The sequence below is a fragment of the Petromyzon marinus genome, chromosome 1, assembly GCF_048934315.1.
Source record: "Petromyzon marinus isolate PM22_M1 ecotype Great Lakes invasive population chromosome 1, UKy_Petmar_22M1.pri1.0, whole genome shotgun sequence".
In the NCBI taxonomy this organism is placed as follows: Eukaryota; Metazoa; Chordata; class Hyperoartia; order Petromyzontiformes; family Petromyzontidae; genus Petromyzon; species Petromyzon marinus.
The window spans coordinates 22,207,434-22,444,023 of NC_133667.1; the positions used below are offsets into that span (position 1 = coordinate 22,207,434).

Consider the following 236,590-nt stretch of genomic DNA (forward strand, 5'->3'; position numbering starts at 1 on the left):
AATGGGGGGGGGGGGGGGTGAAGCCTCGATAATATTTTTTCTACATTGGCCTTCAAATGAGTTAGATAGCCCGTACTCAGGTGGGGGGGGGAGTGTAAAAAGTCCGCGCGCGTATAGGGTAGGGGTCAAGTTTTGACAGATTTTTGCGGACCTACTCAATGGATGCCCCCTGAGGTCGCAGTTGATACACTTCTCGATACGTCGCCTGATGAAGCTGGGTTGTAATCGCCAGCGATACGCCGTACGCCAATTCTAAATTGTTGTGAGTTTACCCTCCAACGCACCGGTGTGCTGAAGTAGTAACTAGTAACGAATTGGCACGTTTTGTTTACGTGACAAACCTTACTAATTGGCTGTGGCGGACTAAACGACGCATTTCTATTTACGCGATCTATGGAAAATGTTGATCGCGAAAGCCTGCGTGTTAAACTGACAGGATACTTCATTGGAATCATGCGTTACGTGCTTGTCAATAATTATCATCACATGCGCTTCTGCGGCCCTCTAGAACGCTCTTCCTTCCGATGTGCGGAAGCCACTGGAGCAATGCGCTTTTAAATAACCTAGATTGAAAGCTAATTTCTTGAGAAATTATCTTCTTGAGAAATTATTTTTGTGTTTATTTTGCCGTCCTTCCCCCGCACCTCCGATTAGTGCGGTTGGCTACTTACGGTGCGAAATAAGTTCGTCATACATACATACAAGAGGGAGTGGTAGCAGCCGCTCCGCGAGCCAGCGCTACCAACAATTGCCCAAGCTTTGCGGTCGTCTACATATGAAGGTGGTATCGGCCAATTCATGAGTGTGCACATTATGGGGGGAAACCGGAGGACACAGAGGCGGCAAATGGGACAGGTATAACTCGACTCCCACGGGCAGGGAGTTGCACAACACGGACGTGATCCACCACCCCCCTCTGCAGTGGTGAATTACAGGCGTGCATAGCCTCAACCGTCAGGCCTCTTACCTCACGAAACTGAATCAATCCATGCCGTATAAGCAATGTCACCATCAATATGCACAGGAGCGAAGTTGTGGAGGCAAAGCCCAATAGCTGCTGTTTGACAGAAGCATTCATAACACAGTAAAGCCTCTCAAAGGCAATCAGGAGAAGAGCATTCCCGATTGTGGGAGGACATTCCGGCATAATTCAAATAATTAAACCATTGATACATTATGCTCTTTGGTTATTTCGGTAAAGCCACGTAGGTATAAATCAAATAAATCACGACGTTTCAGGCGCAACACAAGCGTCCCGTCACCAGGTGGGAAAGTGATGGTCTGCTGCTGAGGCAGACTGTTTAAAAATGTTTGAAATGGGTGTAGCCCAAGAGTCATAAAGAAATGGCCGTGGCTAGTGATGCAAATGTGAGAAATTAGCATGTAACTGTAAGATAGGAAAGCGGCCTTCCTCGATATATTGTATACAGGGGTTTATTTTTCATGAGGTTCTCACATGAGTGCCAGAAGAAGTGGGTTGGTACCAAAAGACATCTTCATACATTCGCTGTCTCGCTCCACCTCCTCCTCCTCTGTCAGTTCAAACAATTGAGATGACGTGCTTTGATGTGCTCTGGTATTCCTGCTTGGAGCTCTGATTGAGCCTGCCGTGTGCTGACTGCATCCATGGTTCAATTGCGGTATTGGGTTCAAAAGGTGTCAGTGGTCATCTTGCACGTGTGAATATGCATAAGGGGCCGTCCATAAATGACGTCACGCGATTTTTGACGATCTTTGATCCCCCCCCCCCGTCGTCACACGGCGTTACAAAAAGTCAGACCCCCCCTCAAATATGACGTCACAAAGCTCTGCCCCCCCCCAAAAATAAAATATGCTTCAAATCGCTTTAAACTATTGTCATTGTAGTGCGTATTTAATGTGGCGCTGCACTCTGATGTTGTAGGAGAAAACATTTATTTAAAAGTCTATTTAACTAAGTAGAACATGTCTATATTTATTTAAAGTTGCGCATTTTGATGTGACGTCACATTTCTCAAACTCCCCCCCCCCCTCGTCACACATCGTCACAAATTTCTGACCCTCCCCCTAGGTGCGTGACGTCATTTATGGACGGCCCCTAAGGGCAGAAAGGCACGAGGCTGATAGGCAGGATTTGTCTTTTGTATTTATATTAATATTGACGTGGAAAATCTCACTTACAAGAAGTATTGCTTAATAGCAGTGTAAGAGACAACAGCAATAGTGTATGATGTTATGAGACCTCCTTTGCCAGTAACAAGATATAGTAATAGGTTTTTTTGACTACACAAGTTAGTCAAAATGCAATGTTTGCATTTTGACTACTTGTGTTGTGGTTTTTGCAAACATGATCCCTTGGATAAAGGTTGTCAGTTTTTGTGCCAGATAAAAGGGTAAAAACCTATCGCTAGTGTATGAATGTTTAAGTCAAAGTCAGGATTGCTGTTTAATCACAATATTGACTAGACATGTTCCTGCATCCTATAAACGCACCCATTCTCTCAAAACAGGCTATCTGTATCAACTGACACTGACTTCATATTTCCGAATAATATCACGAAGCGCTTGCTCGCCAAAAGTGTGGATGTCTCTCGTTCGTCTTTAGGCTCGGTTTAAAGATCAAACGCCAGAACTTATTGCATTAATCTACAGATTGAAATCGTGTTTCAAAGTCAGCAGTTATAGCTCTCGAAATATCGACTGTACTACCCCTGCCAGCATGTGCAGCTGTTTCTTTTCCTGTACTTGCTGTCACTTTCCAGTAAACTATAAATTGTCCAATTATTCCCATGAGTAGTTGGACAATGACAATGCACTGAACCATTTTATTGCAAATCCATAGCATCAGTTGTGAAAACCTGTACGTGAATAGCTGGTAAAAAAAAAACCTCCAAATGTTTAGCAGTGTTTTATGCCTCCATGCAGACCACCTGACATTGTGAAACTTTCCCAGATGTACAAAATAAATGCCCCTTTGTTCACGTATATTTTTTACGTTTCATTTTTTGCATGGCCTTTAAGCGAATAGAAACTAAGTACCCTGACAACAACACAGCGATTTAATATCTCAGCGCAATCAGCTGATTTTGAGCAATTTTCGAGCGCACAAAATATGCACAAGGGAATCATCCCCTATGGCAGTGGCGGCCAGCTGACGTCTCCCGAGCCGCATGCGGCTCTTTAAGCCACCACATTTCCGATCACAGTAGCAGAGAATAATGAATGTCTCCCGTGTTGTGCCAAAAACTGTCAATATATACCCACACATATATACACTTGGCTCTTTGCAGAACTCACGAGTACGTTTTGCCTCTTTGTCCGTTACAGATTGCTGACCCTTGCCCTATGGTAACCATGATGCGTTGTAAATGCCAACATTCACTCAGGCCCTATCTGGGCACACAGAAACCAGTTTGCTTTTATTCCATTCACTGCCTAATCCCGAAACGTCAAACAGGTTCACAATTCCATTCACAATATCCTGAGCCCAGCGTTTTGCATCCGAGCTGAATCAAACCCAAGGAAGAATTTCAACTTTGTTGCGAAACATTCGCAATGTATATGAACGCCATTTCCTGCTCTGTTCGAGTTACGTCCGCTGGATTAATCCAAAATCAGACCCCAGAATGTGGCCGATTAAAATTTTTTTATTGCGAGGCTGGAATTAATAATTCCATGCACCCCCTTGGGCATCAGTGACGATCATTTCAAACGTTTCCACCGAGCAGCTTTAAAATGACAAACTCATTCGGAGTTGCGCATAGGACGTGCATGTTTGGCGTCATGAAATACCAGTAAAAACATATTCTAATAGAGCGTGGTACTAGCGTGGTCCTGTTCTTCACTGCCTGTTTTGTTCTATGGACAGTTTGCGCCGTACGTTGAACTTCTTTCGCACCGTACGCAGCCAACCGTGCTCATCGGAGGTGCTTCATCGGCCGAGCGGACGGCGATCTTTTGAATGAGATTTGCGGCCGACGGAGCATCAACAGCGTTGACACGCTCGGCACTCTTTTCGTGTTTTTAAAACGCTGGATGGCTGAAGTTCCTTGCGCCTTTGCATTAAACGCTTGTTGTGTTTGCAAGAATTGGGCGAGCACGATAACATTTACACATTTCTGTCCGCTCAGGATTCGTATATCTAGTATATGGACTCCAAGATATTTTTCCTGAAAATGCCCGTTTCTTGCATTTTCTTTGGAGGACCAAATGAATCACTAAATTTCCGTTGCTTTGTTGAAATTTTGATTCGAGCCACAAACCGAAAATCATAAGAAAAACAGGGCAGCTGCTATGATAATTTATATAACGGGACAACTTGTTTTAAAGAGATGACAAATACAGGTGCGTATTTAATTAATTAGGCATGCAATTTTTCACAATCACGATTAGTATGGTTCAGTCTAAAATTGAAAGATTTGTACGTGTTACGATTTTGACATCAAAGCAAATAATTCAGACGTATTGATAGGGAAGGATACATAACTACAGTAAGTGAAGATCCTGCTACCAAAACATGTAAAGGACACCTCATTGTGGAATGCATCCACGTCTATTAAACAACACTTCAGTACACTCATTTATTTTTTTCAGCATGCATGCGTACCTGCAAAGCGGTGACGTGAACCCCTGGATATATACACAACTACATTTATGTTTAATGGAAATGCAATTACCACCGAATACGTAATCACTTAACGGTTAAATATTTCAATCTTGATTTGAAGTTTTCGTGACTGCAGGAATCCATACTCTTTGGTTCTTTCGTTAGTCACGCCGTGAGCTATTAATTTTCTATCTACGTGACTTTACCGGTTAAATATTTGCTATTTAATTATACTCAATTCTGTAGTTTAATCTGAGTCACCATCGCCATGAATCCGAAGTGCAAAGTTGAGGAGTGTTTCTGACGATTCGACATGGCGTAATTATTTGCAAAATTAATGTTAAGTAAGAACAAATGGAATACTAACATAATATGGGGTGTCCAAGGCAATCGTTTCACCTAATTCCAAACAACTTGTCATTAGAGTTGCTTTTGAACAAACTGACATCAAATTGTTCAGTGTTTTCACTGGCTAGGAAGAGCTTCTTGCATTTATCGGTGTTGACAAGGACATCTCGAATTACTTTTAACATAGTGAGCAAAATAGCTATACGCCATATCCTACTGCACGTATAATTAGAAACATGCGTTTAGATTCATTATTTGGCTCATATACATTTCCACGTAAGCCACTTTGTTGAGCGATGTTGCCAGGTCGCTTCTGAAAAAGAATTAATAGCTAAGTGGGCTTCGCCTGGTAAAATAAAAAGTGTTGTTTATGTATAGTTATTTGCTTACCTTTCCTATACTTTGCACTCCTATCGTTGTTTTGTATTGTTTGTTGTAACTTTCTGACCCCCCCCCCTACTGGACATCTGTGAAAAAGAGCTTCATAGCTCATCGGACGTCTCTTGGCTAAATAAATATTCTGATGTAGGCTCGTGTGCAGTGTTGGAGTCGGAGGGTTTTTGTTATTGTTTTTTCATTATATATTTAAGGTAGTCTTTCCAGCTTACACCAGAATCCATATTACTTGAGTCTAGCTTAGAGGTTTTACTGCAATTAAATTTGTACCCAGCCTATGGAGGCCACTGAATACATGGCTTGTTGTTGGCACTGGGTCTGCCGATTATTTCGGTCATAAACGTGCTCCTGGCTTGCTGTCCATGAAGTTTCACTTCTTTCCAATGCCTCTGCCGCTCAAACCCTTGATTCTTTATTTTCTTGGCCTTCCTTTTCAATAATTACCCTCAATTATAGTGGTCCAGAGCTTGTGCTGGAAGTCGATTATATATTCGTCTCTTAAATTTTTCTGCAATGTTCTTTACAAGTGTTGATATAATCGTTTCCGATCTATTCCTGCCAAGTCGTTTCTACAGGAATGTCATCTCCATCACTACCTACCTCGGTTCATCAGATATACTCTGTGGTCATGTTTCTAATCCAAATAAGATAGCGGAGGAAAGCTTCAACCTATCTTAACTCTATCAGCATGGTTCAGCTTCAAGAAGTTGGGTAAATACGATTGTTTGACATGTGGGAGACAGAGGGCGTACCCGGAGGCGACTCAAGTATCCATGTGCCCATCAACACTGCAATCTCCCTATACCTACAACACCTGAAAAGCTCCGATGGTCACCGATCCAAGTATGAACCAAGCTCAACTCTGCTAACTTCTACAAAGATCCAAGGATATCCGGTACATCTATGGTGATTGTCAAAAGCATATATAATCTGCCAAATTAGCGCGGTTGGCTATGTAAGGTGTGAACGAAATTCAACATACAAGTGTAAATGTGAGTGCATTGACATCTATAGAAATCATCTGCACCATTTAAAGACAATTATTAATCGACTTTATTAAACTACTTGGCAATGCAACAGTTACAATACCCCAGGTCATGCGTGTGAAAATGCTGTATCTACCAACATTTCATCGTTGCCACATTGCAAGACAAAAAAACATTCCGGTCATAGCAGCTTTAAAATAATTAACCAAATCACCCAGACTATTCCGCATCCAATCATATCTTGGAAGCTGAGCATGATTGAGCCTGGATAGTGCAGTACTTGGATGAGTGACCACCACTCAACACTGTTGGCCACAGGGCTGATGCTTCAGTGAGGGAAAAAAGTATTTGATCCCCTGCTGATTTTGTACGTTTGCCCACTGACAAAAGAAATGATCAGTCTATAATTTTAATGGTAGGTTTATTTGAACAGTGAGAGACAGAATAACAACAAAAAATCCAGAAAAACGCATCTCAAAAATGTTAGAAATTGATTGGCATTTTAATGAGGGAATTATTTATTTGACCCCTCTGCAAAACATGACTTAGTACTTGGTGGCAAAACCCTTATGGGCAATCAGAGGTCAGACGTTTCTTGTAGTTGGCCACCAGGTTTGCACATATCTCAGGAGGGATTTTGTCCCACTCCTCTGCAGATCTTCTCCAAGTCATTAAGGTTTCGAGGCTGACATTTGGCAACTCGAACCTTCAGCTCCCTCCACAGATTTTCTATAGGATTAAGGTCTGGAGGCTGGCTCGGCCACTCCAGGACCTTAATGTGCTTAAACTAGATTTGGTGCTTTCGTGACTGCAGGAATTAATCTTTGTTTTTTTTTCGGTAAAGTCACGTAGAAATAAGAAACAATAAAATTACATAATATACGACGTTTCGATTGCAACACAAGCAATCATCATCAGGTAGAGGAAACACATAACCGCAGATATATATAGACCTTAAGTAGAGAGAATTAACACAGATATACCAGGGGATAGAGAGAAACGGAGCACACTAAATCAAACAGGGTTTAGCAAAATTTGGAAACTGTATAAAGCAACACAGACGGTCGGTTAAAACACAATTAACACATGGTCTTGTTGAATACGCTATTTCAAAGATTGTTAAATTGTAAGTTAAGTGTGAAATTTAAGATAGTGGTGGAATACATACCGTAGAGAGACCTATGGGGGGAGACACGCACACAGTTAAGAGGTGCAGCAGCTCTGTGCCGAGGCTTTAAATAGCTAGAGATGGGGGGGCTGGGAATCAGAGACAATTGTACACAAATTAGCATGATATAAGTTGTCAGGCGCACCGAGAGGGCACCGTAGCGCACACTTAGAGGCACCCAGGTACAAAACTATAGGTGGAGACAACACAGCGACATAAACCCAATTCAAGACACAAAGGCAGATACAACAGCAGAGAACACAAAGTGTGCTTCTTCTTGAGCCACTCCTTTGTTGCCTTGGCCGTGTTTTGGGTCATTGTCATGCTGGAATACCAATCCACGAGCCATTTTCAATGCCCTGGTTGAGGGAAGGAGGTTCTCACCCAAGATCTGACGGTACATGGCCCCGTCCATCGTCCCTTTGATGCGGTGAAGTTGTCCTGTCTCCTTAGCAGAAAAACACCCCCAAAGCATGTTTCCACCTCCATGTTTGACAGTGGGGATGGTGTTCTTGGGGTCATAGGCAGCATTCCTCCTCCTCCAAACACGGCGAGTTGAGTTGATGCCAAAGAGCTACATTTTGGTCTCATCTGACCACAACACTTTCACCCAGTTGTCCTCCGAATCATTCAGATGTTCATTGGCAAACTTCAGACGGGCATGTATATGTGCTTTCTTGAGCAGGGGGACCTTGCGGGCGCTGCAGGATTTCAGTCCTTCACGGCGTAGTGTTACCAATTGTTTTCTTGGTGACTATGGTCCCAGCTGCCTTGAGATCATTGAGAAGATCCTCCCGTGTAGTTCTGGGCTGATTCCTCACCGTTCTCATGATCATTGCAACTCCACGAGGTGAGATCTTGCATGGAGCCCCAGGCCGAGGGAGACTGACAGTTATTTTCTGTTTCTTCCATTTGCGAATAATCGCACCAACTGTTGTCGCCTTCTCACCAAGCTGCTTGTCAATGGTCGTGTAGCCCATTCCAGCCTTGTATAGGTCTACAATCTTGTCCCTGACATCCTTGGAGAGCTCTTTGGTCTTGGCCATGGTGGAGAGTTTGGAATCTGATTGATTGCTTCTGTGGACAGATGCCTTTTATACAGGTAACAAGCTGAGAGGAGCACTCCCTTTAAGAGTGTGCTCCTAATCTCAGCTCGTTACCTGTATAAAAGACACCTGGGAGCCAGAAATCTCTGATTGAGAGGGGGTAAAATACTTATTTCCCTCATTAAAATGCAAATCAATTTATAACATTTTTGACATGCGTTTTTCTGGATTTTTTTGTTTTTCTGTCTCTCACTGTTCAAATAAACCTACCATTAAAATTATAGACTGATCATTTCTTTGTCAGTGGGCAAACATACAAAATCAGCAGGGGATCAAATACCTTTTTTCCCTCACTATGGTGGGTGGGCAGGACAGCAGCAAAATCCACTCCGGTATTGTAACGCGCTTCTCAGTCTATGCTCTCCGTTTTCACCGTCGCATTGACCAGCATGAAGTATGGTTAAATATCCCCATGACCCATAAAATAAGGGCAAAAAACCTGCCATTTATATATAAATTAAAGGTTAACCCTACCTACAACGCCTAACAAGGTAGGTCCAACACATTTTAACCATGCACGATTAATCCCGTAAAATTGCAACTTAATTTTATTTCCAATGTATTGCGTCTGCAGAGTACTGTAATGTATTCAGACTTATTTAAAACAAATAAAGAACACACACGGGGTGGGTGTTTGATATTTATTTTAGCTACTGCAAGAGGTATAAACACAAACATCATGAAACTATTAACCTACAAACAACACCAGTATATATTTTGAAAAAAAAAACCCCCAGAAACAAGAGTTTAAATAATCAACTATCATAAAAGTACTGCCCAGTGTGACCATGAGCATCAGTCTGAATACCTAATGGAGCAGTATTAAAAGGAAAAGCAAAACATGTAATCTGCACTGCATTCAGCCAGCCCAGTATTTATTTCCTTTCTCTCAGGAATGTCTGCTGTTGGTATCGAGTCATGCTCAGCAAGTACTGTAGCTTAGTCCTGTAAGACACAGGGAAACATCAAAAGCTAACGTTACTAGACCCTGCATGCATACCATACCAAATCCTAAACCAATATTTCTCTCAAATGAACGTTGAAATAAAATGCCAAATCCATTTTCACTTGATTCAAAAGTAAAAATTTAGCACGCACAATTTTATTCAAATGCATACAATTCTAAACAATTCAATAATAAGCATGACTAAAGTAAAAATCCGTTGTTTTGTGGAATTAATAAGGTATGATTTTCATGATAACCTATTATATATGGTGTTGAGAGAAATGAAAGTACATGAACTCGCAATCATGAACATAATGGGTTTTAGTTTGACTTCTGCTCAAACGCAAATAAACTGGTGTCATGGTATAGTGGGAGTAAAGGACATTGCACAAAATACCTTGTTATAAGTCGACTATTTATAAACCAAAGTGCAGAAAATATTACTAACATTGCATTAAGGAGTGTGTGGCTACATAAATAACGTGCCCATATTGGCAGCATCACAAGGTGCCCAATGTAGTCGCAATGTTTTACTGGGCTGCCTTTTAATGAGGCACCAGCACGCTGGCCACCGTGCAACTTTAACGACAGACTGGAGTTGGGAGCTGGCTGCAAACGCGTTGCGGTGAAACGGGGAGCAGACAGTCACCTGATAACTGAGAGCCCCCCGTAATGATAGAAAACCTATGACAGACTGCCAAGAGGTGATTGCTTATTGACGTCTGTGGAAGAAGTGAGTGCAGGAGAAATAGGCGAGAATAGTTAGGGAAATGTACAATGAGATCAAGACAATTGCTGGGGGACACAGGGTGGAACCATTGGACGTTTAAGAGTTGGGGGTTACATCATTGATCAGCATATTCAATTCATTGCATGTGTGGCAGCTTTTGTTTGCTGCTTTTTGGCAATGACAGATTTTAAAATGGGAGGTGCAAGCCAGGTTTGGTGAGATCGCAGGAAAGTATGCCGAGGAGATTAAAAAGCCAATGCCCTGAGCACACGTTGTGGATAGGAGAGGGATGGTCAGCCAGCAGGTCGGTAGTTTTTAGGTATTTAGGTACAGTAATGAGGAAATGTGTTAGTTGGGAGGTAAGGGCAAGAGTAAAGGGAGACCAACGGTGAGATGGAAGGATGCGATGGAACGAGGCCTAAGGACAGTGGGGATGTGACAAAGGGAAACACTCAATAACGATACAGGAAAAGATAAAATCAGAGCAGTCGATCTCATGCATTCAAATGGGACTTGCGATTTAGAAGAAGTAATGACAGATGATTTTCGCGGGACAACGGGTGATGTCATGATTATGCTGGCGTGGAGACGACTGTGCTTGGGCAGTATGCGCTCCACAAGTCTAAGGCCAAGTATGTCAATGGTGCCGCTCCCATTCGTTACTGCCATGGTCTATCACGACCAGGCCACCGCCGCACATTTATTCGATGCGACTGCCACCTTCAGTGAATCTTCATTAAATGGTTACTACTATATTTACAGGCAAATGAGATTTAGGATATCAGACATCTAACCACCCAGTGTACAAATAAGAAATCTAAGCTCTTATTGAATAGCGAACAAATTATGATTTTAATTAGTAATGACCTAAAGTGAAGGAAATTTACTTTAAATAAATGACCAATAATCCCAATTATCTTAATTTCTTAGCACAAATGAGGGAACATGTTTTTTTATAAACAGAAGCGATACTTACAAAACTCCTAAATGAAGGTGTTTCGTATAGCTCACATTCCCACATTAATGAAAACACGATGAAAACATTGAAGATAAAAGCAGAGTAGGACGCTGATAATCTAGAGCAGCCGGGGACCAAGCAGCTCGGATTAGCGATTTGTTTGCACCAGAGATGTCGATGATGCAGTGTTCACAGACTAAGCATAGCATGACTCAATGTTGAATCAGCATATTGTGCCTATGAAATTCAGAACATTTGGGATTGGGCATTGCAACTGATCAGAAACAAAACAAAGATATTTGTGAAGTAGGACGTACCGACATTCAGTGTCGGACCAGTAAGAGTTATGCTTTTTCGCTTCCTGTAAAACATTCCTAAACATTCCTAAACACTCTGGACACATGAAGAAATCTATACCGAATAGTGAGAATATGGTTGTCAGGCAGTGCTCTACCACTTTGCATGAGTACTCTCAAAGTTCTGATTTCGAATCGATCGTACGTTTTAACATTGCCCAAACCTTAAACTTACAATTTTCAGACCATCGGTGTTGAAACTATCAAAGTTTTATACCGAGTATAAATCCTGCATGTGGTTAATAAGCTATTGTTTAAAATAACTTTTAAACGAAGGTGCAACACCTTAAACATCCCTTCCCACGGCGTCACGTGGGCTCTGGAATGCAATGGAAGACTATGCGTAGGTTCCATCCGACAGCAGGGGCTCGTAGGCACGCTCATTCTCATCGTGCTTTCTTCGGCAGGCGATCACACACGCCGCCACCAGTCCCATCACCTGCAACATTGCCAAGCGCAAGAATATTATTGCCAGGCTTCAGTACACAGCAACAGAAATACAACTGCCAATATATGCAGTTACCAATTATGTAGGACAATAAAATGACTGGGAAAGTTTCAATCGTTGCCTTGTGTAAAAGTGCTGGCACCCAATGTTTTGTGCATTCTAATGCTGACGTAATGAGATCATACAGCTAATGAAATAAGCACATTACGAATGAACCACGTTTCCACTTATATGCCACATGATCAGCAAGGTATTTTGGTAAATTTGTGGCAAGCACTTTGTGTGTAATGAGCACGACCGTGTCATTTTTATAAGCATAACACAGAAATGCAGTTATGCAATTTTAAAAAGGGTTCACTGTACCTGCAAGAATGCAAATCCAACAGCCACTCCAATCAAGTACGTGAGAATCTGTTGTACTTCGTCTCCCAGCTTTAGCAGACAACCCTTAGGGGGAAGAAAATGGTATATGTTGGAATCCATAAGATGAGGATGATGCAACATTCCCTGCTGGCTTTGCAGAATTGATGCAACATTCCCTGCTGGCTTTGCAGAATTGATGCATGTCACATCCTGCTTATGTTTAATCCCAAAAATATGTACAAATTCTATTATTGTTTCAAACCCAAAATATTTCACTTTTCAGGCGTGAAAATATTAACCCTTTGCTAGTCTATTTTAAGATTAAAATGACTCCGGCAATGAATTGTCTTACTCCCGTAATCATGCGCATCATGTTCAATAGCAATGATAAAAACACACTAAAATTAAAATATAAATGGGGACACAATAAAGTGGATTGACAAAAGGATTAACAGATACCGAGAATGGTTGTCTTGTAGCTAGTAACGATCTCAGTTAATCAACTGCTGTTGGTCATGGGTATTTAAATTATTGTACTTCACCCAACTGGTCTGTGCAGGATGTTGGGGGTCGTGGAGTGGGATTGCATGGAGGATTGAGGAAGTGTTCAAATACCACTGACGTTTACAGTGGCTGAAAATCAAACTCAAGTCACCAGGCATAGTGCACTTAACCGAGTCCTAAACCAACACTATCATATCAATCTAGATTTGAAGTTTTCGTGATTGCAGGGATCCATACTCTTTGGTTCTTTCGGTAAAGGTCCCGTTTGTGTTGCGCCCGAAACGTCGCGATTTATTTTATACCTACGTGACTTTACCGAAAGAACCAAAGAGTACTATCATATCAATATGTTGATTCGAGCAATTCAATTAAAAAGGGGTTAATTTCAATATCGATTCCCGTGTACCCTTAAGGGCACTAATACATTCCATTACTGTCTAGTTGCAGAGTAGGCACAAGCAAAAATAACTTGTTACATTCGCCCACGCCGTCATATTTGTATTCAATGGCGTAAAAACCTCGTGTTGTTTAAAGTCTTTGCCACTGTTGGCTCAACCAGAAATACCTGTTGGTACAGCTTGGCGGGCAGGCTCAGTAATCCGGTGCAGTTCTTGGCAGAGCGCTTACAGCAGCTTAAAGGAACACTGTTGTACTTGTGGCGGCGTGCCCACTCAGTGGTGTTCCAGTCAGAGTAGTTCGCAAATCCGCAGCACTGCAGCTGCACAGATAAAATCAACAGGACGGTTTTCAGCGTGTCGCACGAAGAGCGTTTAACCCATTAAGAGACAAACAGATGAAACGATCCTTCCTATTTTAGGTATAACAGAGATGATCTAAGCAAACAGTGAAACATTTTAAATAAGTTTTACTTAAGGACTTTTCTTTCCATCTTTCTACGGCGTGCTGATGACGTTTTGACCCACAAATATATGCATCACTTATATAAAACACTTTTTAGATACATAAGCACTAATCAACAGGAGCAAAAATTAAGATTTCTATGCACTGCCTTTTCATATATTTGAGTTTTTCCACATTTAAGTCGACACGCAGAAGTTATAGCAAATTCATCATCTGCTGTTATCCTCAGATTAAAAACACTGATAGAGTAATTTTCAAGGATAGCACACCCCACATTTTCACGTAAAAAATAAATTTCAGTGCACGTGAAGCCTTGAAAATACACATCACACGAGCTACAGCTGGTGCAAGAAATTTTGAGCAACGTTTACCTCTTTCTGCATGTAGTCCACAGCACGGCTTTCAGGGTCATAATCTGGCCCCATGTAGTTTTGGAAAGCTTTGTGCATCTTCTGTTGCACCTCAACCTCAACCTAAAAGTCAAATGCATAGATGGGAGTATGTGTATTAAAGCAACTACCAAACACACGCATACATTTAAATAAGGTTGTATTCCTCTTTGTATTCAATGACAAACTTTATAACGAAGACGAACTAAATTTTAGTCGGCATATATATAACAAATAAGGACGATGGTACAATTGACAGCATACAAGAACATTTATCTGGGAAATACTTGCCAAATGACTGATTTTAATATAATCACGTAACATGTGACAGCCGATCAAACCGCTTTAGAATGGGACCATCCCACCAACTGTACGTGTTAAGTTCCACTGATTTTTGACAGTTAATTGATTAAATCTCACTGAAGTTATGAATGACTGTATATTGAAAAAAAGAACATGTCAAAGCATGTATTTGCTATAGCATTCCAAAAACCTCACTTTCTCCTGATATAAATTAACATTTCTTAAACGAACTTCGTTGACACCGTACGTAGCCAACCGTGCAATGAACCACAAAAAAAGTCCAATTAACAAATTACCAGTTACAAAGTCGACTATATTACGGTCAAAACCAGCATTTACACAATGCAATTCTTTCACATTTGAAGCCACAATGAAATGTGACATGTCGCAAGGATACAAATGTGATGTATAAATAGAACCAAATTAATCAGTGCATGTAAATGATCTGAAAATAGGTCACAGGGAGTGCATGTGCTGTTCGGCGTTGTGGTAAGGTGGTGGTGCAGTTCTCACTTTGCCATGGTAAATATAGCCAAGCGCCACTGCAGCCACTTCCAGAGAGAAGATGATGAGGAGCAGCAGGGCGAACTGTTGACAGCAGCGGACCATGGGGAGGGGAGAAACGTCAACCCACGTGAGCATTTTCAACGTGTCAGTGTAGCAACAGTATTATTGCACGTCTTATAGGAAGAATAAAAACAAATCCCCACAGAAAAGGATATTTTCAGCTTTTAAATTTGTTTAGATGTAACACATGAATTACATTACTTGTGTGAAAAGAGGTAGGATGGTAAAAGCCTTGGCAAGAGTTAACTCGAGTGAAAATAAGATGCAGTACACAAATGGTCTCAGCAGCCTCATCGCCAAGTTATCTTTTGCCACCACTCATACCAATTTATTTCACAACGTCTTAGCACAGGATTTCCCAAACTCTATTTCCTCGTGACCCGCAAGGTCTTTTCAAGCTTTTTAAATTATCTCTAAAATAAAAATTGTGATTAAACGCTCAACGCACCCGATGCTTGCTTAACACGTCCCACGTGCCATAGAGCATGCAAATTATATTTAGCATTCTCTACAACGTCATGTGGGTGACAAACACACAAGATCTCCATCTTAAATTTAATCAATGCTCACCACTTAAGCAGTATTGAGCAATCATCATGCATGTGCAGCGACATAATTCAAATGGAGGTACCATTGTTGAACTCATAAATACCATAGCATGGTTGGTGCTGGCAAGGAATGGAGTTTGGGAAACCCTGCCTTACATTAGCAACCTGTAAGCAACAGATCACATGCTGGGCTGTCGCTCCAAACCACTGCTACGCTAGCTTAGGTGACAGTATATACAGCATCACGTTACACAGCTCGTGTACAGGGGGGGGGGGCATCATCTCGCCTGCCGGCGTTGCGCAGCTTACGGAAGCGAGGGCGCAGCGACTCTCCCTGACAGCAGCCCAGCAGCCGATGACGCCGATAAGGAGCAGCACAGCTCCGGCCACGATAATGGCGAGCGCCGGCAGGATGGTGTAGCGATCCTCGAAGAAGTGGTCGTAGCGGTCATAGGTGATGAACACGTAGGCGCCAGCGTAGCAGAACACAGCTGCCGCCGCCTGCATCGCACACGCAGCAGCAAAACGTTTGGGGAAAAATATTTTTTTGCTTATTTGGGAGTCACGGTGGAGTAGCACTGACGGTGTCGCATAATGGATAGGTGATAACAATATTGGTCGCGAACGCCTACGTGTTAAACTGATAACGATAAGATGACGCATGGTCTCATGTAGATTTGTAAGCTCACAACACATGCATCTAATTGCTTGCGTACGAATTGATGTTTTTCCGATTCAGAGGCGACCTCTGCCTTGCAAGTCCAGCGTGCTAACCATTACTTCACAGCAGCTTTACTCTACGTTGTATGTAATGTTCTTACAAACCCTTAAGCGACTTCGGAGGCCGCTACGTTCACCGCTGTTAAAAAATAATTGTTCTTGAATAGAACCACAATCGTGAACAGAAACGACTGAATCACAAGGGAGGTGAAATGTTATACATGTAGTCCTCGGCTTACGAACACACGCACTTACGAACCCCGCTTCCACGAAATATTTTTAACATTGACTTCCAAATGCAAACTCGCACTTGTGAACCGAACCGCGGAACTATTTTGTTCAGTGGCGCGATCCTCCGCGATATGTAATACACATTACAGTAACCTGTTAACAGGTTTTCCCCCTTTTTTCTGGCAACAAAACAGGTGTTAAGTTGTTAAAACACCAAACTGAAACCTTTTACAAGGACTCATGTCTGCATTAACGACAATGCTTGTGGTCAGAATGCAAACAAAAAACACTGATAATATATGCATTGTCCTTGAAACCGATTGGTCCACACCAGAGAGCCTCGTCTCAAGCGGTGCGAGACCAGAGGACGCCAAAAGGCGTACAGCACAAAGACAATGCACTATCAGAGTAATGAGAGCTCGGGGTCAGCATCTATATCATGAAAAAAATCGCCTTGTGTTTTAAAAATAACATGTGCCCAATCTTCCCTGAACACTGATATTTAAAAGACCAGGCTTGCAAAACACATGATTGTTTCTCAATGCTCTGAGGAAATATGCTCAAATTGTTAAAGCTGCTCCTGCTGTACATGGCCACGGGGACCATGAGTAATATTCCGAAATTTTAATTGGCAGGTTCGGTACCCGAGCATACCATGCTATGCCACAGTTTCAAACTCATAATCTCACATTAGCTTGTAAATGTGAGTTAAGAATGAAAGAAATGAATAACAACTGTTTTACTAGAGACAAAAAAGCTAAATTAATAACGTATTGAACACGTAATCTTTTCAAAGGTCCACATTTAAATTTCACCAAGTGTTTAAAAAACATTTAAATGTAAATAATTAATTACACATATGAACAAACACCGCTTATATATTTTTTAATACAGTCATTTATGGAACTGTATTCTCCAAACTGTTGTTTGAGGGCAGTGACCACCAGGGTATACACTAATCCCACGTAATGAAATAGCGAGGTATTCGCTGACAAGCAGTGAAGTAGATAAATACCTTCCCCAGCTACTGTATAATTAATTCGAGTAATGCATGGAATTACAGACCACCTCGATCCAGTTTCATTGTAACCAAGCCTCATTACCTGAAGCTTTCCTGCCCAGTGATGATGGGAAAAACTGGTTTAAGTATACCAGCTTTACAGACATACATATTAACTTGGGATTAGTTATTTTACTATATGGTTATATTGCGATATCAGTGTGAACCTCACAGCAAAGTGCACGTTAAATCAACATATCACAAAACGTTGCACAACAGTGTTTGCTTTAAAGTCATAAATGTTTATGTAGAAATGTATAGGGGTTTCTTCTATTCAGCAAAGATGTCCTGATAGAGCAGGTCTAAACCGAAGTGCTTGTGTTACCTTGCTGCCCCCCTGCTTTCCATATAAATGAGATGTTTCCATTCACACACAGGCCATGTATCATCAAATGATATGTGAAGCAGACAATGAAGGGGTAGACACGCATTGAATTGATAAAAGGGAGGGGGGAGGGCGGTGCAGGGTTTGAACTTAACAATTCTAGTACCTAAAGGAATACTAATAGGCAAATGATCAAAGCTCACCTCTACACACACTTTGGGTTGTAATTGAAAATACGTACGCGTACAGCCCTTTACAATCCACTGCGGGATAAGGGACTCCCGCATGCCATGTAGTGGATTCTTTGACCATACTTCACCAAGCTGGTTAGTGTAGTTGGTTAAAGTGGGCAACAGATGTGGGGAGCATAAAAGTGCAGTACAGCAATGAAGGTTGATGCACCGCACTCTGCTGCTTACTTTGCAGCCCCCAAAAGCAGCGGTGGTGACATGTGAACTCCCTCGCCTGGTATGCAGGAGGTTGTGCTTTCAATCCCGACCCTGACGCCTGGATATTTTATAGTTTGCGGTGTCTCTCTCGCGCTCCTTGTGGATTTTCTCCGGGTTTCCCCTCCACATTTAGAAACGTGCGTTTCGAGTATTCGGCTGCCATAAATCTTCACGCGATAAGCCACTTCGTTGCGCTATCATTTGTGGCAAGGCCACTTCTGAAAAAGAGATGTATTTGTAGCCGAGTGGACCTTACCTGGTAAAAAAAAATAGTTGATATAACAACCTGTTTGCCATAAATGTTTATGCTATGCGGGGCGAGCTCATCGACTAAAAGGAAAACAATGGTGCAGAAATTTTTACCCGATATCCTTGCTTGTTGTGCGGGCTCCATCGTCAGGGACACCACCGGGAAGCCCATTCCCACCCTCGCGCAGTGCAGTATATTTAACCCCACAGCCTCTATCCCTCCCTCCGCTAAAGACCACCACTTGTCAACTACACTTGCAATCTGGATGAGGGCCTCCCCACACAATGCATTTGACCATACTTCACCATACCCCTCAGAATATTTCTTTATACTCTAGGAAACCGATGAGCCATAAAGCTTTTTTTTATCTCACAGATGTCCAGTAGTGGCAGGTCAGAAACGTTACAACAATACAGAAACTTGATAGGAGTTTAAAGTATACGAAAGGTAAATACACTTAAAAAATATATACGGATGTGTTGAAAGAGGGCAGCATAGAGGTGGGAGTAAGTACAGTACAATGGATTTTGGTGCACTGTGCTCTGCTGCCCACAACGTAATCCGAAGCAGACTATATAACAACTATTTAGTTTATCTTCAGAGTTCTGACAAAATTGGGCACATTCCAAGCGATTTGGTCATTGTAAGCTCACGGAATATGTACAGTAATCGTAAATGTGATGACAATAACTGCAAGCATTACACAGTATACTGCATCGAGAAGCTATATACATTATATAAAAATTGTATTGTACTCTGAAAAGCCAAAGCCGTCTATTGACAAGCCTTCAAGGTCACGGTTGATAAATTACATTCAGCAGCATTCAATAAAAATCAGCATCTGTAGGGTACACTGTACTATACACGCTTAAAATATTTGCCAATTATGTGCATTCGTAGAATTTTGTTTCCAAAATGAATTGCAAAACACTACGGATAGGTTTGCCAAAGCATTTTTATGGATTTCGCATTGACATGCAGACAGGGGTCTTCAACGCCATCCATATGCAAAGGCCCTCTATAATGAAAGCACGTTTAAGATGTAAATGGAGAGGAGGAAGCTCCAACAACAGGGGGGTGAAATCGAAATGAAGAACGTCGGATATTGCAAAATGGCATCGCCAATCCGTAGGTAAGGAGAGTGGGAGACCCCTCGGGTTACAGAAACGTAAAGGCAACGCCGATCATCTTAAGCGGCAACAACAGGACACACTGCATCCGTTCTAAATCACCACACTTGCCCTGATTACGCATGGCCAAAGCTGCTACCTTCCTATTCACGTGGGTGATGTCCTGTGGACATATAAAAAATGTCCCCTACTACCCACGCCACAAGGCAAGTCCACACAAACAAGGCTGATTTGCTGGCTTTCTAAATCATGGGGTGCTGCGTGTGTGGTGGTGGTGATGGGGGGGGGGGTTACGGATACAAGCTGTGAAAACGTAAAGGCACAAGAATCATGATCTTAACGGTAGCAACAACAGAACATCGGTGTTCGAACCCCCCCCCCCCCTCAAACTCATTCCACACAAGGCTGACAAAGCTGATGCTTGCTGGGTTTCCTCTCTGTTCACACAATAGCAGCAGCGACTGGCTTCTCACAAATCCCGAGAAGTGGGTTAAAGGTCATTGAAACGCCTCGACTGCCGCTGCGGTGGTCGGTGGTGGCTGGGGCCAAATCGGCAACGGTCTCGTTGAAATAAAAAAAAACAATCTGCAGTCTCTTATTTTCTTATACAAGTTGGTCGGCGTGATTATGGGGCTTATAGCCCACGTTTAACCTTCGTTTGGCGATTAAAGGTTGAACCCGCTGCACAGCGTGCACGTTCAACTCACCCTGTACTGTATTAGAGGGAAAACAAAGCGAAACGACATTAAAATAAACTTAGGCGTCACCGTGGGGAGTGCAATTGAAAACTTTTGCTGCGCGCCAACATTTGTGAGCAAATGAACAGCAAATTCCTCATTGAATTGAGCACCTGTGTGGCACTGCCGTTTGTTTTGGGTTTAAACTTTCAGTCTTCATTCGGCAAACATCTTAAATTCCTCATCAACTCGAAGGTACGAGAGAAATCCGGGGCTAACCGTGGGTTGCGTGTTTGGCGTTTCGTGAATGGTGCAAACGACTTTGAAAAAATAAGTCGGGCCCGGCTTTCCTTGGTTTTACCTCGCCGTGACTGCCGCTAAACTGTGGATTTTATAATTATCGTACGATACCAAATAAACGTTAAGGTCAGCAATGTTCACATCCTAGGGAAAGTACAACAAATACCTTTTAAATTAAGTCAATAAACCAGCTTCACAACAGCTAAAACCATATTTGCTAATAAAATAAGGGGTGCGTTTGTTTAAACCGCTGCAATTTGTAAACAGTTTCAATTCTACGGCTTTACTTGGCAAGATTTTGGTATAAAAAAAAACTGGTTTAAACATTATTTACATTGTTCGATGGAAGAACAAAAACCTGTCTTTCGAGCTTCGGCTCGACAACATCACAGCCCCCGTTTGCATTAAACAAATCTGTAAAAGTTTACTGGGACCGATTGAACGAATTCGACTTAAATTGTAATGAAATATAATCCCTCTAAAAGGGCTCGCGACGAGTAACCATCCAAGGAGGTTTAACAGCGAACGGAAGTCTTTAAAAAAACAAACACACACAACGCGTCGAGAGCCAACGCAGACGTCTGCTTGCACACTCACTACTCTGTATCCACAGTAAAAAGGCTAAGAATTACAATAGCCAAACACAAAACAATAATACAATTAGGCTTTGCAGCTCGTTGTCAATACACAACAGCTGTCCCAGACGTAACATTTCTCTCATCGCCACGGACAAGGCGTGGAGGGGGGGGGGGCAACCCTTCCACGTAACGTCGCTCAAAATCTATTTTCTTTTCGACTTCACATCGCCGCCCATTTTTTAAGTTGTATTGTTTCCCAAACCCCGGCCCCCCCCCCCCTTTCAATGCAGTATTATTGAGCAATGTGCGTTGAGTTTGCGGTAATGTATAGCGCTGAGCGGCGGGGGGGCCGTCGTTTTTGTTTCGTCGCTCGTCGTACGTCGCGAGTCCCCCCCCCACTCCCCGGGTCCCCCCCCTCCCCCATCCTCCTGCGCTCTCAATGCGTGGCGCAGCGAAATGCTGCTGCGCAATCGCCCTTGAGCGCCACTAGCGGGTGGGGTGCCCCGAGGGGGGGGACGCGGGGTGTCGCGGGCGGGTTTCGAGTCTCTCCACTCACCCAGAATACGAAGCTCAGGAAGACCAGCACGGTCTTGGACGACAAGATTCCGCAGCTCGCCATGGTTCGAGCCGGCGAGGTTGCGGCAGGGACAGAAGAAGACGAGAAGAAGGCGACGGTGGGAGGCGCGGGAAGGCTGAAAAGGCGGCTGCGTGATTCGGCGGCGTTCTTTACAGCGACTCGGAGACACGACGGACACTGCCCCCGGCGCGCACTGCGCATGCGTGAAAACGCCCCGCCCCTTCCCCCATTCGCCCCACCCCCCCACTCACCCCGCGATGACGTCACGAAGAGGCGCAACGTGCCTATGAGTAACGCGTGGTTGGCAGGACACACGTTACTCCTGTTATCCGCGGTGGTAACTTCGCTTATCCGCGAATCCTCTCACCCGTGCCTCCGCTCATCTGCGGGATAACGCCTCTTATCCGCAATTCCTCTTACCTGCGACTCTTGTTATTCACGGGATAATGTGTCCGCTGGATAACTCCATTCAGCTGCGACCCCTTTAGCCATGAAATAACGCCTCTAAATCCGCGACTCATCTTATCTGCGAGATAACTCTTATCTGCGACTCCTATTACCCGCAACTCTTATTATCAAAGTGATCAATTGTTAACCACCCAATTGTCTGTGACTCCTCTTATCCGCAGGAGCTGAAGGGTCCGTGCAAACTAATTTTCTGAGAGCTCCCAACGCTGAACAAGGGCAAAGCTCCCAGTTTCTGTAAACCGTCGTCTTTCCCATGGATAAGTGAAGTCAAATGGTCGATAGCCCCGTGTATAATTGCTTCCGCGATATTGGTTCTCATTCTACGTGACTTTACCGAAAGAACCAAAGAATAAAAATAAAACACAATGGACAAGTTGAGTTTCAAAAACACGCGTTAAACGAAATATCGTAAATCGGAATGGCTTTTCCCATGAATGTAAGGGGCCGTCCATAAATGACGTCAAGCACCTGGGGGGGGGGGGGGGGGTGGGGGGGTCAGACATTTGTGACTGTGTGACGAGGAGGGGGGGTTGAGAAATGTGACGTCACATCACAATGCGCAACTTTAAATAAATATAGACAACACGTTCTACTTAATTAAATAGACTTTTTAATAAATGTATTCTCCTACAACAGAGTGCAGCGCCACATTAAATACGCACTACAATGACAATAGTTTAAAGCGATTTGAAGCATGTTTTATAAAAAAAAAATTGGGGGGGGGCAGAGCTTTGTGGCGTCATATTTGAGGGGGGGTCTGACTTTTTGTGACGCCGTGTGACGACGGGGGGGGGTCAAGAATCGTCCAAAATCGCGTGACGTCATTTATGGACGGCCCCTAATACAAAAACTGAGGGATGTATTTCGGACAGCGATTTCAACTCTATAAACATCCATATCACTTTTCACAATATAAAATTAATAACGAACATAAACATGGAAACGATTGAATAAACATCTATTTAAAACGAAAATAATATTCTCAGGGAACTCGCCAAACGAACTGCTCCTTGTTTGACGTGAATGTGTGTCGTGAGAAATTTCGTTATTGCGGAAATTCGATATTGCTAGTCGACAAGTGTCCATCGATATAAATAAAATCTTAAATCTGTACGTCTCACAAACCTCTAGCGTACTTCCCAACAAGGTAGAAAGTTTAAATGTTTTACATTGTTAGTTTTAGGACACAGCAGAAACAATCTGAAAAATCCGAGATATTTCGTTTTAAGACCCCCAAATCTCGATTTTATGTTAAAAGTGACAACCATTGTTCTATATTTTATTGTTTTAAATATATTTCGGATTAAAGCGGGTTTGAACGAAAATTACGCATTTTATTACGTTAAAATCTGAACAATTAGAAAAGGGTAAAAGATAGGAGTTTCCCCTGAAGATTATTAAGTTCATAAATGTTTATTATTTCTAATTAAAAAAAGAATGGAATCTTTAAATGTATCAGTTTCCAATGGATATGTCTTTAAATATAAGAAGTTGAATCAAGTCGTCAACAATTTTAGTTTTGTAGAAAAATACACACTTTTTGGAGTAGTTGGGCGTGTCTGATCGTAGATACAGATTGTAAAAAATCATATCAGGTTCATAATTATATTTATTGAAAACTTTTGCCTGGCAAAGACAGGCTTTACGAACTAGTAACGTTTAAAGTGCTTTAACGTGAAATTTCGTAAACCGCATTTTTGTTAATCTTGGGATACCGGTCTTAAGTGTTTGCTTGAACAAGTGAGAGCGAAAATAGGGCTTTAAACATCTAGTTGACAGGGAAAATACAGCTTGACAAGGATTTACACCAGTACTGTATTCCTATGAATAGGCTCGCTCCCAGCCATAGTCATACAGAATTCCCACATTTGGCTCAGGGCTCTAAACAGGAGATCCTTCAATGATCATTTGAGCAAGAAAGTGCTAACGTTAATAAAAATGCCAATGTCATTGTTACATTACCATTTTTTAAATTAAGTGAGGTTTTCTTTTTTACTAATAAAAATGCATATGCATGGTTTCTGTAATACTTTCCAACATTCATTTGTCCTCAGAAGTATTTTTAGAAATGTATCCTTTATTTAGTTTGTATTGTAACTTGCTGACCCGCCCCTATTGCACGTCTGTTAAAGAGAGCTGCAAAGCCCATATGATTCCTCCAGGGTAAATAAGATTCTTATCAGGAAGTGGCAAAGTTAATTATTCACGTGTTTACGTTATTCTCATGCAGCCGGTCCGCCCTGTCACGTCTCCTCCCGTCGTGGGGATAACAAAAGATTTTCTGCGTTGTGTTCTGTCCTCTGGAGAAGTGGGCGACTCGACAACAGCTGAAACTGCAAAACTTTATTTCAAAAGTCCTCTTCAAAAGGGCAATTGCGTGTCTGCAATAGCGATCAGAGATACCCCCCACGTCACAACACCGCGGCTGAATTACTCGGTCCCGAAAATAGCCCAAATGTAAATTTGGGGAATTCCTCGGTCCTGAAAAAAATCCCAAATATAAATGTGTGGCGTGCCTCTTACTCTACTGTGCATGTCGGGGGCAACCTTTGATCACCGTTGCCTGATCTTAAATAAGAACAGAACGCACCTGGCTCTCCATAGCTGCGCAAAATGGTTTATTCGGTTCTCATATGCTGCAGAGTGCACAATTATACGTGTGATTAATCACGCGTGAGCTCGCACCGACTACATTTACTGTAATATTTAAGTACAAACATGGTATTTAACAAGTCATCGGAACAAAACATAAGCAAGGTGAGGTGGATGCTTGAAGTTACACTTTGAAGCAGAAAGGGGGATGCTTAGGTCAGGCAACAAACACAAATGGAAGACGTTATTGGTCTTCATCCAGCAGTGGATAGCACATGGCTGATTGTGAGTCAATTGGGTTTACTCTGATCTCGCCCAAATAACCTTGCCTGGGATGGTGCAGGGAACCAGACAGGAAAACCAGGTCTGCATCAGGCCTGGGGCACTTCGGTTTTAACTGCATTTACGTTTAAATGTATAGACGAATAAATGAGACGACGTCAATATTTGCGTTTGTTTGACTTGTTACACGGATGATCCCGTTTAGCCAGTTTCCCAGCTATTTTACAAGGGAGATCCAGTGGTGTGTGAGCACAGCACATCAACAAATACAAAATACGAACATTAATATTGCAGAGAGCAAGTACACGGTCCTGAAGGAGTATTGCACAACTTACAGACGGTATTTAACAATCGTAAACAAAAGACAGGCAATTCGAAAAAAACACAACAAATATGAGCGTAAGGGGAGCCGTAAAAAAGTTAGGTGCCATGTGCAAGTTAATTCTGTATTTTGGTCTCATCTTTAAAAGCCCTCCGTTCCATTTGTCCGTCATCTAAATTATAAAAGCCTTTCAGAAGGCCTGAATCAAAAAGTTATATAAAGTGGACACCCCCCCACACCCCCAGATGTGGGGGTAACAAGTTTATCCAACAGGTTTACAATTGTCCACACCCCCAAAAAATTCACTCTCCCCCACCCCCCCCCCCCGAAAAAAGAAATTACTCTTATAAGCATATTTGTCTACACACCCTACATACAATAGAGTCAGTAGTATCTGCACACATTTGGGGGGGGGGTGAAGAGAACATCAGTGGGGGCGCCGGGCAAGGCGTGATGGGAGGGAACGTCACTCCACATCGAACAGCCCCCCTCATTAATAATCATTATAAGGTGACGTCATCCAAATGGACAGCCCCCCCCATTCATAACAATTAGCGGCTGACGTCACTCCACATGGGGGGCCGAGGAGGGGGGAGGAGGAGTCATCAAGAAACATAGGCTGCAAAGTGGAAACAACTTATTCCCGAACCTTCTACGAATTTAATCTTGCTACAGGAAGGAGTTCGAGAGGAACTAAGTGTCCTTAAAAGTCATTGGCAGATTTGTTCAAGGGGACTTCTACGGTGAAGACAGCCCAGTGATCATCTCTCTGGATATACAGGGGGGGGGCAGATTTAGTTTATTTCCAGGTTGCCATGATTAGTTCTATAGAGGTGTCAAGGGAAAACGGAGATCAGAATGGAATCATGGAATAAGACATTCCATGATATATTTGGAAGAGCTAGGTGGTAGATGGTGTCACAATAATCAAATAAGGGCAGGATGGTAGAAATGTTTCTGTACAGAAATCCAATTTAGTGTTTTTTTATCTTAATGGCCATGGGATTAATATGGGTCTTGAAAGAAAATGTTTAGTCCAGGTTAAGGCATAGATATTTTTAATTGTCGATCTGCTCAATAAGGTGTGAGTTCAGAGCAGCTTTGTGCATAGGTGGCGAGACAGGTTTGGAGCAGTCTGAGAATAACATTGCTTTGGCCTTTTAGCATTGAGGACCAGGTTTAGGGCATTCCGTTGAAGATGATCAAAGTCATGTTTTCGACGCTGTTGTAACTCAGCCATGAAATTTTCGCACACCATCAGGGCTCTATCATAAGCATAAAGATGAATAATGTCAGAGTGCAGATTAGAGATGCCAATATTGTTGACGTACAGAGTAAACAGGATCGGGTCAAGCACAGAGCCCTTGGGAACTCCCTTAGTAATGGGGGTACTTTCAGATGATATTTTATTGATGGAGACACCATAAAAATGGTCAGAATAGTTGTAAATTCAGCTAACTGTACAATCCGAAAATAAAATGCATTTTAGCCTTTACAACATTACAGCGTGATCCACAGTGTCAAATGCTTTAGAGAAGTCGAGGAATAGGATAGCACAATGACGACGAGATTCAAGACTGTTGAAGATAAAGTCAAGAACATCGTGATCCACAGTGTCAAATGCTTTAGAGAAGTCGAGGAATAGGATAGCACAATAACGACGAGATTCAAGACTGTTGAAGATGAAGTCAAGAACATCGAGTACCGTCGAGGCTGTGGTATATTTATTTATTTTTGGGGAAAAAAAACAGATTGCTTAGGACGGAATATGGCATATTTTCAGATGAAATTAGTGATTTGTGACTCAGACTGTTCCCAAACATCTTGATGAGAGGGGAGAGGATTGAGATGAGGCAGTAATTTTTAGGAAGCCACTGGAACTGTGCGCTTTTAAATCTAGATTGAAAACTAATTTCTTTAGAACTGCTTTTTGTGTTTAATTTGTTGTCTTTTCCCGTACTTTCGATCAGCATAGTTGGCTACATACGGTGCGAAAGAAGTTCAACAGCCATACGTACAATTACGTACAAAAGCTTCAAATCAAGATTATACGTACAATAGTTCTGGTTGTCTGCAGGTCAAACCACATATCTGATTCTTCTCTCGTACTGCATGAGCTTGAAATTCCTCCCAACGTCTCTTCCCAATTTCTTACAAGCTTGTTCAATTCATAAAATGTGTTACAGTAACGCTAATTATATTACAACTCTGACAGTGCTGTTTGTTCCTGGCCGCTTGCGGTTTCGGGTCTTTAGGCCTGTCCACAGCAATTCTTTTTAAAAAGGCCATCGTGAATACAACACATGGAAATAAGAGTCATTTGTATCATTAGACCTCCTTTGCCAGTACCAAAATATAATAATAGGGGTTTTCCCCTTTTTTCTGGCAACAAAACTGAAACCTTTTTACAAGGATTCACCTTTTTACAAGGATTCATGTCTGCATTAACCACAATACCTGCAGTCAAAATGCAAACAAAAAACATACTATGATAATATATGCATTGTCCTTGAAACCGATTGTTCCACACCAAGGGACAGCTTTCTTTTGAGCCTCGACCCAATTGGTGCTCGACCACATGACGCCAAAAGGCGTACAGCTCAAAGACATTGCACTATCAAAGTAATGAGGGCTCGGGGTGAGCATCTACATCATTAGACCTCCTTTGCCAGTACCAAAATGTAATAATAGGGTTTTTCCCCTTTTTTATAGCAACAAAACTGAAACATTTTTACAAGGATTCATGTTTGCATTAACCACAATACCGGCAGTCAAAATGCAAACAAAAAACATACTATGATAATATGTGCATTGTCTTTGAAACTGATTGGTACACACCAAGGGACGGCTTTCTTTTGAGCCTCGACCCAATTGGTGCTCGACCAGGTGACGCTTTACAATTCAATTTAGTTTTATTTTATACATGATTAAACTAATATACAGCTGCATTTCAAGATGCCTTTAGAAATTACTGTTGTTCAGTTAGAAAAAAAAGATTCGGAAGATGAATTAAAGTATAAATATAATATATAGCTACTTTAAAAAGCACCCCACTGAGCACAATAATATTTATACAACCGCATCCAGTCAGTGGGTTTCCAACGAGCTTTTTTGCTTGAATAATCGTTTATTGGATTTAAAGATAGGTTTCAAGTCAGTCGGATGACAACAAACGTTAGAGCTCCGATAAGTGACTTATTTCACTTAAAAGCATTGCAAATATTAAGAGGTACAGTGCAACAATATTTTCAATAGTATACACAACATGCCTCGAGGATTCAAACAAGACATAACATGTGTACCAAAGTTCACAGCCCTGGGTGCACATGCAAATTAACAATCAGTGTAATGATTAATGATGTGGTGAAAGCTGATATCTAAGTACTTTAGTCACTTGGGATTTTTTTTACCAGGTAATGAGAATCAAGCTTCTCATTTACCCAGCCACTTGACTTATTTACTCATAGGTAAGGAACATGACCTTTCAGATTTGCTTCATCTATGTCCAGTTTTAGCATGCCGAAATTTTAATTGAAATATGCCCGACATACATGAACACATAATTATATATACTAGATGTGCGTGTAATTACAATGTCGTTGACCAAATCATCCAAATTGCACCTGATCTCCAAAGTAAACTATTTGTATTTTACCAGGTAAGGCCCACTGAGTTATATAGCTCATTTTCACAAGCGACCTGGCCACAAATGAAAGGCCAACTAGGAGGATTATCATCATGTGAAAATGTACAGCAGCCAAATACTCTAAACGCATGTTTCTAAATGTGGAGGGAAAAACCGGACGACCCCGAGAAAATTCAACGCGATCATGGGAAGAATATGTAAACTCCAAATATACGGGCTTCAGGTTCGGATTGCACTCACGACCTCCTGTATACCAGGCGAGGTAGTTAACATCTCACCACCGTGGCGCCCCTCCTTATGGGCTGTTCTCCTAACCGTCACCATATTTACACCACCACTTTTAATAATCCCACTCTTTATCCTCAACCACTGTCATCTTATATACAATTTACTAATTGCTGTGAAGCACCTTGGAATGGGGGGCTATATTAATCTATATAAGATAAGCAGAGGTTGCTGTTACACGCTGCAGAGCCATGGGGTAGATAGAAGAGAGCAGCTCGCAAATATCCATTACTGTAGTGTGCCTCTATACTCCCATGTCTGTGGCCGTATCAGGGCACTGCGGTGGCAACATGTTAACTCCCTCGCCAGGTATGCAGGAGGTCGTGTGTTCGATTCCGACCCTGGCGCCTGTAAATTTAAAAAATTGAAATTGTTGTTATTATTATTATTATTTGGAGTTTGCATGTTCTCCCCGTGGTAGGGTGGAATTTTGTCCGGGTCGTCTGCTTTTTTTTTTCCCCTCCACATTTAGAAACATGCGTTTAGAGGATTTGTTTGCTGTAAATCTCCACATGTAAGCGACTTCGTTGAGCTATCAAATGTGCCAGCTCGCTTCTGAAAAAGAGATCAGTGGGCCTTACCTGGTAAAATAAAAAAAAATAGTTTATTTTAAATATTTTCTATGCTCCCCCGCCAACAAATACTGACCAGTGAAGTGAAATGTGGTCAAATAACCCTCGCAATTATCTGCACTGTATGGGGATGCCCTCATCATCCAGCAGTGGATTGACAAAGGCCTATACAATCGCACCTGTGCGAAATAAGTTCAACAGACATGCATACACACGTGTTTAAACAGCAAAACACCGCACGTACAGTACTATAATACACATGAGGCCAAGTTCATGCTGAATTTATAAGCACATTTTGACTTTTTAAGTGTATGCAAATAACAGCTTTTGAAATGTTTATTTCAGGAATGTCAAAACTGCATGCGATTTTATTCCTGCAATGTTAATCTATCAAACCCCACGTAAGTAAGTCTACCTGGATCATGCTCGAGTCAAAATTATAGCTGGAACATTTGGATCAAAAGTCACACAATTCTGCCAACGCTCCCCGATAATCCTACTCTCATGCTATAAAAGTGGGGTGGGTGGACGTTATCCTTAGGGTAAAACAGCACTTTCAGCACAAATGCCCTTGGCAAGCCGCGCATAAACACACACAACACTCCAGTCAATTACATAACTGCAACTCGAGAAGTGAATGAGCAAGCTCAAATGTGAAAGTGTTGGTAGTTTGAAATACCACTCACGTACCTGAATCGTGAGGCTAAAATATATATTGCGGAGATGATAACGTTGAGGGTCGTTATGAAGTGGTGTAGGTAAAAGTATTCAAGCAATACCGACTAGACCTGTATCCCTGAACGTTCTGCCAGAAACTATGAAGGTTATGAGTTGAAGATACAGTCCACACTATAAAATAACGTTATTTATTTAATTTGGGGGGGGGGGTGGCTAGATGTTTGTAAATAAATATACTGTGGTCCTATTGTCTGAGCTCACCATCAAAATACGTACGATACGAAAGAAGTTCAACATACATAGTTTTGTATTATTATTAGGACTCACCAGTGCAGTATAGTCACCAATGAACAGATTTGACTTGCAAGTAGGGATCTCACATCTATGGCTCCCAGAAGCAAACTTGGCAGGAGTGGTGAGTGCTAAATAAAGACGAAAATCAGTCTATGTATTTAAAATCAGCGCCATACAGCAGCATGCAGTATTTCCATTTCTCTCCGGGTTTGAGCTCGTTCCTATTGTGTTACCGTCCTTCAGCACAAGAGGGCGTGACGACCATGCTGACACACTGATGGTCGTGAATGTGCCCCACGTACAGACCTCTTGTGAACGCGCTGCTAGAGATAAGACCCTCCCCACACCATACGAGTCGTGTGGCCCATTTGACCATGGTTCACGATGCTGAATTATAAATGCACAAATGACGTCGCAGACGTTAGCACATAGTACAATAGTTCGCGTCCTTTTAACATTGCACTGCCCAAGACTTCATCATTTAAAATGTTATCGCTCATAGTCTTCATGTGGGCAGACTTTTCGATTCTAGCCGCGGAACTCTGGAAAATTCCACCACTTCCTCTGCTAGGAAAGGGGGAACACAAATACCACAATATTAAACGCCACTGTTAAATATTGTTTTTATATACTCCCCCATTTTGGACCCAGGAGAGCTGAGTTCCAGCTTTAGTCGGTGGAGTTTGTGTACCCTCTCTCCCTTTGTTGCGGTTAATGCCTGGTGCCGGGCCTCTTGTTGCTTTGCTATATATTTTTATTTCATCAGGTAAGGCCCACTGAGATATATAGCTGTTTTTTTCAGACTGATAGCTCAACTAACAACGAAGTGGCTTATCATGGGAAAATGTATGAGCCACAAACTGGAAGCGCGTGTTTTTAAATTTGGAGGGAAAAACCGGAGAACCAATCAAAACCATCACCTTGCCATGCATAGCAGGGGTAACCAAAAATATTTCCAAAATCATGAACAAACACAAGATCCAGGTCCGATTTAACACAGTACATGAAATTCGTGATTTGATCTCATCTGTGAAGATTCCTGACATGCAATATCCCGGAATCTACAAACTAAGCTGTATCTGCGGCCGCAGTTACATTGGGGAAACTAAGCGGCATGTCTCGGACCGTGTTCGTGAACATAAGGCAGATTTGAAGCATAGTAGGACCAATACTTCTGCCGTGGCTGATCATTATTTTAATGTGGCTGGTTCACACGAAATTGATTTTTCTAAGACGAAGGTACTTTGCAAGCCTACTGGCTATCAATAAAGATTCGTTCATGAAGCCATCCATATATATAGACACAATTTGAACCGAAAAGATGGTTATAAACTCAGAAATCATTGGAAAAATGTCATCAACTACTTTGGGTCATGACTTGATTTGTGTTTTCTTGTCAACCTCCACCGTCAGCAGTGTGGATGTGTGGAGTGAGGTGATTGCCAGGTAGGCCCTTTTGGTGAAGACCCACTGCTGGCCTACATTAACATTAGCTCCTTATTATTATTCTTCTATCTACGTGACTTTACCGAAAGAACCAAATGATATCATCATAAGTTTTAAATTTTAATGCGTGTCATACTGAATACAGTTAACTATTGTTAATACACTGTAGTAACGAATATGCAATACTGTGTACATCTCTTTCCCCTTATGTTCTGCCAGAATTTTTACTTTATTAATATATGCAGCCAGGTTGTGTTGTAGATATTTTTTTGCCCAAATCGGAGGGTTGTAGGTTCAATTCCCTATTGAGAGTTGGTAGAAATAAATAAGTACTTTTTGGACGGGTAAAATAAGCAGACTTCTCAACGCTACAGTAGGCTACCGATATTAAAATCCTTTTAACATATAACGATTTTCAAAGTTTATAAAACTGTGTTTATAATTTTTGGAAAAAACGTGTTTTCGTTTGAAATTTGTAATATAATGAAATTATACAACAATCTTGATTTGAAGCTTTCGTGACTGCAGGAATCCATATTCTTTGGTTCTTTCAGTAAAGTCACGCAGGTATAAAATAAAATAAATCACGACGTTTCGGGCGCAACACAAGCGTCCGTCATCAGGTGGGAAAGCTTGGTCTGCTGCTGAGGCAGACTTTTTAAAAGGTTTCAAAGGGGTGTAGCCTAAGGGTCATAAAGAAATGATACAACAGTTGGCAGCCAACCACTTAAATGAGTAGGGTTGGCAAGTATCAAATAAGCATCACTTCATGCGAAGCTACAACAGTTGACCTACGTAGCAACCGAGCCGAAACTGAGAGAATTGAAGTGGAGTTCCCGCTACAGCATTATCTTTTGGCATTAGTCTTGTTTATGAATGTTTAATTTTAGAGTTGCGTACATTCCGTCATGCACGTAGCTGCAGTTTTCATGAGTCAATAGCTTAGCTGTGTTGTGAGATATTTTACTGTGGGTGCTGCGTGGCACCCATGCTGAGTATGGGAAGCTGATGAGCCCTTAAATGAGTGAAACACGACTGTCCTATCATGCAGGCTGCCTACTTCACTTTATGGAAGCACTGTTGGCCTGAATATTGGGGCATGTTGTCAAAAAGTAACGCCCACTTTTACTTTAAATTAATAGTTATATATTTATAGTGATCTGGAATTGCTGGGGTGATTAGTGCACTTCACATTGAGCCCTGTGTCCTGATTTCAATGCCCGGCTATAACCAACAACAGTTGCAGGTAATATCTACCTGAACTAGTCCAGCACAACTCCCTCAAAATTCACCAACTCACTCACCCTGACCGTGAGCATTTATCTACAGTGAGGGAAAAAAGTATTTGATCCCCTGCTGATTTTGTACGTTTGCCCACTGACAAAGAAATGATCAGTCTATAATTGTAATGGTAGGTTTATTTGAACAGTGAGAGACAGAATAACAACAAAAAAATCCAGAAAGACGCATGTCAAAAATGTTATAACTTGATTTGCATTTTAATGAGGGAAATAAGTATTTGACCCCTCTGCAAAACATGACTTAGTACTTGGTGGCAAAACCCTTGTTGTCAATCACAGAGGTCAGACGTTTCTTGTAGTTGGCCACCAGGTTTGCACACATCTCAGGAGGGATTTGTCCCACTCCTCTTTGCAGATCTTCTCCAAGTCATTAAGGTTTCGAGGCTGACGTTTGGCAACTCGAACCTTCAGCTCCCTCCACAGATTTTCTATGGGATTAAGGTCTGGAGACTGGCTAGGCCACTCCAGGACCTTAATGTGCTTCTTCTTGAGCCACTCCTTTGTTGCCTTGCCCGTGTGTTTTGGATCATTGTCATGCTGGAATACCCATCCACGACCCATTTTCAATAACCTGACTGAGGGAAGGAGGTTCTCACCCAAGATTTGACGGTACATGGCCCCGTCCATCGTCCCTTTGATGCGGTGAATTGTCCTGTCCCCTTATCAGAAAAACACCCCCAAAGCATGTTTCCACCTCTATGTTTGACGGTGGGGATGGTGTTCTTGGGGTCATAAGCAGCATTCCTCCTCCTCCAAACAAGGCGAGTTGAGTTGATGCTAAAGAGCTCCATTTTGGTCTCATCTAACCACAACACTTTCACCCAGTTGTCCTCTGAATCATTCAGATGCTCATTGGCAAACTTCAGACGGGCATGTATATGTGCTTTCTTGAGCAGGGGAACCTTGCGGGCGCTGCAGGATTTCAGTCCTTCACGGCGTAGTGTGTTACCTATTGTTTTATTGGTGACTATGGTCCCAGCTGCCTTGAGATCATTGACAAGATCCTCCCGTGTAGTTCTGGGCTGATTCCTCACCGTTCTCATGATCATTGCAACGCCACGAAGTGAGATCTTGCATGGAGCCCCAGGCCGAGGGAGAATGACAGTTCTTTTGTGTTTCTTCCATTTGCGAATAATCGCACCAACTCTTGTCACCTTCTCACCAAGCTGCTTGGCAATGGTCTTGTAGCCCATTCCAGCCTTGTGTAGGTCTAGAATCCTGTCCCTGACATCCTTGAAGAGCTCTTTGGTCTTGGCCATGGTGGAGAGTTTGGAATCTGATTGATTGATTGCTTCTGTGGACAGGTGTCTTTTATACAGGTAACAAGCTGAGATTAGGAGCACTCCCTTTAAGAGTGTGCTCCTAATCTCAGCTCGTTACCTGTATAAAAGACACCTGGGAGCCAGAAATCTTTCTGATTGAGAGGGGGTCAAATTAATATGCAAATCAATTTATAACATTTTTGACATGCGTTTTACTGGATTTTTTGTCGTTATTCTGTCTCTCACTGTTCAAATAAACCTACCATTAAAATTATAGACTGATCATTTCTTTGTCAGTGGGCAAACGTACAAAATCAGCAGGGGATCACATACTTTTTTCCCTCACTGTAGCAGCATGTTGACGAACGCCTGGCTGTCTATTATTAACCGTAATATTTTATTAGGACTGTTAACATTTAACTTGTAAATCACTGTACAAACCAGTGGAAATTTCCACTTAAGGGCATTTTATGCAACCGGCGACTGGTTAGACATTCATTGCCAAACATATCCCTGCTTATCGAAGGAAAACCTCTGCTTCTGGCAACCTTAAATAACATCCCTATTTGTGCTTTGAAAAAGGTCGCATTGGCCGAAACGTCGTATATTATGTACTTTCCCTTTCGAGGCAGCGTTATTGGCGAGTCCGAAGAGTTAAATCGTCAAATTTGGAAACATTGCAGAGAAAAGGTTTTATGCACGTGGAGGTGAAACCTTTGATCTGGCATGCAGAACTGCAACCCACAGTGAGCCGTCGCCGCTGTTCCATGACGTCATCCCGTTCCGCAGCACATGACGTCATCCCGTTCCGCAATAAGAGCACAACGTGTCCTCAAGAGTACGTCCGCGGCGGAGATGGAACGATTAGATCAGCGCACGTGCAGGTACGATGGGTGAGTTATTACACAACAGGACCGTGAGAGATGGCGGCAGCTTGGCGGAGCCCTTCATCCAGCAGTGGATTATATTCTTTCGTATGATGGCAATATATTCAGGAGCTAAATGCCAACGCGAAGTTTTGCTGGCCACGAGAGGGCTTCCAGGAGTGAGTTCGCGTCGTTTTGCGATTCCACTTCCATTGAAGTTGAGGGCACAGTGGTTTAGGGGCCGTCCATAAATGACGTCACGCGATTTTGGACGATTTTTGACCCCCCCCCACCCCATCGTCACACGGCGTCACAAAAAGTCAGACCCCCCTCAAATGACGTCACAAAGCTCTGCCCCCCCCCCCCCAAATATATAAAACATGCTTCAAATGGCTTTAAACTATTGTCATTGTAGTGCGTATTTAATGTGCCGCTGCACTCTGATATTGTAGGAGAAAACATTTATTTAAAAAGTCTATTTAATTAAGTAGAACGTGTTGTCTATATTTATTTAAAGTTGCACATTTTAATGTGATGTCACATTTCTCAACCCCCCTCCCCTCCTCGTCACACATCGTCACAAATGTCTGACCCCCCCCCCCCCCAAGGTGAGTGACGTCATTTATGGACGGCCCCTTACCATATGGTCCACAGTTTGGGTTGCACGGCCACAGTCGCACTGTGGCTCGTCTCTAACTTTCCATTCATGAAGGAGATGTTGCACATCGGTCTGTTGATGTCCTGATGCGGTTGATGGTTACGCCGGTGTCTTCGAGTAATGTCAAAGCCAGGAGATGCGCTAATTGTTGTTGTTCAGCTCTGTTCACCAGCGTTCTTCCGGATCTGGGTGATTTCTAGAAAGTTGATAGCAGCATGTGCGATCCGAGGAGAAGGATCGAGACTTGAGTCGACGGGCGAGGAACATTGTTGAGGTCTTATTTAAAGGTCGGGTGGTTATCGTCGCATAGAAGCCATGCAAACTCCTTTTGCAAGTTTGCACTTCTGCGGCAGAAGCCAAGGGGTTGGTATCAGTTTCAGACATTGTTGGTGCTTTGAGCAGTTTTGTGTATGAACTCCCGGACTAGGCTGGCACGCAGTCCTCTGCCACTGACTTAGATCAGTGATAATGTGGCAAGTTGGTAGCGTATCAGCTGAGGTGCTCTCGGTCGTTCCTGCAAATTACTCTCGCAGGGCGATTCTTGATTGGTATTTTCAGAGATCTGTGGGGCTTGAAGGTCAGGCCTCTGTCCATGATGACCCCTAGATATCTTGGAGTGGGGTAATAAGCACACTTGGCGACCACAGAAGGACACATCAAGGGTGGCATCTGCTGCATAATTGTTTAAGTGAAACGTACTTGGTGTGGTTTTGGAAGGAATTGGTCGGAGCAGTGGATTGACTCTGACAGCACGCAATACATCGCCTGCCAGATTCTGAGTAACGTTCTGGTTGAAGGATCGCTCCATCTCCTCAGTGGACGTCCTCTTGGATGCCTTATATTCCTTGGCTGCCATTGCGTTCCCAGTTATAGTTTGAACCATTGTCTACGATCCCTTCCAGCGACGTGCCCTGCCAAAGATTGTTACCCTGTTCAGTTTGACTATTTAAATATACTATACATCTGTAATTCGAGTGTTTCTCTTTGTTTCGATGTAATTCCAAGAGTTAATCTCTCTTTCCTTTTCATTTTCAGTTCCTCTGCGATTGACCACGTGTTTTTTTATTAACCCCAAGTCTTGTGCTTGAGCAATCAATCATTTTCGTTTCATGCAAGTTATGCGAAGCTGCTGCGTGGATGTGGTGATGGCAGCAAAGGGCAGTGCAGCAAACTCCATGTCTCCCTCTGTACGTCTGTGCTTCCAAGTTCATGCTCCTCGCGTTCACCACCCCGCACTGACCGGCGCGGTGAAGTATGGTCATATAGTCCCCACGACCCACACATGCAGCATTGGGTGGTCTCTCTCAACCAGCAATTCCGTACATGTGCATACGCATACATCTTCATACGTCGCGTGATTGCTCAATGGAAATCATCACGCGATTACCGTATAAACTGCAGCACCCCCCCCCACCCCAGATAATATAACCTTGAATGGAATCGTGATCAGTGTGGCAATTCAATTCTTGGAGTCAAACGTGACACGTGGAGTGACCTCTACACCGTCCCCTTCCAACGGTTTGGGGGGGGGGGGAGGCCCTGACGCCACGGGGGCCGTCCATAAATGACGTCACGCACCTAGGGGGGGTCAGACATTTGTGACGATAAGTGACGAGGGGGGGAGTTTGAGAAATGTGACGTCACATCAAAATGCGCAACTTTAAATACATATAGACAACACGTTCTAGTTAATTAAATATACTTTTTAATACATGTTTTATCCTACATCAGAGTGCATCGCCACATTAAATACGCACTACAAAGATAATAGTTTAAAGCGATATGAAGCATGTTTTATTTTCAAAATGGAAATATGGTTTTGGGGGGGGGGGCAGAGCTTTGTGACGTCATATTTGAGGGGGGGGGTCTGTATTTTTGTGACGACGTGTGACGAGGGGGGGGGAGTCAAAAATCGTCCAAAATCGCGTGACGTCATTTATGGACGGTCCCTTACAAGAGCGACGTCACGAAGCAGGCCGCAGGTTTGGCGACCCTTGCGCTAACTGCAACGCCACCGCTCCCTACCACGCCCCCTCCACGCCCCTCCCTCCCCTTCCACGCCCCTCCCCCTGCTCCTATCCCACGCCCCTCCTGCCGCCACTCCCCCACACGCCCCCCCCCACGCCCCTCTTAGCTCCTCCCGTCTCACGCCCCTCCCCGCCCCTCCTCACCCTGCCCCTCGCCCCTCCCCGTCCTGCCCCTCGCCACCCCCTACTCTGCCCCTCGCCCCTCCCCGCCCCGCTTCTCGCCCCTCCCCACCCTGCCCCTCGCCCCTCCCCGCCGTACCCTCGCCCCTCCCCGCCGTACCCTCGCCCCTCCCCACCCTGCCCCTCGCCCCTTCCCACCCTGCCCCTCGCCCCTCCCCACCCTGCCCCTCGCCCCTCCCCGCTCTGCTTCTTGCCCCTCCCCGCCCCGCTTCTCGCCCCTCCCCGCCGTACCCTCGCCCCTCCCCACCTTGCTCCTCGCCCCTCCCCGCACTGCCCCTCGCCCCTCCCCGCCCTGCCCCTCGCCCTGCCCCTCGCCCCTCCCCGCTCTGCTTCTCGCCCCGCCCCGCTTCTCGCCCCTCCCCCCGTGCCCCTCGCCCCCGCCACCCCCCTGCCCACCACCATCCCCCTGTTGCACCGCGGGGAGAGATGGCCGCGTCCCGGCGCGGATTCGGGCCGCGCTTGTTGCTCCGCCACGCTCCTCCAGAGTGAAGCGACTCGTCGTCGTCGTCGTTACCACGCGTCGCGCGCCACGCGGCGTTGGGCCTCCGCGGTGGATTCGTTGACATTTCGCGTCAACACCCCGGGAGGAGGAGGACCGACGAGGTGGTTGTCTCCTGACGGACCGCGACTCGAGCCTCGTTAAGCGCGCCGCAGAACCGTTCCTTTCCACATTTTATTCATTTGCTATGCTCTGCCACTGAGCGTATAGCCTCCTCCTACCTGACGGGTTATTACTGTTGGTTTAAAAAAAAATAGCATATTATTTTGTAAAAAAAAATAAGTGAGAGGCCGAGGATTGGTTGGTGGTGGTGGTGGTGGTTGTTCGGGCGGGAGATGCGAGCTACCTACGGTGGTTGCTGCTGCTGTTGAAGATTCCCCGAGTTGAAGATTCCCCGAGTCGCAGGTGAGGAGGGGAGGCCCCGGGCCGATTAATGAGGTCAATCTGGAGATTGGTGACGGTCGTGCTGTTTGGTTGTTGGTGGTGATCTTGACAACAAACCGACCACACACAACGTTGTCAAAAAACCCAGTCGCCACGGTCATCCAGTAACATCAGCAGTAACGTCGTCATCGCCAGCGTCAACCATCAACAACAACCGGCGCCCCCACGGACACAACTCTGCCAGAATTACCCAACGCCGTTTGAACCGCAACAACAGCTATCATATCACCGTCATGATTTTTCATTACCAATCACCGCCAACGATCGATCACCTTCGGCTCCTAAGCGCAAATGGCAACAACATTATCACTGCCGTCACGAGCGCCACCAACAGCACCACTATAACCAACCATCGCTGTCACAATGATTAGTCCAGCACCAGACCCACGATTACCAACATCACTAGCAACACCAATACCTGGTCACTCTTGAAAAATATGCCGTCATCACCATTAACATCGTCAATAACGCCACCACTATCATTCGTGACTTCAAGCTCTGCCATCGGCAGCAATGTCAATGCCACACTAATCCTTGTCTTTGTCATAATTGTAATAAACATACGAAGGAGGTCCATATTATTTCTGTTCATTGGAGACAAGTATAACCAGATATAAAGTTTTGACGTTTTAAATAACCGGCCGCCGTTGGGAGTAATTGTCTAATTTGGGGTTTGGACAGTGACTGACTTACAAAAGCCTACTCACGTGAATACTGTAATGTCAAATTATGGTTAATAGTCAAAATCATAATTGGAGCACTTTGGTAAATCTCAGCATTTTCATTACAACGCCAAAAAGTGAACCTCCGACAAATAACAAACTGGCAAAATTGGCAAGCTTGCTGACCGGCAGATTATGTTGATGTGCAATGTCATGGTCAAAATTGTTTTGGTGATGTGCTCGCCATTTGACTCGCCTGTGGCGTCAACATCACCCAGTGTCCGTGATGGTTTTGAGTGTAAAATGCTACATCTGGGATATAAAGAGCCCTGGTCTATTCGGTGACGTTGAAAATAACGAGACAGCTGCTGTGCAAGGGTTTCCATTTACTGCCGGTAGAATATAGCATTCGGAAAAGTTGCCTGCTGGAAGAAGCTTCTTAAGGTTATTCATAATAATGTGTGTTTTTGTTTGGGTTAGATCGCGTAAATGTCAATGTGTCGTTAACCCACCATCACCCGAAATAGTCAATTAGTAAGATTTGTCACGTGAATAAAACGTGCCAATTAGTTACTATTTCAGCACACGTTTTGTTCACGTGACAAATCTTACTAGTTTATTGTCGGGTGGTGGTGGTGGTGGGTTAACGACACTTTTTTTATTTACGCCATCTAACCCAAACATCTCTTATGAATATTTGTTGTGTTTAGCTTGTTGTCCTTCCTCCGCACCTTCGATGAGCACGGTTGGCTGCGACGTACGGTGCGAAAGAAGTTCAAAATACATGCAACAATATTGGTCGCGAAAGCCTACCTGATAAACGGCGTAAGGTTCGTGGGTTAGGAATGAGTCTCTTGTCGACCGTAGCAATGTGCTGCAATTTGCCTTTTGATGTCGGCCGGGTACAACTCTGGGACAATTCAGTCAATTGCAGCAGAATGTTCATAAGGTTAACTGCATGCTTGTAGTATTGTAGTCCATGGATGTATCTACCGTACTTATAGTCCCCAGTTGACCTTTGCACCGGTAGATAACACTTGATTTAGATGGAAGCTTGGTTCCATGTTAGCAATTTTTGACTGAAAGCAGCTGCCTAAGTTGCAGTAAAGATACCCAAATATTTGTCAGCAATAATTTGAGCAACCCTAGATTGTACTGTGTCACATCACTGAATAATTATAGGTCAAAGTACGGTATATCCAATTGTTCATATTGATGTGCTATGTCTATTAAAATGAATACAACAATAGTTGTATGTGCAGATATAGGTCTTTACCATTGCAATATAGACTCTAAACCAGTGACTTGGGATCTCCAACAGAGATGAACGCTACCGTACACTTGTTTAACATTACGTTCTAGGCTAATTATATAGGCAATATATATGGGGATACGATGGGTGACGCTTCTATTTATAATCACACGCCGACTTCTGGAAATGCATGCCAGAAGCTCCTCCCATACGAGAATATTAAAATGCATCGAGGATATTCTTTCTTCATAGTGTTCATCACAACGTTTTGATTCCGTTCCAGCTGTGGTTTTATCACGTCATTTGAAACGAGTGTCAGGCGCGGTGCTGCTGAGGTCAGTGTTGGAACGGTTGATTTGCACAATCAGCGAAATACATTAGTTGCGTTTACGCCGCGTTTGTCTTGGGCGCGATCGACGTTCAAAACAATCGTGCGTGTGCTCACACAAACGCGTCCTGCGTGCATTATTCCCTCTAAACTTGAACGGAGCGCCACCAACGCAAAAGCAAAAGATGCAGGTCTCTTCATTTGCATTTCCTCAATGTAATTGCGGACGTGGGAGATTCATTTGGCATTATCAACTGCGTTTTGCTGCAGGCTGACCTTTGAGCATTATTTAAATAGCGCCGTGATGAGAACAATGCCCACCGTACTGTACGTGTGCTGTGTTGCAGAAGGTCATTTAATTACCCCTGAATGCTGCAAAGGCTTAGTGGATTGGAGTGCACGTGAATATACAGTATTTGACGACGAGGCACCGTCGTTATGCAAGAAAGTGCATACAAACATGTATACGTGCGCTGTGTACTATTCTGTGTTTTGGCCTTTGCAGGCATCATTGCAGGGTGGAACCATAGACGCCCATTGCTGTAAAACAATTGTTTGTTTTGATCGTCAAGTTAAACAGCACGGGTTCGTGTTTACGCGTCATCTTGCGTTCATCAGCATCAGCAGCAGCATCATCGGCCATGATGTAGTCCACTTCTGGACGAAGGTCTATCCAAGCCGTCATAATCTCTTATTGGCCTTGCAAACACAACAGTCCGTCCACACATTCACACAACCTGATTCCGTCGTCCCATCACCGCCGTGCATCGACTTCCGGCTGTGTTGTTCCCCTTCCTTTGGCTGCCACTGTCGGTGGTCTCAACCACTGCCCACCGAACCCTTCTTTCCAACACGGTCTACCCATGCCACTTAATTTTCTCAACAGTCTCAAACATGCGTTTGTTCTCAAATTTATATGTTTCTATTTCACGGTGTAATGCGCATTTACTTTCTTGCGTGCATTTTTTTTGTAAGTAAGCCTATAGTGGCCTCTGGATAGTTATTTCCGGATAATTCTGAAATGCAAATTGTTGCATCAAACATTTGTGATATTCACAAATTCTGCCTTTAAAATTATGTTAATTAATTTCCAGTATTTTATAGTTTCACTCCGTAAGAATGAAGGGTTCAGTGATTCACCTCCCCTGCGATCCAATGCGTTGTCACAATAATGTTTTTTTTTAACATTGTGGTGAATGTTGTGGTCGCTATTGGTTGGAGGGTTCACATGAATCCCACGCAACAATAATGGGGGGAAAAGTCACGACACACGCAATGCAATGGCATATATCGTGAGCTTAAGACTCTATTAATCGGTCCATCGTTACAATTGGTATACAATTTGTGTATTCCTTGATTGTTGAATTCGACCGTCAATTGTGAACCCCCCACTGCGTTGCCGAGGTGACTTCTGGTAATGCAGATTAGCTAAAGCGGAAGATACACTGTCTGTGAATCATACAGTGTGTTAAGACTGCTTACTACACAGCATTGCAGCGTGGATATCTCGTCAGCGGTAAGGGAAGAGACCGGCAAAAAAGCATACATACGTAAAGAGGAGGCTATGTAAAGTTTTAGTTGGATATAATGCTATAAATTAGACTGTAGTAAGATGAAAACATTAAAGCAAGCCTATAAATGTATGGGTACGTTAAATAAAACCGTTTCAGGGTATATTAATTATAGCTGATACGGTATTTGTAAGTGTACAAGTTACATCACTTCTTTTGTGAACCACTTGGCCCAGAAAATAAACAATTGGCTTTCTCGTAGATCTCCCGTTACTGTATCTGTATACATTGAATTGGATGTTCATCATATGAAGCGCCTCCTTGGGTAGCTGATAAGTCTGTTTTTTTTAAATAAAAGTAATGTGTTACTTGACTATCTGGAAATCGCACGCCATCCCAATAATCGGCTCATTCGACATATAATTGGGTTGAAGACAATATTGTTATTCAGCATTTATGTTATGGAAATGCCTCTGGAAGCACAAACCTGTTTTTTTTTCTCCTGTGCACCTGGTTGCTATTTACTCGGTGCATTAATTTAAAACGACACCCGGAGCAGGTTTATTGCAAGCAGATTGTGATTGGATTTGGAGTAATCAAATGGCACCGCGGTGGCGAGATGTTAACCATCTCGTTTGGTATGCAGGAGTTAGTGGGTTCGATCCCGACACCTCGTCTGGTATGCAGGAGTTAGTTGGTTCGATCCCGACACCTCGTCTGGTATGCAGGAGTTAGTGGGTTCGATCCCGACACCTCGTCTGGTATGCAGGAGTTAGTGGGTTCGATCCCGACACCTCGTCTGGTATGCAGGAGTTAGTGGGTTCGATCCCGACACCTCGTCTGGTATGCAGGAGTTAGTTGGTTCGATCCCGACACCTCGTCTGGTATGCAGGAGTTAGTTGGTTCGATCCCGACACCTCGTCTGGTATGCAGGAGTTAGTTGGTTCGATCCCGACACCTCGTCTGGTATGCAGGAGTTAGTTGGTTCGATCCCGACACCTCGTCTGGTATGCAGGAGTTAGTGGGTTCGATCCCGACACCTCGTCTGGTATGCAGGAGTTAGTGGGTTCGGACCTGACACCTCGTCTGGTATGCAGGAGTTAGTGGGTTCGATCACTGACGCCTGTATATTTTGAGTTTGTATGTTCTCCCTGTGGTCGCATAGATTTTCCTCTGGATTCTCCGGTGTTTCCCCTCCACATTTAGAAACATGCCGTTCCGTGGTATTTGGCTGTCTAGTTTAAATGTTTGATTTTCTTAATTCGCCTTGCTCATATGAACACACATTCTCATACCACTTCACACCAGCACACAGCATGCCGTCATCCAGGTGCAGCCGCAAAATGAAAAACAATGCTATGCCGTATGAAGTTGTTTTAATCTGTGACAGATTTTGAGTCACAGTTCAAAATAGTTGCGGGCCTTAATTTCCCAAGGCATGCATGCCATCAGTTTCTACGTGGTGGTAACCCGTGTTAAATCTAAATAATTATTTGGACGCAACTAAAAATAGAACAACAAAACGCATAACCAGCATTTTGTATTTTTGTCGTGAAGCAAGAAATTAAAAATTTAATAGGCATCCTGTCAAGCAATCGTGGGTTTTCGTGGAGGCATGTAGAATATCACACTGGAGTACAGGATACGGTAGTGTTGGTCAAACGAGTTTCCTCACTGATAAATGTGCAGCGAAACTTCATAAAGTGCATACGTTTTGACTTAAAGCTTTCGTGACTGCAGGAATTCATATTCTTTGGGTCTTTCGGTAAAGTCACGTAGATAGATTAAAATAAAATAACAAAAATAAACTACGACGTTTCGATCGCGACACAAGTCGTCCAGGATAAAAAAAAAACCGTCGTAGTTTTTTTTGTTATTTAATTTTAACCTATCTACGTGACTTTAACGAAAGGCCCAAAGAATATAAAGTGCATAATGGATCACTTTTACGGGTCTTTATTCTTGCTAAGGTGTGTTCAGTTCATAATGTAGTTTCAGTTCGTAATAATTCGTTCTATCGTGCACATTTTTATGCAAGATATTCTCGGTCCGGAGATTTGAAGCTTGTCAGGGTAGATGGTAAACCTACACAATGTATCAGGCCCATTTTTCAATCTTGCCTTTAACAGGAAGTGCTTGCATGACACATGCTGATTTACGCTTCCAGATGTTGTGAAAGGGTTGCCACTGCTTCCTGCCCTTGAAGCTTTGCTAATCAATTTTTACGTGCTGCTGCATCACTGAGCTTTTCACAAGAAAACTATGTTCCCTTATTTAATGTGCATGCTGGATATTGTTAGTACGTGAAGCCCAATAGAGTGTAAAACATTTATGACGTTATTATGAAAATTATCCGTGTGTTACGGAAGAAAATCATTGGCTCAGCTGTGCAATAGATGTTTTTGAAAAACGACAGTTTGAATTTCATCCACTGCGCATGATTGAAATAAATTTATCGTTTGACTTTGTAATTTTATTTGGTGAACATTATTTAAGTCCCAATTGTGTGCATACTTTCCAGTAGTAAAACGCACAACAATAATATTCAACAGTTTACCGCCGTGAATGGACTTAATTATAATCGTGGCCATTCATGATGCCGTCTGCATGCCACATGGAATTACTTGCCCAGTGAAGTGGCCTTAAGATGAGACTGGGACTGTCAAATGTGATTGCTTTCTCCTAGTGGTTGGCTTCACGTGGACGCATATATAGGGTGCTGACATAAAGTCTGAAAGTGATTAAACATTCATCCTTATCTCGACTGTCCTCCATGATAATATGTTACTGGAATGTTATCAGATAAGCATGCCGTTCTTGGGAGAGGACATACCCCGCCTTATTACCGTGGATGTAAAAGGTCTATTATTCGAAATAGTAGGCCATTGTATGCAAGTGCCAAACACTTTTTTTGGAACATTATTAATGATGACTAAAAATGTGTCTTGATAGCGGAGAACAGACGGCCTCTCACAAATGAGCCACATGCAAGCTTTTCTTTTGTTACAAGATTACTTCCTTAATTTAATCCAGGGGGAGAACTCGGTGACAATATTAGTTGGGATAGGGAGCCCTGAAAGAAATACATACGTGTGCAGGGATAGCGACGCATACATTATCCAGTAGTGAACCTGTTTTTTTGTCTAAATGAGAAACAAAGTGAAAATATTGAATTAACTTGAGTACATGTGCAGTATAAAGATATGTACAGAAGGTGCTACTGGAATAGCATACACTAAACTATACGAACATGTTTGATTTAAAGCTTTCGTGACTGCAGGGATTCATATTCTTGGTTCTTTCGGTAAAGTCACGTAGAAGGGAAACAATACAATTATAAAAAAATATTTTAAAATAAAAAAATATTTTTATTTTTATAATTTTATTGTTTCCCTTCTACGTGACTTTACCGAAAGAACCAATAATTTACGGACATGATTTTGTAATTGAATATTGATCGGTGAAGGGACATTTGAGAAACATCCTTTTAGAAATGGAACAATATTTCAGTATATAATCATCACCTCGGTGTTTTAATGAGAACATACAACTCTTGGGCAATCCACTGCTGGATGAAGGTCTATCCACGCCGTGTCAGTCACGGGAGTTGCCTCATTGTTATGTTTTATCACGCTGGTCGGTGCAGGTTGAAGCAGGGAGCAAAAGGTGCGGTTCAGATATCACTTGCCATTGATGGCAGTAGCCGTGGCTGGGAAATGGAATCAGGTCACTGGCTTTGTTAATGCATCGCCATTGATGGCAAATAGCTGTGGCTGGGAGTGTAATCAGGTCACTGGGTTTGTAAATGCGTTGTGAAAACCAATTTATAATTTCTATCCACTGACTTGGGGCTGCCAATCTAGAGGGGCCCCACCGTACATTAATTTGTACAGGTAGTCACTTTCACTCAGCAATTGAGGCTTTGTATCTCATTGTTAGTACACTGCTGGTTATTTCTATTGTCATTGGGAGAACGTGAGCATTATAAAAAAAACCTGCCTTATGTTCTACAAGGTCTGTGTCGGGCACAAGTATTCATTTATCAGTGAAATTCTCCACACTTTATGAAAGTGGAAAAAAACTCCAATCGCTATAACATTGTTTAACTAGAATTCCAATAACTCTAAATACGACCGTAATCTTTATATATGAATGTAATAATTGCTAATTTAATTAATTCACCACAATTCGAGTTTATTGTCACTACAGTATTATCTTCATAATCACTTCCATTATTGACGTAATTTTATGTTTTGATGCTGCATTTTAAAGCGTGTTTACAAATGCCTGCATATTCCTCTTGATCTCCTGCTGTTTACTATCAAAGGGTAACAGTGCATTTCTTTACTGCCAGGAATTGACTTCGATTTTCCCCGAGGTTATTTTGTCAGTGTTTCCAAATAAAGATAGGGGGATGGGTGTTTCTACAAGCCACCAAAATGATTTGCGTGGAATAAGATACTGTCATTGTTATATAATATGGTTGTTACCTAACATTAATACAAAAATACTTGTCTCTGAGCTATTGATTTTTTTTAAATCAGGGTTTATGTAAAACAATCCTTTGATGGTGAGTGCTACATGTGCTGTATATGTAGTTACATCATTACAAAGTCACAGGGTACATTGCTGACAGCTGTTTGCTTGCAGTATATGTATATTGAAGGGCCGTTTATTGTCATGAAGCCAATAACCAAAACACCCAGAATGCGTCCGATCTCATCAGATCTTGGAAACTAAGCAGAGCTGAGCCTGGATAGTGCTTGGATGAGTGATCACCATGCACGCCAGGTGTTATAGGCGGTTGCAGGGCTAAGTTGTTGGCAGCATAGAGCAGTGACACAAAATACGTTGTTGTACTCGACTTTTATAGCTCACGTCTATGCTCCTCCAAGCCTTTGGCCAACCTGCACTGGCCAGAGTGGTGAAGTGTGATCAAATAACCTCGACGAGCCACTCATCCAGCAGTGGCTTGACCGAAGGGCTGTACATGTTCGGATCATATTAACGCTTTTTTTTTACATTTTTAATGGCAGAGAAAATATATCATTACCTGGCAACCTTTTCTTCTCCTCTTGATATGATATGTTATTGCAGTTAATTTACCAGGCTATTTGTTTGTGTTTACATGAAATATTTCGCAATAAAGTTGAAATACAAAATACTTGCATCTGTTATGATGCGATGCATGCACACGTTTTAAAAACAGCTTCTGTACATTGCTTAGCGTGCAATAATGCACAAGGTCAAATGCATCAGTTGGCCACATGCGTTAGCAGGCCGTGATATTTTCCCCCTTCCAAAATAAACCGCTATTTGCCAAGAAATATTTTATCACATCCGCGGTAAAGAACTATCAGCAAACAATGTCCTATACATGTGCAGTGGCTCATGATTTGCAATGTTCACACAAACACAAACAGGGGCCTCATTGATACTCCATGGTGAAACACTAATTGTAAAAAAAAAATTTGCTCAGATTTAAAAATGTTCAAGCCATAGTATGCCACGTTGCAGAAACTGTGTTTAACTTGTCCCCTAACATTTTTCTCCCGCTTTAAATAGAAGGGGCAACAATAGTGCTTTCAAAAAGCGCTGCACAAAATGTCTTGGATGCGTCCACCATTGCGTGTTTAGGGGCACAACTCTTTTTAAGAGGGAAGTGGAAAGCCTTTGTGTGGAACTTATTCAAAAACTGCAGAAAATAAAAATGGCTAAACATTTCTGCTCTCCACCACAACCAATGCAAAGAAACAATATCAGTGTCCTTTGTATAGCAAGCTAAAACTTTTGCGTACACGTTACCCACTTGTTGCAAACCGAATTTTCTATTGTGTGCAAATGGTTGCAGACTCTGAATGTTTGCTGTAGACCTTGGTGAGGAAAGCAGACTGGCCAGGAAGTCTGCAAAAGCAAAGAGCTGTGGTTATTCCGCATTAACAGCATTGCATGTGACCCCAGCTGGTCTGCAGATTTTGAGCAAAGGCCTCATCCTACCGTGATGAAACATCGGAATCGCATTCACGTGTTTACTGTCACCTTGGTTTCTAAATGAGCAAATGTGAAACTGTTTGGCAGCGTGTGCTTTCATTAATTTTGGAGAATACTCACAAAGGATCTGGCCAAACATACAAATGCAAGGGCCCTCTTGAAAGTGTACATCCAAAGGATGCCTATGTGGGAGGCAAAGGTGTAACTCTGCAATTGCTTGCTCAAGCCACTGCTAGCAGAAGGGCCTGTATGTTGAACTTCTTTCTCACCATATGTAGCCAACCATGCTAATCAGAGGTGCGGGGGAAGGACAACAAACTAAACACAAAAAAGCATTTAGAAAGAAATTAGTTTTAATCTAGATTTAAAAGTTCCTAGCTCCAATGGGTTCCTAATATCAGAAGGAAGAAAGTTACAGATGGTTGTAGAAGCGCATCTGAATGCGTGCAATGCAGTGACTCTTTGTTTGATGGCTAGCAAACACTAGAGGGAACACTAAAGAGCCTCTCCCATAGGTTATTTGGCCTACTCTTTTACTGGCCAGGCAGCTGGCGAGCCAGTGAACTATGGTTTGAAAATCCAGGGCACCAACCATTGTATGGAACCAAAAATTGTACGGGAGATGTTAGACATAACCGCACCTTGGATAAGCCCAGTTCTGATATAAGAAACACATCCTACATTATATTGATGGGGAGAATGTAAAGGGCAACATTTCACCCAAGCACACTACTTTTGATATAAGCACAGAGGGACTTGCTCCCAAAGCATGTGCTTATATCCATCTACTACAATATATGCTTTGTTCCTAATGGATGATGCCAGTCTTGAGCTATAGGGCCAATACATTTTGTCATCTAATTTTTTCTGCACCAGTGCTCTGGCCGCCTTGCAAGCACATCATGGAAAAATTGTGGTACCATTTGGAAATGAGGCATTTTATATTATAATGTGTTCTCTTATAGTTCTTATGAAGTCAATATAAGCTTGCAATCATGAATGGTCCTTCCAGAAATATATTTTCTATGTTTAGACTTTAACCACAAAATAGAAGCCAAGATGTTTTCCTGTTTTATCTACTGATCAGATTATTTTAGCAAACCTTAAAAAAATTGGAGGCTCCATTACTTACAGTTCCTTAATTGCTTAAAGTTACATTTTGTTAATAATTTGAAATTATATTGTTAAATCCTGGAATGCAATGAAATTGTGCCGCTGTGGTAACATGTTAACTACCTTGCCGGGTATGCAGGAGGTCGTGAATTCGATCCCGACCCTGATGCCTGTATACTGTATTTGGAGTTTGCATGTTCACCCCGTGATCGTGTGGATTTTTCTCTGGGTCCTCTGGTTTTTCCCTCTGTATTTGAAAACATGGGTATGGAGTATTTGGCTGCTATACATTTCTACATCATAAGCCACTTTGTTGAGCTATCATATGTGGCCAGGTCTCTTCTGAAAAGAGCTATATAGCTTAGTTTAAGTAAAATATAAAATGTCTGCATCTGATTTCACTAACATCTCATTGTAGTCAGAAATATAGACTGAAACTTGACATCTGGTTTTCTTTTAAACTGAGTTTCAAGCCTTTGTTTTTATAAATGTATGGCTTGCGGCACATCTGAAAGCTCATATTCAAACCGAAATCATATCTTTAATTTGTCTTGTCAAATAACCAACCAACCAAGCAACCATAAACTCACAGGTCATAACTTTTGACTGCTTTGAAATTCAGCTGTTGCTGATTACCACTGTAAATTTGCCCTCAAGCTCTGGGTTTATATGAAACTGGGGATTTTAACAATTATGCTTTTGGGAAAGGTCTTATTTAAATACATTTTAGATTTTGTATTTTATTTAAAAGAGTGCTGTCCTTAATCTTTTTAATGTTGTCTATGTATTCTTGGTTCTTTCGGTAAAGTCACGTAGAAGGAAAACAATAAAGTAATACAAATATAAATGGTTTATATGTTTATTTTATTATTATTTTATTGTTTCCCTTCTACGTGAGTTTACCGACGTGACTTTACCGATTAGAACCAAAGAGTATGGATCCTTGCAGTCACGAAAGCTTCAAATCTGGAATTTACCGAAAGAACCAAGAATGTGAATCCCTGCAGTCACGAAAACTTTGAATCAAAGTTGTCTATGTCGTGATAATATTGCTAAGGAGGATGTGCTTTTTTATTTGAAAAGTGGCCCAAACTGCCAAGTGGGTGGTAGCCACCTGCGTCTCACTGTTTCCTGTATTCATCTGCGTCCACCCACATCTCCACATGTCCCCATGTGTTCCTTTGTGACTCCCATTTCCCTATGTCCCATGTTTCCCACACATTTCTCTGCAGAACTCTGTTCCTGTTTGCCTAGATAGCTCTCCCCACGTTCATGTATGTATCTATGTGTCTACCTGGTAAAGATGGCAGTTATTTAACTAGGAAAGCCTCGCTGAGTCTCAGTACTTTTTTTTCCAGGATCCTGCATTTCGACATTTGGCCAATACCATTAATTAGTGTTTGGCTTGTGAGCGGAAACTATAGTATGCAGAGAAAAGCCACACATGACGGAGCAACATTCAACACCGCCATCTCCTGATTACCTCACAGCCCTATCTACAACACCTGACAAGCCTTTGTGGTTACCCATCCCTATTACTAGCCAGGATTTGGTCCTCAGTTTCTGAGATCGAACGAGGTGGGGCACATTTTGACGGATTTGGTCGTAGGATGACCCACTGACCCACTCTTCCAATCAGGCCGCTTGACGCACACCCCTCCTTTTAAGCTTCCTAAAATGCCCACGCCCCCCTCGCCCCACATTAGGCCTCATTACCCTCCATGAAGCCGCTACACTCTCCTCCAAAAATATACTGTGCTATTCAGCTTCAGCTCTGGCCAGACACCTAATAAGGTACTCAGCGTCCAGCGTCTCACAAGAAGTAATATTCAGTGGATCCCTTGTGTGTGTGTGCAGACTCATGTGCACAAAACGCGGTAACCTAGCGCTTCCGAGTTATTCTTCATCATCCTCGTCATCGTCATGAGCCACAATCAATCGACTGCTGGACGAACGCCTTCTCAAGCCGTCGCCATCTCTCGCAATTTTCTGCTGTAATAATCCACCTAGCCACCTGCACACGAGTTGATCTTCCCTTGACGTTCGTCTCAGATTCGTTGGATTCCTCGGCTGTCGTCTCCGTCATTATTCTTGACCATTGGCCATCATCCCTTCTCTTGACATCTGCCCAAGCCCGCTTGCTTTTCTCAACAGTTTTGTTACTTCTGAAGAGGGTTTCTTACATACTGTTAATAATGTAACATGAAATTACATTATTCTTCGTGAATTTATCGTTGGATGGAAACTAACTTTAACGGGACGCTTATTCATAATCTTGAACATCTGTTTCGGGATTTGCCTGATAAAGTCACCGTTTATAATTTGAAAACAATGTAGAAAATAAGTGATCGTTACAAGTGATGTAAGTTGTGTGGTGGTATATATGTTGCATGTAAAGTGGCAGATGGATTCATGTCTACTGTCTAGCAGTTTTACAAGTCTCATTTAAGCACCCAGCGTGCCTTCTCTGATTAGAATAAAATAGCAGCCTTCCGGAATTGTTTTAATCGTGGTGCCAAGATTTTACTTGCAGTTGCTTGTTAGTGTTGTTTCTTGCTTGTGTGGTTTTGTCTTTCCCTGTGTGTTTTTAATGTTAACCCTCAGCTCGTTGAAGCAACTTTAGAACTTTATTGAATTTAATGTCAGTGTCTCCTGACTGTAAGAAGTGCTCGGACAGTGTTGATCCTGAGCCAGGGCAGGTTATTTCAAAGCCGCATTGAGGCGGGGACCACAATTGTTATTGACGCCAGAGATACCACGTGACCTTGCCTTGTGTTTAAACTCGTGTATTCATGTCTGGAACACACTTATTTATTCAATGATTCATCCATTTTCCGTATGAGGAATATATGAGGGCTTCCTTGGTGTATTGGTAACAGCGCTAATTATAATAAGAGAGATGGTAAACATGATTTGAAGCTTTCGTGACTGCAGGAAACCATACTCTTTGGTTCTTTCGGTAAAGTCACGTAGGTGGAAAATAAAATAAATCACGACGTTTTGGGCGCAACACAAGCGTCCGTCATCAGGTGGGAAAGCATGATCTGCTGCTGAGGCAGACTGTTTTAAAAGGTTTGAAATGGGTGTAGCTCAGGGGTCAAAGAAGTGGCCGGGGCTAGTGATGTTAGTGTGAGAAATTAGCATGTAACTGGGTACGGAAGTGGCTATGTTAATGTGAGATATTAGCATGATGTTAGTGTGAGAAATTAGCATGTAACTGGGTACGGAAGTGGCTATGTTAATGTGAGATATTAGCATGATGTTAATGTGAGAGATTAGCATGTAACTGTAAGATTGGAGGAGAGCGGCCTCCTCGACGAGGGAGTGCAACCCAAAGGGTGCAATCCAAAGGGCATGTGAATATGAGAGTGCAATCCAAAGGACATGTGAGCATGAGAGTGCAATCCAAAGGGCATGAGAGTGCAATCCAAAGGGCATGAGAGTGCAATCTAAAGGCATGAGTGCAATGCAACGGACATGTGGGCATGAAGAGATCTAAGAGAGAGGCATAGAGAGAGACGCACAGAGAGTTGGAAATAACAGCTGACATAGGCAGGTAGGATGGAAACACAGTTAAGACTTTACCTGGTTAATAACGTCCTTCTAATGATTGCTCAGTTTGTACCCATCTTCTTGGCTGAAGTTGTGTCTGTGTTTATATATCTGGATGGCTTCATGAACAAATCTCTGAAGGTAGCCGGTAGGTTTGCAGAGTACCTCCGTCATGGAAAAATCAATTTTGTGTGAGCCCACACCGTTAAAACAATGATCAGCAACGGCCTCTGCCGTATTAGTCCTACCGTGTTTCAGATCTGCCTTGTGTTCACACGAAATTGCTTTTTCCAAGACGGAGGTACTCTGCAAACCCACCGGCTCACCCTTCTTTTCTACAGTTACATGCTAATTTCTCACATTAACATCATGCTAATCTCTCACATTAACATATCCACTTCCGTGCCCTCTAAATTCTCACATTAACATAATGCTAATCCCTCACATTAACATATCCACTTCCGTGCCCTCTAATTTATCAGATTAACATCATGCTAATCCCTCACATTAACATATCCACTTCCGTGCCCTCTAATTTCTCACATTAACATCATGCTGATCCCTCACATTAACATAGCCACTTCCGTGCCCTCTAATTTCTCACATTAACATCATGCTAATCCCTCACATTAACATAGCCACTTCCGTGCCCTCTAATATTTCACATTAACATCATGCTAATCCCTCACATTAACATAGCCACTTCCGTGCCCTCTAATTTCTCACATTAACATCATACTAATCCCTCACATTAACATATCCACTTCCGTGCCCGCTAATTTCTCACATTAACATCATGCTAATCCCTCACATTAACATATCCACTTCCGTGCCCTCTAATTTATCACATTAACATCATGCTAATCCCTCAGATTAACATATCCACTTCCGTGCCCTCTAATTTATCACATTAACATCATGCTAATCCCTCACATTAACATAGCCACTTCCGTGCCCTCTAATTTCTCACATTAACATCATGCTAATCCCTCACATTAACATAGCCACTTCCGTGCCCTCTAATTTCTCACATTAACATCATACTAATCCCTCACATTAACATATCCACTTCCGTGCCCGCTAATTTCTCACATTAACATCACGCTAATCCCTCACATTAACATAGCCACTTCCGTGCCCTCTAATTTATCACATTAACATCATGCTAATCCCTCACATTAACATATCCACTTCCATGCCCTCTAATTTCTCACATTAACATCATGCTAATCCCTCACATTAACATAGCCACTTCTGTGTCCTCGTCAAGGAGGCCGCTCTCCTATTTTACAGTTACATGCTAATGTCTCACATTAACATCATGCTGTCTCACATTAACATCACTCGCCCCGGCCACTTCTTTATGATCCTTAGGCCACATCCATTTCAAACATTTTAAAACAGTCCGCCTCAGCAGCAGACCATCGCTTTCCCACCTGATGACGGGACGCTTGTGTTGTGCCCGAAACGTCGTGATTCATTTTATTTTATACCTACGTGACTTTACCGAAAGAACCAAAGAGTATGGTAAACACGATTTAATAATGAACTTGAGCAGGTATTATGTACTGTACTCGTACAAGGCAGCGGTGGGGAAGCTGCTGTGCTCCCAATCCGGGTCGTTCTCAGAGAAGAGAGCTCCGTGACCTCCGTGACCTCCGTGACCTTCGTGACCTTAGTGATGAGCTCAGTCTAAATGTCTGTGGTGAGGTTTCTTTTTGGATGGAGCCTGAGACTCGATGCTGGTCTCAATAAATCGATTTTTTCTCTCTCTCTCATGTAATCGTGACCACGAATTCGTGATAATCGAATCGCCAGGGGGTGGGTTCTTATTGGCTCAGCGTACTTTGCTCTCATTGGCTGAGCGAGTGATGGGGGCGGGTCCGTTGCCCCTGGCTTGCGCTGCTGCGTGTTCTCACTCGAAAGCGCTTTATAGATACTTTGATTTCATTTTTATTCGCCACACGTTTTCTCCCGAACAAAGAGTGCTATAACCAATCAAGAGTTTTACTGCACGGTGCTAAGCAAGGTCTGCCTGTTATCTGAATTAACCAAATTATCTGAATTAACCAAATTATCGGGCCAAAGTGCCACGTCTTAATTTTGACCTCATTTGCAAAAGATGCGTATCATGAGCTTTCAAATGACACCTCATTCATTGAAATTGGTGGAGTTGTCTAGGACGAGGTCTCTGGACAAACATGCAAACAGATTAGTCTTTTGCTACATAGATGGCTAATTTGAATATGTTAGTACGCCATTATAAAGTAGTCTGCTTTATGGCTCTACACCTTTGCTCATGTGATCCCTTAATATCCACTCGTTTTCCTGCTAAGCAAATGGTTTGCTATGTATAGTTCGCGTTTCCAAAAAAAGCCTGTAACTAGAGAAGACAGTTAAAACATACAAAGCCGGACTGTGAGGCATGGGGCCGAACACATGAACTGGCACCGAGAACCGATGTTGTAAGCAGAATTGACCGCACAACAGAACACTGTTTTTGTTTCCACGACAAAACACCCTTCAGCAGTTGAACTCGCGCGCAATATCTGACAGTTAAGACGCAAACCACAAACAGATGTTTCACCGCCCTGGCCCTGGCCAGGACGACGCAGGAAGAAGGTCTCGCCCAGCTTGACGTTACTGCAACAAGATGGCTAGGCAGCCAAGTTTCAAAATTAAAACCTTACAGTGATCCCATATTACATTTCCCTATTTAAAGCGAGATGAGCACATACGCGCCTGTACATATTTCTGGACATGACCAGGTTGGTCACAGGCCGGAATGTCAAATAATTCATAACAATGCAAAGTATTGAAATATACCACCATATATATCAAACGTGCAGCACTCAAATATTTAGAAAACTTTATATGACACAAGATTTTTTTTTAGCAGAAACAGTTTTAACCCAAGTGTGTGTGTGTGCTTGCCCTGCAGTAACAGATAACGGAAGAAGGCAGCCCTTACAATCGCTTGCTAATTCCATTGCTGATCGAAGGGTTTCCAATAGAACAGGGGGTCAGCAACCTGCGGCCCAAGAGCCGTATGCGGCTCTTGAAGGACTGCTTCGTGATGTTATTTGTTAAGGAACTATTCTCGCATTCACGTGTATTGTGGCTCTTGAAATATTGAGTGTTTTTTTATACCGAATTATATAAAAAAAATGTTTGTTCTTTTGGTTGGCCAACCCCTGCAATAGAGGGAACTCTAGAAGAGCCCCTTTAGAGGGTACTTTGGCCTACTCTTCCACGCTGGCAAGACGTCTTGGAAGAGATGGGAGCACCCAAACTTCACCCCACGACACACGACCGGCCGATCGACAAACTGTGATGTCCCTTTTGATTTAAAGCTTAGTGACTGCAGTAATTCATATTCTTAGCTCTTTCGGTAAAGTCACGACACACCTGATGACGACCGTTTGTGTTATGGTCGAAACGTCGTGAGAATTTTTATTGTTTTATATATGTTTTATTATTTTATTGTTTCCCTTCAACGTGACTTTACCGAAAGAGCTAAGAATGTGAGATGTCCCTGTTTAAACTGGCACGTGGATAGAGTCGGGAGATTTAAGAACTTGCCGATTGTTTCAACTGCAGCGCTGGGAGGTGGAACAAGCGTTCTCTTGATTGCCAGTCCAGTGTACTAACAATTACACCACGTCAGCATCCCCTTCCACTGTAGTATTGTGTATTATTATTTCTTTACATTGTAAATCTTGTTTTTTTTCCATTGATAACGAAATATTTTTTTAATGGTCCAGCTTACAACAGTACATATGCAAACAATTGTACGTACAATTGCTTTGTAATCGGAACGTTTGTGGAATGGATTTAAACAATCTTTATTTAAAACAAAAACAGGGATACGTCTTTACATGTCAGAGTACAGTGCAGCAGCTGCCTGCTACTGTCCAATTCATTACAAACACTTTTCTGCTGTCTTGATGTTGCCTGCTGCTGGCCGTGGCAGTACTGTTTATTATTGGATTGCCGTCGGTTATCAATAGCAGTGGTCACAACAATGGGTAGCCAGCGCAGGCACCACCCACAAGCATTTGTTTCCTGTTTATTATTATTCTTGCTCAAAAGGCTCCTGCTTTCTTTTGTGAGCAGCGCTTGTGTGTTGTCCGAGGTCATGCTCAAATCCAGCTTTTTCTAGTAAGTGCAGGCATCTTCATGAACTCATAACACCTGGGGGTTTGTTCAGTGTCCTCCTGCCAGAAAGTCTTTGACACTTCACGTGACTTGAAATCGCACCTAGCTTGTCACAATCACTGTCGTGACGTGGCCGTCACTTAGGAGCGAATGGTGCTGTTGGATCCACTATAACTCGAATTAATATATGTGGTGAAGTCCCAGGCCCCATGCATTTCGGTCATGGGGATTGATCATAATTCGCCATGCTGGTCAGGGTAGGTTGGTGAAAGGGGGACCCTGGACTGATTCGGATATCATTCGCCACTGATATTAGCCGTCACTGGGAATCAAACTCGGGCTGTATGGTTCATCGTGCAGGGCATTTAACTGCTGTGCTACTCCCCCCCCCCCAATATAGGCTGTATGCTGCAGTATAAATAATAAGCATGTAACAAAATATCGAGTAATCGGTTAAAACATGTTCTTCCACTCACGATGTATGCTAAAGAAGCGATTGTTTTACATTCGTAAATTTTGCGTATAATTATGGGGTCATGTCTCGAAAATGCATGGGATTGCAAGGGGTTGAATCATTGCATGGCTAATATATACCTACATGTGGGGCATTCCTGGGGCAGCCTCAATATTTAGATACACAGCTGAAGGAATGCATATGGAAAGCCGTGGGCTCTACTGTATTGCTCATGTTTGCTTCTATGATTTTAATCCAGATGGGGTGAGACAGCTCAACATTAAGGCAGTGGTAGCTCGAGCAGAAGCTCTTGTGTGCCTGCTTACAACAGCGCCTTTTAACTGGTTATGATTGCTCATGATTACATAACATTTCCCACACATCCTCATCAAATTGTATGTAAAATAAGGGACTTTTTTTTGTAAATGTAAAGTGTCTTTTTGAATAACCTGTCCAGACGGCCACCTATCCAAGTTCTCCATTGATTAGTCTTGTAAAAGTATTAATATTACTTTATATACCGATGGGTGTGGCCTGTGTGCCTAATACGACCGACCTTGTGATTTTGACAGACCGATGACTGAAGGAAACTAAACTCTTTATTATACTAGGTAACCCCACTGAGCTACATGGCTCTGTTTAACACGTAGGCTTTCGCGAACAATATCCATCGAGGTTTTTTTTAGGTTATATCGCATACATATATAAATGCGTCGTTAAAACCCGCCACCACCCGACACAGCCAACTAGTAAGGGTTGTCACGTAAACGGAACGTGCCAATTCGTCACTAGTACAGCACACCGGTGTGTTGGAGAGCCAAACCACAACATTTACAATCTGAGTACGACGTTTCGCCAGTAATTACAACTAGCTTCATCAGGCTGTCGCCTGATGAAGCTAGTTGCTTATTCATTTATCTAAAAACATTTCGCCTGATGAAGCTAGTTGTAATTACTGGCGAAACGTCGTACTCGGATTGTAAATGTTGTGGCTTGGCTCTCCAACACACCGGTGTGCTGTACTAGTGGCGAATTGGCCACGTTCTGTTCACGTGACAAACCTTACTAGTTGGCTTTGTCGGGTGGTGGCTTAACGACACATTTATATATTTACGCGATCTAACCCAAAAAAACTTATGGATTCTATATAGTTATTTTTCAGAAGCGACCTGGCACACAAACGGCTTATCATGTGGAAATGTATAGCAGCCAAATACTGGAGGACCCAGAGAAAAATCCACACGACCACGAGATGAGAGACACACTCGAAATATACAGCAGGCGTCAGGGTCGGGATCGAACCCACGACTTGTATACCAGGCAAGGTAGTTAACATCTTGCCATCGTGATGCCCTATACTTGGGGCATTCCTGGGACAGCCAAAGCACATCAAGGGTAATCAAACAATCTTGATTTGGAGCTTTCTTGACTGCAGGAATTAATACTGGTTAGTTCTTTCGGTAAAGTCACGTAGATAGAAAAAAAGTAGCTAATAGATCACGACGTTTCGATAGCAACATAAGCCATCGTCTTCAGGTGAAACAACACAGCAGGCGGACTGCTGAGGCAGGAGGAAATGTGGCGGGAGAGCGACAGCAACCAGAGGTTATATATGTTTGTGGTGGGTACAACCCAAGGGTACGTGACTTTACCGAAGTAACCAGAGTATAAATTCCTGCTGTCACAAAAGCTTCAAATCAAGATTGAACCGCCTCTACGGGGAGGATTTCCACACAACTCAGACATTACTTGAACCGAGAGGGTGGATGCAAAATGTAGCAATCTTTGGAAGGACGTTGATCAACCAGGTAAAGTGTCAACTGTTGTGTTGGCCGACTCTCTGAGTTGCATTACATTTCTAAGTTTGCTAAGTTTGATATCTTTTTTTTCTCTCTATCACCTTGTTCCCTCTGTAAATTTCATCCCCACCCTCTCGCCCGTTACGGCAGCCCCTCCCCCCCTCGGATTAGCCGACGTTTGCGAGCCTTACATTTACTTGCAAATTTCATCCCTAGCCCCGCCGACGTACACTTGGGTTGTACCCACCACAAACATATATAACCTCTCGTTGCAGTAGCTCTCTCGCTACTATTCCTCCTGCCTCAGCAGTCCGCCTGCTGTATTGTTTCACCTGAAGACGATGGCTTGTGTTGCTATCGAAACGTCGTGATCTATTAGCTATTTGTTTTTATATCTACGTGACTTTACCGAAAGAACCAAAGAGTGGTAATCAAACACTCGATGGGCTGTTCACCATGAACTGGCTACCACACCCACATTGTTCACCAACACTACGTCACGTTTGTTAAGTTTTCACATGGCCCCCTTTAATCCCACTGGGAGCTGGGATATTCTCATTGTGGCACCTCACTCGGAAAGGGTTTCAAAGCCCTGCTGTAAAAACTCCACTGTCCCATGGTCTGGAATTTGTTTTCCCCGACCCATCTGAGCTGTTGACTCCCTTGGCCCTTCTCAAGTCCTGGTTTAAGAGCTTGGTTTTTACTTCAGCCTATGCCTGACTGCTTCCACAAGTAAAATATGCTCACCGTTTCTGTACAACAGTTTGAACTGCGGCTTTATTAAGATACTCGCTAAATCCAAATTGTATTGGATTGTACAATAATAACTTAACTTGTTTTAATGACATGCATGTATATGTTGAACTTCTTTCGCACAGTACGTAGCCAGTTGTGCTAATCGGAGGTGCATATATGATTAAGCATTGTGCTCATTGCTGGTTCACATACCAATGTTTTTGGAAAAAATCAGTCCCATAGAAACAGCTAACTGCACTTTCTAAAAAATGTTGTGTAGCCCTGCAGTGGGGCTTTCCTGTTAGTCATCACAATTCAATGGCGTGCGAACTATGTGGTCTAAACATTGACAGCTCACTTTGCCAATGCTGACCTGTCAACATTAGATGATTTCAACACGCTTATTCATTTATCGAAAAACATTTTTTCCAACATTTTCAGCTTATTTGTGCAGTTCCTCTTAGTCCGTGTTGGCCTGGTAACTGGGATACAAGACATTCCACAGTGATAGATCATGACATTCCGCACACGCAGCCCATGCCTTCAAAGATGCTAAAGCGTGTCAGTGAGTGGCTGCTGCTGCTGCTGCCGCCACCTTACTCATGATCTTTTCTGCTCATTGATGGAGCCCACAGCGCCCCCATCACCGGTTCTATTGTGCTCGTCTGCTGTAATGGTAGAGAGAAGAAAACATAGTATTGTTATCTTAATGTATTAATTTATCAATTTTTGCCACTTATTTCCATATAAAGGGGTCTCCATTATGAGGGTGAAATTCGTACCACTGGGCAATTATGCAGGTAAACTTGTGCGTATTTATGGGAATCCTTACGTGTGGATGCATGCGTTGTCAGTATCATTACTCCCTTTCTGTCCAGCTGTAAAACAAAAGCAGTAAAGAAGAGCAGTGTGATTGTGAGCTCATTCAGCGTTAGTATTCGTGCCAGGGGGCCGACATGACATCACGGGTGGGTTCACCGCCTGTCCAGTTGCTGACCCAGTGTTTTCTCCAGGTGTAAATGAGGCCTTTGAATGACTGAGCTGCACTCATCACGTAGTCTGCATCATGCTCACATAAAAGCCAATGCGTTGCACAGTTTAGGTTTGTAAGGAGGAACATGTGGCTAGATGATGTCCTCTAAAACCTGCCTGAAGATTTACTGTCATATGGATTTGAGAAAAAGCTTTCTTACAGTTTTAAGAAAATATGCATTTACATCCAATCAGTAAATAATTGATGGGGTATTACCTGCCTAATAGCTCTTCGATTATGATATAAAGAGGATGCAAAGATAATCGGCAGTATTTTCCTCACCTTTTATATTAAAACGTTTTTGTCTGCAGCAGGCAGCGGCCGCGGCCGCAAACTGTAATTATTCCTATATGCTAATTTCCCCTAAAGATTCCAAGATAAAAAGAGTGACGGATAAGAAAAACGTTCATTTAGAGCCGGGGGAGGGGGGGGGGCACTTACAATAGAGCAGCCAACACAACATAATTTATCTCTGTTGTGTACAAGAGGGAGACAAAGGTCTCTTGCGAATTGTGGCTGGCCATGGGCCAAAAACATGGAGCTATGTCTGTGTAAAACAAAAACAAGGTTGCATCACCCACTTTTATATTAATTGTTAATGAGCATGACTCATATTCCTCATCTCTCCAGTGAGAAAGGTTCGGTGGTGCAATTCCTGTCTGCTCCGAAAAACAGTGGGAACGTGCATATTGCCATGGTGCCTCAAGTGGTGTTATGTTGAACGTGACCGCAAACGGACTACTCTTTTTGCCTGAGCCATGGCTTCTGGACAAGCGAGAGCAGGAGAGGAACCCTTCGCTTCATCTCCCGCATGTTTTTTTTTTTCCCATGAACAAAATGAGGGTGAAATTCGGATAATTGCATCAGACTGTGGCTTCAAGTGGCCGGATGCAAACGGGGCACTTCCTGGTGTGACGCCACGGTCTCAAGAGAGTCTCAAGACCACAGGCCCTGGGGGATCGTAAGAGTATTAGGACCGTTATCGTGACGCTAACTTCAGTGTCAGGACAGATACGAGATGAACGCCAGGCTGATTGTTACCAGTTATGTTTAATAATGGTTTTAATAATTGGCTTTTTATTTTGATTTAAAGCTTTCGTGACTGCAGGGATTCATATTCTTGGTTATTTCGGTAAATAATAAAAATATAAAACAATAAAATTCTCACGACGTTTCGACCGCAACACAAACAAGAAAACGTTCTTGTTGTGGTTTTCACACCTGATGATGATTGCTTGTGTTGCAGTCGAAACGTCGTGAGAATTTTATTGTTTTATATTTTTATTATTTTATTGTTTCCCTTCTACGTGACTTTACCAAAAGAACCAAGAATATAATTGGCTTTATAATAAAACTCAGATCACGAGTGTGTAATGTGGTCTGGCGTGACCTCGAGACACCGTGGTTAAGGTAGCACATTCTGTAAATGTTGTTACGAGTAAATTTGCAAATTAACTGCTTTATTGTTGCCAAATGGACCATGGCATTAATTTGTCAAGATAGCGCTTGTGCATTATGCATGCTAAACAAAAACACTGCACAGCTGCCTAATTTTTTCACGCAAAAGGAAAAAAATAAAGGTGCCCCCCTGAATGTTCTTGCTCACGCCACTGCTGGTAGAAGCATCTCCACTAGCGGGAGCTCTAGAGAGCCCCTTTAAAGTGTATTTGGCCTGCTCTCTTAATCCATCACACACAACCTACTAATCTATTAACTGCTGGGTGGACATAGGTGGGCGAGGGGGGGGGGTTAAAAAAACTTGCTCCATTGTTTCAGCTCTCAACATAACACCACTTGAGGCCTAGTGTGTTAACCATTACACCACACACAGCAGGGTCGCTCGTGTATGTACTAAGGATACGTTCACGCCTGTTTTAACAAGTGAAACCCTTTTCATCGCCAGCCTTTGTTCCAGCATGCTGGAAGAAAAGGGCCCCCGTGTGGCGGACTACTTTGTGCTGGCCGGCCTGACGGACACGTCGCGGCCCCTGGAGGAGGAGATGAGCCAATCGGACGGGGGACCGCGCACCGCCCGGCCGAAGGCTCCCATCACAGATGTGGCCGTCATCGTGAAGTCACACGGCGAGGAGGTGCCGCAGGGCTTCACGTGCATCGAGAGCACGCCGCTGGGCCTGCCCGCCGACCTCAACCACGGCAGCCTCAAGAGTCCACAGATCTACTTGTGCTACCGGAGGGGCAGGGACAAACCTCCGCTCACCGACCTTGGGTGAGTTTTCTCCATCAAGTCAACATCGGGGTGTGGGGGGGGATAACATGTTGCGTATGTTTACGCTGTGCAGTTCTCCCATGCGTACTTGGGGTGTACCACGTTTTGCTGAACATGATGTGCGTGTGACGTTTTGATTCACATTCGGGAGCTTGTTCTGCAACTTCGAAAATGCATCGGAGACCAAAACACCATGACCTGAATTCATAATACTTCGGAAGGCATCCAGTTTTGAAGCATGGTAAAACTATGGTCATATGTACAGCCCAACACCAACATGCACTGATCAACGTGGTGAAGTATGGTCATTAACTGCCACGATCCGCAGTGTGGGGATGCCCTCATCCAGCAGGGGAATTACATGCGTAAGGATTGTTTTGTTTCGTATTTTGCATGCGACACCTTATGTTTTTTTTTAGTTACGAACAATTATTACTCTTGTGGGTTGGTGGATAGTACAAATGTTGTGAAACTCCTTTCCCATGGGCATTGAGGTGCCACTCTGGCTTGCCAGGAGAAGGCAGTACAGCAAATGTGGACTCCAGCTGTTACATCAATATGGGATAGTGTTGCCCCCTCTTATGCGTAGGGTTTCTCCAGGTGCTCGGGTTTCATCTCACGTGCATGCACACTCATTAATTGGCTGAAAACATCTTGAAAGTGTATTAATATTTATACCTACTAATACATGGGCAATTGTTGGCACCTCACCGCCTGGCTGCCTCAGATATTTTCTGTAGTTCAACGTCCTCCGAGTTATTCTCACTGACCAATGCCGAGTAAAAACTATGCCCTGTTACAAATTAAAATTATGAAATAATTATATTTTATTTAAGCAGTTATTTAATATTTAAAAATGGCAAAAAATTTACACATTGTGTCCAATGGACATTGGGTGAAACTTATATATTAATTTCCCACAAAGTGGTAGTTATTTAATTTAACACGTAGGCTTTCGCGACCAATATTATTCATAATAAAGGTTTTTGGGTTAGATCGCGTTATTTATAAATGTGTCGTAACCCTCCACCACCCGACACGGCCAAACAGTAATAATGTGTCACGTTTACAAAGGACAAATAGTTCACTACTTTAGCCCACCGGTGTGTTAAAGAGTGAATCAACATCATTTAAAATTTGAGTACGACGTTTCGCTGGTAATTACATCCAGCATCATCGGGCAATTCGCCAGAATGGTAAAGCCCTCACTTACTCCCGGTCTTAAATAGAGCAGCAGGGTGACGTCATCATTTAACTCATTCAGGTGCAGTGATTTGAGGCGGAGGGGGGGTATTGTAATTATATAATTGATTGGTAATCAGTCAATGGTTCTGATTAGTAATGAGTTGTAGATTAGTAATTAGTTGTAATGTGTGTTATTGTGATTATATGCTACGTTAGTAGTCCGTTAATTAGTATGTGTTTCCCCTATAAGGAATTGTAGTATGTATTATTTAATAATACGCTTCCAAGCCGCACTAAGCCTGTAGCTGTCAGAGCGATTAAAGTTATTTCTATCAATTGATTCTCTAATTAGTCTTCGCCAGTAATAATGAGTTTTACACAACACTTCAACGTTATCAAAATCAATTGAGTGTCCTTGTTGACAAGCATGTTCTACCACTGCCGACAGTTGTGTTTGAGATAATTTAATATTTCTTTGGTGTTCTTTTAGTCTTATGCTGATGTTACGTCCCGTCTGTCCAATATAGCATCTGCCACATAAACAGTTAATCCGATATACACCTTCTGTTGATAATTTAGGTAATTTGTCTTTAGTGCAAGATACTAGGTTTTGAATTTTGTGTACTGTACCAAATCTTACTGTAATGTTTTGCTTTTGCAAAACACGGGCTTATTTGTCAGTTACTCCTGAGATATATGGAATTTTAATTGTTTTAACAATCTTATCGCTTTCAGCAGTGTTGCTTTGCGATCGTGATTTGGCATTCAGTGCTCTGTTAATTTGAGTATTATTGTAGCTATTCTGTCGTAATGCTTCTTTAACTTACCAGAATATCATTAGGATTAAGTTTAATATCTTTAATCACATTCACAAGATGTTCTGAATTTCTTATGAATGAAGATGTCCTACCGATGTAGGGCTGTATTTGTTTAGTTATATATTTTGATGTGATTTCTCTATTCACTAAGGTAAATTTTGACGTGATTTCTCTATTCACTAAGGTTCCAGTGAACGAATCCTTTAAATTACTTGATACACTAGTAAAGAATACAGGTTTACCAAAATATATTCCGAAACTTGCTGACCATTGTTTAAATAATACTTACTTCTTATGGAGAGGGGATTTCTTTAAACAAAAGGAAGGAGCAGCAATGGGCTCTCCTTTATCTCCTGCTATAGCAAATCTGTACGTGGAAAACTTTGAAATAAGAGCACTTGCCTCGAGCACATTAAAAACATAATTTTTGGTTTAGATATGTGGATGACACTTTGGTTGTCTGGCCACATGGTAAAGATACACTTAATGATTTTCTAAATCATCTCAATGCACAAAACCCGGTCATCCAGTTCACCATGGAAATGGAGGTGAATAACACACTCCCGTTCCTAGATATTTTGCTTGGACATGGCCTAAACGGTAAAATAACATACAGCGTTAACAGAAAGCAAAAGCACACTGATGCCTATCTGAAGGCAGATTCGCATCATCATCTAGCTTAGAAATCATCTCTTATCAAGACGCTCATACATCGGGCTAAAACAGTGTCAGATGGTGAAAGTCTAGTGAGGGAGATCAAACACGTTAAAGAAGCATTACGACAGAATGGCTACAATAATACTCAAATTAACAGAGCACTGAATGCCAAATCACGATCGCAAAGCAACACTGCTGAAAGCGATCAGATTGTTAAAAGAATAAAAATTCCATATATCTCAGGAGTAACTGACAAATTAGCCCGTGTTTTGCAAAAGCAAAACATTACAGTAAGATTTGGTACAGTACACAAAATTAAAAAACCTAGTATCTTGCACTAAAGACGAATTACCTAATTTCAACAGAAGGTGTATATCGGATTAACTGTTTATGTGGCAGATGCTATATTGGACAGACGGGACGTAACATCAGCATAAGACTAAAAGAACACCAAAGAAATATTAAATGATCTCAAACACAATTGTCGGCAGTGGCAGAACATGCTTGTCAACAAGGACACTCAATTGATTTTGATAACGTTGAAGTGTTGTGTAAAACTCATTATTACTAGCAAAAACTAATTAGAGAATCAATTGAAATTGAGAGAAATAGAAATAACTTTAATCTCTCTGACAGCTACAGGCTTAGTGCGGCTTGGAAGCGTATTATTAAATAATACATGCTACAATTCCTTATAGGGGAAACACATACTAATTAACGGACTACTAACGTAGCATATAATCACAATAACACACATTACAACAAATTACTAATCTACAACTCATTACTAATCAGAACCGTTGATTGATTACCAATCGATTATATAATTACAATACCCCCCCTCCGCCTCAAATCACTGCACCTGAATGAGTTAAATGATGACGTCACCCTGCTGCTCTATTTAAGACCGGGAGCAAGTGAGGGCTTTACCATTCTGGCGAATTGCCCGATGATGCTGGATGTAATTACCAGCGAAACGTCGTACTCATATTTTAAATGATGTTGATTCACTCTTTAACACACCGGTGGGCTAAAGTAGTGAACTATTTGTCCTTTGTAAACGTGACACATTTTTATTGTTTGGCCGTGTCGGGTGGTGGAGGGTTACGACACATTTATAAATAACGCGATCTAACTCAAAAACCTTTATTATGGTAGTTATTTTTGAACCCCAGAGAGATGATCGGCTGAGTCACTTTCTGAATGAGATTTGAACTCATCATTTTCCGATTGGGAGTCAAGTGTTCGGTCACAATGCCTCTCGGCTGGATTTTGTTTACAATTTAGTTCTGTTTAATTCTATAGTTTGGGATTTAGGCTCTTGATACGGTCACAGAGTGTCCACAGTCTTTGGAATGTGCATCACCGCTAACATGTTATGTTGGTCATGTAAACGAACTTTTACTGGCACCCACTCAAATTATCCGTCAACATGATTTTACTATCAACCATACTTAACAACTGGAGTAAATATGTACGTATTAATAAATCACCCATGGGAAAAATAAACAGCACTACAAAATAACAAGTTGTGAAATGCATTATTTTAAGTAAATGTTTAAGCATGAAATAAAACAAATGAGCGATTATTACAAATGTTGTACTTGCTGAATAATGCACATTTACAAAGCATTGTTTTCCACTAAATTTAAGTTAATCATAATTTGAAAAGATGATGTACCATTATGTCAAGCATATATCCTGGATGCACATCACTTCAGATGAAGTTATTCATTGCTTGCCCTTTAATTTGCAATCTTGAATTAGTAACCAATTTGGAAAAAAAAATATTTTACACTTGTTTATATTTTAGATTATAATCATTTGGTAGATCACATTTCTGTTTTAAAGAGTAATCCATTTCCCAATGTGAATGTCTAACAATGATGCATAATGTATGTGATCAATAAAATTAACTGTTATTTCTGCATTGGTGAAAGGAGATAGACGAGGTATGAAATGTCACTTTAAACCAAATCAAATGTCAATTTATGAGCATAAGCAATTGTAATCAATTTAAATAGTTGTCGTGGTAGTCTGAGCTTTGCTGAATATCGAGCACATCTACCACATTTACACGGACCTGTGCCGTTTTTAAATTAAATTCAATAAGATTTGATATTTACTTATATGCAGGATTAGTTAATGAATATTCCTTTAATGATTCAAACTATGTTCTTAACTTTCGATTTAAAGCTTTCGTGACTGCAGGGATTCATCTTCTTGGTTCTTTCGGTAAAGTAGAACGTTTTTAACAACACACTTTTGGCCAGTCATAACTTTTTTTATAGCTTAGTTTCAGGTCATTTCAAACATAGGATTGGTCTTACATGGTACACAATGACCAACACTTGCTCATGAGATGAGGTCGACAATAACCATGTACAGTGAGGGAAAAAAGTATTTGATCCCCTGCTGATTTTGTACGTTTGCCCACTGACAAAGAAATGATCAGTCTATAATTTTAATGGTAGGTTTATTTGAACAGTGAGAGACAGAATAACAACAACAAAATCCAGAAAAACGCATGTCAAAAATATTATAAATTGATTTGCATTTTAATGAGGGAAATAAGTATTTGACCCCTTCTCAATCAGAAATATTTCTGGCTCCAAGGTGTCTTTTATACAGGTAACGAGCTGAGATTAGGAGCACACTCTTAAAGGGAGTGCTCCAATCTCAGCTTGTTACCTGTATAAAAGACACCTGTCCACAGAAGCAATCAATCAATCAAATTCCAAACTCTCCATCATGGCCAAGACCAAAGAGCTCTCCAAGGATGTCAGGGACAGGATTGTAGACCTACACAAGGCTGGAATGGGCTACAAGACCATTGCCAAGCAGCTTGGTGAGAAGGTGACAACAGTTGGTGCGATTATTCGCAAATGGAAGAAACACAAAATAACTGTCAATCTCCCTCGGCCTGGGGCTCCATGCAAGATCTAACCTCGTGGCATTCCAATGATCATGAGAACGGTGAGGAATCAGCCCAGAACTACACGGGAAGATCTTGTCAATGATCTCAAGGCAGCTGAGACCATAGTCACCAAGTAAACAATTGGTAACACACTACGCCGTGAAGGACTGAAATCCTGCAGTGCCCGCAAGGTCCCCCGGCTCAAGAAAGCATATACATGCCCGTCTGAAGTTTGCCAATGAACATCTGAATGATTCAGAGGACAACTGAGTGAAAGTGTTGTGGTCAGATGAGACCAAAATGGAGCTCTTTGGCATCAACTCAACTCACCTTGTTTGGAGGAGGAGGAATGCTGCTTATGACCCCAAGAACACCATCCCCACCGTCAAACATAGAGGTGGAAACGTGCTTTAGGGGTGTTTTTCTGCTAAGGGGACAGGACAATTCACCGCATCAAAGGGACGATGGACGGGGCCATGTACCGTCAAATCTTGGGTGAGAACCTCCTTCCCTCAGTCAGGGCATTGAAAATGGGTCGTGGATGGGTATTCCAGCATGACATTGACCCAAAACACACGGCCAAGGCAACAAAGGAGTGGCTCAAGAAGAAGCACATTCAGGTCCTGGAGTGGCCTAGCCAGTCTCCAGACCTTAATCCCATAGAAAATCTGTGGAGGGAGCTAAAGGTTCGAGTTGCCAAACGTCAGCCTCAAAACCTTAATGACTTGGAGAAGATCTGCAAAGAGGAGTGGGACAAAATCCCTCCTGAGATGTGTGCAAACCTGGTGGCCAACTACAAGAAAAGTCTGACCTCTGTGATTGCCAACAAGGGTTTTGCCACCAAGTACTAAGTCATGTTTTGCAGAGGGGTCAAATACTTATTTCCCTTATTAAAATGCAAATCAATTCATAACATATTTGACATGCGTTTTTCTGGATTTTGTTGTTGTTATTCTGTCTGTCACTGTTCAAATAAACCTACCATTAAAATTATAGACTGATCATTTCTTTGTCAGTGGGCAAACGTACAAAATCAGCAGGGGATCAAATACTTTTTTCCCTCACTGTATGCTGAACTTCTTTCGTGCTTAAACCGTGCTTCAGCAGGATAGACAGCAGTGATTCACCACATTACTAAACTGTTGCCTCTATAGAAACTAGCTGGGTTCAAGCACATACAGTTAGGCCATCCCACACCTATACTCTTTGGTTCTATTCGGTAAAGTCACGTAGGTAAAAAATAAAACAACAAAAATCACGACGTTTCGGCCACAACACAAGCGGCCTTCATCAGGTGAAGGGACCAGGCTGTCTCGAGGACAGCGCCGGAGTGAAACACAGCCACGCTCAGACCGCGACCTTTAAGCTGTGTGCGAGGAAACAAGGTGCCTTGACAAAGGAATTAGCATAAAAATTAGCATTTGATTGGCCGACTTAGCAGTCTTCATTATTTATACATTTCTTGCATTGAAAGGCTTTTACGCAATGTGTGGATATATTTTGTAGCTGATCCCGCTTACTGTCCTCCCGCTTCTTCAGTTCATGGGATTTGTTATTTCATGAGTAGTGGACTTCGTCTCAGTGTCCTATCGTTGTCATTCACTTGTGAAAGGGCACAAGACAGACAAGGAGGAACACTAACAACATTCGCGGAGCCTCACTCCCCCACCTCTTGCTGTGCTTCCTAAGCTTTACATGCAGTGCCACACCTCCCAGTTTGTTTAGCTTTCTGTGCTGCCCTAGCTTGTTCTCGTGGGGCAGACTTCTTCTTTGATGTCCCTTTGAGTAGTAAGGTCCGCCTCTGAGAATGGAAGGCTCTTTTATGATCTAGTACTACTCGCACTAAAACATTAAGTCAATACATGGGGGGGGGAGGAGGGGTGAATTAAAAGCTACGTTTTATTGCAGGACTCTGGGAAAGAGTATGTGGAAGGAACTAACAAAATAATACATCTTTGAGAGGTTTCAATTGAATGAAGTGTTGATTTCAGATAATAATTTAAAACTTTTAATTTTGAAAGATGTGAGCGTTTTATATAAGTAGTATATTAGGTAACAAAAATGTTGAATATACAGTACTGTATCTCATTATAATAAGTACTGTATAGTGATTTTTAGAACCTTTATATTTGATTGTTCATGCACTGTAATTAAATGCACGTCATCCAGACTGATGGCATGCGCACAATTATTATTCTGTAGCTAAGAGCCAAGTAGACATGTGATTTATTTTATTTCAGCATAAAAAACAGCTTTCAAACAAATGTTCATATTTAACTTTTATAGGCACATGTGGAATGTTTGTAGGAGTTTGAAGCAGGATACAGGAAATCCTGACGTGCAGTCTTAGAGGCCTTCCAGTGTATAACATATATGGTTCAGGAAGGCATTTTTATAGGGAGGCAAAGCTTGAGGTTTTAATTATCCTGTCTGATTGGTAACCCAAGTCTTCTGGCATGCGTTGACCCAATGGTTGCGGCGATTATGAAGCTGGTCACCATAAAACGTAGTTTCCACCGCCACAAAAATGTACTTCACTGGAACGCATTCTACTGTGGATTATGGTTCGAAAATAATTCCTTTTTCTTTTCATAAAAATAATTGAAATGTATGAAATTTCTTTCAACAGAAAAAAACGGTAATTAAAAATATTCCTTCAAAAGTCTTCCTTAAAATAGTGAAATTTTAAACATTTCTTTTTATATATTTTTTTATCTTCTTTGCAACCAGTCACAGAAAACGGAAATGAATTATTTTAATGTCAAACTCCTAACAGACTGCTGCCTTGAGGCATCGCTCATTGTTTTGACGCTCAACCGATATATTTCGTTCGTGTACGTATCCTCTGTGCGATTCGAACAATTAAAAAAATATATATTGTTTCCAAGCGAACGTCTTTGGCTGGACTCAAGCAGAGCATCTCGCAAGCGAATGGCGTCGTCATCGTCGCCGCTGTTGTTGCCTGCAGGGTCCTGTACGAGTGGAAAGACCGACTGAGGCCGGGCTGCGAGCTTGTCGAGACCACCCCGTACGGACGCTGCGCCAACGTAAACAACAGCAGCGCCGTGTCCCAGCGCATCCTGCTCACGTTCCGTCGCGCCACTGACCAGAACGCCCAGAACACGCTGGCTGTCACCGACATATGCGTCATTGTGGCCAACAAGGGGGAGAGTCCACCACACACCTTCTGCAAGGTTGACCGCAACCTGAACTCCGGCATGGTAAATATATGCTGTTGCACGCCCGCCTTTTAATCCGTCATTTTTAGCAGCACTTTTACCGACACCGTTCTCAACGTTGAGGAACAGGCGGTTGCGACAGGGTCACATTTTTGAAGCTTTCTAGAAAATGACGGCCACGCCATTTACAATGAGGCCACTGGACACAAATGATGTGCAAACTGCTTGAAAATTGGGAAGATGCTTGACTGTAATTTTGAAGCGAGCACTTGTACACAATGATTTCCCACCCCTCCGATTAGCACAGTTGGCTACGTGTGGTGTGAAAGAAGTTCAACGTCCATTCATCCATTGAAAATACATTGCTGCATGGGAAAAAGTTTTTGATTTGTGAATACATCATGAAGGTGACGGTTATGCCATGCATAAATGCTGCACTGGGTATTGGCAGTTAATTGGTCAGGGCGGATATGTGAGTGACGGTCGGTCAAAATATGCAATGTTCTACTGTAATGACCACCCCCGTCACAAGTAGCTATTATCGTGTGGTAGTTTCGCCCAGTGATTCCATCGAAGTTCACCCATCTCAACATATAATATTTATCTTCAGCCTTGTGTTTTTACAATGTGTGTGTCTACAATAACGTAACCTGAGATCATTAATTAACATGAAATGTAAACAAAACAGCACTGCATTATCTCTGCTGTGCAGTTTTTAGTTTTCTTACCATTCCCCTTTATAATTGGATGTGAGCCCAAAATATAGCCCTAGAATCATGCTGATTGAAACTGCACACTTTAAACGTGGAGTTGATTGCACTGCGTCCAAGTTACACAACCACCATTATCCTCTGATATAAAGCATCACAGAGGAGTGAATGTAACACTGACTTACATCAATGTTGTATGCAGAATGCTACAAAGAGACGATTACCTTGAGAATATAGGTGGCCTTGGACTATGGGAAGTCATTAAGTCTAACATGTGTCTCAGCAAGATTCACATCTGGCGATTAGAAAATGTAAATGCATCTTCCCTTGACGATAGAGACCGTGAAAGTGAACACAGAAACCTTTCAAACGAATCCAAAATCTATTCGCGGAAATAATGGGCCTGATATCACTCCGTATTGCGCTGGAATAATGCAAAAAATACGTAATTAATTTCAATGAAGGAAAAGAAAATATGGTGACTTTTAAAACACTTGATGCTGCATGTGTTGCAAATTTACAAAATTCAGATCTTGCTTCGATTTTATCGGTGGAAATAAGCTTTCGGGTCGTGTTGGGTTTGCCCTGTCGGTTTCGAAACATGGAATGTGTTTCATGTTGCGCTCATGTTTGGGAATTCCGAGGCAGCAGCCACAGCTGTTTTGCGGTCAACTCCTGAGATCAAAAGCAGCTTGGGTGCTTCCCATTTAGCAGGGTCAAGCATTTCCTTCCTTGGCAGCTTGATGCCAAAGCCTTTGACCTACTGATCTGCAAAATCCTTGTATATATTTATTTCCACTGTGGTTAAATCTAACCGTTAGTTAATCCTGTGTGGATTTATTAAAGCATTTAACATTTCAGTGGCAGTATAAATTTGTATTATTATTTCAGGAATTAACATATCTACTGTATAGTATGTGGTATGTGCGTGACCTTATTTGGGAAGTATGATTCTTTGTCACGCGAACATGTGTTGGCCTCACGTTACAAAAAAAGCATAGATTTTATTATCTTTGTTTCTTCTCTGTAGATAGCAAGGGAAGTAATCTGTGGTCAAATTTTGATTTAAAGCTTTCGTGACTGCAGTGATTCATATTCTTGGTTCTTTCGGTAAAGTCACGTTATTTTATTGTTTCCCTTCAACGTGACTTTACCGAAAGAACCAAGAATATATAATCTGTGCCCGTTAAGGCTCAACCCCTATGCAATTTGGTAAATTAGCATTATTCGGGTTTACAATCCTATTTTGTTGTTTGTTCAGTCTCATCTGTAATTTTCCGTTGGTCTAAAGCAGTTGTTCTGAGAGTGTGGTCCACGACGGTCCTCCAGGTGGTCCACGGGGCTGCCATGCAAACGCAGGTTGATTCGGACAATAATGACAATGTTTATACCCTTGGGTTTGGACATTCATTAATATTATACTCATGATATTTAATTAATAAATGTAATTAGGTAAACTACCCTGATTAAACTACCTGAACCCGAAGATCTAAATGCTCCCCCCCCCCCCCCCTCGAAAAACTTTATAGCTGCATAAGAAAATGTTTTTATGTTCCAGGTAATATTAATCATTTTGTTACAAGTATTTATAGAGAAGTGAATGCGTTTTGTCACCAGGGGTGGGGGAAACTGGGTGGTCTGGGAAATGTTTTCATCGGCTGAGTGGTACATGGGCCAAAAAAGTTTGAGAAACACTGCTCTAAAGGTAATAATTATTTTGGGGAACCTGTTAAAATTAAAATCCTTATTGTGGGGAATACCTGGCCAGGAAGTCATCGTATGAGTATAATATAAATTATATCAACTGTCGCCATAACCAACCTGCACTGCCCAGCGTGGTTAAGTAGGGAAAAATAATCATACGATCCGCACACAGTATAGAAAGACCTTCATGCAGCAGTGGATTTCTAAAAGGGCTGTCTCTAACATGTACATATCAACTGCAACACTTCAGCATTCAGTAATAGAATATGGTGTTTCCTGTTTAGAGTGGGACATTCATCATATTTTTTTGTATGTAGTTATGTGTTAATATATTGTAAAACAAATACAAAAAGCACATGACCACCGATAAATATGATAGCCATCGCATACTGTATAATTTCTTACTGTTGTTTTTTGAAGCGTGTGAAATCTATACTTAGACAATGCATATTCAGTCAGAAGTCAAAGTGTCTCCCTACCAAAATCACCGTGAGATCGTGCTCATCACCATTGTTGACTCCGAGCCAGTGGTCAAAATCCACATTAATATGGCAGGGGCCAGTTTGTCCATGGACTCTGAACTTCGCACCAAGTGCAAGCCTTTTTTTATTGATCTTACTTTGGCATAGATGTGAACTGTAACATTCACTTTTTGATTTAAAGCTTTCGTGACTGCAGTAATTCATATTCTTAGTTCTTTCGGTAAAGTCACGTTGACTTTACGTGACTTTACCGAAAGAACTAAGGATATGTAGCATTCACTTTTTACGAAACATTTAACTACAGCTTTTTTTAAGGGTTCGTTCTTTCGTTTTTCGCTATTTTTCTGGAAAAGGAAACGTAAGTCTGGCAGAGATGCAGTTCACACAAGGCCACCTCAAGAAACTAAACTAAAAACTAAACTTTTTTTTATTTCACCAGGTAAGACTCACTGAGCGTTATAGCCCCTTTTTCAGAAGAGACCTGGCCACAAATGATAGGTCAACAAAGTGGCTTGTCATAAAAAAAAACTAATTCAAGCAAACTATAAGTCAGGGCCAGAGTGCCACGGAACACTGCATGCCTCCTCTCATCATCCTTTATTGTGGCATGTGTTGAAAGGCTAGCGTTTTGTTTTTACTTCCCCAGAGTACTGCTTGTTTTTTTTATCCAAGCACAAACTGCTTCCTCCGCTTAATCGTAATCGATCTGGAATAATAACTCGTTTCCTGCTCATTTCACGGACAACTGTGGTGTCATTTTTGGTGCACGTGGTGAATGCATTTAAAACATTTGCTCTGCATTCGTGCTTAAATGTTTTTTGCTCAGGAAATGTGAATGGTTTGCATCTGGAGTGATTTATTTTGGGGCTTAACTGAGCCTAATATGTGTTGGGCGAGTGCTTTGCATTTTTAAGGTTTTGTCTTGTTGGTGCAGCTTGGTATCTTGAATTGATTTATTTATCTTCTCTTGCAGTGGGGCTCAGATGTTTACCTCTGTTATAAGAAGTCTCTGGTGAAGTCAAATGCCATTGCTTACAAAGCTGGTAAGTTCAAGGCATCCCTTTTTATTGGAAAGCTGATCTTTGTAAACATAACTACAATGTGTCTTGACATGGCTGCAGGTTTACAGAAGATGTCTTCACCAAAAGCGTGTTTTCCTCATGCAGATCATGAAGAATCGATTAATATTTCTAAAGTTCAACCCCCAATATTGACTTGACTTAAACTGATGGCCGTTTAAAAGTTGTGCAAGTTCATCAGTAATTTTATACTTAAAAGCTTGGACCCTAAACAAATATAAATCTACACGTTAAACATGAATCGATTTTACATTTCAAAAAAATATGATTCTTGACGAAACTAAGGTCGTTGATTTAAGCTTAAAAGTCAGTGAAGTAGCGGATAACATCTCAATCTCAGTCATCTGCAATTAATCTTGTAAATGCAATTGATGTATTGTGAGTAACATTACATTACAGCTTTCTATTCATAGAAAAGAGATTCTTGCAATTTGTAGAAACGGAAGCTATTGGCTCATTAATCCTTGGTGTATACTCTATTTACTGTTACCATTTAAAACATTTATTTTAATTTTTACCGGGTAAGGCCCACTGAGCTACCTAGCTCTTTTGCAGCAGCGACCTGGCCACAAATGACAGCCCAACAAAGTGGCTTATCACGTGGAAATTTATCGCAGCCAAATACTCTAAAACGCATGTTTAGAAATGTGGAGGCGAAAACCGGAGGACCCGGAGAAAAATCCACGCAACCACGGAGAAAACACGCAAACACCAAATATACAGGCGTCAGGGTCAGGATCGAATCCACGACCTCTGGTAGTTAACATCTCGCCACCGATACACCACAAAATGGATTTAGATTGAAAAATGTATCCAAAGCTATTTGTACCAGGCACCAATCGAGAGTGTGTTAGAAGGAACGTGTGTTGTCCTGCACTGCTTTGATTGTCACTCAGCACTGACGCAAGTGAGATAGCTGTCAATATAATGGTTCATTGACACATTAAGCTTTGGCAGGCTGCTGCATCTTCAGTGCCAATTTTGGGAGTTGGGTATGGCTCATGCAAAGCTCGTGGTTCATGATGCAATAGTTACTTTACATTGAATAATTGGATGTTTGTATTGCCTTATTTACATGCTCATTATTATACATAGGCGATATATGGTATAGGAAATTAAATATCAATGGTGTAACTTGTTTAAAGTGGAACAATTTGAACATTGTCGATACAGTGTAATCTACTGCTGTGCAATTAAGTACCAAAAGCACTCAAACAAAGCGCAGCAAAGGATATATTTTATAATAACAATGAGGCTATTTTGACCGGCCCTTCCCAGAACTGTGAGCTGGTCTAAACTGACCCCCGCACGTAGCGTGTCCAGACCACCTGTCTGTAAACATCACTTGACATGGGAGCTGCGTTTGGCTGTTGTTTACCAGCCTCAGTGTGCACTGTTTGGCAAGCGTAGCTGGGCAGGCTTAGTAATGGCCTTCAATAACAAGCGTGTGACTGCGGCCTTCATGGCCCTCAGGGAATTGCCTGTGACAAGGTGAGGTGCCAATATGTTTTTGGGTGGGGGGGTTGGGGAACCTGCATCAGTTGCTGAAACTTGCCAAAAGTCAAATTTAACAATCCACCTACTTATTCTGCTGCTTCAGTAATTTGTACACTTCGTGTCGCCTTGGAGATGGCGCACATTGTTTTTATATCTTACTTTTTAAAAAATGGGGCTTACTATCATGTTTCTTTTATTTCATGGTAGTAGTGTCCTTCCCAGAGCTTGTTTGTCCTTGCGTTTTTATATATATGTACACAAGATGTAAAACAAACGGTGAGATCGCCTAGTGGGTAGTGCAAGCTCACACGATGTCTGTCTCCATGTGCAGTTGTTTTGATCACTTTTGTCGAGTGTTAAATTTTATGAGGATCACCTAAAGCACGTCACGGACTTTAAAGTGCATTTTATAGACTTAATTCACTTATCAAATTTCAGAGTTGATAAGCACCATCCGAAGTTAATTTGAACACGTGCCAACTTTGACTTAACAAAGGGTTGGTCACTGCTAGGTCATGCCCATGAACAAGGCACAGCCACCTTCTAGCAGGTGGAGGTGATCGGGCTTGGGAGGGGGGGGGGAGCTTGTGGTAGTGCTGACTTACCCTTTGTGTCGACGTTTACAACAGAAGGGACACTTGAAGCCAGTGGGTCTGCATCTGACCGGAGGACTCTATCCCCAGGGAACCTTGCACAATGCCATAGTAGACAGGGAGACGAAGTTGGAGTGAGTGTATGAGCACCAGTGGCCAACGTTGGGAACAAGGCCACACTGAGTTGTTACAGACTCAGATGTACATATTGGGCGCAGGGATTCTAAACCCAATTGAGAGGGAAGTGAACCTTGCACTCTAGCTGGGCCATTCCTGGGATAGGCAATGTATGCTCCATCTCAATGACCGCTCAGAAATGTGTTGGATATGGGTATAGCCGATGAACCGGCTGTCCCTACGTGAACCAGCCACAGCAGGAATGGTTCACAGTGGGTTCTCTGTGAGCCTGGGTACAGAAGAGTGCTACCCCCATTTCAGTTAGGCCAACCTTTGAGTTGATCATGATATCACGGGGGTTATTGACGGATGAGTCGCTTCCACCGTGAAGGGTTGCCTGCTTCGTGTTGAGTTTAAAAATCTACAGCAAATTTTATTTTATTTTAACTGCTATACAAAAAGTACAGGCATTTCTACTAAAAGAATAGGTTCTACTAAAACGTGCGGTTAGGGATAAGGAGCAAATTAGCAGGACTTAGAAGGGGATGACTTAACCATGACCTAAACTAGACAAAAAATAAGTTAAAATATTTCTAAAACAGGATTATTTCTACCTTACCCCACCACCTCAGCTGTGCTATTAAGGCCACAGGGACAGGGAGATGGAAGAGTTGGGCCTATGGAGCGCCAAGACGATTGGGGCGGGGTGGGGGGTTGTTACAACTGAAGGGACCGAGGATTGTTTGCCCTGGGCCATTACCTAGGCCAGCAGAGTCTGGTTCTGGGTGGCCATGGAAACAATGGCACGAGGGTTGGTGCCTTTGAATTGGTTCATGAAACAGCAAAATCTCACGGGAATACAGGCTCAGCTGGTTCATTCCTAATGTGGCTGTGGAATACCTCTGCCCTCTAAAAAACTGCATCATGAAAATATACATGAAGCAAATCCCACTTGTTTTTCTTGAGGTTATTAAATAAGCACGAGTCTTTCATTTTGAAGCAGGTGAGAGGCCCACTCATCGTATTTTGTTCAAAATATTCTAGGATGTGAATAGGCTGTAACAGGACATTTGCACAAAAGCATTACATGTGCTGACATTGATGTTACAAATGCAATTCAACGAGGGAGTTTCCATTTATATTGCTCTGTGTCACGTAACATCTCAAAGCGCAGATCCTCCCTAGTGACATGCACCCCTATGCAGGACAAGGTGACTGAGCACTTTGGTCGGCAGTGGCCAATGGACAATAGTCCGATGATTCCTATGTGAGTGATATGTGAGATTTGTTTTGCTAATTTGAACAAAGATTGATGGGTTTTTTTTCCTCTTTGGAGGGGGGAAACCAGGAGGACCAGAAGGAAACCTATGCAGAACGGGTGGAGAACAAACAAAACTATAGAAATTATTTTATAGAACATTAATAGATCATGCGTTGTATGAGTTAAAGCACATGGCTCTGAAGTTGCTGCCCGACTAACAGTATGTTTATTGATATTGAAAGAAAAGTCTGATATTAAATGGGGTTATCGAGATAGTGTAAGCCAAAAATAAATATAAAAACAACAATGCAAAAAGGTGCTTTTCAAACTGAATTTTGAAGCATTTGACCTGAAACTTCAAGGATTCCTCAGGGAAGATTAATCTATTTAACTGCCTTTTCTTCCCGTGGGTGTAGTGGCACATGCAAATCCTGTGTCTTGTTGTTTCAGCCAAACTTATTAATATTTGAGTTATGTCTGTAACACGACATGCATTATACCGTCTATCTTGTGTTTTGTAGCTGAGGTTATGTTTAGGAATCCTGGCATGGAAGTAGAGAAACGCATCTATTTCTAAGAAAAAAAACGTATTACCATCAATATTGTCAGTAAATTTCAAATATGGTTTAAGTAAACCTAAGATCTGGAAGTAGTTGGCAGGGTTGCATAGTTGTTAACACTTGTGCTTCACAGCAAGAATAACCTGGGTGTGATTCCTCTCGAGTGCATTTTTATGTGGAGTGTGTACGCTCTCCTATTCTGCATGGATTTATTCCAGGTTTTCCAGGTTTTTTTATAGCTATTTTTTTTGAAAATGCAATGTGATTGGTATTGTTTAAATATTCCAATGCTAAACCATTACCTTAATGATTAAATTTGGATTACACGTAGTAACATTGCCCTCTGCTGTAAAAAAAATTGGCGGAGCTGTGCTTTAAAAGTCTTGAGATTGGATAACCCAGCATCATGATAATGAAAATACGTGTGTTTTAGAATTTTTGTGAAGTATGTGTCATGCCAAAACACTGTAAAAAAGTCCAAACCATCAAATATTTTCATAAGTACAGCGTTGACGAAAATCTGTTTTCAGTCGGAGCATGGCTGAGCCTGGCAAACTTTCTACCCTGGCTGTTATTGTTGAATTATCACTGGGGGATTATTACGCACGTTTACAAGAATGAATGCTTGTGGAGCCAGAAATGTTGGTCATATGTAGCCAGACATACTCAAAACATTTCAGTCCAATGCCAATTACTTTAATTTTGGTTGGTCAAAGAGCACATGCGGCACGATAGTGGAACATTTGTCACACATACATGGCCTTGTATTGAGTGGCCCCGTAAAGGTTTTGGTGTGCCAAATGCACATGCCGTGTGTGCTCTTAACTCAAGTGTTTCTTGAACCTGTCCTCGCATACGTCAGAAAAATAAAAGTATACCTCAACTGGGGGCCACGGGCCACCCTTTTGGAAGAAGTTTAAACACAGTGCTCATTAGAAAATTGAATTATTCACTCTCTGTGCTCAAATACTCTTGGCTGACACGAAATCTGGTGACAATTTTGAGCACAGATTGTTTTCTTGTTTACCACTGACCCAGTTTGAATGTGTCAGCAGTTGCATTGCTGCTACAAACCAGAACATGTATTTGGGAAAATAACAAGTGCATCATATGCTTTTTTTAAAGTGGTTGTTCGAGACCTTTGCAATCTCATCGTTGATGGTAAGATATTATTTACCATGCCCCCAAGTAAATTTGATTTTTTGTGACTACCAGCTACTTTGAACACACATTTGGTGTCTTAATATAAGACTGATTACTCACTCCAGTGTTTAGACTTTGGCATGTTGAGTAAAGGATATTGAATTGTACAAGTGATTTTCCAAGGATATTTCGATGTATGCAGCTTCTCATTCTTTGGGTCTACTGTTTTTTTGCTATTTTCTTACAACAAAAAACTACTGTCTATCCCAGCGTACCTTTTCGTAAACATCAAACATTTACAACGTTTTAATATTGTGGTGACATAAGACTATTTATAACTCACATAGCCCGTCCAAGGACGGGTGTATTGCAGTCAATCTGAAACATTGAAGCGAAAAGCAGACCGCGACGTCATATTCATTGCATCCATTCGTGTGCTATCTTTTGAACTTTGTCCCAATCAGTTTCAAGGACAGTGCATATATTATCAGAGTATGTTTTTTGTTTGCGTTTTGACTGCAGGTATTGTGGTTAATGCACACATGATTCCTTGTAAAAAGGTTTCAGTTTTGTTGCCAGAAAAAAGGGGAGAAACCTATTGTCAGACTTATTCCATTTAAAGGTTATAATCCCTTGTTCATCATGACGTCGTTTTTTACATCGATGTCTCAATGACGTTACGGAGATCACGTGACGTGAGGGTTCTGCCTTTTTAGTGACGGTTGTAAGTTGACGCTGAGGAGAGAGGAGGCGCCTCGCCCCCCCCCCCCAATGTGGAGTGACGTCACCCGCTCATGATTATTAATGAGGGGGAGGGGGGTCCATGTAGTTGACAGCACCTGCTCATGCTTATTAATGAGTGGGGGGAGGGGCAGGTCGATGTGGAGTGACGTCACCCATTCATGATTATTAATGAGGGGGGGGTCCATGTAGTGGACGGCACCTATTCATGATTATTAATGAAGAGGGGGGGGGATGTTCGATGTGGAGTGACGTCACCTGCTCATGATTATTAATGAGGGCTCATGTGGAGTGACGTCACGCGCAGGAGACACACACACGTTCTTGGCTTATTATATTAGTAATTTGATACAATTTTCTTAGGCTTTTAAACGTAAGAATGTAAGTGGGAGGAGTGTAACATTCCTCCCCCCTTCCTCCCTCACCGTCACCCTGATTGTGATTTAAAATTGTCATTATTACGAATGTGAGCCTAAACGCAACAGTGCTCGTATCGTTTCACGTAATTTTATTTTGACTGAAATGTTACTCGTTAATTATACGCACACGAATCTGTGCATGCAGCATGAACCTTGAGAATCCATGTGGCTTGATGCATTGTGAAATCCCCTAGCAGGTGGCCTTAGGCATTTACAATCGACCATTTCTTTGGGGATATTCCCTTGCTTTAAACATCAGAGTGAAAACTGCCATTGTGCACCTTTGTTAATTGGGAGAATTATGTACGTTGAACTTTTTTCGCTGCTAACCATGCTAATTATGCAACTGACATCCCACACGAATACAAATGTGTTTATGTTCACATCATTGTGTACGCATAATTTACACACCATTACTTATTATATTCGAATATTTATTTGTATTGATGTCCAGTAGGGCAGGTCAGAAAGTTAAACAAACAGACAATACAACAACACAATAGGAGTGCAAAGTATAGGAAAGGTGAGCAAATCTCTTTGAAAAAAATAACAAATAAAAAAGTATATTTTTTTTAATCTTACCAGGGAAAGCCCAATGAGCTATGAGCTTCTTTTTCAGAAGCGACCACGCCCACACATGATAACTCTTTGCCATTTCCGGTGGATTTTAACGAGAAATGAAAGGAAAATATCTAAATGAGGAAAATATAGTATGAAGATGTACGAGGCCGGTATGGCGTCGCGTGTGTTGTCGTGGTGGGTGTATTTAAATAACTTTCAATCAAGGCCAGTGTAGCTTGCATCAGAACTTCCCAGAAATCCGTCGTTGTGTAATGTCAAGACATGCTGCCTGGTTGACTGCATAAGTTACCTGCTCAGCTGCGGAGGTCTAATGAGATGGGGCACATTCAGGGTGACTTGGTTTTAAACAAAGCGGGGATTAATCCAACCTCGATGACCAGTTATTATAAACGTTATTATAAGCATAGTTGCAAGACAAGTTGAAGCTGTAGGATGCCTATGGCATCCAGGAATCCATACCAATGCCTTTTAAGCTGTTATTTGAGTTATAAATTAATGCCTTTCAAATTTTGTGGTGTGAAATTATCATGCGAAACAATAATATCAACGCATACATGGTTAAAGTACATTTTATTATTTACTCCTTTACTGCCTCGTTTGTAGTTGTCTATTAAATTTCATAATGCAAACATTGTAAATGCTCAGTATCCACATAATATTGAGTATAGTGGTGGTTCTGGCCAGATCTTGGATTGTCTTGGCCGACTGGTTTTCCATATCACTCGTACAGCGCCTTAATGCCATTCATGTACAGTCCATCCTCCTATAACGTGGTAGTTGCGTTCCTGAAGAAGACTGCGTTATGGTAAAATCGCGTTATAGTTAATAATATTGGGTAAAGCATAGTCGGCGATAACACACGTGGTGCGTATGCAGAGTGAACACAGACTGAGGTGCGTGGGTAGCATCCAACAGCATCTCGCCCACCTTGTGTGACGCTACGCCGAGGCAGCCGTACAACTGCTTATTCCTACTCGCGCAAAGTAGTGCTGTTCACACAATCACGTATCCAATTCGCATCAGCGTTATAAAAATGCGTTCCCTAATGCATTAATTGCGCTATATCCAATTTGCGTCATGAAAACACGCGTTGTATGAACATGTACCAACTTCAGGTTGTGCAGTGTGGCGATGAAAACCCCGACAGGATGGAAATATTGATTCCTCACTTGGGTTTTTGTTCCAGGGCTCATCAGCAGGTACCCCGTCGGAGATTATGAGTCGTTCCAGCTGCCAGAGTCTGTTCCGCTCTTCTGCCTTCCCCTTGGTGCCACCATTGAATGCTGGCAGGCCAACACCAAGTACCCCATGCCCATCTTCTCCACGTTTGTGCTCACTGGCTCCTCTGCTGAGAAGGTGAGCATCGTGTGTGGAATCCCAATTCTTCTCTTTTGTCCTCTACATGGTCTTCCAAAGGTTTCTGGAGTAATGCCATCCCCTCACCTCCAATTAGTACGGTGTGAAAGAAGTTCAACATACATTCGACAACAAGCTTTCTTATTGAACCTCTGCTCGCTAACTGTGCACTTCCCTGTGTAAGTGGAATGGCCCAGAAGATGATGTCACGTTCCCTCATTCATGTTTCTTTATTAGATCTCTTCAGCCACAGCAGGAACACACTATTTGTATGATCTTTAAATCGTCTTCTTTGCATTTCAGTTGGCCCAAATATCTGTTTAATTCTCACAGCCGTACAAGGCAAATTATGTGAAAAATCTAATGGAATACAATGGGATTTTTGAGCAGTCATCGATGAGACAGGACGGTGTAAAAATGTACAATGAACTACAATGTTTAAAGATTACTAAAGATTTACGAATTCAATGTAACGTTTAAAACTCGGACACTTTTCACCTGTACCGAGGTATTGTTTTATTCGGGGGTTTTAGAAGATTCACATGAATAAATACGCAAAAATGTCCAATGCCTGCTATGCAGGATGTCAGGGGTTCGATCCCGACCCTGACACCTGTATATTTGGAGTTTGCATGTTCTCTCTCCCCGTGGTTCCTGTGGATTTTTTTCAGGTCCTCTGTTTTTTTTTTACCCTCTAGTACAGCGCACCAGTGTGTTGGAGATTGTAAATGTTGTCGCTTTGATCTCCAACACATTTGTTGTTGCTTTACTAGTAACGAATTGGCATGTTCTGTTTACATGAACAATCTTACTATTTGGCTGTGTCGGGTGGTGGCGGATTTACGCGATGTAACGCAAAAACCTGTATAATGGATTTTAGATTTTAGTTAATTCAGCGGAAAGACTCCAATTAGCTGTTAGGCTCTATTTTATGGGTGTCCCGATGCATATGTACACCACGAACGACACATTTTTGCGTATTTATTCACGTGAATCTTCTAAAAACCCCCAAATAAAACAATACCTCGGTTAACGTACAGGTGAAAGGTGTCCAAGTTCTAAACGTTACATTGAATTCGTAAATCTTTAGTAATCTTTAACCATTGTAGTTTATTGTACATTTTTACACTGTCCTGTCTTGCCCATTGTTCATTGGTCTGATCATTATTTTCCATTATGGGAATTGAGTTTGATTTTCTTGGCTGCAGCCTCTTCCACTGGGTCATTCGACTCACAGGAATGCACTTGTGCGCAGCCTGTTGCATCTGTTAGCCAAAGCTTGGGTTCATTCCACTGTGTCACTATCCTCCCCACATCTTTTAAAACATTATATTCCAACATTAAACAAACTCGGCAAATAGTAGAAATGTTTCTGAAAGAGTATTAATATCATAGTTTTAACAGTGTTTTTCATTTTTGACAGTGTTGGCTTTGCGCCATTAAAAAAGAAAATGCTCTTTGCAGGTGCATGTAAAGGTTTTTTTGTGACAGTGTTTACCTGAATCTTGACATGTAATTACCTATATTTGTAGTGAATACTAGAGGATATTTTTTTAATAGTAATTGCAGTGCAATACACAGTATTATTTTATATCCAAATGAATTATACCTAGAAAACTAGAGTGTTTTAAGTTTTGATATAAAGATTTTTCTTCCATACATATTTAATTTATTTGTTTATTTATGGCTATGAAATTTTGGGGGAGATATATGCTTTCTCTGACCATAATCATGAGCAAAGATATTTGTTTCTGGGTCCTCTGGTTTTCCCTCCACATTTGTAAGCATGCATTAGGATTATTTCGATTATTTAGCTGCTATATACATTTCGACATGATATGCCACTTTGGGGAGCTACCGTTCGTGGCCAGGTCACTTGAAAAATTAACTAACAGCTCAGTCTGGTTTACCTGGTAAAATATAGATGTATCGTTTTTAGTGATTTACTTACCTTTCCTATACTTTTCACTCCTATTGTGTTTTCATATTGTTAGTTGTTGTAACTTTCTGACCCACCCTAACTGGACATCTGTGAAAAAAGAGCTTTATAGCTTCTTGGATTCCTCCAGTATAAATAAAGAGTCTTGATTCTGTAGAGAGCATTAGCGTCAACATTTTATCGTGACTGCACTTTGGTTTCCTTTTTATTCAAGCATGAAAGGTTAATAATGTTCTGTAATCGCCTCACAAGTCATGCATTACTTTCCATGGCCATGTGCTTTGCACACTTTCAGTTAATGCTGCACCTACTGTGAAGAAAGCCCAAGTGGTTTGCAGATACAAGTGTGCAAAATGACAGTCACAACTATAAACCGCGAGATATTCTGAGAAAATTGGAAAATGCACATTTCATGGAGATTACGTTTTTGCTATTTTTTTAAAAAATGTATAAATTGGACTCAAATAACCTGAAGTACGCCGTGGAAATTTTCTTGGGACTCCATGTTGCCACGTGTTCTTTATTTTTGCACCCAGTCTAATTTTAATCACGAGAGAGGAGGCAGCTGCAAAATGAGGTCCTAGTGTTTTTGAATAGCGCACGTGTTCCCTGATTGCTCTCTCACACACACACACGCGCACGCGTGTCCTCTCCACTTGGTTCAATTGACAGGTCTACGGCGCCGCCATCCAGTTCTTCGAAGCGTACCCAGGCGAGCGCCTGACAGATCGCCAGAAAACGCAGCTCGGGATGCTGAGCGCCGTGGACCACAAGCCCATTGCTGGCAAGGTGGCACACGCCAGCAAGAGCATCTGCCTGCTATCGCACTGGCCCTTCTTTGAAGCGTTTCACAAGTTCCTGCTCTTCCTGTATCGCCTCTCCGTGTCTGGACCCAACCTCATCCCCATTGAGAAGTGAGGTCGCCCAGCGACGCGTTTTGTCTTTGCTCAGGCCTCGTGTTTACGGCCGGAAGAAGAGTATATCGTTTGTAGTTGTGTAATGAGATGTTAAGCTTTCATATGTGTGTCGTATGATGTGCAAGCTTATCGGTTCGATTCACATGAACCGCAAATTCTCGGCTAGTTTAATTGCACGACGCGAATGGACGCATGCTTTCTCGCAGAATAATTGCTTGAGCAGAGAGGTTTTGCACCGTGATGGAAAGCAGTTTGAGGCGTGAAGTATTGCATGCTTTTTTAAACAAACATAGTAAATGCACTGTTGGTAAGAGGTGTACTCAGAATTGTACTTTGCATATGCCGTTAGTTGAATGATTCCCGTTTACTGTATTTTGATTACAAATTTGTGAATCATTGCCTTTTTATGAACTAACATTAATATTATTCTCATATTTCCACATTTAATGCCACAGTGGAAAATAAAAATGTGCTTCCTGTTATGTTTAACATATAAAGGTGTAATTGAGTATATGCAGGATTTTATTGACTTAATATATATTTCCATCATAAAATTAAGAAAAAAAACAACACTGCCTTAGAAAATATGTATTAGACTGTAGTGTTAGCTTTTGGCCCTCCTTCATAGCATTGAGATGGCAGAGCAGTGTTACTGACTTTATGGAAGGAGATTTTTCCCCAGATAAATATAAACAGTTCTCTATTCGCAAACCCTGAGCATCAAACAAACCCTTAGAAAGTAAAATCACGGGTAAAAAAAATGATTCAAAGTAAAAGTAACTAGTGTTGATAAAAAAGAATGCCCTCAGGAAGGACATAAGAGATGGGTGCCGGGAAGATGTGCACTACTTGAGCATATTAGCACAAGATAGACGGAGGTGGAAACAAATGACGGAAGTGCAGTGGACACCTACGACCTATCTGCCCATGGATCGTGATGATAATGAAGGAATGAAGGACCATTAGCAGAAATGTCAACTCACTGTAGCATATTTTTTCTAATTTGTACTGTTTACTCCAATGCCTGTTGGAGTTACAGGCATTGGAGAGTTGCTACCACATTAGTTGGAGCGGTGTATATGAATCTGGCGAACAAGGGGTAGACATAGGACCACATGGCGGGATACTGTTTTGGGCGCCTCTCGTTGGCCACGTGTTTACTGTGCAGCAGCGGCGGCAGCAGCGGCAGCAGCTGGCGGACCTAGAAGGGGGTGGAAAGCGTTGGAAGCGAGCTGTGGTGGCATTCGGCGCCTTTGGCCACGGTGACGTCCAGCTTTTTGAAATTGCTGCTACTATTGTGCTGGACCGGGAAAGGGTCTTATTGCCCTCCTTCCCAAATGATCCATCTCGATCGAGCGTAGTAAGCTGTGACCAGGCCCGGCCAGCCCCACAGTTACTGTTCGGGCGGTGTCTATGAGAAGTGTTTATTTGTATTTAGTTGTTTGTATATTTCCCATTCTTGATCACCGCTTTCAGTGCGGTAACTTGATGTTCTGCTGCAAAATGAACTGTGCGTTGTGGCTTGTTGTCTCTTCCAGACACATTTCCCACTTCATGCATAACACGCCGTTTCCGTCGCCCCAGAGACCTCGCATCTTAGTGCAGGTGAGAGCAGCATCATTAGCTCCTAGAAAATCTAAAAGCATATTCAGAACCGCAAATTTAATGTAACCCTTAAGATAAAATGTGTATTTTTTTTACTTGGCGTGCAATTCACCAGATATCGTGGAAAAAGATGGAAGTACCCACACTTTACCCCACGACACGATATCGTGGAAAAAGGTGGAAGTACCCACACTTTACCCCACGACACGATATCGTGGAAAAAGGTGGAATTACCCACACTTTACCCCACGACACGATATCGTGGAAAAAGGTGGAAGTACCCACACTTTACCCCACGACACGATATCGTGGAAAAAGGTGGAAGTACCCACACTTTACCCCACGACACAAGGCCTGCCGATTGACGAACGGTGTTATACCTATTTATATTGCTGGGTGGACAGTGTAACAATTAAGTTTATTGTTTCTTCTTGACGTAAAGCTTTTGTGGCTGCTGGAATTCATATTATTTGGTCTATCGGTAAAGTTAACTTAGATAGGTTCAAAGAAAATAACAAAAACAATGTATTTATTGTTTCTTTTTCCATGCATCGTTACATACTTAGTTGTTGCTGCATTGCTCCAGGTACTTCACTTGGCATACAAGAGGTCGTGGGCTTAATTCTGACCCTGATGCCTGCAAATTTGGAGTTTGCATGTTCTCCCCGTAGTCGCGTGGATTTTTCCTCCGGGTCCTCCGGTTTTTCCCTCCACATTTAGAATCAATATGCATTGAGAGTATTTAACTGCTATAAATGTGTACATTATGTAATTTGTGACCAGGTTGCTTCTGAAAAAGCTATAGAGCTCATTGTGCCTTAACTGGTAAAACAAATATTTGCTCCAGGTTTTATTTCCTCATAATGTTGTGTAGAGTTAGATAAAATCACCACAATGGTGACATTAATAATAGGGTTTTTCCCCTTTTTTTCTGGCAACAAAACTGAAACCTTTTTACAAGGATTCATAGTCTGCATTAACCACAATACCTGCAGTCAAAATGCAAACAAAAAACATACTATGATAATATATGCATTGTCCTTGAAACTGATTGGTCCACACCAAGGGACGGCTTTCTTTTGAGCCTCGACCCAATTGGTGCTCGACCAGATGACGCCAAAAGGCGTACAGCTCAAAGACAATGCACTATCAAAGTAATGAGGTGACATTGTGCATTTAGTATGCGTATATATTTATGTGAATTTTGATGCAACACTAAGCAGGCATTATCTTTAGTCGTCACTGCCAGCATCCATAGTGTGCTCCTTCAAAAAAATAATTTGCATATTCTTAACATCTTGGCACACATTATCATTTACCTTGGAAACTTTTTTGCAAGTTAACAGATTATCTTTCCAGATGTCATTGTGTTTTTATGTTCTGCCTTTGCCCAATATATATTTTTAGAACTGTCATGTCTGCATTACACATGTTTTAACCAATTGAATGGAGATGTGAGAATACAGTAATGCATATATGTACTTTGCTAATAACTTTTATATACTTAAGCATATTGATGACGCCAATTTTGGAATAGTTTTTGTTATCTTTTTGTAATTACAGTCGGCTTGTAAGAATAGGTTTGTCCCTTTCTGGTGAACATGCAAACACAAAATAGAGCATGTTTTGTTGCATGTTCACCACAAGTATATGTGGTTAATGCAGACATAATTTCTTGCAAAAGGTTTCTGTTTGGTGTTTTAACATCTTAACACAACTGTTGTATTGCCAGAAAGGGTAAGACCTATTCTTATATTTTGATACTGGCAAGGGAGGTTCCATGATGCAGTCGGCTTTATAATTGACCGGCGTTCTCGTATGACGAACACTGCGATAATTTGCTAACACTCCGAGTGTCCGTGTTAATGGGTCATTTGCTGTGATTAATTATGCATTGTGGTGCTTTTGCTTTCAGCTCTCTCCACACGATTCTCTCACTCTCTCTCAGCCTGCATCCTCTCCTCTGCCTCTCAGGTAATAAAAAAAAAGGTTATGGTTAATTTAATCGTCTGACTGAAATGTAAAATGGATACTTATGTTTACGATGGAGATTTATGGTCATGATCCTGATTTTCACAATTGTTTCATTATCACTGCATTTCATACGAAACAAGTCTGCTCATTCTGGGGATAATTAATTTTCTTGTAGCCATTCCATATAATAATCTTTGTTCACTTTAGTGAGGTTTCCGTGTGTATATTGTGTCTGCGCTGATTGCACACGTATGTATGTGTGTACATGTGTACGTGTGCACGTGTGTACGTTTAACTTTTTCGCACCATATGTAGACGACATTGCTCATCGGAGGTTCTGACATTGAGACTACAAATCCATTTTAAGAGCAAATATCTGGGTTATAAAAGCAAATACATAATTATGTTCAGCAAAAATAAACACAACAGTACAATATTACAAAATAAATATGAAGTTCCAGAAATAAGCCCTTATTTTTTAAAATATCAGTTCAGTATTTCACAGTAGATAGTTGCAGCACGGATCTATAATATAAGAGACAGATTAGTCGAGTTGGTGCCATATTATGATGTTGATTTATACTCTTTGGTTCTTTCGGTAAAGTCACTGAAAGAACCAAAGAGTATGGATTTCTGCAGTCACGAAAGCTTCAAATCAAGATTTTTTTTTTCTACCTACGTGACTTTACCGAAAGATCAAAAGAGTACATATTATGATGGTTAGCACACTTGACTTGCAATCTAGAAGTTGCCAGTTACATCTTCCGACACAGCAGTTGAAACAATTTTTCTTAAATTCAATCACCTCTGTCCTCCGAGCATTATAAATGGGTATACCACAATTAGTCGATTGGGAGGTTTCATTTGGCAAGGATAAGTGTGGGTACTCCCACCTCTCTCAAGACGTCTCACCAGTGTGGAAGAATAGACCAAAATACCTTATTGAAAGGTTATCAGCATGAGCAAGTACAGTAAGGGAAAAAAGTATTTGATCCCCTGCTGATTTTGTACGTTTGCCCACTGACAAAGAAATGATCAGTCTATAATTTTAATGGTAGGTTTTTTGAACAGTGAGAGACAGAATAACAACAAAAAAATCCAGAAAAACGCATGTCAAAAATGTTCTAAATTGATTTGCATTTTAATGAGGGAAATAAGTATTTGACCCCTCTGCAAAACATGACTTAGAACTTGGTGGCAAAACCCTTGTTGGCAATCACAGAGGTCAGACGTTTCTTGTAGTTGGCCACCAGGTTTGCACACATCTCAGGAGGGATTTTGTCCCACTCCTCTTTGCAGACCTTCTCCAAGTCATTAAGGTTTCGAGGCTGATGTTTGGCAACTCGAACCTTCAGCTCCCTCAGATTTTCTATGGGATTAAGGTCTGGAGACTGGCTAGGCCACTCAAGGACCTTAATGTGCTTCTTCTTGAGCCAATCCTTTGTTGCCTTGGCTGTGTGTTTTGGGTCATTGTCATGCTGGAATACCCATCCACAACCCATTTTCAATGCCCTGGCTGAGGGAAGAGGTTCTCACCCAATATTTGATGGTACATGGCCCCGTCCATCGTCCCTTTGATGCGGTGAAGTTGTCCTGTCCCCTTAGCAGAAAAACACCCCCAAAGCATAATGTTTCCACCTCCATGTTTGAAGGTGGGGATGGTGTTCTTGGGGTCATAGGCAGCATTCCTCCTCCTCCAAGCACGGCGAGTTGAGTTGATGTCAAAGAGCTCAATTTTGGTCTCATCTGACCAAACACTTTCACCCAGTTGTCCTCTGAATCATTCAGATGTTCATTGGCAAACTTCAGACGGGCATGTATATATGTGCTTTCTTGCGGGCGCTGCAGCATTCCTTCACGGCGTAGTGTGTTACCAATTGTTTTCTTGGTGACTATGGTCCCAGCTGCCTTGAGATCATTGACAAGATCCTCCCGTGTAATTCTGGGCTGATTCCTCACCGTTCTCATGCTCATTGCAACTCCACGAGGTGAGATCTTGCATGAAGCCCCAGGCCAAGGGAGATTGACAGTTATTTTGTGTTTCTTCCATTTGCGAATAATCGCACCAACTGTTGTCACCTTCTCACCAAGCTGCTTGGCAATGGTCTTGTAGCCCATTCCAGCCTTGTGTAGGTCTACAATCTTGTCCCTGACATCCTTGGAGAGCTCTTTGGTCTTGGCCATAGTGGAGAGTTTGGAATCTGATTGATTGATTGCTTCTGTGGACAGGTGTCTTATACAGGTAACAAGCTGAGATTAGGAGCGCTCCCTTTAAGAGCCAGAAATCTTTCTGATTGAGAGGGGGTCAAATACTGATTTCCCTCATTAAAATGCAAATCAATTTATAAAATTTTTGACATGCGTTTTTCTGGATTTTGTTGTTGTTATTCTGGCTCTCACCGTTCAAATAAACCTACCATTAAAATTATAGACTGATCATTTCTTTGTCAGTGGGCAAATGTACAAAATCAGCAGGGGATCAAATACTTTTTTTCCCTCACTGTAATTGCAGTGCTGCAACTTTACCTTTTACGGTTTAGTTGGGTATAATGTAATGATGATGAGCATTAACATTTACATTGGTTCAAGCAGGTGTTCCTTATGGTCGTAGAGGAACGATTGAGTGGGAATCTTCTGAATTTTGTTTTCCTGCTTGGGATTGCAATTTGGGTGAGAAAGGGAAAGTTCCTCCACAGCCAGAAATTAATGAAGCAAAGTCCGTTTGCCCTCTTACTGTGAAGTGATTACTGTAAGCATCCAGTGCACAGATCCAGGCAGCTAATCTCACATGATGTCTCTTTTGGAAAAGGATTAGCAAAAACAGGCTTTATACACACCGAGATGTTAATTATTTTGCCAAAAAATATTAAAATAAGAGTTCTAATTAAAATATGGTTTGGAAAAGTCACGTAAAAATAATCTTCAATTGTGTAAAGGGAATGTATTTGGAAGCGTGCAAAACATGTGTTTAATTGGGGTGTAATAATTAATATTTTTCGTATAAATTTTGATTTAAAGCTTTCGTGACTGCAGTAATTCATATTCTTAGCTCTTTCGGTAAAGTCACGTTGAAGGGAAACAATAAAATAATAAAATATATAAAACAATAAAAATTCTCACGACGTTTCGACCATAACACAATCCAGAAAAACGCATGTCAAAAATGTTATAAATGGATTTGCATTTTAATGAGGGAAATAAGTATTTGACCCCCTCTCAATCACATCTGATGACGACCGTTTGTGTTATGGTCGAAACGTCGTGAGAATTTTTATTGTTTGATATATATTTTATTATTTTATTGTTTCCCTTCAACGTGACTTTACCGAAAGAGCTAAGAATATATTTTTCGATTCGTTTGTGTTGTATGTTGATGGATTCACGTCACCCCTGCAAACTGAATGTACTCTTTGGATTGAACTGCAACCATGAATCGTGACAATTCATCGAGGGTCAATTTGTGGGAGCAGGGGAGGTGAATTGTTCCACTATTGTTATATTAATACGTGATGTATTTTGCACAAATGCAGTGCCATTGCTCTGTGTAAATGTTTTGCGTAATGGAGATATTTATTCCATGCCACCACATTTAAGACAACCTTGGCAACCGTTTGAATGCTTTTTGCTCATCCTATTTTTACCATGACTGCCTCCGTATAATATAAATATTTCCATTGTTGCTACACCACGCACGTATGTTGAACGGCTTTCGTACCATACATAGCCAACCGTGCTAATTGGAGGTTCAGTCATGTCTAGACGTTATATACATCCACATTTTAATGGCCTCCCTATGCCGTCCAAGTCATGGAAGTTTGTTTGGCCATACTTCACCACTAGATGCAAATCAATTTTAAATAAATACATACGCTTCATTCACAGTTGGTTTTCTTATTTACAATTACATCCGTTTGAGAATAAATTTGCAACAGCTTGGAAACAATTTCACTGTCACTGCCATACAGTCCTCTACTTGGTCCTGGATGGTTCCCGTGCCGATGGCAAACTGAGTACATTCTGCATTAAACCCTGGAGAATAACCCTGGCCATTAAGTGCGTAAAAGCACGTTGTTGCTTGCAGCTCCTGGTTCACTACAAACATCACCAATCGCAACCTGGTAACTGACCCGAGAGTAGTGAAGTCCCATGGTTCAACTTTCGACGGAAAACTTGGACAACCCTCGACCGCTCGAGGACAGGGCCAGGGAAAATGATGCGGCCACTTAGTCCACAAGCGGAATGTGCGGAGTAGCCTAAATTGTTAACGTGGCCGCCACCCAAGTCAGACGATCGCCCACGTACTGAATGAACACTTGGCCCGGAGAGATCCATTCCCGGTGGCATCGTGGCCAATGGCTCTGCCTCACCTGAAGCTGTTGAATGGATTGCTAACCTCAACATCAAACTAAAACTTCTTCCCCCAGTCACATGAAGAAGAAAAAGACGTTGCTACACTTAGTTGTGCTGCTCCTGGTGCCCTATTCCCACAAGTCATAGCAACCACAGTAATGCATCGACTAATTACCTGCAGGGGAATAACACCCGCTTTATGGACGTGTGTAGGCGGTATGGATGAATGTTTATTAATTTATATGCTATATATATGTATAGCGATGGTACTGCCGCAAACTCGGTGACCTGTGTTTGGCTCCCAGCCATGGGTAACATGAGCTGCAAGTGTGATCTGAACCTCTACCTGCCCTTGACCAACATCTGACGCAGTGTGAAATTATCATCATGTTAAAATCACTTGGACACTCTCAACCTTCTGAATATTAACTAACTTTTTATTAATTTCAGCAGTGCTGCCTAATGAAAATTGATTGCACATTCCATCCTGTATACCATGTGGCATTCACTGAATTTCTATGTAACATTATCTACATGAAAATGGTTTGTAAATTAGGACTTTTCTTATATGCAGCACTTCATAAGTAAACCCTTCAGTGAATACTATCCACTGAGTGCAGTTGATTCTTTAAAAGTAAGCCACATTGTCTGACTTCTGTGCCACAGCACAACATTGCATATGCGACGCGCTGGGGAATGAGGTGTAGGCGGATATGTGAGAAAGGTCGGATATGCGAACACACGCAGAAAATTACAGCTACACCATCATACACGAATAGGTAACTGAGCAGACAATGAACTGCAAACTCTTTTTATATATACGTATGTAAGTAAATGTACGCAATATTAAGAATACATTACTGGGTGTGAAAACGTCATATTTATGAACGTCTATAAGGAATGACAGTTACACTCTGCGCGGATTCTGCGCTGATTGTGGGTGGCTAATTGGAAATTGGAAGATATGTGATGGTCGGATATGCGACATTGTCCTCTACTTAATGTATTGCCCCCTGGGTTCAACCGATGTTGCAGAATCCTTTAAAAAGGGCAGTTTGCCGTGGCCCCTTAAAGGCTTAACAGCAGCATGGAAACCCCATTCGTAAACTGTCGTGCAGCTGTGCAATGACTCATCGGAATCTAGGGACGATCCCTGTGTCCTCGTGATTAATAGGATCCAAGAAAAGAGGATGGTACGGCGGAGGATCTCCCGTTAAAATCCCTAGTTTTATTCATTGTCGTTAGTAGGAATAATATAGTACAATGATACTTTTTTAAAATGACATTACAGTATTATTAATGCAAAGTGAAGCCAACAAAGATGGTTTTAAGATCATGAGGAGTCAACGGAAACATACGATTGTCAAATTGCCAAACGAAGGCAAGCTATCAAATGCAGAGTAGCGTCGAAGCATCATCTTAATCTTTGCTGTGTGGTGTCTGGTTTAATTTATCAACAGCTGCTTCAGCTTATTGAAATGATTCAGAGATTACAGTGCAGCAGTTGAGTGTTCTCCATGAATTCTTCACACCCTTAGTGGGCATTTCGGAAATCCTCACATTCTGCGGTTCCTGCACTTCTTGACCATTTAAAAAAAAACAAAGAAATCTGGAATGTTTAGTAATGCAACCAGTGTGTGAAACCCGACCACAATAGTTGGCATTTTTCAGTTTACAATTTGACCAACAAAACAGATGTTGGCGTGAGTTACTGTATCACTGGCAATGTATTGTGTGCTTTTATATGCATGGGCCATATTATTGTTAGACATTTGTTTAGGGAAATACCAAAGCGTATTTCACTGTAAAGTCTTCATGCAGCATTATATTCACACAAGGCTGTTAAGTATTATTATTGGCATTATTGTTGTTTTATATAACTCAGCTGTGTATTGACAGTTGCAGACCCTCAACTTAATGTGCAGGCCGTGCACAACTTAATTTCCGCCAATGAGTACATTTGCTCCAAAAATAATAAGCAAACTGAACATTTTCGCAGAATTTTCTATTTTGAAGGATGTTTGTATGTTGAACATTTTTCGCAATGTACGTAGCCAACCATGCTAATCGGAGTTGTGGGGAATGGACAGCAAACTAAACACAAAAAAACATTGAATATGTAAGCCACATACACTTAAAGTATACTTTGTTCATCTCTGTAACAAAAATATATACACAGATAATGCATGCGTAGAATACTCTGAACACAAATATAGCTACTATTCATGCATTAGCTTAACACATAGGTATTGTGCGAACACATCTTTGTAAACTACTCTAATCTAATATCATGTTATATACATGAATCCTATACTCTGTGGAGTAAACCGATAAACGAGTCTTCCCATCTTCAGCGATCTGCAGATAGCAGCATGCAAAAAAGTATAATCACGCTTTGATTGAGAGGTCGGGGGGGGGGGTTAAACAAAGTTTTAAAACCGACGGTGTTAAACATCACTCAGTTGCTGCGACAGAGGAGGCGCAAAAGCAGAAGTGGTCGAGGAAAAATACTGGGAAGCCAGTGGGTGTAAGAATAAGAGGGGGGGGGGGGTACGTGCAAGGAAGAACAGAACAGTGAGAATTCGTGGAAATATTTCAGAACAAAAACAAAGCTTTTATTCCAAGAAAAAAATGCGCTGGTATGCATATATTGTTGTACAGAAATTCCTCGTTTAACCCAGTATATGCGTTCCTGAAAAGTGCCGCGTTAGGTGAAAACGTGTTAAGTGGGGAATTACCGTGTATATGTTACAGGGCATTCAAAAATGCTAATTTGAGGGTGAATTTATTCGTAAAAATATAATGAATGCAAAGAATGGTTTGCTGTAGGTAACAAGGTAAAATGTAACATCATGATAATGACTCACATGACAGTGGACACTTATGGGAGAAAAAAAATCTAAATATTAATTCCAAATGTTTACTTCGGAAAGTTTTATTGAGTCTTTTAGACTTTCAGGATAGTTCGCGAACGTGTGTCACACGTTAAAGGTATGTTTGCATATCCTTCGCCTATTCGTAGGTCCCATATATGAGGGCTAAGGTAAAAAAAAACATTGGTGGTCACCACTGCAGTGGACAAATTATCGCAGAGTTATAAGAACTGAGTGAAATAACATGCTTAAAGTAAGGCAAGCTTGGCCATTCACAGATAATGTCGACGTTTTAGCTGGAGAAGGTAATGATATAAGAAGCAGGTGGATATATGGAAAGTAAACTCTGAGACATTTGGAATGACGTTCGAAGGTCCAAAGGGTCCATTTGAACTTTTGCATTAAAATAGTATAGCTCATAATATATTTGCTTTTTTAAGATGTGGAATGTTTTTAGAAGTGAAAACGGAGGACTGGGAAATAAAAATTATTAGTAGAACACCAAAAAATACGGATATTCAAGTAATTAGAAAATGACCTGGGAAAACGATTGCAAAAAGTCGCAAGCCAATTCTTTACAAAATGTACTTTGTGCTGAATGGACCCATTGTGATGGTGTTAACAGATATTACTTTTTTGATGGGGACTCGATTGGAAAACTAATCTAGTGTTTACCTACTTAAAGTTGCTGCTGGAAAAACATCAAAAACAATTGGCAAATTTTCTTTACATGGAGATGCACTTTTTGCTTTGTATTTGATACTTCTTCATACTTTTTCCATGAGCTTATACTCAAGTACAGTGACTAAGTAAGAATAAAAAAAGTAAATGGAGTTTGCAGGAATATTGTAGAGGAGACGAGGAGAGAAAGAACTAAATATCCGGCGATCGGATAGGTTGTTGAGAAATTGGGAAACATTTGAAGTCGTAAATATACAATTGAGTCGCCTTATAAGAAGCTGGAAAGAAAACTGATGTTAAATTGGACATGCAGAGGATAGTTAAGTCAAATGTGTAAATACATTTGAAAAACTGTGGATATATCAATGTTCCCTTCCACCGAGCAATTCAATGGAACGTTGTGAATCTGTTAGAATTCTGTTTAAGAATTGATTAATGTTTTTTTTTACTTTGTGTAGAATATAACAGCCACAAATATGCGCAACATCTACAGATGAAAAGACATCGATTCTTGTGCACGCTGTTTGATGCATGCAAGTCTCATGGGCCGAAGTTAATTGATGCATTGTTACACCTCCCATGAAAAGGGACTGAGAAGAAGAGACTTAACATCCTGGGAAGAGGGGAGAGAAGAGGGGAAGACGTGAAAATGTGTTAATTTAGTTGTTGCCAAGACGACGGTGCTACTGATGGAAACTGGGGGGCAGCCAACGATGATTGACGATTCCGATGACATCACCTGCTTTAATATAAATTAGATATTTATTTTATATATAAATTTAATAATTAGATGTAATATGAATGTATTATGTATACTTATATTTATATATCATGAATGTAATTTATATATAAATTGTATATAATTTGCATACAATTCATACAAGGGGAATTATATATTTATATAAATACATTATACATTCTCTTAGGTTTTTTCGGTAAAGTCGGGTAGGTAAAATGATACAGCGATCTTTGCTGTGTCTGTCCCACCTGAAGACGGAAGCTTGTGTTGCCTCTGAAACGTCGTGATTTAATTTAGTTCTTTTTTTTTATTTTACCTACGTGACTTTACCGAAAAAACCAAAGCATATTAATCCTTGCAGTCACGAAAGTTTCAAACTTAGACATTATAAATTTTTCATATAAATTTTATTCATATATAATATACAAGTTTATATATTTTTATTTATAATTTATATACGTAGAATTGATATCTGGCTTTTTTCATTTTTAGAGGTGTCCTCACTATGTGTATCAAATTATACTGATAGGAAATGTAGTGGACTGGAAACCCAACCGGGATGAATTCACAGGAGGCAGGGGATTAATTGTGTATGTCTGTGGATGTCTGTCCACGTATATCTGGACACCCGGATATATAACAAATGCGCTCCTAGTGGGCATTACTGGTAGGAAACGTAGTGGAATGGAAGCACAACCGGGATTAATTCACAGGAGGCAGGGGATTAATTGTGTGTCTGTGGATGTCTGTCCACGTGTATCCGGACACCCGGATAAAATGGGAGGGGTGGGGCTGGGTGGAGAGGGGAGGGTGGGGAGGGGCTGGGTGGGGTGGGGTGGGGAGGGGCTGGGGAGGGTGGGGAGGGACTGGGTGGGGAGGGTGGGGCGTGGGGAGGGTGGGGCTGGGTGGGGGGTGGGAGGGGTGGGGGTTGGGGGAGGTGGGGCTGGGTGGGGTGGGGCTGGGTGGGGAGGGGCTGGTTACCCCGTGGTGCCCTTATAAAACTCAACGTTTAACCTACTCACGCCGGCTTGTGCCTGCCCTCACAGTCGGGCATATTTGCGGAATACACCACGTGGTGCTGCCGTTGACCCTGGCCATTGACCGAGCAACCCAACCTTCCTACCAGCTCCCTCCGCAGGAATGTGTTGGTTTCGGTAAAGTCACTTAGAAGGGAAACAATAAAATAATACAAATTGATGTGTATCAAATTACATGTAGACGTATGAAATGTTACGAGAGAACAGGCTGCTCTGATTTTTCTCGCACTGGCGAGTTTTCCCAATTCCGTGCACACCAACACATGAATGGTTACACGCTGCGGGGCGAGCGTGGTGGAAGAGAGGGGCCTGCGTGGGAGTCCCGTGCGGTGAGGAAAGGCCGGGGAAGAAGGGAGGGGAAGGAAGGGGTGGGTGACTCGCCAGCTACAGATCGAGGGCACGCGTAATTTTCCGACTCTTTGTGTGCGTGTGTTTTGTATGTGTGTGCTCGCAAAGAGCACTTGCCCCAACAGTCTGTTAAGGCTATTCGGGGGATGTTTGTCTTTGTGCATCTTTGTACAGTTGTCCCCTAATGGGTTCACATAAATTGCGTGTTTTGCGTTAGGTTACTCGTCCATTTTTGAACGTGAATTGCTTTTTGTGTTTAGTTTGTTGTCCTTCCCCCGCGCCACCGATCAACACGGTTGGCTTCATACGGTGCGAAAGAAGTTCAACATACATACAAGAGAAACTTGTGTTATATTCTGAAATAGCCTAAGTCAGTCCCCTAAGGCCAGTGTACAAGTCTCTTACGTCACGGAAATACATAGCGGGTTTTTATGAAACGGGAGGCGATATCCGGCCAGGTGGCTCAGCGGTAGAGCCAAGTGGCTTACAATAGTTTTGAGTTCACGTCCTGGATGGGAGGATGAATCAGCCCATCATCTCATGCATTGATAAAATGAGTACCACTGTGGAGAAGTCAACAGTAGTTATCTTAAACTTTCCCCTGCCAAAGGAATATGGAATTTTCACTGCTGGCTCAAGGCTGTAGATAGATGATGAGCACCACGTCAGTTCTCATTTAAACAAGACATCGGTTAGAAAATATTTCACAATTAACCATATTTTTCTGCATATAACCCGCGGGGTATACCACTATTTACAAACAAAACAAGACCCTGCGGGGTATTTGGAGGTGCGGGATATCCCAACAATATTTTACACGTGTGACATGTCATAACTCGTAAAAAAAATTCATGGTAGGACTATCCACTATGCAACACTTACCTTTGACTAAAGCACTGCTGAATAAACCACTCACACTAAAATTGCACATGTTATCACGTTTTAAATTAATTGTTTGTACAATTAAACGACGGTGTTTGAAGTGCGTGCACTGTTTACCTGCGACGAGAGAGCTGTGGGAGAGAGAGGTGGGAGTTGGGGGGTGGGGCAGCTGGGGGGAGAGAGAGGTGGGGGGTTGGGGCAGCTGGGGGGAGAGGTGGGGGGGTTGGGGCGAGGCAACGGCGTCACCGTAGTGCCGCTATTATCTGCGCAGTGCGCAATCTACCAGTGCTAAAACTGTACTTACTTATTTACCAGTTATGTGTTACTTATTTCCTGGATATTTACTTTTGTTACTTGTTTACTGTTTTACGTTCACTCGTTTCCGGTTCGTTTGTTCTTTGTGCACGTTATGATTTTAATGTTAACAATTGATAGTGGAATGTATTACAAATGTAAACTTCGTATTAATATGATGGAATTAAGCTGCGGTAACGACGGTAAATATATTAATGCATGCGGGGTATATGGAGGCGCGGGCTATCTGAAATTTGTTTTACACAAAACGCTATTTTTGCGGGGAATATGCGTCTGCGGGTTATATGCGGGAATATACGGTAAGTTAAAATAAATGTTAACAATCAAGTTATGGTGAAAGGAAAATCTAACAACCAACTAAAGGTAAAGGTGCAGCCCTGCAATTTCTTTCTCACGCCACTGCTACCTGAAGGGCCTCCTCTCGAGGTACCTCGAGAGAGCCCCTTCAGAAGGTGTTCTGCCCACTCTTCTGCCAGACATTTTGTAAGAGGTTGGAATAACCACACGTTTACCCACCACACAGCCGTTTGACTAATTGTGTGTGGTGCAACCATTTATACTGCTCGCTTGACAGAGGCGAGGGGACACAAGACACGTGTCCGCTGTCCCATACGCCTACCCTAGTGTGACCGAAAACAGGGTTAACAAGCAGGCATTGAATTTTGATTTAAAGCTTTCGTGACTGCAGGGATTCATATTCTTGGTTCTTTCCCTTCTACGTGACTTTACCGAAAGAACCAAGAATATTAGCAGGCATTGATTTCTTCCGATTCCATTCCTTCCAATTCTGTTTCGATGACGTGAATATACGTACGTGTACGTCATCGGAACGGAACCGGAAGAAAACATAAAATAAATGTATTGTTACCGAGGCTCATACAAGGCCATTAAGGGAGGGTGTGGCATAGCTTGGCGCCAGCTATGTTAAAAATGAGGTCGTGTTGCTACAGTTCTCCGTGGTGAATACAATGTCTATAAAAAACAGCGGCGTGCTATGCCTCTCTAAATAAAAATTAACGCTAACCCCCTCGTGCATTACGAGATTAAACGGTGAACTGGACCCAACCCTGCAACCTGCTGATGTCTCGGAAACGTTGAAAGGTTAGAATGGACTCGTGACGTTTCACGTTTACCGTAAGTATAAAAAAGGGGCCTTGCACGTCTCGCTTGACGCCGCCGTGCTCCGTGCGTTTGTTCCACAGTGGAGCCAGCTTCTCCATGCTGCTCGTGAACCTGGGTCCCGAGCACCTGCTCGCCCTCCTGCACGCAGCGCTCATGGAGAACAAGATCCTCATCCACTCGTTGCGCCCAGCCATCCAGACCAGCGTGGCCGAGGCCCTCGTGTCGGTGAGGGTGGAATGGAGGGGTGACGGTTAATCAAGTGTGTGCCGGTTTATCTGAGAGTGATACTTGTGGTTGGTTCACCATTTTTTTCCAAGTAGGTAAAACTTTTCGAGACAGAAACTTAAGTCTACATTTTTACATCGATATTAGAAATAATATAATCTTTTAGAGGTTCTCACCGGTCAGTTTTAGAGCATTCTAAGTTGATTGTAGAAAAGCAGTGGGGCCTTTTAGAGTACAGTATACAGTAGTGTATGTACAGGCTGCCGTGGGCACGACTACTCGACAGCGTCCAGAAGTGCACGGCAAGATGCCGGTTAATAGAGCATTCTGGATGGTTAAGTGCTGAAAATAGAGCTTTTGCTGTAGATGCATTCAGAGCACGGTGTGCGGCTCATCTTCATGTGATACAGGGGTTGGCTCGGTTTACTCTACGTTTCCTGTAGTAGAATTCGTTTAGTTGATAATAGTAGTTTGAACATTTTAATCTAGAATAAAAATACTGTTTGGTGACAAAATCTAAATAGGGGAAAGCTGAGTATAGCGTCCTGACCTTGCAAAAAAAAAGGAAGAAAAAAACATGGACACGCACGGATTCTGTCACGCTTTCTAACTTACAGTTGACCTCGGAAGTTTTTACTTTGCGATAATTCCAAACCGCGCAACGTGACGAAGACTCGCGGTGCATGGTGAGTGATGTCGTGACATGACACAGCACGTCATGACATCATGCTCGTGTAGTGACCTCATCTCGTCATGTCGCACACCGTGACGTCATTGCCCTGACTGCGAAATGTAATAACGTCCAGGTTGGTTGACGTATTGTTTAGAAAACCAGTATCACTGGTTTTCTAAATCATTTAGAAAACCAGTATCACTGGTTTTCTAAATGATACGTCAATAATGGCGTCACAACTTTTGTACGAAAATTATGTTTATAATAATAGGGTTTTCCCATTTTTTTTCTGGCAACGAAACAGGTGTTAAGATGTTAAAACACCAAACTGAAACCTTTTACAAGGAATCATGTCTGCATTAACCACAATGCTTGTGGTCAGAATGCAAAGAAAAAACGTACTCTGATAATATATGCATTGTCCTTGAAACTGATTGGTCCACACGATGTTCGACCAGAGGACGCCAAAAGGCGTACAGCTCAAAGACAATGCACTATCAGAGTAATGGGAGCTCGGGGTGAGCATCTACATCATGGGGCCTCCTTTGCCAGTACCAAAATATGATAATTGGATTTTCCCCTTTTTTTCTGGCAACAAAACAGGTGTTAAGATGTTAAAACATCAAACTGAAACCTTTTATATTGGTCATCTTCGTGATAGTTATTACGACCCCCTCATACATTAATGCTTTTGAGCTTCGTTGAAGTGTTAAAAGGTACGGTTGTATGTATTTTGAACTTATTTTGCGCTGTACATAAGCAACCGTGCTAATCCGAGGTACGAGAAACGCTTGTTGTAGACCTCGTCTGAATCAGAATCATGCTGGAGAAATCTGATGAGCTATGAATCCATTTTTCACAGAACTCCAACAAGTGCTGGTCAGAAAGTTACATCAAGCAACAATACATAAAACGATAGGAGTGCAATGTATAGGAAAGGAAATAAATCACTATAAATGAATACGTAAAATAGATAAAGTATGTAAGTTCAAATTGAATAATTACACCAATTCCCAATCTTTGGCAAGGCAGCAGAACAGCATCACGAACAGTCCCAGACCACACCAAGACAACAATAAAATTGCACATACAAAAATTAACAATTGATATGTTTGCAAATGCAGTTTCCCATAATTTAGTAGTAAACGCCATGCAAATGCACTGACATTTCTCAGATGTGTAGCAGAACACCTCGATGATTGAATGGAATAATCCAGCGTACACCCCAAAATAAAATTTCCTCGTGTGTCTATAGCTTGCCTATCAACGGTTTCTTGACAGTCAGTTTAAAATATGCTGGCCCGGCCCCAATGTTTCCAGTCATTTTTATGTTTCTGCGTTTTTTCCATTTACATCCGCTCGTTTCCATTGTCAACGCTGGAACAACCCGCCCACCTATGAGCTCATCCGCACTTTAATTACGAAATGAAACACAGTACACAAGCAGCGGCATTGTTGGGGAGAAAAAAAATAATGAATACAATAAATGTTTTTATTTTTGTTTTTATTGATGTATGTTATTTATTTTAACAAGAGAGCACGAGCGATGAGAAAGGGAATGGGGAATAGAAATTGCGCAGACGAAAGCCCAAGGCCTCGTTGCTCGCGGGGCAGGGGAAAGGGAGGGAGATGGGCTCGCTACCCTACTAACATAGCCACTACGTACGGGGGCATTGATTTTTTTTTTAAGGGGAAGGGAAGGCAGGGGGAAAAAACAAAGAGAGAAGGGGGGGGGGGCATAGTTTTAATATTTAGCCTCAGATGTGTGTTTGCACATCTGACGTTAGTTTTGGTGGTGATTCGATTAATGCTGTTAAGCTGACATGCAAAATCAATGCAACCAGTGCCGCTGTGATTGGGATTTTTCACTAAAGGTTAGGTTTTGACATGACAGAGCTCACAATGAAACTTGACACAGCCGTAGTCACCGCTGACCTGTGTTCTACGATGTGGAAAAAAGGGGCTGGGCCAATTCGACACAGCATTTAAATTGTGGGAGAAACAGGTTTTACGTTGGCAGTGGATGGTCAACTCAAGCATCTTTCCTGAATTATGCCATGTATCTCAGATGAGCAGCCTATGATGTTCATATTCCCAACAGGAACCCTGAGTAACCGTGGTTAATATCAGTGAAAGTGGACGTGTCATTCTGCTCCAACGAGCATTGGAGTCTTCTTTGGTTCTTTCGGTAAAGTCACGTCGTGAGAATGTTATTGTGTTATTGTATTTTATCAATTTATTATTTTATTCTCATTCTACGTGACTTTACCGAAAGAACCAAAGAAGATGAATCATTGCAGTCACGAAAGCTTTAAATCGAGCTGCTAATCTCCATTGGGGCAACACCTTTAAGGCATGGTGGGGGTCAAACTCTCCATTGGGTGAGCACTGTTGATTTTCCACAAAGTGGTACTAAATCTAACGATCCCATAATGATAAATAGCTTAGTAAAAACCCCCGTCCAAGATTCCACTCGCAACTTTTCGACTGTGAGTTGAGCAATCTAGCCACAGCACCACTTGCTCTTTGGTTCTTTCGGTAAAGTCACGTAGGTAGAAAAATAATAGATCACGACGTTTCGATCTATTATTTTCCTACCTACGTGACTTTACCGAAAGAACCAAAGAGTATGGATTCCCGCAGTCACGAAAGCCTCAAAACAGCATCATTTGGCCAGATATGTATGGAGTTCATTCTGTGTTTTTACTGCTTATGAATTTGGATCAACACGTGGTTATGCAATCGCCTGTTTCTATAAATGTAGTCACAGGGGCTATAATGTCAACTTTACCACAGATATTGACGTGTGGCTATGACTGATGAACTCCATGAAAGTATGCTAATTAAGCAGAAATGTCATTCAAGCAGAACATTCAGTATGCTTTCTAAGAAAAATCAAAGGCATGTAATACATAAACTATGTGAAATCAATATTTTAGACTGCAAATTATGTTTCCTGGACCACCATTGGCCGGAGTGTTTGAAATATAATTAGTAATGATACAAAATATAAATACAACTTCCTTCATGGTTAAAAAAAGCAAACACTGTCTTACATATCTGAACAGCTGTTGTTATCATTTTGGACACTTGCCCTGCGAGCAGATAAATAAGAAACATATCAAGACCATTGTCCAATAAATTATCTTGTGTATGTTAATCAAAAAGGCATTGTTGTTTGTAGCATTTGTGAGAACATGAATACTTGATTTCTAATACCACAATGGCACGTACTTGCAGTAAGCAAATTTAGATGAATTTGCCAAGGGCAAATTCTGGGTTTTGTTGCACATTGGCAACGTGAAAAAGCCTTTAATCTGGTGGTGATTATAGGTTGGTGCGTATCTCTTGTTGCATTTTGTGCAGATTTACCAACTGTTGTAACTTGATTGAATGTTTTCGGGGTTTTTGGGGGGGTGAATGGTTCGCACCCCGATTGTAATATTCTTTAAAATCTCGAGCCAGAATGGTGCAAAATGGCTGGCAATATGACAAAAAACATTCACACGAGTGGGGCTGTTTGTGCCAATGGTGGAGTCGCAGCTGTTGTAAACAGTTGAAACTAAAACTTGGACACTTTGGTTATGATTAGCATTTGCCAAAATTATGGGCCCTCCATAGTGTTGCAGTGGAGACTTCATATTTGGTTTGGAGAGGGCCGACATTGCAGCAGTGAACATTGGTAACAGTTACTGAGTCCTAGGATGAAACCCATCCACAGTGGTCCATCTCTGTATAACTGCTGCATGCCAGTTGGACACATTTCCTCAAATGTACGTTGATGGTGACCTAATACAAGAGGACCACAATGCACCTCTTCAGAAAGTGCACCTGGTGTTTGTAGAACGCAGAGAGCACGACGCATTTTATTTTATTGTTTGAAACTTAACTGTACGTTGTATATACAACCGAACCATGTGACAAATGTTTTTTGCCAAAGCGCTAAGTCTATTTGCGAACGTTCGAGCTTGTGTTGACATATCTACTTGTACTCTTTGGTTCTTTCGGTCAAGTCACGTAGATAGAAAATTAATAGATCACGTGACGCTTCGATCGCAACACGAGCAACCGTCATCAGGTGAGACAAACACAGCAAGAGCATCTGCTGACGTAGGAGCAAGTTCTCCTGCTGTGTTTGTTTCACGGTTGCTTGTGTTGCGATTGAAACGTCGCAATCTATTATTTTCTACCCACGTGACTTTACCGAAAGAACCAAAGAGTATGGATTCCTGCAGTCGCGAAAGCTTCAAATCAAGATTGTGTTTAAATTTTGATTTAAAGCTTTCGTGACTGCAGTAATTCATATTCTTAGCTCTTTCGGTAAAGTCACGTTGAAGGGAAACAATAAAACAATAAAATATATATAAAACAATAAAAAAATTCTCACGACGTTTGGACCATAACACAAACGGTCGTCATCAGGTGTGAAAAACCAACGGCAACATACCCGAGTCAGGAATCAAACCTAGGCCCTTCTTGCTGTGGGGCACAAGTGTTACTACTATCACCTTAATTTGCTCCAGATTTCTCAACAAAAATTGCTCTAAAATACAGGGTTAACGATATAAAATAATTCCACCTTTAAAACAAGCTTAGATTAAATATAGTTTTTTGTTGTTACTTGCAATTTAGCTTGCTCTGGCTTATGTGTTTGATATTAAGGTTTCATGCTGTCATGAGCTGTGTGGGAATTACACTATCTATTCATATTCTTTGTATATTCCTTGCCTGGCTGTCCTGGTAAATTGCTGGTTTTTAGCATGTGGATTAAACATGTTTTAAAATAATTACAATTTCCAAGCCATTTAGCATGAAGTATTGTGCATTTAAATTCAGGAATGGGTTTTCGGACAACATAAATACAGTATTCCCTCATTCACGAACTTGCTTTCTGCGATTTTGGCTGTTCGCGAATCGCATCTGGAACTCTGCACGACTGCTTCGAGAGAGAGAAAGAAAGTGATGAGACAAAGTGATGACAGAGCATGTGATGCGAGAAAGTGATGGTACACTTTAATATTCAATTTTATTGACCAATTTTATTTTAGTTTGAATGATAATTTTCATGTATTTAATAGCTTATTTACGTATTTTTTTAAGGTCATTCATTTAAAAGATACGTTTCCGTAGGCCAATATCATTATTCGCGAAATTTCAAATTCGCGAGCGTCTCGTGAATAACGAAGGATACTGTATTTTAATTACATTACAGAGTCAACAACAAAAAGTGACGGGTGCATTTTACAACCTGGTCACGTGTTTTGTTCGCTATGCTAGCACTGAAATTGCGTGCATGTAAACGTACATGTTAGCTTATCAGCTTTAATCACCTTGTGATTGAAAGCAGGCTACTTAATGTTGCCAGTTAACCGATGCAACAATACCAGTTATACAAACATTACATTGATATTTGGTTTGACTAAGCAGAAAACGAGAGAAAAAAAGGATGTGAAATAGAGAAACATTCCTCGAGATGCAAATGTCGCCTGATTTTCTGAAGTTCTAAGTATTTGCGCACAGGTGTGTGTTTGTGTTCTTCCGTTACGTTGTCAGTCGGTCCATCTGCGTGAACCTGATGAGTAAATAGCAGTGCGTGTCTGTGTGTTGAAGGCGCGATGGCAGCGGTAGTGTAGCCGTTAGCGTGCTGCGCTACGAACCTGGTGACCCGAATTAATTTCCTGCTCGTGGCCATCACCAGCGACGATTATCTGAACCGGTCCTGGGCCTCCCCTAGGTCGACTCGGCGTCAAGTGAGTAGGTGCTCGCTAACAGCACTTGCCCCAACAGTCTGTTAAGGCTATACGGGGGGGATCTTTGTCTTTGTCTTTCAGGTTATCTTCCCGTTCCACTGGCAGTGCCCGTACGTCCCACTGTGCCCGCTCGCGCTGGCCACCGTGCTGAACGCGCCGTTCCCCTTCATCGTGGGGGTCGACTCGCGCTACTTCGAGCTGTACGACCCCCCGCTGGACATCGTCAGCGTTGACCTCGACACCAACACCATATTCCAGTGCGCGACACACTTTCTCTACACCTTAAAATAATAACAAACATAAAAACGCAACACACATTTTATTTGTGATTAGTTTGTTGTCCTTGCCGCCGCACTTAAAAATGGTCCGCAAACTGGAAGTATCTCAGCAACACTAATTGGATACTCCAGGGGAATACAACAGACCTAAGAACACTGTCTGGAATGCTTTTCGGCCGTCTGAAACGCTCTTCCTTCCGATATTAGGAAGCCACTGGAGCTTCCTAAGTTGAAAACTAATTTATTTAGAACTGCTTTTTTGATCTTTGGTTCTTTCGGTAAAGTCACGTAGGTAGAAAATTAATAGATGACGACGTTTCGATCGCAACACAAGCGACCGTTTTCAGGTGAGAGAAAGCTTCTGAAACAAGGTCTGCTGTGATGTTTCCATCTTTCCTGCGATTTTAGCTGTCTCTCTGAGTTGCATTATTCGGTTGGATGTCTTTGTATTGACGGTCGCTTGTGTTGCGATCGAAACGTCGTGATATATTAATTTTCTGCCCACGTGACTTTACCGAAAGAACCAAAGATCATGGATTCCTGCAGTCACGAATGCTTCAAATCAAGATTGAACTGCTTTTTTGTTTAGTTTGTTGTCCTTCCCCCACACCTCCGATTTGCACGGTTGGCTACGTACGGTGTGAAAGAAGTTCAACATCATAACACTGTGGCCTTCGAAGGAAAAGTATGTACGGGTTTCCCTCGCTTTACGCGGTAGTAGATGTTTTCCAGAAAAAATGGCGCGCAAAGCGAAAGCGCTTGTAACAGCCGAGTAGCGCGTACGGTGCACACAGCAATGTTTTCCCACGTGCAACTGCGTCGCCGCATGTGAGTGAATTCAAAATAGGTTTGCCACATATACGTCAAATCGCATGGAGCTGAACCCGCATAAAGAGAGGGAATCCTGTAATAGGTGATGATTCAGGCAATGACCCTTTATAGCACATAAATAGAGACGCCAGACAGATAAAGTGGCTCGGAGTTAGACTGCACTTGACACCATGGGGCCTGATGAACATTATATTTAGAACGTGTTTGCAAATGAACATTGTTTTTAAATTGGCATATGATTAGTTACCTATTAGTAGCTATTGAGTAACAGACACACCCTTCAGTAATCAAAAATGCTAAACTAAATGAACTAATTTGTGTTCAAAGTAAAATGATTAAATGTTGCCGGCACACGTTATTTTTGGTTAAATGTTACTTATTAGTAAGCCCATGCTAATGCAGTACGTTTGAAGAAGGAGAAATGAAGCTTGTGATGGTGCCTTGCTTTTTGTGACATGTGTGTGTGTGTTAATGGAGGGTGTTGGCTTGGTTAGCACACTGAACAACAAAAATGCTTCTGATGCACATGGCCTATAGGTCTGCTCTAGTTTATTAAGGACTAAAATCATTCCGCGAGGAAAACCATTCGAGAAAATCGGAAAAATCACGAACCTCCCTCCTGGAAGCTGTGGCGCGCAACACCCTCCCAGCCCTTGCAGCAACAGAACATCTTAGCCATGAAGTCGAGGGCAGGGAGCGGAGTTTGAGGCCAGATCGTCCCCGTTTCTATTGAACCCGGCTTGAAGAATGCGCGTGGTGGGGGGGACGGACTCTCAATGCATCACTCCATGGACAATCATCATCAGGTAGTCGCTGCCCCGTGGGATTCATATTGACGATAAGTTCACTCGGCGCGCGTAACGGACCTCCGACTTTTTGTCCGGGGAATATCTGTGCCCCCTTTTCATTGCTCGTACTGCTATTTACCGGGCTCTTGTTAAAACGCAAAAATGACCAAAACGGGTTTTTTTAAGCTTTTCACCATATTCGTGGTTGTGAAGCGAGGTGTTCAGGCATGACAACGGACTCTGTTGCAACACTTTGTGATCTATGCTGGTTAGAATATTTCCTTGCGAACAGGTCATTTTGATGTCTGCAATCAATCCATGCAAATTACGCAATTTATTTTCAGGTGCATCATAATATTTTCTATGAAAAAAATTTGGTTATCTGTAATGAGATTTGTCCTAGTAATTTGCTGATATTGGTTGCAATGGCTTGGGAAGAGCATTTCTTAAAGACAGTTTTTTTTAAAAAGGCCATGTGCCCCATGCATCGGCTCGGAATTTAAGCGCTGCTGCGTCTGGGTGCCATGGCCAGGAGACTCTCGTCATTAGTATGTTCGACTCTCGTCATTAGTATGTTCGTCTCTCGTCATGAGTGTGTTAATCTCTCGTCATTAGTATGTTCGTCTCTCGTCATTAGTATGTTCGTCTCTCGTCATGAGTGTGTTAATCTCTCGTCATTAGTATGTTCGTCTCTCGTCATTAGTGTGTTCGTCTCTCGTCATGAGTGTGTTCGTCTCTCGTCATTAGTATGTTCGTCTCTCGTCATTAGTATGTTCGTCTCTCGTCATGAGTGTGTTCGTCTCTCGTCATTAGTGTGTTCGTCTCTCGTCATGAGTGTGTTCGTCTCTCGTCATTAGTATGTTCGTCTCTCGTCATGAGTGTGTTCGTCTCTCGTCATTAGTGTGTTCGTCTCTCGTCATTAGTGTGTTCGTCTCTCGTCATGAGTGTGTTCGTCTCTCGTCATGAGTGTGTTTGTCTCTCGTCATTAGTGTGTTCGTCTCTCGTCATTAGTGTGTTCGTCTCTCGTCATTAGTGTGTTCGACTCTCGTCATTATTGTGTTCGTCTCTCGTCATTAGTGTGTTCGTCTCTCGTCATTAGTGTGTTTGTCTCTCGTCATGAGTGTGTTCGTCTCTCGTCATGAGTGTGTTCGTCTCTCGTCATGAGTATGTTCGTCTCTCGTCATTAGTATGTTCGTCTCTCGTCATGAGTGTGTTCGTCTCTCGTCATTAGTATGTTCGTCTCTCGTCATTAGTGTGTTCGTCTCTCGTCATTAGTATGTTCGTCTCTCGTCATTAGTGTGTTCGTCTCTCGTCATTAGTGTGTTTGTCTCTCGTCATTAGTGTGTTCGTCTCTCGTCATTAGTATGTTCGTCTCTCGTCATTAGTATGTTCGTCTCTCGTCATTAGTGTGTTCGTCTCTCGTCATTAGTGTGTTCGTCTCTCGTCATGAGTTTGTTCGACACGAGCAGTGGAAATGGTAAATGTATTACTCCAGCGCCAGCGGCACATGCATCCACTCTGTCATGTGACACATTTATAGCTTTTATTTATTCCACGTGTTGTTTTTTGCTCTTGGGCGATATGGGGATCGTAAGGGAACATTTACAATTAGGATACGCACCTTGCTCGCCTCTTTGCTTTTTTTCTCAATGATTGCTGCACTTAAAATTCATAGCAGAGTGCACTGCCTTGGACCGTAGAGTGTTGTACAGTGTTGGAGTCACTTTACAATGTCACGGCTTCATCCATGGGGAGGATGTTCATGGTTGCAAGTTTTTCACATTTGTCATCCATTATCTATTACCATTTCGCATCTACAGATAATTTTACGAATGGAAAAGAGCATGATGAATACGAGGGTGTTCCACTGTGGTGGGTTTCAATTTTATTGTCTTACTACAGGAATAGAAAGTGTTCATTTTTCCGTACCTGTGCTTTCATTTTCGTCAACTTAAACCCGCGTGGGTAAATAACTTTATTGTGGTTTTAATTCACTTAAATATATTTTAATTGTAACAAATTAGCACACTAGCCTAGACTATAGTGTCAATAATCTTTCTTACAGGAAAGACGTGGAATCGTAGCATTTGTACTTGGAATTTATTATATAAGATTTAAAGCCTAGCAACACAAAGTAGCATGGAAAGATATTTGCTTAAAATAACTCATGAGAGACGAAACGAGAAGTACATGGATTAGAGGACAAACAATAGTTCACAAAATCAGTCATATCCGTTGTTAAGTAAAGCTCGTGGTTGTCTTGAGTGCATAACAACCAGAAGGAATTACATTTGATGGGTAGGACTAGCAGTAGAATTGCAGCCAAGATAAGTAATATAAAGGAAAGGATGACTAATGTGGACATGAAATAATAAATTGCTGGTACTATGTAGGAAAGGATGGCTTGTAACTGCGCTCGATCATCGTGGCAACAACATGAAGAAATGTTTATCCAACAGTAGATTGAAAATGGTTGACCAATTAGCAAAGACCAGTTAAAAATAAACATCAGAATAATGCAAACCAATATTGTTTAGCTTTAAACTAAACCTATTTTATTTACCCGATAAAGCCCACTGAGCTATTATCTCGTCATCACAGGTGACCTGGCCACACATGATCGGCTCATAAAAGTGGATTTAAAATGTATGGAAATCTACAAGAGGAGCCAAATAGCCTAGCTGCATGTTTTTAATTGTGGAGGCCAAAACCGAGGGACCCAGAGCAAACTCCACTCGACTATGGGGAGAACATGTAATCTTCATATATACCGGAGTCAGGGTTGGGATCGAAACCACACTACCTATGTACCAGGCGAGGGAAATAAGATCTCGCCCACCGTGGCACCCCAGCATTAGGATATGCCAATTATTGAATGAATGTTGTTCCTGATCTGCCTTCATTAGTTGCTCTAAGTTGGGGGTGGGGAACCTATTCCTTACCGATGGCCCAAATATAATTTTCAAACACCTTTGGTTGGCCACACATTGATGCTGAACTTTGACCACACCTCGACTGTATACACTCACTGCTCAAAATACTTGAAAGACAACAGGTTCTGTAATTATAAACGCAATATGTACGTTGAACTTCATTCGCATCGTGCGTAGACAACCGTGCAAATCGGATGTGTGGGGGAAGGACGACAAACTAAACAAAAAAAGCAGTTCTAAAGAAAATTCGTTTTCAACTTAGGAAGCTCCAGTGGCTTCCTAATATCGGAAGGAAGAGCGTTTCAGCCGGCCGCAAAGCATTCCAGACAGTGTTCTTAGGTCTGTTGTATTCCCCTGGAGCATCCGATTAGTGTCGCTGAGATACTTCCAGTTTGCGGACCATTTTTAAGTGGTAGCTCCTGTGTAGCAGCGAGCTGCATGAAGTTAAGTGGCGCGCTTTGAGATTGCTTCTGCGGCTGTCTGCAAAGCTCTTCCGATATTAGGAAACCACTGGAACTGTGTACTTTTATATCTAGTATGAAAATAATTTGTTTTGAATTGCTTTTTGTGTTTCCACCAACCATGAGTTTCTCTCCCCTTCCCTAGTGATGCAGATTCTGATGTGTGTTCCAGTAGCATTCTTTCAAAATTGTTTTGGTTTATTGCTCGTACTTATATTGAACCTGATTTTTTAGCCTTCATACGTTTTTTATTTTATCATATCCTGTAACTCATTTCCATTGGAGCAACATGCCAACGTGTATATCATCTGCTATAACATATGGATCAGAAGCATTGACTTTGAGAAGGAGACTAGAACAAGAGTTGGAAAGTTTGCAACAAAGCATGGGGAGATGCACTTTGGGAATTACTCCGATTAGCATGGTTGGCTACGTACGATGCAAAATAAGTTCAACAATAAACATACTCGAAGAGACAGAATAAAAAAAGCATGTGGATCAGAAAAAAACGTCAAACTCAGCCATCGTACTGGCTGCTAAAAAAAGTAAGTGTGCTTGGGCAAGACACACGCCCGATGGATAAGACTGGTGATAGAAATATTAGCCAAAGGGGAGAACATGCCGAAGAAGAAGACGTCTGTAGAGATGAGTACGGTTGGCTACGTACGGTGTGAAAGAAGTTCAACATACATACACAGGTGAAGTATCGGAATCTGCTCATGTACAGGAATGAGACGGATTGTGGCTTCTTCGTTTGACTGCGAGGGATGGTGTCGCCATGAAGAGGCGTCCATCCAGTAGTGGGTAGATGTTGGCTGACGATGATGGGGGATGTGTGGCTATTACTCTTTCATACAGGAATGAGGAGAAGAAGGGCACAAGCTGGAAGGCCTTGCCAAAGAAGCCCTGTAAGATCCTGCAGGCCGGGCTGACTCGTCTCTACCAGGAGCTACAGAGTGAGTCCCAACCAACCACTGTATCAGTTTACGACATGCTTTTCATTAAAAGTTGAACTGTAGTTCATAAATTAAATTTCTCATTAATATACAATACTCCAATTTACATGTCGTTTCGCAAATACGTCGTCACTTTATTAATGCCACGACTTGACATACGCTCGCCCCAAACCCACACTTACGTCGCTGACAGCATCATCCATCCTTTCTCATGTCCATCGCCTGATTCTTTGCCTCTACCCACCCTGTAAATTGCTTTGATTTACGTTGTTTAGATATTTGTCGCACCTTTCAGCACCACAACCCCAACGCAAACCAGGGTATTACTGTGCCTGACTTTTCCTTGTTCAATATGCTGTCGCGACACAATGCTGCCAAAAATCCCACAGATATCTCTTTTTTTTTCCGCTTTGTCCATAAAATTATTGTCACAAAATTATGAAATGTTCTACTACTTGCAGGAAACCATTTCTAAATATTTGCAACCATATGTGGAAAGAGCAGTCCCATTAATTGCTTTTACATATTTGCTTATAGCTTTTAATCGCCTTCTCTAGTCCCGGTAATCAAAAACTCATTATTATTTTAATTGCCTAATGAAATAATTTGGTTGCATGCTCGGCCAGTACAGCTTGGAGCAAATCTTAAGTAATTTTTTTTATGAACAGACGAATGTTAATAATGTTGATAAATGGCCCTTTGTCAATCCACTGCAGGATGAAGTTTCATTTATTAGGTATAGCCCTGTGTGCAATGTGGCTCTTAAGTCGGGTGCAACCCTTTGCTGTGTTGGTCATGGGAGTTGTTTAACTTTGCTCGTCTCGCCACTGACGTCAACTTTGGCGTTAAAACAAAGAGGAGGTCACTGGCTTCATCGCTTAGTGCACAAACCATTGCACCACCATTCCACCCAACACTATCAGAATACAAATGATTGGCTTAGTTTTATTTGCGTACGTGAGTACTGTTTGGCATTAAACTGTGTGAGGAGGCACTTGTTGCCATGTATATGGTCAGTCTAAAAAAAAAACTCAGCAGGGAGATTTATTCAGGTAAACTGCATTTACATTGTGCAACTTTTGCAGATGACCTATATTTACATTTGGTAGCTTATATAAGGAATGCATTACAGATTTCAGGCCTTCAATATTGTAAGGAGGATTAATTTAGAGAACAACTAAGCAAGATGGAAGGTATCTAAGAACTGTATAATGGTATTTATTTAATCCTTGGGTGCCATAAGCAAGCCCTTTCAGATATGTATTTAATTATAAAGTTAAGTGTACCTACTTAGATGAAAACTAGTTTTCTATGATGGTACCGGAAAAGTAACAGCTCTGGTACAATTTTCCTAACTGAGGTTCATGGGCCTCATGGTGTTCGTGGAAAGCTCTTAACTATAATCCGAAGCAACCCAAGAGCACTCATCTACAGGACAGGCCACACACTGATTATGAGTCCGTACAACTAGGAACGAATTGGCTTGTTTTGTTTACGTGACAAACCTTATTAATAGGCTGTCGGGTGGTGGCAGGTTTAAAGACACATTTGTACTCTTTGGTAATTTTGGTGAAGTCACGTAGGTAGAAAAATGAAAAATAATATATCACGACGTTTCGATCGCAACATAAGCGGTCGTCCTCGGGCGTAAAAAATTATCCAGCAGTAGAACTGCTGAACCAGCGAGAAAGCTGTTACAACAAGAGGTTATTTTTGTGGCGATGGGCAAGCAAGCGGGGTCTGAGCTGGAAAGGAATTCCATCCCCGGACGTAAGCACCTCAGTTGTGTTAATGGGGGAGATTAGGGAGAGAGATTAGCATGAAATGAGCTTCCGTCGCCGCATAAGAGTATCATCCCCGCATATGCGCACAACAGCAGTGTTAATGGGAGATTAGCACTATGTTGATGGGAGAGATTAGGCAGGGAGATGTCTATGTGTAACACAAGCTGCGGCGCTGCCAACTGCGCTGTAAGAGGCAAGCGTGTCCACGCAAGAGAACCACCACAACGGTGGTCGCGCCAGTGAGACACAAAGCCCATCACACAGCCAGAACCATCGATACATCGAGGCTAAGGGAGCAGAGGTGGCCATGTTAGTGAAACCCCAGCCCGTTAATGCAGAGGCACCTAACAGGGCAATGCAACCCAGAGAGTCGGAGATAACAGCCAAACGGCAGGGATGAATGGAAGCACCACAGCAAGTTATGACTTTGCTTGGATAATAACGTCCTTCCGATGATTGCTCAGCTTATACCCATCTTCTCGGTTGAAATTGTTTCTGTGTTTATATATTTGGATGGCTTCATGGACAAATCTTTGATAGTAGCCCAAAGGTTTGCAGAGTACCTTGGTCTCGGAAAAATCAATATTGTGCGAGCCCACTGCGTTATAACAATGATCAGCCACTGCAGAGGTATTGGTTCTGCCGTGTTTCAAATCTGCCTTGTGTTTGCGAACACGGTCCGAGACATGTCGTTTCGTTTCCCCAATGTAACTGCTGCTGCAGACACAACTTAGTTTGTAAACACCAGGGTATTTCATGTCAGGAATGACATCCTTCACAGATGGGATCAAATCACGGATTTTGTGTACTGTATTGAATCGGACCTGCATCTTGTGTTTGTTTAAGATTTTGGAAATCTTTTTGGTAACACCTGCTATGTATGGCAAGGTAAGGGTTTTGATTGGGTCCTCAGATGGTTGTGGGTGACAGCTTTGTGGATTGTGCGGTCCGAGTATCCATTCATCTTGAGGGCTTGGTGTACGTGCTCCAGTTCACTGGCTAGGTGGTGCTGGTCAGAGATGCAGCAGGGGCCCTATGGTGTAGTGTTTTGATGAGGGAGTTCTTCGGGGCCGGATGGTGGTGGGAGTCAGGCTTTAGGAATCCGTGTGGGTGGCTTTCCTGTAGACGGAATGTCCCAACGAGCCATCAGGCCTCTTCTCGATTAAAATATTCACGAATGGTAGCTTTCCATCATTTTCCACTTCCATGGTGAATTTGATGAATGGGTGTATGGAATTGATGTGGTTGAAAAACTGGTTCAGTGCTGGCTGGCCATGTGGCCAGATGACGAAAGTGTCATCTACGTATCTCTTGCACTGGGAAGGACGTAGGGTGGAAGTCAGGATGGCATCTGTTTCAAATTTCTCCATGAAAACGTTCGCTACCACTGGTGATAAGGGAGAATGCATAGGGGTACCTTCAGTTTATTTGTAGAATGTACCATTCCAGATAAAGTAAATGTTGGTAAGGCAGTGCCGTTTTCCGTCATGTTAAATTATTCTCATGAATGTCAAATGCTTGTATCTCTGATTTTAAATATTTATTTGGAAATTATAATGAAACACCAGAGTTTTGATTTAAAGATTTCGTGACTGCAGGGATTCATATTCTTGGTTCTTTCGGTAAAGTCACGTAGAAGGGAAACAATAAAATTATACAAATATAAAACAATAAAATTCCCACGACGTTTCGACTGCAACACAAGCAATCATCATCGTGACTTTACCGAAAGAACCAAGAATATGAAACACCAGAGGTAAAACATTTTCCGAGGAATGATTAATCATTCAATATGCGGTGATTGAAGGTGGTTTTCGGCTATTTTATCCCGCTGTAAAAATGCCATTTTAACACGTAGGTTTTCAGGAAAAATCTTAAGAAAAACTTTTTTTGAGTTGGATCACGTAAATATGAATGGAAATGTGTTGTTAAAATATAAATGTGTCGTGAATCCAACCAACGCCCCACAACACGAAGAATACTTGGCTATTCCGGCGACAACGTCGTGGCTCGGCATCACAGTGCCTCTGCGTTTTGCGCTTTCTCCGCTGCCGCCGCCGCCGCCGCCGCCGCCAGTGAAACGAGTGCTCGGCGCGTGCCCGTGGTCTCGAGACACGGACGACCTTCAGGGGAGAGCTGCTGGCACGACAAGTGGTGCACGCCTGATGTGCTCGTTGCACGCGTTAACCCGGCGTGCGCTCCGCTGGGCCGAGCTGCCGCGCCGTCTAAGCCCCCCCCCCCCACTCCCCCCCCTTGCGCTTCCACTGGATGAGCTCCATCTGAGCGGCTCGGCGAGCCCGTGAACTGTGGCTTCCCAGCGCAATGAATCGGTCGCACACGTTCTCACCCTGCCTCGCATTTCAGCTCAAACCAATTATTTATTTGCGGGGTTGTGAATTTGGTCGCAGGATTATGTGCTGAAAGTCCTTTAAGCGTCACCGTGGTTAGGTGAGCGCGGCGCGGCACAGCAACGTAGACGTGCATCTGTTGGCAGTCCTAAGCTGGCGGTGGAAGTTCCCCATTCCTAGCGGGGGAACGAGTACCTCTGTAGAGCGATAGGTCTTGGGCCTCATTTTTCCTAGCCCCACAGGGAAGATATGCCAAGTTGACCAAGAATACAATACATCCATTTGGAAGTTATATTTTTGTAAATGCTATTTACATAGTGGAGTACTGCATTGCGGGATTGTGAGCGGTGGCGGTGGCAAGGATGTCATCCAGCAGTGGATTGACTATGGCTGCTGGTGGTGAAATTCCATTTTATTGGCAGGACAAAGAAATGAGGTGAGGATACACCACGTACTGTATCATTCTGTGTACTGTATTCGACTACTTAGCCGGTGCATCTCGTCGTCGACCGCTCAGAAACTGCGTTGTAATGGTGCGTGTTCCACGTTGTGTGAAAAGTTTTCCTGTCTAGAAGAATCGCGTTGTAGATAAAACAAATTCTATGCAAACGCGGTTGCGAGGACTTTCCATATTTTAAAGACCTACAATGTTTGCTAATCAGTGCCAAGGCTTTACAGTCAACATTTGCTCTGCTGTTCCGTGAATGTAATCCTACTCACCCCTGACGTTTGCAGTGCAGCAACAGCGGAAGGATGACTCGCTGACGGACGTGGCGGGCGTGCGCTGCCGGAGTGCACACACCCTGGAGGTGGAGATCCAGGAGGCGTTCCTGCGCTTCATGGCCTCCATCCTCAAGGGCTACCGCTCTTACCTGCGCCCCATCACGCAGGCGCCCTCCGAGAAGGCCACGGACGCGAGCTCGCTCTTTGACCTGCAAGGTGAACTTTAACTCTCCGATCCATGGAATCTCGGTCCATATCTCCTTGGTTGTTTGTTGGTTGGTTAGCTTTCAAAGTTGTTGCGGCTGATTAATTCTTGAAGCGAAACAGCATTCACGATTCATGAGGCCAGACCGGGCTTTTCCGGTCATCCTCTCTCGCTCTTCCTTCTGATATTAGGAAGCCATTGGAGCTATGCAGTTCTAAATCTAGTTTGAAAACTTATTTCTTTACAACTGCTGTTTAGGTTGTTGTCCTTCCGCGCACATTCAATTAGCACGGTTGGCTACGTATGGTGCGAAAGAACATAGATCCATGCCATATCCAACCCTGAGACCTGCGTAATTCCAGGGCCAGTTCAAACTATTGAGGCAATGTTGCCTCCATTGAACTCAGGAATGCAGATTCATCCTCTCGCTGACTCCATCCCCAGGACGTGGCCACTGCATTGATGAGTTTAACATATCTGATTGGAACTTAAGTAAAATTTGCACACTGGCAAAACATTTTTAAACAGCATTCTTTGGTATATTCGTTTCATGGGACATTGCCTCTGAGTCATTTTAAACTTCCAAACCACTGTAATACACAACTCAAAAACACACACCTTGCACCACCATTTGTTAATTGTGTAAACGTTGACAAAAGCATTGCCTGCGCTCTGCCTTGTCTCTGAACGTTATTTATTTTTAGGGTTTCTGAAGAGCCGTGACCGGTCCTATCACAAGTTTTACACTCAGCTGACCAAAACGCAAATGTTCATCCGCTTCATCGAGGAATGCTCCTTTGCTGGTGATAAGAATGCCAGCCTTGCATTCTTTGACGACTGCGTTGAAAAGGTATGTACCCACATCCCTCCCCACAGAAGGTTAATCGGTTAAGCCAGGAAGCTTCTCCAGTGACTTAAAATTTCCACTTTTGGATCAAAAATGTGTGCAGCGTTTATGAGTATATTAATTTATTCATTCCGGTAGTGTGCCTCTCCGAATAACATTTACATTGCTTTTACGCATTTACTCCATGCTTTATATTGGGTTTTACAGAGTCATTAGTTAATGTGATACATTTTTAACAAGTCTCTTCCCTGTGATTTGAGCTGTACTTGTTTATTTTCATTTATCACCGCTTAGCACGTGTTGTTTTCGTCTCCATGGATTTCCATGAAGAACGCTTTACAAATGCGTATTATATTTCATTCCATTGTCCTTGATTCTTTACCCAGCAATGTGTGCTGGCAGCAAGCCATGAGAACACTGAGTAATGTAAATAGTTGGCTCAAATAGCAGTTCATAGGCATGTAACAATGCATTAGTTCATCAATGCAAATTGATTCCCATGCTCACAATACATCCATCATATGATTGTGCACGTGATATGCTACTGTTTTATAGAGACAAAAACAACAGATCAAACTAAAAACCACTCCTGCTCCCTGGCATCCATTGGCACCTTAGGGTGTCACGGTGGCGAGATCTCAACTACCTCGCCTGGTATACAGGAGGTCGTGGGTTCAATCCCGACCCTGACGCCTGTGGATTTTTCTCCGGGTCCTCCGGTTTTTCCCTCCACAATTAGAAACGTGCGTTTAAAGGATTTGGCTGTTATAAATCTCCACATTGATGACTCACTTCGCTGAGCTATCGTTTGTGGCCAGGTTGCTTCTGAAAAAAGAGCTATACAGCTCAGTGGGCCTTACCTGGTAAAATAAAAATAGTTTAGTTTTCGTTTCACTCACCCCCTCATTGCCCTTCAGCCATCCTCCCCCTCCACCGGGTCATCTTACTTCCCACATCAACTCCTCCCATCGACAAAGGCAGCCCAATGCACTGACGTGAGCAATGTTTTTATTTTAACACGTAGCAGGCTTTCGCGACCAATATTATTCATAATAAAGGTTTTTGGGTTAGATCGCGTTTATTTATAAATGTGTCGTAACCCTCCACCACCCGACACGGCCAATCAGCAAAAAAAAGGTGTCACGTTGACAAAAAGACAAATAATTCACTACTTTTGTATTTACCAGCGAAACGTCGTACTCAAACTGTAAATGTGGATTCGCTCTTCAACACACCGGTGGGCTAAAGTAGTGAATTATTTGTCTTTTTGTCAACGTGACACCTTTTTTTTGCTGATTGGCCGTGTCGGGTGGTGGAGGGTTACGACACATTTATAAATAAACGCGATCTAACCCAAAAACCTTTATTATGAATGTTTTTATTGTTGTGTTCACAATGTACAGCTCATGACAGTCAAAATAATCTTTGCAACAATAACTGTTCAAACGACGCAGGCAAAATAACAAACAATGCAAATGGGAAGGTAAAAATTAGTTGAAATAGAATCGAATTTTGAATCGAATCGTGACCCCAAATGGAATTGTCAGGCCAACCATAACATGCCCCACCAGGTAGTCTTTGTTGTTGCTGCTGCTGCTTGTACTGCTGCTGGAGTTGCCATTGCTGATAATGCTGATGCTTGTATCATTGCTGCTTTTGCTACTGGTGCTGCTGCCACTGTTTCGCTTGCTAATGCTGCTGCTGTTTGCTGGCGTCGCTGGTGGTGGTACCACCGATGGTGCTTACGCTGTTGCTGATGGTGTCGCCGATGGTGGTGTCACCGATGGTACCGCTGCTGCCGCCGCCACCGCCTGCTAATGCCGCTGCTGGTGCTGTTGCTGCGCCAGGTCGACGTGGAGCACGGCGAGGAGACGCGGCTCGTCGAGCTAGACGAGTCGCTGCGCGGCGAGCACACGGTGCTCGTCATGCCGCCCGAGCCGCCCCCGGCCCCGTCGGGCCCCAATTCGGAGCCGCTCGCCTCCTACAGCTACGACGGTTTCCCCGCGCTTCAGCCCGAGCTGCTGGAGAAGCCCAACGGGGGCGCTGCGTACCCGCCGAGCCAGGCGACTCCCAGGGTCGTTGGGGTCCCCGGCAGTCCCGCACTCGTCACGCGCAGGACTCAGCAGGTAGCAATGGGCCCGCACGCGCACCACCTCGGTTGGGGTTGTTCACGCGGCCGTCACCGACACGCTTTGACCGGTCACCATTGAGCACCATTCTCAATTGGTGCCGTGCTGGCAAGATGTTAACTACCTCGCCTGGTATACAGGAGGACGTGGGTTCGATCCCGACCCTGACGCCTCTTTATTTGGAGTTTGCGTGTTCTCCCCGTGGTCCCGTGGAGTTTTCTCCTGGTCCTCCGGTTTTCCCGTCCACATTTAGAATCAACATCACGTGTTTAAGAGTATTTGGAAACTCTTTATTTCCACGTGATAAGCCACTTCGTTGAGCTATCGTTTGTGGCCAGGTCGCTTCTGGAAAAGAGTTCTATAGCTCAGTGGGCCTTACATGGTGAAATTAAAATAGTTTAATCCTGCGCCAGGCACCTCGCAGTGGTGATGAGTCGGAGTGTATCGGTGACCACCAGTGTAAACCACTGAAATTCATATATTTTTTTAAAGGGCTGTTTTTTGCGCTGCTGAGCATTTTGTCAGTATTTTGGTGATAGGGACAGCTGAGAGTTAATGAGCCGAACATTGCTGAACAATACATGGTAAAAGCAGAAAGTATCATCAGCAGAACACTTAAACTCGCTGTCGGAAAGTTGCGAGCTCAAATCCGACTTGGAGATCCAATGTAAATTGCTCTGTGCCCCATCTAGAGATGCTTTGGAAATTTGGTTAAATAGGTAAAGGTGCAGGGCTGCTATTGCTCGCCTATGCCACTGCTGGCACAAGGACCTCTACTAAAGAGAGCTCCAAAAACCCCCACTTGGTAATTTGGCCTACTCATCCATGCCGGCCAGATATCTTGGTAGAGTTTATTATTAGCCCATTATCCTTCATCGGTGCAAAACGCTGTACTTGTGGGAAATCACCGGTGATTGTCCTTTGGTGAATCTGACCCTGGCTATCGGGTTGTGGAATTTCCACCCACTCGCTCAGGGTTGCCATTGGTTACGTATGCTGCACCATGGTAGCTTGGGCATGGAAACACTGACTTAACTTGACCATGTGTTTTAATTTTCAAACTTTATTTTTCAATGTCAGTCCTATAGTCTGGTATCCATTATCCCGAGTGTTTACAGGAGGCACTTTACACACGTGCATTTTCAGTATCATTGATTCGTACTGGTGTAACGAGCCAATACCTATTCCACTATTCGCCACTAAGTGATGGTGACATCACCACTGCGCCTGTGCCAGGCCAGGTGCACCTTGAGGCCACGTGAAGTGTCGAAGGCTCGCTGACAAGAGGTTACGGGACAGATCCCGGTGCCGTTGGGTTAGCTGACTGAAATGACTGGCAGATTGCACCAGCTGTACGTCCTACTCTGCCAACTTGCTGCATTTTAGCCACCCAGCGCTCCGCTTGTTGTGAGCGAGCCACACACACACACGCGCGCACCCCTTGTGACCTGACCCCGGCTGCAGGAGATCAAGCTTGCGCAGAAGCTCGCTCGCAAGTTCTCGGCGGTGCCCAACCTGTGGGCAATGTGCCTCTTGGGCAACTGCTACAGCCTGTGGTTCATCTGCCTGCCGGCATACGCGAAGGCGCGCCACTCCAAGCTGCGCGTGCTGGAGACGGCCTACTCCGTGCTGCTGCGCATGCAGGAGCACCGCCTCGAGTGCCCCGACGAGGTACCTCGCCGGCTTGCTGAGCGACGGCGTGTGTCCGAGCGTGTCCGAGCGTGCGTCTTGAAAGAAAACCAAAAGCGTAGATGTTGTCGATTGTGATTCACGCTGCGCGCGAAGAGAACCGTTATTTGCGAGGAAGAGAAGCGTAAATGCCAGTGGTTTGTCAGATTAAATGAAATGGATTGGTCTGTTTTATCTGATACATCGATTTATCCTAACTTGACTTGTGTGTAAGCTAGCATAGTGGGAAATGAACCATATCTAGATTGGAATTCCCGAGGGAAAGCCACTTTGTTAGTTTGCATAATAAATAATCCTTGGTTTACAATTAAGCGAATTATTCGGTGATGCTGCTGTGTTGGCAATGGTACACAAGCACAATAAACAAAACACTAAACACGTCTGTCAATAACGCTACTTTAAAATAAAATAAAAATATATAATGGGCAACGTTTTGAGCAATGGCCCTTCTTCATGGCACAAGCATAGCACATTGTGTTTCAGTTGAGTCAGTTGAAATATTAAACAGGCCTCTTCACCACTGCTACTTCTGTACAATCCGATTGATGCACTATTCCACCATGATTTTACGATTTGTCATAATTTTGGGGGTCACGGTTCAATTCATGGTCCAATTTCATTTTTTGTCCCGTTTGTACTGCTTGGTTTGTATTGTCATTTTAATCAATCCAAAGGTAACAATTGCAAAACATTTGCAGATAAGTAGCATCATATTCATAATTAATTATTCTACAAATTATTTTATGCATGTGTAGTGACTGACTCGGAAACACTAAGAGTTGGAGGCACTTATTTTATTACTAGCCTTTTTGCCCGTCCAAGGACGGGTGTATTGCAGTAAATCTGAAACTTGCAAGTGAAACGCAGACCGTGACGTGGTGATATTCATTGCATCAATGCGTATGCGTGCAATTTGTAAGGGCGCGGTGAAACAGACCTATTTCGTTTAAAGGTTACAATCCCTTGTTCATCATGACGTCCTTTTTACTTTGATGTCTCAACAGCGTTACGGAGATCGCGTGACGTGAGGGTTCTGCCTTTGTAGTGAGGGTTGTCAATTGACGCCGAGGAGCGGGGAGGAAGCGCCTCGCCCCCCCCCCCATGTGAAGTGACGTCACCTGCTCATGATTATTAATAAGGGGGGCTGTTCGATGTGCAGTGATGCCACCTGCGCATGATTATTAATGGGGGGGGTAGGGGTGCTCCATGTGGAGTGACGTCACCCAACATGATTATTAATGATGGGTAGGGGGGTCCATGTGGAGGGCCCTACCTGTTCGTGATTATTAGCCACATTCACTCTCTGCACTATTAAGTGCTCACTCATGATGAAGGTATATTTCTTATGTCGTCCGTAACTAAAGTTACCTTTTAAGTTAAAGACAAATAATTTAATTTTAAAACAGTTACTTTCTTTTGTAAAGTATGTTCAGCCTGTGTTTCTACACCCCTGTGAGCAGTCAACGTGATATTACGCAGCCACATTATTTGTTATTTGCGTGCCCTCGTGTGTTTATGCCACGGTTATTGGATTGTGTGACAGCAGTAATAATTGATGGATTGCCCAAACACAAGCAAAATGTGTTCACGCTTTGTGAGCAAAAATGCCTGGGTTGCATTGTTGAACCGATTGAAGCAAAAAGTCAAGGAGAGTGTCCTGGCTTGTCAAGGAACCCATCTTGATTGCGACATTGTCCCGTGCCCCACAGGTTTGCTACCGGGTGCTGATGCAGGTGTGTGGACAGTACGGGCGACCTGTCCTTGCTGTGAAGGTGCTGTTTGAAATGAAGAAGGCCGGGATTCATCCGAATGCCATCACCTATGGTTACTACAACAAGGTGAGGGGAATGCTGATCAGAACTGCACAGTAAAAATATATTTTCTAAATTTATCTTCATCAGTACATGTAAAAGATTCCCTCGTATTAAAAAGTGTAGAGGCGCACACTTGACCAAGACAGGATATCAGATACGTAGTTGTGTCAATGAAGGACAACATTAATGCTCACAGTTTCGTTGGTGATTCAATGAAATAAATAGTTATTGGTGAACAATCGAGGTTCAGCTGTGCAAGAGAAAATATAGAGGAACATGATGTAAGTACTTGGGAAACGATGCTCTCTGTAGATGTGAATTAGAATAGAGGAGTGTGGTGTTATTTGGAAAGCTAGTTTGACCATACCACGGACAGCAAGCACATTTTTCACACACGCTTTTTCAATAAATGGGTAATGTCTGAGCAGCCCTGCACCAGGTCTCCAGGCAATCGAGAAGTATTGACCTGGCAAACATGTAGCAGCATTTCTAGACTGGTGTCGTGTGAATGGTCATGAGGAGAATTCTGATAGACACTATTTTACTTTACCATTTATGCATAAGTGTCACTTGCAATGGCAGAATTTAGGAGCCATTGCAACATTATGGATCTGCACCTTAAATTGAGATAGGTTTTACGCAATCAACTTCTGCCAAGATTTATTCGAGGTAAAAAAAAACTTATCGTGTTCTTTGCTGAATAGGAATAATAAAAAGTTTCCAGTTTGAACACTAAAATCTCCTTCTCCTAAGTGATCTGGACTGTGTTTGCCAAGAATGTTTGCATTGCCAGTGGGGAATACCACTGACGAGTATCTGCTGTGAAGGAAATGAACAATAATAATGGTCCCTTAAAGTCGCAATGTTGGGAGTATAAGTTCGACGTTGATCTTAGAAGCAGAGGTCATCTCTCAGTGGAATGTCAAACATTACGTTATTCTGTGCATTAATAATTTTCACTGTTTAGTTTTGTTCGGAAGCCAAAGGATTTATTTATTTGGTAATACTGAAGCATCGTTGCTGAATTCAAATGTTTTTTTTCATACTGTCAGCCACTTAAATGTTTACCATTGCTGCCCTCTAGTGGAGCCTTAGATGAGTTTTTTAAAAATCACCTTTCACAATTGCAACGGATTTTCGGTGCATCACGATAATTTCTGCGCACACGAAATGTACTTTTGGCAATGTTGATGGTATCGGTAGTAGTCGAAACAGTGTGGGTCAGGTGGTGTACATACGTGGAAGGTTAGAGCAGATTAAACATACAGTAGTTTTGCGTGGAGATGAATGCGCACGGAATTTTCGTAATATTAATATTTGATTTCACTCTTATCATCTTGAAAAAAATGTAGCGCTTGCTCTGGGAAATGGTGCCCCTTAGCTGTTTCGTAAGAAACCATTTGAAAAGCCTGGTAAAAAAAAAATTGGTATGAGACATGCATTAAATAGCTATAAGGCGACATCTCTCTCAAAAACATCACATTTGAAAATAACTGGGCACTGAAAACAATTGTATTTTTAAAAGCATGTCGCTACTTACGATGGTGTCAATGTAGTGCCATAAAGATTGCCCTACATTTTTTTTGTGTAGTGCAGAGGAAGGGAAGGCATGGTCATGTACGTGCGGTTTGCAGCCTTGAGAGGTTACGAAACCAATTTCTATTCCTTGGCCCATGTTCCGGGTCACCTGTCGGCATGAAAGGCACGATACACACAGATTGAGTGCTCGGGCCCCACATAATCGAGGTGCCCCAATTGCTTGGTCCTCGTGACTTAATCTACAGCTTTTCATTTGTGGGTATTTGAGGACATACTGAGTGTTACCCACCCCTCTTCCCCTTTCATGAAAATAGATTGACAGGGCAGGACAATGCCTTTTTTTATAGTTATTTTTACTGAGGCAATGTGCGGGCCCGTTACATCACGTTGTAACGCACGTACACACCATCAACCTAAACCATACCATACGGGCTCCCACCGAGAGGGGATAGGGTAGCTTTTTAAAGTAAGGGGCGAAGGCATGACAAGGGGAGAGAGGGATATAACTGAAACACACCTGACAGAGAAAAGAAAAACATAAGAGGTGACCTAAATGAGCATTTTTTCTTTACACCCCTCCGAATCCATCTCATGTCTAATCTGCAGTAGTTATGCCCCTTATCCTCAGTCCCTGTCTCTCGAACGTACAACTTGCTAACTTATTTCAGGTGTTGTATAAGGGGGGACAATCTGACCTCGAATTTCCCCCTCTTTTCCCTTGAGCTCATGGCTCAGGTGTTCCATATCATAATGTGCCATAAGCACGCTGTACCATTGTTTCCAGGTGGGTGGTTCATGGTTAGGACCACGCTTTTTTTAATTAGACCAAAGGTTGGCGCAGCATGTATAGTATTGATAAAATGTGCCGTCTTTCAGAATCTGAATATTTATACTGCAGGGAACCAATGAGCTCTGAAGCTATTTTTTCAGAGATGTCCAAATATGTACGCATAGCTTCAATAATGTGGTGCAAAGTCATTGAGCTTTGCAGGGATATTCAGCTGTGCAAGTCCATTACGTTTCTAGACCGTGGGGGCAATCGCGCTGCGTTCACATCGTTGGCCAGGATCATAATGGGCTCGCTGGCGAAGCTGCAGTTTCAATTTCTCCGTGCGAGGTCGAATACTTACGGTTGGGCAGGGGGGGACATGGCGAGAACCTGGTCGCATTGTGTTCCTGCTGCGCTCGTAAGTGGACTGCATTAGGCTTCCCCTCTTGGGTCAGTGTTCCTGAGTATACGTGAATGACAAGGTCGGCTCTTTGCAGATGTAATAGAACGATTTGTCTCTGTGCTCGAAGCATGCCCCACAAACCTTTCGACATCTTCGTTTATGATTTGCCTCCCGTGAATTATCGTCGATTTGCGTATGCAAATGACGTTTGTCCCCCGTATCGCAAACCTGCGACTTTTCTAGCCAGAACAATTACTTCTTTAGCATTGAGGACTATTGCAGCATGTGACAACTTCAGCCAAGCACAGGTTAGAGAGTGTCCAGTGCGGTTCACGTGCACAATGCCAGAGCCGGGTGCAAGCTTAGTTTAGAGCTAGCCGTCTTTCTTGGAGTGGCTCTGGGTTGGAGCGTCAATCTCTTGACGCCACCGCAGAGAAGATTGACATTGGAGTGTGCTCACGGAACTACCTACTTGCTGGGGTGACTCCACGTAGGGATTTCGTGTCCAAACACTTTGCACAGTTACTGAGTTGCTCTGTAGCATAGCACTGGGTGTCTGCATGGGCACAATCAGCCAACACTTGACTGCTAGACGCTCTGCGGGGCATCCGTACTGCCTGGGGGTGAGGAGTGAAGGCTGATGGATGTGCCAGACCAACTCCTCGTGAGCAGCGCGTCCACGCAAATACCCGTCTTTGATCACGCGCGGTGTCAGTGGGTGCAACGCTGCAGCTCCTGCTGTGGCCAAGATAGGGGACCACAACCGAGTCTCGCGACAGTTCGCTGTGTGACTGGGGGAGGACGAAACTCCACTGTATGTCATTTATGCGGCGGTGCGGTGTCTCCGAGCATGCCAGCGGGATTATAAAGGCTTGAATTCTCTGGATAACGAAGTTGCTCTTCAACTATAAAACATGACAATGCAATTATATATTAATGCGGTCACTCATACTTAATGCAGTCGCTCATAGTTTCACTTACATTATTTCACTTTCTCAATAAGTACGTTTCTGTTGCAGTTACTAAACTGTTCCAGTTAGGTAACTGTTCCACTTACCTAACCCAGTCCGACTGACACAAAATATGAACGGTGCTGTTATATGCTGCAGAAATATGGGCAGTAAGGGACAAAAAAGAGAGTGGTTGAAAGGACATTAGATAAGAATCTTAATATGGATGTTAGGAAGAAGTTGGAGCCTTAGCAGGGGTTACCAATCAATCAAAATTTAATGTACATGCCAATATTGCCCTCAATGAAGTAGGCATCAATGCACATTACAGCAGAACAGGAATGGTACACAGGGGGCATACAGCAACAGGGATGAGAAAAAAGAAACTCCTCCCTCGCTAACCGACTGTGCAAAGTAAATTGCAACCGCGTGAAAAATAAAGTGCAACCGTGCACAATTTTTTTAAAAATAAATAAGTAAAGGCATTTAACGTGATTGACTTTAGTAATGAGGATATGTTAACGTTGCCTACAACTGTGGTGAATTTCAAGCTTCATGAGAAATAATGCAACTGCATGGAAAACGTAGCAAGAGCATCGATTCTTTAGATTTCAATTGAAATGTAAGAGTAAGAAATATAAATCACAATTTTACAGCCCTTTCTCAATCCGCTTCTGAACGAACGCCTCCCAGCACCATATCGGTCTTGGGGGTGGTTTGACCATCCTTCACCGTGCTGTTCAGTGCCGGTTGGTAAAGGGAGCCACGGCCAGGTCTGGTTAAGATACCATTGCATTGGTGTCAGTCACGGCCGGGAATCGAACTCAAGTTTTTAAAAATGTTTTTTTAAAATATATATTTGACAAGAGGCCGGTAAAAGGTGAGAACCGGAACAAGAGAGGGTGGTGGTGGGGGGGGGGGCTGGTACAGAAATTTAACGGACCAAAGTCCGAACTCGGTGCTCGTGGGTTCTGGGAAGGGGAGAAGATTGGGTTCACTGCCCCACTCGCATAGGGACTGCGAGCGGGGACGTAGGGTTTTTTTTAATATGGGGAAGGGGGAAGGCAAGGGAAGAGGAACAAAAGTAAAGGGGGAAAAAAGGGGTCGGGGGCAGGGGAGTTTGGGGGGAGGGCGAACTCAAGTCTCTTAATTCATTGCGCAGTGCGAAAACTCCTGCGGCACCGCTCCGACAGCAGCTTGAAACTACCCCGCTATTTATTTCCCCTTTCGCTAGGCCCTGTAGCGTCGAACTTGAGCTACTGTTTGCGTTTCTTTGGTTCCCCACCCCCCTCCACTTCGTTCGGTGACTCGCGCTTCGTATCGGGCTAAAAACTATTAAAATAATACTTTTCCCGCTATCAATATCGATTGTTTGGGACGATGCTTTGGGGCCCGAGTCGTGTTGTTGACCGTGGCCTACACTTGCAGGCCTTGTTGGAGAGCACGTGGCCAGGCGGCAACCGCGGAGGGTACTGCCTCTGGGTCCGCCTCCGGAACGTTGTGCGCGCCATCGCGTGCTTCCGCCAGGGCATCAAGCACCCTCGCCGACGGTCCTTCTCCAGCGTCTGTGGTGAGCGTCTTCCCCATGTAGAGCCAAGCGCCGTCACTGGCCTGGTCATTGGAAGATGTTTTAATTCGGTAGGCAGCTGTAACACAGATGTTGGTCATTATAGTTTTTTTTCATTTATTACTTGTTGAGAACCTTTTGGGGCATGTCTCTTTTTACAGTGCACAATAATATCCTCTGTTTAGGACACTACAGTTGTGTAAAGATTATACGAGGTAGAAATAAAGCCATGCAATTGCTTGCTCACGCCGCTGATGATAGAAGGGCCTCCATGAGAGCGATCTCTTAGACAACTCCTCTCGAGCTCATTCGGACCCCAGGATGACAAAAGATTCTGATTCTAGATGACTCTCCCAGGCTAACCTACATGACTGCTAGTCTTGAAAGGTGGGAAGTGCTAACGCTTTATCTCACGACGAAGAACCTGCCGATCGACTAGCAGGGGGTGTACCGATTTACACTTCCGCGTGGAAAGGTGGGAGGACATTAAAACACGTGCTCTTTATTCAATCTGCCATGCCGGGAGAGATTAAATAGAAGCTCACTTTTGATTTAAAGCTTTCGTGACTGCAGGGATTCATGTTCTTGGTTCTTTCGGTAAAGTCACGTAGAAGGGAAACAATAAAATAATAAAAAATATAAAACAATAAAATTATCACGACGTTTCGACTGCAACACAAGCAATCATCATCAGGTGTGAACACCACAACAAGAAAATTTGAAAAAAGTGGAAAACGGCGTGAGAATTTTATTGTTTTATTTTTTTATTATTTCCCTTCTACGTGACTTTACCGAAAGAACCAAGAATATAGAAGCTCACTCTCGATTGTCCGTGGGCAGATTATCTGGGTTGCGGATTTACCATGCTTGCGAGAGAAAACAATCTATACGTACGATTCAATTATTAGCTGCTCCTTACTAACAACCCTGTGCCGATGTAATCAAGAGTTGCCTGTTTAGTCAATGCTATAATTTGTAGCTCATTAGCAGAGACTAGTGGATAGGCTCATTTTTGGACGTTAATTGAGCATGCAACAGCTACTAAGAGCAGGCTTGTGATCTGCCACGGGCATTTTGGACAGCAGGCAAGTTTTATACTGGTAGGAACCTCCTGGTTACACCAGCCCACAGGGGATGATTGTGTCCGTCCGTCGTGCATCCAGAAATGGGAGGGGTGGGGCTAGGTGGAGAGGGGAGGGTGGGGAGGGGCTGGGTGGGGAGGGGCTAGGTGGGGGGCGGAGGGATGGGAGGGGCTGGGTGGGGAGGGTGGGGCTGGGTGGGGGGTGGGTGGGGAGGGGCTGGTCACCCCGTGGTGCCCTTATAAAACTCAACGTTTAACCTACTCACGCCGATTGTGCCCGCCCTCACAGTCGGGCATATTGTGCGGAATACACCACGTGGTGCCGCCGTTGACCCTGGCCATTGACCGAGCAACCCAACGTTACTACCAGCTCCCTCCGCAGGAATGTGTGAATATCAAATTGCAGAAACAATGACAAATTAGGTTTTATTCACAGCTGCTGCATCAGAAAACGTCAGACTCTTGGGGGTTCATTGGTAGATGGGTAGTTGAGACAGGGTAATGGCGACAGTTCAGTGATGTGACGGGAACCTGTTGGGGCTGAGGAAGAAGGAGTGGAGTTACTGGCTGCTGCAGGAAACCTTGGTTAGCGTGACGCTTAAAATCCCTAGCTTCATGTGATACATTCCAAACTCACATTGCATGGACAAGTCTAGTTAATTTTAATGAATGTATTGCGTTGTCACAATCTGCAAATACAGCAGAAGGGAGGTAGAATGATCCCCGGTTTCAGGAGAGATGAAAGTCATTTACCTCACGTAGCAGAGCAGTTCCAGCAGAATGACTGTGCCAGGACCCAGATTGCACTGGGTCACGGAGACATACTTATTAGAATCGGAAGCAGAATATTTATTCTGGAGTTATTCGATGAGCTATAAAGTAATTTTTCACAGGTGTCCAGTAGTTTGGAGAGAAGATAATTGTTCCTATGACACTGAAAATAACTATTAAAAGCATGCTCTTAGTAACCATAGCTCACACCGCACACAAACGTGGGTAATAAACTTCGTACTTGTGTGACAGGCCTCATGTATACCACCTCTCACATGCAATTATTTTTTTATACAATGGAATGTAAAAGGTACGAAACCTAATGAAGGGGGTGCAGTTGGGACACTGAAGGATAACATTTAACTAATTGATAAAGTCACAAATGATGTCATGGCCCTTGTCCTGCCTTCCTCCCTCCCTGTTGTCACCATTTAGTGTAAATAGCATAATTTTTCTAATGAGTCTGATGACTAGCATGTTGTGTGATGATCAGTGGACAGTGACCCATTTGGCTGTAATACAGTTCCACGTGATAAGCCACTTCGTTGAGCTATCATTTGTGGACAAGTCGCTTCTGAAAAAAAGCTATACAGCTCAGTGGGCCTTGCCTGGTAAAATAAAAAATAGTTTCAGCAGTAGTTTTAGTTTCAATATGCAGCCATTGCCAATTTACTGGTAGTTTAGTGGGTTCTAATCAGGCGCACACCAAGACTGGGAGGCAACACGTTTTATTCTCTAACACAACCAACACTATTCAACGTTCCAAGGTTAACTATGTACATTCCGAGCGACTATGTACATTACAGTCCAGTTTACCATGGGAGTCCAGTTCACCATGGGTGTTCAATTTACCATGTAAGCCCAGTTTATTTTACCATGGAAATCCAGTTTACCATGGAAGTTCAGTTTACAATGGAAGTCCAGTTTACCGTGGGCAGAGGTCCGCAACCTATGGCTCTGGAACCGCATGCGGCACTTTAAGGACTGCCTTGTGACGTTATTTATTAAGGCCTGTCTTGTATTCACATGCATTGCGGCTCTTGAAATAGAGGGGTTTTTTTTAACCAAATTCGGAAAAAATAGCTCTTGTTACTTTGGTTGACGACCACTGGCATAGCCGCATATGAGTGAATTGAAACCATATGGAACGAATTTTGGTCAGAAATAGGTGAGCCACATATTACACGAAATCACCACACATTGAACCCGTGTAAAGCGAGGGGAGCCTGTACTCTGATCCAATGTCTGTGATGCCCACCTTCACCGGCTCGTACTGATCATCGTGGTTACATTTGGTATAAATAACCTCCATGACCCCGCACGGTGTAAGGAGGCCCTCATTAAGCAGTGGCTTGACAAAAAAGGGCTGTTTGTGTACATTTATCATTGCAATTGACCCCACGATCCCTGTTTGTGGATTTCAAGACGAAGCCGGGCAGGACAGCAGCAGCCACGGGAGTACGGAGAGTTCTGGTGACATCCCTCCATCTGGACAACTGCCGGCCAACTCGAAGGAGAGGCCCATCACATACATCTGTGACATCGCTGGTAAAATCCACCTCTGGCACTGTGTTTAAATGCTGTTGATGTAGTACAACAGCAGGAAATTGAATAACCAAGAGGTGCCTTATTGGTGTAGTCAAAGAATTTCCATACTCAAAAAGGAATATGGTGGTACTCATCTCTCTATTAAAGGGCCTGAGCCATTTGTGAAAATTCCACATTCCTCTGGTAGGAGCCAGTTGTAATATGGGATGAACAATGTTTATAGACTGGTTATTCCATTGCATTCAGTCGATTGCAAAAAGTTTTAACGTGACAATAATAGGGTTTTCCCCTTTTTTCTGGCAACAAAACTGAAACCTTTTTACAAGGATTCATGTCTGCATTAACCACAATACCTGCAGTCAAAATGCAAACAAAAAACATACTATGATAATATATGCATTGTCCTTGAAACTGATTGGTCCACACCAAGGGACGGCTTTCTTTTGAGCCTCGACCCAATTGGTGCTCGACCACGTGACGCCAGAAGGCGTACAGCTCAAAGATAATGCACTATCAAAGTAATGAGGGCTCGGGGTGAGCATCTACATCATTAGATCTCCTTTGCCAGTACCAAAATGTAATTATAGGGGTTTTCCCCCCAAAAAAAGGTTTCAGTTTTGTTGCCAGAAAAAAGTAGAAAAACCCTATGATTACATTTTGGTACTGGAAAAGGAGGTCTAATGATTTTAACGTGACGTTAGATAATTAAATGCATAATAAAAATATAGGTATGTTTTAAGTTGTTCTGCAGAATTCTCATTAATGTTGAACATATTTGTGTCTCGCATTTTTTCTTACATTGTAGAAGTTGCAGAGCTGTCAACATCTGTCAGCCATGTGGCAGAAGATTCTGTGTTTGTGGAGCCCACAGCTCCGGGCACGGACGGACACAAACACCTTGGCAATGGAGTGAAACGAGATCAAAAACCCAGCTCCACCAAGAACCGGACAGAAAGCCTAAAACTCAGCCGCTCTTATTCTGACATTGAGGACAAGCGAGCGGGAAGCAGTCGCCGTGAAAATATTCACCCTTCCCATGAGCTTTCCAGAGACGGCCAAGACAAAGGACTCGGTGGCAGTGGAGAAAATTGGCGAGGAAGTTCAGAAACTGTGGACAGTTCCGATGCAGAGTTTTCCCGGCGTGAGAACACGAGACACAAGCGTACGAGTTCAATGCCCCGGCCCGTCCTGCGGACGAGCGTCTCTGTGGGCTGTGACCCCCTCTCGCTGCTTGCGGCCGAACAGGAGGACAGGTCTGTTGATGGGCGCTCACGGCTGCCTAAGGCCATGCGGAGGCTCACGGAGGACCTGCACGACCTTCAGCTGTCGGCTGGGAAAAGTGGCAGTGATGGCAAGGTGTCGGCACACTCGCGCGCTCGCCGCGGCCTCTTTCGGCGGCTCAGCATGCCGTACCTCTCCCACCAGACCCCGAGCTCCCCGGAAACGCAGGCGGCGGTGGCTCGCTCGCGCACGCTGCACGCGCTGCCTCCCAGCATGGAAGGGTCGCGAGGACGTCTGCAGTCTATGCCCTGCTCGGCGACGGGCAGCGCCGGAGCGAGCTCCCTGCCCGGCACGCCGCAGTGGGGCACAGCGCGCTTGGACGCCCTCAAACAGGCGGCCAGTGGGATGGCCGGAGTGGCCAGCAAGCTGTACAATAGGATCGGGATACTGGGTACACCGACCAAGGACGACGGAAAGGCAAGTTCTTCGTAAATGCGTGTCAAATGGCGCCTTGATTCAGTGCTGACAATCCTGGGTGTTTGAAGACGGGCAGACACCTGTGGTTTAACCTGGGTTCTCAACTCCAGTGAGTTCATGGTCGCAGGTTGGTCATTGATGATGACATGCACAGACAGATGGGGAACGGGACCTGCTGCCCCAAACCAGGTGGGGTCCCACCGCAAGGGGTCAAGGTAGTCTTTTTTGTAAGTCAGCGGGAGGGGATGACCAGGGGAGAGAGGAATACAACCACAACACGCCTGACATAAAAGAAAAGAAAACACACGAGGCGACCTGAACACACATGTTTTTCTTCCACCTCTCCCAGTCTGGCTCCTGTTTAATCTGCAGGGGTTATAGCCCCGACCCTCCATCTGCTAACTTATTTCAGATGTTGTATAAGGGGGGACCATCTGGCCTCGAATTCCCCCCCCCATTTCCCTTAAAATTATGGCTCAGGTGCTCCATACCAAAGACTATATTGTTCTTTAAAACGTAGTGCCTTCACGGTAGCCTTGCGCTTTAAGACTTGCGCGAATGCCACGTGTACTAATGATAACCTTTGAACTTATGGACCGCTGCACCTGTTTGATAATGAAATTGGATGTCACAAATGGAAATCTAAATTTGCGTTTAACCTACCATTTATTCCTCACAGAAAATCATAGAACAGTGTTTGATCTATGTTGCAGTGGAATTTTGTAACCCTGCTTTGTGCAGGTAAAAAATTCAAATGGCAATATCTGTGTAGGGGGGGAGACCATTTCCTAATCTCATAGCAACACCTTTTTGTTACTTTAAACATTTTATACAATAATTTGCCCTTTTATATTTTTCTTTCGAATAATACGTTCCATCGGTTACGTGCACACAATTCTCTATAGGGAGCTGCTAACACAAGACAGAAAGTGATGAAAGTGTCCGTTATTTCATTTCAGCTACGCCACGGTATGTTGCGTTCATGAGAATAGGTTTTCCCCTTTTTTTCTGGCAACAGAACAGGTGTTAAGATGTTAAAACACCAAACTGAAACCTTTTACAAGGAATCATGTCTGCATTAACCACAATACTTGTGGTCAGAATGCAAACAAAAAACATACTCTGATAATATGATGCATTGTCTTTGAAACTAATTGGTCCACACCAGAGACAGCTTTCTTTTGAGCCTCGTCTCAAAACGGTGTTAGACCAGAGGACACCTAGGCTCAAAAGAAAGCTGTCTCTGGTGTGGACCATTGAGTTTCAAGGACAATGCATATATTATCAGAGTATGTTTTTCATTTGCATTCTGACCACAAGTATTGTGGTTAATGCAGACATGATTCCTTGTAAAAGGTTTCAGTTTGGTGTTTTAACATCTTAACACCTGTTTTGTTGCCAGAAAAAAGGGGAAAACCTATTATCATATTTTGGTACTGGCAAAGGAAGGTCCCATGATGTTGCGTTCATGTTTTGGACAGTGTTCCCGTGCCCCTGCGGTGAGAGGTTACTGTGGGGGTCTCCTATTTTATTCGCCAGCAATTGTTACCCATCCACATTATGCCCGAAGCTAAAATAATTATGTATTAATGGAAAAACATGCAATCATCAGCAGTGGCCAATATGAGGATCGCGATCCATGGGTGGATTGCAAGAGATGTTTCATACATCTCAGGACAAATCGGAACAAACACCAACATAAGCATACAACAATTTTCGTTGTGGCTGATGCGCAAATAAAATTCTCCTGCTAATAATTAATACATTAAAAAGAATAACGGCTACCATTAGGTGGCGGTAGTACTTTGTGTGTATAACTTTGTCGTGGTAATTGTTGGTCATCGCTTTATGGTGGACCACAGAGCCGGTTGAGATCCACCAGAATGGATGACATTGCTTGATTTATTGGTCACCGTCAGCTTACAATTCTGTCAGGCCACTGCTGGATAAAGGTCCTAGTGCAGCCACTAGGAGACACTGTGTTCACAACTTAGAAAATGTTTTAACAACTTGAATCGAATGACAGCCCTAAAATGTGACAGTTCATTGAACCCCGAGGTTGGGTTGGAGGTGAAAAGATGCATAAATTACTGATTGTTTTTCAATCGCTTGATGTTATTCAAATTTTACAATTTTCCTGCACATTTAAAATCGTGTGTTCTGAAATAATGTTCTCATCTTTGGTCAACGAAATGTGCATTAGTTTTTTAAAGAAATAACAATGTTACAGTCATCGCTGGGCCAATAACAGTGGGGCCATTAACAGTGGACTCAATGGGTCCAGTACAAGTGCACTCCGTGCAACCTGCCCCTGGACACTGGGCACGTTTCACAACCCGTGTCACTGTGTGCAGTAAGCAGACACTGTGAACACGTATGACTGTTGCACCACTTGTGTGCACGAAGCAGACACTGTGAATACGTATGACTGTTGCACCACTTGTGTGCACGAAGCAGACACTGTGAACACGTATAACTGTGTTTCACCACTTGTGTGCAGGAAGCAGACAGCGCAGAGCGGCGCTCCGTGACTGACTCGGATGCAGCAGAGGATGAGGAGGAGGTGCGCGACCAGGCATCCAGGTCCAACATTCCGCAGATCGTCTCCAATGGACTGGGCCAGAGCTGCAGCAGCCTGGCCAGCATGGCCAGCACGGACGGAGGCAGGGCTCCCTCCAGCATCGGTAAGATTTCTGCGGGCACCACCAAAAGTACAGAGCTCTTTGCGCGCGCACGCCCATCCGCCTGCAGGGGGTGCTGCTGCGATGAAGCCTGCGGTAGCTGTCGTGAAAGTAAAATGAACCGGTCTTAGTGATGCCTTCATGGCTTGAAGCAGCTACACGTGACGAACCCTTTCCTGGTTCCGAGACATCTGCAAGTTGCAGAGTGGGTGTCCCGTTCACCGTTGAATCTCGGAACGCACAAGCAGTTAGCGTTAATTTTATTTAGAGAGGCGTAGCGCCGCTCTTTTTAAAGACATTGTCCTCACCGCTGAGAAGTGTAGTGACATGGCCGCACTCTGATAGCTGGTGCCAAACTGTGCCACACGCCCTCCGGAATTGCATTTTACTTTCAGTTCCGTTCTGATGACGTTCGAAAAACTGATGACGTAGATGTACTGCATTGGAATGGGAAAGGGTTAACTAGCAAGCATTGTCGTTTTTTCAGAAATTGTAGCTCAGCGTTTAAGATCAAACTAATGTGCTGGGTAGAGGTGTTACACTTAGCATTGTTGACCATCCTAAATTTTGTTTCTCATTTTAAAAATATGAAACATTTCGTTAATGACAGCGTGTTTAGGTGGTGTAGAAAAACAGCATAACTGAACAAAAACAAAACCCTCTACCTTTGCCTTAATTTACCTTTAGGTAGGAAGGAGGGCATTAATTTGCTCAGAAGAAGAATAAGGGTCGTTGATTGAAACACCTGCCTGTCGTATGTTTTTCTCCTTTAAGACTAGTGTTAATGAGGAAGGTGACGCAATTGTTTGGTTTGTGCTTATACACGCCTGCAAATGGCCACCCTCATTTAAATGATGGACAGCCACGTTTTGTAGACCCCTGTGGTTTGGTCTTAGTGACAGACTGTATGGGCAATCAACACTTTGTTTAAACAATAAAGCTCATGACCCACATGACCTATATATAGCTGACAGCACCCAGCACTAAGCAACCAGGTAGCTGACACTTGGCACACGGTAACTCGCTATCCCATACCCACCCGCACACCATGCACACGCAATGCAAAGCCCTGCCACTCGGGATGCCATCCATCCGCTGGTTCCAAGCAACAGCTATTCTCATATTAATTGTGTTTTTTATCGGTACCATCTACATATTGGTATTCATCGCACATCGATGTGTGTTACGATAATGAGAACACGAGGGAAGCCTTCGCGGTGTAATCGCTAACACTTTGGATTTGCAATCTAGAGGTCTCTGGTTTGATCTCCTGTTGCGGCAGTTGAAACAATGGTGAACGTTTCTTAACACCCCCCCCCTCCGCCACCACCACCACCACCACTCTGCCCACCCAGCAGTATAAATGGGTACCACCACAGTTGATCGGCAGGTCACATGTGGTGGGCTAAAGTGCAGGTACTCTCTCATCTTCCATGACGTGGAAGAGTCGGCTGAAATACCCTCTGTAGCGTTCCCTTGAGCAGAGTCCCTTCCGGCAGCAGTGGCAGAAGCAGGTAATTCCAGGGCTGCCTTTTTAAAATTGAATGACTTCTCACGTTGATGCGCATTGTGCTGTATTTGCCGGTTCCTGTAGGGAGTTTCCCGTCGGCCAGAAATATACCGGTCCTGACTGTGGACAGGGCAGAGCCTGGGTCCCCTCACTATGCCAGCAGCTGCAGCATCAGCCAGAGGCCCGACGTTGAGGTACAGCATCATCCAGTCTTCCCGCTCACGCATGCGTAGGATGGTGCTTACCTTTTGTTGACCAAACTGTGAGTGAGCGGTGAACTTTTCCTTTGGTGTGGCCATTTTGCTCCATCATTTTTAGCTCTGGCCAATACACTGCTCGATGAAGGCCTCCTCAACCCACCGCCATATTTTCCAATCCTGAAAAGTAATATTTCACCAAGCAACTGCACACAAGATGATTTTAATACGCCATCTCCTCGCTATTGATCCTCTTGGACGCGTTCCATTTTCTGGCTGATAGTCTGTCATTCTTTTGGACCATCCGCCATCAATTCTTGTCTGCCCAAGCCCATTTACCCCATTGAACAAATTTAGTTGACTTCAAAAATTGCTTCTCACTTTAAGATTCCCATTGAGATTATGGGCCACCTTTATAATCCTCCGATTAGGAGCAGACTGCTCTGCCACATGTAACACCCTTTGTCAATCCAATTCCACACTATGCAAGCCATGACAGTTATTTGACCACGTTTCATCACGCTGATCAGTGCAGGTTGGTGAAGGCGGGAGGCATAAACAAGAGAACATAGAAGTACAGTGCAACGATGTATTTTGCTTCACTCTTCTATGCTGCCCACAAAGAAGATCCACAGCCTATACCACCTGTTTATGCATGATGAATCCCCCATTTAATGACTTTCAGGCTCAACATTGCTTATTTTCTGCGATCTGACGAGATCACATGAGTTCCGTGTAATTTCAGACACAGAAGTGTATTTCCTGAGTAAAGCCCATTGAGCTAAGAAACTCTTTTTTCAAGGAGCGACTTGGCCAGCAGTTAGCAGCAGCAGAGCAAAAGTTTGGTCAAAGATTGTACAGCCCTCTGAGCGAATGTGATTTTGAAACCACAAACCACTTGAGAGATTCTTCTTTTTCTTCTTAATCCTCCACCGGCTGTTGGACACCATGCTGGTGACTGCACTGTGCGCTTCTACAGCCGTCTGAAATGCTCTTCCTCTTGATATTAGGAAGCCACTATAGCTATTCTCGAGATTGAAAACGAATTTCTTTAGAGTTGCTTTTTGTGTGTGTAGTTTGTCCTTCCCCCGCACCTCCGATTAGCACGGTAGGTTACGTACGATGCGAAATAAGTTCAATATACATACATACATACAACATAGATGCATAACACACGATGACAACCTGAAAACGAGTTAGGAGTAGCTACACAGCACACCTACGAAATCCTTCGCAGTAAAACCAATTGCTTCCTACTCTCTTTCTCTCCGTCTATGTGATGATCTTCGCGACTGCTGATGTCTGGGCGCCAGGTGCGCATCTCCAGCTGCTCGCAGTGCCACACGTGCGAGGGGCTGGTGTACGACGAGCAGATCATGGCCGGATGGACAGCCGACGACTCCAACCTGAACACGGCCTGTCCCTTCTGCAACTCCACCTTCGTGCCGTGTCTCAGCATAGAGATCAGCGACCGCAGGAGCTGCGGAAAGTACGTGTGGCGAGATGTTAACTACCTCGCCTGGTATACAGGAGGTCGTCGGTTTGATACCAACCCTCACGCCTGTTGTATATTTGGAGATTGCATGTTTCTCTCCCCGTGGTCGTATCGATTTTTGTCCGGGTCCTCAATTTTATCCCTTCCACATTTGGAAACATGCATAAATAAATGAATACATTTCCATATGATAAGCCACTTCGTTGAGCTGTCATTTATGGCCAGGTCATTTCTGAAAAAGAGATATATAGCTCAGTGGGACTGTCTTGGTAAAATAGAAATAGTCTCTGCTGTTCTCTTTTTTTTTCCCTTCCATTCTATATGACTTTCTACAGTATTCCCTCATTATGCACAAAATTCCTGTCCACGATTTTGAATATCCGTGAATTGCATCTGGAACTCTGTCTGTCTGCATTGAGAGAGAGAGAAAGTGATGAGAGAAAGGAATGATGGAGAATGTGATGAGATAAAGTGATGAGATGAAGTGATGAGATAATATGCATGTATTTAATAACTTCTTTATGTATTTGTATAAGACAATTCATTATCATATGCCGTGAAATTTACTATTCACAAGCATCTCCGGGACGTGTTTCCGTCACGAATGACGAGGGAATACCTTATTCATCGCAATACATCAATCACAATACATCGAGTCCACATCCAGAGGACGCCAGTACGCTTCAGTCTCCCGGCGCTTCAGTCTCCCGGCGCAGCAGTTGAAACAATGGGCAAGCCAAGTTTCTTAAAGCCCTCCCCAACGACATTTGGTTGGTCATCAGGTGGCGCGTTACATCTAGGCCAGCGTGGAAGAGTTTGCCAAATGCCCTCTAGAGTAGCTCTCTTGAGGCCCTTCTGCCAGGAGTGGCGCAAGGAAACAATAGCAAGGGCTGTACCTTCACAATGTTTGCTTTTCAGATATTAATCGCTTCAGTGCTTTTGATACAGTATCTCTCTCTTTGTTTTCCCATTTGTGAATCTCTCCTTTCTATCCCCATGTCTGGGCCATTTTCTGTTTCCACAATAATTGTCTTGCTGCTAGCAAATGTATAGTCATTGTGAGAGATTGTGCACCAATGACTATACATTTTCATAAGCGATAAGATTATATTCTTAGGTTCTTGCGGTAAAGTCACGTAGATAAAAAATAATAAAGTGAATAAAAAATAAAATATAACACCTAAAAAACACTTGTAGACTGTAGCCTGGTTCTTAATCAGAGTGAGTGTACTGGCAGTCTATAATGTATACTGTAGCCTGATGATTAAGTTTGGTTAGTGTACTGACAGTCTATAATGTAGACTGTAGCCTGGTTCTTAACCTTGGTGAGTGTACTGGCAGTCTACTGTAGACTGTAGCCTGTTTTTTAAGCTGCTGAGTGTATTGCCAGTCTATGATGTAGATTGTAGCAATGGTTATTAACCTGAGTGAACTTACTGGTAGTCTATAATGTAGACTTAATCTTTGTTCTTTTAGTAATATCAAATAAAAACAAGCCACAACATTTCGATCGCAACACAAGCGGTCGTCATCAGGAAAAGGAGGGTTAGCGTCTAAAGGCAAACTGTTTATAAAGGTTTAGAGATGGGCGTAGCCCAAGTGTGTCAGCAGCATGGGCGGGGCAGCTAATGTTAATGTAGGAGGGTCTACACCAATCAAAGAGCCTCGCTCCACACCCACACTGCTGACGGTGGAGGTTGACAAGAAAACACAAATCAAGTTCATGACCCAAAATGGTTGATGACATCTTATATTACTTAAGAAGTGCTGGGGAACACTTAAACTCACGAAACTCATCATATAGCTCCGATTTCCCGCACCTCCGGTCTTGCTACGTATTATAGTGCAAAATAAGTTAAACCTACATATTTGGTTTATTTAGAACGTCGCCTTTACAACACTGGTGATCTGATGCCACTGTTGTTTTCTCCCTGTGCATTGCTGACTGATGACTTTGCACTCACTTGGCAGTCCTTTTAGAGCAGGGGTCGGCCGGCCACCAAAGTAACAAGAGCCATTTGTTTCGAAATCGGTATTAAAAAAAACGATTGCACGTGAATACGAGAGACAGTGGTCCTTAATAAATAACGTGATGAAGCAGGCCACTAAAGAGCCGCCTGGGGCTCCGCAGCTGTGGATTGCCAACCTCTGGTCCCGAGCAACACGCTCTGAGCCCAGATCCGTAATCAGTAGTGCATGAGCAGTGGTTGAATTCCCGGTACAACCAATTACGATTGATTTGCCTCACTTGAATGCACAAACTTTTAATAAAATTCAATCATTCAGAATTTGTATTAAGTGCAGTATCAGCTGTCATGTCTGCCCTGAATACACACATTAATGCATTCTTCCATTCATTTGTAGGCTGCACATCATTACTGCCTTTTTCTGCTGTAAACTAATTTTAGTTTGGTCTGCTTTCCTTTATGAGATGAGGCTTTTTAAAATTATTTATCACGTTCGTTTATTTTGTTCCATCTTCCATTCATTGCGTTAACAGCCTTTCATCTTAAATGACGTGACCTTCAGATTTTCTTAAACATATTTAATGCAGATAATATAAGACATTTAGTGCATGATTTATTTTCCCCACTGCCTTTCTCATTTATAATATCAAATGGTAATTTTTGCTTTTGGACATTTTAATGTTTGTTTTTTTTTCCTTTCTATACGCTACATACAAATTCACACCTACATTACATCACATTAGTACATTGTGAGGTTTTGTCTCGTGAGTTTAAAGACAGCTCATCAACGTCCGTAGGGAGCAACCATTGCCACAGCTGCGTCCGTGTGCCTCGTTTTGGCTGTTTTCCACCTTGCAGCAGCAGCGAGTGGGAGCTGGAACAAGCGGGCAGTGCCGGACCGCCACGCGGCAACGAGCTCATGCCGCCCGTCACTCCCACGCTCACCCGCAGCGCCAGCACCAACACTCCGCTCACCGAGGGCAAGCCGGAGACGGCGGGCGGCGCCGCCCCTGGGCTCACACACACCCACGCCGTCCCCACTGGCAGCCTGCCCAATATCTTCCACAGACGAACGGTGGGGCGGCAACACTCGCGCGCAGAAATCTCTCTTGCGTTTGTGCTCCTCTCAATCAGGTGAACTTCACTCCGTTCACTCTGTGTTATGACATTAGCGGAGAGGATAGATACATTGATTGGCTACTTACGGGGCGATTAGCACGGTTGGCTACATACGGTGCGAAAGGTCAACATACATACATACATGTGTACAAAAACAAAGCAATAAACAGTGAAAATGTAATTTTATGCCAGGTTTACAATGAACAATGACTTCAATAGAAAACATGTTGAATACAATTTTGTGCAATAAATGTTAACTTAACGTCAACGTATAAATGTTAACTTAAAAGGTAATAAGCAATTATATAAAATATTTGAGAAATGCTACTGTGGAAAGTATTTGAAATATTAATCTTATTAACATCAAATTGCTGTCATTGCAAATATAGGGCGCTTAAAAAATACGATAATTTCTTATCATATCAAAATTAAGAATACAGCCTATATATAAAACACCATTCACTATATACAGTGAGGGAAAAAAGTATTTGATCCCTGCTGATTTTGTACGTTTGCCCACTGACAAAGAAATGATTTTAATGGTAGGTTTATTTGAACAGTGAGAGACAGAATAACAACAAAAAAATCCAGAAAAACTCATGTCAAAAATGTTATAAATTGATTTGCATTTTAATGAGGGAAATAAGTATTTGACCCCTCTGCAAAACATGACTTAGTACTTGGTGGGAAAACCCTTGTTGGCAATCATAGAGGTCAGACGTTTCTTGTAGTTGGCCACCAGGTTTGCACACATTTTAGGAGGGATTTTGTCCCACTCCTCTTTGCAGATCTTCTCCAAGTCATTAAGGTTTCGAGGCTGACGTTTGGCAACTCAAACCTTCAGCTCCCTCCACAGATTTTCTATGGGATTAAGGTCTGGAGACTGGCTAGGCCACTCCAGGACCTTAATGTGCTTCTTCTTGAGCCACTCTTTTGTTGCCTTGGCCATGTGTTTTGGGTCATTGTCATGCTATTATACCCATCCACGACTCATTTTCAATGCCCTGGCTGAGGGAAGGAGGTTCTCACCCAAGATTTGACGGTACATGGCCCCGTCCATCGTCCCTTTGATGCGGTGAAGTTGTCCTGTCCCCTTAGAAAAACACCCCCAAAGCATAATGTTTCCACCTCCATGTTTGACGGTGGGGAATGGTGTTCTTGGGGTCATAGGCAGCATTCCTCCTCCTCCAAACACGTCGAGTTGAGTTGATGCCAAAGAGCTCCATTTTGGTCTCATCTGACCACAACACTTTCACCCAGTTGTCCTTTGAATCATTCAGATGTTCATTGGCAAACTTCAGACGGGCATGTATATGTGCTTTCTTGAGCAAGGGGACCTTGTGGGCGCTGCAGGATTTCAGTCCTTCACGGCGTAGTGTGTTACCAATTGTTTTCTTGGTGACTATGGTCCCAGCTGGCTTGAGATCATTGAGAAGAGCCTCCTGTGTAGTTCTGGGCTGATTCCTCACCGTTCTCATGATCATTGCAACTCCACGAGGTGAGATCTTACATGGAGCCCCAGGCCGAGGGAGATTGACAGTTCTTTTGTGTTCCTTCCATTTGCGAATAATCGCACCAACTGTTGTCACCTTCTCACCAAGCTGCTTGGCAATGGTCTTGTAGCCCATTCCAGCCTTGTGTAGGTCTACAATCTTGTCCCTGACATCCTTGGAGAGCTCTTTGGTCTTGGCCATGATGAAGAGTTTGGAATCTGATTGATTGCTTCTGTGGACAGGTGTCTTTTATACAGGTAACAAGCTGAGATTAGGAGCACTCCCTTTAAGAGTGTGCTCCTAATCTCAGCTCGTTACCTGTATTAGGAGCACACTCTTAAAGTGAGTGCTCCTTATCTCAGCTTGTTACCTGTATAAAAGACACCTGGGAGCCAGAAATCTTTCTGATTGAGAGGGGGTCAAATACTTATTTCCCTCATTAAAATGCAAATCAATTTATAACATTTTTGACATGCGTTTTTCTGGATTTTGTTGTTGTTATTCTGTCTCTCACTGTTCAAATAAACCTACCATTACAATTATAGACTGATCATTTGTTTGTCGGTGGGCAAACGTACAAAATCAGCAGGGGGTCAAAAACTTTTTTCCCTCACTGCAGTAAACAACAATGTTAACGTACAGTCCTTGGAGGAAGGCCTCGTCACATGTCAGTTATGGTGTTGTTTGACCATATTTCAACACACCCGTCTGTGTGGGTTGGTGAAGGTGGGGGGAGGTGCCCAGGACCGGTTTGGATGTGCAGGGCCCTAACCACTAACCCTCACTCGGTGTTTCATGTGAATGAATATATAATTAGAGATCTTTACACGAAAAGAAATAAACATTGACATTTCTACATCTCTCTAGATTTGAAGTTTTCGTGGCTGCAGGAATCCATACACTTTGGTTCTTTCGGTAAAGTCACGTAGGTAGAAAATAAAATAAATTAAATCACGTCGTCGCAACATCATCAGGTGGAAACAACCACAGCAATAAACAATTGCTAAAGTAGGCAAAAAAAGTCGTGATTTCATTTATTTTATTTTATACCTACGTGACTTTTCCGAAAGAACCAAAGAGTATTTCTACATCTCCTTCCAGATGGGGGCCATTCGTTACTAAAACAAGCAATAAATTGTCTGCACGACTGCATTTTACCTGTAATTTAAAGTGCTCATTAGTTAGGATGTCACATTGCATGCAAGCGTGCACAATAGCCATAGATCATAAGTGATACGAATCGCTTTTTTGAGCCACCAATCTGCGTGTTTATCATTTCCTTATTTTCCCAATGACAACCCTTTATTGCCCTAATATCCTACTTGGCTCTGTTCCATCGTCCTCATAATATATATAAACATTTATTATATATCTGTGTTTTGTAATGATTCATAGCTTTTTACAGAAGCAACTCTGTGACCTGTTTCGGTGAACAAATATATTCTAAGGTCGCGCTCATTACACACAAAGTGCTTGCCACAAATGAACCACAATACCTTGCTGATCTCGTCAAGTATCATAAACCGTCAAGCGAACTCCGGTCACCCTCGCAGCAGTGGCTTCGGGGCGAGCGCGCTTTCACATGCACTTACGTGGCCGTCTGGAACGCTTTTCCTTACGACATTAGGAAGCCACTGGAGCTATGCACTTTTAAATAATATAGATTGAAAATAAATCACGAGGTTTCGGCGGCGCGACACAAGCGTCCGCCAGCAGGTGGGAAAGCATGGTCTGCTGCTGAGGCAGACTGCAGCAGCAGGACCAAGGCTTTCCCACCTGATGACGGACGCTTGTGTTGCGCCGCCGAAACGCCGTGATTTACTTTATTTTCTACCTACGTGACTTTACTGAAAGAACCAAAGAGTATGGATTCCTGCAGTCACGAAAGCTTCAAATCAAGATTCAAATCAAGATAGATTGAAAATGTATGTCTTTGAAACTGCTTTTTGTGTTTAGTTTGTTGTCCTTCCCCGCGCCTCCGATTAGCATGGTTGGCTACGTACGGTGCGAAAGAAGTAAAAAATACATACAGCGGTGTGTAGTAAGTCAAAGTTCACGTGTCAACATTAGTGTGAATAATAATAAACGCTATTTATAACACCCACATATTTCACAAATCGACCGCACTTTTCGGTTGAAAACTCTGAGGCGCGTTTCTCGTAAGGCAGCCGGAAGAGGTGAGAGCCTAAATTAGTGAGAGCCTGGACAGGCGAGGCTGAACAGGCGAGAGCCTGAATAGGCAAGCTCTGAGCTGCTTATTGATGGTGGATAAAGCTTGGATGCATCGAATGTGCGAAGGGAGAGAGTTCCAGATGGCTGGTGCAGCTACGTAGAAGTGCCGCTCAGCTCAAGATGGTACTGGCTCTGGGTACAATTAGAAGATTATTCGACATGCTCCGAAGGATGCGGCGATTTGCTGTCGTCGCTGGGTGGAGCAGGGTGGAGGGCTATGACGGGAGACCTTGAAAGAGAGCTTCGTTGCAAGGGATAGAGATTTTTGTACTGCGCTCTTGATTTGATGGGGAGCCGGTTTAAAGTTGTTTGCGAAGCCATGTGGTTGCGCCTATTAGCCAAGGACACCTCGAGAAAGGTTGAACCTGTTCTTTCAACTTGCTAATGTCATTACATTTAAATATATTTTTACTACTGCAGAGTTATATTTGATAAATGCATGCTTTTCGCACATCATCATGTGTGTTGATTAGAGTTGATTATTGTTACTGAAAGCAATTTTTTGCAAGACCTGTGTGGTCTGGAAATATAACAGGTTATTATTTCTTACGAATGTATGAGCTTCACTGAGCTTCACGGCTGAACATGATTTAATTTTGCAGTACGAAAACAATTAAGTACGAACGTTGCCCTTCTGCGAACACAATCGATGGATATTTTGAGCACAAGGGTTTCTTTCTCACGTACTTTTATAGTTAAACTTGTGAATAGATCAAGCTGGCATAAATTTTTAAAGAGATTTCAGTGCCGTACATCACTACCGTTTGGAATTTCCCGTCACAGTCGCACAATATCTGTATTCCACCGGTAGAGAAGTCTTCCGGATAGGCATGCAACTATTTCACGCCATTTGGATTTAGCATCATCACTTGTCAATTATTTTTTTCATAAAATGCATATTTGCATAACCTGGACGAACTTTTGTTGGAGATGGTTACCGCAGACATCTCAACCAATCACAGGCCCTGTAATCCAAGCAGCCCCTGTTGATAAACAGTCCATTTAATTGAATGGCCAGCTGTTATGGCACTGGTCATTAGTGATGTTCACATCTGCGGTGTTGATGTATATATTTGACCCTGCTTTATTTGTAGGAATTGTATTGGCGTGGAGCAGTGGTGCAGTAGCTCTGGACCTGACCACCTGAGTTCGATTCCCAAACGCAGCCAACTTTAGTGGGGAGTATAATATTTGAACTGGTCCTAGCCGTCCCCAGTCTGTATGATGTACAAGTCAAACAATTCCTGTGGTATTTCCGTGAAGGTTGCTGCGGTTGCATCTGCATGAATCTAATGTGTTGTTGGGTTGTACCACCTGTTGTTTGACATAATGTCCGATGTTTCGTGACACCTTCTGGGAGATTCTCCAGAAACTGAATTCAGCTCCAACCTGAGAGTACATTTAATAATCAACCCCCTTGACTGGCGTCGAATGGAGAGGCAGGAGTGGATTGACAAAAAAGTCTGCAAAATGTCATTGTACGTTATGGACACCAGTCGTGCTGGAAACATTGTTCCCGTGCCGGCGCACAGGCCGACAGCTCGAGTGAAGAGGGCCTCACGGGAGCGACTGCAGCAGCGGACGCGACAGGGCCCCTGTCGGTGCCATACCTCTCCCCGATGGTTCTGCGCAAGGAGCTGGAACGTCTGATGGAGGATGAGGGCGATCGCACGGTGTGCTCTGTCGCGTTGCTGCAGCAGCACCCCATCCTCTTCTGGAACCTGCTGTGGTACTTCCAGCGCCTGCAGCTGCCCAGCCACCTGCCCGCGCTGCTGCTGCTGTCACGGCTCGGCCACTCGGGCACACAGGTGTGTCAAGTCGGCCAGTTTATAAGCGAGCGAGCTAGTGAGCTAGTGGTTGAGCTGGTTAACTAGGGAGCGAGCTTGTTAGCTAGGGAGCGAGCTTGTTAGCTAGGGAGCGAGCTAGTGAGCGAGATAGGGAGTGAGATAGTGAGCTCAGGAGCGAGGTAGTTATCTACGGAGGGAGCTAGCGAGCGAATGCCCATTGCAATGCAGGATTTATTGATTGTTTAGTGGAATATGTAATGAGTTAAACAAATTAGCATTGCAAGACCATTTAAAATGCAGCCAATATAAGTACTGCAACAAAACAACGGATGCATCGTAAAATCTATCGTCTGAAATCAAATAAAGAATATAGTCTAATAAATGTGAAATGGGATTAAATAAATAGATAAAAATGAAAAATGCAGGTGTGCTCTCTATAAATAAAGACACATTCATGTACTGTGTTATGAAAGAAACCAGGTGTGAGCCAACCTGTCAAAGCGGTCCTCGGGTAATAGACAATAGAAATAAATGGGTTTCGTCATAAAAAAAATAGGATTTAAGGTACAGACATTGGTTTACATGTGCCAATATAAACAACGAATTGCATGCAAACAAGACCCACACCCTGATGCTCAAACAATGACGCCAGCGTAAATATACCAGAGTTCAAAGGAGCAAACTGAAAGCCCGATTGAGAAAGGCTGTAAACTGTCGTATCTCCAAACACAAGTTTGCAAAATTGCACGCCTCCACTTTTAAAGGCACTTTTTTTAAAACCTCAACAGTTTGACTAAGCAAGAGAATACCTTACGTAACAGTGGCCCGTAGTGACCCTGGTGTGTGTGTGGAGCAGCACGATTAAGAAAGGCTGTAAACTATGGTATCCCCAAACACAAATTTGCGAAATTGCAAGCCTCTACTTTAAAGGCACTTTTTTTAAAACCTCAACAGTTCGACTAAGCCAGAGAATGTCTTGCTTAACAGTGGACAGTGGTGACCCTGGTTTGTGTGTGTGTGTGGAGCAGAAGTGTAGCGGTTAGCGCGCTGTGCTATGAACCCATTGACATGAGTTTGATTCCCGCTCACGGCCACCAACACCGGTGGTGATTATCTAAACCAGTCGTGGGCCTCCCCTAGGTCAACTTAGGCTCAAGTGAGTACCTGGTACGGTGTGTAAAAACATCCCCACTAGGGAGACAAAGGCGGTTGGGCATGGTGCTGGCCACCCACCCCCTCGTTTACCGTACCGGCCTTCATAGGTGCTACTCGCTAACAGCACTTGCCCCAACAGTGTGTTAAGTCTACATGGGGACACTTTGTTTTTGTCACACAGACTCCGCAGAGTGGGGGTCCGCGGGAGGGAAGGCGCGTGCTGGTGCACACGCTCTGGGACAACCGCAAGCTGCACCAGGACCTGGAACAACCGCTCTATGTCCTGTGGGACACCCTCGGTGAGAAATGCGTTTGTTCCCACTGCCAAAGCCCCTTGCTGTCAGTGCAGGCACTTGAGCAAATTGAGTTTCAATGCCATCAATTTTCTGTCATCATATATTCTATCCCGTGGGCCATCATTCCATGGATGATGGACCACGGGATAGACTAATGACGGAGTGCGAGCCAGGGGATGGACCGCATCCGTTTAACGAGGAGTCCACTGAAGAGGTAGAGCGATGAAATCAGTTCCACGGTGGCGAGATGTTAAATACCTCGCCTGGTATGCAGGAGGTCGTGGGTTCGATCCCGACCCTGACGCCTGTATATTTGGAGTCTGCATGTCTCTCTTTCCCCGTGGTCACTGGGATTTTTATCCAGGTCCTCTGGTTTTTCCCTCCACATTTAGAAATGTGCATTAAATGTCCACGTGATGAGCCACTTCGTTGAGCTAATATTTGTGGCCAAGTCGCTTCTGAAAAAGAGCTACATAGCTCAGTGGGCCTTACCTAGTAAAATAAAAAATAGTTTAATAGTTTTAGTTTAGGTCGTGTGGCGGTAGCAGGTTCGTGCGAGTTGGCAGTGGCTTGGGGAGACCTTCATCTCGGACTGGATTGGTCATGGCTAATGATGTTGATGTATTTTATGTCAGGTCACCCTTGCCAAAAGATACTGTACACTCAACTGCTTCCAAATTAAATTCATTTCTTTCGAATCAAATGTGGTTCTTCAATAAGATTATATTTTTTTACATTTACAAATAGTAAGCTGCCAAAGAACAATACGAACCCCAAAATGTTGTTAACCCGCACCACCTCTATTTGTTGCAGGAATCGCGTTCTCTCGCTTTACAGCGGTTGAAGCAAAACAGTGAAATTCTGGACGTGGCCGCAGTAAATGAGGCAGATTGTAGCATATATCAGAGCCTCTTCAAATCTAATAAAATAGTTTTGGCCTGATCATATGCTCACGTAAGGCTCTCATCTTGTTACAACTGAAGCATGGATGTGTAGTGGCTATATATTCTTGAAAAAAAAAAGGTCTGATATGTGAAATGTATCTTTAAAATGAACACAAATAGCAAGAGTGTAGCAATTAAACGCTCTTCTGGATGCCAAAGTATCCGGAAATGTGTACATGTCCCGAGAGGTTTTACATGTTATGCAGCATGCACTCATCAAACTCTACTCCTTATACACCTCTAGATGTGCAATGTTATTGATGGAAGTGTAAGACTTAATTTGGTTTATATTGTATGCCGGGGATTTTAAAGGAAGAATTTTCAGTCTTTTTCAAATTGTATTGCCAGTGTGCTATTGTCATCGTGTCATGAGATAAACATTCCGTTCGGAAATCTCGCAGTTGTGTGGCTCCGTGTGTCCGGAAACAGTTGCACAAGAGATTTTCACAGAACCTCGAAAACAAAATGCTATTTTAAGTGCCATTTTAAGTGCCATTTTTACACAAACGGGGACATTTTCCTACACACTTTACCCTGAGATTTGTCTTGATCATATCGTAGTGATATTGTAATTCTCATATCTAGAATTTTGGCAGATTAGGTGGAAACCCACATTTTTAAATATGGTTTGGCGATAGTTGCTTTTCAAATCAGCAATGCTGTGTTTTTACTCTCATGGAGATGCAATTTTTTGTTTTTCATATTGCTTCTTAGTGCAAATGCAACTCAAGGCCCTGTACAAAATATATGGCGCGTGCACTAGGGGGACTCCTAAAAATATTTTTAAAGCTCTTCGTATAGACGAGACAGTCAGCAGTAGGCAGCGGAGAAGATGAAGTTCTTGATGTTCAACTTTCATTGGGGGAAGGGAATTTGCAGTATGGATGGCTAGAGGGGGAGGGAGTTTGAGCGAAAACTCACTCAGATGAGTTGGCAATTTTTTCTTGGTTATCTCGTTCTCCGTCTGCAGTGTCTGCGGAAGGTTCGCCAGCCCCAGACGTCGAGCCCCCCGCGGCCCCTGTTCCCAGCCCCGGCCCTGGCTCGGGCAACGCCTCGCCCGGCAAGGCGGGCCAAAACCCCGGCAAGCTGAACCTGAGCCGCAATGACCTGGAGCGCATGGAGAAGCACATCAAGGGCAACGACGTCTACAGCCCCATCTGCCAGCTGCTGGATGCCTGGAGCCATCGCAACCGCAACCTTCGCAGACACAGGTCGGAAAGCAGGCGCTACCATTGGCCGGTGGCGAGATGTTAACTCCCTCGCCTGGTATAGAGGAGGCCGTGGGTTCGATTTTGACCCTAACGCCTGTATGTTTGAAGTTTTCACGTCTCGCTCCCTGAGTCCACGTGGACTCTTCTCTGGGTCCTCCGGTTTTTCTATGCACATTTAGAAACATGCACATTTAGAAACACCCTGTGTAGTTGGCCGCTATACATTTCCACGTGATAAGCCACTTCGTTGAGCTATCATTTGTGGCCAGGTCGCTTCTGAAAAAGAGCTATATAGCTCAGTGGGCCTTACCTGGTAAATTAAAAATAGTTAAGTCTGGAATGCTCTACCTTCCGATATTAGGTAGCCAATGCAGCTATGCACTTTACATTCTAATTTTAAAATTAATTTATTTCGAACTGCTTTTTGTCTTTAGTTCTTTGTCCTCCCCCCACACCTCCGATCAGCACGGTTGGCTATGTATGGTGCAAAAGAAGTTAAATATGCATACATATATTCAAATAAGTTATACATACATGGAGCATTGCAGGTGAAAGGAGCTTAGTGTAAAGCTTAGTGTTACTTTTTAATTGTAGTGAACATTATTTGAGTCTAGCTTGCTCATGTCCTGCACAGAGAAATTAACTTATTGCTAAACCTTTACCCTGTGTCTGTTCTAGAGCATTCTTAACATTTTTCAATGCTAAAATGGTTATTGCCAGGCATAAGGAGGCATATTGATCACGAAAATACATTTTTATCTTTATCCGTACTATGTTGTATGTATGTTGAACTTCTTTCGCACAGTACGTAGCCACCCGTGTTAATCGGAGGTGCGGGTTGAATACTACTATGGTCTTTAAATAGCTGGATTTGGGTTTTTTTTTTTTCTGGACAGTGCTACTTTGAGAACTTTGTTTATGTTTCACACTTTATCGCACTACTGCAAGCGGACCTGCTGCACAAGCCGCCACATCAGGTTTTGTCAGTGTGCTAACCTGAATTTGTGTCTCTCGAAACAAGCATGAAACTCGGCTTAGCACGTTAAATGAAAAATTACTATGTAAGGTTTGCGGCAAACAAGCTTATGAACGTTTAACCGCATGTTTTCATGCTGCCGTGTTGTGACTGCACAAGAGAGTTGTATTGTGAAGACGCAGGCAGTGGTTTTGTGATGTCATCCTCTTGGATTGTTCCCGAACAAACATGGGAAATCAGTCCCCCTTCATTACTAGACTTAAGGTACAGTTGGAATATAATGGGCGATAATAATACCAATATAATGAAACTGCCCACCATAACCAAAAAGCATTTGCCTTTTTAACGTTGTGAAAATTCAGAAAAGACATTCTGAAATTGTAGACGTATACAAATATGCCCTGTATATACAATCATTCTCAGCCTATTTGTGTAATGCTGCTGCTGTAAATAACGGATACCCATCGTACAACAGATTGTGACAATTGTCACTGTCTTCATCCTCTTCACTACCATCAGCATTTCCCAGTGATATGTTGGGGATTCTGTGACAATGCTACATGTCCAAAAATGCATTCAGCTTTCTCTCCAAGTTAATCAACTCCTATTCACAGCGACAGCGATGCAAGTGACCTTGCTTTGCTTCCCCAATGTTTCCCAATGAGAGGGGGATGGGGCGTTGCTTGTTTGCTTTCGCAGCTAATGTTGACTCACAGGTGTTTGGGCGAGGTTGCGAAAATATGATCGTGCACACCTGTTAGCACAAGGGTTCTAAATAGAAAATTTTACAATTTGAAGGATTTGCTTACTCTTGACGTCTTGCAGCTTTACACAATAGAGCGGCAGTCACAGTCAGCGAACGCGTGGATATTTACCGATGCGATAGATTACGCTGGCAGTCGACCTGTCTGTGTGAACCTGATGGGTGACTAGCAGTGCGTGTCTGTGTGTTGATGGCGCAATTGCAGCGGTAGTGTAGCCGTTAGCGCCGCTGCGCTCTGAATACGACGATCCGAGTTCGATTCCCACTCACTGCTTACACCAGTGACGATGTTATCTGAACCGGTCCTGGGCATTCCCGAAGTCGACCCGGTCTCGAAATGAGTACCTGATGTGGTGTGTAAAAACCATCACTCGGGAGACAAAGATGGCCAGGCGTGGTGCTGGCCATGCCGTCCTGCCTTCGTAGGTGCTCGCAAGCAGCACTTTGGCCAAAAGGTCTGTTAAGGCTTTGTCTTTGTTGATGACGCAAAGCCAAACACACTTTCATCAGTTTCAACAGCATTCTCTTATGCACCTAAAGTGATCGCTCTTCCAGGTTCAAAATAGTCTTATCCAACAATGATTGTTGGGTCAGTTGGTTGGTTTTAGTTGCAAAACATATGATCACACAAAGCTTGTTGGTTCAGAAGTCCAAGATAGAATTGACACCGTACGACTGTTATTGTCTTGTACCTTTGCACATTAAAGCTGGAGTCACAGATTGGCATGAGTGTGACACATTGGTAGTGCAATGTCAGTCATTCCAACAACGAACCTGATCAAAGGCTAAGTGTGCGTGTTCTATGGCACACAGCCAAACGAAACAAACTTTCAATTGCTTCCTCCACATTCTCTTTGCTGGCTGCAGTGAGTACTTGCAACGGTAAGTAATATATTTAATTAGTATTTGAAGCTCCGTTGGAGTGTTTACTTGGCACATTCAGCAACAACAGATGAATGTGGCAATATGCATGCGTTTCTTCAAACAGCGTTTGCAGCAAGCTACATCTGCTGCAAAGGGAACCTCGGTGTTATTTTTTATAACCTCATTGTTTTATTTGTTCTACGCATCAGGGCAGTGGTGCAGTGGTTGTTGGCATGTCAGCTTTATTCCCGGCCACAGCTAACGTGTCTTGTGGTGTGTAGTTTGTTGTCCTTCCCCCGCACCTCCGATTATCACCGTTGGGCTACATACGGTGCAAAGTAAGTTCAACGTAAATTTTAAAGTGGGGAGGGATATTTTAACCAGTTCTGGTCTCTCCCCCCCCCTTCACCAATCCTCACTAAACAGCGTGGTAAAGTATGGTCAAATTACCTCCATGACTGACAAAACAGGGGTGGAAGCCATCATCCGGCAATGTTTACACAGAAGGCTGAGAGCTATTACAGGCGTGTCTCGCTTAACGAGCGTCATTTTTTTACGATAATTCGCTATCACGAGCAATTTGAACCTTGCCCAGTTGGCACAAATGTTCCCGTAATGAGTGGAGACTGATCTATCAGTCAGGGGGGCACCACCGCCTCCAGTTGTTTCTTTACCACTCTCCTGTGCTGTGTTGCTTAAGCGCTTGATAGGGGTAGGTGCAGAGAGGGGTGGGTGCAGAGAGGGGTGGGTGAGGGGTCTCGTGGTGGTGCTGTTGTGATGGGTGGGTGGCGGGACGGGTGGGCGTGGGGAACGGTGGCGCAACGGTTAGCGCACGGCACTATGAACCCGGCCACCCGAGTTCGATTCCCGCACACGGCCAACACCAGTGACGATAAACTGAACTGGTCCAGGGCCTCCCCTAGGACGACTCACAGCCTCCATTTGAGGGACCTGGTGCGGTGTTTAAACGTCGCCACTCGTGAGTGAAAGGTGGCCGGGCGTTGGTGGTGGCCGGGCGTTGGTGCTGGCCACCGACCACCCCTCGTGTGCTGTACCGGCCTTCATCGGTGCTCGTTAACAGTACTTGACCCAACAGAATGTTAAGGCTATACGGGGATCTTTGTCTTTGGGAGGATGGAAAGAGCGGGAGAGGGCTGTGTGATTGATCGTGAGTGTTTATTTAAAATGTGGTTGTAAGGAGGTGATATCATAGGCTATACTGGGGATCTTCCACTGTGGTTCTTCATGTGTGGTAAAAGTTACATTTGATGTTTTATTACTTTGTAAAAAAATTATACGGTCATTTGTATTTCTCATGTTCAAAAGTGTTGTTCAAGAATGGAACATTTTGAGGCTGAAACGTATCTCAGCCTTTAACGGGGGAGTTAATGGGAAACGATTATCGGTTCACGAGTGTTCGCTTAACAAGCAATTTTCGCGGAATGTATCTCACTCGTTAAGCGAGACACACGTGTACTAATCATGTACATTCATTCTTGGTGGTGCAGGATGCAGGAGTTCAAATTGGGTAACTGTTACATTTGCCAAACCGTCAAAAGTTATTGCAAAGTATGGAATGGCTTTGTTATATTTATTGCCTGTTATTTTGTGACGGTGACACTTGCGATCTTTTACTTTATCCAGGAGCCTATATCGAGAGCTGCTGTTCTTCTCACTGGTGTCCATGGGAGCTGAGAATGTTGACATAAGTGAGTAACGTGGTTATGCCAACCTCCAGCATTGTGCTCATGTATATTCGTGTGTGTGTGTGTGGTTTGCTTTTCTATGAAGTTCTACTCTGCTGTGGAATAAAAAAAAAATTGATAAATGGCATAAAAGAGGGTTGAGATGGTTATCAGTCTCTAACTAAATGTTGGTTGATCAAGGGGCGAGTTAACCTTTTGTCAATCGTGCTGTGTCGACTATTCCTTGAATGACGGAGAATATTTATTTTAAGCCGTGAATTATAAATAATAATAGCTGACGGTTTTTTTTTATCATTAATAATATTGACTCGGGGTTCATCAATCGGGCTAAAATCCTGGACTTTAATCTGATTGAGCATTTTCCATTCTCCTTCAATTCAACACTCAATCCTGACCCTCTTTGAAATAGATTCAGGAGAATGAAAGCTCAGATTACTCAATGACAAAATCAATCACTTTCTCTTGGGCAATACTGACAGCACGCATCCAGTTATCTCAATAATTGTTTGGAATACCAAGGATTTGGTTAGAGATAGGTTTATCTCTATCGGGCCCTATATTCCTAATAAAAAATGTGTTTTTCAAATTGTCCAATTGAAATGTCTTTTGAGATCCCGTAGACGTGATGCCCTGCATTTTCTGATACCAACTACAAATACAAACTACAACGTAAAAAATGTGTATCTTTGTAGATACCAAACTTGTAGTGCAATGAGAAACTTCTATACTGTTACTATTTTTTATTTCACGAGGTAAAGCCCACTGAGCTATGTAGCTCTTTTTCAGACGCGACCTGGCCACAAATGATAGCTCAGCAAATTGGCTTATGTGTAAATGTATTGCAGCCAAGTACTCTTAAACGCATGTTGATTCTAAATCTGGAGGGAAAAGCTGGAGGACCTATAGAAAAATCCACACGACCACGGGGAGAACATGCACACTCCAAATATACTGGCATCAGGGTCAGGATCGAACCCACGACCTGCGTACCAGGCGAGGAAGTAAACATCTCGCCACCAAGTATCACACGACAAGTCTATAGAGTTAAAAGAGTAAAATCATATATTTCCCAGAATAGAAGTGCTCAAGTGTTTCTTACTCGTCATTTCAAGAATACTAATTCAGCATTTCTAGCATATGATTACATGTATAGAAAAGTTGACTCATTCTCCTAGGCAGCTGATAATTCCTACAGGGAATTAAGACATACCACCATCCATTCATTGAACATTCATAATCTCATAGTAATTACAGGGTACCTTCTTGTGTGTTGATAGCATTGCACAAGTCCTAAATGTCAAATTATCTTCTAAGATAATAAAATTATTAACTAAGGACTACAGTCACTGTACAATACCCATACTCCTAAAGCATAAACAGTTATCTTCTTTGGTTCTTTCGGTAAAGTCACGTAGAATGAACCAAAGAAGATTAATCCTTGCAGTCACGAAAGCTTTAAATCGAAACATAAACAGTTACTTCATGTCTGGAAATGAGCGCTAAAACACCTTCCACAGCACAGAATAAATGCAGTAGTTTACTGGCCACTAATAATTTGAATTGCATGGAACAATTGAACTCATTAGATATCATAAGCGTTATTCTCAAGCAGAACAAAGGTTACATTTGCATTTTTCAAATGAGATGCTTTTGCAAAAGAGCCACGAATGGTTGGAGGTGTCCTCTGCTGTCATCCCATGTTGTAACCTTTTTCATGTTTTATTGCAACCTGCCATAAAGCCTGCCGGTTATATGTCACGGAACATTCTCTATGTTTAGTCACCCAACTGGCCTATCCTTGCTTTTTACAATATTTGAGGATGTGTTCACATCCACAGCATGTTTACTTATAATTTTGCAGCACCAATAATGTCAAGATATTTTTTAGACAAACAAAAATATAGGTATGTGATATCATCTTTCAAGGCTGGCCCGTGGGCCTGTCACACGTTCTGTGGTTATTGACACAAAAATGCATTCCATCCGAGGCTTAAGAGTCAGTGATGCATACTGTGTTGAGTTGGGGAAGAGAAAAGTAACCAGTTTGGGCAGCTATTTTGGACAGGAATAATGCATACAGACACCCCTGTACTGAAAGCAGAGCCAGTCGACTCTGAAATACCAGTTCTTCACTTTCGTTGTTATTGCGGTCATAAATTATAAATAGAAAATGTTTGTATATATGTGAGTTTATTTATTTGTAATTATACTTGAAGCTTTCTTGAGCTGGTTTGTTTTATAGGTTGAATTTACAAACAACTTTGGAAGGGGAGAGGGATCAACGGTAATGTTTAGAGACTGATGTTTGGGGCTAGAATGTGATGTCTGTTGTTGAATGCCTCAGAGAACTACACTCGTGAAGCTTCTGGCATTTCAGTTTAGATGCATGTGGATAATTAATGCAATTTTACGGCAGGATTACTAATATACTGGATGGAACATGGCAGGATGTTGGGAGGTTGTGATGTGTGGAGCAAATGTGTGGGATGGAGGAGAGAAAATTACTCAGCCTGGGCCCCCACCATAGAAAAGTGGCATTCCCATCACTGCCTCAGGGCTGCTAGCAGCGTTGCTCCATGCCCATGGATACAAATTTACTTTTTCAACTTTGACACAGGTTCATATTCTTGGTTCTTTCGGTAAAGTCATGTAGAAGGGAAACAATAAAATAATAAAATATAAAACAATAAAATTCTCTCGACGTTTCGACTGCAACACAAGCAATCATCATCAGGTGTGAAAACCACAGCAAGAAATTTTCAAAAAAGTGGCTTTTTTAACGTTAGCACCACGAATAACTGCCAAGTCGCTCTCCGTGGTGCTAACGTTAAAAAAACGCCACTTCTTTCAAATTTTCTTGCCGTGGTTTTCACACCTGATGATGATTGCTTGTGTTGCAGTCGAAACGTCGTGATAATTTTATTGTGTCAATATTTTAATTATTTTATTGTTTCCCTTCTACGTGACTTTACCGAAAGAACCAAGAATGTGAATCCCTGCAGTCACGAAAGCTTTAAATCAAAACTTGACACAGGTGTTTTGTCCCTGTATGCGAGTATCAGCCAGGTATACAAATTAACATGTCAGTACAGTATTCTCTCGTTATTCACGAACTTGCTATCCATGATTTTGGCTCTCTGCAAATTGCATCTAGAACTCTACACGACTATATCAAGAGAGAGAGGGAGAGAGATAACTTCTCGAAGCTTTAGAAATATCTGCAGACATTGCGTGTTTGATATTTGTAGGCTAATATCATTGTCCGCAAAATGTGGTATTCACGAGCATATCCGGAATGTATCCCTCGCGAATTACGAGGGAATATCGTATAGGCCATATGCTTGCTTGTGCCCCTTTGCAATACCCTTCGCCAAAGAACTCACTCCCGTCATCGCCTGTGGCCCTGTTGCTCGTCAGATGTCTTCGATCAGGAGTACCGACGGGAACACGAGCGCATCACGACCAACGGAGGGCGGCTGCTGAACTACGACCTCCCGCCCAGCGCCGCAGCTTCCTCGTGCCGCCAGGCATTTGGGGAACTGCGACTCTAGCAGAGGACAAGCGGGGCGAGCGCTCGCACGCACCCATCCACTCGGGCATGCGCACGTGCGACAAAGAGAGGTGTGTTCCGAGTAGGGTTGGTGAATTCACATTCGTGTTGTTCCTGCTACTTTGTCACTTACAAATGAGGAATATGTTCACGGGTATCCTTGTCAACAAGCTTCTAGCTCCTCTTGCACAAGCGCACACATGGTGGGGGCATTTAAAATAATTTGGTACTTGAACTGTCACTATATTTGCAAAGGGGGAGATGTGTTGAGCAGCAGAAAAAGAAAGCCCCGTGGATTTACCAAGTATATTATAACTCGTAGAACTTACAGGTATTTGATCACATGTAATGTGTCCATGTGGCTCCGCCACGTGGACAAATAACCTGAAAATATATTGTTTCCACAGGTTAGCAGAAGCGATACGTCCCACAAAGGTTAACTTTCTCATTTTATGACGTTCACATTTCAGAGGATGCCAGTAGGAATTGCAAAATTGTCCATAAAGCTGCAGTCTGTTTTTAAATAATTATAATTAGTCAGCAGTTTGAACCCGGTCAATAAAACTATACATACACAGTCAGTAGGATCGTCCCTCTAAACCTCCATATGCCCATCATGGCACTGGTGCCACATGCGTCAGATCAAGATTTCAGAAAGTCCCAGGTGTTTGCAAACATATTGGGTGTAATTGTTTAGAACACTTTGATCGAAGGTCACTCGAGCTTTTAACATCATGTCAAAATCCAAGAAGCGTTGTCAAACTTCTGCCCAATTATATCAGTCTTTGATAATGGATGATTGGCGTTTTCATGTGCATCCCGTGTACTGGTTCATAAAGCTGTGATAATGGATGATTGGCGTTTTCATGTGCATCCCGTGTACTGGTTCATAAAGCTGTGATTCTTGTATTGTGATCACTTGGCAAAATGTGCCACCCAGCTTGTCCCGAAGGCTTGGCATAATTTATGGTCCATTCGGGGTTTTATTTTCCCCAGAGACTTGTTTTGTGTGAGCTTCTCTCAAGAGACAGGTGTGAAGTGTGAGGAGTGGGTCCACCCCTCTTGCACTTTGAGGTGTACAATTGAAATATTTTTTCTATTTAGAAAGTGATCACTTGTATAGCAGTAAACTTAGTGTTACATATATTTAAAAAAAATCTAAAATCCTGCCCTAACTGTGCAAGATAAAAAAAAACAGTTGTACAGATTGTTGTGATATTTTGGAGCCGTGGAAGATTTGGAGCATTAGCAATGATAACTTTGATTTTCGTTGGTTTAGTTGAAGGCATGGCACAGAACATACGTTGGGGAAGGTAAATTATCAATGGGAGTAATGTTACTTTGATACGGATGGGGGAGCGCAAGTAACAATTTGCCGATGCTGTTGTCATTGTGGCTGAAAGACATTGGCAGATGCTGCAGCGTGTAATGGTTTATTAATGACTATATCGGTTGTCATTGACAATTGAGAATTGATTTGTCTACATTAAAAGGAGTTAATCATTTCTATGTGATCATACAAGGTGGTGTATCGTAAGTACTTATTGCATTAACCTATTTGAAGATGCACACTTATCACCACAAGCAGCCTTATATTTTCTGTTTATTTTCATTTTAACAAAAGGCATTGGTTTCAAATAGTTGTTTCATTCACAATGTTATAATAGTGATCGCGTGTCCAGTCTACGACAAATGTATAGAGAAGGTACTTTATTTTTCACACGGAAGTTCAGATGCAACATTGGTACAATTGTACTCTTTAAGTATATGCATTTAACGTCATGTATTGTAACTTCAACATTCGTTTTTCGATTGCAATACACAATATCTCTGTATATGTTTTATATGACTAAATGTGGATAAATCATATGTACAAAATTCTAAAATTAAGAGAGAAAGATCTTTGTCTAGGTTGCATTATAGACTCACTGAACTTTGAACATTATAACAGTATGTTCCTTTATTTTTTCCTCGGCACAGTGAAATATTTTACACAAGTCTATGCTGCTATAATTGTTCAATGCTTTTAGTAATACGAAGAATGTTGTGGACTTGAAACAGCAGTTGGTGAGCTAATGGACAGCACTGTTGTGATGAGAATTGATACAAATGGCTTTCTGAACACAGAACCCCCACCTCTGTTTAGAGCCATCTCTCCAGCTACAGGTAAATTTCCCATGTGGGCCCTGCTGCCTTGACATTCTCGTTGCGAACAGACACTTGTTTAATGGCACGGTGCACTTAATTTGGCTTCCTCTGTTGTGTCGTACCCTGTGTACGCAGTGACATATCCGTGGCTTGAGATAATAGACCATGTTCATCCGAATATTCTCTCTCCCTTCCTACACGTGCCATCCCTAGCAAGTGTGACTATGCTTACTACAATCTCAAGGGTGGGGAGAGGTGTAATGGGGTTTGTAACTCACGGTCTTTATTTGGTGTACAGGGTAAAATAGCAGTGGAGATGTCCTGTCAAGCAATTAACATTTCCGTAATTTGCAATGAAGCACTGTTGATCCTTGAAGATCGCGCTATAATCCAAGTGATGGAAATCATTAAAACAATTACAGTCCGTTTTTTTCTGTTCTGGATGTGACGGTGAGTGTACTCGAGGCCGTTGTAAGTGGAGACTTCCCTTGGCTAGGCAACGGTCCCCCGTGCACGTTGTTACGTTTCTCCACTTCTCGTTATTAAGACCATATATAACACGGCAATACAGCTTGGCGCACGCCCTGTTTCCCACGTGGCTAGCAAAGGGATTTGCACTTCTGGTCGTGCTGTGGAAGACTGACATTTCACCTGCAAAGCGATATCACACGAGACCACTATTGTGAAGCAGCAGAGTGACATGGTGGAGGCGCAGGGGGAAATGCAACCGGAGTGCATTCGTAATACGTTAACCGCTGATGTGTGTACATACAGAAGATCATAAAGGGTGCAGTGATGCTTAATATTTCTCACCATGGAGTGACTCGGAGGAGCATCGTTTAAATGACGTGCAATTGCGTGAAGACCCAGGGCCAATGTTGACTGGTGTCTGATAGATGCACTGATGTGAACCAAACAATTGATCATCAAAGGCACTTATTAAAGAGACTTAAGGATGGCATAAAGGAGACTTTTCATTGCTTCTTCAGACTTGCGAAAAGTGCAATACCCTTGTGAGGAATAAAGCTATATTTTGTTACAGTCCGGAACACCCGTGTGTTTCATGAGCTTGTGTAAACCAGACGTTATATTCGTACCGTAGCAATACCCATTGTGAGTGCAAGGTTCTTACTGACCTAAAGCATGAAGTAGTATATTTTTTATTGTCGCTTCATTTGTCTGTTTTGCTATTTGTGTTACACTTATGCTGCAATCAGGCTGCCCGCATTTTATTTAAACACGTGAATTTCATTCTCAGCTGCGCATAAAGCTTGCAATTAAAATGTAGTTATGTTTTTCACTTTATTTCTGCTGAAATCAAACACGGCCACCTGCACTAGTCTTCCATCTCTCGCTCGGTCATTTATTAACCGTTCTCTAAAATGATTTTCACATTTATCAATAAGTGGAAGGAATATTGTTACACGTTCATTTAGTTCTATGTAGCACAGCAGGACCAAATACACATTTTCAATCGAATTTGTTGCTGCATTTCACCTAATGTACGTTTGTAACGTAGCATGTATAGACGTGTGTGTGTGTGTGTACGCACGCGTATTCAGTTGATTAAACTTGTGTAGAGCTTAGGGAGATGTGACCACTATTTTGTTGCATTCCACGAACTGTGCTTGGTTTTTCTACCGATATGTCATGCTTAGGGGGGGGTGAGGGCAGTTTTGCTCTTGAGGGTGAGATTTAGACAGTGAATGGAATCCCTAGGCATCACATACAATGGTGACTGCAGTACAAATTGCACTTGGCGATGGCTTCTCTGTACAGCTTGTCGTGTCCATTTTTTTAACCGACACGTGGCGCGTTTGATAACTTGAAATGCTTTGTCTTGAGTTTTAATAAAGCCAAAACAGTAATTGCGCGTACATTATTCTTGCTTGGCGTGACTTCTTGAACTGTCGTTCGTGAAAGTTGCCTGTGTTTTGTCGCGTACGGTGTAAACATGGAAGTGTACATGCGTGCTCACTTGGCTGGAACGAGGTCACCATTTATGGTCGCAATCGATGCAACAATTGTTTTTTTTATTTTGGTTAATGGTGGGCACCTCTCATGGCTGCAAGGCTGATGTTACCCCATTCCACAATTACAAAAAAAAACTGAAACATTTTCATGTGATTCGATGCACGTTGTTAATTCTCTTTAGGTTTGTGTATAATAGCTAACAGGATCCGTATCTATCGATGAATCAACACATCGTTCCCTGCTTATTGCTGACACTTAATGGTCGTGTTATCCCCATGGGGGGATGGGTTCAGTGTGCGCATATGTCTTGGGTTTTCCACGTTCGTGTTGCTGCTGTCAGAATAAAGTGCATCACCCCCTTGCACTTTGCACCCACAAGCATTGCATACGTTTGCTGTTGAAATTATGGTTGGACGGGGTCTTTCGGAGCTGCAAACACCACGAACACTCAAACAAGGGCCCATAGAATCCGCCACTCTTTTCACAGACGGATATTTCTTGTTAATGTTTCACAAATCGAGGCATGTGTATGAGGATTTTTTTACACGCGGTCGATATGGGAGGTTAAGGCCGGGCCAGCCCGCAAATGAACCCCTGAAACAATGGATTACGTATGACATGGCACTCAGAAATCAATATTTAGCTTACCTACGTGTATGCGATTGCACAGCAATACTTGGAATTCACAAAATAACCGAGGACCCCAGCTCCATAATACGAATACGGTCCATTTAATCAATACTTGGGGCGAAAAGTGAAGAAAGGCTGGTTGTCTAATCTTTTAGTGATCCGTCAACCCCCATGTATATGCTATCGGCAATACGATTACATGCAAGGGCTGCTTCATCTGGTGCCATGTCACTAAACGAGTGTACCGAGTGGCAGTTTGCCAACCGAGATAATCTCTCCATAAATTAAATGCTCTCAAACCGCGGCTATATTTGCACGTGCCATAAACAGGGTGACAGGGCATGGTACGGAGAGCACCTTTGGACTGCTTTTGCAGTTAACTATTCCCCGTGTCTGCTGAGGATATTTCAGCAGTTATGGACATGTTCTTTGGGTGCAGCCTATGGCGCTTAATTACTGCATACGGCACAATGTCAGTTACGTTTCAGTGGCATTTTAATGACATTTTTAGTAATTAAAATGACGCCAGGCTACGAAGGGCGCTGACATAAAGAGCACGCCCAGGTGGAGAAGGGTGAGGAGCACAACAATAATGGCTTTCAGGACAATCATGGGAAAATATTACCGCCGTGCAGCTTGAATGCTGCTTCCTTCAGACCATTGCATGGGAGTGAGGTTGATTGATGTTGCACAGGACCACACGCGGTCATGTTCACAATGGAAATTGAACAAATGTGAACACCCGACAGGCAGCGGTGGTGGGGAGATGGACGATTGTAGACCGGTTTCGCAATTATTTTGACTCATTTGCTCATTCATTTTCTACGGTGACCTAAAACGAGAGGACCACAATGCACTTGTTCAGGAAATGCACTTAATTGTTTTTGCATAATGCACAAAGGCCGAGTGCTTTTGACATTTTTCGTGCATTAAACTAATAGTATTCCAGCCCGCATTGTACTGTATCAAGTACGGCGATGTTGTAAACACTGAGGCTTGAGCGTCCGTTTGGGGGCTCTGTGGGCGCGACACGTCACGTATTTAGACCCATTTGTTCACAAAACGAGCAAAGTGTTCACTTATCGAGCGGAGTCCGATAAATATGCGTCCTATGGTGGAAGAGGGCACACGTTCCGCAACTGTTTTTTTTTAGTAGCTCTCCTCTGCACTACCCGCGTATTTGGTGGCGTGGAGAAAGGGGGCCTCGTGGTGACACGAATGGGTGCATTGCGGGAGGGCAGCAGTGGTGTAGCGGAAATTCGCGCTCGGCACCACGAACCCGGTGACCCGAGTTCGATTCCCGCTCATGGCCAACACCAGTGACTATTATCTGAACCGGTACTGGGCGTCCCATAGGTCGACTCAGTCTCAAATGAATATCCAGTGCGATGTGTGAACATCGCCCCTCGGGAGACAAAGGTGGCCACCCACCCCCTCGTCTGCCGTGCCGGCCTTCATAGGTTCTTGCTAACAGTACTTGCCCCCTAACGGTCTGTTTAAGGCTCTTCGGGGGATCATGCACTGTGGTTCTTCATGTGTATTCCGGCTTTATTACTTTATTTTAAAATCATAATTTGTATTTCTCACATTAAAAAAGTTGTTCAAGAGTGTCAAATGTTGGGGCTGAAACGTAGCTCAGCTTTTAACATGGGAGGAGTGAATTGGAAAACGATCGTTTCACGAGTTTTTAATTTTCGCGGAACGCACCTCGCTCGTTAAACGAGACGCGCCTCTATGAAGGTGTGGGAACATGCAAGGGCTGGAAGCTTCTGGAATAAAAGACAGGGAGCCAACTACGGTTTTATTCGAAATGTAATATCACCCCCACTTAAAGGGGAATTTCAAATATACAAATTCAAAGATAAAATTGAGGTAAAATGCTGAATGATCAAACGAGCTTCAGGAAAAGTATTCCCCTCCTGAGCAAACCAGACCGCAGCCTGCAGGGTTTTTCCAGGTCCTCCGAGCGGCACTCAACAAGGCCTGGCCACCCAGCCGTCGGGTGCAAGCTCAGTGGCTGGAAGAGTCCGGAGCTTCTTCGACGATCGCACCACGTAGTGCCTGTCCGTGCCCTTGCAAGTGCTCGTGCTGCCGTGTCGCCTGCCTACAGGTGATCGTATCGGTGTCAACGGAACGATCAACGTCCCCGTACCACCGGAACGACTCGCGTGGACTCCATTTCGCGTTTGTCGGGGACAGGGTTGTCATTGAGAAGTTCTCGATGTTGCGTGTCAGCATTCTGGAGGGCCGGCTTTGCACTCACCAAATGAATCGTGTTGTTTTCACTGACCCCACACCATTTACCCAACGTGTTAACTAACTATGCAACAGCACAAAATGACGCCTTGTGTGGCCCAGATGTTCCTCATTTCGCACTGTTTGCAGGCTGCGATGCCATCTTCAAGCACGTTTCTGCCACGACCAGATTCTGCATCCTGCATTTGAATGGCATTGATGCATATCGTGATGCATTTTCCTCTCACGGTTTTTTTTACATGCTTGGTAAAGTTCCTCCTGTTCAGTTGTTGTTCTCTGACGTCAATAAATTTGATGAGAGCACGATGCCTGTTTTTGTTTTGCGATTTTCAGCGTCCGGCGTGGTATACGACGTCGCACGAATGAGGACCGTCTCATTAAATTTTCGAGCCTTAAAAATATGTAATAACTTTGTAATTAAGTATTAATAAGGCGAAGCAAAGACCCCCCCCCCCCAACACTTCACCAACACACAGAGCAGCGTGATGAAGTACAACAACACCCACATTTACGTCTCCTTTTACGTCGTTTCGCAAATCCGCCGTCACTTTATTTGTAACATCGCTGCCCGACTCGCGTCGCCTTCAACCCCACACTGAAGTCGCCTGCCACCATCGTCCCTCCTTGCTCGTATCCATCGCCTCGGCCTTCGCCTCCACCTGACCCAGTAAATCGCTTTGGATTAACGTCGTTTCCATAGTGGCCGTCGCACTTTCCAGAAAACGCAATCACCGACGTAAGTCGGGGTATTGCTGCGTGTAAGTCGGGGTATTGCTGCGTGTAAGTCGGGGTATTGCTGCGTGTAAGTCGGGGTATTGCTGCGTGTAAGTCGGGGTATTGCTGTAAGTCGGGGTATTGCTGTGTTCAATCAAGCACGCCGCACGCGCCCCCCCCCACCCCATCTCCAATGACCAACAGCAAATGCGTTAGGGGGCGTTCGTCCCCGAGTTGATGGACAAATGTTTCGACGTTCATTGCATCCTTCTAAAACGATGCTCCCTCGGCTACTGTTTTAGGCATTGTAATCGCGTGCAATTAAATAGTTGCTACACACGCACAGGCTGTCTGCGTCAACAACGTGGCCGTGTGGTTTAGTTATGCAGAAAGGCAATTAAGGTAGCGCTCGCGACAAAGCTGACGCCATATCGCGTTACCACGATTCGCCCCATTCATATACAGTGCGTGCTACTGCAGCACTTGCTTTCATTTATACAGCCTGCCCCACTGCATTATGCATAATCTACTGCCCAGGGTCCTACAGGCTGAAAGTGGCGTCCAGGATGCGTGTCATGACCATGTAGGCATATAACCAAGTGCGTGTGGTCGTTTTTTTTGTGTGTGCCATCATCATCATCTCTGCATCACGCCATGTTCACAAAGTAGCAGCCACAATCGTACATTTAAAACGTGTGCCACTGTAATATTTTACCTTTGATATTCAGTTTACAATGATCGCTATTTGTTTTTGACGTAGTGTCCTTTTCGCCAGGGCCCTACACATCGCATCTGGTCTAAGTCGAGTCACCTAACAAAGTATATTAGACTAGAAACGAGTGTGACCAACTGATGGCCGTTCTAATTACGTTTCAAAAAGGCTCGAAAGCTGACATTTGGCATAAACATATTCGAGTCTATAATTCATTATAAATATAAACATCTCAAAGCCAACATTTACGAATTTTGGTTCCCAGAAATTATGGCCGGAGGTTGAATCGATTTTACTCAGAGGGCCGACTCAGCATCAGTGGACCAAGTAAAATTCGCCTCCCCCGTGGAGTATGATGCCAAACCCGACAACTGGTTACCAGTATTTAAAATATTCAGCAGATACAGTGTACACATTGTCATTTTAAAAAAAATGTATATATAAAAAACACTGTAACACATATTTTTTTGTTCCTGGGTAGTGTTATTTCCTAATTGCATATGCCTCAAAAATACAGAAGATGGCTATTATTCCCCACAAACTTTGCTTTTGTGACCAGGACAGTGATATTTTGAAATCTACCTATTTTCAATGAGAAAACGAGCGAATTTGTGTCTTTTAGTTCACATAAAGTGAGAAAAAAACATGAATCAAAATGAACATGTATTTATACTAAAGTAATACAAAAATGACTACGAATGATTTAGACATCAAGGCGCACTACCACAGACAGGACTGGCCACAGCGGACCGAGTTCTCTGTGAGGAGGAACAACGTCAAGTTGGAGCCGCTGGTGGACCCCCAGAAGGTGCTGATGCCACCACTGCACATCAAATTGGGCCTTATGAAACAATTTGTCAGAACTCTAGATAAGGAGTCGGCAGTCTTCAAGTACCTTCAATACATCTTCCCTAAGCTGTCCGCCCCACCCCCTACCTACGTGCTGACCGGTGTGTGTTTTGGGTGTTTCCTATCCGCGGTGGCTCAGCAGCCCCGTCGTGACCAATGCCACTACAACCCAAGTCACGGCGCCGCGGTGCGAGTTAGCCTCGGGGGAGGTCGCCCAATTCCCTGGTCGCAGGAAACCGTGAAGTTTGGTCCCCTGAGAGGGCTTCTGGGTGAAAACCTGTCGGCCAGGTGACCTCCCCTCGGGGCTCTGCGTGGGGGGGTGTTCATGTGGGGGCTCTATGTGGGGGCGTGTGTGTGTTCATGTGGGGGCTCTATGTGGGTGTGTGTGTGTTTATGTGGGGGCTCTATGTGGGTGTGTGTGTGTGTTCATGTGGGGGCTCTATGTGGGGGTGTGTGTGTGTTCATGTGGGGGCCCTATGTGGGGGTGTGTGTGTGTTCATGTGGGGGGTGGTGAGGGAAGGGCAGCGTCGGCCCCGTCGCTCGGAGGTGGCGGCGTCGCGGCCACGGAGTGGTCAGGACGGCCTCGCTGCTGCTGCAGCTGCGGCATCACAGTGGCCGGCACGGCTCCGACGGAGCGGCTTCGCTGCTGTGACACCACAGCTTCCTGGGTAATCACTAGGTCGAAAACTACGTGGAGCTGGTTGAGACTCTGGTGAAGAACTACGGCACAATAGGCTTATAGGATGTCCCCCAAAAGTCCATATCCTTGATGCTCATCTTGATAAATTCAAGGAGAACATGGGAGCGTACTCGGAGGAGCAAGGCGAGCGCTTCCACCAGGATATACTAGACTCCGCTACTAAGGACAGTATAACGAGAACATGATGGGAGACTACATTTGGAGGCTGATTCATGAAAGTGATTTACAGTATAATCGTAAATCTATAAAAACTACTTATAAATCATTTGTAGTAATTTTTGTATTACTTTAGTATAAATACATGTTAATTTTGATTCATGTTTTGTATGACTTTATGTGAACGAAAATACACAAATTCGCCCGTTTTCTCATTGAAAAGAGGTAAATTTCTAAATATCACTGTCCTGGTCACAAAAGCAAAGTTTATGGGGAATAATAGCCATTTTCTATACTTTTTATGCATAAGCAATTAGGAAATAACACTACCCAGGAACAAACATGATGTTACATAGTGTCATTCCCACATGTCTTGGCTCACTGCCGTAGAGAGAGAACTTCTGAGAGGCGCGAGAAGGAACCGTTGACAGGTGGTGAGCTGGTGCAAAATGACCCCCAAAGCTCTGCAGTCCTCTATATATTAAGGCGTTCTAGGCCAATTACACATGGGTTGAAACCCGAAGCACCCGGAGAAAGTCCGTGAAAATGGAATAGATGGAGTCCCACGTTGCCCCTGGCAAGCCGAGGGTACGACACCTCCTCAAACTCTAACAGTACCTTAGGATTACAGACGTAATCGACCGTCAGCAATTCCCAATTCAAGAAACGCATTTCCCTCATCGATCACACACTCAATAGTGCTGTTTAGCTGGCTGCTTGCCGTTTTATTTTTTGGCAGCTGGCTTTTTGACCCTGTGCTTGGGGAACCGTAATAAAAAAAATGTGTACAATTATTACCACGGTGACCCATTAGAACAAGGCAGCAGGGCTTCCCCGGCTTTGACAGCGATATCATTGCTCGTCGGCTGAGACAATCGGTTGGGTGGGGGAATGGTGGTGGGTCAGGGTGGTCCGTTGTGCTTTGGCGAGGCCAATACGCTCGCCGGTCGCGTTAGCAACGCTGCCTCGCCGCTTTAAACAGGTGTTACAACATACCTGGCCACTCTCCCCCTACCACCACCACCACCACTCTCTCTCTTGCGTGCCTGCCACCGGCACAGCATGCGCAGCCACTCCACGCCCATGACTACATCATCATCATCGACAGCAGCAGCGGGAGGCAGAGCAGAAAGCAGCAGCAGCAGCAGCGGCTGCAGCAGTCGTCAGCCTGCCCCGGTGAGCAGAGCAAGTGCCCTGGATGGGTGGGAGGGCGTCGTCAGCGCCACACTCGCTCGATATATGCGCGACGCCACTGTCGAAGCTGCTTTAAAAAAAAAAAGCCTTGTTGTTGCTGCTGCTGCTGCTGCTGGAGCCTCGGGTTAGATGTGTGTCACTTCATCTGGAGATTATTTTGTGTTTAAATTGCAGGAGAGGATTATGTTTTTTTTTAATTGAAGAAGCGTTGGTGTATGATTATTACTGTGGAGTGTTGGATTTATTTCAACCTGTTGTATTGCTCGATGTTAGGTGGCAATGATAATTAATTTTCAGTGATGATGTCCTAAGCATATATATTTTTAATCATAAAGAATATATTCCAGGCCCTTCATCCAACAGTGGATTTACGAAGAGGCTGTGATTTAATTAATATCGGTAGCCTATTTTAAAAATAAATACATTTATATTTGCTGTCAGTGTAGAGACGCACAGCTTCTCATAGCAGCATTTGGTGAGTAAGTAGGTGAGTGGTGAGTGAGTGGTGAGTAGGTAGGCGGTGAGTGAGTAGGTGAGTGAGTGGTGAGTGAGTGGGTGAGTGGTGAGTGAGTGGTGAGTTAGTAGGTGAGTGAGTGGTGAGTGAGTAGGTGAGTGAGTGGGTGAGTGAGTGGTGAGTAGGTGAGTGAGTAGGTGAGTGGTAAGTGGTGAGTAAGTGGTGAGTGAGTGGTAAGTGGCGAGTGAGTACGTGAGTAGGTGAGTAAGTGGTGAGTTAGTAGGTGAGTGAGTGGTAAGTGAGTAGGTGAGTGAGTGGTAAGTGGTGAGTAAGTGGTGAGTGAGTGAGTGGTAAGTGGTGAGTGAGTGAGTGGTGAGTGAGTAGGTGAGTGAGCGAGCGTGCTGTATTATAAACGCGTGCGCTCTTTGAAGAGCTTCAGTCGTTACAGCTACCCACGTGGCTCACGAGTGACCGCCCTCCCACCACAGTTTACACACCAACGGGGTCGTTGTTATTGTTATTATTGTTAGTATTATTGTTGTTGCTGCTGCTGCTGCTGCCACTGCGCCTACGGCTGGGAGTTTTTATAGAACGAAGGTTGACGAGGAGAAGAAGGAGCGCGGACATGCCCAGCTTGTTCGCTCGGCACAGCTCCGGGATCGACTGGTGCGAGGACAACTATCGACACTCGAGAAACATTGCCGAGTTCTACAATACCGTGAGTGCGGAGAGAGACACACGCGCAGCGCTCGCAGGCGACTATTTAAAGTCCGGGGATGGGGAACGTCCGGCCCGCGGGCCGTATAAGGCTCGCGAAATCATTTGGTCTGCTGGCCCCTGCCAAAGCAACCGCAGGCGGGACTCGAAATTCAATAAATCTAGGAGCAAACCTGGAAAAGCAGTTGCGAGTAGCAGCAACATCATCAATACCAGCTAACATCATCAATACCAGCTAACATCATCAATACCAGCTAACATCATCAATACCAGCTAACATCACCAATACCAGCTAACATCATCAATACCAGCTAACATCAGCAATACCAGCTAACATCATCAATACCAGCTAACATCATCAATACCAGCTAACATCATCAATACCAGCTAACATCAATACTAGCTAACATCACCAATACCAGCTAACATCATCAATACCAGCTAACATCATCAATACCAGCTAACATCATCAATACCAGCTAACATCATCAATACCAGCTAACATCGTCAATACCAGCTAACATCATCAATACCAGCTAACATCATCAATACCAGCTAACATCATCAATACCAGCTAACATCATCAATACCAGCTAACATCATCAATACCAGCTAACATCACCAATACCAGCTAACATCACCAATACCAGCTAACATCATCAATACCAGCTAACATCATCAATACCAGCTAACATCATCAATACCAGCTAACATCATCAATACCAGCTAACATCATCAATACCAGCTAACATCACCAATACCAGCTAACATCACCAATACCAGCTAACATCATCAATACCAGCTAACATCATCAATACCAGCTAACATCATCAATACCAGCTAACATCATCAATACCAGCTAACATCAGCGATACCAGCTAACATCATCAATACCAGCTAACATCATCAATACCAGCTAACATCATCAATACCAGCTAACATCATCAATACCAGCTAACATCATCAATACCAGCTAACATCACCAATACCAGCTAACATCACCAATACCAGCTAACATCATCAATACCAGCTAACATCATCAATACCAGCTAACATCATCAATACCAGCTAACATCATCAATACCAGCTAACATCATCAATACCAGCTAACATCACCAATACCAGCTAACATCACCAATACCAGCTAACATCATCAATACCAGCTAACATCATCAATACCAGCTAACATCATCAATACCAGCTAACATCATCAATACCAGCTAACATCATCAATACCAGCTAACATCATCAATACCAGCTAACATCATCAATACCAGCTAACATCACCAATACCAGCTAACATCACCAATACCAGCTAACATCATCAATACCAGCTAACATCATCAATACCAGCTAACATCATCAATACCAGCTAACATCATCAATACCAGCTAACATCATCAATACCAGCTAACATCACCACACACCTCACCAAAGAGAAGCAGTTCCAGCCATCGCATTAGGGGTGAGTTAATTAAATGTTCGACCAAAATAATAACAGGTAATTTTTTAAGTTGATAATTTTGTATGGCCCGCGAATGATGTTATAAATATCCAAATGACCCTTGGCAGAGAAAAATGTTCCCCACCCCTGATTTAAACTAATAAACTCGAAACTCGTTTTTGTTTGTTTTAAACCAAGCGACGCACCTCCGATGAACACGGTTTGGCTACGCGCGGTGCTAAAGAAGTTCAACGTACTCTGAGCTCACCACAAATGATAAGATCGACGAAGTGGGCTTATAACGTGGACATTTATAGCAGCCGATTACTCTCAACGCTCGATGTTGATTCTAATTGTGGAGGGGGAGACACCGGAGGATCCGGAGAAAAATCCACGCGACCACGGGGAGAGAGACACCGCAAATATACAGCAGGGGCCGGGATCCAACCCACGGCCTCCTGTAGACCAGGCGATGGAGTTAACATCTCGCGGGATGTTACCGCCACCGACGCTCTCAGCCCTCTCTCTATCTCTCTCGTAGGGCTTTCAGAATGTGTTTTTGTACTGGCGGAATACGATGAGCTATAAAGCTCTTTCCCACAGATGTCCAGTTGGGGCATGGGGGGTCAGCACCGTTTGCAACAACGCAACTGGTCAGTTCAGTGCGCGCGTTCGTACGGGGTCGTCCTACCCAGGGCTGGCTGGCTCTCAGATATCGCCTCGTCCTTGTCTCGACGGGGGAATCTAAAGTAGGATTAGTACCGTGGCAGGAGAGAGGGGGAAGGGGGGGGCGGGAGACGGCTTGAGATAAGTTCAGTGCGACAATCATTGCGCCACCGCTCACCCTTTCCAATGTCGCAACGGCTGTTACCGGTCGGAGAAGAGCCTCACGTCCACTCCAACCCGCTCTGACCAAGCGCAGTGCCGATGGGGGGAGGGGGGAGGGGGGGGGCACCGGCACGGCGTAGAGGAGGAGCGAGGCCCTCATCCAGCGGTGGATTGACCCCGGGACTGCCAAATGCGCCGCGCGCTCCGCGCTGCACGTGGCGCGGTGGAGCGCGCACGCGATCGTGTGCGACGTTGTGCCGTCTTCAACACATTGCGCACACGGCGTTGGCCGTGAAGCAGCTGCGCTAAAAAAACAACAACAACAACAACAACCTGTGTCCGTGCGCGTTACATAAGCAGGCTGTCGCCCTGCTCTTCGATAGGGTCGTTGCCCGAAGCGTCTGACTATTTACAGCGAGGGTTTTCTCACGTGGCTTATGCCCCCGAAGCATTGCTTTGTGATGCGATTCCGTCCCTGCCCCCCCCCACCACACCACTTCCCGACAGACAGCTCGTCGGAGAGCCAACGTTGTGAACAGCGTTGGCTGGCAGCGTGTCTCGCAACCCCCGGGAGGTTTCGAATAGCGCGCGTGATGAGCTCGTTGAGATTGCCACAAAAGACGCCGAGGCACTGACATGAAATGTCCCCCGCTGCGAAATTGTGTTTTTTTTTTTAGCGGGGGAGTCTCTGTCACTCCCAGTACTGAGTTCGCCTGCGCCGCGTAGAAGGCTCCTTGCCCCTACAAACGTCACCGATTATCGGCTTGCGTTCCTTTTTTAGGGACCACGATGTTATTGACGAATGTGCTGATCGTTTTGTTGTTGTTGTTGTATTTCCATCTGTTATTCATTCTTGCCGGAACCACCTGCAAACCAACGCAGCCTCGCACTGACCCTGCATGCGTGCTGATGCTCGCAAAACGTCAATAGGCAGCAGCAGCAGCGGCGGTGATGATTGTGGCCAGCTTGTTATTATTGGCCCTGCAGGGTAATCCCAACCCGTGTCCTTAAATGGGTGGGGGGGGGGCTCTCCGCTGCCACGGAGATTGCAGAGTTTGCTAAGAGACGACAGGAGATACCTCGTGTGTCCCCAGAGGGGCTAAGGAGCTTCAGCGCCTCCGCTGTTTTATCAGCTGTGTCGTGTTTCACATCAATTACCGCGGCGTGCTCTTCACCCCCCCACCTCCCCTCTCCTCCCACTGTGACTCCTCAAAGAGTCTACGCCCGATTCAGCGGCGGCAGGAAACATATGCGCACATACCATATCTGTGTCTCTACAAATGCAGTAAATGCATATACCGTACGGGTATATAAATGTTCATCGGCCCATGTTGGGCTTTCCAGACCAATATTTTCAAGCAGGTGACCAGTTTTCACCTGCTCGGTCTCATCAGCAGCCAGGTTTGTTAAACAAGTGCTGCTCGAGTACCCGATATTATTGGCAAGAGCCCTCCATATAAACTATGGGGGACCTGTTGAACGCAAAAAAAATTAAGACCGCACACAAACTCATCACGTGATGTCGTGGCGCATTGTGGATTAAAGCATAAATCTATATCAACATTCTGGGTCTCATCAGCAGAGTCAGTATACTGTACAGCACAGTACTTAGTTTCAATGACCAGGGTGATACATTATTAGACGTCCCACTAAAATTACAGGGTGAGATTACACAAGGGAAAACGAGACTTTATTTCAAAGCCTCATCACGTTTCCCAGCAATACATCTAAATTCACCTATTAAATGTGTTTTTTACACTCTTATCTGTAAAGCATGGAACCTTCGTTCTCACGGTATCCAATCAGCTGTTGAGAAGGTAAGAGGGGCACTACAACTTCGTGGGATATGTATAGCTGTAGCAAACATGTGTTTCTGAGGATCGGCCTCCTGCTCACGGTACACACATAATTTTACAACAGCGATTCATTCATTCTGCATCCACGCCATCTGATTACGTTTCTAAATAACCTTAAGGGTAACTATTTGGCAATTACTCATCAACCATGAGCTAGCAACTAATGGATTGGAGGCCTAAATCCAAGGTATCAATCCCTCGTGATCTGGTGAGGCAACACATTTATCTGGCGCTTGCACATGCTTTAGCTCATCACTCCATCTCTGCAATGGTCATCCTCTCAAACGTGGTTACCCCTTTGGCTTCAGTTTTCAGTTTCATTTATTAGGTATAACCCTGTGAGCCATGCGGCTCTTGACTCGGGTGCAACCGCAACAAAACAAAAACACGAACAAGAAACATCTTAAAAGTGACTGCGCGCAACAGAAAAATCCAGGAAAAAAACAGCAAAGTCTTCCAGAAAAAAACACTGGATTTCAACGCTTCCATTCCATCGTCCGTCTTGACCATTGATCATCCCTTCTGCCAAAATCCCACTTTTCTTCATAGTCAATATTATGTCTACAACTTGAAATGTATTCTGTGATCCATGTTTTCCTCTCTGTCTCTCAGCGTTATTCTCATCATGAATCTAGCTCAGCTTATTTGCACAATGCTTTGCTTTGATTCCATTCTCGTTGTTGACAACGTCCTTGTTGGCAATTAATAATGGTAATTTGTTATCAAATTAACGCAGGCACCCAAGTTATTGCCCACACGGTCCATTTAAAAACTCATATTCTTGGTTCTTTCGGTAAAGTAACGTAGAAGGAAAATAATAAAACAATAAAATTATCTTGACATTTCGATTGCAACACAAACAATCATCAAGTGTGATGATGATTGCTTTTGTTGCAATCATAATCAGGTGTGATGATGATTGCTTGTGTTGCAATCGAAACGTCGTGCCAATTTTATTGTCTTATTATTTTATTATTTCCCTTCTACGTGACTTTACCGAAAGAACCAAGAATATGAATCCCTGCAGTCACGAAAGCTTTAAATCGAAATTTAATAACTCATGTTAATGCGTATACTTTACTGGATTTATAATGAAATATTTTTTTCTGCATCGTTCAATTGTTTTATGTTTTGATGCATTTATCTAAGGCCAGGTCCCTTTCACATAGGTCGTCTATCTGTACAGTATGTGTCCATTATTAACCAGGTGAAATCCTGGTGGGAATTTTCTCTTGGTCGGGGAATATGTGTAAGCATACATACATAGGACCCCGTCAGGGGCATCATGTTTTGTATGATGCAGTTCAATTACAGGTCAAACTTGCAGTGCATGATGGCATCTGGGACTATGACACTGACACACAAAAGCCTAAAGCTTGCGACCAATGTCACAGGATCTTTAACGTCCTCTTTACAGCCGATAGCATGCTGCGGATATGACACATACAAACTACTCGGCAAACATTTCTCGTTATAATATATACCATATTCATCCAGACTATAAGATGCTCTGTAAAGTAAGACTCAACCCTAGAGTGTGTGACCGTTATCAATAAAGTTATACAAACCTGGTCACGTGCAAACACAGTACCTACCGGATTACAAGATTGCATCTCCAACTATTGCTTTAAAACACAAATTAAAGAGTGCATTTCATAATGGGGAATATATGCGGTGTCCTATCCTTGTCTCCTGACCTTTTACAATTTCACTGGAGTGAGAGGGCAACCGTTTGTTGATACTGACTCTCGCAATTACAACTTTGTCAGTTCTATTATTGCGTGTCCAGGGGCTAAATGCGAGGTACAGAAGCCACGAGAGGACTTTATGAGACGGTCCGTTTAGTTTTGCTATCCCTCCGTTGAAGGGGTGCACACTACAGTGATTTATCTTATGGTCCATGGGTTGCATGGCCACTATCGCAATCATGTGGCTTGTGTTTAATGTTCCATTCGTGAAGGATATGTGCACATCAGCCTGTTGATGTTCAGACGTGGTCAATGGTGTACACCAGTGTCTTCGGGGAATGTCAAAGCCAGGAGGTGCGATGTTTGGGACTCGAATGTTGTGATTATTCTGGACGTCCACATTGCTCCATTCTGTTCGCCAGGCTTCGTCAGATCCTCATCTGAATGAAGGCCTCCTCACATCATGTAAGTCAAAGTCATTCTTTGACCATGCTTCACCACCCTGATCAATGCAGTTTGTTAAAGAGCAGTGAGTGGCCGGGAATTTAACTCAGGTTTTCAGGTTCATAACGCTGTCCACAGTGGCATGGCAGTGGCACTTAATGTTGCTTGAAAGCACACGGGCTATATAATTAAGATGAATCAGAAAATTCCCAGACTTACAAAACACCCACAAACTACCTGTGCAATCGCACAGCGACACACTCCACTGCTCCTGACGCGTTTAATTGGCTTCGCCACCTGAATGTGAATCGCAGCTGTTGCTCTGCATCTATGTCAGTCATACAAAAGAAAAAAAAGACCGCTGTGCAAAAAAATCCCTTTACACTACTCGTAGTACTTGGCCACCTTATTCACGAACCGATTCCACCAAAACACGTGTTTGGCTCGTTGGTTCGATCCCGACCCTGACGCCTGTATATTTGGAGTTTGAATGTTCTCCCCGTGGTCGCGTGGACTTTTCTCCAGATCCTCTGGTTTTTCCCACCACATATAGAAACGTGCGTTTCGAGTATTTGTCTGTTCTAATATTTCACGTGATGATAAGCCACTTCGTTGTGGCCAGGTCGCTTATGAAAAAAGATGAAGAGCTACAACAAACAGCTCAGTGGGCCTTGCCTGGTAAAAAAACAAACATTTTATACTGAGCCGACCTCAGATTCATTATTCACGTAATTTCCACAAATGTATAAGGGGGTGGGGAATGGTGGCACAGTGGTTCATGCGCTCCGTTGTGAACCCGGCGACTCGACTTTGATTCCCGTCCATGGCTAACGTCAGTGGCGAGTGACGGCCACTTCACCAACCTGAAGAACTCTTCATTAACTTGAAGAATGCTTTACCAACCTGCACTGACCCGCATGACACAGTATGGTTCAACACCTCCCTCCCTCCCAGCCCATGACGAATGTGGAAAGGCCTTCATCTAGCAGTGGATTTAGAACTTATTGTAACATTTACGATCCATTATTTTGAACAAAACTGGGTCAGCTGTATATTGCTTGGGCACTGTGCCGAGCTAATCGATGCAGTAGCTCCATTGGGCTTCACGTAGTCAAGTTTATTGCACAAAGTGTATAATGGGATCTGCAGTGTTCACTAGATGCTTGGAACGACGTGTTGGTGTCCATGTAACATCCAATTATGAACTCATGTCCAGAGTGAAAATTCAAACGTAATCGAGCTTTCACCACGGCCGATGTTATCGCTATGCACAGCGATGTGAAGGCAATAGAAGCGTGCAGTTCGGTTTGGGAAAGTTATGCTGGAGCTCCATCTGTTCTTGACGTACAGGACAGTGTGTAATTGCTTGTCAGCTTGGCACATTCACTATGTGCGTAAGTATGAGTCATTCTACCGCACGGCGTATGGGGAGGCCTTCATCCAGCAGTAGCTTGACAGAGGGCTGTATATTTATTGTGATTGCATTTTAGCTTTGTGGCACAGTCAATAAGTATTTGATCATGACAAGCAATAAATAAAGAGTCAAATGCAAGCAGGTGGAAACCAATTTCTCAATTATCTGCCTTATCGCTGCCACCCTCCCTTCCCCATGGTGTCTGGGGAGAAGATAATTTTAAATGACGGAGGCAGTGGCATACCAAGGGCTCAATTAGTTGTTGGCTGATGCTGCAATGACTTAATGCAACCAACACACCACACAAACATCTCATCTCCACAAATGACAGTATGCGACATTTCAGCCGGATTAAGTGTCTTGCTGATGTACGGCGACATTCAAACCATCACTCACTGCCACGGTTGCATAATTAAACCGAACATTCGGTCAGGCCGGCGTCTCCAGAATGACCACACCAGGCAATTGACTTGACATATACTGAACACCATTAATAATAACTTGATCAACCGCTTTTGCTAGCCCTGTTGTCAAGGCTCAACAGAGACGTCAATCAGGATTTGGGATAGGCTGTAACACATCCTTGGAACAAACAGGCCACAAATGCAATAGCTCTCAACTGATACATTTCCATGTCTGTCAGCTAACAGGTTGACAGCGTCCAATATACACAGTGCTTCATGCACACTGAGGTTAACCTCAGTGCCCCTAGCGTGGTTGGCATAGACCCTGGTGCAAGCAGTGAAATGGGGCCTCCCGTACCTTTTTCCGGTTCTTCGCATTCGCTTAAGCGATAAATCATAAGCTTCCCCAGACATACATAAATCATACACATTAACCACTTATTATATATTCCTCTATATTTGAGCTGGAAATGCTGGCACCCTTACCACAATGGGAAGGAATGATGACATTCTCCTGTACGGCCGCACAATTATCATTTATGTTAGATCAGTAATTAAACCATCAGCCAAAGGAAAACCAGCTGAGTGGCATGCTTTGCTGACCCCTAGGCTAAACTACTGTTATCAAAAATAAAGGCATTGGAAATCGAGATTGCTACGTAACAAAGTAAATGAATCAAGGTGAATGTATCTGTATCACTCGCTTTGTGTTGTTTAAACCAATGGAATAGCATGCCTGGTATGGGCCCTCGTGCAAGGAATACTATTTGTACTCTAGTTTTTATTTTACCAGGTACGGCCCACTGAGCTATATAACTATTTTTCAAAAGCGAACTGGCCACAAATGATAGCTCAACGAAGTGGCTTATCACGTTGCAATTTATAGCAGCCAAATACTCAAAACGCGTGTTTCTAAATGTGAAGGGAAGAACCGGAGGACCCGGAGATAAATCCACGCAACCACGGGAAGAGAGACATGCAAACTCCAAATATGCAAGCGTCAGGGTCGGGATCGAACCCACGACCTCCTGTATATCAGGCGAGGTAGTTAACATCTCACCACCGTGGCGCCGTAATGAAATGGGACCCCTCTCAAATCCTTCCTCCGCCCCCTTTGATGCTCAGCCTCTAGGCCACTCCAGCCCATGGGCCCCACCTGCACACTCGAAAGCTACACAGCTGTTTATCACGTTCAACACATTATTTGGTGATCCTTCGTTGGCCATGGTGCACAAGTGCAAATACCTCCCAAAAATGAACAAATTTACCAATAACGCTGCCTTAAAAGGAAAAAAATGTATAATCAGTGACATTCTGAGCAATGGCCCTTTGTGTGCTATTAGGGCTATTGCCTATTGTATTGTTTTACTTTTAATGCCACAGTGTTATTGACGATTGTGTTCAGTTTCATGTTCGCTATGTCTGGACATGAGTTGAGACGTGAAGCTGACGGGCAAAGCTTAGCAACAGGTGCAGATCGGAGAGTGTAGTTGAGATACACATGACTCAATAAGCACTGATTGTGGTTTAAAATATCCAGGCTTTAACCTTCACTTGAGAAAAACACAATTGGATGATCAAGATTGCAATTTTCCTCACCTGGCCGTCAACTCTAGTCGTGTGGTTTTATTATGGTTATTGCTGTGTTGTGGTGCTGGCCACCCACCCCCTCGTGTCCCGCTAATAGCACTTGCCCAAAAACATCTGTTAGGGCTATACGTGGGTCCTTTGTCTTTGCTGTGTTGTGAACTGTTATTTAGTGTGGCACTGGGGTCTTCAGCAGCTGATAGATGCCATCTGATTGATTAAAGTACAGGTTGTGAGTCACCCTTAGAGATTGACAGCCCAGTGGTATCAGCACAGCACGTGGCCACAAGCAAACACGTGCCTGGCATAACATAGTTCTGTCGCAATGTGCAAGATGAAAGCTGCTGCTATTGAGCAATAGGCGCTGTAACATCCTATCGCGGTTGGACTCTCCACCTCTCACACGACCGCCACTATCGCGCGTGCATAACGTAGCACAGCGATATGCAATATATCCCGTGGGTAAAAACAAAGCGCGCCTTGTGAGTGTGTGTACGGTAGAACTCCACTGATTAATTACACTACGTAACACGATTTTTGTTCCTGGGTAGCGAGTGTTATTTTCTAATTGCTCGTGCCTCAAAAGTATATAAAATGGCTATTATTATACCCCACAGACTTTGCTTTTGTGACCAGGACTTTACGTGAACGAAAGATACAAAATGCACACTACATGTTCTCATTGAAAATACGGTTCACCGTTCCGACTTGCGCTAACGCAATGCAGTGTTCCCGGTGTCTCCCACTGACCGCGACACTTTTTTGAGGATAAGGACGAGTGAAGTGAAAAAGAATACAGCAATGCTATTATCCGCATTTGCCCGTGATTTATTCTTGCAGTGAAAACACAGGGATTAACAACCCACCCCCAACCCCCTCTCCCGCAGATAATAGTATCGGCGGAGTCTGTCCTCCCACGTGGGCAAGGATAACAGGAGTTTTCATGTGCTGTAACTAGGAACGGTCAAAAATGTTTTGAGAATTGGATGGTAAATGAAAAGTAAACACCACTTGACGTTTTCGTCATTAACATATCCTTAACGTGCACTGTATAGACTTAGTGTTTACACTGTAGCTCACCTTTCCTCTACCCAGGTGATATGGCACGAACTCTTCTGCACTGGCTGGACCATCTCTGAACCACCTCTTAAATCATCTCTGAAGCTGTAAAGCTGTACACCACTGCACTTCCCTAACACAAGATCAACAAGCTCTGTGAATCATTGTTTTTTTATCGTCAGGAAACAGGGCTCCAAATTAGTTTTATGCTTATCTGACCATACTTTAGGGGTTAAACTCACATTCTTACGCTGTAATCTTTACTGTCAATGATCTCGTAACTCCTTTCTTCCTTTACACATTGTGACTGTGTTTTTTGTCATAGTTACCTCTGGTCAGTCAGAGGACACCATGCTTCTAATTGTTTGTCGCCCATATCTGTTGACTTTGTTGTTTTGACTGAGCAAATTCATAAGTGCAGATAAGGGAAAATATGCTCAGCCGCCAATACTTCGATCATGAGTTTGTTATTATTTTCGTTGTGTGCTGGTTTTTGCACACACACATACACGGCATATAAGCCAAACAACAACAATTCCTGCCCAATTATAATACTGTAATCATGAATCAGACCTGTATGTTTTGCTCAAGGGCCTTGAAGAAGATTTGTGGTCCACTATGAAATAAAAATATATTTTATTTTGTGAAAACTATAATTTCTGGCGACACGTGGTGGCGAGATATTAACTACGTTATCTGGTATACAGGAGGTCGAGGGTTCGATCCCGACCCTGATGTCTGTATATTTGGAGTTTGCGTGTTCTCCCCGTGGTCACGTGGATTTTTTTCTGGGTCCTCCGGTTTTGCCCTCCACATTTATAATGAACGTGCGTTTAGAGTATTTGGCTGATACAAATGTCCACGTGATAACCCACTTCGTTGGGCTAGCATTTGTTTCCAGGTAACTTCTGAAAAATATCTACATGGGTCAGTGAACCTTACCTGATCACATTTTTTTTAAATTGTAAAAATGTTTTTATCTGAAACTGTTCCACGGACAACTTCCCATGCATGGCCTTGTGGAGCAGCAGTGGTCTGCAGACCATATTTTGGGAATCACCGGTCTAAGATATAGAGTTAGGGTTCTGGTTGGAGTGAGGGTTATGGTAGCTCAGAGACTCACTATAAAAGCCCCCATCCAAACTCATTGAGCACACAGCCTCCTTCTCTATCGACCCCTGCTCCAGGACTCGCCTTGCCATTCTATGGATGAACAAGCATGGCATCCCCGATCGTACCTTTGCTGGCTTTATTCCCCTATGCGAGACTGTAATGATACTTTACATTATGGAAAGACCCTGCGCCTGCCAAAGAATTTCCACCACTGGCTTAGGGCTCTAAAGAGGAGTTGAACACCACCTTAAAGCTTATTTCAGGAACAAATCACTTTGGCTTTTGCGTGATATGCGGTGTGGGTTACAACAATCTGCCGTGTAACAATAATAATAATCACCTGAAATGCTCTTCTCTCTTCGCGCTGCAGGTGAGCAATGTTGCCTTCTTCCTGCTGCCGCCGCTCATGCACTACCTGTTCGCGCCTTACGGGCGCCAGCGGGGCCCTGCGGTCCACGCCGTCTGGCTGCTCATGATGGTTGTCGGTAAGCAGGCCAGCGGCAAGTGTGGGTTTTTATTTTCGGGTTTTCACGGTTTTCTTTTTGCGTGCACGTGCGTGTAAAACAACCATCCATAGCCATGCGAAAAATAAAAAAATGTTAAATCGGTGGCGTCGCTGTCGAGTGTGAAAGCGGTGCAGCTGCACCGAGGCCCACGGACCAGAGGAAGGGGTCCAAGCGCCGGGCTACGAGGAGGGGAGATACTGGACAGGGAGGGACACATTTTATTACTTGCACCAGGGGCCCATGCCCATCATTGCTGTGACACCAGTCAAAATTAAAAAGCGCGAGCGATGGAGATGATTCACGATTATTGCTTCAATTTAATTTGTAGCAGTCGCTAATGCCAATGTGCTTGGGTTTTGATAACACCTGGCCTTCGGTCCTTCCCCCCTTGGTTGTAGGACTCGTGGAGACCACTGATGCTTCTCGACAATCGGCCTTCCCCTCATCCTGCACACACACCCCACCCAGCCTAACCGTTTTTGCCAAATCAAATATACAATACTCACCCGCTGTGTTCTTTTCCAGAATTATGCAATTTGCTCATTCTGTCTTGCCACGAAATTCCCAGCATCCATCTCAGACGCCTGTGCTCAAATGCCGAAAACATGTAAATTATTTCCAGCAAAATAGAATATGCGTCAGTTTGATATTAATGAATGTGGATTAAATATGTGGAAAACATTTTAGGGAACGGGGGTGCAGAAATGAGTGCGCAGTAGTTTTTGGCCCCCCTTTCCACACGGACCAGCGTGGTGAAGTATGGCCCTTCAACCTCCATGCCAGACATGGTGTGGGAAGGCCTTCATCCATTAGTAGATGATGAAAGGACATTTATTATTATTATTATTATTACGTGGTTCAACAACATTGTTGCTTAAGATGCAGTGAATCTCAAAAGGCTCTCCACTGTCCAAAATACATCGAATTCAATTCTACAATTCACGTACTGTTTAAGGCTTCGTAATGAATCGTCAGTAATACGTCATCATATTTCACTTCGTGTGAAAGTAAGCATGACAGACCCCGGGACCAAGCTTTGTTTGTGAAACAAAGCCGGGGGTCCACCTGCACAACCGTGAATCTGTCGGAAATGCGCACGCGCTCACCAGAGATTGCTCTGACAGCTTTTTGTCACCGAACTGAATGTCCAAATTGAAGACCGCGCGCTAATGCACGCTCCGGTTCGGAATGTATTTATTTGTATCCAGTCTTCTATGGTGCATTAGCCTGCCTGGATGAGACAAGGCAGGGCGAGAGTCTGCTTGCAGCACGAAAATCAGGTAACATCAGTTCTCGAATTCAGGATTATGATCACGCCCAGCTGCGGTGATGTGTCAGCTACGGGTAATCTGTCCTAAAAATAGAGAGAGAGAGAGCTTGTATTCAGGTCCTTCAAATCTCAGCGCATTTGCCATTATATAGGGCGGATGGATTGTTTGTCCCTTATACCTCTGTGTTAAAGGATATCATGGACTCTTTGGAATAAATTGGTATAGTGACTGTTTATTATTGCAAGTAGTAATAATCATTATTGGTATTTGCGCAGTTTGCCAGTTAGGGGCAATGTTTCCTCCGTGGTTTTACCCAATGAAATAATTTGCGAGTATTTTTTTTGTGTTTGGAAAATGTTGGACTGTGATGCCAGCACGCGTGGCGCACTCTCTCCTGAACGACGTCTCAGGATAATGAACGTGCATGGTGAAGCAGACGACGCACGTTTATTGGAGGCTCACCTGCCGTCTTAACCCAGGGCGGCCGTGTGGCTCCAACCACAGACCTCTGTGATAAATGTCAAAGGCGCTGCCGCTGGGCTATCCATCATTTAATTAGCTACTGACTCGGCTTCACGTCTCTGTCTGACGTGGAAGTGTGTTAACATTGGCCATGAAGTTTAAATCAAATTAATGGTGGAAAATTCAAACTGCAAAGTATTTTTTTATTTCATCAGGTAAGGCCCACTGAGCTATATAACTATTTTTCAGAAGGGACCTGGCCACACATGATAACTCAATGAAGTGGCTTATCACGTGAAAATATATAGCAGCCAAATACTCCAAACGCGTGTTTCTAAATGTGGAGGGAAAAACCAGAGGACCCGGAGATAAATCCATGCGACCACGGGAAGGGAGACATGCAAACTCCAAATATACAAGCATCAGGGTTGGGAGGAAACCCACGACCTCCTGTATATCAGGCGAGGTAGTTAACATCTCGCCACCGTGGCACCCGAATGAAAATTGGGACCCCTGTCAAATCCTTCCTCCGCTCCCCTTTGATGCTCAGCCTCTAGGCCACTCCAGTCCATGGGCTCCACCTGCACAATCGAAAGCTACACAGCTGTTTATCACGTTCAACAAATTATTTGGTGATCCTTCATTGGCAATGGTGCACAAGCGCAAATACCCCCCAAAAATGAACACTTTCATCAATAACGCTGCCTTTAAAGGAAAAATGTATCATAGGCGACATTCCTAGCAATGGCCCTTCGTATGCCATGAGGGCCATTGACTAAATCCACGCGACCACGGGGAGAGATACGTGCAAACTCCAAATATACAGCAGGCATCAGGGTCAGGATATGAACCCACGACCTCCTGCATACCAAGCGAGGGAGTGAACATTTCGCAGTGCAAAAGTGGCCATGAAACCCAAACTATGGACCCTATAGTAGTCCACTGTTAGTGTACGCTTCTTCAACGGAGGAGGAATAGCAAAACCACACGAACGAACTCTCCTAAAGCCCTCTCGTGGCCATCAGACCTCGACATTGGCGTTTATCTGCTGTACATATTCCCACACGCGAGAATAGAATCGAAGTTGATTTAATTCAAGTGAAAAACATTAATTTGAAAGCCCCTACCGTACCCCGTCAATCAGCCTTGTTGCTGTAAAGGAAGAAAAAACAGTTTCTGAAATGCAATTTTCTAGACGTCAGCACCACAGGGCATGTGAGCATGGGCTGTTAACAGGATGTCAGTGTGGGTCATACAGAAAAGGTGGATGGCACGGTCACGCTGACAGTGAAGGATTTAAAAGGGAGTCTCCAGTGGAAGTAATTTAGGCCCCTCAGTACCTGAACCAACCCTTATGCCACACCAGCCGCACTGGCGACGTCTGAATGGCAGGTGGGTGTGAACGCGGAGTTCTATTGTTATACGAGCAATCAATCTCTAAAAACCACACGCACATTTGTTGTTCGAGGATATATTACATTTCATTTCAGAGGTTATTTATATATTCTCTGTACGCAGGTCCAACGTTGCTGAGAACCTGATTTGCCCTTCGCTTAAATTTGACAAATGGTCTTAAAAATCGGCTTGGCGCGCAGAGAAATATCGCAACCGCTTTTTGAAGTGTAAACTTAACGTTCACAATTTCAGTCTTCTTATCCTGCTAACACCATAGCTGTAAAATAATCCACCGCATCATGTTCATTTGTCGATGAGCAAAGCGCAGCGATGAATGCTGCCACTCGGTGTTTTGTCGAAAGGGCATCTGTATGATGCTTTTGGTCCTTGAACGTGTGGACCGGAAGGGGTGAGGCCCACAGGCAGCCCACTATAGGCCCAGGGTGCAAGCCAAAGGTGGTAGGCCCATTGGTGAGCTCACCCTCCCACGTGCGCCATCAGGCTGTGGCTGCCACTGATGAGGTACAAAAAACGGGATGCATCGTGATGAGAAGAATATCTCACAACACGAGAAGAGGGGATAACTTTATGGATATGTGCCGTTTCTTACCCACTTTATGCCACCTGAACATTTGCAGATTTCTCAAAACATTTGACTGACATTTTCATACAATTTTTCTTTCACCCCGAGTGTCTTGGGGATATCTGTCAACCAATACTTTTTTTGTCGAGGGAAATTACGTTTTCAGATCCACATGGCGTACGGCCGTTTCAGTGCGGGCAACACATTTTTGGGTTTGTCTGTGTTTCTCCCTTGTGATGGGACTTTGTAGGATGAACGTTGAGATTTGTAAGGTGGCACCCGGTGACCAATGAGGTCTGAATTGGTCTGTAATAAGGTAGGGCGACTGATAAAGGGGTTGACAGGTTTTGCTTGTGGTGTTTGTGGAAATTAAAAACAAATCTACGAGTCTGCAGAAAAAATGGATTGGCTGTTATCTTTGCAAAATAGTGTTGGGTGCTGCTTTGCCTCTAGTATAATACAACATTTAGCTTTCTCTTGAACGAGAGAATAATTGTCTCAATGAGTAATCACCTTACTGTAGATATATATCATTGATAAATTACCATTATTTCTGATGGTCTGATGACCTTTGATCGAAGATCATTGAAGCACTGAGTCCTGGCACCACTCTCAGCCCCCCATTCCCGAAGTGAAATTTGTAAAGGTTTCTTCTCTATCTGCCTTTTGGGCAATAATTATTTGCCACTGATAATAATACTGTACAACCGTTTGGTTATCCACTGTTGGATGATACCCTCCATGCCATCTTTGTCATGGGGGTTTTCTGATTAATTTACAAAACTGGCGTTTTAGCTTTTCCTGGCCAGTACAGTTTGGCAAAGGTTTACCTGGCCAGCAGTACAGGTTGTCGAAGAGTTACCTGCCCAGCAGTACAGGTTATCAAAGGCTTACTTAACCAGCAGGACAGGTTATCAAAGGTTTTCCTGGCCAGTACAGGTTGACCAAGGTTTACCTGGCCAGCAGTACAAGTTATCAGAGGTTTACCTGCCCAGCAGTACAGGCTGAAAAAGGTTTACCTGCCCTGCAGTACAGGTTGACAAAGGTTTACCTGGCCAGTAGTACAGGTTATCAAAGGTTTACCTGGCCAGCAGTACAGGTTATTAAAGGTTTACCTGCCCAGAAATACAGGTTATCAGAGGTTTACCTAACCAGCAGGACAGGTTGGCAAAGAGTTACCTTGCCACTACAGGTTGGCAAAGAGTTACCTGACCAGTACACGTTGGCAAAGGTTTGCGATTAGAGTTAGATATCTGATCAGATTTAACACTTCCTCAACATGCAGTCGAAAGAATAGCATTGTAAGCACACGTACTTAATCTGAAGTAAGTACATTTATAAACGTGCAACTCTGTATAACCTAGATTTTCTCGAGTGGCAAAATAAGCACTGTGTAAAATGCAATACTTTCTAAAACAGATGCACTGTATCGTGAAAGTTAAATGTTTGTGCCATCCGCTACAAACTGTAAAGTTCCAGTCCGTGATGATGTTGTCGATAAGAACTTCTATACATTCTTGTTGTAATGTATTTGAAGTAGGCAACGAGACCATTATATATTTATTTGTTAGTGGCGAGCCCTTTACGAGTGTGGGTCCACAAGTCAATTCAATCCCATTTAACCTCACGCATAATTTGTTTTGTAATAGACATTAGAGTCGCCACAGTTTGGGAATTCTCAATTTTGGGAATGTATTTTGTGACGCAGCACGTAGACAAAACCCCGTCCCCAAATCCTGAGCCTTGCACGTGACAGCAGCGAGCGTTGGGAGGGAAACTTTTGTTTTCTGAATAATAATGTAAATGTATTTAAAATAGCGCCTTTCACACAAACAAAAAAAAGCAATGTCCCAGAACAATAAATCTACTTAAAAACACGGCGCTCGCAGGTGGAGAAACATGCGCAGCAACTGCCCACTCTTGTCTCCAGCCCTCGGGTTCTCCAAAGACGATGAACAGGGAAACATGCTGTAAACATGTTGTTGATTTCTACGTGAACGTGAAAATAAAGAGACGCGCCTTGCGGATTATTGTAAAGGCACATATGCGTAGGAGCAAAGCGTTCCCACGTGCCTGTACGTATAAAACGAAACTATTAAAAAATGTAACTTTACCAGGTAAGGCCCACTGAGCTATTCAGTTTTTTTTTTCAGAAGTGACCTGGCCAAAAATGAGAGCCCAACGAAGTGGGGCTCTCATGTGTAGACATTTATAGCAGTCAAATACTACAAACGCGTGTTTCTAAATGTGGAGGAAAAACCAGAGCACCCAGAGAAAAATCCACACGACAACGGGGAGAACATGCAAACTCCAAAATATAGAGGCGTCGTGTTCGGTATCGAACCCACGACCTCCCCGTATACCAGTGGAGGTAGTTACCTGCTCTCGACACCGTGGCCTATATATGTGTCTTGAACTTCTTTTGCACTGTACGTAACCAACCGTGCTAATCGGAGGTGTGGAAATGTAGGGACATTTTACGAGGGCATTCCTTTGATGTTGGCCTCTCCTGTGGCAGGCGCTTGCTCCATCTACTTCCACTGGACGCTGAGCTACGTGGGGCAGCTGCTGGACGAGCTGTCTATCCTGTGGGTGCTCGCCACCGCCTACGTGCTCTGGTTCCCCAAGAGGCTCTTCCCCACGGTGCTCAAGAAAAACAGGTGCGCCAAACGTGACGGGGAAAAATCGCAAAAGGCTGCACTTGGCCAAATGTCCGGGGAAGTTTGCACATTTCCGTGTGAGAGGTCGTGCACAATGTTCACCCATTTCGTAACTGTCGCCTGTCATATTCTTGGTTCTTTCGGTAAAGTCACGTAGAAGGGAAAGAACCAAGAATATGAATCCCTGCAGTCACGAAAGCTTTAAATCAAAATTTGTCGCCTGTCACTTTGGAGTTTGCATTTATTGTCTTTTTTTGTTTACGCCTTTTTTTTTCTAAATTGGCATTCTAGAAACCCAAAGTGGATTTCAGAAAAAGGGGGAAAACCTCCACGTGTAACAAACTCGCCGCGACACACCCTCAAAATTAGGGATTGATCGGTGCGGGGGCGTTCGGGCTCGCTGTCCTACGGCGGTAGGGGAATGGAGTTGGCATTTAATGAGACTAAATTATTATTATTATTATTGTGGTCGAGCAGTGGTACAGTGGTTAGCGCGCTCTCTGATTCGATCACTGTGTCAGTGTGTTGCGTCTTGTTTGTGATCTCTTGTTTACATCATTAACATGTAATACATATGAATCTTAAAGAGTTGAGTATTACACGCTGCACAATTTTACGTGCGTATATTAAGTGCAGAAAATAACGTCTGATCCATGAAGCTATAAATCATTGCAGGCTGAGCATGCTCACGTCGGGATATTTGTCGAGAACATATACCGTACTGTATAACCAACTGCAGGATTCACTGCTTCCTTGTTTTCAAAGTAAGTCAGTCAGTCAGTTTATTTCAGGTAAGGCCTATTAAGCTGAAAGGTCTTTTAAATGGTGACCCAGTCAAAAATTGAAGTAGACCCCATCACAAGTCAACACATACAGTGCTTATTTTATTTTAATTGCCATACATCTCCCTTTTCCACACCCCCAGTCGACAGGTCAGCATTTCCGTGTTCAAGTGAGTTTTGGGCAGGGCCCACCGTCATTATCACCAGCCACGCTCTATCCACTGTTGGATGAAGGCTTCCCAAATCTGCTACCATCTCTCATGATCCTGCAATGTAACAAATCCACCCAGCAACTGCTGCTGGTTCGATTTCACCGCTCAAATTCGTGGATCGGTATGTGAACCTTGTGGCGGGACTCGCATAAACTGCGTTGCGACGTCATTTTACGTCTGTTGAGGGCGAACGACAAGGCAATCTATTCCTCTCGACGAGCCCGACACGATGCGCTAATCAAAGTTTTGTTTCTTCTGCGCATTCGTCCTCACTGCTGCGCTTGGACATGACATGACAACAGAATGATCCGTGCCAGGTGGGTCGCGGCCTTTATGTGCGGGGTGGGACGGAGTCGCCAAAAATAAATTCGTTAATTACGATTTTGACTTCCGTTTATTCGGGACCCCGGGGTCCCGCCATAAGGTTCATATTCTCACTCAAGTCTAAGACATCGAAACAGAAAATCACAAATCTAACATTTGAAACGACAATTTCCCGAATTTTGTGCACGTTTATGCCGTAGTTATGCACTCCCGGAAGGCCGTGGGGCGAATGGGGTGTGTAAAAAACAAAAGGTCGTGGACGGACAGATATGTGAAGGCGGTGTACCGTCCCCTTATTTATTTCATTTCCCGTAAGGTTAATTTTTTAAGTATTTATTAAAGTAAATATGATCATGGCAGAAACAATGATTAACGCGATTTGAGTTTTACAAAGAAGGCAGCCTTGCTGGCTAGACCAGGATCAATATTTGAAAGTCAACAATGCTTAATAGGAATGTGAAATATCTTAAAACACGTGGCTCTCGTTAACTTTGCATTACACATTAAAAAAGCCTTAACAGTAAAAGTCTATAATCTTCTTCTTTGGTTCTTTCGGTAAAGTCACGTAGAATGAGAACAAAATAATAAATTGATAAAATAAAATAACAATAATATTCTCACGACGTTTCGGCCACAACACAAGCGTCCTTCATCAGGTGAAGGGACGAGACTGTCTGGTAGGACAGCGCTGGAGTGGAGTCCTACCAGACAGTCTCGTCCCTTCACCTGATGAAGGCCGCTTGTGTTGTGGCCGAAACGTCGTGAGAATATTATCGTGTTATTTTATTTTATCAATTTATCATTTTATTCTCATTCTACGTGACTTTACCGAAAGAACCAAAGAAGATGAATCATTGCAGTCACGAAAGCTTTAAATCGAAGTCTATAATCTTGCCTTTACACATTATCTCATGACCAAAACCAAATAACTCAGTGCAGGTGAGGTCAGCAAGGTTGTTTTTGGTGCCACGGTGATATTATCTCCGTCGCCCGGTATGCAGGAGGTCGTGGGTTGGAACCCGACCCTGACGCCTGCTGTATATTTGGAGTTTGCGTGTTCTCCCCATGGTCGCGTGGATTTTTCTCCGTGCCCTCCCGGTTTTTTCCCTTCACATATTTGAAACACGAGCTTAGAGTGATTAGACCACTTCGTTGAGCTGTCATTTGTAGCCAGATCGCTTCTGAAAAAGAGCTAAGTAGCTCAGTGTGCCACACCTGGTAAAATAAAAAAAATAGATGAGTTCACAGTTTAGTTGATGTAACATGTAAAGCCGAGCAAGTGAATTAGGTCACAGGAAGAATATGTTGAGCATGCAACTATATTTAGTCTCTTTCACTTTGATTTGGGAAATTCTCTCCCCGCGATTTACTCCAATTGTGCTGGCGGCGTCGCGCCATGAAGTGAAGATGCCATTCGGAATGATCACAGAGCAGCAGTACGACCACGTGTGTCGGAGAGTGGCTGCCCACGAGTTTTTTTTTTTTCCCCCACGGAACTTGGAAGAATCCTTCGAGTTGCCTTCTTTATCCTGTACGCAGTCGGCTTTGCATTTTGCCCTTAATCTCCTCGATGACGTTGATAATTACATAACGATCAGATGGATATTTTTTCATTCTCTGAGCTGGAATGTATACACATTTTTATCCATTATAACGGTTTTTTTTTTGGGTTAGGTCACATAAATATAAATGTGTCTAACCCAAAAAACCCTTTTATTATGGATAATATTGGTAGCGAAAGCATACGTGTTAAACTGATCCAAATGGTACGTTTAAGACTACATTCGATTTGACAGTTTCTACAGTCACTGGTGACTGGGCTGACACCGTGAACTAACAACTCGCTTCACTTAGGGAACCCGGCTTAATCATGGGTGGCTTCACGGCTTCAAAAACCATGATTTCTACGGTGCCAGCTCAGTGGCCTGATCTCCGAATCATGACCGGGCCATCGCCGTGTAGCTGTGTCTTGTTGCATCATTTCACACGCATGGGTCACCACACAACAATCACACACAACTTGCCACGAGGGTTACTGGTTACACTCCGCAGCAAGGGTGCACCAACTGCTTGTCATGGTGCCAGATCCATAATGTGGACTTGGCCTCGTATCATAGGAACATGGAGATTTTGTCACTGGCTCAGGCCCACCAGCATATACGTCGACCGCCACATTTCACGTGGGAGCAGCAAGTGGGATCACGGTCATCGAGAACACTTTGTGGCCTTAAAAAGCAATGAAATATATAATAGGTGACGTTTCAGGTAACGGCTCCTCTTCATAGGAAACGTGTGTACGGAGAAAAATAAGATATTATAGAATTTCATCTTAAGTATTGTTGTGTGTTGAGTTTTTGTTGTTGTTTATTGCGCTTGCGCACCACTGCCAATGCAGCGACCGAATAATTTAATCGCCAAATAATTAGTTTAACTTTTAATTTGTATCGGAAAACTAGTTTCAGGATTAATAAAGCACGCCCCCCCCCTCCCCCCATTAGTGCAGTTACTGCACTCTGTTATTGAAATTCACAAATAGCTGTGTAAAAGGTAACGGTGCAGCCCTGCAATTGCTTGATAGCACTGCTACTTGCGGAAAGGCCTGCACTAGAAGGAGCCCTAGAGAGGAGGGTATTTGGCCTACTCTTACACACTGGCCGGCATTTTGGTGGTAGTAGGAGTATTCGCACATAAACCCTAACTACACGCGACCCGCCGATTCACTCGCTACGCTGCTACCCATTTTTACTTTGCTGGGTGGCGGAGGGTGGGCATTTAAGAAACGTTCCCATTATTGAAACTGCCGTGCCAGGAGATCGAATCAATCAGCAATCTCTGGAATACCGGTTCCGTGTGATACCCATTGCACCATGGCAGCATTCGGGAATAGTGACGCATCATTGTGACTTTCACCTGTTTACAGTGTAGACCGTGAAAACAATAACAACAGCCGCCATTCGCCACTAAGTGGTGCACTTTGAGGCATCATGAAGTATCGAAGGCTCGCTGACAGGTCAACGGGACAGAACTGGGTGCCATGGGTCGACTGACTTAGATGACTGACAGATGTACCAGCTGTGACCCCTACTGTACCAACTAGCTGCCCGGCACTCCGCTCGTTATTGTGAGAATAACGCCTTTGCCCTCGGTTGTTGTTGGAGGGTGATTGCCTCCAACTGCCCACTAGCGTCCTTCATGAGCCTCCTCCATAGAGGCCGATGTTGACACCGCTGGTATCAGTCATCGGCAAGTTCACTTTGCTCCACATTCTTCTGTACCGCATCAGTCCATCTCTTTTCCAGCCCGTATCATGCCCGTTTAGCCCCTTCTATCCGGTCAAACAGAAGCTGCTTGGTCATGCGGTAGCTGGGCATGCGGGCTACACGACCCAGCCAATTCAGCCTTGCCCACCGGAGGAGCTCACTGATGGGACTATGTCCAGATCTTTCAAGGATTTGTGAATTCCCCACACAATCCAGCCTGCAGGTTAAACCCAGGATGCATCGTAGGCAGGCCAGCCTGAATGCTTTTAACCGGCACAATGTGCATCTCTACTGCAGACCACATGCGTAATGAATTTAAATATCACATACGGTATACTTTAAAATCGCCCCAAATTTGTGTTTAATAGAAAACTGCCAAAGTAATTTGAAGTGAATTTGCTGCAACGCTGTGTTGTGTAAGGGGCCGTCCATAAATGACGTCACGCACCTAGGGGGGGGGGGGGTCAGACATTTGTGACGATGTGACGAGGGGGGGGGGGGTTGAGAAATGTGACGTCACATCAAAATACGCAACTTTAAATAAATATAGACAACACGTTTTACTTAATTAATAATAATAAATGTTTTCTCCTACAACAGAGTACAGCGCCACATTAAATACGCACTACAATGACAATAGTTTAAAGCGATTTGAAGCATGTTTTATATTTTTGGGGAAGGGGGGGGCAGAGCTTTGTGACGTCATATTTGAGGGGGGGGTCTGACTTTTTGTGACGCCGTGTGACGAGGGGGGGGGGTCAAAAATCGTCCAAAATCGAGTGACGTCATTTATGGACGGCCCCTAATGGCATCAGTCGTAAGAAATGCCTCCGTGACACAAACACACCCCAGTGTTGGACGAAATGACAGGTATAACAGGTTTTTTTTTGCCTTTCACTCGTGGGACAATCCTAGACTCAAACACCCGAATGTTAGCAGCTTCATCAACATGCACTCACTTTTAAAACGTTGTTTTATGTTTTTTTTACGATTGCAGCAGTTGCAAAATAAAGAAAACGTGACATGCACAGATACCAATCGCAACTCATTTTTTTTTATCTATAACTCACCGTACCATAACCGCATCTCAAAATGCACCACAGGCATGGGGTAACCTTGGATATGTGTATAGAAAGAGTTGTAATGAGACAGCATTTTCAACTTACGCTTCAAAATAAGTTTGCTGTATCCACAACGATAACTCATAATTAAAGTGCATTTGTTGTTGCTGTGCTTCTGACCAAATCACCCAGACTGTACCAGAGCTTGTCAGATCGCAGAGTCCGAGCAGGCTTGAGCCTGGATGTTGCTTGGATGGTTGGGTGACCACCACAAACAGGTTTTCGTATTGGGCTTTGTGCGGACATATTCTCGGCAGCAGAGGTGGGTTGAAGCAAACCCCACCGATCCCGATTGCACGTGCCACCTTCGCCGACCCAAACTGAACGGGACGGTGACGTTCGGTCAAACGACGGCAGCCTCACCTACGATGACCATAGGGGCCGGACATAAATGACGTCACGCGATTTTGGACGATTTTTGACCCCCCCCCCCCCGTCGTCACACGGCGTCACAAAAAGTCAGACCCCCCCCCCCCTCAAATGTGACGTCACAAAGCTCTTACCCCCCCCACCCACCCAAAATAAAACATCCTTCAAATCGCTTTAGACTATTGTCATTGTAGTGCGTATTTAATGTGGCGCTGCACTCTGATGTTGTAGGAGAAAATATTTATTAAAAAGTCTATTTAATTAAGTAGAACGTGTTGTCTATATTTATTTAAAGTTGCGCATTTTGATGTGACGTCACATTTCTCACCCCCCCCCCCCCGTCACATATCGTCACAAATGTATGACCCCCCCCCCTTCCCCTAGGTGCGTGACGTCATTTATGTACGGCCCCATAACTTACTGGACGCTGGTCAGCGCAGCTTTGTGAACGGGGGTTTTATCGCTCATTTCCCGAAATGTTTTTTCACTTGGAAAATCCCTTGCTGTGGAACAACAACAACGACAACGCCTCATTGGCAAGGGGTTGTCCCACGGTGTGGGTGACGGGGAGAGTCGAACTCCTGTATAGATGCTGCTGCCCTCTGCTGCTCACAATGACACTCGCTTCGAGCTTGGCCACCCATCGAACGAGGCAGAGCATCTGCGGGTTACTCCCTCCTGCTCTAAGGACCGACGTCCGACAGGGTCGGGCGCTTATCTGGCACTTTAGTGGTCGCAGCATTGTACATTAGCTACGTTTCTGGGTTGCCACGGTGGCGAGATGTTCACTCCCTCGCCTGCGATACAGGAGGTTCGTGGGTTCGATCCCGACCCTGACGCCTGCTGTGTATTTGGAGTTTGCCGTGTCTCTCTCCCCCGTGGTCGCGTGGATTTTTCTTCGGGTCCTCCGGGTTTTCCCACCACATTTATAAACACGCGTTTAGAGTATTTGGCTACTATTCTTTTCCACGTGATAAGCCACTTCGTTGAGCTATCATTTGTGGCCAGGTGGCTTCTGAAAAAGATATATAGCTCAATGTGCTACAAAGCAGATCGTATCGCAACGATGCGTTCTGCTTTCGTCTATCATACATTCTCCTCTTGCTCTCACCTCCCGCGAATACGAGGGTGCCTACATTATTGACTTGTCCTTGATAATGCATTTGAGGTGCTGAGCATTCAGCGATGGGGGAGCTCAGCCCCACTCCATCCCCCCACCAGAATTTACAAGGCTGCATTGTACGCAGTCGTTTAATTATTTAGAATCACGTTATAATAAACCTCTCGCGTGCATCTTTGAGTTCATATTATTCGCAACGCCCTCTTGCATACGTTTTATCGGACAGAGTTTAGTCATTCTGACTGGAAGGAACTGGGGGGCCCGATGGTATTGTGACCGATGACATTTCACCCAGATTAAAAAAGAACAACCGACCAACTTTTGTTCACCATGCTTATCCTAATGTGTTTTTTTTAAATACCTCTTTTAAAAATGCATTGCTTTAAACTTTTGAGTCGAGAGGTGGACACATGCTGTTGTGCAATTAATGAGAATGCAGGAAACGTGCAGTGGACAGATGGAGTCTCTGGGCGGGGAGGAGGGAACTTGACTTTTCATGGATTTTCTGTTTTCACAGTCACATAGTCACTTTAAGATGTTTTCTTGTTCGTGTTTTTGTTTTTTGTTTGTTGTGGTTGCACCTGATTCAAGAGCCGAATGGCTCGCCACAGGGCTATACCACAATAAATAAACTGAAACTGACTCTCTTGGGCATGAATTAAAAGCAGAACCATTTGTTTGTTTAATCTGATTTTCGGAGAAAAACAAATACCCCCCCCCCCCCAAATGTGTTTGTAAATGCTTAGTATAATCGCCACGGTCAGTCGTATGAAGCACAGCATTCTGCAACGTGGACGCCCTTCATAGATGTATTCAACTATAACATTTCTAGTTGAATTACACAATAGTTTACTCGTTTCAATGTTTTGTCTAGACGACTAAATGAGCCACACAAATGATAAACCCGTACAAATACACGAGGAGACAAAGACAAAGATCCCCCGTGTAGCCTGTAACAGACTGTCGGGGCAAGTGCTGTTAGCGAGCACCTGTGAAGGCCGGCACGGCACACGAGACGGTGGGTGGCCAACGCCACGACCGGCCGCCTTTGTCTCCCCAATGGCGATGTTTACACACCACGTACTAATTTGAGGGTGAGTCGACCCAGGGGAGAGACCAAGGACCGGTTTACATAAGCGTCACTGGTGTCGGCCTTTTTTGGGGACGTGAACAGCAGAGGCAACATGGACTGCAATTTGGGCTCGATGGTCATGGCACGTGTCACCTCTCCTCCAGGTTTCACTTCGGAGTGCTCGTGTTCGTCGGCGCCTTGGCCTGCTCCGTGCTCTCCTTTCTGCGGCCCACCATCAATGCCTACGCGCTCAACAGCATCGCCCTGCAGATCATCTACGTTATGGTCACAGAGATCAAGAGGTGCCCTCCCCCCCCCCCACACACACACACACTCCCACAGCCCAGCGAGCACTCCAGCACGATGCAGCAGCAGCAACGCGCCCCACGTTGTTTTGCGGCCAAAAAGCCGGCCCGATTTGACGGTTGATGACAGCCCCATTTGCTGAGTGCAGCGCCCTGGGAATGCTGCACATTGTATATTCTGTTGATGGTAAGGATTCTGTGGCGTTAATTTTTCAAAAGATGGAGCCATTGTGTTCGCAAGGGCCATTGTCTAAATTGCCATGGCTTTTATGTTTCCAGTTTTTATTTTATTTTTGTGTAAGAACTAAAGCCCTCTTTGCACTGCAGGAGGTTGGACAGCTCTGCAAATTATATTCCATTTATATATTTTAAAAAAATTCCAGACTACATTTAAATTTGACACTCAAGATATGTTAATAATATGCATTGTTCAAGCAACAGCATTCCAAATTTTGATTTAAAGCTTTCGTGACTGCAGGGATTCATATTCTTGGTTCCTTCGGTAAAGACGACTTTTGCTGTCGAAACGTCGTGAGAATTTTATTGTTTTATATTTTTATTATTTTATTGTTTCCCTTCTACGTGACTACCGAAAGAACCAAGAATAACAACAGCATTCCGTTATACAGTAGACTAGATAATCAACATTGCTAATCTAGAGCGCCTCTTCAGCTGCAATGGTTGCAAATTATATAATAAATTGTTATAATGGGAGAAGCTTAATCATAACAGATGAACTGATTATACTTAACATTTATACTTTAATTAAAATGGAAAATAGAGTTTGCAGCATCAAATATGCCAATTGTGCTGTATGGGAATTAAAAGTGGTCCATTGCAAAAATGCATAAAGTAAGTAAGTGTTCAAATAATTCATTATGTTATAATGACCAATTACTGATGCTGACAATTTTATGATCTGCAACAGATGCCATCCTAATTAAACCAAATTAAGAGGTATTATTAAAACACAGTGTGCATCTGCTCAGGGTTGGTAATTAGTGATACAATATATGTTGTATAGAGCTAATACTAGCTAATTACTTTAAACAAGCTTTCCCCAAACTATGTTGACTTATCAATTATGTTTCAATTGTGCTGTTGGTGCCACTTCATGAAACGAAGACGTTTCCACTCGGAACTCGTGCAGATAGCAGTGCACTACCCTGTGTCAGAGGACAGCCCTGGAATATTATATCAGGGAACTCCTTCCAGAAGAACTTCAATAAGATAATTTGTCCAAACCAGGGGTACTCCGCCTTTGATATCCCTTGCACAGTGTGTTCACCTCTTGAAAATTAAACATTTTATTCTCAGAGCCAGAATAAGCCAAATGAAGTTAAATCCAAATTCGATGATGAATTTTTGTCTGTGCAGTCATTGGTGGCCAGGCTGATACCATCAGCTCACTGCACTCAAATCATAAGTCTTTAATCTCGGGATTGTCTGAAACCCAAATTCGAACCCGGGAGCTCAGCAGTGCCAGCTCAGTGTTCTGACCCTGTGGTCAATCCAAACCATGGTGTAGTAAAACACGTATATTACATCTGTAGTTAGCACTCATTGTAACCGGGAAAGGGTCAATGATGCTTACAATAATCTTAAGCGCTTCCCCCATTTGAAATTAGCATGGTGAGTTGTCCATCTCCTCTCTAAAACCCTGAGCCAGTGGTTTCAATGCCACCTTCGCATGGCGTGTAGGGGGGTGAGCCAAACTATAGGGCGTCCGCTGTTGACTTCCCACAAAGTGCTACTCATTTTACCATCTCCAGAGGGATGATTAGCTGAGCCTTCTGATTGTCATGTGCTGTGGTGTGCTGGGCTATTCATGCTGCTGCTATCGAAAACGTGGCCGTATATAAAAACATTTAACAAAATGTATTGAGATAGCAATCAGCGACTGACAAAAGCGAAAAACTTTTAACGTTTACCATTCTGGGAAGACTCACAGATTTCCCAGGACAGCTGCCTCAAAAAGAGGACAATCCCGGACGAAAATCAGGACAGGTGGCAATCCTACTCGAATGGAATGGGGTACAGTGAAATGACAGTTCAAGATTGGACAGAGCGGAGGGAGTTCGAGCTAAAGACATTGCCGTTGGTCACATGACACCAAAGCGGTTAGCAGGGATAAGCAACAGCATCTCAAGACGCTGTACCACACGAGCTCTTTAAGTCACGTGACCCCTTCGACCGTTGACAGGTGTGCCAATCGCGATGTCCTGCGGCTGGCCTTGATGCTCGTCATTCTTTGGAGCCTGGCCATCGCCTGCTGGATCAGTGACCGCTTCCAGTGCTCCTTCTGGCAGGGTCTGGGCTTCCCGTACCTGCACAGCATCTGGTGAGATGTCTACTATGTCTATGAGCACCCCACCACAGCAGTATTCTCTCGTGTAACGATGACTGCTTGGACCGGGGACTCGTTGCCCGAAGGGGTGATGCCCGATAGTCAAGCATAATGACGCGCTGGTTATCTAAACTAAAAACTAAACTAATTATATTTTCATTATGAGACCTCCTTTGCCAGAAACAAGATATAGGAATAGGTTTTACCCTTTTAACTGGCACAGTCTTCTGGTCCAACACCAATGGAGACTAGGCTCTAAGAAAAGCTGTCTCGGGTGTGGACCAATCAAATTCAAGGACAGTGCATATTATTATCAGAGTTGTCTTTTTTGTTTGCATTTTGACTGCTTGTGTTGTGGTTATTGCAAACATGATGCCTTGAATAAAGGTGTCAGTTTTTGTGCCAGTTAAAAGGGTAAAACCTATTCCTATATCTTGTTTCTGGCAAAGGAGGTCTCATAATGTTAATGCTCACCCCGAGCCCTCAATACTCTGATAGTGCGCTGTTTTTGAGTTGTACGCCTTTTGGCGTCTTCTGGTCCAACACCAATGGAGACTAGGCTCTAAGAAAAGCTGTCTCGGGTGTGGACCAATCAAATTCAAGGACAGTGCATATTATTATCAGAGTTGTCTTTTTTGTTTGCATTTTGACTGCTTGTGTTGTGGTTATTGCAAACATGATGCCTTGAATAAAGGTGTCAGTTTTGTGCCAGTTAAAAGGGTAAAACCTATTCCTATAATTATATTTTTCCAGTTCAGGCCCACAGAGCTATAAAGCTCTTTTTCAGAAGCGGCCTGGCCGTAAATGATAGCTCAACGAAAGTGGCTTATCACGCAGAAATGTATAGCAGCCAAATACTTTAAATGCATGTTTATAAAATGTGGAGGGAAAAACCGGAGGGCCCAGAGAAAAATCCATGCGACTGTGGGGAGAACATGTAAACTCCAAATATACAGGTGTCAGGGTCGGGATCGAATTCCACGACCTCTTGCATACCCGGCGAGGTAGTTAACATCTCGCCACCGTGGCGCCCATTCATGGGATGTAACGGGTCTGAGTGGACAGCCACTGCTGAGCAATGAAATAAGCTGGTCCTAAGTAACTGGATGGATCGTTGCATCACAGGATCGCAATCTTATCACGGGATCATGAGAGAGAGACGGCTTGGGGAGGGCTCTGTCCAGCCATGGATTGACAGTAACTAATGATGATGATAAAGATAAAGATAAAAATGCATTTATCCTTTGGGGCCGTCGATTGGTAATACGTAGTATTTCAAATAAAAGCAACCTGAAACTGCTCCTATTGATAATACAGAAATGGGAATACAATCGAACTCCTCTTATCCGTAGGCTGAACAATAAGGATCCTACTATCTGCAATGCTCTCCATAAGTGTTCTGCACACATCTGAAAAAAGATCACCACATTAACTGTGTGGATAATATGTAAAAACAAAATCCTAGTGGATTTTTATCCATATCACAATGCTGGATGGGGGAAAAAATGCAGATATAATAATCGTCAATAAGTTGGTAGAATGTGGGCATGGATAACAAGCGTTTCCGCAAATCCTAAATCCACCACGGTATAATAGGAATGAAGGGTAATAGGGGCACAGATAAGAGGAGTTTGACTGTATCTGCTCTTCATGCTGCTGTCCAGCATACTCCAGGATGCACGTGACACCACGGCTGCCAGCCTCACCTGGCTCAGATCCTCTCTCTATCTCTCTCACTCTTCTCCTCCTCGTTTCTGCAGGCACGTGATGATCGCAATCTCCAGCACTTACTGCTGCGTGCTCTTCTCTTACTTTGAAGCTGTGACGGAGGTGCCGCACCTCAAGCCTCGCGTCTGCTACTGGCCGAAGCGCTCGTGGGAATTTGGTGTCCCATACATAGCCCTGGAGGCTGGCCAGGCGAATGGAAAATCCTGCTAGCGGGGGCCGAGTCTGTAACGCCGTGGCCATATTGAGAGTAAGCGGAAACCACTGTGTAGGTTTTCCGCGGTTGGACCGTACGGCTCTTCCGCCGTGTGTCCGGGTTGTGCCGCCTGTTAGTTTCGACATGGTGTCCGACGTTTCGCTCCACATCCTGAAGAAGCTCACAGCTCCTGAAACGTCGAACATCGTGCCAAATAACACGAGACACAACCGTATAACACGTCGGAGAACTATAATCAGAGGGAATGACTTTGTTTTGCAAGCAATATCAGGGTATATGGTAATGTATACATATACGAGGTTAATTGTATATACACCATACGAGATACATTTTACACTATTTATACATGCTTACGTGCAGTACATGCAACTCTTTGAATGAATCTACGTCGCGTCTCATAGGCCATCATCAGCCTGACGGGTTACTGTGTAAATTGTAGGAGTGGCATGCAATTATTTGCAGCATAACATTTTGATGGCATATTTTCCATCAGCTATAATGAAGGATTAAAAAGCCAATGTTTTGATGCATTAGACATTTTATGAAGCAATGCATTTGTAAAATTTATTCACCTCAACGCCTTCGCTGACTTTTGGCGCAACTATTAATTTCAAGTGGAATGTACACAAATTACAGTAAGTATAGTTATTGTGTAGTGATATGCCTTGTGTCCAATTGCAAGTTCATCCTCATCAACACTGTCGCGAAAGCAGCGCTTGTCAAATATTATGCATTTATAACACTGCAAATTGGAGTTCCTGGCATTTTAAAACATTACTTGACTACATTTAAAATATTTATATTCCAAAAATATCGTTTGGTATTGTTGGTGTGCCAAAATTGATATGCTGCTCGTGCTGCAGTTTCGTGAAGGTGTCTATCGACCGATTTTAAAAATTTGATTTTATCTGTCAATGTTTTTTTTAAAAATTGTCCCGTGGTATTGCACTACCACTAACGTTCGATTAATCTAAAAACAAGACATGTAATTCACAAATGCAATATATTTTACTCTTGTTATTCGTGTATTTAGTGCCTCGCAAATTGGAATGAGTGATCATAACAACATGTGTTTATGTAGGCTTCATTGAAGAGAGTGCTTTTCATAACTTTATTTAAATGCTGTAATTAAATAATTTGCTTAAAATTTTTAGACACTGGCAATTCCGATGGGAGAGATGAATATGATTGTAACGATGGCACTAGCTAAGCAATATTGACTTTGGGCAACATGGGGCTTTGAAATAATTGTTGGTGCGAGTGGTTCGTGGTAAATGTTGAGTTGTTGTGTTCGTTTTTGAACAACGCATTAGTTTGTTGTGTACGAACGTGTCCAATATTTAATACCTTCACGTTTACGAGTGTGATTCTCGCACAGGCATTCTATTTTAGACATCCTGTTATTTTACCTGTGCCGTGGTCAAACAGCTACAGAAGATATGCATTCTAAACAAAAAACGTAACGAAAGGAATGCAGTTTGGAAGCCACGTTTACCACAAACCAACTAAAATACGGGATGTCACTTTTGTTCGGAATGAATTTTGGTTAAATTATTCTACGATCTATTGAATTAAAAAAAGTATATTTATAATGACGATGCATGCTATTTCTTAATATTTACACCTGCTTTGAGTTGCTATGAAATGCAATGAGGGCACGATTTGCGCAAATAGATGACAGTTATTGCCATATGGAGTGTCATTAATACTGTAACCACAATATCAATCAATGGGTACGCATTCATTGTTCTAGCCTTTTACAATTATAGGCATTTCTGTTTGTGTCTACCCAACTCGGATAAATATTTTAGCCCCGTACATTATTCAAGGTCATCCTATGCCAACAATTAGCGAATAAGATCCAGTTGCCCGAACCGAATTCATGACCGAAATTCATGTTGGAAAATAACGTTGCTTTTGCCCAAACCGTTAAGCCACATTCATCATGTCATTTTTTTTTTAATTAACATTATACTACGTAGGATTCCCCTAGCAACTCATATTTTAAGATTGAACATGCAGAGTCGGAGTGAAATGCAAAACGGATGTAATTGATAAGATCGGCTCACGTACAGGACACCCAACAATGAGAACGTGGCTTGACACCATCAAATATAATTGATTATAGATGGGGGGCGGGGCGGGGGGCAGACGCCCCCGGAGGTGAAGAAGGGTCTGCAGCTCGCGATAGAGGTCAGAGTTGGAAGATGACCACTGCGAGTGCTGTCACCGGTGCGGCACCGACCTATCGGAAGTCGCCACGGCGCTTGGGGGGGGGGGGCAAGGCATGGGGAGGCCCTTCTTTCCTACGGGGTGTAAATGCAGCCAGCAGCAGTTGCGTGCAATAGCCAGAACACTGAAACAGATGCCAATCGCCTGGCTCCCCTGTTCGGGAGAATATTCTGCCACCAAATATTGGCAGAGGAGGTGCAAACGGGAAACGAGTTAGCATGTCTTCTTGGTCACGACGACCGTGCTACCCATGAAACTAAGAGACCTCAGCAATGTCCCCCGCCACCGACTCGTGCCCATCTCCCTTCTGAGATGGCGCTGCTGCCACTGTAACCATTCCGGAGTCTAGCCCAGATCCAGAAAAACGCGGGCGGACAGAGTTGAACAAGCGCAGTCGTCCAGAAATAAGCGCCTCACAGGCCGATGCGCACATCTCCCATAAGTGCAAACATTGAAGGCAGCCCACAGCACGTGAGTGACCATGCGACCCAAACTATAGACCGTCTAGTAAGTCACTGACGTTTGTTTGCTCCTTCAACGTATTATGTTGAACATTTCCCCAGCGTATGTAGCCGACCGTGCTAGTCGGAGGTGCGATGGAGGAGGAACAGCACAACTACACAAACTCTCCCTCCTGCAGCCCCTGCCGTGGCTAGCTGACCTCGTCATTGGCATTTATCTCCGGAACAATATCGCCATCATACGCAAGAGCAGAACACGCGATGGCTAATAGTGACGATGACCTCCTAACACTGCTAACCTCGCAGCTCCAAAGTATCATGCGCTGCGGATACTCTCATGGCAACAGCGTCAAACCCAATGTATTGTGTGGAGGACTTGCCAATCAGAATTCATTGGACAGACAAGGTATCCCCTTACCACCATGCTGGCAAGCAGTGCAGCTTGCCAGCATGGTAGCAGACACCCTCACCCTTTCCAACTGGCAGCCCGTTCAATCGGATCTCACACTGAATATCACGGCCAGAGCAGTGTGCCATATATATGTACTAATATATACTTCTTCTTTGGTTCTTTCGGTAAAGTCACGTAGAATGAGAATAAAATAATAAATTGATAACATAAAATAACACAATAATATTCTCACGACGTTTCGGCCACAACACAAGCGGCCTTCATCAGGTGAAGGGGCGAGACTGTCTGGTAGGACAGCGCTGGAGTGAGAGAGCCACGTTCAGATCACGGCTTTTAAGCTGTGTGAGAGGAACAAAGACCCTTGACAAAGGAATTAGCATATAATTTAGCATTGAAATGGCTGAATGATTAGCTTGTGACTGGTCACAGAAATAGCTATGTTAAAAGTTAAAGCATACACATCCGCAGAGGCACCCATTGTTAAAAGGAATTAGCATAGAATTTAGCATTGAAATAGCTAAGTTAAGGCATACACATCGCAGAGGCACCCCTTGACAATGGAATTAGCATAGAATTTAGCATTGAAATAGCTGAGTGATTCACTTGCAACTGCTACAGAAATAGCTACGTTGAAGTCAGAGCATACACATTCACCGAGGCACTTAGTACAAATCAAACAGGAGAATTTGGCATTGAAATAACTAGGCGAATTTAGCATTGAAATAACTGAGTGATTTGCTAGTGACTGGTCACAGAAATGACTACACATCTGAGCTATTCACAGTACTATATAGTGAACCAATAAAAACTAAAATATAACTCTATATTCTCCAATCAGCTAAGCTACCAACAATAAGTCGTTATATATCACAATGCTATATGGCGAAAAAATGGGTGGATTCTTACCCTCAAATTTCAGCACCACGGATAGCACGGGCCCCGTTCAGACGGACGAGTTCGTCCATGGTCGGAACAGAGGAGGGGGAGAGAGACAGCTGCGAGGCCCTAGTATACTCCATGTTGTAAAACTATACCATTAACCGTGGTGTGAGAGGTATTAAGAGGCAATGCTGGTGAAAGAGCTGCGGTCTGAAGGTCATCATAAAAATACAATTAATTAACAATGGGTGCCTCTGCGGATGTGTATGCTTTAACTTTTAACATAGCTATTTCTGTGACCAGTCACAAGCTAATCATTCAGCCATTTCAATGCTAAATTATATGCTAATTCCTTTGTCAAGGCTCATTGTTCCTCTCACACAGCTTAAAAGCCGTGATCTGAACGTGGCTCTCTCACTCCAGCGCTGTCCTACCAGACAGTCTCGCCCCTTCACCTGATGAAGGCCGCTTGTGTTGTGGCCGAAACGTCGTGAGAATATTATTGTGTTATTTTATGTTATCAATTTATTATTTTATTCTCATTCTACGTGACTTTACCGAAAGAACCAAAGAAGATGAATCATTGCAGTCACGAAAGCTTTAAATCGAAATTTAATATATACTTATATACAGTACTGTATCTCACTAGCTTATATATATTGTGGGGAGCGGTGGCGCTGTATGTTGAACTTATTTCGCACCGTACATAGCCCAACCGTGCTAATTGGAGGTGCCGTAGCTAATCACTGTTACAACGCTGTGGGTGATCACGATATAATTTTCTCCGACACCAAGGTTCTTTGCAAACCCACGGGTTTTTATCAGAGATTTGTTCACGAGGCAATTCAGATCTACAAACACAGACACAATTTCAACGAGAAGATGGTTTCAAATTAAGCAACCATTGGAAAGATGTTCTAAATCGAACCAAACATTAAACTAATTTTCAATGGTACAGTATATTTTTCAAGTAGTGGTACCCCAAACTTTCTCAGCTCTTAAAAATTCCCTTTTCACACCATCAATAGGTAAACTCCCCCTCCCCCCCTCGCCAACCGGCATGTTCACCCGCACGTACACCACCTCTATGCTAAGTCGGCCAATCAAATGCTAATTTTTATGCTAATTCCTTTGTCAAGGCACCTTGTTTCCTCGCACACAGCTTAAAGGTCGCGGTCTGAGCGTGGCTGTGTTCACTCCAGCGCTGTCCTCGAGACAGTCTGGTCCCTTCACCTGATGAAGGCCGCTTGTGTTGTGGCCGAAACGTCGTGAGTTTTGTTGTTTTATTTGTTTACCTACGTGACTTTACCGAATAGAACCAAAGAGAATTGGAGGTGCGTTAGCGTGCTGCGCTGAGAACCCGGCAACACGAGTTAAATTTCTATTCATGACCAACACCAGCGACAAATACAATGGCTCAAGGCTACCAACGCAGTGAGCGTTGCCTTATTTCTCATTTGAGCGGCAAGGTAGTGCTTTAATGCATCAGCCATCTGCATCAATGGCTTTACATCTGTACCAATGACTCGAGTCTCATCCAGATGCGGAAGAACGCTGGCGAACAGAGTGGAACAAAGCGGACGTCCGCAAATAAACAGCCCGTCGTTCAAGACCCAAACATCGCACGTCGTGGCTTTGACCATTCCTCGAAGACATTGGAAGAACCGGCAACAAGCCGATGCCCAACATCTCCTTCACGAATGGAAAATTAAACGGCAAGCCAGAGCTCAACTGTGGCCATGCAGCCCGAACAATGGATCATTAAAGTGATCAACTGGAGTCCACACTCCTTGAGTGGAGGAGGAATATCAGGACTACACGAACTCTCTCCTTGAAGCCCTCTCGCGGCTCGCAGACCTTTAAAATTCCTGAACATATCGCCTTCATACGCAAGAATAGAATACCATATAAAAAAAAGTTTGCTCAAGGCCGAGCCTCATTTAAATATCCTCACAACCTGGACCCATTGGTTTTACTTAATCAGCACGATCCGACGAGGCACGTACAATGCACGTTGGCACAATGCACCAATCCCGTTTTGCCCAACGGAAGCAAATCCTTCTGGTGGCTGAGAGACGTCGACCAGCTCTGTGCGGCCAGGGCTTGGGGACTGGATCTTTCCCAGTCTGTGCAAGAAGTAAAGCGAGCGAATCTTGGCACCCGATCACAACAAAGTGAGATCGACGACACATATCAACACAAGCAATTCAAAAGTGGATTTGTGATATTTCTACATTGGCCTACAATACCCCCCCCCCCCCCCCCATCTTACGACACATGTACCGCCTTGCTCATCCTACCGCTGTGCAACACGACTGGCCATGCACGAGCGAGGCTTCCTTATAATCTCTTTTCTGACGTCGTTTGCTTTGACCACTAGAGAGCAGTGGATAGCCGTAGCCCGCCGCATGATTCTTACACTCGAATTAAATGGAACGGTTTTGTCTTTTTTTTCCGAATCGAGTGACATTGCTTTAGAATTTTACCAGCAAAAAATTTGACTGAAGGGGCATGTGTAGTTTCGCCAATATTGAAATTGCCACATCACCACATCGGAATTGTTTACCGATTGACGGCGTTCATTGGTGTCCGATCTCAAAGGCAAACCACAGCCACCGTTGACATATCGGAATGAGATTATTTAACGAGACTCGGGGATCCCATACTTCAAATCTAGATTGAGACTCGGGGAATCCGACTAGCTGTGAAGCTCTCTCAATCATAGATATGGCGAGTTGTAAGTGACCCGCGGAACGGTGACTTCAGATGACTTGGAGACATATGCACGTAATGTTTTTAATAGGGGACAGCCTTGACGTGGCGTTGTTGGCAAACATGGAAAGTCCACGCATGTGACAATTGTATTCGTGTGCGCGCAGGTATGCTCAGTGCAGAACTACAACAGTCGAATCTGCATATTCTTTGGGTCTTTCGGTAAAGTCACGGAGATCGTTTCAAAGAAAATAACAAAAAAACTACGACGTTTCGATCGCAACACAAGCGGTCGTCATCTACGTGACTTTACCGAAAGACCCCAACAATATGAATTCCTGCAGTCACGAAAGCTTTAAGTCGAGAATTGAATCTGCATCAATGCCACCGATTTGTACGTACGAGATTGCATTAACGAGTATATTCATTCTCGTCAGCCCCCGTTGGTGTGCAAGAGCAGTCTCCAACTATTATTCACTCCATCTCTCCATTTATTTGTTGTGAAGAAGGGGCATTGCCCGAAACGTCGCCTATCATATGTTTATACATTTAAGGCCACGGTGTTATTAATGAATGTGTTGAGTTTTTATTACTATGTGTGTATATAGATATCATGTGTGCCACAGCGTTCTCTCGTTGTAGAATGACGAACTGCACATTCAACACGCGTTTAATAACCACAAAACACAAGCACGTGCATGTTGCGTCTTAATCTTGTTGCTGTTTGCGAGATTGCAACTGCTACAGACACGACCAATTATTGCGCATTGCCTTATTCGAGTCACAATGACCGCCAGAAGAAAAGAAAAACATTAAAACGCAATAAAAATGTAATAGATAATGTTTGACGGTTTGTGAAATGTTTGCCTTAGATTGCACGGAGTTAAATAACTTTAAGTAATACCTCTTTCATGCTCTTGAGCATCACAATTGTTGAATAATTCAGCAAATTAACACTTCTTAATGGACTGCTTTGTTGTATTGACATGAGAATGTTCCAGTCTAGGAAGAGGGGACGATATTTATTTATTTTTTACTTGAGTCAATTACATAGAAGTGTTTGTAATATGTTACACTTTTCATATTCATGTGCGTAATACACATCCGCTGATCGGTGAAAAGAAAAAGCGTGGAAAATGTGGGGTTACACTCATGACAGTCATCTACTGGACATATGTGAAAAATAACTTTATAGCTCATTGGATTCATCCAGTATAAATACATATTCTGATTCTGAAATAAATATTCAGATTCTGATTGCCATTATCAGCCATGGTCAATCCATTGCTGGGTGAAGGCCTCCCCTAGCCGCCATCTTCCCGGTGATATTTTTGTTTAATTTTTATTATATTTTTTATATAAAATATGAAAAGAAAGTCAATAAAAAAATGCATTAAAATATCACGAAAGAACCATAGAATATAGTGAATACAATTATTATTACCATCTAAAATGCATTTAAATTTTGCACTCATCTCCTTGAAGAGAATATTTACCGTGGTTTGAAACAAATTGCGTTCACGCTATCCTCCCTTCGGCACGTAACAAAGCGTCTCCAGGTATCAGCTGCTGGGCTTGCATTGACAATGTCATTTCCGAACATTGACCATCAGTGTTTAACCGAAGACTACATGCGCCTGGAATACGTCCGAGCTCATCAGATATGAAAAGCTAAAATCAGGGTTCACCCTGGAAAGTGCTTAGATTAGCACGGTTGGCTACATACGGTGCGAAAGAAAGTTCAACATACATGCAAAGATTGGTGAGCAGCACGTGCTAAAGACAGGTGTAGTCGTTAGTGCGGGCAGTGAAGGGGAGTTGCAGAAACATCCATTGCTGCTCTGCCCCCCCCCCCCCCCAACAACCTGCATTGACCAGTGTGGTGAAGTATGCTCATATATCCCTCACGGCCTACACAGCGTAGTAGGGAGGGCCCTCACCCAGCAAAGGATTGAAAATGTGTGCTGTACACCTACATGCACGCACGAAAACACCATCGCTGTTTGATGTTTGCATTACTCTACGTGACATTTCAAGGGCCTGCGTCGCTTGTAATATTTTACCAAGACATTTGAGGCGCCTCCAGACTCTCTAAATCTCTTTCGACCAGTGACTATGATCGGTGTGCTCAGAGGGCATTTGCCCGCACGTCGTGGCGGCGAGCCAGGTCGGTTGGAGGCGTTGTGTAAAGGCATCACCAAAGTCAAACAGCACTCAGCCCCGGTAAACACTTTGTAGCCCTCGCCCTCGTTAAAGGGGTCACAGATCCCACGCGTCACGGCACAGTAATGACATTTTGGAAACACAACAATGTATGAGATTTCAATCCGTTCTCTCTTTGAATATCACTATTTAGAGACCGACCAATATTAAGTGTTTCGAAAATGCAACATGTAATAACAATATAGAAGAATATTCTTTGGGTCTTTCGGTAAAGTCACGTAGATAGAACAATAAAATAATTAAAATAAAGTGATTTTTTTTTTTCATTTTCAAAATAAAAATAAAGTGAAAATTTTATTATTTTATTTTCATTTTTATTATTGTATTGTTCTATGCACGTGACTTTACCGAAAGACCCGAAGAATATGAATTCCTGCAGTCACGAAAGCTTTAAGTCAATATTTAATTCCAAAAATTTGCGGTGCCTTTTCCCAACCATCCCCCCCCCCCAAAGGTTCGTGGCAATCCTCCGGGTTTCTATGAACTTTAGCATTTTTTTTGGGATGGTCGTTAAAAACTATGGTGCACGGAAGTTTGCTGATTATAGCTGCTGATTCCTCCTAATTTTCGCGAGACAATGCGATCGGAAATTATCCACTTTCTGCACTGCTAGCTTACGGCCACCTCACAATCCTAACGGCCTTCGGATTTTCACAAGCTAGCGTGATCCACCAACTATAGCAGTTGCAATCGAAGTCAGTTCACCTGAGTTGCATGTTTCATGCCACCAGCACTGGCCTAGTCTTCTCTAACCAGTCCTGGCAGTGGTCATCTCAGATAGGTAATGCATCTTGCAAGAGTCTGCGTTGAGTGGCAAATATGAAAATAGGAACTGTGTAGTGTTGTGGAGGGAGAGTGACATAGAGGCATGGTCATTACTTTTATTACAAACATTTAAATGAATGTATTTCAACAGCGTATGTACAGTACAGGTGATATTTTTTGTTGTTTTACAAATGTGCTTTTTTCTGGGTTGGACTGCAATTCTTATCGAAAATGTTGTGCCGTATTAACTGTACGCGGTTATCTTCAGGAATGTTAAATGAGGTCATCTTCTTCTTATTAATAACAATAATAATTATTTTATTCTCATTCTACGTGACTTTACCGAAAGAACCAAAGAAGATGAATCCTTGCAGTCACGAAAGCTTTAAATCGAAATGAGGTCATCTTGCCTGATGTTCGCATTTGACTAATGTGCATGGCGAGAGTGCGTAGCAAAAAATTAATAGCAAAAAAAACATTCAAGACGCAGCCCAACCCGTAAAAACTACTGTTCGCATACACGCGGCTCTGAATAATGACGCGTAAAATATGTATATATGTCTGTAGTGTCGTCAGCCTCCTGCTGGATGAAATCCTCCCCAGGTTGGTCAAGGGGTCGTGTTTAACTTCACCACGCTGGGCAGGGTGGGTTGATAAAGTTGGGGGGGGGGGGGGGCCTCAGGACCAGTTCAGATATCACTCGAAACTGATGTTATCCGTGGCTGGGAACTGAAATCAGGTCGCCAGCTTTCGAGTGCACTGTGCTAACCACCACACCACCACCTATGCCATCAATAAGGGGAAAAACGACGGCATAGTGATTAGCACGGTTGGAGACATATGGTGCAAAGAAGTTCAACATAGGTAGAAACACGCACACTTGGCTGATAAACCCAGGAGACCTAACTTTGATTCTTGGTCATGGCTAATATCGGTGGCGAGTGATATCTGAACCAGTCATACCCAGGTTTGACTCCAGCTCCTCTGGGATGGGGGGAGGCAGTAGAGCTGAGTTGTGTCTGTGTGGGGAGCGGAGGTGTGTCGGTTAACGCTGCGCTGCGCAACGAACCCAGCGACCTGAGTTCAATTCCCGCTCACGGCCAACACCAGTGACGATTATCTGAACCGGTCATGGGCCTCCCCTAGGTCGACTCAGCCTAATATGAGTACCTGGTGCGATGTGTTAATGTCTCCGCTAGGGAGACAAAGGTGGCCGGGCGTGGTGCTGGCCACTCATCCCCATGTGTGCCGTGCCGGCCTTCATAGGTGCTCGCTAACAGCACTTGCCCCAAAAAGTCTGTTACAGAGGAGAGTGAACTCGCTCAAGGGACATTTGAACCTCATGGCGGTGCCCCAGGGGTACCATAGTACCCCAGCGCTCGCATGATGTCCGTGATGCAGTCACTTTTAGTCTGTTGATGGTCGGCGATGCGGCAATCGACTCATCTCGACGAGCTGTACTCACGATGCACCACCACGGTGCGTACCCAGAGCGTTCAGGGTTTCAGCACAATCGTCCTCGCTGCGTTTCGACATCGCAGAGTGGCACTGATTTCGGATTGATTGGTACCTCAGTCGCGGAGTGAAGTCCACCCCTGGAAAAAAAAGTGTCCCAGAAATAAAATATTTAATTGCCTCGGCCATTTCGTGTTATTTGGTACCCCGGGGTACCGCCATAAGGATCATTTGGTGGTGCAGGGCCCACTCCTACAGCCACCTCACGCCAGCCGTGGTTCTCTTACTCCTGCCACTCCCCTCCAACCCCTACTTCACCAAAAATCCCATCACCACCCCATCTCTCAATCACCTTTTCGGTTAAATGTGTAAAATACAAACCCACCATGACCGAAAGACACTGGGCAGGCCTTCATCCACCAGTGGATTGAAAACAGGCTGTACATTATGAATGATTATACGAGTGAAAACACATTGAATTACAATCGTTGCCAATCCACTGCTGGATGAAGACCTCCCAATGCTGTGTCAGTCATGGTTATAGGGAGTTGTTTGACCATGCTTCACCATACTTGGTATATAGGATTTGGTGAGTGGGGTGGGTGGGGGGGCAGGACTAGTTCAAAGGTCACTGCTGGCGTTGTTGGCTCTGTGTGGATGTCCGGCAGAGTCTGGCGAAGGCTGAGCTGGCTCTGGTTCTGGGCAGCATGTCCTTAATCGGGGGACTGGTTGTGCTTGATTATACCGAGCCTGTTGAATGAAAAGATATTTTTTTGGTTGTTGGCTGCATTGTGTCGTCGGCTTTTGCGATTATAAAAGGCAAAACCTATTTTGTTTTGGGGAATGAATGTGACTAAAGCAATCATCACAGTTACTGGAGATGTTATGCAGAGTTTTTTTGTGCTGGGGTTTGTGAAGAGCAATCTGTTTTTTTTATTACGGGGGGGGGGGGGGGCGGAGGCTTGTTGGTTCTGCAGTTGATATAATTTAGAGCAGATTGCTTTCCAGGAATTTAATTCTAAACCATTGTTCCAACAGCCGAAGCCGTCGTAAATTCTCCAACGCCACCTGAAAAAGCATCGGTTGGGGGTCGCTGTACTCCGTCGTGATGGGTGTATCTCTGGCCAAAATAGTAACAGTACGTGTGATGTTCTTGTTCAGTTGTATAACATGAATCAACACGTTCTGAAAGCCAAAGGTGCAGCCCTGCCGTTGCCTGCTCACGCCCCTGCTCGAGGAAAGACCTCCACTAGAGGTAGCGCTAGACAGCCCCTCGAAGAGATTATTTTGGCCTTCCTCTTCTACGCTGGCCAGACATCTTCAAAGAGGTTGGGAGTAGCCACACTACGCAACACCGATCTGCCGACCTACTGCGATGGACTATAACAGGGCTGTGTGCGTGTGCCTTCACTCAAGCTGACTGAACTCGCCGCACACACAAACCATATCGGCACCGCGATCAACAAACTCTCCAGCTCCTGGCAGTCATACCAAGCTGGGTGACAGCGACCTTGTCCAAAATGTGCTTCAACATTGTGGAGCCATCTTCCATTGCAAACTTCAGCCGTGCCTAGTCTTTTTGAGTCGGGCCTCAACCATTACGCTGTTGAATCCTCACAAGATGAAAGTGTGCACGCTCCGTGGTGGGTGAATGCAGCGCCCGGGTGCATTTACATGATAGGCAGTTGAGTGCCGTGTGAACAAAGTTTGAAGGGTGTGCATCATGTTAGGCACCCTGAGAGGTGTTTTTTTAGAAGTAAAACAATGTACAGTACCGCACTGTAATTGCTCTGCGTGCACAAGATCTTGTTAGCAAAGCAATGTTGAGCTTGGTTTTGGTTTTCAGGTGGTATAGGCTTGGGCTCTGAGTCGGCCGGAACATTGTAGTGCAACAGTGATTTATTGACTCTATCTGTGCAGAGCTGTGTTATCCCCATCCGTATCCTTTATTTGGACTTTCTCCGGGTAACCTTGATTTCTTTCAAGATGCAGATAAATACCCATTGATGGAATTGGCCAAACATCCCAATGGAGGACCCTCTTGAATTTTATTCTCGAGACTCAGCCAGGCTTTCATGAGAAATGAAAAGGTATTAAGCAGGTAAATAAAGTGCATTGTTGTTGACTGTCATGATGCTGTTGTCTTCAGATGCCTAACTTTTATTTTTTTCTGCAGAATGAAACGATATCTGCAGCAGCAGCAGCAATCCACTCCAGCGAACGCCGTAACTTATTTAGCTTCTATGGGATAATCTTATATAAGGCTGTTCCAGTGACCCCCACATGCGTGACGGCTAGACAGGGACAGCGAGTGGGTGTTCTGGAGGATCAAGCGAGACAGGACATACCGTTAAAATCCTCTGAGCTGATGTACAAGTTTAGCCTCGGCTTAAGCGTGATTGCCAAGGTCAGCCTGGGTAACGCACCGCCTAGGGCAAGGCCCTCGACTTGGCGAGTGACAGACATCGCTACGATCCTACAAATGTGACAGACCACGGTGGCGATCAATTATTTTCATTTGCACGTGGTCACCTGCAGCTCCGGAATCGCATGGGTCTCTTTAAGGGCCGCTTTCGTTAAGTTATTTATTAAGGAGACCACCGTCTCTCGTATTCACCACTTGCATTGCGGCCCTTGAAACATTGAGGTTTTTTTTTTACCGAATTCGAAAAAAATGGCTCTTCTTGTTGTTTTGTTTGCTGATCCTTGGTCTATGTGGATGAAATAAAGAAATAACGTTCCCAGCCATTTTAAATCCACCAATGGATGAGAGCCTCCCCGTGTCGTGCTGGTCGTGGGGTTGTTTTTGTTGTCATACATCACTACGCTGGTCAGTGCCAGTTAAAGAGGGATACATTACTGCTGATAATAATACATTTAAATATTTGTCCTTTAAGAATGTTTTCATGCAATATTCCTTTTATATTTCACAGTTATCAATGGTACCTGTAATGTATGTTCGTTATGTAAAACTCACCATAAGCTTGCAAATGTTCAATTTGGAGGAAAATAATGTACCTCCAATTATCTCAATTAACTGTGATTTGTACATGGTATGTGGGAAATCCGTGGAGTGTCCTGTGAAAGCCGAGTCTGGATTTAAAAGTCATCACGACTTGCTAATTGAGGACGAATTAACAAAAAAATCCTACCCGTGGCCAATTATTTTACTAGTGTAGAGAAATTCCAGACGCGTGGTTGTTATTTTTGGGTGTTTATTGAACAGAGCAGCACACACGTAAGGAGAGTTGCTTGGCAAATGCCGTGCTTTTCTCATAACCCCTTTCTGCCTTTCCCTTTCACCTCTCCCGGCCAATCGCCTTCCACCTCTTCTCAAATCCCCCCACTCAGATGAGGGGTAGGTTTGACCTCATCCACCCCTCCCTCGTGTAATGTGGGCGGCGATGATGTTATTAATATCTGTGACTTATGCACACGCACGGGTTTGTTCTATATTTTTTGTGGAATGCCAGATTGGTGTCCCCGATGATTGTTATCGGCATGTGTAGCCAGCACCCCATTGTGAATGAGAATCTGGGTGAATCAGGCAGTCAACCATGCACACTGTCCCATTGTGCGATTGCGTGCCGGGATGAGCGGCTGAATTATGAAATTAAATTCGGGGAGCGTTTTACAAAGGCTGGTCACAAGAAGTCTTAATTTATATTGACAACCTCAATTTATTTCCCATGATGAAGATTAAACAAACCTGGTCAGTGCAAGCGGATTGAATTTACAACTCTGTTACAATCCACCGCTGGATGAAGGCCTCTTAACTCCTTGTTAGCCAAGGGGGTTGTGTGAAAACACTAAGAACATCCGTGAACATTGTACAATTGCTCTCTCGTGTAGTGTAGGTTGTTGTTGTTTCAAACAACAACAAACAACAACAACAACAAATGTTTTAAAAGGTTGAGTTTGAAAATGAGATTTTTAAACACGAGGGGATGTTTTTGACAGACGGGTTCTTCCCTGAGCTGAAGAAAAATTGTGACTGGAAAAAAAAGCCAGTCAGTGTTTATAGGTTAGATACATAAACTATACATCATCGTAAGCACAGCGGCAAGTATTTATAGGTTAGATACATAAACTATATATCATCGTAAGCACAGCGGGATTCAATTGAGTTGCGATGCGATGTAGCACTGCACTTCTCGCTCAAGCTTTTCTAATTCATTGTTTAAAGGCGAGGCACGTTGTTAAAAACATACACGCAAGAAAGTATACATTATTAATAATTATTTATATTCTTAGCTCTTTCGGTAAAGTCACGTTGAAGGGAAACAAAAAAAAATATAAAAAACAATAAAATATCTCACGACGTTTCGACCATAACACAAACGGTCATCATCAGGTGAAAAAAAACCATCGGCAAAAAACATTTGAAAGAAGTGGCGGCTTGTAGTTATTTATTAACGGTGTCCTTATTTATTTATTTTTAAAACGTTAGCACCGCGGAAAGCGATTTGGCAGTTTGTCTATAAGGAAGAGTCCATCTATGTTCGTAAAAGAGGAGGGGGGAGACGAAAAAATTAATGTGTGCTGTCTGAAAGCCACCGTAAGCTTGAACAATCAATTAAGACCTGAAATGGTTTATCAAATCCTTCCAATGATTGCTAAGCCAGAATCCATCTTCTCGGTTTAAATTGTCTCTGTGCTTGTATATGTGGATAGCCTCATGAACGAATCTCTCATGGTAGCCAGATGGCTTAAAAATAACCTCTGTCTTGGAGAAGTCAATGTCATGTGAGCCTACTGAATTATAGCAGTGATCTGCCACGGCCGAGGTGTTGGTCCTACAGTGTTTAAGGTCTGCTTTGTGTTCACGAATGCGGTCCGAGACATGGCGTTTGGTTTCTCCAATGTAGCTACTACCACAGAGGCAACTTAGTTTGTAGACACTAGGGTACTGTATGTCCGGAATCACATCTTTTACAGACGGAACCAGATCACGGATTTTATGTAATGTGTTGAAACGGACCTGGATCTTGTGTTTATTCAAGATTTTGGAGATCTTTTTTGTGATCCCCGCAATGTAGGGTAAAGTGATGGTTTTGAAAGGCTCCTCAAGAGGGTCCATCTTCATGGTTTGAGTGATAGCTTTGTGGATTGTATAGTCGGAGTAACCATTAGCCCTAAGAGCTTGGTGTACGTGCTTGAGTTCACTGCCTATGTGTTCCTGGTCGGATATGCATTGGGCTCTATGGTACAGTCTTGATGAGAGAATTCTTCTGTGATGGATGGTGGTGGGAATCCGGTTTCAGATAAGCATCAGTATGGGTAGCTTTCCTGTAGACAGAGTGGCTCATTAAACCATCAGGTCTCTTTTTTATTAGGACATCCAAAAAAGGTAGCTTGCCATCTTTTTCGACTTCCATGGTAAATCTGATGGCTGGGTGTATGGAATTGATGTGGTCGAAGAATTGGTCTAGAGCAACACATTACATAAAATCCGTGATCTGGTTCCGTCTGTAAAAGATGTGATTCTGGACATACAGTACCCTGGTGTCTACAAACTAAGTTGCCTCTGTGGTAGTAGTTACATTGGAGAAACCAAACGCCATGTCTCGGAACGCATTCGTGAACACAAAGCAGACCTTGAACACGGTAGGACCAACACCTCGGCCGTGGCAGATCACTGTTATAATTCAGTAGGCTCACATGACATTGACTTCTCCAATACAGAGGTTCTTTGTAAGCCATCTGGCTACCATGAGAGATTCGTTCATGAGGCTATCCACATATACAAGCACAGAGACAATTTCAACCGAGAAGATGGATTCTGGCTTAGCAATCATTGGAAGGATTTGATAAACCATTTCAGGTATTGATTGTTCAAGCTTACGGTGGCATTCAGACAGCATATATAAATTTTTTCGTCTCCCCCCTCCTCTTTTACGAACATAGATGGACTCTTCTTTATAAACAAACTGTCAAATCGCTCTCCGTGGCGCTAACGTTTAAAAATAAATAACTACAAACCGCCACTTCTTTCAAATGTTCTTGCCGTTGGTTTTCACACCTGATGACGACCGTTTGTGTTATGGTCGAAACGTCGTGAGATATTTTATTGTTTTATATATATTTTATTATTTTATTGTTTCCCTTCAACGTGACTTTACCGAAAGAGCTAAGAATATGAATTACTGCAGTCACGAAAGCTTTAGATAAAAAAAATCAATCATTTAATTGGTTTAGATGATTAACAGAAACTGGTGAGTCATGCGACCAGACGCACCATCTCCACGCGCACCTGAACGCGAGCGGCGTTTGTGCATGATTTTTTTTTATTATTATTAAAGCCATTCATTAGGACAAACACACGATCTTCGGCACCGAGCAAATGGGGGTTGTTGCTTGGAAACGATCGGCCTGAAAATGCACTTGCTAATCAAGCTCGTCGCCGGCGCAACTCTCTTCTCCCTCGTCGTGGTCGCGGCGCAGGAGTGCCCGCGCTCGCTTTCGCCCGAGTCACAATTATTCCGACAATAAAAACAAATTTAAAAATACTTTTCTTTAAAAAAAACCCACGCTTTAATGAAATGTACCGTACGAGTAATAATGTCAGAACTCCATGACTCCAGGAAGTGGGCCCGCAGCTTGTCACAACGTAGGGGAGCGTCCCCCCCCCCCCCGGCCAACTCCGAGTTGCCCCCCCCCCACGTGCTTCCCCCCCCCCCACGTGCTTCCCCCCCCCCCACGTGCCCCCCCCACGTGCTTCCCCCCCCACGTGCGCCCCCCCCCCTCCACGTGCTCCCCCCCCCTCCACGTGCTCCCCCCCCTCCACGTGCTCCCCCCCCCACGTGCTACCCCCCCACGTGCTCCTCCCCCCCGTGCTCCCCCCCCCACGTGCAACCCCCCCCACGTGCTCCCCCCCCCCCCGTGCTCCCCCCCCCACGTGCTTCCCCCCCCCACGTGCTCCCCCCCCCACGTGCTCCCCCCCCCCACGTGCTCCCCCACGTGCTTCCCCCCCCACGTGCTTCCCCCCCCACGTGCTCCCCCCCCCCACGTGCTCCCCCACGTGCTTCCCCCCCCACGTGCTTCCCCCCCCACGTGCTTCCCCCCCCCCACGTGCTCCCCCCCCCCACGTGCTCCCCCCCCCCCCCACGTGCTCCCCCACGTGCTTCCCCACGTGCTTCCCCCCCCCACGTGCTTCCCCCCCCCCCACGTGCTCCCCCCCCCACGTGCTCCCCTTCCCCCATCGCCCCTCCCCTCCTTCCACATGCCCCGCCCCTCGGCGTGGCTCCCCGAAGCTTGCCGTAACGTAAGGGACCGTGGTGATTTACAGCCAATGGGAGTTGCGCTTGGACAATTAAGAGCCGTAAAAAAAAGAATGTTTCAAAATATATATTTTTTTTTAATGATATAATATAGTATTGTCATCAGTATGACATACCTATAACCAAGTTTGCAGTCGATACGACATTGGGAAGACGGTTGAAATTGAGTTACAAGATTTGAGGATACAACAACACACACAGAGTGAGTTAAATAGAAGCGTGTACTAATAATAAAACAACAACAGAGCACGACGGCTGTCGCGCAGGAACGCTGTGCGCCCAGGGTGCATTGAGGCGGCCCGCGTTGTTATTATTATTACTACTACTACAGTACACTCTTTTAACTTACTCTGTTATTGTATCCTCAAATCCCCTAACTCAATTTTAACCCACTTCCCAATGTGGTATCGACTGCAAACTTGGTATACTTAAGTCATACTGATGACAATACTATATTCTATCATCAAATATTTAAAAAAACAATTTAAACATTATTTTGTATATGTTATTATGTTTCTGCTTGAGTCTAATTGTTCCACGGTCAACTAACGACGTTGGCTGTAAATCACCACGGGCCCCTTTACGTTGTGGCAAGCTTTGGGGCCCACTTCCTCGAGTCGTGGAGTTCTGTGACATTGTTACTAGTGCGGTACATTCAATTAAAGCGTCGTTTTAAAACAAAGTTTGTTTTAATATTATTTTTTTTGCTCCGCGTGCCAAACTCCTGCACTGGCACGGCAAGATATTGTTAATTGGAGGGATCAACTTATTCAAGAATGTTCATTTTTTTTCAGGGACGTTCCCGACGGCGATGTTCAACTTTATTTCTTCGAACCGATCTGCGTGACTTTACCGAAAGACCCAAAGAGTATGATGTTCAACTACTGAATTTGTCTGCGTGTGTTTGGATGAGAGAGAGAGAGAACGTAACCAATTGTACATTGGTCCGACACCTACTTGATGTGTTAACCGATAGCGACACCTCTTCCCCATCGGTGGGTGAGTATCATGCACAGCAGCATCAGTGCCGGATGACCCTAGTAGCACAAGTAGCTACACACATGTAGCTCCTTGTGGTGTAGCTACACGTGTACTCCTTGTGGTGAAGCTACATGTGTAGTAGCTACACGTGTAGCACTTTCAAGGGCCCCGCGCTAAATGCTTTCAAGCTATCAATTCCGGTTAAGTGATTCTGCACTTGTTCTATTACTATAGTACTATACTGCCTTCGACTTTTGTGAACGACTGGGTGTTTAAGTTTTATCGATTTGTCGTATTATCTGGCTGTATAGCAAAATGAAAAATGCAATTACTTTACTATGCAAATAAAAAATGTGTTTTAATATATTTGCGTGTGTTTTTATTTTATTTAGGGCACCTTTATAACATATGCTACAGGCCCCGCACTAGCTTAATCCGGCACTGGGCAGTATGGCTCTGGGCAGTTCAAAGATTGCACATTCTCCCCCCGTTAGTCGCCTGGATTTTTCCCCTCCGAATGTAGAAACATGCGTTTAGGGCAGTGTCCTTCACTCATTTTCAGAGGGGGGCCCACTTTTTTGCCGATAAGACATCAGTGTTTGAGGGGTGTTTACACATTTGTGTTTTGTCCGGGGCCGCCAGTAGCCCGCGGGCCTTGCAGTGAAGAACGCTGGTTTAGAGTGTTTGGCTGCTATACATTCCCGACACGATAAGCCACTTCGTGGAGCTATCGTTCGTGGCCAGGTCGTTTCTGAAAAATAACTGCATGGTTCAGTGGGCCTTACCTCGTAAAGTAACAGTTTTAGTTGTTTTAGTAGTTCAGATTTATCTTCAAATCCAATGTCCCAAGACAATTGATTAATGTGTACATCACCCCATTGAATAATATTAATCCTGACTATCTCTAATAATACATTTTCAGCTATCATCAATATTACCGTCATTAACATTATCACACATTTATAAGCAAGTCTATTTACACATTTCAAAATACTGTAAGATTGTCTCGTTGCATTCAATTGGTTAAGTATATTCTTTTTTCTTTTGGTAAAGTCACGTAGATAGAATAATAAAGTCAATAAAAACACTAATGTAGACTGCAGCCTTGTTCTTAATCGGAGTGAGTGTACTGGCAGGCTATAATGTAGACTGTAGCCTGGTTATTAAGTTTGATGAGTGTACTGGCAGTCTATAATGTAGACTTATTCAGAATAAGTCAGGTTAATAACCAGACTACAGTCTACATTATAGACAGCCAATACGCTCACCAGTTTAAAAACTAGGCTGCAGTCTACATTATAGACTGCAAGTACGCTCACCGAGGTTAAGAACCAGGCTACAGTCTACATTATAGACTACCAGTACACTCACCCAGCTTAATAACCATTATTACAGTCTACATTGTATTTTTTTCACTTTATTTTTTATTATTGATCAATCTACGTGACTTTACCAAAAGAACCCATGAATATGAATTCCTGCAATCACGAAAGTTTTAAGTTAAAATGGTTAAGCAGCAGAATAGTGTCAAACACGCTCTTAGGGTCTTAAAATGTAAAGTAATCTTGACATCTCAATTAAATGTTCATTCATTTATTAACTGACATCACTCAACCCATTCAAGGCAATTCTTACCATAACAAAGTGGTGGTTACATACACTCTCCTATGGTGTGACAACACTTGTGGTACAAAAATGTATTTGTGGTACACAATTGTAGCAACTATATTTATCCAACAGACAAATCATAACCCCTAGAATGGATAGGGTTAGAAAGGACCTATGAATCCAGTGGTTTTCAATCTGCACAATGTGAAAGCAAGTATATTTTTTACCATTAATTACTTTCAAGCTTCCCAGGTGTCTTCCCATTTACGAGTTCCTCTCTTGCTTCTGCCTTGGCTCCCTTTCAATACTGAAACACATTCTGTTGAAAGTGATGAGCTTTCTCCCCAGCAGTAAACATTCATCTTAAAGCACATGTGGAGAATGGTAGGTGTGCACACTGCTACGAACCCCGGCGACTCGAGATCGATTCCCACTCATGGCCAGTAACAGCGTTGAATATTTGAGCTGGTCCTAGACCTCCCCTCGGTCGACTCAGCCTTACGTGACTACCTGGAGTGCGGTATGTAAATATCAGGACCGGTGAAACTTAAGACGACCAGCCATTGGTGCTGGCCGCCCACACCTTCGTGTGCCATGCCAGCCTTAATAGGTACTCACTAACAGAACTTGCCCAAACAGTTTGTTAAAGGTTATATGGTGAGTTTTTTTTGTTTGTTATTAAAAGCTCGTACATATGTAATTATGTTGTTGGTTTTGAGCTATCGTACAATAATTATCTCTGGGGGTAAAAAAAAAAAACTGACCCATTCTATTATCGAGCCACATGCAAGTCACATGCGGCTTGACCAAAAAGATGACAAGGAGCTGACAACACCGGAGCAATGCTGTACTTTTGTAGCAATGTCCAAGCAGTAAACTGGAGGGCTTGGGGCTGATGGAACAAGATCTGCCCCATCGATCTACCCCTGTTGGGACAACCTCTGCTGCCCTCGTGCTTGAGACGCGACTAATGTCACCGTTATTTATTAAGACTTCGCTGTCGTGTCCGTTTGTGATTTTTTTGCTTAGATGCTGAGAAAGGTTTACTTAAAATAATCACTCTATGTATAAACACTATTGATGTACCTAAATGTAGAGAAATATTTAAGCTTGTTTTTAGTACACTCAAACCAAATAAACTATTTGAGGCCCACCAAGCCAACTGCTGTTGTGATGGATTTTCTCATCATTGACAGAGAGTGTTGAATTATTGTTGCCTTCATGAAAATGCTAATAGGGTCCACATTGTATAAAGGTAGCCCTTGCCATACAGTGAGGGAAAAAAGTATTTGATCCCCTGCTGATTTTGTACGTTTGCCCACTGACAAAGCAATGATCAGTCTATAATTTTAATGGTAGGTTTATTTGAACAGTGAGAGACAGAATAACAAGAAATTCCAGAAAAACGCATGTCAAAAATGTTATAAATTGATTTGCATTTTAATGAGGGAAATAAGTATTTGACCCCCTCTCAATCAGAAAGATTTCTGGCTCCCAGGTGTCTTTTATACAGGTAACGAGCTGAGATTAGGAGCACACTCTTAAAGGGAGTGCTCCTAAACTCAGCTTGTTACCTGTATAAGACACCTGTCCACAGAAGCAATCAATCAGATACCAAACTCTCCACCATGGCCAAGACCAAAGAGCTCTCCAAGGATGTCAGGGACAAGATTGTAGACCTACACAAGGCTGGAATGGGCTACAAGACCATTGCCAAGCAGCTTGGTGAGAAGGTGACAACAGTTGGTGCGATTATTCGCAAATTGCAGAAACACAAAAGAACTGTCAATCTCCCTTGGCCTGGGGCTCCATGCAAGATCTCACTTCGTGGAGTTGCAATGATCAAGAGAACGGTGAGGAATCAGCCCAGAACGACACGGGAGGATCTTGTCAATGATCTCAAGGCAGCTGGGACCATAGTCACCAATAAAACAATAGGTAACACAACGCCGTGAAGGACTGAAATCCTGCAGCGCCCGCAAGGTCCCCCTGCTCAAGAAAGCACATATACATGCCCGTCTGAAGTTTGCCAATGACCATCTGAATTATTCAGAGGACAGATGAGACCAAAATGGAGCTCTTTGGCATCAACTCAACTCGCCGTGTTTGGAGGAGGAGGAATTCTGCCTATGACCCCAAGAACACCATCCCCACCGTCAAACATGGAGGTTTAAACATTATGCTTTGGGGGTGTTTTTCTGCTAAGGGGACAGGACAACTTCACCACATCAAAGTGACGATGGACGGGGCCATGTACCGTCAAATCTTGGGTGAGAACCTCCTTCCCTCAGCCAGGGCATTGAAAATGGGTCGTGGATGGGTATTCCAGCATGACAATGCCTCAAAACACACGGCTAAGGCAACAGGAGTGACTCAAGAAGAAGCACATTAAGGTCCTGGAGTGGCCTAGCCAGTCTCCAGACCTTAATCCCATAGAAAATCTGTGGAGGGAGCTGAAGGTTCGAGTTGCCAAACGTCAGCCTCGAAACCTTAATGACTTGGAGAAGATCTGCAAAGAGGAGTGGGACCAAATCCCTCCTGAGATGTGTGCAAACCTGGTGGCCAACTTCAAGAAACGTCTGACCTCTGTGATTGCAAACAAGGGTTTTGCCACCAAGTACTAGTCATGTTTTTCAGAGGGGTCAAATACTTATTTCTCTCATTAAATTGCAAATCAATTTATAACATTTTTGACATGCGTTTTTCTGGATTTTGTTGTTATTCTGTCTCTCACTGTTCAAATAAACCTACCATTAAAGTTATAGACTGATCATTTCTTTGTCAGTGGGCAAACGTACAAAATCAGCAGGGGATCAAATACTTTTTTCCCTCACTGTATATGGGCTCCAAGATGCATAACGCAGCAGTGAAGATTCAAGAATATGCTATACTGAGTCCGAATGATGAAAAAACAGACCTATAGTTGTATCTGTTTCACTGCAGCCTGCTGGGATGGCCACATTTTCCATGTTTCGATTTGGTGGCCTAAAAACAATATTACGGCCACAAGTTAAGTTCTTCTGAGCTGGTGGCTTCGACAAGGCTGAGAGCATTGTACATGCAATGAATGTGGTGTTGACATAACATGCATGCAAGCCATGATGGGAGTTGTGCAATCCCTGTTGTTTGCGAGTGCAACCTTTGTGTGTTGTTGAATCCAATCTCTTTGACCACATTGTAAAGTTTGAAAACCACTGCTGCATTCTTAGGAGACTTCACCTAAAGCAGTTCAAAACAAAAACATTTTTAAAAGATACATAGTTTCATATTTGCATGTGAAAAATGAAAGTACCGTAGCAAACGATAACTTAAATAACAGTCATTGATTTGTTGTATCCCTATTAATGGTGACGATGACGACGAGGATGATTATTGATGATAGCATTGAAGAAGTCTATTACTATTTTATTGGTTTTATAACCAACGAAAATAAGAAAATTATTGTTTGCCCTACGTATAATTTTGCTTCAATCTCAGAAACAAGAACCACTTTTTTAAAGGTTGTGATATAAATGTCGTAATAGGAAATATATAAGTTATACTCAATTCAGTAATGACTTGGAAAATGTAACTATGACAATACTAGTGTTAATCCGTATTACAATGCATTATTATTAACGCATGTCTACGTGTCATCAAAGCCCAGATTATAGTCTTATAGAGAATTTAATAATAACAATAATAAACAACGTCTATTCACGTAAATCGTTGGAAAGAAAACAAAACACCTGAATATAGAATAATGTCACGTAAATGATATGTGCACTATTTATATATTCCATCGGTTTCAATTTGGATTAAAAAAAAACAATTGCTAAAAAAACTGCATTAAAAGCTTAATAACTATTAGATATTAAGTAATGTTGTGAATGTTGTATGTTAAATCTATGAAATGCATCGTTTACCACAGAGTGGGTGTTTCGAGTCAGTGTTATTGTTAAGAAGAGTAGGTCAATTGTATGCCATGTCATGGTCCAAAGCCAAAACGTGAAAATTTAGCACATTTGAATTCTGAACTCAACATCTCTGTTGCAAAACAAACATCTTCAACATGACCGAAAAGAATAGCGACAAAATAGATAACATTTATACTTTAAATTGGAGATTAAATCGCCCCAGGATTTCATGGAAACCGTGACTGGTTGTGAAGCTAGCTGCAAATGTCGTTGGGGGAACAAAGTACCTAATATTTACAGGAACATTAGCGTTGTTTAAAAAATATATATACAACTTTCAGGTGACCTTTTGAAAACTGCGACTTGTCGAACAGCAACGCATGTAACACACACATACAGGTACACGCATGTAACACGCATACGTTTCAAATATTCTTACGAGCTGAATGCGGAGTCGTGTTAAAAAGAAGAGAGTGATACACATCAAGCACCGAACATTAAAACAAAATAGCTCAAGTTTATGCCAAATGCAATATGGAAGAATTCAGCATGTGCAGTGGCACGTGATAGTGTGCGCGGTTTGGTAGTTCTATGTCTCCGTATGATTTTTTACGTGTATTTTTTTGCGTATTTCAGAAATCAAAACACACCCTTTAAAGTTACAATACACAGCAAATATATATTACTACGAGCAAAATAAGTGTAATAAAAAATATTAATAACAAATCTCATCATCTCAGCCTGACTCGTGTTTTGAGACGATTTTAGGGGTTTCTTTCCTCCAAATTATTGGCATGAACTTGCCCAAATTGTGTGTGGTGACCGAATAATCCAAACTTTCCACAACATCTAAAATGCTGCGAGAAGTGCGGTGCTTTATCGACTCTTTGGGCTGCAACAGCCACAGTAAATGTGCAAACTCTGCTCAGATATCCTTCCTTCCACCAAACGAATAACTACAGCATTTCTACCACCGGTCCGTCAGGCCTATAATCGTACGGTGCTGTACTCGTGTACTGCAGTGTACACGTACGTATACCGAATGAGGGCCTCCCCATGACGTGCGGTTTGTGGGGGTCCTTTGTCCACACTTTGCCACGCGGGTCAGTGCGTGTTGGTGGAGCATAGAGGTAGAGTACAACCGTATATGTTGCTCGCTGCCCCTCTGCCTTACTACCGAGTAGCACGCCACCGCCGCCTCCTATGGCAACCTGTTTTGCAGCGTGGTCGCACATCCAAGCACCGTCCAGGCACAACTGCTGATCAACTGCTGATCAAGTGATGACACCAGGCGCATTCCAGGCCATTTAGTGACGCACTGCGCCATCGTACAAGATTAACAACACAGTGTATGGATATGACGAATGAAAACACGTAGGGCGTCCTTTGCGTTATGATGATCGGGTCTCTGTCGTGAACAAAACATATTTCGTTTCCACAAAAACGTGGCAGTTTCTCCATGATTGCATCTCATCTACCTCCCCGGACTACAGATCTCCACCTGACTTTTCATTCTCAAAACCTAAAACCCCCTCAACCCCATCTTCAAACGCTCTTCAATGTGCACGTGTTACCACTTTGTCCAGCATCTTGAGATGCAGTCGCAGACTGTTATTGCATTGCCAACGAAGGTGCCTTTCCATGCAATCATTACGGAATGGGTTGAGACTATCGATTCGCTACAATATACAACAAATTCTGCTTTAATCATTAGTACTGAACAGTCATTATAATCTCCCTGAGCCAGCCAGCTAGCCAGCCAACTCCAACGTATTATTTTAATGTGGAATACAATAGCAGTTTGTTTAAATAGGATTTACATTGGGAAATGTCTTAGACACCCTCATCCAATCCTTGCCTCTCTCTACCTCGCGGTAGCGATCGGCAGGTTGCATTTAGTGGGGTAAAGTGTGGGCACTCCCATCCATACATGTTGAACGTCTATCGCACCGTACGTAGCCAATTGTGCCAATCGGAGGTGCGGGATAAATTATTCCGAGATGCCTATCCAGCGTGGAAGAGTAGGCCAAAAACACGCTCTAGAGCTGTCTCTGGTGGAGGCCCTTCCACCAGCAGTGACATGGGCGAGTACTTTCAAAGCTGCACCTTTTACCTTTTTTTAAAAATCATACGTAAACGCTAGTATCTTCATCCCGTCTCTGTATATCAACATTGCCATTGAACGGCTCCTAGGCCACCCATTCAGTTCCAGTATTTATTTTTTTAATGCTGCAAACCGTGGCAGTGCAAGGATTTAATTCCGAAAATAAATTATTATTTGATTGTCCTCGCGCATTTTAATGGAGAAGTGCATGGTACATCCAATATACCTGTAACCCGGTCAAAATAAACATCCACGACCAATAATACAGTCCAATAAAATACCAGTTTACATAGGTCAAAACATAATGGAAAGCTTAAAAGTGTGACCCAGATAATGCATAGAGGGCAAAGCAGTGAACTAATGTAGTAATACTAGTTATATTTGTATAGCGCTGGTAATGTAACTTGCATCTCACGATTGATGAGGAACCACAGGCCAAGCTTGCAAGGGTACCAGGCATTGAGCTGGCGCCAACAATTGCCCAAGCTCTGCAGTCCAGCCAATGAGTGAGTGTTTATACGCGCGT

At 43.4% G+C, this 236,590-nt stretch overlaps 3 protein-coding genes across 8 annotated transcripts; 2 read left to right on the plus strand and 1 right to left on the minus strand.

Moving 5' to 3' along the window:
* Window positions 1-11,497: 11,497 nt before the first annotated feature.
* On the minus strand, window positions 11,498-22,063 carry LOC116956464 (tetraspanin-3-like). Its single transcript, XM_032978162.2, has 7 exons — window positions 21,839-22,063; window positions 15,872-16,063; window positions 14,961-15,035; window positions 14,127-14,228; window positions 13,460-13,612; window positions 12,391-12,474; window positions 11,498-12,018 (listed from the first exon to the last, which is right to left on the minus strand). The coding sequence occupies exons 1-7, from the start codon at window positions 22,058-22,060 to the stop codon at window positions 11,917-11,919; spliced, it is 930 nt and encodes a 309-aa protein (XP_032834053.2). The 5' UTR covers window positions 22,061-22,063; the 3' UTR covers window positions 11,498-11,916.
* A 13,732-nt stretch (window positions 22,064-35,795) lies between these two features.
* On the plus strand, window positions 35,796-169,014 carry LOC116956544 (C-myc promoter-binding protein-like). 4 transcript variants are annotated; one of them, XM_076065699.1, is made up of 28 exons: window positions 35,796-35,891; window positions 64,173-64,496; window positions 73,042-73,294; window positions 77,122-77,191; window positions 85,327-85,496; window positions 88,108-88,349; window positions 89,891-89,957; window positions 91,873-91,931; window positions 104,359-104,503; window positions 111,008-111,183; window positions 117,076-117,173; window positions 122,041-122,244; window positions 122,938-123,083; window positions 124,928-125,206; window positions 126,674-126,880; window positions 128,608-128,736; window positions 133,802-133,943; window positions 137,218-137,340; window positions 138,146-139,042; window positions 141,543-141,722; window positions 143,314-143,423; window positions 144,740-144,915; window positions 147,747-147,963; window positions 153,265-153,540; window positions 154,856-154,973; window positions 156,885-157,125; window positions 161,373-161,437; window positions 164,852-169,014. In XM_076065699.1, the coding sequence occupies exons 1-28, from the start codon at window positions 35,800-35,802 to the stop codon at window positions 164,983-164,985; spliced, it is 5,340 nt and encodes a 1,779-aa protein (XP_075921814.1). In that variant the 5' UTR covers window positions 35,796-35,799; the 3' UTR covers window positions 164,986-169,014. The 4 variants fall into 4 exon arrangements, with proteins under 4 accessions (XP_075921814.1, XP_075921804.1, XP_075921796.1 ...); XM_076065689.1 differs by having other exon boundaries at window positions 35,808-35,900; window positions 147,750-147,963; XM_076065681.1 differs by having other exon boundaries at window positions 35,809-35,900.
* Window positions 169,015-176,003: 6,989 nt separating this feature from the next.
* On the plus strand, window positions 176,004-210,648 carry ACER1 (alkaline ceramidase 1). 3 transcript variants are annotated; one of them, XM_032978691.2, is made up of 7 exons: window positions 176,004-176,299; window positions 177,353-177,489; window positions 189,696-189,810; window positions 196,061-196,202; window positions 204,627-204,764; window positions 206,971-207,108; window positions 208,875-210,648. In XM_032978691.2, the coding sequence occupies exons 2-7, from the start codon at window positions 177,397-177,399 to the stop codon at window positions 209,050-209,052; spliced, it is 804 nt and encodes a 267-aa protein (XP_032834582.1). In that variant the 5' UTR covers window positions 176,004-176,299; window positions 177,353-177,396; the 3' UTR covers window positions 209,053-210,648. The 3 variants fall into 3 exon arrangements, with proteins under 3 accessions (XP_032834582.1, XP_032834658.1, XP_075921821.1); XM_032978767.2 differs by lacking the exon at window positions 176,004-176,299 and adding an exon at window positions 176,324-176,792; XM_076065706.1 differs by lacking the exon at window positions 176,004-176,299 and adding an exon at window positions 183,727-183,769 and having other exon boundaries at window positions 177,375-177,489.
* The last annotated feature ends 25,942 nt before the right edge of the window (window positions 210,649-236,590 follow it).

What these genes read in the sequence shown, in the direction of transcription:
- LOC116956464 (XM_032978162.2), bottom strand. Translation starts at nt 22,060, where the DNA reads ATGCGCAGTGCGCGCCGGGGGCAGTGTCCGTCGTGTCTCCGAGTCGCT. An exon ending in TCCTGAGCTTCGTATTCTGG is followed by an intron (nt 16,064 to 21,838) that starts GTGAGTGGAGAG and finishes TGTGCGATGCAG; the next exon opens with GCGGCGGCAGCTGTGTTCTG. An exon ending in TTGGATTTGCATTCTTGCAG is followed by an intron (nt 12,019 to 12,390) that starts GTACAGTGAACC and finishes GCAATGTTGCAG; the next exon opens with GTGATGGGACTGGTGGCGGC.
- LOC116956544 (XM_076065699.1), top strand. Translation starts at nt 35,800, where the DNA reads ATGACGTCATCCCGTTCCGCAATAAGAGCACAACGTGTCCTCAAGAGT. An exon ending in TGGCCGAGGCCCTCGTGTCG is followed by an intron (nt 104,504 to 111,007) that starts GTGAGGGTGGAA and finishes TTTGTCTTTCAG; the next exon opens with GTTATCTTCCCGTTCCACTG. An exon ending in GCCAGAGGCCCGACGTTGAG is followed by an intron (nt 143,424 to 144,739) that starts GTACAGCATCAT and finishes TCTGGGCGCCAG; the next exon opens with GTGCGCATCTCCAGCTGCTC.
- ACER1 (XM_032978691.2), top strand. Translation starts at nt 177,397, where the DNA reads ATGCCCAGCTTGTTCGCTCGGCACAGCTCCGGGATCGACTGGTGCGAG. An exon ending in GCTGCTCATGATGGTTGTCG is followed by an intron (nt 189,811 to 196,060) that starts GTAAGCAGGCCA and finishes CTCCTGTGGCAG; the next exon opens with GCGCTTGCTCCATCTACTTC. An exon ending in CCGTACCTGCACAGCATCTG is followed by an intron (nt 207,109 to 208,874) that starts GTGAGATGTCTA and finishes TCGTTTCTGCAG; the next exon opens with GCACGTGATGATCGCAATCT.